This window comes from Anopheles arabiensis, chromosome 3 (assembly GCF_016920715.1).
Source record: "Anopheles arabiensis isolate DONGOLA chromosome 3, AaraD3, whole genome shotgun sequence".
In the NCBI taxonomy this organism is placed as follows: domain Eukaryota; kingdom Metazoa; phylum Arthropoda; class Insecta; order Diptera; family Culicidae; genus Anopheles; species Anopheles arabiensis.
In genome coordinates, this window is record NC_053518.1 from 24,192,468 (window position 1) to 24,480,825 (window position 288,358).

Sequence of the window (288,358 nt, forward strand, 5' to 3'; positions counted from 1 at the left end):
GCGGCAACACATGACACGATGCTGCTGCTGCTGCCATCCGTTGCGCCGTGACGAGTTTCTCCGTCCGATATATGTATAATATATATTTTTGCACCACACGTACGTTCGTCGCTTGTACTTTCGCGCAAGTCGTTTCGTATCTTTATGATGCGCTCTGAAACGGGAAGTCATTGGTGCTGATTTTGACGTTTGCTTCACACCGACCATGATGGATGCTTGGGGGGGCTTTTGCGGGCAGGCATATGAAACGGATGGAGGGCCTTTTTTTGCTCTCCCATCGTTGCCTTTCGCTGTGCTTAACCATGATCAGCTGTGGCTCGTTATCGTTTGCTCGGGCTTTTGTTTGTTTGTTTTTTGTTTTTTTTTTTTTTGCGCTGACTGTATAAACATACGGGATGTATTATATCATAGAAATTGTCTTTTTGTTTATCTTGATGAAAATTTATTAGCGTCGCTCATTAGAATTATGGCACTGCTTTATTAACCCTACCGTTCCAGCCCACCAAGTGTCTTTGACACTCCAACACTGAAAGAACGAGCAGGAATAGTCTTTTTTATATGTTTGTGTTTAAAGATAGCACCTAAAGTATGGCAGTATGAGCTGTCATAAGGTTGGGCTTTTCCTTTTTTCATTATTCCCTACAGCCCAGACACAGACGCGAGAAAGAGTGTCTCTGTCATTATTACATAAATATATAAAGAGAAGAAAAATGGGATTATTTGCACGTGACTGACTGGCTGGTGACTAACTGGCGGAAACTGGCGGTTTTCTTTCCATTCGCAATCCGGCTGTTGTGTGCTGGCTGTTGTTTCGTTCCGTTTTCAGTCACCGATCTTTCCCTTTTCACTGTTTCGACGTCATCGCACGACCCCCATTCGTCATAAGGCGGTTATCATGGGAAGGTCGCTTTTCATTATGCTGGTGCTGGTGGGCATTAGGCGGCCGCCTGCCGTCGCCTTGTGATGGATGAATTTTTCTTTCCCTATTCACACGGTTTGCGTGGCGCTGTGATTTATTCTTGATGGTGAATCTTCACCTTTACCGCTTGAATGATATGTTTGAGCGACAATGCTTCCGGCGTGTATGATGTTTGTGGGTCACGATTTTGAACGGGATGTTCTGAAAACAACAGCACCACCACCAATCAGGTACCATAACCGTTTGTGGTATGTGTGTATGTTTGGGGCGAAAAAATAAGATGGTTGTGCAATTTCCGTGAGCAATTACGAGGAAAGGAAAAATTCGCCAGCGTGTGTAAAACGGAATTGCTGTGCGATTGTGTTTGTTGCCGGACGAGGTTACGGGATTTCCTGACATCTCTGTTGCTGCCGCTCTGGAATGTCACGTAAAAACGTTGCAAAAAAAATCAGCGTATTCGTCATCGCTTCCGCGTCGATCATGTCACGCGATGGGAGGAAAATGTAAGAAAGTGAACCAATTTAAAAAAAAAAACTTAATTAAAAATGAAAGAAATATTTCTTACAAAATCATAATGTTTGCACGGATTGATTGAACATATTTTACGCACAAAAAATATTTAGAAATAAATGAAATAACACACACCGAGCACATAAAACAGTCGTCGTCGCTGCATTGGGTTGAAACACACTAACAAACGCTGCTCATGTGCAGGGTCGTAGTCCAGCCCTTATCTTAATGGGATCTATCTATCCGTTATTGTTACACACCGTTTCGCCTACAGCTGGATTCACTTTCACTGACCGCTGTCGCTGGCCGACCGTACGCATGTGGTGAACTGTTTATGACGGCTTTATGACTAACAGCTGGGCTTGCGCAGTTGACGCCAGAACATCGGCTTACGTCAACAAAAAGAAAATGGTTTTGTTTAGATTATAATTCGTATTTTCGTCGTAATCATGCTTTGCACCAAGAAGATACAAATCTAGTTAAATTAATTTAGGTAAATGCTGCAGACTTACGCAGCGCAACAAAGCGTACCTCTAGTGTTAAAATTGATTATGCTACAAATTTATGAAAGCATGCACAATTATGAACATAAAGGTTGGGCATGCTGAGCATTTTAGTTTGATCATTCTGACCTACTGCAGGTACATGAATCTCACTTGACGGAATCATTAATCAATCCTACGCCGATGGCGCTCGGATGCGTGGCGTTATCTCAATCTTATCTCGCACGCCATACTTTGCACTCTCAGCTCTTTCCCAACTCTTTCTCTTTCTCTCTCTCCTGTGAGAGTGAAATTGATCTGCCCTTGTGTTGGACAGTACCGGTGTGTACATCCTGGTGGTCAGGGTGGTAAGCTGCATACACACTATATAGGGGGAAAACACTCTTACACAAACACGCTCATACAGCCCCGGGTAGTCTTGCGGATCCTGAGTGGCGAAGAAAAGCGGCTCCAAAAAGCGGCCCCACACACGCACGCGAAATGAGAAAGGGGCAGATTCATACATAATCAATCATTCGCGCGAAAGTCGGCGTCTGGTGACACGCAGGCTGCCACACCGCGCCAAAAGGAAGAGGTAGAAAGGGGGGAGGAGAGGTCCGAGCGGGTGGTCTCTCCCAGATTCGAGACAAGGAGAGCAAAACAGCAAGCTACCAGAAGGAAAGTATTTCAATAAACGGCAAATAAATGAAAGAGCGAAGAGGAAAAGTGCAGCCACCAGAGCAAGAAGTCGCACACACACAGGAAACTTGTAAAAAACCTCCATTATCACACTCATTACTGATTTTTTTTTATGTTGGCTTATGCCGGGAGTTGTCCATACCGCCGACAATGGAAGGTAAACGTAGAACGTTGCGTTATGCAATACGGGAGTTTTGGGGTGTCCTTTCTACCTTCAGCAGGGCGTACATGGCCAACCTGTTGGTGCAGGATGATGGGTGGTTTTTTCGGTGAAATGTAAACAAAACCAGTTCCCTTTGTGCACAAAAACGGTGCAGCACGAAAACAAATCATTAGGTGGATGATATCATGGCGCCCGGGTAGCGAATTTCTTTCGGCCCGGCTCTTGATGTCATAAGGAACAAGAGGCGTCTCTAGTCGTTATGCTGGCAGTTGTTCGTTTTCGACAGATACTTAAAAATGTTACCGCTAAGATTGTTGTATCTATACTTTATAGATAGAGTGATTGATAAGCAGTAAAAAGACTTTAAAATATGTTTACAACAAGATAACATATGCAATTGATTTTACAGTACAAGAGAATTGTTGCAAGTTTACTAATGTTAAAATAATGTACTAAAGTCTCACTTCACATTTATCATAGCAAGATATAGCAGATTTTTAAACGCCTTTCCCTTGTGTTTACTTAAGCCCAGCATGTATGATTGACGTGAGAAAGGATTTGCAGCAAACAGAAACAACAATTAACATAATTTATTGATTTTTTCGTTTCAGCCTCGTAGTGCACTTAGGTAAAACCGTTGGACCCTTGGATCGTCTAACCCTCAAGTGAAACACGAGTGAAACAATCGTTTGTACAGCCTTACACGATCGGGCATACCGCACCGGGTGCATTTTCCTCCGACTTGCGCGTTCGTGCGTACGCAGGGGTGCAGGCTCCCGTCCCAGCGTGCGTGCGTGTGAAGAAAGTATGAAAAGCAGGTGAAGCGTTTTTGCACCTCTGCGAGCGCAACTCATCCCATCCCGCTTTTTGCGCTGTGGGGTTTGCGAACGAAATTTTCCAATACGGCGAGGAAACGGCCAGCTCGCAAAACGGAATGCTCCGCCGCCACACCGGAGAGCCAGCGTGATATTGGCTAAACGGGTTTCCACGCGGCGTCGACGCCGTGCTTGAGTGATGGAACGTTCACAGGCAGCATTTGGCTGGGCTGATTATTGGATGTCGTGTTTTTTAATCGGTAGATCAACCGCGACCGCTGCAGATGAAGCAGTTTGCCCAAGAGTGCCTAAGTGCCTCCACCACCGTTGGAGATGCGTATTGCATCCCCCCTCTCTAGGGTGGGAGGAGGAAACGGACGGATGGCATTTGCGGCTGTGGACGCATGAAAAGTAGCTTAATGGTCATTAAGAAGATATTAAGGTAAAAGTGGCCGGCTTCGGTTTGGCGGCTGCTGGAGGATCAATCGAACGTGCTGTGAGGATGTATTACGTGTGTGTGTGTTTGTGTTTTTTTGGAAAGCCCATGGAAAGTCTAGTCTCAATCACACACACACACACACACGCCCATGAAGACGATCGCATACCGATGCACTAAGAGCGGATCGGAAACAACAAGCATCACACACTGCAAGCTGCATCGCTCGGGGATCCGCGAAAGCGCTTATAATTGCTGCAACGTGCCTGTCTTCTTAGCGGCTGATATTCCTATCAAAGGCACGGTATTTAAGGGTGGTAGTGCGTAGAGGACGCGAGAAGAAAAAAAAAGAGTCATGAAATAATACGGCCAAGTGTTTTGGTTTACGATGTGGCTTTTCATCTTTGAAGGCTGGTGCGAAAATGATTGCCCAAGATATATCGGGGCGAACGTGCGAGCCGATATCTGCCATTTTCGTGCGAGGATTTAGCAAAGAGTACATTCCACCTGCAGAGTTGCAATCAATCAGTTTGTGTGCGTGTATAAGTGTGTGGCTAGGGCAATTGATTTTTAATTTTTACGATTTAACTGCTCACTCGATCGATGGTGATGGCGGTTAGTGGATGGAACTGATTTTCACACCTGGTGTGCTGTTATTTGCTATTGCAAACGGATAAACATTGTTCGCATTTAATAGATTGTTGGAATTAGAAAAAAAATCAGTGTGATTACACTTTGAATTAATTTTCAAATAAGAATTTTTCCTGTTTGAAACAATACTTTCATAAAATAATAAATGGCTTCATAAAATATAAATAATTATCTACGATAAATCAGTCTGCAATATAGACATTTCAATAAATTTTCCGAAAAAACTTGTTTTGATTGTACACGACATTTCTTTTTAATTAAATCCATTTAAAATGCATTTCAACATAAAAGCTCTTCCGATGCACTCCGTTTAGTAGTACCATTTGGCACAACGATGCACTACGCTCCGAGTTTACTGCTGTTTTCTCACACAAAAGCTTTCGGACGGAGCTTTTCCTCTCACCGGGAGAGCACGCTGAGCCCCATGAGCGATCGAGACCCTGCGCGGATGCTGAGACGGCGAAGATCGTCAGCCGAGAGCGAGCGAAACCAAACGAAAGTGAGAGCGAATCGCGCATTTCGTTGCGCGAGATGTGAGTTATGCTACTACGCCAGCTTGAGCGTGAGCAAACGCTACAGCAAAAGTGAGAGCGCGATCGATCGCGCGATCGTGTGAATGCTCCGGGGGGAGCGCACATAATTCGCACTGCAATCGTGAGCGCTCCCGCGGATGGCGTGGGGGAGTGTGTGTGAGTGTGCATGGTGGGAAACACAATCTCCACCAAGCAGCGAACGAATGGCCAGCAGCACGCTGGTAGGCGCAGAAATTGCTGAACTACGGTCCGCATCGGTCGCACTGTTGTTCCCGTGGCCCCACGTGTGAGTGTGCTATAACGCGTTACTGGTGCGTCGCGTGTATTTTTGTCGCGTGCCGTACGATTCCGAACAGTCGAGCTCTCTCTCTCCCTGCCCTTTTTGGCTGGGTGTTTGTAACGTGACAAAGCTGAAGTTATTGCGCGGTGATTTGAAGAAGGTAAATTTTTTGAGGAAAGTGTAAAAACACAACGCTGAATGTACGATCGAGAAGCCAACTGCCAGCGAGTGTGATTTTTGTGTGTGTGCGTTTTTTGGGCCTTCCAAAAGTATGATCCACCACGTAAAGCTAAGATTTTGAGGAGAGTGATATACGAATTGCAAAATCAGAGTGTTTGATCCGTCCACTGTGGTGTTCGTGCAAAAGGAGTACAATAGGGTTTTCCGAATATTTTACTTGCTGTGATAGTGAAGCTATGTAATACTGACCAACAGTGTGCAAGTGACAGAAGTTCGTGTTCGGGTTGCAAAACAGTATCAGTAACACACCGACATGTGTGAATGTATGGATTAATCCCAAACGTGAACGACGTACAACTAAGTGCAATACTGCAGCAAAACGAATTTAGCATAACTTCCGGAATAAAATTAGCTTTCCTAGTTCGTTAGCGAGCACACACACTACTCACCGAAGGATCAGCATGATCGGTAGTCAATTGAAAATGCTTATCAAACTCGATGGGCCGCATGCAATCCGTACCTTGTCGCAGCAGTTGGCGTTTGTCTTCGCTTTCCACCGTACCGCGCGCGAGATTCCGCACCGACAGCAGCGATTTCTTTACCGCGCTAGGGGAGCTAGGCTGGTGCCGAAGGTGATTTATCTTACCCTTGCCCCGTTTACCACCCTCCCCCCCCTATGCCGTCCACTGCCGTACGTTTGCTTTTCCCTGCAAGCTGTTTCACAAGCCCCCGTGCGTGTGCTGTTCCCTACCGGCTTTGGGGACAGGATTTCCGATTATTTCAACCGAGCGGTGCCGGACAAACGGTGCCTTCTGTATTCCAAACGCAGCATTCATCTCCACCGGTGACACCAGTATGTATGTGTGTGTGATAATGTTTGTGTGTGTGTGGCTCTTTTTTCGCCAACTTCCCGTTTTGATGCCGTCCCCACGGCGATGCCGGCGATCGATCGATCGATCGTCGATAATGATGATAATGTTTGGAGGTTTGTTTATTTTTCACTTCATCCTCCAGCGGCAGTCGGAGATGAGAGATGCGACGTGTTGTTGTTGTTTTTCTTTCTTTCTTGGTTTTGCTCACCCGCCTTCTCCCCGCACGGAGTCTGCGCACCCGCGCTTGGTCGAGGGGGGGGAAGTTGTCAACCCGGTGTGCCCGTTGGCAGAGCATGTGCAAGGGAGCACCACTGGACTGGCAGGCAGGCAGGCAGGAATGGTTGTGGTGGTGGTGGTACGAACGGGGCAGGGTCACCGGCCGTGCGTGATCGCCGTGGCAGACGACAAACGCAAAGGAAAATAGAAAGTGCTGCCCCGCCGCCGCCGGTAGTTTGCGTGGCGCTGGTCGTCGCTGGTTTTCTTTGCTGCGCTGGAACGACTTTGGAACAAAACCGACAACCCGGTGGCCCGGTGCGGTATAGGATGGGGGAGGGCAGTTATTATGACACGTTATTACGGGACTTCTGCGGGCTGCGAGTGTGGTGCTCCGTTTGTGTTTTGAACCACTTTTCGTTCCCAGGCTGGACATCAGTGGCTGGGAGTTGAGGGCCTGGCGTGCCATTCGAACGGTACCAGCAGCACACGGCAGATTAGTGACGCCTTGCCAAGCCAGCAGTTGGCAGTTTGGAGAGATCTCATTTCCGGAAACAACTCCCACGCCTACCGTCCCCGGTAAGGTACTGGGTGGAGTGGATGACACTCGAGTGATGGGCCGCATTATTTTCTGTACAGTTTTTAAGGAAGTGAGAAATACCTTCGGATATTTGTTTGTGAATGTTACAACACAAACATTTTTGGAAAAAGAGCTTAAGATGTTCAGTGAAAGCCTTTACACACGTTCTAAGAATATGCCGCACATAACATTCACAGTATCTTTAGCGATCATTTCCCACACATCTGGATCTGGATGGTAAAATTTTTTAGCTTCAATCTGGAACAGCAGGTCCCCCTCATCGGGTTAGTTTGATCTCCACTGTCATTTGGAGTCTTACTACGAGCCCTGTCTCACGTTCGCCGCGCTCGAAACCGAAACCGCGCCGCAGCGATTTATTGACGCACTGATATTTATGGTCAAAGCTGTCAATGTCACCGTCACCAGGCAGCACTGTTGTGGCCAGCGTGCGTGTGTGTGAGCGCACGAGAGACAGAGAGTGTGATAGACGCACCAGCAGTACCCAGCACTAGCAGTGGCGCACAGGGCACAAGCGAACACGGGGTGAGAATGTCACCGCAGCACGCGCAGTTGTTGTGTTACGTCGAGAGATTACGCGCAGCTACAGCCTCCCTGTAGCCCGGGAACCGGGCTGACATTTTTAAACTACGAGAAGTAGCGAGATGAAGTGAAAAAACACAGTGCATCAAAACAACCCTGCAGCAAGGCCCAGCGGCGTGGTGTCCCATTGCGTACGCGGTGTTTAACGTCAGACATCGGGCGCAGAGCAGTGCAGGTGTGTGTGCACGTTGGCACAAGATAAGATTTTGCACCAATTTACGACACTGCCATTTGTGCGAAAGGTTGCTATTAACCTAAGGGACGCCCCGTGAACGCGTTTGCTGCTCTCGTTTTGGCAGGACTACAACTTTTGGAAGTCATACTGAGTTTGATTTTTAGCTTCCTGGATGGTAAAACACAATCTACAGCATTCTTAGTTTGGTTGTACATCGTAGAACGTGTTCAAGCGTTGTTTCTTTTTGTTTAAACGACAAACACTTTAACCGTTGATACTTGTATTGTTTCTTTTTGGTCGTATGCTAAACAGCTCCATCGCCAACCAGCAGCAGTTGACTCGTGTTGACGCCCGTTGCGACTGATTGGACACCTTTTTGGACCGCTGGCGGTCGTGCTGGCAAAGGGGTGGCTGGTTGATTTCGTACCTCAAGGGCAGTGAGTTAACGGAAGCGTTACGCCGTAAATCATACGCTCGCGTATTGACAGTGACCTTTCAGGGCGTGCGCTCTTTTGTGCGAGATGAAGAAAGAAAACGGTATACACACATCGCACCGGGAAGGAAGGAAAGAGAGTTCGCGGCGAAGGGCCGAACAGAATCGGGCGATGCGATGGGAAATGATAAAAAGTGCAGCATATCCAGAAGGGAGGGGGGGGGGGAGCAACAACTTTAAACAAGACGGTTAAGCATTCGCAGACGGTGGGACGTTTTTTTAAACGGTCGAATGGTTGTGAGGTTTTGTGAAGAATGGACATTTGGGTAACAGAGAGACAAAAAAATAAACGCATGAAATGAAAAGTTATGCACTGAGCGAAGAGTGTGTAGTTGATGAAGATATCGGGTTGTAATGTGTGCCAATTACATGTCCGCTCGCAAACGAGACATTGCTTGAGGACACTACACTTTCGTTACTTGCTCGTGCATTGAAGTCTTTCGATTTATTCGACGTGTTCGAACCGAAACAAAACGTTTTGAGTCGCATGCCGTTTTGTTTGTTAATTAAATAGCATCGAAAACATGACCGATATTATGAATCCATCCGATTTTACCGCCAGTACTGTTTACCGCTGCACCGGAAGAAATGCGTATCGTTAATGTTTGTTTCGCGCGAGTAAAATAGGAACTGCTACGACACCACAATCATCAACCCTCGTTCATCATCAACCATCACATTGTATATATACCCATCGAACTGCATTTACATCACTAGCAACGAGAGAGAGAGAGAGAGAGAGAGAGAGAGAGAACAAATACAGTGTCTACCGTAGAAACTGAGCCCGTGTACTAGGTCGGCCCTCGCTAAGGGCAAGGACGTTTAGCGTCCACGTTTCTTTCGGTGCAGAGTAGCAAGCAGTGCGTGTTGGTTTCGGCTGTGAAATCGTGGTGGATTTTATCATCAGTTTAAGATGTATTAATTACGTCGAAAGGTAATTTGAATATGGTTTCATTGTAAGCAAGTTTCATGTTCAGAAAATATCTAAAAAACTTAGGCTCCATTTGCTATAAAGCTCGTCCACTATATTTTCGACATCAAACATACCAACATTCCTACGAACATGTTAATTGTAATCGAATTAGTGTGTACATTGCATTGCTCGCCTTAAACAATATGCTCACGAGTGTGTTTAAACATGAGCAATGCGCGCCAGACGAACAACACCAAGCATTAGTTCAGGGCTGCAACCGTAAGTGAATGCAGCTAGTCGCATTCCTTGTACAGCGTATGTGTGTGTGTGTGTGAATGTAGCAGAGCAATAAATGTTTGCTCCAATTTCACCGCCACTGGCATGTAATGGGTTTCCCTTCGCAAAGGTAAGCGCACGACGATTTCACGGACATCTCTTTCCACTCCCTCTCCACGTCTGAGCGCTTCCACCGTGATTCGGATGATTGGTCCCGCCGAGAGCTAAATTGCTGCTCCTTTAGCGCAGAGACCCTGAAACTCTGGCGGTCTGAGCGTGCACGTGTTTGCAGTAGCTGCAAGTGCAGGGTGCAAGTGAAAATAAAACACAACACAACACCGAAAGGGGACGCGCGCTGGGTGTCAATTTCGCACCGGTTTTTATTGGACTCTCGGTCCGATTGGCTCTCGGCCATCTCCGGATGGCATCGGATGGTCGATATTTACAAGCAGCCGTTAAGGATGGGTAGAAGAATTTTTACCACCCCCAAATTGCCATTAACCGGAGCGAGCACTCGGCTGGTGCACTCACCGGCCCACCCCGTCAAGGATCTACTGAGATTGGTCCGCCCTCTGAGAAGAAGAGGAGACAAAAGCGAAGAAAGAAAACAATAAAAACCGTACCACGGTCGGAACAGTCTCATTTCACCGCTGCTGCAGTCCCACCAGGTGCAAAAAATGTAAGGTGAGAACACATTAATCGAATGTGTAACGGTTCTGTGTTTGCCACTAATGATGATGATTTACGCACATCCGGTGACATTGGGGAGGTGATGGATGAGCTGATGAGCCACACCCGAATAACGGTGCGCTAGTAATTAAGCTGTTTGCGCAGGCGAAGGCGGGGCCGAAATTGAAAAGTTTGCGACAAGGATACGACCATGGTTATATTAATTGTTTGATGCTCGGAATTAGCTTTCTTTTCATTAGCGGATTTTCATCTGCATTTGCATTCCAATCAATAGTGAACCATTGCCTTTGCTCTTACTCGAATAAAGTTTACTTTAGTAGTGAAAATTTGTTAGCGAAAAGGTGAAGCCGCGTGCTTACCCATTTAACGCGGTTGCTAGTGAACTAACGCTGGGCCCAATCGCGGTGCCGATCGGAGAGTGTTTGTGTACGGGGATCGTTACGCTGTCGTTGTGTCGGAGGAGCGTGAGAGCGTTCCGGGTGGCACTTCCGTTGCACCGCCGTTTCGCGCACCCATTCCCCTGAGAGACCGCCCACAGCCGAGATGGCCTTTCGGAGGGCCAGTTACTGCTGTCTGGCGCTGCTGCTGCTGCTATACTTAGCCGCCGCCCTAGCCGCTGGCACCAGCACCACCACCACCACCGGAGGACCGCAGCCACAGGCGTCCCGTGGCCGTTCGAGCAACCCGTCGCCAAGGTTGCCCCGCACCAGCGCGAGCCAGCTCTCGGCCCAGAACAATACCACCGCGACGCGCGGCACAGCCTCGAGAAATCTGACCAACAGTGCCGCCACCAGCTCCCAGGCAGCCCAAAGCCGGGGTAACTACAGAACAAGGTAGGTGGAGGAAATGATGAACTTTTAGATTGTTTGTTTGCTTCGTATTACTACCAGCAGAATAACGCGTATACAGGGTTTTTCAGGGGTTCTCATACTAGTGGGATACTTTCATGATTCTTTCTTTCATCAAATGAACTTTTTCTGACAGGAATTGGATTTTATGGCACTCATTTTGGAATAAACCTAACAAGAATTTGCAATGAGTTTTTCCAAAAGGGTGCCATAGAGTCTAAAACCCATCACATAAAGTTCATTTCCGATAAGAAAGAGTCAAGTAAGTATCTCACAGCTATGAGAACCCCTGAAAACCCCTGTAAGACGAGAATTCGAGCCAACATTCGGCAGCTGCAAATGGTAAACTAATCTCAGTGTGACGAATGGTGATAATTTTTTTTTTTGCAATTTCCGCACTTTTTCTTAATTGAACCTGGTAGCCAGCCACGTTATTGAATAACCTTCAAAGTTTAACATCACTTCTGGCACCTAAAAGGCCAATATTAATCAGCATTGTTTCGCTGGGAGATACGAAGAGCCGGACAAGTGTTTTGAGATAATAATGCCAATCATGGCGGTGAGTTTGGGTTGGCAAAAATGGTACGCTTGAGAAGAGATACGACAAAAAAAAAAACGAGACAAAAGGTAGAGCTAATGTTTCACAACAATTTTTAACGATACTTCTTTATGGATGTAATGAAAAGTCATCAAAATGGTTGAATTATGCTGAATTGACGGTAGAACGCGCTTCAATATTAAATACAACCGTTAATTACGTTTTAGAGCTAACATATTATCACATGAATTTAAGATAAGAAATAGAAGTTCTTGAGTATCCTGTGAGGATGAAACAGCAATTCAATTATCAGATTTGTAGACACATTAGTCTGTAATTTTTTATATAAAATTTTCAAGTGTAACTACCTGAATATACACTTGGCACAGAAGAATCGACGATCCACCGAACCTGCACAGGAATTTTTTGGATTCCTTGAGAGAAAATTAAACTCAAATTTTCAGGCTCAATGTTGCCAATCTTCACCTTCATTGCGCATTGTCAGCAAGCGCGGCATGTGGAATGCAATTGTACACAGTCTTTTACGCGCGCGGTGCAAATTATCTTTAATTACCCTTGACAAGTGGCCAGGTGCTAAATGCTGCGACCACCGAAAAAGGCACACAAAGCAGCCGGGAAGCCGGCACCCAAGTCGGCGATGGAATGCGCGTGCGCCCCTCTCGGTGACAGTGTGTTTTGTCGAGCGTCATCAACACTTTGCCTCGATAGGTCAAAGTTAATCCTACCGAGCGTCTGCATATCGGCGGCGACGAATCGATTCGCTGACCGAATGTCCAAGACCAGCTCTTTCCCGATAGATCACCGGACAATTTCGTCGCTTTTGTCGTCGGTAGCTGACGATCGTCGGTAGGCGCTTAACAGGTTTTCTGCCTTCTCGTTGAAGCCTGATGCTTTAATCGTTCAGCGCAGCAGGTTGCTGTGGCTTCTTCAGAGTTCAACTACCACCAATTGCCACCGAAGGAAAGGAGGCATGGAGGGAGGAAGAGAGTGACACACACACACGAAAAATTAATGAAGAGTAAGATACCGTCTAGCTATTCCGCGGAGCAATCGCAATGCGCCAAGCATATTTCGCCATCACTCAAATTAATGACACTTACCTAAGTCCTTTGCGAAGTTCCCTGACTCGGGCAAAGGTGGTGGTGGGCAGGACGAAACAGGAAAGCGGCAAGCCATACGCACAAACACACACACACACACCACATGCAAAAGACGGTGTGGTGTGCGTTTGTCTTTTTGGCAAATTAATTAATTGCAGAAAACGGCCGCTCGCAAACCGCAAAAATGGAGAGAAAAGATAAAAAAATAAAACACATTTACATACACAAATACACACATATACAGCCGTGCACACGAAGTGTAGATGTGTGGCACGCATAGGGGTATGTTTTTTTTGTTTTTTTTGCCCTCTCTGGTTGGATGTAACGATGGAAAAGAAAAAGCCCGCATAGCTGATTTTGACCTCCGGCCGGGTGGCTGGCATGCGGCCCCAAAACAGGTTGCCGTGATTTAGGAGGCATTTAGGAATTGTTGCAAAGCAGAAATTTGGCAGTGACGTTTAGTTTTTTTTTGTGTGTGAATGCGTGCGTGTGTGTCCATTCTGCAGTGTTTCGGGGGGGGGGGGGGGGGGCTAGCGAAATCCAATGACCTTTCGTCCGACAGACGCACAGATAGATACAGGAAAAACCAGAGGCCCGTCCAAACGCAAACCTGCAATAAGTGTCTTGCGCTTGACACTCGTTGAAGTCTTTTGAGGGGTTTTTTATTGCTACCGTTTTGCTCAACATTCTACGAACAATTGTGAGAAATATTGCAACCAGCCTTCAAAACAGAAGCTGCCAAAAATTTCAGAAACGTTTGGATTTCGTCTGGGTTTTTCTAAAATTTCCTAAACATAAATCTACATTAATTAAACCTAAAATCATTTTTTTACTTCACTTTGAGTAGTTATTTATGTATGTGTTTCCTTTACTACTACTACCTTGCCAGGCCAGTCCTTCTACCACCTGCACACTTTCAGATCGAATCGTGAAATCGAAATCAATCACTAGCGTGCGTAACCGGTGGTACACACATAAAGGCGGCACTTTCTTTCTGGACGCACTCTCCCGGGCTCACGATGCCACCGTGCACAGCGAATGGGTGGCGGGCAGGACCGCCACCAGCGAGCGCGCCAGTTAAAACAAACAACCCGGGCGGCTACCAAATGCAGGTTGTCTATCATGGAACGAGCTACGCGATCATGAAACGATAGGCGATAGCGATCAGCAAACCCGTTGACAATCTCCATCGATTTAACTCGCGTTTGTTGCTCCATCGGATCGTGCCGCGTATTGGACCGGGTGAGATAGCTCACTCGTGTGTGTGTGTGTGTATGTGTGCACCTCATCTGATCTCCTTTGGAAGGGGGGTCAGTAGAGTCCAAGGGTCCAACAAGCGTGTTGCGTGGACGCACACACTTTTCTCCACAGCAGGCTGTGGCTTGACCTGCTGGCAAAACCTGACAACACACACACACATATGGACGCTCTATTTGGGCTTTTGGCAAAAACGTTAAATGCCTATTGCATTTTCGGTGTCTTGGAATGGAGCTTTTCTACTTCCCAACTAATGTACATACGTCCAGTTGATTTGGTAAACTTTAACTTCAAAGTACTTACATGTACAGCAAAACGATCACAAGTGTTTAGACTCCCACACAGCAAATTTATTTGTGCTGGATCATCATGATCATCATCATCAACATCACCTACCTCAGTATCAACAACTCTTTCTGTGGAGTTTTTTTTGCCGCACCGCATAAACATTCACCAGCGAAAGAGCTACGATTGGTACGATTTGAAGAAGTCTGAAGTCAACAGCGAACGGCTTGGAGCATCTTGCCATCGCTTCTTATCGCTCGATGCTTCAGGAGTTGGAGTGGAATTTCGATGTAGGATATAGTGAAGCAACGAAACGCAAGACAAATTCGTGCCATAGGTTGAAGTTCGCGGGGCAGCAGATGAAAGAGTCGTTATGAAACCTTCTGATTATGTTTTATGCGTGTCTGTGTGGTCTGTAAACAAGTCCGCAGTGCTTCTAGCTTTTTTACAATTACTTTGAACAAGATAGTTTTGCAAAGCATGCAATCTTTCAATTTGTTTCACCTGTAAGCTCCGGTATAACGCTAACAGAGTGCTCACGATGTACTGGCGTGCTTAATAAATCTCGCCGTCAAAACCTCGCGAGCAAAAGTCGGCAGTGGCAGAACGAGCACCACGAGCTCTCTGTGTCGAACCCTTTCAGCAGGCGGCTTTCATCCGGACGGATTCGATTGTATCAGAACGGGGCCCTCGACAGTGGCTGCGGGCGAAGGTTACCCTCCCCTCCCTGCCTTGTTCGTTGGGCGGAGAGGAAAACTAGGCGTCCTTGCCGGGACACACCGTCGCTGTCGCTGTACACCCGGCGAGCATACACACACGCGTGAAGTAATGAACGCCGTCGGCACCGCCTACTCCGGTGAACTGTTTCCAGGGCATGGGGAGTTTGCCGGCTTGTTCTTCCTTTCGTTTGGCGTTCCGTCGATCACCGGCCGGGGTCGAATCCACCACCGGAGCAGGATCGAACGTTTCTAGAACTTCCGAAAACATTCTCGTGCGCAGCGGTAATTATTTTACCACCGTGCTATGGAGGTCAGCGAGTTTCCACCAAAAAATCCAAACCAAAATGGAAAAGGAATCCGGTGCTACTTTCAGTTCTCCCGGCAAGAGCATCCAGGTATTAATCTTAACAGGAGTGGGCATGACTCTTAATCCTTTCGTAGCGCGTTTCCCGTGCACGATCGGATGTGCTCAAGGATACAGAGTTGGGCCTAGAGATTGTGCTTGCTAGCTTTCGTAGTTCCCTTTCACTTGGCACAGTATGCCGTAGTGTTTCCCATTTCTTTCATTATCTTCCATTATTTCATGCTCTGTTGCTGAAGAAACATCATTACTATCTGTTTGCTGATATAACAATGCTTCGTTGAAGAAACTATGCTCTTATCTTGCCACTCCTCCAGCCTTGACCTATCGAAACAGTGCGGGGTTACTACCTGCGTGTTCCTACCATCTAGATCATCAACACCCAGAGCAGCTTGTTTGTTTTAACACTACATTGATGGGTCGACGGATCAGTCGGAAATCACGCTGTGCTCGTTGGCTTGCTAGCGTTCCAGCATTGGATGGAATGTAAATGAGCCACACACACACACACACAAACACACACACACACACACACACACACACACACACACACACACACACACACACACACACACACACACACACACACACACACACACACACACACACACACACACACACACACACACACACACACACACACACACACACACACACACACACACACACACACACACACACACACACACACACACACACACACACACACACACACACACACACACACACACACACACACACACACACACACACACACACACACACACACACACACACACACACACACACACACACACACACACACACACACACACACACACACACACACACACACACACACACACACACACACACACACACACACACACACACACACACACACACACACACACACACACACACACACACACACACACACACACACACACACACACACACACACACACACACACACACACACACACACACACACACACACACACACACACACACACACACACACACACACGCCATACGGATGATGCTCACAGAATGAGGACGACGCTGATCGTAAAAAGTGTCCCCCTCCGAGCATACAAAAGAACGTGTCAGGAAAAGAAACGAAATCCAGATCAGACAATAAGTTAAAGCTTCTAATTGCGGCGATCCACCACGCACGCTGCCAATTCGCTGAGCAGCTGCGTAATACTTAATGCCCAAATAAAATAAAGTCATTTGAGCACGAGGAACGAGTTTGATTCGATGCTAAAGCTTTTTTTCCCCACTTTATTATGTATCTTTTTTTAACCTTTTTCCACCCCAACGGTGGGATAGTTTGCTGTTACTGATCGGAATTCCATTGCAAATTTTCCAATCCAAACCAATCGTAAGATGGCATGGGACTGCCCCGCAAAAACCATGCTTGAGACCAACAGACCATTGAACAGAGACCGTGAAGTTATTATGGCCAAATTTGTAAACTTTGCTCGTAGGCGGCCGTTTGAACTTTTGCAGCCGAGTGTGCGGCTGTTAAAATCAATTTTACAAACGCCACCGCAGATTTTCGGGTTTTTGGCAGCAGATTGCCAGAAGATTTACGGTTTCAGTAACGGGGGTGCTGAGTCATGCGATATTCCAAACGCACCGTGAACCGTGAGAGCTTAAAAAATTGGGGATATTTCACTACAAGAAAGCATTGCTTTTTATCATTCAACTATTTTTATACTTCAAACTTTAGATTTCGAAAAATGTGGAAGAGAAGGCAGCAAACAGTGAGATTTGCTTAAAATTTCTAGATAGTTCAAATTCTTGTATTCTTTCCGATATTTGTAAACACATGCACAGTTACACCTTGTGTAGGAAAGCTGAGATAGTGACGAGCCTCACACCACAACATGGACGAAACCATACACAGTTGGATCATTCAGTGGCGTGCGTGATGTTTTTTTCTTTTTGGTCGATCGAATCGCGGCGGCCGGTTTTTCACCTTTTTTTTTGCATTTCAAAATGTTAATCTAATACAGCTGACGATGAGCGAACGTGTTGCGTGCCTCGCGTGGTGGCATTGCCAGACAGTGGTGGTGTGGCATGGTGGGAGTGGTGGTGCGGTGGGTTGGAAAACAAACCATGAACTTTGCGTACGATCGCACCGTGGTAGTGTGGTCAACGACCATCCATATACGAATATGTTTGATTTACTTCGACGGCGGCTTTGGTCAAGAAAAGAGAAGACAGCCTGCTTGAGCATGTGCGCATGTGTTTGTTTAAAGTTTGGGCAGAATATTAAAACCGGGCATTCGAGCAGAAAAATCGAGCACATTGGTATTGGTATCGGTGATCTACTGAGGCTGGTTTTAAAGCTATGCTGCCTCTGCAAGGATTGCTGTCACAGGTGTTTGCTGCAATGCTGAAACGCGATATCGCGAAATGATAATGGATTCCAATTTCCCCAGCGCTTGGGTGATAACAAATCTTATTGTTTCGTAAATTATGAACAACCTTCCGATTTTTTACTTATATTTCTTTCATTACTCGATATCGCTCGATTTCTTACATGCTGTACGTAAGATAGAAAGCTGTATACAGTTTAGTAGCATTTCATTGCTTCATACCAAATTTGTGTGCCTTTTCTCTACATGCATCTTCGTTTCATCAACCCAAAATAATCAAAAAATTATTAGCTGCGATGGAATGAACACATACCAGTTGCGCTAACAAATGCCTGCCAAAGCAAAGGTATGTTTGCTATAAGCAACACTGTAGAATTGCAGTGCCAAAACAGAAAACGTCTGATAGAAATGAAGGGTTTTCCAAAGTTCAACGTAATCGATTCGATACGGGATGCACCGCGTAGTTTGATGCAACATCAATTGCTTGCCATTTGTAGGGCAAAGTAAAGAAAACACAAGCTGCAAACACATTGCCTGCATGCATTGGTAGTTACATCGTAACTCATTTCCAAATATGAGGGTTTGAAGTTTTAATGCGAAAGCTGATAGCCGATTGGAGGCTGCTGTGCAGAAATGTTTCACACGAAATACATACATCGGCATTTTTAAGCTGTTTTTTGTGAATTTTAGCTTGGTGTTAGGACGTTCATTGGCAATAAAATGGTTTTGACTCTACAAAAACTCAACCACATCGGTGCTTGTGCATCGTTTTAGAACAAATTGTTTGAATCTAGCAACACAAAAAGGACAGCATTAGCTACAAAAAGACAAAATCCACAACCCGCAGTAAATCCGTATAATGAAACAATTCACTTCCACGAGCTAAAAATCCGTGATTCACGAGAGGGACCCGATTAGATCACTAATGATCTAGCGTCAACGTAGTGACTAAAAGCACAGTTCGTTTGCTTCGCCACGGATGCGGCTACGGCTAACGAAAGGTGGTACAGCACGACCATCATCCACAGACGTGATCACGGTGGCATCAAAGCGTTACAATCGGTCAGCTCGTGCGGCTGCGGGTTCCGGAAGATGGGGCCAGATAAAACGGAACAGAACGAACAGTCGAGCAGCCCCAAGCATAGGGCCGTTGCGGCCCAAGGGGCTCGACGGATCGGCGTGTACACAATCTTGCCCCATTTCCGTGCCACGGTTGCATTACCGTTGTTGCCCAACCGGCAGGAAGCTGCACCGGCAATTGTTTCGTGCAATTGGGCAGCCGCCGTGATTCAGCGTATCGTAATAGTGCTATTGGAATCATATTTTTCATTAGATCGCAAACTTTATTTACAAACGAAACGAGCGAAAGAAAAAAAGAAACCCAAACACAATGAAAGGAAGTGGTTTCACGGCTGGCACGGGTAATAATCGATGAGCAGCGTGCTTGGGGACGCTACTCCTTGACACGTTGTTTTGGACAAAGTTCTAAGACAAACCATGGTGTTAATGGATTTTAGCGCGCTACGGTGTCTTCATTCGATGCTCATTTAGGTAATCTCCGAGCACGAAGTTCATCGCGGTGATTTCCTTTGGCAGAACAGATATCTTAGAAGGGTACGCTCGCCTATCGCTTGAAGGTGTTAAGTTTGGAGGGGTGCGAGCAAACAACAGCCCAAGGAAGATGTTGCGGGCGGTACTTCGTTTCACGCAATCGTGCAACGATAATGAGCGGATGATGATGATGATGATGCGCGCCCGTCACTCAAACCATTCGCACATCAAACCATCAGTCAGATCGTTCCAATGCTCGCGTACCCAATGATTTATGGGGACGTAATGTACAGCGCCACGATTCAATCCTAGAAGTTCCTGAGAAACATTACTCAGATGTTGTGATTGGTGGGAAAGGGCCAAACAGTTTGTACGGTACACAACTTGGAAATAGAAAATACAGGATTAAGGTCAGCACCGAGAACCATGCACTTGGTTGGACTTAGTTCTAAACGCACGCGAGTAAGCCTGTAAAAGATTGAGTACAAATCGCATTAACTTCACGACCTCTGCAATGATCGTTGACGGGTGGTTCTGACGATAATCCCAATCATGATTTAATACACACAGACCCGGTGCCTTCCACCCAAGGTATTGCGCGCACGTATGCAAACACACTCGGGGCACTACTCTGCGTCAAACAAGCTGGTGATTGTGTTCGCCAGAACCAAGCACCCACGGGTCTGCCAAGGCCGTTGCATAAATCACCTCCGTACCGATCCAGGATCGAACGCAACGGAACTGAACCACAAGTTCTTGCTTTCGATCGCGGCGGAACAGGTTACCACCGGGAGGGGGGGGCGGTTTACCAACATACCAACGCAAACCCGATTGTTGTCGTCCACAAACGATTTGTTGTCTATTGGACAGATATATTTCGCTAATGGTTGGAACCGACACACTGACATTGACAATGGCGTTCCTTCTACGGGCATGGCGCAAAGGAAATGTTAAAACGGTCCCGACCGTACCTGATGAATGATTTTCTTACAGCTGACACACTGCATTGACTTGGTGTCCCTAAAATGGCGTGACCTTTGCTTCGATTTGCGGGCTATAGCTTTGCAGAGCTATACAGCGGGTGTCTTAAAGGTTAATCAGACACCCTCAGGCTTCCAGCATGCTCCTACTTAACGTGTACGCATGAGATGTAGAACTCCGATGTGGAAAATGGACTGCCGAATCGTTTTGATGTTTCGTGTGCGTTTTATTACTCCCAAACGTAATATTCACCCAAAACGTTACGACATCTACGGGCACAAAATCGAAAGTAATCATCTAGTGAGTGATCTTCTAATACGTAAAGTGTAATGGAGTGGTTTTATGATGTGCCTTGGATGGTGTAACACAACATGAATCACTACGTGTCGACGACCGACAAGACGGCGCAAGGCGCAAGCTCATTAGGCAGAGTTCATCAGTTGCGCAGAGTCACCCATCAACTCTGGGTGATGACAAAGTTGTCTTGTCGGCACTTGTTTCTGTAGTGCGGCATCTGAAGCCGTCACATCTAAACTATCTCTAATGAGACACTGACGTTCGAGTCCCCAGATTGTCATCTTCAACCGCTTTGGTTCACAAAGTAGCTGGAGAAACCTCAGGAAGCAAACAGCTTAATTCTTCTCGTCACTCAAATACGGAAGAGAGCCATTTGATGTTACTACAGTTGTGCAACAGTTGGCACAGAGCCACACTAAACTCCATTAAAAGACTCATTTCATCGGCCGAATGGCTGAGAATGGAGAGGACAATTTACTGCTTCGAGTGAACATTTATCACCATTTTGCATGGCTCGGGCGAAAGTGAGTTTCTTTTCTTGCTGGCTGTGAAGCCGGCTGATCGAAACATTATCTCGTGATTGTTAACTCAAATTTATGGCCCACAAGATAGCATTGCTGCTTAGAGCATAGCGCCTGGTATCGAAGCTTATCATCAGTACAGAGTGTGCCATGCCATGTACCGTTCAACGATCGTACAGTCTGTTGGCGAAAGCTTTTGTGGTTCTAGCTCGCTACAAAGAAAACAGCCCGCCGCCTCAATCATGGCCACAGCAAATGGCCGGAAAAGCACCTTGCTCACAACGGTATGGACATCAATCTTTTCTGTGGCATTATTTATCGATACGACCCTTCTTGCTGCGCGGTGCAGGTTGCGCGGCCGGCAAACTATTGGCCATTGGCGCAGAGATCGTGAAGCAAACGTGGCCGAAAAGTGTAGCCGAACCCTAGACGGCAGTAGATGGGGTTTGTGCAGTAATCCCGTTTCGGTCACATAAATCGGACGTGAGTATCGAAATCCATCGGCATCAGATCTCGAAACCGATTACGTCCCAAAGTGCCACGATTGGTAGCAAACATGGTGGTGAACAGCGAATGCTCACCAATGGCACCGTCCTGCTGCTGCCGATCGTCGTTGTTGATGTTAAATGATTTGCGGTAGTTTTTTTTCGCTCTTTCATGTCCAAGCGACCTCCAAGATCGTTGGCAAAATTGTGGCAGGTGTGGTGGCTTTTTGTGTGTGTGCTGAAGAGAGGCGAGTGTAAAAATTGGCATGTCCCGTGAGTTGAATCTATGATTAATGCTTGTCAAAAGTGCTTGCCAACCACTGTGCGGCACCTGCACCAAAGAGACCCTCTTTTGCCAGCGCTATGCTGCTCCATTTTTCAAACCTACAAATCAGAACACTCTAACCGGTCAGCCGGTTTGCCGCGACGGGACGTATCAGGCAGGCAAACGGTGATCGTTTGGCAGGCGTGTACCGCGTCAAGCGTGTGGTGCAAAACGAGCCCCCCAGCTCGGGCCCATCTTAACGGTTGTAGCAGGAAACCGTCTGGTAATCATGGCACGGACCTCGAAACTGGTTCAATCGACACACGCGCGCGCGCCCGCTCCATCGGTGGTTGCCACAGCAGCGTGTTCTACCGACTTTGGGACAAAAGCTGGAAATTGCAAACATGTCGTTATGCAATCGGTGCGCGAACGGGGTGGTGCTGCTCGTGTTTCGCCCGGCATGTGCCACCATCGACGCCCGATATTCTGCACAACACTGTTAGCCAATTGATTTGCGAAGGCTACTGATGTGCCCGGAGGAGATGGCCGCTATGTTCAACGGCCCAGCGGCAGTAGCCATGTACGGGGGTTTGCTTATGAATTTTCCAACCACTCCAATGGGGACTTGTGCTGGAGAAAACTAATCGATTTATCACTTCGTCATTTGTCTCTCTGGAATCAATATCTCGGTTTGGGTACGGTACGATTGCGAATAAGGAAGATTTGTTCGTGTCCATATTGGAGCAAGGGGCGTTCAACGACGTCCTCCTCCTCCTCCTCCTCCTCCTTCTCTCGTACTTCTATCTCTATTAAACAACATGTTATACACACGAGCCTGCAAGCTCCCGCCTTTAAAAGGCTTTGGACCACAGTCATCGAAATTCCATTTATTGCTTAAAGACATTTTCGTGCAGATCGCATGCCTCCCTCGGTGACGGAAAGTTATACAAGATAACGCGAGTGATCAGCAGCAGCTGCTGCTATGCGAAATTGATTTCCATAGACTTTTGTAGTGCATTTGTCACACCTTCTCTTTCTTGCAATCATGCCACGATTCAATCAAACTAATCCAGTATGTCGTCACCGGTCTTCGGTTGTTTTCAATTTGTTCCGACCATGTTCTCGCCATGCATGTTACGCTCCCCAGATGTATGTTTTTGGATTGTCACGGTTTTTCGATATGTGTGCTTCTTTGAAGAATATATGAAGTAACGCAACAAGATATAAATTATTGTGAAATTGCAAACAGATGCATTTAACACTTGAATAATTTAACTCTTGAATAAACTCTTGTATGACTCTTGTATTTACTTTTCAGAATAAATGTTCAAGTATAAACAAATATTTAATAAACACGCAATAAAATTATGCTTATTGTTCAATGACATTCCAACACAATGGTCACAATTTTAAACTAGCTGATGGTCAACGAAGGACAAAAATCCTTGGCTCTTCCATACGTCGTCTAGCTCCGGCTTTTCACCTTCGCTTTAACCCCTCTTTTCTGTCCATTTTTCATTCAAACGAATTACACCAGTTGTTCTTGATCGGTCAGGCCCTGTATGGCTAATAGATTGAAATTTAAATGTCGCCCGAAAGGTTATTCAACTGCATCCTCCTCTTGCAATGCGTTTCGGTTTGAATGGATGTAACGATGAGACCTAGAATCGACTGGGAAGACGCATTCCATTTGGTATTCGTTTTCATATCCCATGATGAAACACATGAAGCACTCAAACTGCTCAAATGTCGCGTTGGAGGCGAGTTATTTATCGATTATTATGCTGGAAAGCCATCAAGCAAGCAAGACGGCTCATTGTTTGCCGGGCAAATCATGCTCTGCCGCTTCCGTAATGTCCTAGATCTTCAAAACAAGCGGACCAGAGCCGGTCGTGCATAGGAATATGGGGATTTGAATACATTATTTCTTCACGGGACAGGGTCAGTAGGTCATCGTGGGCAAACACGGGAGACGGCACGTCTTCTGACCGTTGACCCAATGCGCACCAAACGTGGAGGCATACCGGCCAAAAGATTTATTTTTTATTCCCTCCCAGCAACACTTCATTAAAAATGCTGATAGTAATCAATAAATGAGTGCCAAGCGAAAATCTCACTCCGAAGTGTGCATCGTAAGAGCCTTCCCTCGCTAAAGAGCATCTTTCTAGGCGGTGGGATTGAAGCTACGCTGGATGCGTTCGTCATTTCGTGTTGGCTGAACCTTCTGCCACCAGTCATAATCGAGAAAACTTGTTTTCTTGACCACAAGTTCGACGCACCGTAGCCAACCTTGAAAGCGAAAGTGGCGCATGTTTTTTTTTTTTTGTTCGTCTACATCGTTGAACTCTCGCAGCCCTTTTGAAGTGTTGATTGGAATGCCTTTCGTTCCGATTAGGTTTCCGTCGCTGGGAGATGGAGAAACAAATATCAAACCCAACGATCGGCGGTTGGGTGGTAAGCCCACTACAGTGACCGTCGGGTGCGAACGACACACCCACGGCACACGGCTGGGCTGCAGCACACGGATGCCGCCCTCCATTTTATCGCCCTCAATGGCCCCCAGGTCGTTGCTACAAATCTCCAAGTTCACACGTAATCAGTCGGAGCTGTGGTTCGGTCGATCTCGGTCACCGGGCACCCATGGCAGGGACGGTGGTCGGTCTATCGGTCACGTCGGCCGCTTCGCCGGGCTCGAACAATCGGCTGATTTTCCCCCTGGACGGGAGATGGCTGAGTCTGATGGCGAAAACCCCCTCGAGGGAAGGCCGGTTGCCGCACATCAATCGAGCGGATCGACGTTCGATTTACGGATTCGATGGAATGAATTCCTTCACCGTGTTGGGTAATGTCGAAACGATACCCGCAAAACAAACGACTTCGGTGCTGCTTTTTTTTGAGCGAAGAAAAATAAGCGACGAACCCCACGACGCGATATGTAGGTTCGAAATTCAGGTCGGCTGAGTTGAGGGTGAGCATGGGTGGAACGTTTGCTGCTGAAACGTTATCATGTTTATCATTGTGAGCAAGATCTTTGCCTTGCCAAAGGAAAAGGAGTAGAGATATTACAATGTTTCTTTTTTGAAAATTTAACGTCATTCGATGATTCTCGCTAGACTTTAAATCAAACTTTATGCCATCTTGCCCAACTACATCAGCAAACCAAAGAGCATATTTTAACTTGTTACGATGCAACGTAAGCACATCTGTTGTACAGAATTCTGCGCCCTTGCGCAAACCAGCAAACCATCTGGAATGGAAAGTGTCCTTCGTCAGAACACTTGCCTTAATGCGGCGTGCCAAATTATGGTGCCAAAAAAATTTAAATCACCCTTACAGTCGCAACTGGTTCCATTAACCGGGTGTCAAAAAGCCGAAGCTTCGATTGCGATTACCAGCCGCTGGTGTAGGCTAGCAGTGAGGCGCGAAAGGTTCGCCACACCGAAACGAACCATCAGCTGGAACAACGTTGATAACGGCAGTTCGTGAGCGACGGATAATTTCGTGTGCGGTCCAAGGAGTACGTGTTCCCTTGATGTGATAGTTTTGTGTTTCAGCCGAGCGAGATTCCTGCCGATCAGACTCTTCTGCGTGAGAGGAGAGCTTTGTCAACGGACCGGGGCAGGTGCAATTAAAATTAATTAATGCATAACAGTATCATGAAGGTCATCACGCGAGCCTCTCCCCAGAAAGCGTTTATTTTTTAACGCCGTTGATTTTACTATTGATCCCGGCGCAACGCGAAAAGTGGAGTATTGCAAATTGACGTCCCCGAAGGATGAAAACGGACCGAAAGTGAGATTTACTTTCAATTTTTACGAGCGAACCAGTAAACGTATGACCAACCAGCTTTTGGCGTTACTGCAGTATTTGTGGAGCAACGATGTGGGTCGGGGAGGTTTTTTTTTGTTTTTGCTTATTTCTCCTGCGCCCCATGGCTGCTCCAAAAAATGTCTCCTTTAATGGGTAAGGGTACAATTTTACGACCATCACCATTAAGAACGGTATCGACCGCTCGGGGCCGTCGATAATTGACGAAATAAAGACAGCCTAAGTTCTGTCGGTTCAGTGTGCATCAGATTGTTACAGTCAGCGATCGCAGGTGCACGGGCAACGAACGCCGCGTTGACCTTGGGTTGGATGAAATCACTCAATACCCCGCCCGCTCGCCAGATAGCGGTAGATTGAACTGAAACGGAACCACCTTTCGCTGTTGGATGCTGTATTGCTTTGCCCCATCCACCGTGGCGATACTAATTTACCGAACCAGAGCCAGACAAAGCTACAATCAAGGAGGGATCAATGGTTCGGATCTGATTTAAGTGCAGAGCCGATACACAATTCGTTCCAGCGACATAAAGTGGAGTAGTAACGAAATCAAACAAACACACAAAAAAAAATGAACTGCATACGATCGAGACAAAGTGTTTCGCATGTTTGTGCCTATATTTGCTCTGTCGATGTCGGTTTTTGTTTCAGAGTTGTTTAAGCCAATTAATTTTGGAAGGAAAAGGCGTTGGCCATGGTGTCTCTTTGCCAGAGAGCAGAGTAAGGGGATTGAAATGCATACGCATAGTAACCACCATCCGCCTGCTGTGGGTTTCACGCGGACCGCGCTGCTGCATCCAATCAAGGATGTCATTGATGCCTTCCCTTTGGGTGATGATCTTTTCTAGTCTTATTTTGATCAACGTTGTTAGATCGGAACTTAGATTGCAGTTTAGATTGTGTTGCTAATTAATTAACACACTTATATGGGTGGTTCAACAATGTAAGACGCAATGTGTTCCTACTGAAAAACAAGGAATGTCGATTCCGTTCAAGTTCGATCCTAATGTTATAAAGTCCAAAAAGTATGTTCACGATTATTCAAAACTTTTTGAATGTCAGTTATCTTTATGTGAATATTAATGTAACCTAACTGTATAAATAGTCTATGTAACTCTAATATGGTAAATCTAAATGTATAATGATCTATAATAAATTCTCATGAGCATTTTGGATTGAAATCATAGATCTACTAAAAACAAATTCACATTCCAGACACCTGTTTAATGATCCCATTTTATATATTACGCTTGTGTATAATTTCGCTTTCCTTTTCTTTGCTTTCCTTCAAAACGGTACCACCCTGTGCTTAATTGCATAACTGGATTAGCAGTAGGGGAGTTTTTTTTGTTTTGTTTTTTACTTTCGGCACTTTCCTCTGTGTGACCATTTTGGGGCAGTGTTTGTTTGCAGCACCAGCCACCCAATTGAAGTGCGAAGTAACACCACCTTCTCAGACTGTGCACGCGTCGTAAACATCGGCGAAGAAATTTTGTGTCATAATACTGCGGCTGCGTGAGCATGCGAAAGAAAGCGAAAATAATTGCACTAATGGTGTTGCACAAGAATCGGAGCACTGCAGCAACTCATGCGAGGTTGATTGGGGAGAAACCATTAGCAATATTTTAAAACCGAATTTATGCTATCCTTGGGTAGGACAGGCGTTGTTGTGACAGTTGGTGGTTGTGAATATTTATACATTTACATGGGGTAAAATTATCTCTTATTTTGTCAAAAAGTAATGATAATATTTTACGCATGATGTAATGCAATGCAATTATGCAATTGGATTCCTATAAATTATATCGACCTTGATGATTTCTTTTTTGGAACTTTGGACTTTACAAGAGCAAACTCTACAAACCAATTTGATTATACGCAGTTGTTTTTCTGTTCCAACAGGCAACTGAACCACTTTAACCCAGTCAATTAAGTCGTTAATATGTTCTATACGAGTGAGTCTCATTTAATACGTTTATCATAACATCTAATAAGTAATCGCTCGACTAACCTAGGGGGCCGCTCGTCCGTCCGCGAGCTACAAAAGTGAACAACCTTTGCCGCGCAGTATGTAACCGACTTTTTATCGCTTCATCAATCAACGACAACATCAACGTCGACGACGAAACTATTAAGCAGCGATCGTGTTCTGTACCACGCACAACATGTTACACTTTTCGCACTGCTTTCATATTCATTTGCGAGCCGTGCAGCCCCCCTGAAAGGGTGCTGGGCCAATTTCCTCCGCTTTTTTTCTCGTCTTCCATGCGTTCGAGATCGATCTACTTGACCATCGGTGTAACGTTCCACACTCGGCAAGGTGTTCTTCACGTGCAGCAAACTAGCGTAGAGAACTAGTGTGTGAGGGTAGAAGGAAAGGGGAGGAAACTGAAGCAAATAGGAAAAAAAACACCTAACCGATACACACATCTAAATAGCAATCAAATATTTAGCTACATTTTACCCCCACCCTCTGGCCAGCACAGGTACGTACGTACCTTGCGTAGCATTACGCAAGGGTGGGCAGAATTTTGCGTGCATTGCAGTTGCATACGGTTGCGTACGTACGCATCATTAGCAAGCACCCGGTACAAATCAGTCGCAATCGGGTTTCCTGTGCCGCACACCTTGTTACTGGTTGGCAATCGTGGCCGTCATTCAAAAACGGCAAACCTGGCAATGGCAGCAAAGCTGGTCACAAAACGAAGAACCTCGCTGCATGAGCCAAGCGACGAACCCCCGGAGCCGATCGTAATGAAATCGACCTGCTGCTGTTGCACTTTCGATGTGCGTTGTGATGCTGGCTGAGAAAGAATTACTGAAACACGTACGCACACAGCGGCCGCACGAACGTGTAGGTTTGCAATGTTTTGATCAGCTAAAGTTTGTAATAATGTAATTAAATGCCGAAAAATACAGCAGTTTCTTCGGAGATCTTACCTTTGAAATCATCTCTCACAAAGCAAAATTAAAATACGCCTTTTCAAAGCTAATGCTGTGCGTGAGTTGTATTGCTAGATGAATACATTGTAATTAAGGGTTTACTGTTTTCGTTACTTTTTCTCCAATAATAATGACATTTTAAAGATCATATGCTCATGCACACTGTGGTCACTAACGCTGGCATCCTAGCGCCTACAACATTGCGCCCGACACAGATGGTGACAAAGAGCAACGCGATTATCAAATATTGTGCTGTTTGGAACAGCCCGACAGCAGCTTTGACGACACGCGCAACGGCAAACCAGCAGCGGCAGGTGACATTTTCGGCCCATAATGAGCGATTGATCTTCATGTCTAGCGTCTTGGCTTGGGATGACATTTGTGTTGTGACTTTCCATACTTTTTTTTTCTTCTTTTGCTCAAACGGTAACCGAACGAATGATAGCGCTTTCAAGATGCGCTTCCCAATGCCACGCGATGAGAAGCGTTTTCTTGGTCGGGCGCATAAACATTCAACCCAGGGCAACCGCACATGGCCCGGGGTAGGATGAGTCGAAATTTGAATGTGCTGCGGCAAGTGCAAGTGGCATTAAGTGACTGAAGAGGATGACCCACGGAGGGCAACGCAACGAACTTGACCGACCTTTCAAATGTGCGCTACCTTTCACTGTGTAAAAAAAGGCATCCGCAGCAATCCAATAAGCGCAGCTCTAAGGATGAACCAAGCACGATCGAGAAGCAAAGGAAAAACAGTAGGTACCGCATACCGAAAACGCACCATAATGGATTAACATGGAAGATGGGGTGCATAAGTTTGAAATATTTAACCGTTATAGAGTTTTTTGTTGTTGCAAGAAGTTGAAGAACCAATGTTTCTCTTCGCCCAAGAAGGCAACCCGGTTTGACAACTTATTTGTCAGAGTTAGGTTGCAAAAACCGACGTGAAGTCATTTGCAAAACATCAATTTGCTTGCTGAAGTGATGAATGGTCGGCAATTCTTTAATGTCTAGATAATGCCAAAAACTTCATGTTTTGAAAGATAACAGTAGGGGAATCCCTGGTTAAAAACTAGCAAAACCAAACAACTGCGACCACTGTCAGTGATGAATTCTGTAAACAGCGTAAACAGGCGTCAAATATTGAAATAATCCGTGCTAATGTATAGAAATCACACAAACCTCAACGCTATGAGGTCAGAATAGAAATCTACAGAACAGGGAAGATCTGGAATGAACAAGCCTTCAATCCAATAGAAAGGAATTAATAAAATGCAGAATCTTATTAAAACAACAACACACGCCGAATCGTCAAGAGAAGCCATTTTCTGAAGTTGATAACACACCTTGTCCAACTGAAACAGTGTCCAACCCCATGAGTGTCTCTCTGTTTGTTTCTTCCCAAAATGGGCAGCGTTTTAATCCATTCTTCGCCAACTGTTAAGCGCACGCACCAATACACAAACACCGCTTTAGCCACACATAAATAATGTTCGTTTAACCCGTGTTGCGTGCGTGCCGGTTTCGACCGAATCTACCTGTAGCCAAATTTCACAGCCGTACCACAGCACGCGTTCGCGCGGCTCACCGGATTCCGTTTTGTATGCAAATTGTGTCTTCTCATCAACACTGCTGACCGGTGCGTTCGAGGCTCGGTGTGGCGGTGGCGGTGGCAGAGAGCATTGCAGAGAGCATGATAACGTCCTCCCGAGCGGCTCAACATAATATCATCAACACTACCATCTCTCCAGCACCACTGCTGCCATCATCATCATCATCATTACCGTCATCAGCTGGCATCTGAGGCCGTTTTCCCATTCGTTTTGCCGGTTGTCGAATTCTTCGTACGAATACGCGTGGATTCGATGCAAACGGCAAAGGGGGGGAATCGATTAAAATCCAGCCAAGTAGACCGTTATCTAATGCTCCTTTCTTCGTGCCTTTTCGCTCACCTTTGGCTCGAGACGTTCCCTATTTGTTATGCTCTTTTTTGCCGTACAATCAATCATCGATTTATTGTTTCACAATCGAACGGACACACGCTTGTGTTGCAGTAGAACGTGCACAGTTTGGGGGCATTGCTTATGAGAGGTTTTTGAGTTTTGTGTTTATGAGTATTTTTTTTAATAATTGGGTTATTTCTCAAAGTTGTCCTTAAAAAGATCATATTGAAACAACGAAGAACTACAATTGTAATGTAGCGTGAGTAAAGATTAAAGATTATCTAATTATCGAATGCCGAATACGATGCTGTTGAGCTGGTTCTGTTATATGCGGCGCAGGTAAAAGCCCATTAAATATTATCCTTAAAAATAATACATTTTTTATCTCCTAAATTAATCAAAAACCTTACCATACAAGTGTGCTCCAAAGCCAATAATATTTTTTTAGGGCTTACTCGTAAACATTCCCAAAGTTATCACCATTTATCGTTGAAAATTAAATGCATATCGATGAAATATTTCACCACTCTAGGAAGCTCTAGGCTCGCGGGACACCACCACCCGGCGATTGATGATCCAATAAAGTTATTAATAAATTTCTCTCCACCTGTTCGATGAATGCAGGCGTCCACGGGCAGAGGCATACGCGACAGGAACGCGTGTATCATTTTTCGTGCAGACGCATTCCCCAATTTCAACGCTCGCGCGTGTGGGAAAAATAACATGGAAAACATGCGACAACACTACCATCAAACCATCAAACCGAAATCACCATCCAAACGACCAAAACAAATTGGTTTTCGAGCCAAACTATCGCGGGGGAAAGGAATTGGAAATTTTATCACACGCTGCACTATCGCTGGCAGGCTCGCAGGCTTTGTTTGCGGGGCTTAATGGGGTTTGTAATGTGCGAAAACATAATGTCGCTCAATGATTTTTCATTTGGGTGTTATGTCATTTCCGTAGTGTTGTTGAGCGTTTCTATGACCTGCTAATAGGATACCGTTTCGTTCGGTTTCGTTTGGGTTATGGTTTATCACTTTGCATGATTAACAATTTAATGGATTTGATGAGAACTAGCAGTTGCTTCAAGTAGCAAATTTATACATGCACAGGGAAAAATGGGAAATTTTAAGCTCATTTTAAGGATGATTTCAATATTTTTCAGATGATTTCCTTGTACAACATCATTAACTTCACTGCAAATAATGTATTTTCACTTATAAATTGCATTAAATGTGAAACATTACTAATAAGTGTATCCTTTTGCATCAATTTGTTATGTCACATTTGAGTGCTACAAGTTCATATTCAGCCATCATTAATATGTATGTGAATTAATTAAAAGTACATGTACCAATAAAGGGATGAAATTTTCAACACCATGAACTACATATGTCGCGTATCATTCAACCTGGGCAAAAAGCTTACTTGGCAGATGTTGTTTTCTCTCTCTTAACTTAACCCTCAGTCGAACCGGTACTGACTCTGCCGATTTGCTACGGTAACTCCCAGTTTTGGAGTTGAAATTTTAAAGCTCTTCATTGCATTCATGGTCGCTTTCCGCTGGCAAGTTCCAAAAGCGGCAGCACGTCGAGACGGTTAATTTTTGTGCAAATTGCATTTTATCAAAAAACGGCACAAAGAAGGTTGCGTTGAGTCAGTGTTTATAGGTGCCTTGATGAAAATAGTATTGCATCCTGTATGGCATGGCAGGTACTCGACGGGCCACATATGAACATTATGGTCTCAAAAGAATTCGAATATCGATGTGTTTTTAGTTTGTCAAAAGACAACATAGGTAATCCATGAACCAAATTCCAAATTCTAATAGATTCAAACCCAAGACAGATATGCTGTCAAGCTTTTCTGTAAAGCAACGAATGACTTAACCAAAGCTTTTATTATATAAAGTCGCATTCAAGCTTTTTAATACCGCACAACGGCAGGAAATACAACCCAGTTCGGCGTGTTAAAGCCAGATAGACAGGCGCCGTAATCAATTTATCACAGCCCTAATCGTCCTCATCTAATTGTTCTCACTGTGTAACAGTCGTGTGAAAATTGCAAGTGACAGTGGCTAATTGATTGTCCACGTTTAGTACGCCCTAACATGCTTCGTGCGGGATAGTTGCGCTCTAATATCGCCCATCCTCCTCCGGATATACGTGTTGGGTAATGACGAAACACACTCAAACACACACACACATAAATGGGATAAGAAAATAAGGCTTAAATAACTATTCACAGCTGAATAGGCACCCACCGAAGGCAGCAGTTTTTGGCCCGTGAAACGGTTTCACGGGTATTTTCGGTACACTTGTCGGATTGAAAGTGTTTACCATGGTCAAACAAAAAAGTGCCATTTAGCACGGGGCGTCACAGCCGCGTAGCCGTTGTGCGATAAAGTCTCCCATTGCTCGCCATTCGCCGCGTGCAGCATTTTGGGTGGTTTATGTTGCCATATATCTGTGGTAGGTTTTTTTTACCCCCCGGTTGTCCTCTCTCGATCGTCTATTACTTTTATTTTCCATGCGGGGTACGAGCCGTAAGTAACAGAGCAAACATGCGTTCAACCGTGCAATAGAGTGGAAGGGGTTCACCAAAGGTGTTAAATGTGAAGTGTGAAAGCGACGGGACCGCGAAATGTATGCTTTCCTTTCTGCAACACAGCAATCACCCACAGTTTGTTCAGTTTCCGTGGCGTGTTAAGATGACGGTGGGATTTTGAGACCTCTTCCCTTCCACTATCTGGCGTTAGAGAGAGAACCGACCAAAAAAAACCTAAAACAAGAAATGGGTGGATGGTTTTGACCATCCCGTAGCACCACAATTGACCGCTTCATACGTGACGCGGAGGATGAAGGGCGACCGAATGCAATTGTTGAGCCGTGACAGGTAATTTTTCACCTGCAGTCCGACCACCAACAAATGGTCATTTGTTCGTGAGTGTGCAAAATTGCGTCAGGTTTTATTATATGTGGTATTTTTTTTTGTTACTTCTTGCGTTGCTTTCCGTTGATATCTTGAGGTTCCCTTTCGTCGTGCTCGTTAGCCCACCAGAAAGGTGTGCTGGCAAGAGCAAGCGAAAGGGGTTAGGGCGCCGATTCCTTGAGCATTTGTTCGTGGGACAATGAAGCAATAAAGGTGTTTTGCATACGGTAGAGAATGGTAAATTTCGGCGCTTTGATTCGGCGTGGCTAAAGGTTTAGGAATGCCAAACAACAGCAATAATAACAGCAAACAGCAAAAAAAAAAAAGAATATTTGCACGTACTCCATTGAGCACATATCTATCGTTGGCTTTCTTTGCGTAATATTACTTGTTGGTGATGTACAATAAAAATTAAACTGTTCTTTTCTTTGCATAATTGCCAACTGCCACCGAGGCCACTGTGAAGTATTATTTGTTAAGCTAAATGGAGTTCGTCGCTTGCGTTTACACGAAAGTCTTTTTTCGTCCCGCTCGGATATGATTTACATTGAATTCATCATTCATGTGTAGCTTTTTTTTTACACGAAAGCTGCCAAATAAGGAGAAGGCAAGAAGGGGAAAAAATAAAACCTTGCGTACCAAAGTATCATTTCAATTCTACGATACTCACCTCGCTTGTTCGCGACTTTAATCGCCCCAGGGCTTTCCCGCAACCGAAACAGAGCATCGTATTAAATAACATAGTTTTTGCACCTTCGCAAGGGGTCTAATTTTTTACCGACTCGCTTTTCTTTTTTATGGTACGCCGGGGGTACTACCCTCGACCGTACTGCGTTGCATCTCGGCGCAGGTCGGCGCTAGACGGTGCCTCCTCCGGTGTAACGCTTCTGTGTCGTAACACATGTGCGATTGCTTTTGGATCGCGATCATAATGAATCGATAGCTGACCAACTGACTGACTGACTGACTGACTGACTGGCAAGCTGGCTAGCTGTGTGGGAATGACTCGGCGCGAAACTCGAGCAGTCTCCCAAGAAGGAGACACGGCATAAAATGAGAGTGAAAAATGAATAAAAACACTCCCAAAAGAAACTGGCCGCCATAAAATGAGGTTGCGGAAAATTGTACCGATCCGGACAGCAGTGTGCACGTGTCCAGTGGGGATTAAGCCCTGCCCGGCGAAAGATTTCCACGTGAGCGTATGGAGCTCTATGGTACGGAAATATGAAAATACCTATTGCATCATCACACATGCGGGAAAGGAGCACGCTTTTATGAGAGGCAGGCGCTCCACACAATAAGTCTTTTGAAAGACAAACGGTTTGTGTTACATTCCCCCCCTCACGAACAAAAAACGATAAGACAAGAAAATTGTGATGGTATTACGGAAGAAATGGGGGAACAAATAACAACGCGTTGCTTGCTGGTGTAGCCTCTTATTTACGCCTCAATATTTTGGAAACTAATCGGTTCGATCCACTGCGATCATTCACCGCTTATCTGCACTGCCCGGGTTGATTGAAAACGGTGCGCTACTACTTTTTCCTATTTGTGTGTGTTTTTTTAAGTTGCTCCACCATTAGTTTTCCTTCGCATTTGCATGCGGGCCGCTGACTTGGCAGAGCAAGTCCATTTAACAAATTACCTACTTGTCCCGGTAGCTTCAGTTTAGTTTCCAACCCACTCTCGACCAGACGTGTCCCAACAAACAAATGGCTACCGCGTTTTGTAAAGGTTTGTTTTTGTTCCACCATGAATGGAAACGGTTTCGTTCCGTTATTATCGTCATATTGTTATTGATTGTTTCTTTGGCATGTGTGCCCCCAATCTACCCCCCCCCCCTTGAATGCTCAAAACTGGAAGGTCTGCTACGCACCCAACATCTATTCACACCGTGCCGGCACACTATGTCACTCATTAGCGTCAATTATACTAATTCTGCTTTCTTTGTGACGTGTTTTTTTTCGTTCCTCTCTTAGGTATGTAGCTGGAAGCGATTTCCTGAAACTGACCCATAGGAAAGCGCATTAGCGCGTTGATGGCGCTACTACGCGTCCGTATGGCACTCTCCTCGGTATGGTTTTGCGCGAGCAGTTTGCCCGACATTCAAGACCGCTTGTCAGCGTGAGCGTCACATGAACCTGAGCGAACGGTATGGTATCTATGGTATCCAGTTTAGCAGCGCTCGTGTTTTGTAACAGGAACGGGATAAGTTACATGATGCCTCGCAAAAAGCAGCGCACCGTTACCCAAGCAGAATCGCCGTGAGAGTCGTGCAGTCGTCCCAGCCGAGCTCGTTACGGGTTGCGCGCGCTTTGACAAGAAGCAAATCGCGCCACTTAGAAATCAATTTCATCTCGGGAAATGGTAAGGGTAACCGCTTGACTGTATTCTCTTGCGCTTATCGGTAGCACAAAAGAATGACAAAAAAAAGCATAGCGGGATTGTTCGGGAAACGGGAACAGCCGGAGATATGCTGGGAGCTGCTTTTTTGTGCCCCTCGTGTACATGCAGCGTTAAGTATAGCGCATTACATAAGGGAACTACTGCCCAGCAGGGCGTATTGATGTTTACCTCCCTATTTTGCTGGCCCGAACCACTTGCACTCAGCTGTTGGCAGGGCGACCTACTACCGCGTTGGTTGATCAATCGGTAGTTGTCCATTTTCTGGACGGTGTTCCAACATCGTGCAAATTCTTCGTCTATGCCAATGGCACAGAGCGTTGAAATGGTCGGTAGTGTAATGTAAAACTGTATGCGCTCTGTCGTGTGTTGCTGGGAGGTTCTTGATAGGGGTTTGATGTTGGAGTTCATGCTTAATATTAGTTGAACTATACCAATAATCAATCATTTTTCACTAGGAACGCAGGATTTGTCACGTAATTCTCGTTAGGTAACATAAGATATTACCAATTTTACTTTTACTACCAATTGGAGACATATTATAGCTACTACTTATACACTAAAACTCGAATTTCAAACATTGCAATGAGATCTTTAAGCGCATTTTTTATCCCACAACACCGTTGTTTAGCTACACGCAAGCTTGATGATTGTAATATGCAGCTGATCGACTGTACCACTCTCAAACTTGAAGTTATTTTTTTCTTCTGTGTGTTGCACAGTAGCACTTAGACGTGATAAGTGTTTGCTGAATGGCGTGAAATGTTACTTCATCGTCAAGTGGAAATGAGTTGCAACAAAAAGAAAAAAAAGGTTGTGCAAATGTGTCGGGAGTGAGAAGCTTTTCGGCACATATTCTTAACATATTTCCCCCCATTTGCAGTTCGTGACGCGTGTAACACACGAAGCACACATTGTTAGGCATGGATAAATTAAAGCCCCCTATAGACTAGTATCTGTCTCTCTATCGCTCCTTTTGGCACCCACGCTGAGAGATACTCGCTAATGAAAAGCTGACGCTGCCGCGCGTTGGAAAATGAAATGGCAAAACAATCAACACGACCTGACAACAAACTTGCGTTCCAATCGTCTGCGTGTGTGTAAACCTTCTGCGCTTGATTGCACCATTCGGCTGCTAACGCGGCGAGGGCCAGATCCATTCGCTACTGCTAGGGGTTAGGTACATTGATTCGGTTTTTAATTTTCCCATGCGTTTGTTGCACGGAGCCGCCGGAAAATGGACCACCCAATGGTTTGCACGAGCACGAACTGAGACGCGACTTGGACGCGGCGTAATGTAATTAAAACTGTTCCAAAACAATCAGGCCTCAATTTACATACGCTTAGTCACGTCAGCTGCGTGTGCCGGTGTGCGGTGCGCGTACTTGTCCCGAAAGCGATTTATCTGCCCGAGAAGTATTAATCTTTGCACGGACGGACAGAAAGGCGATCGAGAACACACGCAACACCGGCTGCTCTAGATGGACACTAATGTAAACGTCGTACCCGCCCGTACCAGGCCGGTGATTTGGTCTAACGATGTGGAGATTGAATCAGACAGTGAGAACGAGAGTTAGAGGGAGAGAGGAACAGTACAAAGTGTACTGTACCTGCAGCTACCAAGTGCACACTCTAAGCCGGTGACAACTGCCGTAAATCCGACGGAACTTCAGGGCTACTATGCTACCAAATGACGCAGTTAATGTTCTCCACCCTTGTAACAGTGTGTCGTTGGCGTGCACTTGGGGGCAGGAATTTCATTAAGGTTGTCATTGATCGAGCTCGAGCAACATCGCAAAAAAAAAAGAAGAAAACTCGTGCAAAACATGAGCAAGGAATGGACACACGTGAGGGTAAAACTGTGCGACAACACCTAGAGCGCCGCCAGACAGCCGGCGCTCGTTGGATGATTCTTTAAGCCGAATCTCGCAGTGTAGCGTACACCGGTGACGAGCGCACGATCGTGTACTGTGTTACGCGACAATCAAGATCATGCAATTACGATGGAAAACTATTTGCAATATTATCGCTATTCCATGGTTGGTCAGGCTATGTGCATGGTCAAGGGGATCTGGGGACCGAGCGGGACCCCACATGCAGTCAGTATGTATTTATTTCTTAAGATTGTGTCAGTTTTCAACTAACTAATAATAGAATTGTGCATTTTTCTTGTTAAGCTGTTGTCCAAATCTGTACCTATGTTGCTGGGACAACTAATGAAACTAGAGCCTCTCTCTCTATCTCCTGCTGTAATGATCTAACATTAAGCTATCCAATCTACACATTTACCACACAAGAATTGCATTCAACACAACAAACACATGGTCGGGGACTAGAACGTGATGTTAAGGGCGTGTGAACCACTGATCTGCTGGCTGGACTAGCGTCATTAGCCATGACCAACCCAGTGTGTACCGCATGATTCAGTCAGGACACTTGTGTGGGAGCAATGATTGGCGTTAATTAATATTCTGCTCTACTTCCATTGATCGTTAGCCACTGTTGTATGGTTCTGCAAACAAAAAAGGGCACGAAAAGGCACTGACGACGAACGGTTTCGATTTTGATTTTGTTTGAATAATATAAATTTAAAGTCGTTTTTTATAGAACTACCATATTATACGCAAAACAAATACATCCAATGCAGACCAACCATTTCAAGCCGTAAATTTCAGCTTATGCGCAGTTTGTTTGGTAATATTGGAACATCCCAACCGATCCCGAAACCGATCTAAATTAATCCATTAGCGGTGGATTACGGTCGTACGGAATGGATCGTTTTCTGTTTTTATTTTTCGCAATTTTGCCGCCGGATCAAGTGTACCAATTTTTCATTCCTGTTTTCGGGCCCTGGCTCCAGACGAAATCGGATGCGAAGCTGTAAGCATCCCGCTGTCTCCAGTGGAATTAATTATCGGTTCCTGCAGGTTTCTTGCCGTTCCCGAGCTGAACCCATTTTCTAAAGACTGTTGTTTCTTTTCCCGAAGATTATCAGGGAACGGATGGATGGAGTTTTATGTCGTTCCACACAAAAGTCGGGATGAAAATTTGCATAAAACAAACCTTCCTGTCGGTTGGTGCAAAAGTTGATTTTCCAATATTACCCAACCCATACTGCTGACCTTGGCGATGATCCTTCGACCGTTGACCTTTCTGAACAGGCAGGTATAGAGGGGAGGGTTTCTGCAAACATTTCCATTCTAATCCGTTGGGCGGCGACTACATTTGTTCCCGAAACGTAGCCTGTATCCCAAACTGAAGTAATGGATTGGATCCGTTTCTTTGCAGCTTTTATGCCCATTCCTTTCTCTATGGTTCATTTGATTGCGCTATAAATCTTAGCATAAATTACCACCAGAGGAAAAGGTGTAAAGGGATACGGTTTTTTTCTTTCTTTGCTTAACGATCATGTTGGGAAGAAAGAAGCGCTTAAGAATGAATATAAAAACATATTTGTTTTGATTGCTGGAATATATACACCTGCAAAGTTTGGAAAGTTTATTCACCCATAAAACGTTTTCCAGCTGACATCACTGTGTCAAAAATGATGCTGATTTTTACCGTAAAAAACAAGCCCGTTAAAATGGTACGTAGAGCGAATCGAACGTAACCTCTCATCTGGAAACGAGCAAGCCGGATAAGCAATCGCCACTAACGCCGATCTGATCAGAATGCAGAATGAGTGGAGGTGTAATTCCATGCGGTCGTTAAGTTTGTGCAAAAGTTGCACCTCCCATTCGAGCGGGCCGGGGCCCTGTCGATCGCGCTCCGAACGCTGAATGTCTTCAGCGCGCGATCGCCGCGCGGTGGTGCAAATCTTTGTGGTCAGCGCGAGGCATCCGGACGTCCTTCACAGGGTTGCGGCAACAAATCGATCGATTCGCTCGCATTGAGCACCGTGACATGTGCAAAACTGGATCAAACTCGCGGCTAGCGGCTTTACACTTTTGCTATATGTGAGTGTGTACGTTTTCGTCCCATTAATTTATCGCCCCAGGGTAGGAAACGGGTTCCGGTAGAATGGTCTCTGGTGGAGCCTTTATTTTATTTCTCACAATCCGATGCCATTGTGTAACACGGTTCCGAGCAAGAACGGTGTCTTTTCGTATCGGATTGGTTTATTATGTAACCAGGATACGTTTAAAATAGTGCTGGAAGGGTATAATATGCGATTGTTATAGCGGGGATTTAAACTTGAGTACAAAACATATTGAATAATGTCTTAATTGGCGTAATCCATCGAATGGATGTATTAAGAACTCAGAAAAGCCAAGACCTGGTTTTAGTTTGAGTCTACGAGTTAGTCGGCTTACGCATTTGAATAGAAAATATACAGATATCTTAGAATTGTACGGTGCCGCGCATGCAAACTAAAAGAAAGATTGGTTTCCCAAATTATCACGCCACTGCGTTAGTGCATAAATCTTAGCTTCGTCACTTGTGTTCACAGCTCCAGCAATGCTGATGTTGCGGATGATAAGAGCTCACGATGCTAATGAATTGCATGAATGAATGGCCACTTAATTGAACCATCCAAGCACGTGCACTCGACGACCGAGAGCCATTCGCGTGCCTGGGCATTGGGAAGATGATGAAACTCGAATAAATCATCTATGCACGGTGGGCTGGCGAGGCTGGCGAGCTATGATTCTGCTAGCTGTTGCACTTGCACCGCCTCTCAAGTACCTATACTCGGCGCGGAGTGGAAGATCTAACGTAAGATGCAACGTTCTTTACCACCTTTGTATGCCGACATCCGTTTGCCGATCAAGATGAATCATGCATTTGGAACATCCGTTGAATGGATTCCTTCCCCGAGCCCCGGAGCTTAAAGATACATCGGATCAGATATAACGTTTTGGAGGCCATTTATATGCTAGTCTACCATGCAAGCCCCTCCGGATGTCCAGCAACGACAACGGATATAACAGAAGGAAACATTGCAAATAAGTACGAAGGCCCTACACAAGCCACACAAAAAAGAAGTACCTTGTTCCAACCCACTCAAATTGCGCATCTAATCCAATTTAAGTGTGACTTCAATGGGCGATTGTCATCGGAAAACTGGTGTGACCAATGCAATTAAAATTGCCAGTGTTTGACCAACCGGCAACTGAAAGCTTCAGCCTAACCTCCAACCTTTTTTGTAGAACTGTGTTGTGGCTTAGGTTTTTATCAATGCGGCTTCCTTTGCAAACGTATTTTTTGTGCGATGCGGTGATGTACCAACTGAACCAGTGGCCTTGGCTTGCTTTCCTTCTCCAAAAAATTAGCGTCCCCACTGCTGGGCTCGCCGGTGCTGGTGTTGGTGATCGTATCCTCTAATAGCACATTTTTATGACCTTTTTCCATTCCGGCATCATTATGACCACCGATTCGATTGGCTGCTAATTAGCGATGAGCTTCTGCCTCGTCGGCTTATGGTCGCCCGGGTTTATGAATATCGTTCGCACGTCTTCGCGTACGAAAGGGTCTTTAAGCGCTGCAACAAGAGCGCTTTATAGTACGGCCGATGCACCATTCCCGAGGTGGATTGCAAAATTTGGTAAAACAAAACAAAAAAATCAATAAAGCCATACCGCAGCTGCAAAGTATAACGGCCGTCGGGATATCGAAGTGAAGCTGGAGCAGGTTTTGGCGTAAAAGCGAGAAGGTGTTGAGAAAGGTTTTTACTGCCTACAACATTTTCTCTCGACAGTGAATTGACCGGTCTTATTTATTTGCTAATTGACCGAGGTGTTTGCTTCGGTATTGTTCCTTATCTCAGACAGAATCGCTCATGCCATATCAAACATGTTCAAAAGGTTAGGCTTTTTTCTTGTTGGAGAAATATTTCTTGCTTTCGTATAACATTTTTCATCACATTTCAATCGAGTCGGGGCACGGGAATTGGGTTTTATTGTTTGTTACCCGGTGCTAGATAACCTCCCGCACGTAATAACGTGATCGTAAAATGTTTATCGCGGTGCAATTTCCCATTTTGGCAAGCTCAGCTGAAGGAGCAGCTTGCAGCTTGGATATTGGTGGCGATATTTTTTTGGAGTGTATTTAGTATAGACACTTTATTCCATATACTGTCTTGGTCACTGGCTCATTCATGCAAGGGACAAGGTCAATGGGGCATATTATTGGTAAATTATGGTCGAAACCTGCTTTTACTATCTGTGGCACTGGATTAGACTGAAGGTTATTGGATAAAAGAGCGCAAAAATGAGTGATATTGTGCAATATAATGGATTCAGTGCTCTGTATTAGCCGTTGCTTAAGCTGTCATATTTAGATGTGGGATATTTGATACAATTAAATAAAATTAAAAGTTTTTAAACGTAGAAACAAGGTTTAAGAAATGATAATTGAACACCTCACTAGAACTATATTATAGAAATAGAAACTAAAGAACAGAATAGATAAATACTTCGTCTTATATACAAATAAAACGGTTTATATCATTATCAATTGTATACAAACACGTAATAACAGATTCTGCGCTAAATTTCCACCAGGAAGATAGGCAACGTCGGATTTTCATAGCCATCATATTCCACAGTAACCCCTAACTAGCCGCCACAACTCGTCCCATCGTTTGTGGGTGGTACCCGATCATTGTTGCAATCTTTCGCCTATCCCAGTTATTATTACTCCCGGTACACCTACTTTATGTTACGCTCCATTCAATGCCTGTTTGTTGTAAACCTTTTCCTTTTCTTTTATTGCTGCCATCGTAACACAAGCCAGCGATTGATAAATTGTCGTTCGGCAACGCGTTACGCTATGAGCAACAGCGCCACAACCGTTCCCTTGCAGCATAACATCTTTCCCGGGAACCATTCTACACCGCGAACCAACACAAACGGGGCTGGTTGGTTCGGCAAAGGCGAAATTATATGATCTCATCCGATCCCCCCCTCCCCCGTCTCAAAAAGGTCGACCCTGCCCGCCGGATGATCTGATGGAAAACTGGACAAGCATTGACGCGGCCGCCAAGTGCCATTGAATGAAAACGAAGGAATTTAAATGCGGTTCGCCGTCTCGCTATAATTTCCCAGATCAAATGTCAGCTAAAAGGGGGAGGGGTGTGGTAAGAAAACCATCGTGGACGGGTGGTCGGTGCCACCTTTGACTTTGACGCCCCAAAAAGGAACTCTCGTACGATAAGCTAAAGCACAAAGCTGCATTTGAAAGCAGGCGGACAAAAAACAATCACAACAACACAAAACACTTGCACTGCAAACCGTGGGCCTCACTTTCAAACAGTTACGGGGCACACTTTGCCGTGCTAAATGGGGGGGGAGGTTTGGCAGTCGTGACCCTCGCTTGACATGATGGAACATTTCCATTTAATGAGCAGTGGCACTCTAACAGAGTTCTTGTTTTAATTCCCGTCATTATGTTGGAGGAGGTCATCGGGTGGATGATGGTAAACCACAACAGCACTGTGCTGCCTGTTGCTTGGCACAGAAGCTATGCAATTGTGAGTGTGTGTGTTTGTGTGTGTGTTTTAACATGAATGTCATCCACTTTTGCTGGAATCGTACGACTTCGTATCACAAAATTCGATATGATTGCAAGCACTGGCCGTTTTGGATTGAACTTTTCGAGAAAGCATCTTCATGCGGCATCTTTCTACTACTGCGAGAGCGTTCACTTGAGCCGGACTCGAGTGTATAAACGGCCCCGAGGAATGCTTTGTCGGCTTTTTGGTTGTTTCGATTTTCAATCCCACGACCAACGACTCCCTGCGATGCATGAAGGGAACACACCGCTGGCAAGCGTTAATAACAAATTATGTATAATTTTTCACTTATTTACCACCTGCAGGGATGGAAGCTTATGCTACTGGGTTGAACAAGAAATAAAATGAATGAACTCGTGGTGTTATGCTGCGAACAGCGATGCACGGTCGTGGTGTAAAATCAACACTTTCTGCTCTGCTGGAAGCTGCGGTGGAGTGCGCTCGTTGCAACCAGCTGTTGACCTATCGATGTAAATCGTACGTGCTTTTGTATGCGTATGCGCGTCATTTTTTCAAATATCAAAACACCACCCATCCTATCCGATCGATCCTTCAGTACATTAAAGTTCAAGCCATTGGCGCGAGGCAGATTCACCTCTCTAGTACAACGACCATATCCACCGTTGAACTGCACGCGCGCATCGTTCTCGGATACTTTCGGGTGCCTTGCGATAGTTTTTGCGTAACTTTCAACGCCATCCAACGCAGCAAAGGAGAGACAATTAGCGATAAATTATGCTCTACATGAACATAATTTAAACGGCGACGGGTGCCAGCGGGGTTAAGCCTTCTATGTATGCGTGTGTGTCTCATGCGTTCGTTAAGCGGTACCAAGCGCCAGCGATACGACCTCCTCAACCCGTGGGTCGTCTTCATCGCAAATCGAGTACTTACTTTGCCTAATTAACGCTCGCAGACGGTTTTGCCACACAACATGCAATCGACTTTGTGAATGTGTTTGATTCACTCACTAAAGGTCACACCGATGCAAAGTGAATGCTTTGCAGCTAATAGTGGTGTGTGCCCTCGATGTGTGTGTACCTATAGTCGTCAGAACATCTGAATACACTCTTTTGGAAACACTCTTCGGCAGTCGTGAAATCAAGAAATCGGGACACGACGTTCTTGGTGCTCAGACGCACACGCTCAACGACTCAGCAAGAATCTGCTGATAAAGGTCTGAAGGACGTCCTCTCTTTAGAACTCCACTTTTAAAAGGTCTTGCATACGAATTATATTCTTAAAGTCGTTCTTTCTCAAGGCTACAGCCAAGATTTATCCCGGAACATTGAGAAACAGGAATCATATATTATTCCTCTTGCAGTTCTAGAACGAAAACGATCGAGCGTTCTGTGTGTATTTTCTACAGCGAAATGTCACGCAAGTTCTTGCTTTCGTTTCCTGGCTCACAGCATTCCGATTCCGGAATTCCCGGTCTTTTGAGAGCGTCAGCAAATGTCATCCTCAAGAAGTTTCGTTTGTTCTCTTCTTCTGCGATTCATTTAGTTAAAACCATTTAAATGTTAAGATTGATACATGTTGCCAAACAAAAGCGTAACATTTCAATCAAGTTTGTTCGTACAGTTGATTTCCATCATATGTAAAGTCAAATGTGTTTTAAATTAATCAATTGTTTCAAGACATGGCTTGATGGTTCGATGAAGTTTACCAGTAAAAGCAGCTTTGTTGTTAGTAGATAGTGCGATCAACAAGTATTAATGCCGAAACGTTTCGAACGCTCTTATTGCATTGTTCAAACTTCAGAGATGTATATCAATCTTTAATTATTTCTCTAATGACCCACTAAAGCCAATTCGTCAACATTCATACCATTCCGCCTTGCCACAGAAATGTAATTTAATATACCGAAAGCAACCAACTTTTAAAAATCAATCGAGGCCATCTTCAGCCGGCAACCATTTTGATCCAATTATGACCGTCGGTTCCCTTCGCCGCATACAGCGGGCCCGTTTATATAACCTTTCCCATCTATCCATCTTCGCCACGGGGCGATAACGCCTCGATGGCCAGATAAAAGATTGTTTCATTTTTCCTCGCTTAATTAACCACTAAATACACTACTTATGCCCATTGCAAGATAATCTTGTGCCAAAACCGACGATCATCCCGGCATTGTTTCAACATTCCACTGGCGGGACCGCAAAACCGACCCGCCTAGCCAGGGTGGCGTCTGCGGTTGTTTCGTTATGCACACCAGTCAGCTAATGGTTTAGCTCACCAGCCCTCTAACGACGGCGGCGGTGGGTTTCCACTCCCTACGGGCATTTAAGCACAATTATTAAATTGATGCCAACTGCCGACGATATGTAGCTTCCTCATTCCCATACAATTCTGCGTACGACCATGATCTGATGAAGAATGTCTCCAAAAAAAAGCCTCCCCACACGGCCAGAGCAACCAGTTCCCATCACCGTTCCGTTCTTGCAATTTCTCTGCGCACCCGCGGGGGCCCGGCCGGTCTTCTGCCCTTTATCGGAAGCAGTCGATCTCTAATGGCGCACATTAATGCTAGACCGCGCGTGCCCAGACGGAAAGGGTTAATTTAATTATCTCAACATGTGAACAGGGGCCCTCGCACGATGCCCCACGCGACACAGCAACGTACAGCACTGCCGGGCACACAGCGCGCAGCGAGCAATTATTCATCGCGCACACGCGGTGAGGCGCTTCGTTACGCGCGACAGCCTGAAACCTATAGGCAGGCAGACAAACGCAACACACTAAATCATCCGCGCTTGGGACACGGCTCTCGAAGCGGTTTCGAAGTCAGCATCGGCGGCATCGACGGATGGCATTTCATAAACAAATCCAAACACACACATGCACACACAAACATACCCGCACATGCACACTTATGGGCAAGTTTTATTGCTCGTGTGTTTAAGATTTCCCATCGGCGCTAGTGATCAAGTTTCTTAAGCCGCAAAAGCGTCGCGAGGCAAAGACGCGATGCGCGATCACCGATGGTTGCTGGTAGTTTGTTTATGCTTCGCTAACTGCCATGCATCATCGTTCCAGGGGAGAGATGTGATTAGCGTATGCGTAATAGATTGATTGCTGGTTGACGAGGAAGCATCGGAAATTGCTATACGATTTGTTGCGATCTGACGGGGGGGAATAATGCTATGTAACAAAGCGAAACCGTTTTTTTGCAGTTGAGTAAAGTTCCATTTTTCATTTTTCGATTATTTTTAAATTCTACATTTCTAAATTAAAGAATCGTATAAAATGTTGTGTCTCAGAGTTGCATAACCTCATATCATTAAACAAGCCAAACCAAGTATAATAACTACTTAGTTAACATCGTGATAAGGGAATGAATATTAAAAACGTATTCGGGAACGAATTTATTAACTACTGATTGAAACCTTTCTGTAAGTCACAGAAGATAACTTTCGGTCTTACAAGCAGTAACGTTTCAAGGTATTGTTGTTTGTTGATTTATTTTTTACAACGACACAAACACCTCCAGCGACCGGAATTCAATTTATTAATCTTTGTAAGAGTGACCAGAGTTTGCAGGTTGTTTTGCTTTTCTCACGATTAATTTGATTGTTCGAAACTGGTAAGCAAAACAATACGCAGTCGCGATTTGCTGTCTCGCTTGTAAAACAACAAACGATCGTGCGTTTGATTGAAGCAAAATTTAATCCACTCACCCCTGGGGCATTGCTCAATATCCTACTGTCTTATCGAATGTCCCAGCTTTAAGAAAAACACCTTTGCACAGTCTCTCTGTAACATTTTTGGTTTATGTTACTCCAAAAAAACGCGACTGTAACCCTATTTCCGTCCCTATTTTATTGATCTACGTTTTTTCTCCACCCTTAATACGGAATTAGACCGTTTTGTTGCGTTTCAATCACTAGAGCTTTGTAGTCTACCCTGAAGGTGTTTTTTTCTTTCTGTAAGTCTCAAACTTTAAGTCCACTCATTTACGTTGCGTTTGCACGCTCCGTGCGGGGCCCTCAAGGGAGGTGGAGATAAATTCCACTTACTTTTATCACGCTGCAGCTCAAATAACTTGCATGACTTATGAGCACGTTCGGCCACTGACTTCCGATGGCGGGCCGCTTGCAGGACAGTTGTTGACACGCGTATGCGGAGTGACCGCGGCGTTACGTGAGGTGTCAAAAATTGGTTGCACGGCACTGCCTGCCGGGCCTTTCTTCATTCCGTGAATGGATTGATTTTACGGTGAACGTTTCCGTTTTACTGGACCGTGGTGCGTAATTTAGCTCAATATCAATACCCCAAAACACCGCACGTTATATAAAAAAGAAGTAAAAGAACAACACCAACAATAAGAAAAACGATTTCCTTTCAGTGGATACATTTAACGGTTTGAGATAAAGCAGATTACTGCAGCCTTTCCGTTTGTCGTTAGCAAATAGCTTATGACTGTTAGTATCGACAGCGATATTATTCAAATTGATACAACTTCCCGGAACCGGTCCTAACCCTTTGGAATTCGTTCATTCTATAATAATTAATGAATCTGCATCTTTGGACGTTGGCGATGAATGAAAAGCTTGAAATGACATTTTGCACAATCTTGCGAAAAGTATCATCGGAATTAATTATTACAACCAAAATAAATATAACAAAAACCAACCGGAAATATCTTCTTTCTAATAAAACCTTTTTATTATTTACAGGTAAGCACGATGAACTTTGGAGAGAAAATATGCGTAAGTAGTGTCGTATGTGAACACGATTTCATTGATTACTACACCAAATAGCAATGCCTTCAATTTCACAAACTCATTCCGCGCGAAAACATGCCCTGTCGTTAAGTAGGAGCCATCGAACGACACTCTAGCAGCCACCAAAAGCTGTTCGCTAACAAAAGCGTCCTATAATGGCCAACAATTTAAAATGCTTGCGTGCTGCAACTGCCCGCAAATGTGGGTCAATTTGAATTCCTCCAATTTTCAATCAAAAACCACCAATACGCTACAAATGATCCCCTTATGGGATTGACTGGGGTTGCGTTGTCATGAGCCTTCCTTTCTCCCACGCAATAGCAACACAGCAAGACGGCGAAAAAAGAAGGGTAGCGAAGCGCGAAATTGAAGATCATTTTAATGAGATTACGCGCTAAGAGCATAAAGAACCCAGTGGGGGCAAGTTGCTTGGCCTCCGTCGTTCTTCCCGTCTAGCGTCCCTCGATCGATTGATACCATTATTTTTATTAGAACGTTTTGCTTGCGCCAGCAGCAGTAGTTCCCGCAATTTCCCAGCGAGCGTCGGCGTCCCAAAATCTTGCCGCTTCCCTTTTCCGCGTCATCATGCAGCCCCCATTCACTGGCGCGCACTGGGCGCTCCAATTTAAAACCACACGCTGGTGCAGAAAGCGAAAGGGAAACGTGGCACAGTTCTCACCAGGCACCCTTCCTGCCTCAACCTTGCCGTGCATAAAATCGTGAGCTTATTTGGCAACATGTTGCCCGGGCGAGGACGAAATGTACTACAGCGTTGGCTCGAACGTTCTCCCTCCACTCGTGTAGCTATTTCTTCCTCGTTCTTCCGTGTGGTTCGACGGGAGAATCGACGTACGATGCGGGACAGGCACGGTGGCGTTGTGTGCCTCCCCGAGTCCGATCAGCCTCCTACGGTTGTTGTTGGCGGGCCGATGTCGCAACACATTCACCAGAAACTGACGTGAACGTGGTGGTGTGTCTTTCTGGTGCAGATTATTGTTACGGCAGTTCAAGTTTGCTCTCAAATTCAAACCCCGCCGAGCCAGCTTGCACCGCCTGCTTGCCCACTTTTGCAGCAAGCCCAGGGAAGCATTTTACCATTTTCCGACCCCGGCGTAAACAGCACCCAGACAGCGCCTGCCCGACCGACCGACCGACTGACCGAGAAGAACGTTTCAACGAGCGACAGACCGCCAGCCCGTACTGCCGTACTGTATGGTTTTCAAATTATGGGAAATTGTCTCACTAACGATAGATTAATGCTGGAACGTGAACAGCACGCTCGTTGCGTTTAGCAAAAGGAGGCCGCCGTGCGTAAGTGTGCGGCGCGTGCGTGCAACTAAGAAGCTAAAAAGGTGCCCGCAGCCACCCCGCAAGGCAAAACCCGACACCACGCACAGCGTCTACTACGCTTTGTGCTGCGTTTGAATGCCTGCTGCCACCAAAATACGGCCACCGAAGCGCCGAAGCCCGCTTAAATTCAATCCGTCTGAAACATGAAAGGAAAACCCCGATTGCACATTGGCCATGTGTGCCGGCCAGCGCGCGCAAGAGGAAATCCCTGCAGCAAAAGTGTGTGTGTGTGCAAAAACAAAAAAGAAGCAAACCGCTAATGTTTCCTTAATACCGTGTGCACCAGAACGATCGAATCGGTGCGATGCAGACGGGCTCTTCAAACCGATGGACCAATTTTGCGAAATTGGAACAGTTAATTAATAATTATACACACCTTTATTAGTCGCACCAGTAATCGGTCCAGTGAGACATTAGCTCACCCTCCCCCTTCGACCTGCCGCGCGTCGGAAGCAAGGGGGACAATTTTTGCAACATTAGCTCCGGTTTTTTCTTGCCCTTCCCCTGCTCGGTAGGCACTTCCACCATCTTCCACCTGTTCGGGCCCGACACGTTGCTTGCGGTTGCTGATGCGTATGCGCGCAGACACGCATCGGTCAGAGATTGCAATTTGCGGCTCGTAGCTTGCCGTTGCGTCGAAGTCACTCGGACGCGTTTGTTGGCGCGCTGCAGGGCTAGAAGTAATAAGGGAAAGGAATGAAAGAAGGCGAAAAAAACAGCACGAAAGCTCGGTTCTCTGCATGTGCTAACTATGACAACCGATTCGGGCGGGCGGGCAGGTTAAGTGTGTGTGACCGCGTATCGGGCGTGGGGTCGTGTGCCCAGGCCGACAGGTTCGGTGACGGATTGCAGCTGGCAGCGGGACCATTTTTTGCTCACCCCTCTCCCCCCACCCCCCCCCAACAGTTCGGTAGCAGTAATTTTTCGACGGTGTGTTGATTGATTGAAGGACGTGACAGTTTTTCACCCATTGGCGGAAAAGGGCCAAGTGTGTTGGCCTGGTTCGAGCAGCTTATTGCGCGTCAAAGTGTTGGTACGGGTGAACCGGTACGGTTTTGGTCGGAAAAACAGGCCTAGTTTGATTTTACATATTTGCGCAGAAGTGCAAAAATAAGATTTTATGCAAGTTTTTACTGATCTCTGCGCTGTTCAATTCCATGGCTGATCAGTATTCTAAAATGCCCCTCGATAATAAACATTTAAAAAAGAATAAAAAGTAATTTTGAAGCAAAAGCCAAAAACCAAAAACATTCATCATCAGTTTGATCGACCGTGAATGATCTGAATCGTTCCACCAGGTTTACAAAATTACAGACATCAACAGGATTGCTCTACATATCATTACAGTTCAAGAGTTCAACGATGTTTCATGCACACAAACACGTCCTTGTCTACAGTTATCAGTCCCAGTTTTGTTTCAGTAGCTTGCCCTGAAGCTTGTTGTTTTTCAATGCTGGAACTTAAAACGAGTTTAAAATTATACAAGCACTCTTTAAGTGATCGTTCCAAGAAAGAGGCAGGAAGGACCTGCTCCTATGGTGCTATTTGAGGAACCAGTTTTGAAGGAAGATTTTTGTTGTTGATTACGTAATGTTAAAATAAATCCCACCCACAAAACAATTATAGCTCAATCCCAGTACCTTACTGTCAGTGGTTATAATTGTTAGCATTCTCTGCGTCATTCTTTACGTCGTACTCAAGACACAAATGCACTGTTGCTTGGTGCTTCAGGCTGATCATTTCCGTCCCTTCATTCTGGCGAAGGTTATGTAAACATCGCCCTCATTGTGCCCGGGCAGAAAGGCGAGCAAAATTTTAACCCCCCCCCCGCCGCCTCATATCCAATGCACCGGGCGCAAAGGATGTGGTGGAATAAATTACTACCAGATCGATTCAAATTAACGTTCGCGGAACACCCCGCGGGGTACCGTAGCCGCGTGTACCCGTGCGACCTCATGACATGGGCGGTGCTGCGACCATGCACGGTTATGATTCATGTTCCAGATTTCCCGTGCGCGGACGGCAAAGGGTGGACTCCGAAAGGGCGCTCACACAAGGGCCCGTCAGAGATCGGCGCAGCGGGCCTGAAAAGAATGGGAGCCAGTTTTTTTTTAATGTGCTGAACAGCAGACCGATCATACCCGGGGCACAAGCGAAAAAGCTGTGGGTCGATTAAAACGGCTACTCTCTGCTGCTTTTTTCTGCTTCTTCTTCATAATTAGTGTCCAAGATCGCTTGTTTGCTGAGCCACGAACAATGCTGTCAATTTGACCGCGGATCCTTCGTTAATTACTCAATTCCTCTGAGCGGCGGTTGGGTGGGAAAATGGCAAACCAGCTTGGCATTATTTCGTTTCACTGTGTAGGAAGCACTTCACTCAACCACGAGTAAGCATTTGTGTTATGAAAAAAAAAAATAGATTCCATTCCAACTGCTCCACAAACGACGTCTAAGGCGTCTTACTGAATTGTGTTTTATTAGCACTGGGTGGGTTTGAAAAAAAAAATATAAAGGAAATCTACTAGCGGTCACTGTGAAAAGCAAACAATGTTTATACACATACCAGACGAAAGAGAGAAGAAGAAAAAAACACCGTGGGAAACGGCATTATTTAGTGACGCTCTAGCAGCGCAGTCACTAAAGGAAGCCGCTCGAGAAGGACACCAATGTTTGGAAAACAAAACACACCGCCTTAGAAATACACGCATTTTTAATGGACAGTTTGGGTGCGTATTCAATGACACACATTTCGGTTCGTTCGCTCAATGATACATTTTCAATGGCAGGCGGCGGCGGCGGCATACCTTCTTGTACCCATGCAAAGAGGACAAGACCTACACCAGGTCGGACAATAGACCGGGTTTTAAGCAACACCTTTCCCGCCCGCTTTGTTTGCACAAAGCCTGCGAATGAGCCTGCGTGGGAGAAGATGACGAGTTTTGGCGCTTACAGCTGAACTGGTTCAGCGCGAGCGATAATTGATCGAACTGTTGTCAAATCTTTCAGTAGCGCTTCTTGACAGGTTGAAGCTTAGGCGTTTAAGCAAACACAAAGCCCGTTAATCATTTGAGATGATATGATTTATGTCGCTGTTTGATTGATCACCAAATCATCTTTTAGGGGTGAAAGATTCATATTAATTCATGCAAATGCTCAGCTCAGATTGAAAAAAACACAAGAGCAAAGACACTTAATGATTTTACTAAAGTAAGTCAAGTGAACCGGTAGAATGAGTATTTATACGACATTAACACATTCAATTAAGCACCTGAAAACACTTTTTTAAGTTTCATAGATAAAATGCACACATATATAAGTAAACTGGATAAAACGAGGTAGATTTTTCGCATCGCTTCGAAAACATTAAAAACGCACTTAACGTGAACGGAATATTTTACCCAACGATTCAATCTATCGCCGTCGTTCGTTTACCTCACCGAAGAACCCTAATCACCGTCGGTTTCATCTGTGCACTCAGCTCTTTCACCAGCGCAACCCTACCGCATACATACGCCCAAGCACAAAACCCTACTATTAGGAAAGCATTTCACTTTCTGCCGTACCACTCAGCCGCCTCAGTGGTGCTGAAGGGCGTCTGAAATGTGCATTTCTGCCCCGTGCAGCCAGAGGCGCCCGGGGAATGGGGCAAAACCATTTGGCACGTGGCGGCGATGAAGGTAATGTTTCATAATAACTGTAATAATAAATGGAGCGCCCACTTACGCGTCTGATTAAGATCACCGGACTGTCTGTCGGTACAAAAGGGGAAAACGGCAGACCCCGGCTAAGCGGTGAAATGCATTTAACAGATGTCCTTTGGCACACGGGAAAGGGCGGTACCGCCCACGCATCCATCCCCCAACCATCATGCCTGCCATTCATCGCCAGTGTGTGGGGAGTGCTAGTGTTGTGGAAAAGCGAATGGCCTTTTAGGTGGCGTAAAATAAATTATCTCAAATCCGGAAAGAGCCAATCAGGGAAAAATCATTGATCTTTTGACACCATTCGGTACGGAAAACGACTTCCCTTTTTTTGTTTAGTCGATGTGCTAAAGCGTGTGGTTCCCCTTTCCATCCCTTCCACAAACACATACGACACAGCACACACCACACCACGAACGATCGCGTCCCCTTGCAATGGAGCAACACAAGAAAACAAAAATAAACAAGTGACTCCAATGCCGGCAACGGCGACGAAAGCACAGAACTCGACCGGCGTCGGTTCGAACGCTTTCCTCGATCGAACTGTACCGCCCCTGCGGGCGATAGCCGTGTCAAGTGGTACAAGGCTGACGCGGCAACGATTATCTCGTTTCCCAATGACCATTAATCAATTGTCTCTCTTTCACCACCGCGGCCGCACAGGTGAACAAGTGGATCGAGCGGTGCAGTCGAGCGCGTTTGTCACGTTAGTGATGGATATGCATACGCTAATGCACACACACACACACACACTACCACCACATCGTTTGCTACCCTTCGCTCAGTGCATAATAGTAACCCTAACGGCAGTATTGCAAAGGGAGGGGTTGCATGGGTGGTTAGAAATAAATTAAAATGTATCTTTAACTAGAGCGGAGAAATCCCAACTTGCTTGAAGGCATTTCTTTTACGATTTGCTTCTAATTATTTTTTTTATTTTTTGCACGACAAAAACAGCCTATAGTGAGCAGCAAGGTTTTTATTCTAATAATAGAAAACGAAAGCGAAATCTGCATTCAATCACAACCACACCAGTTTGCCGTATGAAGTTTCGCCTAATGCCGCCAAACGTCACACACCAGAGGAGCTGGCGTGTGCTGAACCAATCGCAAGGCCTACAATGTCACCGGTAGAGTTGCTGCCCGGTGGCAGAAACTAAACGCCCGAGCGATCTGGTGCCCAGCACTGGTGCAGGTGAAACAATTGCAAGACCTTCCCTTCCATCCCGCTGGTGCTCACCACCGCAGCGAGTTCCTCTCCCTTTTGGGCCAAGCGAACTAAATCAAAACCAGCCCAACGGGTATCTAATGATACACAGCCTCCAACTGTCTGGCGGACCCCCGCGTGCTTCTCTTCGCTTCTGTTTCGTGGCATCGTGGCAGCAGTGGAGCACTGTGGAAAGCTTCACTATCACCGCAGGCAAGGGTCGGGGCAAGCTAGCATTAGATCGCCGTCCCTTGTCCTCCACTCGTTGTATGCTGCTTTTTTTATTTTGTTTTTGTTTTGGTACCCCTTTTCCACCTCACACACATCCGTCCGGCGCTGTTTCGTGTCACAAATGCCGCGTGTTTACATTTGTCCCGCCCGGGCGGGTAGAGCAAAATTCAGCAAACGCAACGATCACTGCGCGCGCTGCGGCCTTCATAAATCATTGCAAAGTTTACGGACACCACACGCACTCCACCCTGCTGCTGCCGCCGAACAAGCTGCATCCGAACAGCGCTACTAAACGCCGCTCTCCGTAGGATACGCTCTAAGCAACAACAATTGGCTTTAAAGGGTGAATTTTAAAATAACATTGACAGCTAATTTGACATTGCCAAGCACAGGTGTAGATGGTTCGGTAAATAAGGAAAACAATTTGATACGCAAATTGAATGTTTCATTGTACCGCCGCGAACGAGATAGTTGGCGCTGCAAACAAAGCAAGAAAGCAGCACCGATCGGAGAGGCACAAGTGGCACCTGGATCGTCAATAGTTCAAACAAAACATTCCATACGTCTTGAAATTGACATTTTACGTGTGTAGGCAAACGCGATGCAAAGCAAACAATCTTTTTTGCCCATAAAAAAAGCACCAAATCCCCATAATTAGCAATCGAACGAACGTCATAATCTTTATCAAAATCAATCCCATTATTTACCACTCAACCAATACATTTCCGCCTACGGAGGTATCTCTTCCGTCATCGCATGTTTCACCCTACATTCACGATCAGTCATGCTTCATTAGAGAGCACTGGTCACGATCCCATCGCACTGTGTTATTCCAATCCCGAGTGCGATTATCCGTGCTGAAAATGCATCCTTTGTCCAATCGATCGCTCATTATCGAGCCCGCGTCGCCGGAACAGAGACCCCACGTGTACAGGCGGCATTGTAAAGTGAGGCGCGATTGGCAATGCAAACAGCGACAATCAGCCTTGTTAGCAGGGGGTCGTCGGATATGCGAACCGTTAATAGAGCCGTCGCCAAACAATCGAAGGACTTTAAAATGACGCATTTTGATACGCCCCTTTACCATGGCTGAACTGATTCAATTTGACGACGGTGCATTCGCCTGCTTGCTGTGCCTTTTCCGGCTTTGATTGTGTATTAACTGCAACGCCAAACTCTCACTCAATGGGTTCGTCATAAGCTGCCCTTTCTTCCGCCCTGCACGCCAACCGCACTGTCAATCATACATCGTCACGAGGACAAAGTCGCGAGAGTTCAAGTGCATTCAATTTAAATCAAGAGTACAGGTAAGCAAAAGAAAACGTAAAACCAAACCCCTATAGCCCCACAACGACGTAAGCAACGTTCAATCACAGCAGGGTTCCCTTTAAATGAGAATCGCTCGCTCCTGCCCACCTCCAAAGCCCTGCAACCGGGCAGGAGGACATGCCGTTGGAAAGTGGAAGTTTAAACCCGGGCATAATGTGCTGTCTAATAAGGGAAAGTACTGAACGATTTTCTTTCCTGCTCTTGTAGCCTCGGTAGCCTGCAGGGCAAGGAAGCAAATAAGGGGGAAAAATTAGCACACTTGTTAGTACACTTTCGTTGTCAGTTGAACCCTGTGTCACGTAGCGAAATAATTTGAGATCATTTCACTGCAATTAAAAATACGCAGCAACTATCGTTAAACTTAACTGCTTTGCACGCTTAAACAGACTTGAGACGCACGAACCGTCTGAAATTATTGTTTTACTCCGTGTGACTTTTAAAGAGTTCCAACACAAGAAGATCCTCCTTCAAACATTTTATTTGAATTTTGATGATAATTCAAACATCATTGCTTATTCATCATTGTTATTATTGAACTGAATGAAGAACTTTTTGATGACAAATTAATGACGCTTCACTTAAATCAATTTCCAACGGCTTTGCAACACCACAAAACACAAAATAGGATTACCAAAATGTGTTTGCATTCGCCGCCAAAGCGCATTAAAAGACACCGAAGCCACCGGCGGCGACCCGTTGTCTGCCAAGTAAAAAAAAAGCATTTGCTCTCCGGCCGGGCAATGAAACCCCAAATTTAACAGCTCGCCTTGCTTTCCGGCACAGCAAACCCCCCGCTGGCTTGTGTAGCAACATGACATTACAACGCCTCGATGCAAAGATCTCCCGCCATGATCATCATCACCATGAACCACACGCGGATAATGAAAAGAAACAGGAAAATAAGTAACCACCTTCCCTCGCCCAAACAACAACCTACACCGCGCACCTGACCACCCATAAGCACACACACACACCTTCCGGAACGAATCGAGCTACGGAAGGGTTGGGCCGTGTGCAGGGCCTTCGCGGCGAGACCAGGCTGCTCCGTCCGGGCTACAAAATGGTGCACAGTCCTCTCGGGCTTCTTTCACTTTCGGTCCATAAACGGCTCATGATTAAGAGGCCTCGGTACCGCGCCCGGTGAAAACATCAGCAACATCTTCTTCCCTTCCTCTAGACAACAATAAGCACGGCAACATGCCGACAGACAAAACGTGGCCGCCGCTCTGCCTTCCCATCCCAGCGCAATTCGCTACGCGTTAAACGCACGCACCAACCGGCTGTGCGGGGAGTTTGTGGGGCCGTCCTCACACACACACACACACACACACACACGGTGTGCACATCCTTTTTTCTTGCCGGTAAGAAAGCCGTCTTACTTGTTTTACTACCTGCCCGGGCTGGCTGGCTGGCAGTCTTTTGCTGTACGCACTTTCCGGATTTTCATCGTCGTTTCGTGCAGTGCGCTTTGTTGTTTCGCCAGCCGCGCTGAAAGCGCAGCTCGATTTTAATCTAAATACACGTTTCGTTAAGCTATTGTCGTACCATAATTACATCGTTAACATCCCATATCTCGCGGTGAGTTGAATTTCGAGCGGCTCCACTACTATGCTTGGAAGGAGAACCTTTCGCCAAAAGGGACCAGCAAAGCTGCAGCCTATCACTGTCAGCAGCGTCGCGAACAAATGAGTTCCGTCTGGTTTAATCCTCATCCATCATAAATAAAAGGCTTATGCGCGCGCCAGTTGATCCAAGCAGGAACAGAAAGCTTCCCTCACTTTTACAGGATCGCATTAATAAAACGTCTCCCCCGAGCTGCAGTTTTCGGCTGCCAAACTCATCCAGCTCGTTCGTTTGATTACGCACGGGAAAAGAGCAAGATCAACCATTCCTAAACAAATGAGCTGCATAATCAAATTTGTCTTTGGGATTATTATTTCGTGTTGTGTTTTTGATTTTTCAATTTCCAACACACAAAACGGAACAAATCCCTCGCTGGGAAGCGGCGACACGTTCACCTGATTGCATGGCCGGCTTCTTCATTCATGGGAAAACTGTCCCCTGTTTCACCGCCGGCTGATTAAACCATGCGCGCTCAAACAGTCTCCTCTTACTTAACCTCAGTTCACCGCAAAGTTATCCATCATCGGACGTTACGAAGGGAATTATCATAATTATGACTCCACAGCACCATATCGCCCCTTCCCAGGAGGAGTGCACATTGCAGAGACCATCTGACCACTGCTCCAAGGGGTTCTCTCACTCTCACCTCCCTCTTGCCCTGTAGTGTGTCAGCATTTTCATAATTTCCCATACGGTAACGCGGCGTACGCAACTGATAACAAAAAAAAAACGGAAACGTGGACAGGAGTCAAGGCCTTTCGGGACTGGCTACCGCAAGCGACACGCCGCCAAGCGTCTTCGATTCCGGGTGGCTTTCGGTGTGATGGTTTAAGCCGGTGCGTCATGGGAGAAAACAGGTTAGATGCAGAAAAGAAGCAGAAAAATGGCCCCACATCCATCCGCCTATGCCGACGGGGATTGGAACGGATGTCGCAAAAAAGAAGGAAGAAGTTAAACCAACACAGCAAACGCACACGGCCTGGTCGCACAAGCAACCAAACCACTCCGGCTCTGATAGCTCTTGATGGCGATTATATGCAAAACATGGTTCACCGCCCGCCCTGCTGCTTCTCCTTGTGTTGCCGTTCGACGTACGACCGAAAAAAAGTGTTCCCGCCGGGTGGAACACGACGAGCAGCTAGAGAAATTCGCGAAATCATAAACTGGATTACGGAGCATCCGGAAGCAAGGGATACGGAGAGGTGATCTGCCCGGTGGTGATAGCTTCACCCGAGGTTCACGCGCAAAATGCTGGAGAAAAGGTGAGGGTCAACCGGTGCGCGTTCCGTAGATCCGTAGGCTTAGCGGAGATGAGCAAATAACAACTCTGACTCCAACGAAAGAGCAGCGCTGATGACGATCCATTGGCGAATTCCATTCGTGCTTTGGCGATGGACCAACCTGTTGCGGCGACCAAGACGTGGATGCTTATAAATCTTTGGGGAGTATTTACATTCTTAGAGCTTGTATAGAGCTATGCTAAATAGGTACGGCGTGCGTATTTAAAAATGATTCAGAGATTATAGATAGAGACCATCAGCAGTAATGCTGTAGTTTTGGAGTATTAAGTTGAACATTTCCAATACTTTAAAACTAATCTAATCCCCTGATCGTCTCTACCGTGTATGGATTCTTTGGACATCCTGCCAATCTATTCCGAAATGTATTATACAATCTAAAAGGCAATGACCTTCTACATCTTTTTAAACCTGCTACCAACACACGTTCACACAACATCCAACGACCTCAACCGCACCAGAGCTAAATTCCAAACTCTTTTCAACCCGTCGCCGGCAACATTCGCAATTGTTTCCTGTCGAGCACAAGGAGACAAACGCATGTCCTCCAACAACGCCAACCGGCTTATCGGTGCAACCAGTTGAACTTGAAATTTTAACGGATATAGTATACCGGGGGAAACCCTCCTCTGTCGTGCGTCGTCACCCAAACATACTACGCACACCTTTGCTTCGCCCGCTCTGTATGCGCACACTGTGCCGCAAGGAGATACATATGCGGTAATTAGTATCTTGAACTCGGGGTCTTCCACGCCCCTTCGGAGACCTGAGATGTAACAACAACAAAAAGTCACCCGTCCAGAAACGTAACACAACCCTGTGGCCCGTGGCCTAAATGTCACCCCATATCAATGGCAGCGGGTGACACCGGAACAAGCGTATTTTCTAACGCACCAAGTGCGCACAACTGCGCAATGGAACGGCGCCGACGGCACCAGCAACCGTCGACAAATTGCGAAGACTTAATAACAGCAAGCAATTTAGCGTACCGCGCACAGCGTACTGCCTCTGCCCGCAAGGCACCGATGTGCACCGTTAAGCAAACGCGATCCAGTTTCCTGTCCCGGCTTCGAAAGGGAAATCTCCCGTTACTGGGGAGGGAAAAACAAATTTTCAATGCAAACACAAACCGCTACCGTGACCAAGGGATGGGTGGGTGCGGCAAGTTCGGGGCACTTTCAAGTACAAGTGCAAACACCGGTTGATCAACCATACGCGCGCGCGCGCGGACAAGGCACTGCCATTCAGGTGCATCGGATGATTTGCGTGAACGCACAGCGAAGAAGCAAACAGGGGAGGAGAAAAACCGGCTAATCATACGTTTGCGCGATCAATTTTCCTTTCCGTTTACTATATATTTTTTCAAGCGACAGGCGAAAGAAAGCTAAGTTGACTGCTTAATTCCGAATCGTCTTGGAACACGAAAAGGAAACAACACTACATGATCGACGCAAAGCATGGCGCGATGTAAAGATGAGGTGGATGTAACCAGAGAGCGTGACTGTAGGAAAACTTGTTCGGTTGAAAGGAAAAAAAGGGTGTACAAAACGTGTAAAGCTTTCGACCAAACTACTGGACATTCGCTTAGATAAGTAAAAGCAAGAAAGGGTAGAAATAAATCTTCAAAGCAAACATCTCTAAACTCCACGATAGATGACACACAAACATCAATCCGATTTCAGATTAGGTTATTGTAGTGTTTATGAGAATAAGTTTCCAAGTATAAGTCAACAAACTATGCCTTTGATCCCGATCCAGCATCACCGGAAACAGTTACTTAGTGTATTTCTCTAACGATCTCTAGATGAGATGACTGATTTATGGGAATTATACAAGTAAGAATTATTGTTCAATTAAGGGCAAATTATTTATCGTTTTTATCATCATAATGTATCTGAATACTGAAATCTATGTATGTGGTTTACTATTAATACCAGTATATAATTACTTAGTCAAAATTCGACAAAATATTTTTTTGTATTTCTAGAAATATTTTAAAATCATTCCAAACCATCATCCAAACCTAACTCGACTAAACTTACTCTCAAAACTGATACGAATTTTCATCCGTGCTTCAGAATTGAAGGATACAGGATATTTTCCCACGATTGCACCGTATTCTTTGCCGTCTTGTTAACATGGGCTTGTATTAGATAGAGCCATTAGGAAGCAATTATCTCGTCGTAGAATTGTCCCCACATCAAATCCTACCCAGTATTCTTCACCACCTTTATTTCATTGTTCGCATAATTTGGCGGCTAGTTCGTAGCCCCAGGCACTACTGCAAACTTTTAGCAATGGTCAGGGCAGAGCGAGACACACAGACAAGATCGCCTGACATAAGCGATCCATTCTGACAAAAAGGGTGATCTTGAATGAGATAGCAGAAAAGATACGGCTAACCTACCGACCAAACCGGATGCAACGGTGCTAATGATCATGCTTATGTTTCAGTTGGTTAGGGTTTTGCGGATGTCTACCGAAAAAGATATGGTAATTTTTAACAGCCAGCAAGATGAAAGATCGCTGCAAAATGGTGCTGTATCTGTAGACATAAGACGCTACCGTAGGATATTGGCATTTTGTTGATGTCTCGCTATCGCTAAATCTTACAGTGTTGCAGTTATACAGATTGTGATAAGATAGCATCACAATAATGACTAAAGGTCCCCAGAGCAATCATCAGAAATGTTGGAAGATGTTAGGTGGAAGTTCGATGCTCTAAGGTTCGACTTCATTATGACTACTACCTTTGTTTGTTTTCAGAGATCTTAGATCTTCCTACACGGAAATAAATAAAATTCATCTGCCCTTGAATTGTGATCATGAAGCCCTTCGACGTCTTTACTACCATAATAAACAGTGGGGTTGTTTGGTAAATAATAACACCGTCACTTCTACTCAACGTTATGACACCCATGTAAACCTGTACTCCAACCATAACTTAGGATTTTGGTACGGATTCGACCAAAATAGAATTCTATGACACACACAACAAACCAGAGTCCTGTCAAAACCAAACCATCTAGTCAAACAGTGCGACACGTGATACCAAAGCCAACAGTGTGGCATTAAAAGCTACGCAGATCGAACGATAGGTACGACGCATACACTTCATGCCAAACAGCCATGCGCCATGCGTGTGAATTAATTATGTAAATATGCTCACCCCAAACCGAGACCCACCGAGTCGCCAGAGGGCCACCTCGGTGCGATTTAAATGAACCCAGGTCAGCATAGGTCATGGATATGTGTTGGTTTATTGTTTGCAACCTCTCGTTTGCGGCCCACCGGCCAGAACTTAATCATCCGTCCCAGAAAGGTGTTAATTTCCGTTCTTATCCACCGCTACCCTTTTGGAGCTCGAGAGGCTCGTGCCCGTCTCCTAGTGTTCGTAGCTATCCACTAATATTTACTTTAGATTGTGTGTGTGTGTTTTTTTTTACTTCACTCGCGAAGCAACATTATGCTTAGAAGCTTTTCCACTCTCGCGCGCTCTCTGTCTCCCTTTACCCAACTGTCGCAATGATCTGCGCTTGTTTGCCGTTAGCTCAACAAGGTGGGCCATGCGCGAGCCGTTTCATTAGACAGGAGAGGTCACACAGCGCGCTCAAACACCTTGTCAGTTTGGGGAGGTGGGATTTGCGTTCACAGCTGTGTTTTTTCGTTGTTGTTATTTTTTTTTCGGAAACACTGGACAATCTGTCCCACCCGTCCATCTCGACGCCCAACTAATGATGTCACAAAACGAGCAGAAGATTGGCCGGTTTCGCGCAAACGAAGGTCGTCAGACAGGCAGAACATTGTCGGTTACGCTTAGAGTTAAACTGTTTAATTGTTTTAACCTTCTTGGTCATGGTTACCATTAAAATTGAGGAAAAAAGATGTAAAAGTTATTATTCAATTCGGATAGGGGTATAGGGCAGCTTTTAAACATCAAATTGGCGTGTGAAAATTGGAAACTGACTGAATTAAATGTTAAAGCTTTCGGTTGAATTACCCAGCAAATATACGCGCCAGCTTCTGCAAAGGCCTTCGGTAGCCTGGACTGACTATTCCGTCGCGTGGACAAACATTTCTGCTAATCATGCAGTTAGCCTGCCATCATTGCTCAGATCGTTCCACTATCAAGAAGAATATAAAAATAAAAGACAGTACAAAACATTACCAAACATTCTATGAAATTCTCCGTTCCCTTGAATTCATCTGCATCCTTTCTGCCAATAAAAGTTAGTGCTTTGCAGAATGTTACGACTCATGTTTGTCTCACTATGTTGCTGCGTTTACACTTAACACGTTCACATTTTACGCGTCCCGCTTAATCTGATTTGTCGATCTCCTGGCGTTAATTCGTCGCGTTTTTACGATTTGACTTGGAAAGTGACGATCCCACCGAACGGTGTTGCAATAAACATTTTGCCCAATCAGCTGGCTTCAGCTTCAACAGTGATTACAGTTTCAGTTCCCGATGTCTCACGATCGTTCGATACGTTTAACGACGGTAAAAATGCTCGTTAACGTATCTGACGTTTCCGGTTTTTAAGTTGCCTAATTGATTGTTTAAGAAGATTATTTGCAATTCGCAGCAACGCGAACCGATAATCACAGCAAATGTTAAATAAACTACCTGCGTGATTAGCTTTAACGCACGTGCTTTAAAACATATAAACATTTCGATGGAAAACAAATATATTCAATTGCTCAGAAGAACAGAGTTAGTAAAAGCGGTTTAAACTTTTTCTAAATTTTCTACGTGCATACTACAGTGGCTAAAGCAGCTCCCAACCAAAAGCTAAGGAGTCTGTACTTAAAAAAAAAAACAATACAATTAGCGAGAGCAAACAACTTTCCGTACAGTAATGTGATGTGTAATGCATTTTCGATTTTTCGATCATAAACTTAAAATTTCCTTTCATGTTCGAGCGCAGCCCAGTCGCACCGAATATTCACCAAAAATCGTACATTATTAACCACTTTCCAGTTCGAGCTTCTGCTTTTCCCCATTGCTAAATGCGCGACGGAAGCACTGCTTCCCCGCTGCGGTCACGACGACAATCAGCGATGTGTCACGAGCAAGCCAGCGTGCGCAGCAATAAAACCATCCTTTCAATCATCCAGCTCTTGCCCGGCAACCGGTTCGCAACCGAGTCGGGTGCGCTCGAACACAATAATTCGTACTCAATTAAAAGCGATCATAACAGTGACAAATAACGAACATCGTATCGCATTAATTCGATAATGGAAACGACTTTCTCGGGTCATTTCTGCACTTTATTGCACGTGAGGTAGCTCTTCCCGGCCGTGTCCGGTCCACCGTTTTGCCTTTTGCCCGCAACCGAACGTAATCCGGGCGGATAGTTGCGCGCGCGTTATTAACGCGACTTTAGCACACCTTTCCGCGGGCGTGTAAAATCGATCGAGGTGTGCAGGAAGCGTGCATTCATACAGTCACGCACGGATGCCGGTTTGCGAAGGGAGGAGTACGCTTTAACAGGGTTGGTTGGTTTTTTTTTTTATTTGAGATAACAAATTTATTGAATTAACGCTGCCAAAACGGTCCAGGCAATGCAACCGTCCCGTGGGGCAGGAGAGAACTTTCACACTTTAAACCCAATATCGGTAGGCTTTGCAAGAAAGTTGCAATTCTTCGATGATTGCAAAACTTGGCTCCGTTGATAGGCTTAAGAGATATGGAGCCTGGATGTTTTTTTTTTTTAATTTTTTGCAGTTCAAACTGAACCATACATTGTCATCTTCGGCTGCAGCAAAAGCAGCGCGTTCGCGTAACCGCCAATTGGTAATGTTATTTTATTTTCTTCTTGGTTGGCTTGCATTACGATTACGGCTGTGCGTTACGAATCGAACGGGTGTGTGAGAAAGCAACAAGCTCCAATCACTGAAAGTTAAAACCGCCCTAAGGTTAACTGTGAGCGGCGGAAATGAACAATAAAACGATCTTTGTGAAGGAAACACGCACAGTGACTAGCAGGTTATTGCAAATTCTTTCTTCTTGCGTGCGATTTTTTCCCCTTTTCCGTACGATTTTTTTTTTTGTGAGAAAAAGAATCGGCACAGCGTATGTAAAAAGCACCAGTTTGCGATAGCAAATGTTTTTGATGATCGCGCCCGACCAAAGCCAGGGGCCAAAGACACAGATAGATATTAACGCCTATCAATGTTTATGGTATTCATTTTGACGCATTAATATAATCTCTCCAGTATATGGAAGCGGGCGGGTTGCAGGGAACAAAAAAGTCCGAATCGAATATGTTTCATTTTAACGAAATTTTTCAGCTTCGTTTCAACCCCCTTCCGGGGGGCACTCTACAACGCAATACAATTCTCCTTTTTTCCGTTCAGTGCCTGACCGAAACTCATGCTGTACACGCCCTTGCAACTGCTGCACACATAATGTGACTTTGGCTGGCTTTGCCGCAGGCTTTTCCGGGGCACCGAAACGTAATTCAAGTTGACATTCAATGTGCTTTCGATTCCCTTTCATTTTTGCGACTCCCAAAATGGACCGCGGTCGGGTCCGCTACGTACATGGCACGCCGGAATTCCCTTAACGCCGGGTGGGAAACTAGGGGGTGCTTTTCCCAGCCAGACAAACTTTGGGCGTTCACGGGCGGCCTAACGTAAAACCTTGGGGCCCGGCCGCCTGAATCTCGAGATCGGCTGACCACGAACGGAATGGCTCGGAATGGGTTGATGTTGTTTTTTTTCTCTTCCTTCTACCTACTACTGCCAACGCTCATTCTTTCCATACCGTTTGTCACATTAATCGTGACCGGGCGCACATTGCATCATTCGGTAGGCTAGTGATCTGGTTGGGCGGTGAAACAATTTTTATAACGGTACCAACAATTTTTATAACAACCGCAACGAGGTGATTTTATGCTGCCCATTCCAAGCAGCATACAATCTGGTTTAATCCACCTAACAGCTGTTACATGGTTTAGAATGGAGACCGAGATAGCAAACGATAACGTTATTTAAGCACGTATTAATTTACAAATTTGTTTGACAATCAGTTTAATGGGTTTAACGGTAAGTTTCAACATAACCAAATAGGACAATAGCTATTAGTAGCTCCATAACAGATTCATGTTATCTCCAGCTTTGTTGCTATTTATATGCTTTGTGACTGTTTGATTTCACCTCAAACTGCGCAATGTAACTATTATTTATTAATGAACTATAATAATATGAAATTTTGCATAAAATCCTCAAAATGATTTAAACTGCATTCGTTAAACTGTATATTAAAATCTATTTTTTCTTTTTCATTTCAGGTGAGACCACATCCTCGAGGGAAACAATCCAGAACATGCTTCAAAATTCGCACAAAAATTGAACAATTGAGAAGTATCTTTCATTCAATTTTACAAAAAAATTAGAATACAACAAATCCACTGCATTTTAACATATTAAGTTGCACATAATCTCCACATAATCACCACTGCATAATCAAGTACAATCTACAATCAAGTAATGCTCATGGTAATCAATTATTGCATCTACAAACAAGACAGCTTAGTGTTTGAATTGTGGCCAATCGACAAGTTTTCGAACGTCTCCGCTTTACTCCAGGCGCACATTTTCGTAAAACACGTTACGTGCTGTGCAACCATTGCGGCAAACACTGATCTCGCATGACGAGCCACGCTGTCTCGTTTGTCGCAGTTGGTACGGTGAGCACAGGTGGTTGCAATTTTGCAAGCACAACGTGCCACATCTTCCGTGACGACGACTACGACGGATAAGGAAACTGGTTGCAAAAAAGGAAGGAAGGAAGTAATATCCCATTTCTTTTCTAAGATGATCGTTGGGTGCTTTTAAACAATCCCGAACGCTTAGGTGCCTTATTTAGCACCAAAAAAAAACAAGACTGCTTACCTTGAAGGGGAATCCAATTGAACTTTCCCTCGATGAGCAAACCTGACCAGGTGTGCAATGTATGGTGATTAGATAATTGATCAAGTTCAATCAGCGTGTTAAGCTGTGCGTTGTAAATAAAACAAATTTAATTCATTTAACGACAGACACACATACTCTGAACATATTTTGTATCCATCGAGTACCTAACACGGATATACTTCATACAGGAAATGAAATACGTCTACGGCTTGGCAACTGTGTCCAATGTATCATAATCCCCTTGATGGAGGGGGGATCTGTGTTCATTTAATGAATATTCATAAAGCCTGCACCCCGAAGGAAGTTCCCAAAGATTCGTGCCATAAACACACCATCGCCAAAAAGGTTGTTGAACTTGCGTGACAACATATCCGATCACAAATCGAACACATGCCGCTCGTACAAAACGCCATAAAAGAAAGTAATTTGATATAGGTGTATATGTATTCACTCGTGACCAAGAGCTATTTTCACGGTTTTGGGAGCTTTCCTCGATCACTTTTTTGTGGCTTCTTGGCAATTAAACTTCAACTATAATAACATCAGTTTTGTTCTACTGTTGTGTTGCACAATCTCTGCTATAAAGAACACACCTTGTAGGCTGCACATCAACGGCAAAATCCTTATACGCTTATAATGACATTCAAGATGTTAATGCCTTCGATTGCAAGGAATGACCCCCACAACAGAATGTCCAAGCCATGTCACCGCATGACTTGGTGACGAAACTGACTGAACCACAGTCAAAACAACATTGTTGTACGACCAGACTAATGCGAAAGGTGCTGATATCAATTTGAAAAACCATTCGTTCGATCTCGATCTCGTTTTGAATCGTGTGCCGGCGTGCAACATCTTATAGCAGAGATTCTAGAGTCCAACCTAATCAAGAACCATGAGAAAAAATACGACACATAAATCATTTTCACAATGACTAACGCAACTCCCTTCACACCTGGTGCTTATATGTGGCAGTGTGTGTCCACACTGTGACGCTGCACAGCCTCAATCGAATGCATTCGCCACCCGTTGCTATCTATGATCTGCCCGGTACGATTTGCTAGATGGTCGCCTAGACGCTTTGACCCTAGCAGGGTGCTCTAATTCCATTCCAAAAATCGTTCAATCAAAGCTGGGACACAAAAAAAAACTGTCCATACGCTAACGGTGAGCATGCATGCATGCATGTCTAAGAACGGGTGGTTCTCTTTTTTGATAAATTTGAGTCACCATTCAGTTTGACATCTCAATTGTGCTTGTGGCCACGGCGAGCGATAGAAGAATCGACGCAAGCATGACGTATGACGTACACCTGGTCAACCAGTTAGCCTATATATTAGACATGCTCATAAATATTTGGTTCAAATCGCATTTGTCTAGGCATGATTGGGCTTAAGAAAGCTTTTGGTTCAGAGCTGATTCGATCCTTCTATAATAAACCAAGCTAAAAGAAGAGCTAATTTATAGCTAATTATAATGAAAACAAGTCTAGATCTTTTAGTGCTTCAAATATACATACACCACTTTTAAGGAAATACTAGGAATTTTGAAAACTATTATTATTCTGTGAAGTTTCAAGTGGACTTCGCGATGTCCTAGTCTTTCGAACAAGTGGTCATCATTAGCTTGAACTTAGGACACAGAAAGGAAAAACAGCACTTCTCAAGATGATTCTCGTAATGAATTCATCTTTGCCTGTAGTCATCTAGCGCACATCCTACGACACCAACGACGAGCCTTCGCAAACGGGGTGGGAATTAACCTTTCATTTTATTTTTCTTTCTACGCCAAAAATAATCTATTGTTTGCACAGCAATCCATCATTGCTCTTTCTCCTCAAAACCCTCATTCAGAGGTCACCAAAAATTAGGAGCGAACACTGACCACCACTGGCGTGCACATTGTGTGCCCGACGTGATTGGGAAATGTTCCACCCCAACGACAACATCTTTGTATGTGCGAGCATCGATAAGACCCGGAGAAGTGAACCTGGGCATCTCCAAACTGTCCGATTTGGCTACGAAATAATTGAAACGCCATAGTGAAACAAAAACTAAGCCGTCCCGCTATTGGCACTTGAGGACTGAGCCCCCCCCCCCCCCCCCCCTTATGTTCAGGCATGCTGTTGGGCAAGATATGGATCTTGCACACGGACACTTGCGACCGGAGCGATTGGATCAGCAAACATTGACAGAGCCGCTCTCGCAAGAGCCGGAGGGCGAGCCACACTTTCCACGAAGTCGCACAGACATGCGGAGGCGAATTTGGTCAATAATTTACGGCAGTTTTGGGTATACGAAAATGAGGCAATTAGTCAACGCGGCCAGTGTACGCTGTCGTGCGTGTGTATTTATTCGATTCGGTTCACGCTACGCCTCAAAACATTGCTCTTGTAGGGCGCTGAAGTCGAGCGTTTGTTTGTTCCACATCGGATCATTGGTGTGGACTCGTTGACAGGTCAAGCTTCTTACTCAATCATACCGCACATTCGGGGGAGGGATTGCGTCTTAATCATACCGTTTCGGATTTGGTTGGTATAACACGGCCTCGGTATGTGAGACGCGCATTAGCCAGGAATTAATGACAACGATGACAGATCGCGCTTTAGTGTCTGATCCGCACCGGGATACATGCATTCGATATGTCACCGGGCCGGGACAGACTGAAAATTAATTTGGGGAATGTCAGAGCTGTGGTATTTTCAAACAGATAACGGGTTCACAGTAAAGAATGTTAGGAAAAATGCCAACCACATTCAAGCTTTCGGATTAAGTGATCCTGTTCAGCAGTATGGAAACCAACTGCAATTGAAAGATCAAAGAACACCTAAAATTACATAATTTCACACCACATTGATGAATGACTGAGGTCACGAAGGCGACGTTTACATCAGGAAAGCATTATAATTACAAGCGAGAACAGCTCGGCTTGCCAAAAAAATATATTTTGCACACTTAAACCTTGAGCAGTGCTGCGATCACTACCAAACCTAAACATCAATCCATCAATCGCTTCCTCGATGTCAGACCGCCAAACCTGCCCATGCAATATGCCATTTTCAAGATGCTCAGGACGAAACACGACCGCTAAGAAAGCCCCGTCGTGCGTGTTAACAGCAACATTCACTTTCATTGCTCAACCGGAGAATGGAAATTGTCTTTCGATATTTTATACATTTTTTGGGCCCACACTAATTAGCGACGACGGCCGCTTCTTCGCCATCTATGTGCGTGCGTTTGTGTGTGTGTGCTGGACATGTGCCGTTCCCGTTTCCTGCGACGTGCCTGCATGTGATTCTTCGATACGATTATCTGTCCCCGCTTTAAACTATACTGTGCCTTGAGTAGGATGATTTTAGTAGTTTTTTCTATCCTCCTTTTTGTGAGTATAGTTTTTTGCAGCAACTCTTAAAGCTGTTGACGCGTTTTACGAACACTTTGGGGCCGTATTTGGGGAATGCCTTGCTGGATGGATGCTTGATGGATTTCACGGGGGTTAGAAATGTTGCTAATTTGTGTGACCCTACGCCAAGATGGGCCGCCTGATGCGGATGATCTCGGTGCGACGGTGGTCAGGTTTTCAGGGCCATAACCATGTACCGGGGATGGCCGCATCAAATTGATTACGCTCATCTGCCATGGTGCCGTAGCGGGGGACAACAAATAGGGGACGATGTGTTTCGTCAACGTGCTCTGCGTTATGCGGACTGGCACTGGCCGTACGTGGTGGAACTCACCTTTTGTTCGCGCAGTGTCAGTTTGTTGCAAATTTCAGCACTTAAATGCCGCCAACAAAGTGACATTCGTGGAGTAAGGTTACGTATGAACGAACGTAAGACGCACGCAAACCCAGGATCCTTTCCCTTCCTTGCATAATTCTCGCTGTGTTAGGGCTTCTGAACATAATTTTACAGCTAAAAACGAATTGGACGATTTTTACAAACTGAAAACCAATCACATATGGCACACAAATAGTTTTTCGTTGCAAAGCAGAAATTGATCATTCAAACACATCTCCGGTCCAAACTTCACATCACACTTCTATCATGTTGTTGCTTCAAACCACTTTCGTAACGTAACCATTCCCTACACAGATGGCCCGTGATTTAAGCATAAAAGAAACCGCCACTCGATGGCAGGTTAGCGTTCAAAAAGGGCTCCAGCCATCAAAATGGGCCCCGTTCAATCATCGCACTATCGCCGGTGGCAACTTTCTTTCCTCCTCGCGCCCTTCGATCCCGTTTTTGAGGCTCCCCCAATAAAGGGTGCGCTGGGCTATCGGTGTCCGGTTGAAAAATGATCAACTAATTGGACTGTCTCTGGTGGTTTATTTAAGCCGACAAATTGTTGCCGCTAGTCCCACAGAACTACGCGCGTTCCTGGCGTACCTCGCTCTCCAGGCAGCGTGTCTGTAGTGTGTAGCGCGTCGTTGAACAGCTGGAACCACCACCTTACGGAATCGGGGGGAAATTTATCCAATTTAAACGGTGTAGTAATCTCGGAACCATTTCATACCGCTCTAAGCGACCTGGGTGATAATTGACTCATCGAATTGCACCGCCGTCGCCGTCGCGCAGCAATGCATCCGACGGCGATGTCTGATGTTGGCCGGATTGTGGATACAACTAATAGCCATAATCGATGGAAAAATGTTTATCCTGATTAATGAGCGTTAGTCTGACTGCATTCAGAGTGTGGAGGTTTGTGGCGGCATTAATTAGTGAGGTTGTGAAAGAGGGTAGATATCATAAAGTGGGCAGCACTATCACAAGTTAGGAGGAACAACCTTTGATCACGCCTAGATCTTGCTTTTTAGTGTAGATTTGGACATCTTTCAGTAGCTTAGCTGTGAGCAAAGGACGTCAGAATTATTTTTACAAAAATAACGCCATTAAATTATTCCTAAACTCTTAGGAAAATTGCTGCTTTCTACATCTATTAAAACACTAATTGAAAACATTAAAACACGTACCAAGCTTGAAATATGTGAAATATAACATTAAAGTGTATCTCTTACCAGTCACTTTACAAAGCCATTCGCATATTTTCGCACAGTACCGGCCGCTTTTGTCCGTACTCGGAAGGTGTGAACAAACGATATCACGTCCCACACTCCCACGTCTTTGCAGCTCAAAGTTCGACTAGAAAGCAGCAAATTATGCAAAATGCTCTAGCGCCATCGTCCATTAGCTCAGCATGGGCGGTGGTGCTTCATCCGGGAGGCACACACAAACAAACAACATCATGAAATTGGTTTCAACTTATATGAGATGATCTACTGTCGATCGCAACGGGAGAGTCGAGGTTTGTTGAGTAAAACAATCCTAATAGAATGTGACGCTTTATACCTGGAACATATTGAGAGTCTATGATCAGCCATGATCTATCTGCAAACTCATTAATAAAACATTACCCCAAACGTATATGTCGCTTGGTGCTTAATTATTCAATACATGGGAAACGCGTTTATATCGTTTAAATATGAAAAAAAAACAAAAACAACCACCAAGTACTAAATCATCTTTTGTCTCAGTGGAAAGAGGAATCATAAAAGCCAGTAGCGTGATCCCCCATATACGATCAGCTCTTGCAAAACGAATCTAGGTTACAGAGTGAAAAAAAATCAAACACTTTGTAAGATAATTCGTCTAAGGCCGCACAGGTCCGCATCGATGAATGGTTTAACAGTGTTCTGCCCGCTCATTAGTATGCGCCGGCCATACGTTAGCGTCCATAGCCGAGCGGACACACAGTCACTAGTGTCCCTTCCCTAACGGTAGCTCCCTGGAGGAGTGAAATGATCTTGTGCCCTCCGTAAAGGGCTCGTCAGTAGTCGTCAGTACCGAACAGCGACGCGGCGGTGAATGGAACATGGGCACAAGAACGGCAAGCAGCTTCCACCGCCCAGATGGAAGGCGTCAATTAGAGGGCGCCTTCGAAATATGTCAGTTACCTCTGGGAAAAACAGCACCCAGAGCGGATAATAAAAAGGCCCGCCTGCCAAGCCAAGCCGTGCCGAGGCCAGGAACAATCTACTTAGTTCTAAGTGGGATCTCGCTCGTACGGTTTGTTTGTTTGGACAATCGCGGCTAACCTTTACCGGGCCGTAGCTTGCCCGATGGTGTCCTAGTTCGATTTGCTCCGCCACCTTACGATTGCCCCCCTCCCCCCCCCCCCCCAGCCGAAATGGCACAGCAAAAGCAGTGGCCAATATTATCTACCTAACACTTCCACAAACTTAGGTCCTACCACCACCAGCTTCTGTGATTGATCGACTCAATGGAAAGTACCTTCGCTCCGGTTGCTGCGGCCTCTGCATTCAGAGAGGGCGTAGGACACTTTGCGTCCATATTTGCGAACAATTGATCTTTGATTGATCACACACACAACCCCTCCAGCGCTGTCGGTCCGATCCAATTCTCACTTCTTCGCTGTCACACGGGCGAGGGTGATTTCGCGACCGCCGCAAAGTAGACACCGTCGCTTTGTTGCTATTTTGAATGGGCATTTCAAAAATTGGAAAACGGCCACCACGCCACGTATTGTTAATTTTCTCAATGAGATTGCCGCCGCCTCACCATTACGCGCCTTTCGGGCCTAACTGCTAGCCGTGACACACCGTGAGCGGATGTCGGCTTCGATTTGCCGTCTTGCGGGCCGGAACACGCGACCAGCGACAACAAGCGTGCGTTCGTGCTCTCGGGATAGATTCAGCTGTCAATCAGAGTCAGCGATCATTGGTTCAGTAATGACCGCAAGTGGCAACACTGTCACCGGTGTGGCTTCCCACCACGGTGGCCCGCGTTTGTTTGTTTCTCCCGCGCCTATCGAACCAATCTTACGCCTTTTGTGGCAGCGTTGCTTGGGCGGCACTTTTTTGCGGTTTAACGCACACACGTCCCAAAGGGAGGATGTGGCTTACATTGTTTCATGATACACCGTCTTTCATGATCCGCTGAGTGAGTCTATTGGTACAGTTTAAATGGTACCAAATTGATAGTATTTGGATTTATGTTTGATTTTTTCAAAATCAATAATTTCAACCAAAATTTTTCAACTGTCAGAACTATTTCCAAACTTCATCACAGTGTCTCATAGCTAGCATATAAAACTTTCATTTATCTCTAACCCACTAAAATTACATATTGCACATAGTTAATGATAATGAAAAAAATACATTCCCACTACACACGATCGTTATGCTCGTTAGAGGATCGTGAGTGACGGCGAGGGATGATTTACCTTTCTTCCCTTTCCGTGCAGCAGCTGCATGGAGCCACAACAGCCAGCCGAAGCGAACGCAAACGAAGAAGTGTGCAAAACAATTTAGCAAAAGCCGAGCTACGGTGGCAAAACGATCCTGACCTCGGCGTGGTGTTAAACGATATTGCTGCCGTTTTGACTGACACCGAAGCTACCACACCATGATGCTTATTATTTTGTTTGCATGCTTCTTGACGGGCCCGATTTCCCGTCCCCCCCTCTCCGGTGCACTATCGCCGGAGTGCTCGAGTGCAATTATGTCCGCCGCTATTGCTGTGGGAACAAATGCGCTTGGGAGGACACGGTGGTGCGCGAAAAATAACAAAATAATAATAACGCATGCAAAACGCAGGGGAAAAATGGCGGCATGGAGGGGGGGGGTGCATGAGTCAAGGGTTCACAGCACTGGCCACGGTACGGCATGGGTGCACGGCCGTATTAATTAAGTGATTACAGGGTTCCCACCGTACCCGTACCGCTCCACAACACAGGGCCTTAGTTTTTGAGCCCTTTTGAGCCACCAGAAAGGTGCGCTCACGCACCCGGGGATCGGTGAAAACGGTCTTTTTTTTTTTTGTTCGGTACATGGGGGTGTTGGAATGCTGGCATGCTTCAATCCTCTGCTACCCCACCCCTTTAAGCCCTCTCTCGGTAGTCCCAGCCCGACCGATAGTGCGCAAAATTTGAACTCACAAACCTGTGTGCTTGTGTTACGCAAACCAATCACTTGAACAGCAAAGAGTTGTTGAACGTTGCACCGGACGGGCGGGTAGTGGTGGCTGGCTGTGGGCTGTGAATTTCATGCCGCACCAGAAATGCCGCAAAACCCTGCTAAATAAGTGTTGAGAATCGGTGATTTTAGTGGCAGCCCCGCAGGCAGGCAAACCATGCCCGGTACACCACAAGGGACGCGGCTTATCCGGCGTGGCTGTGTGTGCTGGTCACCACCGACCGGGGCTCTCTCTGGGCCCGGGGTGTGAATTGAAATCTTGGGTTCGAAGTGTGGCCCGGTGTGGGGCTGCTTAGCCGTCCAACTGCCACAGCGAGTCACGCGTGCGTGGGATAATTGGGTTAATTGAGCTTTACGCGTCCCTCTCGCGCGCCTTGTGCGATACGCTCTCAGGTGTGGTACGGGGTTTGTCGGGCTCCAATCGCTACTGCAATGCAGGCTTGGCTGCCAGTTGGAACGGAAGTACGCGGCAGACCGCAAAACCAGTGTGCACAATACCTATTTGCAATCGCTGTCCGCGTGTGAAGGACACGGCTGCGTGTTTGGCGGGGTCCGTCGTCCACCCTGATCGAATCCGGTGGAGGCTGAGGTCTACTGACGACCCGGTTTAGATGCAGTTACGGGCCCTCGATGAAAACAAATATATTTATCCATGCCCTCTGGGCCCACCTTTCTGTGGTGCCGTTTTTTTGTTGTTTAAGTCTTTCTTCTGTACTGGCGGAGGCTGCGCTTGAACGAACGCCCAACGCATGCGTTCGTCTATGTTCCAAAAATTGGCTAAGGTCTATTAAACGCTTGATTGAGGGAACACGAGGAACAAATGAACCGAATCAACGCGTCACGAATTGTCTAAACTCCTTCGTTTGCTAATCCAACCTTGCCGAATCCGAAATCCCGCCAGCCCGCGTGTTTTTGCACATTCCGCCGATGTCTGTCTTCAAACAGCCGTGTTCCTAGCATATGGCCGAAGATTCCTTCTCGTGACCGGTGCAGCGGGTGCTGAAACAACAGCAGCAGCAGCAACCAAAAAAAAAGTAGCTACGATTGCTTGTGCTCCTCCACTGGCTAGCTTTCTATTCCGCCTTACGCAACACGTTCGGCAGCCACCAGCCACCTCCGCGGCACACCCGCGGCTTGCGTGCTCTGCTTCTGCCGGACCTCTCCAACCCCGACCAGGCGAAGGGTTTCAGCAGTTGACAAACGAAGAAGTCAAACAAGTTGCTTACTGCGGCGATCGTGTTGATCGTTGCGTTGCGATCGCTTCGGCCATCTCGGCCCCTGCTGCCTTCCCGTGCTAGCTTGCTACAGGTTACATTTTTATTAAACCAAACCGCGCCTGGTTGCTCGGTGCTGATGCTGCTGCTGCTGCTGCCCCGTTTTGTTGCACGCGCTAAATCTAGAGTAACCCAGTTCAGCCGGCGGGAATTTGTGTGTGCGCTTTTTTTCTTCTTCTTCCTCCTCCACTGACCAATGGCCGGCAGTTGGCAGGGAAGCATAAGCATAATCGGCCAAGTCGGCTGCCAACAACAACTATGTATCCAGCCCCAGCTGGTTTGTTGTTTGCATTCACATTCGGCACGAACGGGCCATCGTGTTGCGCCAGAACGTCAGCAAACTGTCCCGGAGTGTAACAACATTGCTTTCCCCAAGGAATCTAATGCTACAAAACAAACGGCATTAGTTTTAGCTTAGGTTCTCGCTCACCGCAAGCGCTGCAGAACTGAGCGGGTTTCAAACAATCGGCATGGGACAGTTTGTCCGCGCTACAGGTCGCGCGCTTGGCCAGGTCTGCAGCGGCCAGGTTGAATGTACTGAATTATTCATGTCATGTCATTTTGCAATCGATCGAATTTAAATAATTCATCGACTATTGACCAGCTCGCTCCGGTATGGAAGTCATGCCCTCCTCTACACCTGATCTCTCCTCCGCCGGGAATTTATGAACTTATTATCATTCAAATCAAACACTATTGTCGCCAGCGCACATCGTCACGAAATCATGGCAAGCAATAACTTCTTGCTACAAATCCCCAAAAAAAATCGAACTCTTACAAGAACTGGGTCATACTGGGTAGTTAGCCACGCGTTGAACCTATCCAATTTGAAACCCATTGATGGTTTTTGCAACATATTTCTGCGGCCCATAAACACTGATGAACCCTTTTTACATCGATTAGCACTTTTGCCGCCAAACGCTCAATGTGGCGCATTTTGGCGTTTCTGCGCAATGTCACAATAATGTTTCGAATATAATGAGTCCTGTCATTACCCAGCGTACGCGTTCTGAGACCAAAGAGAGCGCCCTAATTTCACACCTGAAACGAGCAATAAATAGTCGTAATTACATCGGTCGAGATCGAGAGATAGAGAGAGAAGTCTGAGCAACGAATTTAAATTTCGCCACCGCCAACCGTCAAACGAGTTGTCAAACGAGCAAACACACCGTGTGGCGTCATGCTTTGCTAAATGCTTTCATTCAAAAATTAATTATTTTGCTATTAGCACTGCTACCACCACCACACAACCGCCGCCGACGACGAGGCCACCTTCACTAGGGTGGTAAACGGACCGCTAAATTGGTGCTTCACTAAACTCGATTTGGTTCGCTTTGTGCGCGATTGCCAACTGCTTGACATTACAATTTTCTGCCCACGAATTTTGTCACCCTTTGGTTGGTAACATGTATAATACACACACATTAAGGTACGAGACGAAATAACAGAACAGCAAGAAAGATTTTCCAATTGCGCACAGGCGTCCGCCGTTCGGAAGCCAACGGTTGGTCCGAAAGTGATTTACGACCAAAGATGGAAAATGGATCGCCGTGTAATGGGCCACGCACCCTCACAATGGGCGCCCGGCCGGTTCGGGCGACCCGTCCGTCCCTTACGGTAGCAAACATCAAGGAACCTTCCTTCTGCCCGAGATGCGTTGATTGGATTTAATCGAATCTTTCAACTCTGCACGACCCTCCCGGATAGTGTGTGACGCACTACGAAAAACGTCGACACTGAACAGTTGACGTCCACGTAACGCATAGAGAGCGCAATTTTATCATTTTACACGCAAACACGGTGAAGGTGGTGGCGGGACCCCGCAAGGCGCAATTCGAAAGTTCGCTCATGTTTAGGTCCGTAAATGGAAATTCGCATTAATTGACAACTACTGGCCACCCGGGCGATTGGCGGCAAGGTGTTCTGAGGAAAAAAAAGAAAACTTCCCCATCCACATCACGCGGTTGTTGGTGGCGGGGGAGGCGGACTTCTCTCGGGAACAATTGCGTCCCCGGTCCTGAGGGCAAAAAGGTAAACTGTGCCGCCGCACTCGTCCACGTAAGGCTGTTTGTTGTTCGGCTTGCCGCTCGGCTTGAAATTTTGCGCCAAATTAAGCCAAATGCGTCTCGATACGGTTAACTCCAAAGTAGAGCGGCTTAATAAGCGGGCCGCACACGTCAAATAGACGAGACATGCGACGAAGTGTTGGGTAGGTTGGTACCTTTTAAAATAAAGTTCAAAACGCTACCGGCCAGCAGTGCTGGAGGGAACATAAATAATAAGTTCATGCCAGCAATGGATTATTTTATCCCCATCTCGGGTTGGTTTTATAGGATGAATCGGAAATAAATCATATGGCCTGCTGAATTTCCATAAACCTATCCGTTAAACGCTTAACCAATAATTTATTGTTCAAATAAAAAAGAGGAAAATGATGGTAATACGTAAAAGTTAGGCCATTTTAATTCTATTTCTGGGATTGTTTGCCACATTCTGCCCGTCTACATTGGAGTTCATTTAAAAAGTTTGATCTACTTTATTTAATGCTATTCAGTGCTTCTTGTGACTTATACACCTGTCAGCAAGCATAACTACAAAGTAACTGTTCCACAAAATTTCCTTCACCTATGCTACGCTCGTTTGACTGTATGCTCGTCCTGAGTAAATGTTTCCTTCTTTCTGCACCAAGAAGTCCTACTGTCAAGAATCGGATTCCTGTGTTGCAAAGTGCACCCCGTCTTGCACACTTCGAATGTAAGCATATCGGTTTAAAATCCCAATACCCAATTAAGGTGGCATGTTTAATTTTGTAAATTAATTGATTAATTGGCCACAAAGCCCCGGCCTGTCGACTGGTACGATTCGAAGGGAATCGAACGTTCGCCTACAAGTAAACCCTTTCTCCAATTGGATTCTGTGCATCGAAGGAGAGTGAACAAAACCAAAGAAACAATCAATGCAAAATCGAAAATCGGCTCGAACCAATCGCTTGGCAAGGCGGCACTTTCTTCCTAGCTGCGTGCAACGTGCACTTTTACCGCCACACCACTGTTGTGTCGCATGATAAATGGTATCAGTGGTGAGATTAATTTCCCATAATACCAACAGACAAAGTGAAAGACGTTGTTCACCCGCACAACCCTTTTCATCCTGGAGGATGGATGAATATTTCCTTTTTTTTGTTTCCATTTTTCGTCCCACTTTGCACGGTACCGTGAGCGCAAAACGTTTATCGAGTTTAATTTTGCACAAAAAAAGAAGCTTAAAATGCTTCGCCAGCACGGAAAACGGTGTACATAAACACGACACGACGACACGAATAAATCATGTTAATTAAAGTGCGAAAAAGCGGAGAAAACGGGCAATCGGGCGCACGTTAGTAATTAAATTATTAAGATAACCGAAGACGTTCACTTTTCACTGCCGCTCGGCCGATGGAGTGCTGGATGGGGAACAAGCAAAGAGGAAAAAATACGTTTAGCGAAAGAAATTGAACCGAAGCGGCACTCGAGTGTGACAAGTTTCTTTTTTGCACCCATCGCGCGCGCCGCTACAATGTAGACTAGATAAAACTTTAAATTATGACCAAGCGGCGGTTACATAAAACACGCATTGCGCGCCAAAACGGAAGAGCCTTATCGATAATTTAAAATGACCATTATTTACGTTGCGTTTTTTTTGCATTGCTTCTCATTCCCCCACAGAGAGCAGCAGCTACTGAATGTGTTCGAGGTCGTCGTGTCGACGCTTGAGGGCAAGCTGCAGCGGATAGACAACCTGGACAAGGCGGTCGAGCATCTGATGCGGCGCGTCGAATCCCTCGACAGCAAGATGGCGGACAACATCCTCAAGACCGACTCTGTCATCTCCAAGCTGCGCACACTCGACAGCAAGCTGACCATCGTGGACGATGGCCCGGACCGCCCGAACAGCCTGCGGATGGCCAAGTCGACCAACTCGCTCGACAGCCGGCTGGTATCGCTCGACCAGAAGGTAAGCGACATCGACAGCAAGCTGAACGGCCTGAAGAGCCAGATCGATAGCAACTTCCTGTCGGTGGACGACATCAATGCGGAGGCGAGCGAGCGCAAAACGGTCAGCATGAACGTGGCGGAAATCACCAAAGCCATGCACTCGGAGGTGATGGGCCACATCACCAAGGAGCTCGGCCAGCTGCGCTCCATCACGGAGGGCATCGACAAGAAGCTGCAGTTCCACATCAACGTGGTGTCGGAGAATCTGGGCAAAACGCTGAACCTGCTGAACGACGTGCACGACGCGGTCGTCGACCATAACAGCAACTACAACAGCTACAACGCAACCTCGACCCTGCCCCCGTACGTGAAGTCGAGCAAGATCGACATCCTGGTCAAGCAGATCCGCCCCATTATGTCCGTGTCGGAGAAGATGGACGAGGTGTGGGACGTGGTCGTCGGCACGAAGAGCTCGGTCGATGATTTGGTGCCCAAGTCGGACGCACTGCTGACGCAAAACCAGCGCCAGGAGCGTGCGATCGGGGAAATCCATCACGATCTGAAAACGAAAACGAACCTCATCATCAACAATCTCGATATGGTGGAGAAGCGACTGAAGAAGCAGGAGGATGATGTGGCGGTCCTGGCTCAGCGGCCTGTGCCGGCAGAACTTCTGATGGATCCGACCATCGATCGGCTGGTGGAGTACGATCCTAACAGGTAAGAGGAAATGGCAGCATTGCATTTTTTGGAAACAGATGCATAAAAATCCTCCTTTCTGCTCATCTCAGATACATTGTGGAAGACTTCACTGAAGCGCTTCCAACGACGACCTATCCGTCGTCTTCGTCATCGGCCTCCTCGTCATCGTCGTCTTCTTCTACCTCAACGAGCACCGCATCTAGCACGAGCACCAGCAGCACCACCCAGAGCAATGCGAACAACTCGAACAGCAGCTCAACGACGACCGGCACTGCCAAGAATGTTTCCCGCAAGGGTGGCATTATTTTCCCCAGCGTCAAGAATAAGCCTTCGGTGCTGAACAGTACCTTCGCTACCGACAGTATCTTCCTTAAGGACATCAAGGTAAGCAATCGGAGAGGACACTTAAATCCTTAAATTTTCACACCGAACTGAGTGGATTGACAAATTGAATTATTTAGAGTATGCACCAGATGTAACGATTGCGCGCCGACTGAAAGACATGTGTTTCGCAGAATTTTCCTGTCCCGCTTCTTCTGCTCCAAACCACGCACGTGCTTTGCGTGCGTAGTGGCGCACTTGCGTGTGCGCCACCAGAGAGAGGTCGATATGGCTCTAATTTACGAGGTGTTGCATAAATTGACCGAACGCATTGAGTTTCTTGACCAGCTGGTTCAGTGTGACGCGCAACACAGATGTGGAGGTCTCCGTTGCGTCTGGAGCGGCAGTTGCAGTTGAGAACCAACGCATTGCGGCAGGCGAAAAATCAAGAGAAACAGCACAAGAAAAAAAAATCCTCATAACGGACCGCGCGGAAAGGAAAGAATGACGCAACACACTGAAACGGTTCGCGGTGTGTACAACGATTCCGCATCAAACACACACACACACACACAATCTTGTTCGCAACCTAATATCTGCGATTGAGAGCCTTATACGTTTTCCCATGCTCGTACGGTGCATTTAGCCTTTAGCAGGGTCCTGTTGTGCCTGGCAATGCAATGCATCGGCCGGCCGATCGCAATTACCTTTCTCAAGGGACAGCAAAGCTTTAATAACACTTCGGCAGAACCGCGTGCACCCATTCGCACCACGGTTGACAGGGCACTAAGTCACAAATGAATTGCCGACCTAGGGAGGAATTGTGCGGAGAGGAGAGGAACATACCAGACCAGCCGGCCGATCGGAGGAGAATACCGATCGGGTGGGTTTTAGGGCCTTGCGGCACGGGGCCACATTTTATTGCACCAACTCCAAAGTGATCAACCATTTTTGATTGGTTTCCTATTTTTCTTGGCGCTTTCGTAGGTTGGACGTTTGATTGCAACGAACGAAACCAATGTGCCAGGTGTAATCAGAGTGTCTTGCCAAATAGGATTTCATGAAAAATGTTTAAGCGGCATATTGCTACCCTTAGAATTGGACTTTGTGAATGATATTTCTTTGCTTCAAAAGGACCAAACAGCAATTTTAAAACCTTCTCTTATGATAGAAGAATAGGTGTTTTTTATGTGTACAGACCTCTCAAGAGTAGTAGCTGCACTGAAAGGCATTACCTTCATTCGCACCGCGACAAACGATGATTAATTGGTGTTCGTTATTAAATTAATAGTTTTGGGCAAGGTGGTCACGTCGCGGCCGACGCGTTTAGGCCCTCCAAGCGTATGGAAGCAAACAAAACGAGTAGCGCATATACGTGTGTCCACGCGTGTGGTGCCGGTAAATGATTGGCACCACCCTCGAACCACCCCCTCCTCCTATAGCCGATCTTGTTGAGCCATGCGATCGATCAGCGAGGAGAGTGTTTCTCATCCGGTAGCGGCTACCGAGCAGTGCGACAGGCCATAGCCACCTTCGCTTGCTGAAAAGGGGAGGCCACGGCTCAAGACTGGTTCAATTTTTGCAAACATATTTTTTCGCAAGCGCGTGCAAAGGGTGCGGCCCAAGAGCGAAGACTTAACCTCTCTGCTGCTGCCCACGGCACGAGCTAGGATAATCTAATCTCAACGAGCCGTAACGAATGTGCGGTGGCCTCCTGATGTAACGCCCGTTGTGCATTTCGGTGCTTTCACTTTCACGGAGCGGAGCGGAACCTTCCCGATCTCATGTCATGGACAATGGTACTAGAGCCATTTTTCCGGTTTCCGGTTGTAGAACGTACCGCTGAAGCTGAGTGAGGATCGATATGTTTCGTCTGAAATGAAGCTGTACAAAAAAGAAAGACGCCAAAAAGGGTCGCTTCAGCAAAGAACCCACAACCGTAGGACAGGGGACATCAACGCCATCAGTTTTGGGTGTTACCTGTCTTTAACAGGGGGTTGTGCAACGACAATTAACTACGTGTTTCTGTCATATAAATCCCAACACAGTCACGTTGCCTTCCCCAATTAGCGCAGCGCCTTGTTCCCGGACGGTTGGTGATGTTCGCAAGCGTGTTCGAAAAAAAACACTACAACGGCCCCCGGTCAGATCAATTACGGGAGCGAGCCCGCAAAGGTGTAGAAAAGATTCCTTCGAAAACGCCTCTTTTGAATCGTATTTTGTTTTCTAACCTTTCCTCACTCGGCCCCACGTTGAAAACTAACAACAAAAAAGGGTGCTAATAAACATTTCAACCGCGTTATCACACCGTATCGCACCTTTCTGACCGCACTCATCACAGGGCCACGGGGCCGTTTTTACTTTGCTTTTGTAGCAGTACCTGGGGCAGTTTGGAGTTGGCTCCTTCCATCCGTGGGCGTCGGCCGCCAGCTGCGACGAAAGTGAATGTACGGGAACCGACCGGCCGACAGGAAGGTGCTAAATGGATTATCGTTTCCCAACACAACACAGCGCACACAAAAAAAAAACCCCTGCCGGCTAATTGACTGCGGTGGGAAGTCAATCGGATTGACATTTAGCTCTGCCCCCATTGGATTATACTATCAGTGACCGCTAACTAGGCAAAAGTGCACACAAATTTTGCGTATTTCACTGCAGTTTGAGGGTGAGTGGCTCGAGCCAAGGAATTGCCAACATTTGCATCGAACGTTGAATTAGAGCACATTTTCATTCGCTACTGGCAATTATTCCTTCAAGGAGCAGCATTCTTGCACGCTAATGCATGGTTCGTAATGATATAGTTCATCGACACATAACGAACGCTTTACACGGTACAGATCACACTACAGATTGACCTTTCTTTAGGTGATCTTTCCTACTGCCCTAATGCTACACATTCTAGCCGCATGCTGATGGAGTGTGTTTTGCTAACCTTACATGTGCATTACAATCTCCAATCAAATGTTACGGCACCGTGTTGCTCTTAGTGTTGATTGCGGAAGCCCTTCTTCAAATCCGGCGCTCAAGTGCTGCGCGATTCCGCCTCCCGAACGCCGTTCGCCGTTCAGCGCCATTAACTTGCTAATAGCAACATTTCGCTCTCCCCCGAATCGTCCAAAGTCCCCTCGTTAAACGTTCCATTCATGTACGCTAATGAAGGACTTCTAATCCCGCCTAAATGAGACTACGCACGGTCGTCGGTTTGAGGCGATCAAACGAGAATCCATCCACAGGTCAACAACTACAGACCTGGATCCACTCCAAACAGCTTCGTAGTAAAATGCTAATCCTATCATCACACCAAATCATCGTACCATCCTCCCCCAATGGATACGCGCGCTGGCGGGAAGAACCCTGCGCAAAGGTCAACAGAATAATTAAATCGTTCGCCCCGAAACGAGAACCATTTCGGACGGAAATGTCTTTCGCAGAGAACCTGGTGATGACCTATGAACAGGTTTTCTTTTTAGTGCGAGCTGAGACACTCACACACACACGCAAGAGCAAAAGATTTTTGCACAAAACGTGTAGAATTCTGCCACTTTTGCCATTTTACCGGATTGCCATGTTTGTCGCCATCTTCTGAAGATGGACATCGATCGTACCACCGCTCGATGGTTTGAGACATTTATCACCAAATGGCTACTATGGCAGAATCATTCCAGCGCGCGCACACACACTGTTTGTTTTTATAGTGTTGTCGTTTCTTTTTAATCCGAAGCTGTTTGTGGTTAATATTGCTGCAGGTTGTAGGAAGTTGAGCGATCTTTAGACACATTTTTCGCTGGCAGAGCGTTTCCTCCGATTACGATCGAACTCTTGACATTTTGCGTCAGTTTTACACCGTGCCAGTGTGCCGGTCTGATGCGCAACCATGTTTAATCACACTCGCACAACCGGATCAGTGGAATGGATCATTCAATGTGGGATTTTAAGAAGTTTCAAGATTGCTTCATACACAAACCATACCTAATTCCAGCACGAAACAATAAATCTAATGCGTCGTAAAGCATAACTATCACACCGTTAACAAAGCCTTGGTCGATCGTTTGATCTGTAATTATCGTTTATGAATTGATCGCGGCATTCATGCAACATGTTTCTTGCCCCGATCCCAGAGGCCAAGGCCAATAAAGTCCATCCGTAGCTCGTTTCGGACCGGACTAAGCAATGACCGCTCCCGATTGCACACGTTCCAGTGGAAGACTGTTTGATGGATGAGAAATGAACAAAATCGCCCACCATTATCGTCTTCACGCGGTGCAATCCTAACGCTATTGGGATTTCGCAAACGGTTCACAGGCATTAGCGAAGAATTACGGCTGTAAAACGTGCACATCAGCCAATTCCGGGCTCGCTTACACGGGCTGTATAGGTAATTGGTACGTAATTTACGCTACGGGAGTAAAACCAATCGATAATCCTTCCGGTAACCGTCTGACCAGCATAGATGTAGAATTGATAAATGTGTTTCCATCATATTGTTGATTATCCATGATTCCCGACAGCTAGAGAGATGGTGTAATCGAGAGTGCTTCAAGGCCGAATGAGTCGATTCCGATCTGGATCCCGTAGCAAGAATAGGATCTACAATTTTGCGTGCTTATTACACAAGAGATGATCTGATCATATCTGATAAGGAGATGGACTGAATTTCTAGACAAAATATACTTATCTATCAAACTAGTAACTGATACTATGCATTTCGCTGCTTATATTTTCCAGGGTTATTCTTGCGTTGATCTAATGAACGCTGGCATGCGGCAATCGGGCGTCTACTACCTACAGATCCGTGGAACGACCTACTGGTTCCTGAAGGTGTTCTGCGAGCAGGAAATTGCTGACGGCGGATGGACGGTATGGTTTCCAGATATCGATATTTTACATGAACTCCCGCTTACATTCCTTCCTCCTACTCCTCGCACCAGGTAATCCAACGACGTGATGACTATGGCGATCCACGCGAAAACTTCAACCGCGACTGGGCCGACTACAAGAACGGTTTTGGCGATCCGGCGAAGGAATTCTGGCTCGGAAATGAAAACATCTACATGCTGACGAACAACGAAGACTACTCGCTGCGAGTCGAGCTGGAAGACTTCGAAGGCAATAAGAGGTGAGCTGGTTGGCAAGTGGGAACACCCGTATGGGTGCTTCGAATGGAAGATATTACTAATAACTTATTCACGCACGCTTCTCCTCCATCAGATACGCACAATATTCGCACTTCAAGATCCACTCGGAGCAGGACTACTACAAACTGGAAATCGATGGCTACGAGGGCAATGCGGGCGACTCGCTGAACGATCCATGGTACGGTTCGAACAACAGCCCCTTCTCGACCTACAATCGCGACAACGATCGAAGTTCTCTGAACTGCGCCAGCATGCTGAAGGTAAGCGTGCTCATTCTATACACGCGTCGCGTCTCTTGATGGGCCAGCCATTCTACATACGTTTTTTTTCCTTATCACACTCCACAGGGCGGCTGGTGGTGGAAGTCATGCGGACGAGGACTGAACGGACTGTACCTGCACGATCCGCAGGATCTGACCGCCCGGCAAGGCATCGTTTGGTTCCGCTGGAGAGGCTGGGACTACACGCTCAAGAAGGCGACCATGATGATCAAGCCGAAGGGTCCGCAGCCACAGGTGGCCGGCACGACGTAATAGTGATACTTCCGTGACACGAATTGTACAAATTATTACTGTTTGTTTTCACTTGCTCCTCACACACACACTCACTCACTCACACGCACACAGACAGACACATACAACTTGTACACCGTTACACGCATCCCTCGTGAAGATCATCAAATCAGCAAACTTCCATCCGTTTATGACCATCAATCATCAATCATCAAACTGTTCACCTCATTTGTTTTCATTTCTAGCAGTTGATGCGATCGGTTTAGACGAAAAATACGATAAACTTCTTCAAACCATTCTTAAGGTCCATCGTCCAACAATTCATACAGCAGTCCCTCTCATCAGGCTAGAGCAGACGAGATGCGGGTGCAAATTGATTCTCACAATACGGTTCAATGCTAGCCGTAGTAGAATTGATTGACTCCATCAAAATTTTAGTTCTGATATCCCATACTTGTCGTCTTCTTTAAACGAAAAAAAAAATAGTTAATCTTGACAAAAGCGACTGATTCTAAATACGACGATGCACTGCCTATACCGTCATCAATACGTCTCGAAGCAGCACTCGAAGCAAGAATTGCAGAATCCTTTTCCCACGTGTACTGCCACGTGTGCGCTACCTATACGCTATACCTTCATGTTGTTTATTTATTAAATTTAGTTCAACAACAACAACAACGGAAACGTTTCGTGATCGGATGCTACCACACGCGTCACGCAGCGAGTGACCTTCGTCCCAATCCACTGGCGAATCTTTAAAGCAAAAAAACAAAAAACTCCCTTACATTTCCGAGCTGGAGTCTCCCCCAAAACATTCCTGCGCAAAGCAAAAATTAGCAAAACCCTTCGCATTCGGACACTTCTTTTCTTATCCTATAAAAGGTGGTTTTTATAATGTAGACGAAGAAAAGATGCGAACCAGTGGACAACTCTTATGGGCGGTAAAAAGAAAAAAAACTGATCAAACTTTCAGCAAAAAGTACGCGATTTTCTGAGATCTTTTTACTTGTTGTACATCTCCTATCTTCGCTTTATCCTCAGAACATTCTTCGCATAAGAAACAATTTAAATCTTTTCTGTACGCGATTGGTTATGAATGTAATTCGTTCTTCCTGAATTGGCAACAAACGTACAGATCGAGACAGGGCGATGTAGAAGCACTGGCCTGGCTGTAATTTAATATGGCTTAATACTCTTTCTGTCGAAGCGCTATGAATTACTTGCGTTTATAGTGCTCAAAGCCAGCAACCCCCAACCATCATCCAAACCGGGTGAAAAACGTTCAACCCCAACCGTTGGTGTGCACGATATTAATCGCTCTGTTGAAACTTTCCTACCACACCAACCGTGTGTGTGTGAAGTGGCACAGCTTAAGGGCCGCTTTTTCACCATTTGACGATCATATGAGCCCGCGTCTTTGGGCAGCTGGGGGGAAAAAAGGGAAAATGCAATCCTCATAAATCATCGCAAATTGAATGTTATTGATCCATTTGAGTGGCGGCGTACGAGCCGCGGCGTTGACCTGTAAGCGTAATTTATCTATCGCCTGGGCGAGAGATTTTGCAATACAGATTCCTCGACGAGCGAAACCTGGAACCGGTGCACGGCTTGTCATTAAAGGTATTGATCGGTACGATTGCACAGTTTGCAATTTGCAATCTTTATGCCTTTTTTGTTTTGTTTTGCCTCGTTTTTCATTCCACATTTGCCGATGAATTTCTGGAATGGGGGCTGTATTTTTGTGTTGTTGCTAAAGCGGCCCGATCAGGAACTGATCGGCTGTCTGGAGCAGCAGTTGTGAAATCATAATAATAGCGATAAAAACCGTAAAGTATGCCCACATACCGATGACATATTTCCTATTCCTGTGTCTGGAATATAGCACGTTACAGATTGCTCGAGCCACACGTAGATCAATGCGATGCGGTCGATGGAATGTGCTAGTATATATTCAGAGATAATTATGTGCTCGATATGTGTCTCTGGATGGCGCCACAACGAAATGTTGGTTCAATACTTCAAGAGCGATTGCGAGCCCAAACGATATGGTTTATCGTTTGCTTACGGCAGAAAAATGCGAGTTATCTAATATAGGTACACTACACTTTAAACCGATCAAATTTGATGATATTATTTGAACCTGGGTTTCATACTTATTGATTGAATTATGCTTCACAGCCAGAGCAAAACAATACGGTCCAATCGTTAGAACGACATCCAGAAAGTTTAAATTGATCCGTCCTAATACAAGCGTTCTTTCCGTTAAGAGTTTCTGACCCTGTACTCTTGGTTTGTTCCCAACGATAGCTGGGAAACACGACCGCCTCTGCATGGAATCATGTTCACACATTACACATACACAAACATGCAATTGTAAATATCGTTTTAATTTAATAGTTGATAGAATGTTTTATATTGAAATAAATATAAAAATCCTCCGAAAAATTTACATTCTCTGTGTGTAGTGTGGTTATTTCATTAAAAAATCAGTGAAAACCGTTGTTCCCGAAATCAGTTGTTATGTTGAAAAATGGATGTAAGTATGATTTTAAAGAAAATAATTGAAATTGTCGTGATAAAAAGTGTGCTAAGGTACAAGATCTGACAGCTATAGTAAGCACATGAGAATTAAGATCCAATATTAGGGTATAGAGAACACGTGGAAATATCAATAAATGGTATTGGTATCACGCGCGAGTGGTATCTCAAACTCATATGAATGACAATGAATGCCCAATGAATAATTAATAATAATTTCTAAGCGGTTGCATCGCCAGATAAGTAACTAATAATTTCAAAATAAAAGATACATTTTAATTACTTACTTACTTCGGCAGGCTCAAGAAAAAATCACGTCGTCGTGACATGGCCCGGTCCACGATTGTTCTCCAGGATGTTCGTGCCATGGCTGAAAGGCTTTCCAATCCATGTAGACACCCTATCTTCGATAGGTCCTGCTGGGGGGTCATTGTCTAACACCATTATGATAGGGCATAAGATCCAGCATCCTCATAACATCCCCACGCAGCTATCGTATCCTGCCAGGCTTGGTCATCGGCAGGCGTACAGCTCCGCAAAGCGTAGCGTCCTACACTTGGGTGCTCCAAGACTCGTGTACATAGAGGAGCATCGTCGTGTATGATAGCCGCTTACCTGGTATTTTGATGATTTGGTATTTCACCGAACAATGATTCCTATTGTGTTGGGATCATTCAGATTCAGTTGTACGGGCCAGGATTCTGTAAGGCTGGAAACAATGTTCAGGTTAATGATTGTAGTATTTATCTTTGTACACGGTACAAATTTTACTACACAGTTTATTCACCATTCCACAAAAATCAATTATTTACCTCAATTCAATAAACCTAGACCGACTCCAGAGCGCACCAACAAAATGAAAACAACACGCTATGTGAACTGTGATTTGGATCAAGTGGAAAGTAACAATACGAACTTGATCAACAAACTCTCTTGGAAGTGTCCTATTCCTCAAAATTCCACTTAAATTGTTTCAAATACAGTTTTCAGGCTAACCTTTTCACTTTAACAATATTAACTACTAAAATGAAGAAAAATAACTTTATAAAACGTCATCGCAAATGTTCCGCTATGTTTACGTCGCGCACACCGTTCGGCTCCGCTGACACGTGCGATACAGCCAAGGGCTACCTTCACGCACCTGTCAAAACGCGCTCGAAGCAAAGCAAAGCACCTCGCGCTGAGATTAGTTTTCTGTTTTTATTTTAGCAAAGCTTGATATTTAGTGCCAAAAACTGTCGAAAACTTGCCTCTATACGTTCCTAGTTGCAGCACGAAGGATGTTAATTCTTCGTTTGTTGTGTTGCAGTGAAAACTATGGCACCAAGCGTCCATCGCACAAGCATCGTAACTTAGGTCTGTGACACGGGGCGGCGGAAACACTGCCAGATTCCATCATCGTATGGAACAGCTTCCCTTGCTGCCTCTACATTGCGACAAATTCATCCCCAGTGCGGACATTACACGTAAAGTCGGTTCGCGATGTGTCGATAGCGGAAATGCAGCAGATTGCACCAAAGATTCCGTGTGAAGAACTTTCCATTTGATGCCCGTGGAAGACAACATTGTTTACTGTGTGACTGTGTGAGTGTGCGCGGGTGTGTACGTGTGCGTGTGTTTGTCCCGTACCCGTATGGGTGGTACGGAGGCACGAAAGAAAGCCACTGCTCCTCGGGATAAAACCAAACCACCGCTACTACGATGAAGCGACTTTCCTACACCGTCCAGTATTATTTGGGAATGTTGGTGCTGGTGGTGGTGGTGCTGCTGCTGGGGCCGATTCCGCTACGGTGCCAGGGAGCGCTAGCGTCCTCTAGCACAATTTTTGTAAATAGCCTAGTTCCATTGATAAGCAATGTAAGTGTAAGCGTACCGATAAGTTCCGATAACAAACGAGTGCCTTCGGTGGCGGTGATATCTTCTCCTACATCATCGTCACCCCCGTCTACGTCGTCCGTGACACCTTCGATACCCGTTACCGGCAATGCGGCAACATCATCTGCCTCCGGTCCCGTGGAATACGGGATCCAGGAGCTGGCGAAATCGCTCGAAAACACCTTCGATCACATCCGAAATGGGGAGCTGAGTGTCACGAATGTGCAGGTGAGTCCCACCGGAAAGATGGACCTTTTCACATTTTTCTCATCATTTATTTTCCTACTTTTAGAAACTGTACGACAACATGGAAATAACGACAACGATACACAACGATGTAGAGCTGCTGGAGAGGATCGCTCTGAAGCTAACACGGAAACTCAACCAGACCATTGCGGTAATTGAAGAGCTGCGCCGATACATCCAAACTACCGGCACGAAGTACGGTGCCAAGTACAACACGCTCCTCAACCCGTGCCCGTACAGTGAGCTCATCAACCCGTGGGAAGACGAAGCACCGTTCGATCTGCAAAGCTTCATCCAGAGCACGAAGCAGTCGAACGTGTCCCTTACCCGTCCGTACTCTGCTTCCGGCGATATCTTGGTAAGCGGTGGGGGCGCTAACAACAGCGTCGTTACCGGTTTCCTCGACTTCAGTGCCTTTCCGGCAAATGCGGACTCCGATCGTCCCAGGATCCGTGTCACCGATCAAACGATCGACGACAATAACGCCAACCTGCAGCAGCTCTTTGCCGAACACAGTGCGCACTTGGATGAGCATTACCTGAGCTATCGGCAGCAGTTCTACCTGTCCTCGTTGGATCATGCCAGCGCGTACAAGTGCCACTACTATCCCCGTGATGGCCGGCTGAAGGCACTGTTCCTATCGGCGGTGCGCAACAAGCACGTGCTGATCCTGCTGGACGTCGGCAACACGATCACGTACGATCAGCTCGAGGTGGCGAAAGCCATCAGCAAGTTTGTGCTGTACCTGCTCAACGAAAACGATCGCGTTGCGGTGGTAGCGGTCGGGCAGCGCGTCATCACGTCGGACGACTTCTTCGATTGCCGCGCGGCGAACCGGTTTGTGCGCGCAACGATGGACGAGAAGGATCGGCTGGTGGACTTTATTGATTCGCTGAATCGTACCAAACAAACGACGGATCATGCCGCGGGCTTTCAGTACGCGTTTGATGCCTTTTCGGACATTTACCGTACGCATGATGATGAAGTGCCGATCGTTTTCCTGTACCTTGGTCGTGCGCTGTTACCGGCCAGCTCGGCGGCACCGAAAGCCATCCTGCAAACGATTCACGAAGGTCAAACGCGCCTACCGTATCCGGTCATCATCAACAGTTGCTTGATATTGCTGGACGAACGGGAGGTGGCACAGGAGAAGCAGCTGATCGCTGACATTAGCACCCAAAACTATGCCCGCTACAACCTTTCCCTGGTAATCTATCCGGCGGGAAAGATGGTCATGATATCGAAGCATTCGTTCGATGCGCAGCGTTTCATAGTGGCGCTGATGGAACCGTTTCTCAGTGCGGGCCGATTCATCGAGGAGCATTTGCGGATCCATTTGCCGTACTATGACGCGTCGCTGCAGGATACCCTCGTGACGGTAAGCTATCCCGCCGGAACGCATGGACTCGTGGGGGTGGATCTGTACCTGAGCGATCTGGTCGAGCACGTGGCGTACTACCGGCAGCAGGATGATTCGTACGCCTTCCTGATCGATCTGCAGGGCAACACAATTATGCATCCTTCGTTCCCGCGACCACTAGCGGCACGGGGAAGCTTCTACATCACGAACATCACGCGCTTGGAGCAGGAACATTTCGCACCCGCCTTCAAGCGCATGCTGGCCGATCCGGAAGGTAACTTGCGTATCAATCACTATGGCACGAACCGGACGACCATGTACTACTGGAAGCGAGTGTACTCGTACATCGTGTGCATCGTGCGCACGCTGGATGTAGCGGAGCCGGACAACTCCCTGACCGTCGATGGCGCCTCCCGCATTCTGCACGCACCGATACACTACCTTCACCCGGGCGCAGAAACGCCCGACGGAAGGAATAGCGTGGAGTACAACTTTATCGCCGCTAGCAGCGTCACCGCGAAAAATCTGCTCTCCACACTGCTGTACCATCGTATCGACATATTTCCACCTCAGCTGCAGCGACCGCCCGTCGAAATGCTACCGTCCGGTGGCGATGGATCGCTGTGCAGGCTGGTCAAGCAGCTGGCGGTAGCGGACGCTAGCACGCTCTACCTCAGCGCTTCCTCGTTCCAGTCGCCGTTCACGCACATTCGCAACAACCGTGAAGCCGGCGCGGGCGAAGAGGTGAACGTGCGCACCATTCAAAACATTATGGCGTACCTAAGGGACACGTACGGCAAGCTGCTGTTCGCTAACCCGGGCCTGCAGCCGGACGTGCGCAGTGATGTGCTCGCGCTGCTGCAAATTCTCTTCGACTATCAGCTGCACCACGTGCAGAGCAATCTGAGCCGGTACGTTGTGCGACGGTATGCGGCGACGGTGAACGGTGTGCTGCAGACATTCCCGGGCGGTTTGCTCGATACCGATCTCGAACCGACCAAGCGGCCGTGGTTCGTCAAAGCGATGGAGTACCCGGGACGGTTGGTGTTCACCCAGCCGTACCTGGATGCGGGCGGGGCCGGTTACGTCGTGAGTGTGGCGTACGCCATATTCGAAGGTCGCACGGGAGGTACTGCCACCCCGTCCGGCAGCTCTCCGCACCGACCGATCGCCGTTGTAGCGATGGACTTTACGCAGGCATTCTTCTACAAACTGTTGCTCGACTCAGCGACGGTTTGCAGTATGGATAACATCAAGTGTTTCCTGATGGACGATCGAGGCTATCTGGTGGCGCATCCGATGCTTGCGGATCCGCCGCTGCGGCCCGGGAATGCGCGCCGTCCCGTGGAACACATCACGCACAAGGAGTCGCAGGTGGCGAACGACATTCTCAACCACAAACAGTTGGTCACGAAGAAGATGTGCTACAACTATGTCAATCGGACGGTGCAGCGGTTCTATCAGTTCAATATGAGCCTCTCGGCATCGGACGTCATCACTAATCTGATGTACGGCGAGAAAACAAAGTACCAGATAACGCTCATTCCCGGCACGAATATGTTCCTCGGCATTGTCAACTCGACGAACGATGGTGGTGCCTTCTGTCCTTGCAGTACGGTAAGTAGAGGCTTATAAATATTTGTGTTTTCGTTTAATTTAGTATTGGGCTTCATGAATCGTTCGTTGAGATTCATTCATATGAATCTCACGTGGTGACAGATTTGAATCTCGAATCAATTCTTGAAAGATTCACGGATCTCCAAGGATTCATGAATCTCGAAGATACTTGGAAGAATGAAACTCCAAGTATTCATGAATGTCGAAAGATTTATGAATCTCAAAAGATAAATGAATCTTCAAAGATTCATGAAACTAAAAGATTCATGAATCTAAAAGATTCATTAATTCATTAAAATTCATATATCTCGAGAGATGAGTCTTTAGAGATGTATGATTTTCAAAATATTGTAATCCACATTCCTGAGCTAATTCTAATTCTGGAGTCAATTATGATTCCGTTATCGGGCTAAATTGTGATTCCCAGGACTATTCCGATTCCGGAGCCGATTCTGATCGCGGAATCGATTCCTCAGCCGACTCGGGAATCGTCTCCAGAATCAACTCCGGAATCGGTACCAGAATCAAATATAGAATCGGCTCCGGAGTCAGCTCCGGAATCGGCTCCGGAATCGACTCCAGAATCAGAATCGATTTCAGCAACGTAATCGGCTCCGGAGACAACTCCGGAATCGGCTCCGGAATTGTCTCCCGTTCGACAATTCCGGAATCGGCTCCGGAATCAGCTCCGAAATCGACTCCGGAATCGGAATCGGCTCCGGAATTGATCTCGAATACGGAATCGGAATCGGGTAGGTCCGATTCCAAGCTCCCACCACTATTAGGCTGGCATGACCACATAGGTTGCTACGCCAAGAAGAAGAATAATGAGAAGCTCAAACCCTATGAATCTTGGGAGATGTATGAATCCCCTGAGATTCATGAATCCCTAGAGAATCGTGAATCTTTTGAGATTCAATCAGATTCATGAATTCCAATCAGATTTACCCAGCACTAGTTTAATTACATATTTCCTTGTATATTCTTTATAGGTTGGCAACTCCTGCCTGAACTGCAATCGGATGGAGCAGACCGAGTGTGAGTGTCCGTGCGAATGTCCACTGGACTACGGTGTATCGGAGCAGGACGGTGGCTGCGCGACGGTACCCAAGCGTTCCAAAACGGCAGGAAGCTTCCCGGTGCCGCTCTGCTCCCCACTGCCCGAGGAGCTTATTTCGATGAACGCCATCAACTATGAGGCAGATTACGAGCTGAAGAGCTGCACCAACATTAATTGCGAGGATTACCAGACGCAGAGCGAGTGCATGGGTAAGTGTGACAGCAAGGAATGTTCAAAACATAGATACTTACTGTTCATATCTTCCCTTTTTTGCACAGGATTGGTCGGCTGCGAATGGTGCCAGGTGGATGTGGATGGTGAAAATCGACTCAACACACCGTTCTGTACCGCCCAGTTGGCCTGCTTTAACGGGGTGTTTGGAGCGCCCACACCGTACGGTGATGCCGCTTACACCGGCAACAACATGGAGTCCATTTTGCCACCCGCGTACAGCTCGATTGGGCCCGTGGCCGGCGCTATATTGGCGCTCTGTCTTGTGGTCGGTTTTGCGATGTACTGCTTCCGCCAGAATGCCGATCAAAGTGGAGCGTCGGAGCATTTGTACGACGATCTGGTCGCGGATCACTGCCACGGTTTGCCGCTGTCCCGTTTCGATCTCGACGATGGCAGCCCGTCCGACGATTGTGACATTAGCCGCACCAATGCGAAGCAAAATCTGCTGCTCAACGGGCAGCACAACGCCAACTACATGATTATTCCGAATGTGGCCTCCCCGTACCAGATGTCGGCGGACTATCGGCGTCCGAACGGGGGTGGTGGCGGAGGTTCGTCCGATCATGGGTACTCCACCATGACGCACCACGAGGAATCGGAACACCTGTGCCTGTCCAATGTGGATCCGCAGGGAATAGCGACCGCGCACGGTGGTGGTGGTGCGCACGGGGCCGGTTCGGGCGGCAAACGGCTCTCGATGTCGGACAGTGCATCGATCAGCACGTCCGTTTCGAGCCCGTACAGCAACCATACCGGCGGTCCGGGCAGTTCCTTTCTCTCCAAGCCGCCGATGCTCAACGAATCGAAAATGATCGGCACGGCGATCGATCGGTTTGCGGATCCTAATCCGATGCAAACGCTGCTACCGTCCCCGACGTCCATCTCGAGAACGGGAGTGATGGGAGCAACGACCATACTGCCCCCCGGATCGCCCATCTCCGGCACGACCAGTGGGCATCACATTCTCGTCCCAGTAACCGTCCATCGAAATATGGAAATTTCTTAGGTTGAAAGCACTCTAGAGCGGAGAGGGGAAAGCAACAAGCAAAAAAAGGTACCTTTTGTAACCTTTACATTGATGCCACACGATACAGATTTCTGCATCCGCTGTTTATAATGACGGATGCGTTTAGTCCATTTTATAGTTTGTCGGCATTCCTCTCACCAGTTTAGTTGTATTACCGTATGGCAAAGGATGTCAATAGCTTAACCCGCAACAGTTCAATTCCTCTCAGTAGTACTTCATTCCAAGAACCCAGTCGCAACCTCATCGCTACAGTGCTATTATAAAGTTATCATTTAAATCGTATCCCCCCTCCTGACAAACGATCATCGATCATAATAGGTCTTAACCATAACCCGTCGCTTTACCCAAGAGACTGAGATTACCTTTTCAACGGGGAGGGAAATGCTTCCGTGAGCAGGAAATGTGCCGAAATCAATTTATATATATATAGCTGCCAACAAAAAGTAGTACTCTTCTACACACGACACTGCGAGCGAGCAGAGTTTTTGCCCTCGCCCCAAACTAAGAGAGACGCTTGCCTTTACAGTGTATTTTTGTATTTGTTTAAGTTAGAGTTTAAGATGATGGGTATAAGAGCGTATTGAAAAAGAAAAAACAAACACATAACACACCTGCTTGACGAATATCAGTGCGGACAACTAATACAGCTAATATCTTATTGCTAGGAACCGTACACCGGTCGTAAAATTAGTGGCCCTATCAACTATATCCCCTCTATTCCTATTGCTCTCAGTAAAAGTGATGGGGAAAGGCTCAAGCTTGCTGTTCGTTTATTTTAATGCAATCGTCGGTAGCTAATGTTAGACCAACACGACCAGCAATTAACATATCATTCGATTAGGCCGGCTCACCAGAGCCCAACACAGGAATGAAAATTCGTCCCGGTCATCACGGTTGTTTGCACACACTTGCTTAAACATGGTCGCATTCGTCAGTGTTTTTGTTTTAATTAGAATAAACACCTAAGTTAGCTGTCGAACGATCGCACCAAACCAACACGATCAATTTGGCCAGAACGTACTGCCGGAAAGAGATCGGCCCAGTTACAACTATATCCAACTGCCAACTATACGCCGCCACCCATCCAATTGTGCTTCCTGTTTTGATGTGCAGCTCTTTTTAGGTTTTGTAACTTTACACACTTACTGCTGTATATGTACAAATGTGATCGTGTGTTTTCCGAATGATTCGTGAGTTTTGTTTAAGGCTTACTATTAGGAGCGCGCGAACACATATTTATATATATTATACCTCTAGCGAATTTGGATTTGGAGACCCGCTGGTGCGGGAGAGATTTTGTAAACTTGTACGTAAAGTTGTTTCTTTTTTACATGATTAATAACTTTACACGACAACTGCTAAATAAATTTATTTAAACATATGTCGCCATTGAAGCTTGTTACTGCAGTGTAATATAACTTGTCCGAAAATAGTGTTAAATTTTCCCCCATTTTTAAATGTGTTTTTATATACTTTTTTATGTTTTTTTAATTGGTACAAAAAAAAAACAAAACAACGCATCATTCGTGTCTATGTATTGTTGTTTATGTTTCGAGCTGTCATAGTTTGCGCTGGTATTGGTGCAATGTCTTGTTGATACTGTGAACCGGGGGGAACGGGATGATTACATTGTCAATTCGGTGAACCACAGCAGGCACAGCCTCGCCTCGTATCGGATGCCGATTATTATCGTCGTTTGCGCCAAAGTTTCTGCGTTATTCAAGTGTGTAAAATAGTCCCTTTCGCCATGGCAACGAAGAACATCTTTTCCAAGCATCTGCCGAACGTGAAGCTGGCGACACGGTTCGATGCGGACGGGAACGAAATTCAGGCAAGCGCGGGAAGCCCCCCAGCAATGCGATCTGGTTGTATCACTTTCCTTTCTTTCGGTCCCATCAGGTGGAAAGGCGGGAAGATGAAGAGCAGAAGCGGAAGGAGCAGGATATTATCGATACGCTCGTCGGTGCTGGCTACTACCGGGCCCACATACAGGGCCTGTCCTCCTTCGACAAGATAGTGGGCGGCATGACCTGGTGCATCGAGGCCTGCGACTATGACGTCAATGTGGATCTGCTGTTTCACGAGAATCTTACCATTGGTCAGAAGATGTAAGCCAGCCACGACGTCCGTTTCCATTAAAAGTGTCCACCCGCATATTACTACTAATGATTCTCCTTCTCACCGATTTGCCAGTGCCTTGACGGAGAAAATTGTCGCCGTGCTGCCCCGCATGAAGTGTCCGTTCCTGATCGAGCCGCATCAAATACAGGGGCTGGATTTTATCAACATTTTCCCGGTGGTTCAGTGGCTGGTGAAGCGTTCGGTGGAAAATCGAAGCAAAAAGGCGGACACACTGCGGAAGCTCGCGGCAACCCAGTTCCAGAACCACGGCACCCTCGAATCGGACCGGGAGCTGCAGCGGCTGCGCGCCAAGCAGCTGGCCAATCTGCAGGCCATCGAGTCGAAGTATTTGCCGAAAAGAGGGTTTAAGCTGCGTAAAGCAGCCGGTGGCGGTTGGATACCGGTGCGGCCGAAGGATGTGGCGCACCAGGAGACGTCCGATGGAGCGTTGGAAGACGTGCTGGAGGCAGACGTGGACGAGGAGGAAGGAGAGGAAGACGTATCAGTGTCTACCGAACAGGAGGTATGAATCTAGTTGGCAGTGGATTGGTTTTACTTACTCGATCTGTTGTTTTGCTTTTTTCCTTTATTTCTGTTTTGTTTTTATGCATTTTTGCTTTGTTTTTTTAGCTTAATTTTGATGTTTTGTTTAAAAATATCGCAAAAGAGGTAAATCTTTTCGTTATATAAATTTGTTACGAATTTTTCATATTTTTTAACACTTTTGCACCTTTTTTTCAGCACAACATTTCTGTGGATCTCACAGAAGCGGACCGTTCCACGTTGGCCAAAACATACGACGACATGAAGCAAACCCTTTCCGGCGAGGCTATCGAGCAAGTATCGGAACGAAATCGCATCAAAGCTCAGTTGGCGCTGAAGCTAGCGCTGGAGAAAAAGCTTGAACTCGCTTTAGCCGAGTGTGAGCAGCTAAAAACGACGGTACAGGAAGAGGAACAGCAGCTGAAGGAGGCCGGCAGTCAAAAGGAAGCCCTCGAGGAGGAAATTAGAAATCTCGACAATCTGGAAATTACGGAAGCTAATCAAAAGTGTGCATTTACTGTTGCCGAATTTCGTTTTTGATCAGCTGTATTACAAACGCGCTCTTTTGTGTTACAGAATTCTTGACCACGTCAAAGAGCTGGTGCTGAAGAATGAACGCATGAAGAAGCAGGAAACACAGTTTAAAGAAAATTGCAAAAAAGAGTTGGCAGAGTTGCAGCAGAAAATTGAGTATGGGTGATTAAGTCATCGGGGAACAAACGGCAACTTAGTAATTTCGTACGATTTTTTCAGCAAAGCGGAAACATCAACCCCGGATGAGGATATGCTGGAGCTGCAGAGACAGCTCGATATGGAGCTGGAGCGCTTGAAGTCGCTTCGGCTGCAGCTTGCCAAAAAGAACCGTTCCTATGTGGCTATCAAGCGCCAGCTGGACACCGTACCGGATCGTACCGAGTTGGCGCAATATCAGCGAAGATTCCTTGAACTATACAATCAAGGTGTGGATAAATAATCCTTCAATTCGCTATACATTTTTAAATGGCCACATTCTTCTTTCACAGTCAGTGCAAAGCATCGTGAAACGAAACAATTCTACACACTGTACAACACGCTGGACGACACGAAGCTGTATCTGGAGAAGGAACTGTCGCTGCTGAATTCGATCTACGATAATTACGCGAACGCTATGCAGACGCCACACTCGCGCGAACAATTCGTGCAGCAGTTTGAAACGATCGTGGAAGGCATTCGGGCGACGAAAGCGAAGCTGAAGAAAAAGTGTGACGACGAGAGAGCGAAACGGGACGGACTGAACGGTCAGCTGGTGTGTCTGATGGAGCAGCAGCGCAAGTACGCAACCACGGTCAAGCAGCTCACGATGGAATGCCAACGAAACGAGGTACTTATGCAGCACCTCAAAGCGCTGAAAGCATCCACCCAGCAGCAGCAATAGGGATGGGGGATTCCAACCAAACAAAAACCATTTATTGCATTCCGCCGGTACGTAGTGCGCTTAGGATGGGGAACTGAATATATACTCAATTACTACTTCACGATTAACCGATTTATCAACTAGTTCAACTTCAGGCTTTTATTTAGCTTCCCTGAGCAGGAGCTGAATTTTCCGGTGGCTGTGCCACTTCGCGTAACCGTTGCATCTTGATTTCTCGCTCGACGTAGTAGTTAAGGTCGCGTAGCGGGTGATAGTACGTGTGCACTACTTGCGATCCGACAAACATGGACAGCAGGGCGGCTGCCATGAAGGACAGATACTGTCGCATAGGAACACCGGCCGGCATTGTTTTCCGTTTTTTTTTGACTGTTTTCGTTCTTAATTTCACAATGTGGTGCACAGTGGCTTAGCCGCGCGGAATTGGTTCCAGCTGATGGAGGCGCAACTTTTCCTCCACAATTTCCTTTGCCTGTCGCTTTTTGAACGTATTATCTGAAACGCATAATATGGGGTAAAGGTGCTTTAGCAGACAAAGTATCAAACTGTTTCACTGCAGATTGCTTACAAAAGTTGGTCTCCCCTACACGCCAGTGGATCATGGAAAACTCCAACGCCGCTCCGAGTCCGAAGAAGATGGGCAGGAACCGATAGATGCCCAGCGTTCGCTTACCTGGCCATCGATCCAAAAGCTCTTTCAGCGTTTTGCTCTTGCGAATAATCATTGAAACTAAGCCAATGCCTAAATTCTACATCGATTGCAACGCGAGAGTTATTTTTGGGTAGCAAGTGCACTTTTTACATAATTCACTGTTGTTGACGTTCGGCTGGTACGTTTGACAGGGAATACACGTATCTGAAGGGATCGCATGTGATGGCTCCGTTCCCGAAGGGGCATAACTAACAACAACATTCCCACGTCAAATGTGACAGCTAGCCCGGAGCGATTATTTTTCACGTGTTTGGTGGTGTGTTCGGAACAATTTCTGTTTCTATTTCATTTTTCGGCCAGAACCCGGCAAAATGACGATGGAAAGCGACGATGATTTGGATCATCTTGTTACCAGCCAAGTCAGTGAGGTGCGGAAAACGGTGACCGTTGTGAAAGCGTCCAACGCGGACGATTCGCCATCCGAGGAGGATGAAGCGGCATCAATCAACTCGGAAAGTGACGATGATGAAGAGACCGCCGGAGAATCATTAAGGCCTACCGATACTGAGCTTCCAGATTCTGATGTGTCGATAAAATCGGAACCGGAATCAGAAAACGACGAGGACGACGATGCTGGTGACGCGGAGAAGGATTTGCTCATTTCCAACTACCTAAGCGCTCTAAAGTCTTCCATGAGGGAAGCGAACGATCGTGGGGATGAATCGGATGACGAGGATGATGTGTCGATCAAGTCGGAGGATGAAAGTGAAGATGAAGTTGGTTCCGTAAAATCTGAGCACGTAACAGAGAGTGATTCCGAACTGTCGCAGGATGAATCGAACGAGATCAAGGATGAGCAGGAGGAGGAGAAGCCGGTCACTGCCGGCAAGAAACAGAAAAAAGACAAAAAGAAAAAGAAAAAGATTAAGGGCCAAGGCTCGGACAAAAAGGCGGCAGGAAAGTCACAGGATCGCTCAGTGAAGAAGGCAAAGGAAGAAAAGGGTTCGGTTCGCTCCGGCAAAATTAAATCGAAAGTATCGAAAAAGAAAGCTAAAGCTTCCGCCATAGACCAGCCCGGTTCGAAACAGGAAAAAGAGCTGATGTCGCTTGTATTCGGTGGCAAGGATGAGCTCGTATCGAACTTAACTAAATCGGAAAAGAAAAGCGACAAAAGAGACCCTGCACAGGGAGGAAAGAAGAAGCAAGCAAAGCAAACGCCCAAAAAACGGCGCGCCGTCTGGCACGATTCAGACGACGACGACGAGGAAGATACGGCCAACATGAAGCGCAACAAGTTCACCTACGACGAGCTGCCGGAACAGCTGACCAAGGAGCGCCGGCGTAAGCAGTTCGAGCAGATCGTGGGCCAACCAAAGTGGGCCGATCTGGATCGGGTCCGCGAGCCCGATTCCGACGAGGAGATGCTGCAGACGGTCGGGCACGTCGTGAAGGGTGCAGCGGCGTCCCAGGGCCTGCCCAAGGGTATGATCGAGCTGAAGAAGCTGAAAAATCTGAACCGCGAAACGAAGATCGAAGGCAAAATCTCCTGCATCAACTTCCATCCGACCTCGATGGTGGCGATGATGACGGGGAACCGGGGCCTGGTGTCGATCGTCGCAGTGGATGGCGTGCGCAACGAGAAGCTGCACACGCTCTGGCTGCAGAAGGTGCGGATCAGCTGCAGCCGGCTGTCGCCGGACGGGAACGAGGCGATCTTCGGCAGCTATCGGAAGTTCTTCCACGTGTACAATCTGCTCAGCGGTCAGAGCGATACGCTGAAAATACCCGACCGCGACACGTGGCAGATGAAGAACTTTCGCATTTCGCGCTGCGGCAAGTACCTGGCGTCCGTCGGCGAATGTGGCGAGGTGCATCTGATGGACGCGAGAACGAAGGATGTGCTGCAAACGATCCAGCTGCGCTACACGTGCCTATCGCTGGCGTTTACGCCCGACTCGCGCTACCTCCTGTGCCACAGCAACGATACGGAGGTGAGCGTGTTCAGCCTGGAGCAGAAGCGGATAGTGAACGTGTTCCAGGACGAAGGGTGCGTTAATGGGTCGTGTATAGCGATCTGTCCTAATGGGCAGTTTGTGGCGACCGGCAGTCGACAGGGGATTGTTAATCTGTACACGCTGGATGTGACACTGACGGAGAAGCAACCGGTACCGGTGAAGACGTTCAACAATTTGACTACGTACATCGATTCGCTCGCGTTCAATGCGACCTCGGAGTTGCTGGTGATCGCGTCATCGACCGTGAAGAATGCGGTCAGGCTGATTCACGTCAAGAGCAGAACGGTGTTCCGCAACTTCCCACTGCACATGACGCATCTGGGGCACGTCAGTGCGGCCGAATTTTCTCCCTCGGGAGGATATTTAGCGCTGGGCACGAAGCAAAGCACTGTGCTGCTGTTCAGAGTGAAGCATTACCCTAACTATTGAGTATCGGTCAATAAAGCTAATGGCACGACAACTGTTTACATGTGTAAGAGATGCATGGTGTACTGTTTTTTAATTACAAATTGAAGCATTTGTTCTCTCAAAAATCATCCATATCCATTACCGACACTTGGTTGAGGAATTTCTTGTACAGCGCCATAAACTGCGCCACGAACGCTTCCAGGTGGAAAATGTGCTTGCTGCCCCGCTGCATCCGATGGTCGTACAGGCCGGCGAAGCTGAGCGTCTGCGTCTTCAGGCTCATGTCGCAGTTCTTCACGAGTATCTGCACCAAACCCTTGAAGATGATGTCCGGCGGGATGCCCTGCGACAACAGCTCGTACAGACGTTCGCGCACCACCTCCATGCGCTGAGGCGTTTGCTCCTGCACGATCATGTTGGCCGTCTCCTTCAGGTACGTCTGCCAGTCCATGTCCGGTATTTCCTGGTTGGCGGTGAACGGGTACTGCATCACCTTGCACGCTTCCAGTGTGAGTATGGCGCGGCGCAGGTTCCGCTCCGACTTTTGCGCAATCCTGGCCGCTAGCTCGGGCGGAATGTGAAGGCTCTCCTTTTTGCAGATTGACTAAAATAGAACAAAAAATTAAGTTAGTACATTAATAATGGAAGGCTTATGACGTACACTTCTGCCGCTTACATTCATGATGGACACAATCTCATCCTCCGTCGGTGCCGATACGCGTATCCCGAGGCAACGGCTCTTAACCGCCGGAATGATGCGCGACGTGGAGTTCACGCACAGTATCAACCGGCACGTGGCCACATACTTTTCCATCGTGCGACGCAGCGCATGCTGTGCGTCCTTCGTCAGTTCGTCCACCTCCGACAGTACGATCGTTTTGAACTCCCGCTGCCCCGACGGGTCGATTTGTTGCGTTTGGGCAATCTGTTTGATCATGTCCGTGATGACGACCCGATCGTAGATGCCGACGTCGGACGGATTCACCTCGATGTGATAGTTGCTGCTGACGGTCATGATTTCGATCTTTTTGTTCGACGGTGTGGTAAAGTTCATCACCTCATTGCGGAGCCGCTCGACACCCGGACCGTACAGCTCGCGCAGCAGACAGATGATGCGCGTTTTCTTGCCCGCCCCGGACGGACCGTAGAACATCAGGTGCGGAAAATCGCCCTGCGAGCACAAATTTATTAGCTGGCTTGCTTGCGGTTTGTGGTAGTCCAGCTTCGCTAGTTCCCGCGGCCGGTAGCGGTCAACCCAGAGCGACATTTTGTGAGCTTAAATGTTAAAAAAGACACTGTTCCGAGATGGTTTTTAGTTGAGCTTGAACTTTGTTTGGTACAATGTTGTGTGGACTCCGTTTGAATGGCGCGAATTTGTGATTTTTTGACAGCTCCACAATGACAGCAGCTGCGCTCCTTCTAGAAACGTCAACAGAATAACAAATAAAAAATATCGTTCGTTTTGGAAGGAAACCATTTGTTTCATGTAATATGCATGTTTTAAAATTATTTTACTATTTTAGAAGCTTTTAAAATCACTTAAAATTACGCTTTAAAGCATATAATAAATACTAAAACATTCCGAAATGCCTGCACGTCTTCCACTGTGCAACCAAAACAAAGCTGTCATCCATGTGTTGACATTTTAACGCACGTGAAAAGCTGCGAAAAGCCGGTGTCTGGTCGCTTTAAAATTTACCCTTTTCCGACAAATTGCTTCGCTCGTACCCGATGGCGATGGATCAAAAGGTGAACATTTCCGTATCTCTCTACCTCGACACGGCCGGCAACCTGTCCAAGGAGATCGACAGCGCGTCGAAAGCGAACTGCAGCTCCGTCACCGTGCCCATCGTGCACTGGAACTACAATCGGGAGTTTGTGCGGGAACCGCTTCGCTCCAAGCACGGTCCCTTCACGCGCTCCGATCTGTTGCTGTCCTCTACGCAATGGTTAAACCGTGTGATTTGTCGGATCGGCGACAATCTCGACCTGGACTCACCGGTCGACCACATACAGCGGCAGGCGGAGCGTACCATCCGGCAGGAGATGTCCTTTGCCGAGCATCTGGTGCAGAATGGGTACCTTTACACGAAGCTGTCGAGCACGAACTGTGCCAACTTTGCCCGCACGGTTGGCTGTACCATGTTCAAGGGAACGCTGCTGGTGGAAGTGCCCATCACGAACCCGAAACTCACACAGTACGGTTGGCGGCGTGACGTGGCGGAGGATGCGGACGCGACGGTGGAGAGCCCATGGTGCTGGTGGAACACCTTCCGGTGCCATGCGGACTACAATCCGACCGTAAAGGTGGCCCTGGAGCTGACGGCGGACGTGCCGAAGCAGGAGGAAATCTTCCGCTGGCTGGGTGAACCGGTCGATGCGATCGTACTGCCGGCTAACATTTTCCTCACCAATGCCAAAAACTATCCCGTCCTTTCGAAGGCTCACCAGTCGATGTTGAATCTCTTCTACCGGACGTTTAGCTGCCATTTCATACTGAAGGCGAACCCGTCGGATGGCCATCTGGCGCATTACGTGGACTATATCAAGTACACGATACAGCACAACTACGTCAAGAATCCGCTGCACGGGTACGAAGATTTGCTCCAGATCCCGCTGCAACCGCTGTACGACAATCTGGACAGCTTCACGTACGAAGTGTTCGAGAAGGATCCGGTCAAGTACATTTACTACCAGAACGCCATCGAACAGGCGCTGTTGGATCGGGTGCCGGAGGCGGATCGTGCCACAGCCACCACCATCATTATGGTCGTTGGCGGTGGGCGGGGACCGTTGGTGCGTGCCGCACTAAACGCTTCGCAAACCACCAACTGCAAGGTGAAGGTGTACGTGATAGAGAAAAACCCGAACGCGATCGTGACGCTGACGGCGCACATTAACGAGCTGTGGCGCGATCGGAACGTGGAGCTCATCTCGACGGATATGCGCGAGTTTAACCCACCGGAAAAGGCCGACATACTAGTGTCGGAGCTGTTGGGCTCGTTCGGCGACAATGAACTGTCGCCGGAGTGTTTGGATGGGGCGCAGAAGCACCTGAAGGACAGCGGGATCAGCATACCGTGCAAATCGACCTCGTACATTAACCCGTGCTTCGGCTCGAAGGTGTTCAATCAGGTGCGGCTGCTCGAGCGCAGTCCCCACTGGAAGGATCGGGTCATCTCCTCCCGCCACATGGAGCAAGCGTACGTGGCGTATCAGAAGAATGCTTACCACATCGACAACCCTCAGCCGCTGTTTGAGTTCGTGCACCCGAACAGGGAGAGTGACGATCCGATCGATAACAACCGGTACAAGACGGTTCGGTTCCGTGCCGCGCTGGACTGTGTGATGAATGGGTTCACCGGGTACTTCGACACGGTACTGTACAAGGACATTACGCTCAGCATACATCCGTTTACGCACACGAAGGGATTGGCGTCCTGGTTTTCGATGTTTATCCCGCTGACGGATCCGGTGCAGCTGCGCAAGGGTGACGAAATTACGGTACACTTCTGGCGGTGCGTTGCCTCGCACAAGGTGTGGTACGAGTGGAGCCTTAGCGCGCCGGTGGTGACGCACGTGCACAACATCGACGGACGGGGGCAACCGATATGGCAGTAGATGGACGATATTTACCTCAAACAAGACAGTTACAATCAATCAAGACAGTGACGGGTGTTTCTTTTTACACGTTTTTTTGTTTCTAAAACTTCAAAGAAGTAATACAAACTCTTGTTCTTATAAATGTAATAAATATGACATAATTCATGATTAAGTAGTGTGCTTAAGGGTGTAGTTGTAAGGAAAGAACTTGGTTTGACTCTTCCGGGGGGAGTAGACGTACCGCACACGATCGACGACGATAGAGTACAGTAGAGGACAAGTATGGGATGCAAAAAGGGTTTAAAAGGGCTGCAGGAGAGCCCTTTTCAAAACCAACCACAGAATAGCTCGCTCGTACACAAGTGCAACCGATGCCTCAGAGTAAATCATTTTCAGAAACGGAGGAAAGAGTGCTAAAAAATCGAAACTGATAATGTTAATACGATACGCTACGATAATGACTCTTTGCGATTAGATGAAATTAGCCCGAAATGAATGACCCAACGATACATTTCTTGTGAAAGAAAATCTGATAGCGTTATCATGAAATGATAAACTATCGTTTCTAGTAAAATAATTGTTTTAATTTTAAGCAAGCGATTTGATAACGATAATGAAGCATTTAAACTTCAGACCATGTGCAAGATTACAGCAATCTAGTGATGGGTAAAATTGACTTAAATCCAGAATCGACTCCGATCCGACTTAGAAGTTTCAGAAATCAGTTCACCTCAAAGAATCTGCCGCGACTGCCGAAGCTGGGGCTATATAGCACCTATATAGTACCGTTACTCACATACGCCTCTGAGACATGGACACTGTCCAAATCTGATGAAACCCTCTTAGCCGCGTTCGAGAGGAAGATGCTCTGAAGAATCCTTGGCCCCAAATGTTTGAATGGACAAAGGAGGAGCCGTTATAACGACTAGCTACCGCTGGATAAGTAAGTTAGTAAGACTCCGGAAGGTAGGTCCGCCCAGCCGGATTGTCCGGAGTCGTTCGGAATCGTCTGGAACTGTCCGATATCACCCGGAGTCGTCCAGAGTCATTCAGAGTCGGATTCGTTCGGAATCGTCCGGAGTCGCCCGTAGTCGTTCAGAGTCGGATCGCGTGTACCGGCCAATTCTGAGCGACTTGGAACTACTCCAGATGAAACTACTGGTTCCCATTTTTTCGGAGTCATCGTACTAACAATAGTCAGAGTCGAATCGGAGTCGTGTGTGTGCTTCAGAGAGCACATCACTACAGCAGACACTTCTTTTAAAATCTAACAAAAACAATTGGTTGAGTACTTTTAAATACATTTCTATAACAAAATATTTTTACAAATATATTAAAATAGTATTAGTGGTGGGAGCTCGACATCGGACCTACCCGATTTCGATTCCGTGTTTATAATCAGTTCCGGAGTCGATTCCAATGATGGAACCGATTCCGATTCCGGAGTTGACTCCCGAGCCGATTTCAAAGTCGGCTACGGAAACAGAATCGGCTCCGGAATCAGAATCGGCTCCGGAATCGAACTCGTCGTGGGAATCACAGTTTACTCCAGGATATCCGGTAACGGAATCAGGATTTACTCCAGAAATGGAATTAGTTCCGGAATCAGAATTGGTTCTTGAATAGAAATAACCAGTTTAATTAGCGAAATCAGTCGATAGTAAATTTTAATCTTTTGCGGCTATCAATACTTCGCATCATTGGACCCAAACGTCTATTCCTATGAAGATGCCGAAACCGACTCCGTTTCGAAGCCAATTTTGATTTTGGAGCCAATTCCAATGCCGGAGCCAATTTCGATTGCAGAGCCAATTCGGGAACCGATTCCGATTCCCGAGCTGATTCCGATTACAGATCCGATTCCGATACCAAAGCCGATTCCGGAACCAATTCCGCAGTCGAATCCGGAATGATTCCGGATCTGATATCCACAATCGGTTCCACAAAACTTCGGAGCTAGCCGGAATCGATTCCGACGAAATCTTCATTTTTCCCATCACTACACAATAGACAGTTGTGAATTGAAAGTGCCCGAAACAAACACGTGCTTGGCAACAGTTGTAAAAATATAATCTTGAATTGATGCAAAAAGCTTAAACTGTGCTTTAGCATAACATAAACTTAGTAATTATATTTTCTAAGGTGTTTATTTAACATTTCACCATTCCAGAAACGTTTACAAACATTCAGCAACCGTACGCAGCAGCGTGAATCTTCCTCCCTGGAACTCATCCTGGTCGATCGACCAGATCATTGCTCCACCCAGGCCTTCCCTTCGAATGAACTCACATTTCATGCGAATACTTTGCGGATCATCGTAGCTAACCCACTGATCGCCGCTAACCGCATACGGCACGTGCTGCTGATCATCCCAAATGCGTCCTTCACCAAACGCATCCTTCACCTCGTAGTAGGCAAGTGTGCCCTGCTGCTGTGTGTAAGGGCCAGGGCGTCCAGCACCCGTGGCGGACGCCCGTGGTTTATAGTTGCCCGAGGAGCTCAGCGTGAACGTACGTCCGAACGCAGCTAAGCCGACGATCAGCTTCGACTTCGGTACACTACCACGTCCAATCCAATCGCTGACGCTAGCCTCAACGTTCAGCCGTCGCTGGTAGTCGGTTTCTACACTACCCCAGGAAAGCGGCGCATTGTGGCCAGTGTAGCTGTCCCACGAGCCGTTGTAATCGTAGCTCATCAGCAGAATGTAGTCAACGTGGCGGGCAATGCCGGACATGTCGTACGGCCGGTTAACACCGCTGTGCAGCTCAGACGTAGTGCAAAGAGCAACCAGTTGTCTTGATGAAGAACTCGAATTCGAAGAGACGAGCAGCGATCAAAAACGGACTCCGTGCGGCAAGTTAATTGCACCGCTCGGTTCATAAGCCTGTTTCGGCATCTACAACATATTGGCTCTATTAGACAACAATCGAAGCATCGAAAGGAAGCCCAGTTCCCTATGGTCAACGACTCTATGGCGGAGTTGTAGCAATACCTCGTTGATACACAAGTGAAACCGAAGTCCTTTTAAACTTAATGTCTTTAAATTATCCAAGAGTGGTTCTACTTAGAAAACCTACCCCGTTTTCGAGGATTGGTTGCATGACAAACTGGAGAAGGGAGGTAAGCGAACGGCGAACGGACATTCGCCAAGCGCATTTCCATAGATAATTGTACTGGCTACTTCTTCGAAGCTGATTCGCTACAGGTTGACAGAGAAGCTTTGCAACCCATCCATCTAAAGGGACCATGGTGTTGGGTGCAATGTATTAGCGGGTTATCGGACGATAGTCAGTCAACGAACCGGTTGAGGGTTTTTGGCCGATTATTAAACCTTATGTGTTATTTATGTGCATCAGCTCAAACGTTTTCTGGAATGGTAGGCCGCTCGTTGCTCACAACACGACGTAAACAATGCCATCCCCCTTAAACGCATGAGCATATTCTTCCAGCATGCACTACGCTTCAATTAGACCGCGCTCTGGCAGCTATCGAAAAAGACATCGGACTCAAACAAACGTCGTTTTGAAGCGGAGTACAGAGGCTACTGGAGCAGCCCACTCTCTTAGTAGAGAGACACCTATTCCTACCCACTGGAAATTGAAAGTGTTGTATCCGAGCAAATGAAATAATACACAGTATTGAAGTATTACACGGCACAAACAGAACGTTTTATATTTACAGATAAAACATTATACAATCACAGTAAAACGGGCCGCGTGCCCTGGCGAGAGCTCCTGCTCTATCGGCTGTTCCACACACTCTGATCGTGCGGTGCTTATGAATGCGCCGGAGTGTGCGTGCGCACACTGGCATCCTCCCTGGGACTCCATCATCGACAGGACGACTGTCGCGGTGTGAACAGGGGTCGCCTATCATCCACAACAGAAAGAGACACGGAAGGTGAACGAAATGTGATAATGCTATTTGCAAGGACACCTCACTGTGAATGAGCTTGCCAGAGGCATCAAACAGATGAAGGGCAACAGCTGTAGCAGATAAAAGCAATGAAACTCTAGAACTTGTGAAGATGGGATCATACCAGGATTACTGTCGAGGTTCATCTTCTGATCGAGAAGATCTACCGCCCAGAAGAACTACTCAATATACAAACAGGGTAACACAGATCTAGAATATGCTGTCGGAAAGCGGTTGAGTCTTACCAAGGCCTGAGTTAAGCTGACGAACTGTTAGCTCTTCAGTGTTGCCCTGCAATATGTCATGGAAAGTGCATGGTTTCGGGCAATGAAATCGGGCGTCCGGAACGATTATTTGGACCGCTAATTCCTTCGCCAACAAATTCTTGGATTAGCGTCTGATATTGCCGTCCTTGGAAGGACATCTGTGGAAGAATTAAACTGATGATCAATGGGACACAGGCTTATCCAGTGATACGGTGATGTCATCAGATGGGCACGGTAGCTTCGTATTAGTAGACGACAACAGCCCTGAATGACTAGAGGAGTTCTGTTATCTTGGAACGTCTGTACCTTCGTGTAACGATACTACTAAAGAAGCAAAATTTGTAGTTAGCCTTCCTCTCCAACATCTGCTTCGTGGTCGATTCTCGGTTGCACAATCCTAGTTTTTGATTTTCGTATACATAAAGTTATTCCCAAACTTCCCAGACCTCGTCATGTGATTTGATCGCTCATTCCTAATGACACCTTATGTTCACACCTTTAATCTCCACCACCGTGAGATGCCACTTGGCAGCTCATCCACGCCGGACAAGCTCGAATCTGTTCACATCCCTTGCCGATAAGGATAACGACTACTACTAACGACTACCGGAAGCGTTTCCACACACATGACTCCAGCAGGGGCGTCGGGATTTGTGTGTGTGTGTGGGAAGCCCGGGAAGGACCTTGTCTGCTTAAAGCACTGCGCACGTACGGGCATCAACTCCAAGGCCAATACCATGACCGTACCAATCCCGCCTTGATAATGGATAACAGTGCTATTTCACCACTTTACGAGTGTGTTATCATTCGGGCCCTTTACAGTTCCGCATCACGCGTATCACATGCACCCGAATGGGAAGGGATGGTAAAAAGCGTGACTGTTTGGGGCGGAATCCGACGAAACACAGGTCGTGTATCTCTCCAATGATAGTAGCGGCGGCTCCGAGAGCCCGAGAGCGGGCCTCCCGGTGGCGCCCGCGTACCCTTAAGGAAGGGCTGCTTTCCACGGGTGGGGGCCACCAGCAGCAGCTGGAAACGACGTACGAGAGCGAGAGAGCGCAAGAGTGAGAGCACACATACACTTTCGCGCTTGTGAGTGAGCGAGCGAGAGTGCCTAACAGCGTGGGAGATGCTGCGCGCAAGCTTGAGATCAAAATCGTGAATCAGTTCGTGCTTCCACCATCATCATCATCATCACCACCACCATCGTCATCATTGGCATCCTCGATATCATTCAGAAAAACGGTTCGTCCATTACGGCTCTCCGTCCGAGCGCGCTCTCCGCGGTAAGCGTGTATATCCTGTGGTGGCTCTCCCGAGACTCCGAAGCGTCCTCCCGAAGCCGCACGGTGTACGGTGCGATGGATGGATGGGACACGCGTGTGAGTTATATTCGGCTTGCCGATGCCGAGCATCCGACGGGCGCCCGCGGCACAATGATGATCCTCGCACGTTCCTGAATGAAACGGGGCCCGACCAGTCTCGCGTCCAGTCTCGGGTAAACAAACAATCGCATCGGCAGTAGTGCCAGCAGCATCGGCAGCATCGGCAGCAGCAGCAGCAGCAGCATACTAGCCGCCAGCCAGTCAACCGTATCCGCGTGAGTGGCGGTTTGGTGTGTGTGGTGTGGTGGTCACGGGATAATCGGTCAGTGGAAGACAACTGACTAACAAGATTTACAATTTAAGTTTTTAATATTAAAACAGATATATTGGCTCTCCGTTGGTTTGTGCCAAAGGCGTGTGAGATAGCCGCCCCGGATGCTGGATTTGGTGATGCCAACAACGTGCTCGTCGTAGCAGGCGGTTTGAATTTGAAAGTTTGTGTGTTGGTAAGGCCGTGTCACAGGCAGGCTGAAAGTAAAGGGCAGCAGTAAGCCATGAAGCAGTTGCGCGCGGTGATTTGTGTTGGTAAAATGCACTTCCAATTTAAGTGCTGCTTCTAATGGTTCCAGGGTTCCAGCTGCTCCCCCACAAGTGCATTTCTGTGTGAGTTTGTGCGTGTGTGAATAAGCGTGTTGTATCGCAGTGTACTGGTTCAAGGCCAACAACCTCCCGGGGTGGTTGGGAGGGGCGGTTGGTCCCGAGGTAAAAGTGGTGATAAAAGCGCCAAACCGCGAACCACTTTGCGTGTGCGTCGTGTCGCTGCAGGAGGAGGAAACCCGGTGGTGGCAACAAATTTATCTTCCAAGAAAAGTGGAAAATAGAAAGAGAGTGGATAATTAAATACAACATAATGAACTTCTTGAAGCGGTTCCATCCGTGCTGGCCGGCGGTGCACTCCGTCTGCTAAAGTTTCCCTGGTGCCGTCCCTGGTGCCGGACGGACCGTGGCCTAAACCTGCGTTGCACAAACACACTAACCCGAAAGACATCCGAAGTGTGTGTGTCTGTTTGTTGAGAGTGTTTCCTGGCAGTCTCCTGCCCCCCCCCCTCCCTTTATTTTGTGCATCCCGTCGGCGGGGTACGGTGTTGTGTTTCGCGCCCAAGAGTGGGCCGTTAGTGTGTGTGTGTGTGTGCTAAAGTTGGGGAAAATTTATGTACCACAAACACCATCCGGCCATCCCATCCCTAGGCACGGTTAAAGCACTCTTCTGAAAGCCAGAGTGCATCAACAACAACAACAGCAGCGGTGTCAGTGTGTCGTGTCAGTGCGTGTGTGTGTGTAGTTTGTGAAGGATCCTGAAGGAGTTTGCTCTATCTTGTTAGTGAAATTGTTTCAAATTCCGTGTGGAAAGTTGCACCCTTCAACTACAGAAGCGAAAAGCGAGCAGGGTGAGTGCATTTCATACGAATTTCCACCCACCACTTGTGCTTTGTGTGTGCGTGCGTGTGTGTGTGTGGGCTTCAGTGTGTATGTGAGTGTGAAATTCTCAGAAGAAAGCAAAGTTCGCCATTCGAGGCTTGAAACTTGTTGATTAATTTCACCGGTCGCAAAGCGCTAGGCGCTTTTAAAACAGGAAATGAATCTACAGCCATTCGCCTGGCGGGTGCACACTCTCGTTTGGTGTTGATCTGTGCTCATTGCATGCTGCGATTAGGTGAGTGAGTCGAGTCAAGCAGTAGGGCAGCAAACTGGTGCGATCTAAGCTCATAACACTCGTAACACTTCGTAACGGTGGCAGCCACAGAGTGAATGCACGGTAGAAGCAGATTAACACACATCGTTCCTTCATCCTGGATCTGGAGTGCAGTTGCAAGACGCAGGTAAACTACATGCATTCTAACGTAAATCGTTCAAAGCTATAAGACCACGTCTACGGCTATTCATCAATCATTTAGTTCGTGTTGTTTTTAAAACTGCAGTTAAACCGCTGGAAAGGTGAGATGATGTTCCCTATTCTTTTTTTGATTTACTGGCATTTCGTCGCCATTGCAATGATGATTTAATTATCTACCAGACTCCTGTACGTTTGCGCTACAATTACCGGAACTGACCAGAATGGTCGGGCGGGGTAACCTTGAGCCCGGGAGTGTAATTCACACCGTTTGGTTGGCGAGTGTTCTGGGTAAATGTCAGATCAATCAACTGGCCATTCGTTTGCGTGATGAAATGGTACACAAATGGCACACAGTCTCTGCCCTGTAGCCTGTGTCGACAGATGATAAATGGTGCTTACTGGGGGTTTAACCCATCACCGACATGATTAAATGTAACGTATGCATTGAAAGCAATGGGATGTAAGCGATTTGAGGGATCGTTTTATGGCGCTTGATCCGGGATGGAAAAGGCCTTTTGGTCAGCCTGATCAAGCACGTTTTCTTTTGTAAAGCTACGACCAAAAGATTCGAATTGAAATAGTATTTTTCGAGCATATGAGGTAAAGTTTTTAAAAGTTTTATATATTTTTAAGAGCCATTAAAGAGCAAGTGATTAGAAAGTAGAGTACAGCTCTCAAAAGTGTTTTCAAACTAGATTGAAAATATTTTATTTCTGCCTATAGAGTTTAAGGACACAAAAGTTCTAGTTAAGATAAGTCAGAACTATTGCACCAGATACAGTAAGTGAGCGCTAACTGGATGTGTTTTAACTGGAGTGCTTTTTAACTGGAGGTTCGCTAACTGGAGTAATTCTCAGTTAACGAACACTTAAACGTCAAAACATGAAACATCCGGAATCTCATGAAGAGAAATTTGTCGCAAATGTGCATTTTTCAAACAAATTTAGGGTCTCTTGCCTACGTTTGCTATTAGTTTATGTTATTACACGATTTACTATACTTTATATCAATAATAAATGAAAAAAAGTTTGGTATGTTTATTCCAGTCAACACCGATCAAAACAATCAATCCATAGAAACGTCACTCCAGTTAGCGAACATTGTTCGTTAACTGGAGCTTGTTTACCTCTCAGTTAGCGGTCACCTACTGTATTACTATTAGGTGGGATTTATGTGAAAAGGTATGCTTTTGGTATTGACTACTCTTGTAATGTAGCTCGTCAAAGGTTCATTAAGTCCGTTTCTTTTCTTGTAATTAAGTAACAATTATTGTAGATTATAAGTTAACCAAATTGAATTCACCATCAATTTCTTTCATAATGCATGGGCGTTTTCTCGCAGATCATCACCAGTCCAGTATACGCGTACAGCATAAATGACAGTTTAGTTCCTTGATTTGATTCGGTTGGCTTGGCCTTGGTTTACAATCAGAAATTTAATTAACATTTCCGTCACATTTGGAAAATACGTTATCTAAAGCTCTTCGTTTGTTACGTTTTGTGATTTGTATAAATAAGGAACTCATAGACCCTTTCAACCCAAAATTGTTGTGCTGGGATATTGTCCGTTCTATCATAGGCTTTGTCCTTTGAGCACTAATGTAGGATATTGACAGATTAGAAGTTGTTCAATGAAGGTTTATGGGTGTACTTGTGTTATGTTTCTTGTTCACAATAAATCACAAAGCTTGCTTACTGTTTTTGGTCCTGAATCTTTGGAACATATCTTCTTCTTTTTGGCACAACAACACAACCGCTGTCGGTACCACTAGTGAGCTTGGCTTTCGGTGACTTATTGATTTACCTATAGCAGGATAGTCAGTCCTACGTATGGGGGCCCGGTCCAATCGGGTTTTGAACCCATGTTCGGGTATGTTGTTAAGTTGTACCAGTAGACGTCTGTACCACGAGACCGACCCAAAACATATACGTACAGTTTATGTAATATCTATTGAAGCTCCACTTGTGTTCTCAGTCAGATACTGGCTCCTCCTCCACTATGTTGGTTTCTAGGTGACAGGACAATGTTTAAATTAGGCCGCATAATTCTTTAGGAATAGCATTGATGTTAATTTAACAAGACTTAAAGACTCATTTATGAAGCATCTCTTGACTATCATTACGTAGATTTTGGACACTTATCCTGTCTTATTAGCCTTTTCTTAGGCCTTAGTCTCAAGTATTGATATGTATCCTCGAGTGTCGCCAGATGACTTAACAAACACGAATACTAATCAAATATATAATGTGAAAATCAAAAATAAATTGATGATTAAGAGAATCCTTAATAAATCCTTATTACCAGTTCAACATTTATCTTAAATGGCTAGTCGAGGTATAATCATAAATCAATGGAATTAGTGAAAAAAGTCCCGTAATAAATGAAAAAGATGGACAATTTCCGAAAAAATAGTCAAGATTTACTTGTTTTTTTCCGTAAAATCTAAGGCTAAAATATTTAACAAAAAATTTTGTCCGATTGAAAAAAATACTGGCATTTTAAATTTCAAAGACCTCCTTTAGCCCGAGAATCACTCTCGTATAAAACATTTTTCTATCTCAGGAATCACCAACTAACTGAGAACGTTGTAGCATTGCGCCAGTTACCATAAAAGAGTTGAAACATTTCTGAATTCGTGCAAAACATCTTTCAAATTGTACCATTTTTCAATGCCAATTTGAGACCAAAGCGACATCATATAACGAGCGCGAGTTTATGACGCTTACATAAATATCCCGTGTGCCATTAAGCAGCTCCGCTAGCACATTCCGAAATGGAGGTACAAATGTTTGGCTTTTGCATAATGATATTAAACAAAAGGCAGCGCGTTGTAAACTGCACCGGGGCGGCAGCCTGCACGCCCAGCAAACACATTCCACACTCCGCAACGTGACACATTATTTACACATCTCTGGTGGGGACAGCTGGAAATTTCACCCTCGTTCCCTGCACCTTTTGTGCAATTGGGGAAACGATGGAGGGGGGGGGGGTGACAGGGAGAAAGGAATCTTGTTCGAAGAACACCCATTTTTACGACCGGAGCCGTTTGTGGCATTGCGCGTTCTCATTGCGTACGCAAAACACGTGCATGTACCGCAACATCGCCCGCCTGCTTTGCATCGCTTTTTTTTTGCTTTCAAAAGGGCAGTTAAAAATGTCAATTAATTATGAGTTTTCCACGAAACAGAGCGAAAAGGTTCGATATTTTTTCGGACTGAGGACTGTAAAAATAATCAACAACTACAACAATGGGCAACGCCCGGCAAGGGGAATTGTGTATGTTTGGGACAGTTAAAGGAAGGATTTTCAACCGAATCCGATCGCCCTCACACCAGCTCCCAACCATTTTCCGTTTTCGTGAAAAATAATTAAACACAAAGAATGGCCACCTCCATAAAATGACAATTTTCGCCCCGATTAGCGCAACGGAGTCATTTGCTGAAGTGGCCGTAAATTTTAAAGTCGCAAATCAGACATCTTAATAGGAAATGGTGCCCGTGTGCCATAAATTCGGTGCGAATCTGGTAGCAGGCAACAGTGACGGTGGTGGTGGTGGCGCTGGAAAATTTATCGAACAGGCGGGGCGCTCTGCTGATCCGTTCCGCTACTGTGCCGCTGTCCGGAGCCGGAGCTTTCGGATGAAAATTAAGATACAGTAATTATAAATCGTTCCGCTCCATCACTTTGCCAGGGTGTTGTGTTGCTGTTTTGTCGTGTACAGCAACACAACCCTTGGCGTTGTAGCGACGTGAGTAATCGAACAGGAAGCTCCGGAGGGCGAGGGATTTCAAGGAAAATCGAATCGAAATCATCTAAGCCAACCAGTGAGCCAGCCGATGAGAGCGTTAATCACCGCGCTCACTTCCGCCCCGGTGGGTTTCGACGGGATGCTGGAAAGTTTGCAGGGAATCGGATTTAATTAGAACTGTGGATGTGTTGACCGAACCCATTTCATCTCGCCTTCTCGCCCACACCCACACCACCTGTGTGTTTGTTTGTGTCCCGCTGCGAGTACGATTGCTACTGCCAGCTACCGTTGGGCAGCCCGAAGCAGTCCTATCGGGCGGATGGACTCGGTTGATTGAGTAGCTGCTACTGCTGTTTGTTTTATGTGTTTGTTGCATTTTTTTTCATCCTTTCCTTTCCACTTCGATCAATTCGAGCTTTTGCCTGCTTTTTTATGACTTTTCTCTTCTCTCATTCTCTTCTGCGCCGCCGCCATACGCTTCGAGTGTAGATTGCGCAATCGGTTAGTCTGCGGAAGCTTTTGGTGAAGCTTTGCTATATCGAGTGCGTGTGGTGAACAGCTTTTGATTGCTTAATAGAAGTGCCAAACGATTGACCTTCTTCGCCAGCAGTACCCTTTTTATATTTTGAAGATCTTCTGTTTCGAGCGCAAATACACTTTAACTGACCCTTTGGGTGGCTTCGTTTCGTTTCGGTTTATGCTTTCCCCCTCTATACCGGGTAGCTTTCGGGTTGTTTAGCATGTGTTGACCTGAGCTGAGAGTATGTTATGTTTAAGATCCTAGTATGCTTCCAACTTTTCTTTATCTTAAATTGCTAAAAATGCTTGGCGGCTTTCTCTTTGAACCTTTTTAAGGTGAAGGAAGAACACACGCTGGTGCTGGTGACCCACTGAAAACTGACCGTTCGAGCTCACCGGGCCATCGGGTTCGATCGGTCTGTCGGTCGTTGTTGTCGGCCACTACCCAGGCTGCTCAAACACTCAATTAATTTCCTTCCCTGCGTGACAACGGCGTTGATTGATTTGGTGACTGATTAGAACGGATTAATTAAGTTCCATCAGGGGGGAAAAAAAGAAGCAGACGGTGCTACTCTTTCTACCGTTGGGTTTACTTTCTCCGTAAAACTGCGCGGGCTTCCGGCAATTCGATAACCCAGACGGGACATCTTGCTGTGCGTGGGCACATGTGGTTTTCCTTTTCCCCCGATGCGGTTCAACCACACAGTGCCCGGTGCGGTTAATTGATCGGACACTTTCACTGGGTGTGGGTGTGTGTGTGTGTTTGTGCACGGAAGGGGTGGCGGTAGGAGAATGTTCTTTCTCCCCCACCCCCCTCTCACACGGGTGAAGCAGAGGTTACCACGTGTTTGGTTTCGGTGGTTTTTCGGTGCGTCACAGCTGGATGTTTGTGCTGGCGCATGGCAAGGGTTCGTAATGTTGGGTTAAGGATGGGCCTTTTTTGTTTTGCTTCCGTTCATTGTGTGTGTGTGTGTGTGTGTGTGTAGGGGTTAGCAGTATCAGAAACTCGTTTGATCCAACCATAATACTTGCTACATGCGGTGGCGGTGTCGGTGTGCGTGGCAATGGTTGGTGACGTATGTAAACGAAACACTTTGAAATCTATGTGAATAGGATCGTAACGAAAATTGAAAAATAAAACTCTGACAGGGATGAAATAGGGAAACCCCGGGTTTCATGTTGCGCTGGCAAAGTTTTGTCTGCCGCCGGTAGAATAGTGTTGTTTTGACAAAATTGATTAATTAGTTTTCTGCTTTTGGCTCGGGTTGGTACTATTGCTAGTATTGCTAGTAGCTAGTAGCTATTGCTTTTTGTGGAAAGAAGTTTGTTTTACCGATCTCCCTCAGAACTTTATCAATATACTGTCTCCCGCTCTTTGTGCTATTCATCCGGGATGAGTCATTCAATGCTTTCTTCCAGTAAGCTGTGTGAGGCTAAACTGATGTGTGATTGAATTTACGATGAAACCTTCAGAAACGAGTTGCAATACGATAAAAAAACGAATATACAAACTCGCACTAAAGGCAAACAATTTGAAAATCGTTCCAAAAGGAGTGATTTGAAAGCTAAGTGGAAAAATGGCAAATATTTCTAATAGAAAATCATTATTGCTACTGTTTGATTGATTGATTACATTATTTGTCCAGATGGGTTGGTTTCATAATTAAGGAAAGTTAAATGCAGAACAATACAATTGAAAGCAATTTAAGTGCAGGAATCTTTTTAAACTGTATCTAAAAAGTAACATTTGCTTATTTATACACTTAAAAGTACCATTACTGGGGCACTTTCCGTTTTAAGTTCATAGGCTGAAATTTCAGCCTGTCAGCTGTTTGTATTGTATAGCAGTTTTCGAGCAGCTATCTAAGTGGGCAAAACATACAGTTGGGCTTATCCCAAGGTATATGAATTTAGAAGGCTTATTTTTATCGCTTCTGCTTCTGAATGAAGATTATAAGAGTGTTTTGAGTATTCGTGAAGCCCCAAGAAAGATTGTTTCAACAAAAGCTTTCATCCATTCTTTTAAAAAGTGATATTCAAATTTGGTTTTAAAAAACATGCTATGAGACCATTTGGACTACATACACTTTGATTCTAGATTCCACCATGTGATCTCTTTAATGCACCTTGGGGTAAATGTAAACAACACCGTGTTTTCGAGCAGGTACTCGAATCTAATTCTAGCTTTGAGGCTAGAACAATCTAGAGTGAAAATTGCAGGTTAGTTTTGTGCGAGGTTTTGTATGGAATGTTTACATGATTTCAGCCTCCAACTGTCAAACTCCATACAAAAAACTGACTAGAATCGTGAAGGGCCCCACTGATGGTTATTATTATGCTCTGTCCCTCGCTGCAGCCTTCCATCCATGTAGACATCCGATCTCCGACAGGTCTCGCTTCACCTGGTCCAGTCATGGAGTTCGATGTATTCCCCTGCGCCTTATACCGAACTGGGGATCGCTGTCGAACACCTTCTTGGTGGGGCATGAGTCCGGCATAATCATGACATACCCCAGCCATCGTATCCTGCCAGCCTTCGCCACCGTCAGGATGCTATATTCGCCGTACAGCTCAGCAAGCTCGTGGTTCATCCTTCTCCTCCACGCTCCATGCTCTAACACAGGGGTCTCCAAACTAAGGCCCGCGGGCCGCATGCGGCCCTCAAGAGCTTATAATGCGGCCCACGATGACTTTGCCAGTGTTAATATAAATATTACGTTATTATGATTTTTTTAAATTAAAATGTATTTTTTACTTTTCTTAGACAAAAATCGAGCTTTAGTAACACGAAACTGTACAAGTATCGTTGGTATTTATAAAAACGAGATTTAAACGTGCACTCATCAGTTAAAGGTAGCGTCAAATGGCCCTCAACATAGTTATTTTTGAAGCAATGCGGCCCGCGAGCTGAAAAGTTTGGAGGCCCCTGCTCTAACACACCGCCAAAGATGGTCCGGAGTATGCGTCACTCAAACACGCCCAGAGCGTTTGCATCCTCAGCTCGGATGGTTCAGGACTCGTGTCCGTAGAGGACCACCGGGCGAATAAATGTGCGATATATCTCACTATTCGTGCGGGATCGAAGTCTTCTGGATCTCAGCAGTCGGTGAAGCCCATAGTATGCACGATTCCCCTGCATAATGCGACTCCGGATTTCGTTGCTGATGTCGTTGTCCGAAGTAACCGAGATAAAATGTATCTAAATTAATCGAATAATTTAATACTTTGATAAGTCCCTATAATAGGAAACTCACATCGACTTATCGACTGATGATGGTTAATTCATATAAAGTATTGTAGTGTACATTTACATCTTCTGCCTTGTGTTTATGTTTTATTTTTTATTACCTTATCCCAAGACTGCCAACTCATTTCTACAATCTTTTTTACATTATTCACGATCTTTATCATTGAGTTCATAATTTAGTTGGTTCCAAAGATAGGTTCAAGTACGCAAAAAATAACGACAGTTTGCATATAGAACATCTCATAATCCTAATCTCAATTTGACCGAAAATGTATTTACAGAAATACTAACTTGCAGAAAATATCAAAGATGGATCTAATACCATTTACTGCATGAAACTCAATCATATCAACGTTCGTAGTAAAGAAACGTAATGATTTTTCGTTGGAAGCAAACCACAAATCTGTGTGTGAAGTCGGCACACCACGTGTGAGTTAATGTTTTCATGATATGTTTCTCTTCACCGGAAGCGAAGCACACCCATCGATCGAACCGTTCCAGCAGGCGCCAAACCGGTGGGGGCGGTTCATCGCACCTCCCAGCAACATAAACACCGTTAATCGTTTTTCTCCATGCCTTTACGCCGAAACGTAATTCATTTAATCCCCTTCGTCTTACGCGCCGCCATGGCAGAACCGTCCTCGCAAAAGGGGACCGCCGGGCGCCGGCACCGATTTGCATGAGGCATGATAATCCGGATGTTTTCTTGGATGGAATTTCGCCCCAGTCCCAGTGGCGGATCGATGGCGGCGGCACCAGCAGTGCCTTGGGGCCCTCTGCGTCTTTGCACGATTTTACGCGACTCCCTGGTCTATGCTACCCGTGTTCTGTCGCGCCGCTGATATCCGTCGCCACTGTGTCACATCGAAGTGTGTTCCTTCACCTTTGTTGAAAACAAAACAACGAATGAATAAAAAAAAACAAAAGCCCCAAGGAGACGATGCCATCCCGGTGCAAAGATTAGGAAAGTTTATCGATAAATAAAACTTCTCTCGTCTGCGCGCCCCTGTCTGGGCAGAGCCCGCGGATGGGAAGGGCCATCGTTCGGGCGTACCCGGGCTGGTGGGCCCTTTCTGCTGTCGGGTGCCCTTCGGTGCTTTTTGCGTTTTGGAGATCGAAATTTAAATACCGTAACTCCGCTGGAACATTTTCTCCAGACTCCTTTATGGCGGTGGGTGCAGAAACCTGTATCTGAACGCTATTTGATGCTGCCTGCATGGTTTCATTCTGGCACGATAAAGGTAATCGACGCGAAGCATGTTTCTGCCACGGGTAGATTGTGATGTGCTTGGTGTGCTTGGTCTTTAGACTAAAAGGTAAAATAGATTTTTGATCAAAGATAAAATGGTTAATTTCCGACTCAATGGCTTAAACCGGTTGGATGAGGGATGCAAAGTCAGTGATGTGAACGATTTCGAATTCGAAGTAAAACGGCCTTTTAATGCGTCAATTTGGGTGAAAACCTACATGGAAATCAACACTCTCTTTTTCCTAGGCTTTGATGGTTTACCTGGCAGCAAAGAAAGATGAAGTTTTTGAATCCCATGCCAATCACTATATCCTAAATGCTAAATGTGTCTGATATGGAAGCAAATGATTTTTTAAACTTAATTCTTACTATTAACATATCATTTTGTTTAACTGTAGAATATAGAACACGAACATATATTCTTAATCTTCTGGAACAACAAGCATTGTCGGTTAAGGCCAGCCTGTGCCTCTAGTGGCTTGGCTTTCAGTGGCTTATTGCTTACGCATAGCAGGATAATCTATTTGGGGATTGAAATCACGACGGGCATGTTGTTAAGTCGTATGAGTTGACGACCGTCCTACGACACAGGCCAACGAAATTTATTCTACAGGGAAATCTTTATAAGGTGAAACTTGCAGGGCTCGTCAGCTTAGGAATAAATTCATGTTGAGGAGACCTAACACATTTATTGTTATGCAGTATCCAAGAAACCATTAGAAAAACTGGTATAAAACCTATATTTTTGTGATCGTTCACCCGAAAATTTATTTTAGAGAATTTCGGCTGCGAAATCGCATATGCAGCTTGAAGGATATTCTTCCTTGGGAGACATTCATTTTGAAGAGACATACATTGTATGGAATATGGCGGGACTGTCAAAATGTTCATCTTGAAGTAACAATTCATCTTGAAGAGACTACATCTTAGAGCGATTTCGCTGATTGTCAGTAATGGAGCTCTTCACAATTCTAGTCAGATTTTTTATATGGAGTTTGACAGTTGGAGTCTGAAATCATGTCAACACTCCATACAAAATCACACACAAAACTAGCCTGTGGATTTCAGTCTCGATTATTCCAGCCTCAAAGCAAGAATTAGATTTGAGTACCTGTTCGAAAAAAAATGCCTGAACAACATGCCGTGTTTTGCACTCTTTCTAAGGTGCATTAAACAGATCAGGAGGACAATGTTGCATCGAAACAAAAATGGTTGTAAAGTCATTCTGATTAGATTTAGCTTACAATTAGCAGTATTTCACATATGTGTAGAACTTTTAGTGAATAGAATACATATTTTAAGAGCGTTTTGTACGATAAAAATCAAGCTTCTAAATACATACATCTTGGGATGAGCCCACCTATATATTATACCTACTTTGATAGCTGCTCGAAAGCTGCTGTACAATGCAAACAGCTGACAGGCTGAAATTTCACCCTATGAACTGAAATGAGACCGGGGCCCAATATCCGAAAGCAGCTTGTTCTGAGCTACTAGTGATAAGTAGCTATTAAAAAGTCGTCAATATAGGGTACAGACAAAGACAATTTGACACAGTATGTTCCATAGAACTGGACAACAACTGGAGGGTTTACGTTAAAAACTTGTTAAAAATTACAGCATTTTCCTGAAGCGTACTGCGCCTCTCCTATATCTGCATGCTGAAATACTTCCTTTTTTATCAAAAGATGTATTGTAACAAACGCCTTCATCGTTCATTCCAGCTCCTGCCGAATGCAAAATTAAATAACCCTTCTCTAATTAATGCTTGACTTGTTAATGCTTCCACAATGTACATCCTGTTCGATTATGCCAGTGTCGTAGCCTTTTTTCGTTCGTGCACGACGTGACCTAATTATAGAGGAGGCTAGAAAACTTTTAGCTTCCGTATAGCATTTCCGTTTTTGTTGTAGCACTAGAAGGCAAAACCTGTTGCACCCTACAACCCCCCCGCCCTTCCCTACCAAAAACGGTAGTATTTCGTTCGTAGTTGCTCATTAGTTAATTAAACTTTTCAAAGAATGTAAGCCAGCTTCGCTTCACCGAGTTTACTATGTTCGAGCATTTGTTGTATGTTTCTCTCGAAAGTAGCAAACTTTCGACTTTTCAGCTGTCATGAAACATTGCCAACTTGTATCATTTTGTGAGCTACGCGTGTGTGAGCGGCGGGTGGCTTTGTTGTAGAAATACCCACCTTTCCCGGGTCGCTTCGCAGGCAGCATGTGTTCCACGATGAACATGCTTTCGGCAAGCGTGCGGCCCGAAGCTGCACGACAGTAGCCAACTTTCAACAGAACAAGGTGTGTTAACCGCTTCATTATATGGTGCGTGTCGCGAGTGTAATTGAACGCTGTTTCGCGCTCCACGGCGGTAGGTAGCAATTGTTCACAAATTGGAGCCAATCTAGAGGGCCGTAAAAACACGCTCCCACAAACGGACAGGACAGTGGCGACGGTAAATGGTAAATTAGTGTTGAATGCGTCTGCGTTATGCTCAATGCGAAGCGGCAAACGGCACAATAACGGACAGAGAGCGGAAAGGAGAAGGATAGAAAGGAGGTACTCTGTCTGGAAAATAGAGGATTGGCGCTTGTTGTGCTGTGTGTACTCTGCCGTAAATTATATCCACAGACACACACATACAGACGCACAAGTTCACCAGCACAGCCAGACGAATTACATCAGAAAGATCATCAACATTCTTGTGCGTCGCTGGGTTGCCTCCTCCCGGGAGCAGGGAGTGCATTGAACATGATTTAAAACGGTAATTAGCCGCCATAATTTATGGCCATCGGATAAGACCGTGATGTCGCGCTGACCCATCAAAAGGTGAACCCGCTGGCCGGAGATGACGATGTCCTCCCGGGAGAGCGTCCTTCCGGCCGGCCCGTGCGCTTGAAGTGCTCAAATTGACTCCTCAGAGACCGGTCGGCCGGTGGGAAAAGGGCTCGCGACTCGGATCGGACTCGGATGGCGCTTCGGGAGGACGTGGTTTATTTATGCCATTGTTCGATTATGTCACTTCCGACAGCTGACGACGTTGAGCGATGTTTTGCTTAAACTAGAGAGAGCGGATAATTAAAAGTATCTGTCATTTCGAAACTGTCAAGCTCAGTGCGCGATTGGGACGTGATTGTCGCGTTTGCAATCATTGTGGTTGAAGTATTGTAGATGTTGCATGTAGTGCAATTTGCACAGCTCCAAAACAATTCTGCAAGGTATGCGGATGGAGTTGTTATGAAGTTGAATAACTCTATTATAGTGAAAAGTTTTTTCTAAATTGTTTTCCACATTTCACAGAAAAAAGGCGATCATCTATGTACTGTAGCTAGTATCTTGTTATTATTCTAAATACAATGTAAAAGAGCTAAACTTTTTGTATTAAATGGTCTTAGTGAAGCTCAATCACACCGTGTAGGAAACAACATATTAATTTCCAATCAATTTAAACTTTAATTACAGCCCGGCATGATGGAGGCGCATGGTACACGACGTTCACGAAACGTTAAAAATAATTTTTCACAGTAACGATGGCTAACGAGCCTAATGTTACATTGGGAATTGTTACATTACTACTGTATAAATGATAAAAAATTGAAAAATTAAACTCTTTAGTACGTGCTGGCATCTTACCTTAGTAAGAATTTTTAATTATACCTTACTTATCCAATACATAGATCTTGGATATAAATGTTCATTGTGCTAATGTTTACTTAATCCTAGAAAAACTCGTATTAAAATCATAGATAAAGAAAGGTTCTACATTTTAATTAAATATAAAGAAAGTTGCATTATAGTACATTATATGAAAAAACAGCTCCTTAGCAACAAACAACGCAAACGGGATTATTAAAGCTTTTTTTATATTCTCAATTATTTATATATAGCTTTTTTGACAATTTTATACATTTATATTTGGATATTTATGACACTTGCAACTTTTCTCAACTTTCCATGTTCGAAAAACAGCAAAAAGATACGATTGAATGAACAAGACGCTATCACATATTTGCTAGGATACCTTTGTGTTGAAACGCTCATGCGAAGAAATGATAAATATTTTACATTTCGGCTTACAAACATACAATTTGCTTTCGACCGAAATGATTATTGCAGACAAAAAAAAGGAGAAGCAAAACACATCATAAAGTTGCGTTCGTGCTCGTTGCGCTCTGCCGATCATATCGATTCGTCTCCTACCGCTGCTCGTTTCATTAGCTTCGCTAAAAAATATCATTATATTGATATCTAATTTTACACCGCTGCTACTTCAAAGACAAGCCCACCATCCATCGGTGCGCGATTTCACGCGAAAGCGTTAAGCGCTTCGGATGGAGCCAGCAACGTACAGCACGCAAGCGGCAACATAAAAATGCTAGCAAAATATTCCACTCGGTTGAGTGAAAATCGCAAAGAAAATAGCCACAGAAAAAAGGAGGCTGAGCATAGCAAAGCTGTCCTCTGCTTGCGGGCGGGTGGCAAGTTTATATCTTCTTCCTACGACTCGGAAGATATCATCGTTCCGGTTGTTCTTTCTTTTTTTTGTGTTGTTGCCCCGTAATACTGTTCGATGCGGAAGCTGTGCCAGCTCCGTTCTGCTACCAGCACACTTCCCCTTTCCTCGATACGAGATCCTTCCAGCGTGGCTGTCAACGCATCACATTTTGTCGCCAATTCATTCGATGCTAGGTTCCGACAAATTTTCCCCGCCAAATCGATTGCACGTTTGCAGCCGGCTGGAGCGAAAGACGTAAAAAGACGTACCGATACCGTACGCACAAGAAGCTCCCGTCTCGTACGTTTGGATTTGCCTTCGGGAATGGAGGAATGGAGAATAAGATGAAGAAGGCAAAAATAGCAAGGAAAAAGCTATGCCGTCTCCAGGGCGTCGGTATAACTTTTTCTTTCTTTTTTTTATTATTGTGTATGTACATTTGTCCCCCTACTGCACGTCGTCAGGGACGAGTGTCGCACCCATGCTCCGCTCTGAGACGGCTATGTGTGTGTGAGCATGTGCATGTGCGAGTGGGCAAACAAATCTAGCGACAGAAGCAGGAAAACGATAGCAGACTGCCAGCGAACCGAACGCATGGGAAGGCTAGTGTCATTTGGCTGGCAACACGGAGCGCGGAGCGAATCGGCTCGGTGATGGTAGGACAGGAAGGGTAGGAACCGGCTGCGATGGGGGCCCGTGAAAATAGGATCACGGTTCGCGACCATCCAATCCACGCTGTTGATGGACAGCGACCGCGCCCGTTTTTGACATCAATCCCTGACGAGACTATGCTTTATGCGTAGTTATGCGCGTCGGCCAAGCGATGGCCAAGCGAGCTGCGGGTAGACTTCGATGTCCAGGAATTTTTTTCCCCCCAGCAGACACGATCGCCCAAACCTATCAGCGACGATGGCTGGCCAATACGGCTAAAGGGCGGAGAGAGAGAGCTGCCATGAACTCGCGTGAGCTCCTGTGCAAATGTTTGTGTGTGATAATAATTTTTGTCACATCATTTTGAAATTAATACCATCATATTACCTTTACTGGGGGGGGGGGAGTAGCCCTTCTTCCTTATGTTTTGTTGGTGTTTATGGATTATGACCATGGCATTTTCGTGGAGGAAAGTGAAAAAATCTACCAACGAGCTTACTGACACGGTCCACGTTCACGAGGACGTCCGTTTCCGGACGGTCCGGTACGATTACTAAACTGTTTGCGTCACCACATGCTACCCGGGGATAATTAAGCGAAACGGTGGCCAATCCATGTATGCGACCGTGTCCAGCTTTTGGACACTGATCGAACGGAGCGCTGAGCGACACGTAATTAAGTTGTTTTCAAAAGCAGATGACCGAGCAGAACACGGCGAGCTTACTGTTCGATGTTTGCTTCGTTGAATATGAAAATCAAGAGTTATTTTATATATAGTAGTGCATGTTGTTTTACTGACGTTGTGCTGTCTGCGTAATATGTTGTATAAGTCCTGGTTAAGAGAAAATATTTAAAAAATATGGAGACGCCTGGTGGCTGGTAGTTTTGTGATCATATAAAGAATCATTTTTGGTATAAACCCTTTAAAACATTTTCATTTGTTTTGTAAATACTTTTCAAATTAACCAGAATACTTTTTTACACTAGCTTTAACTGATTTTATATCTTGTTTAATACTGAATGCCTCTAGTTAAACTATTTTTGTACCTGCTTCTAGCAGTAAAGCCTCAAAATTCCAATATTTATAATTGACTCATAACATTATCTTAACACGGTTTGTAAATAGTGAAGAGAAACATAGACACAAGTTAAAGAATTGTACGTTTAATATAAAATATTATTTAAAGCACAATGGTGACAACTTCACCTCTGCACCAATAGGCCACCAAAAGTCAAAACAAAATACAAAAAAATGGTTAGAATAACAAATTCTGATTGACTCGTCTTTCCATTTCAAATATCAAGCTCTGTGGCAATCCTTTGGTTCCTACTTCAATTAACAGCTAGCCTTTAATGTGTAGCAAATGTACATCTTCGCTTTCACTGGCAAACAAAAACATCTCCGGTTGCTGAGGACCTGGCAATAACTTCCAGTGGTGAAATACTGAAAGGTCCTTCGATTAACTTTAAATAATTGCATCCCCATAACAGTGCTCATTGCGTCGAACTCCTCTCTCCAACTTCTGCTCGGTGACATTTTATTCTGCTTCCACTATAAATAGAGGGTTCGCGTCCCAAAGCTGTCCCGAGCGAGCGGTTCGAGTCCAATTAGTTGTTACGTAATGAGATGATTTCTAATTTTATCTCGCTTGGACGTACTTCACAGCGTGCTGCAACCTTTTTCGAGCAAAAACCCATGTACCCGTGAAACGGTCCGCACCGTTCGATGGCCATGCCAGACAGTGTGAATTTAAGGGGGGAGGAGACAAAACACCAACAACCACTCTCCAATACGGAGACTAAGTACTGTGTGCCAGCGCACTGACAAGTAAATGTCAGTTTGCATATCGACTCGGCCTGGTACTTTCTTACAAGCTCACAAGAAGCTCTTCAGTATGAAACATTGTTTAACTTTTTCGCAACCTTGTTTAAAGTTGGCGCTTCGAACTTCGAACCACCATCTCTCGCTTCCTCGCATCAGGCATCGGTTCCGGCGAAAATGTTTGTTAATTAATTTCAAATTGATTTTTGACAGTCATTAGCACTGGCGTGACATTCGCGTAACAATGTCGAGCCCGGGCCGCTTCCTTCCGCACCCACACAAACACACACACACCGCCCCTGCTGACAATACCTCTATAAATCTTTGGGTCAAACAGCGAAGTGATGCACCGTACTTCCCGGCAGCAGGCAGTAAAGTTGCCAAAGTGGTGGGACCCATCAAGACACAAGGGCCCGCTTTAGTCTTGGGGATTTTGTCACTGTCGCAGATATCAAGGCGCAGGCAAACGTCTTGTCAAAGCGTCATGAATATTTAATGAACTGAGCCGCTGCACACTGGTATCTCTCGCAGAGCACGGTGCGCACTGGGACTCCAAACAGCGAAACAGATTCGACTGGCAGCGTTCCAAATTGGTGGCCGCGCTTGCCGCGAAACACAATCGCTCAGCAAACGCCCAAGCAACAGCTGAAAGTGATCTGTGAGCTGTGAGACAACCACGGCACTAGCATAGGCGAAAAGTAGGCAAAGATCCGCGAAAAATGCTCCACCGATAGGCAGTAATTAGATGAAGCATTTTAATGATTGAATAGCAATCGATCGTTGTCGCGCCACCGCGTTGCTGCGATTTGCTAGCGCACGCGAGCGAACCGGTCGCGAAACGAGCCGCGGAAACACCATTAACGAGTTGATTTATGATAAAGTGTGGCAAAAAGTTGTGCCGCTGATTATTGGATAAAGCAGGCACCTTTGGATAAATTATGGCAGTGTTTCAATTCCGCGCCAGCTGGTCCCAATCCTCACCTGGGCAGCGCGTGATGAGTTTTAAGTGATCGATCGTACTTTGGCGCTTTATTGCAAAACGGCCCCTTTGCCGCCGAGTGCCGTTTGAGAAAATGGTTTAAAATGTGCAAAGTACACCATTTTTATCGCTGTTTTTACAAGTGCTTAAATCGAACGCAATGAAGTGTGTGTGTGTTGTATGTGTTGCTCAAAACAAAAACCTCTTTCTGCAGCGCCAACATGACTTGCGGTGTCGTTACAGTATCGTTCTCAGCGGAGGATAGCACCGAGGTTCGATGGCCGCGGCTACGCTGTCCATCAAATTTCCGGTTGATTAGCCCACGATTTTTGGGGGAACGACTGGGAGGAATGGGGCAGCTCGAGTAAAAAGGAATGCTTCGCTTGCAAACTGATACGGCTAATATCATCGATCTTTTATTGCGGGCTTATTGCCGTACGGGCTCTCCGGGCGGTGGATGCGTAGACATTTGCAATAAATTTATGTTTCTCCTTACGCTGGTGTGGGCGTGCGACGGGAAGGCAGGAGAATAATGTTTGGCTAGGATATATTGATTGCATAAAACGGCTAATACATGGCTGTACGGATCTGTACCCCGTATGTCAAGAAGCTACAATGACACGTGGCCGCAGGCATATGCCAAAGCGGATGGGCACCATTCGTTACCACGAAATGAAGGCCAGAGCCAGAAAAGGATACAAGCTCACACACCAGTTGAAAAAGGCAAGACGCTAGTTATCGTGAATCTCAACAACGTTAATATGCGTGCGTGTGTGTGTGTGTAAGATTTATTTGCCCTTTTTTTCGTTGCTGTGCAACTTGTTAGAAATTCTTCCAAAAAGCACTTCTCGATTTCGCCCGAAACCGAAGGTTCTTCTCCGAAAAAGCGATTAAACAACGGATGTCGGGAGCCGAGTGTCGAACGCGTGAACAATGCAAACAAATCCACTAATGGTATGAAATTATCGATTCACTTGTTACAGCTGTTAATCACGAATCAAAACACCCCGTACCCGCCATGGACACCGTGCCCGTTCGTGTGTGAAATTGTTATGCTTGCCTCGATCGAAGTGGAAGTGATGGTGACCGGTGGGTGATAAAATTACACGTTATTACCCTGGTAACAGTTCCATCACACGGTTCTGTCCCGGGTGATTTTTTTTTGCCATCTGCGATTTGATGGCCGCTCTTTGTGGCCCCAATCGTCTGGACAAGTCTGGATGGTGAAACTTTTGCAAATTTGATCCTCTCCATGCGCCGGCGAGAGCAAGATGTCTTTGTGCAGCTAGCAGCAGCAGTTAAAGGTGCGCGTGATTTTTTGGCAGCACGCTGGCTCTTTAACTTTGATGTGCGCACAAACTTCGCCGTACGCTTGCTTGGTGTGGATTGCAATTCTAACCTCCCTTCAAAAAAAACATCCCCAAAAAAGCTATTGAGCAGTAGAGGAAGAAACACAAAATAAAAGGAGAAGGTTGGTTTTGATTTTCCCTTCCATTTCCGAGAAAGAAAACTTCAGACCCATCCCAGCCCCCCAGCACTCCTCCGGGGGCGAGATCGACATTGTGTCTGTTAAGTATGAAAATTGATTCAACCTAATTTGATTTTCACCCGATCTCGATTTCGTCGTTAGGTTTCGGTGGTCTGCTGCCTGGAACAAACGACGCAAAAGAAAAAATGCTGCCATCTTCCCCATTTTCGACGGGGCATTTGGGATGGAGGAAAACCACCAAACAAGTGGTGGAAACAAACAAGTTCTACGGCGCGGTCTCTTTCTTGCCTTTGTCTGCGGCGTGTGTTTTCGAACCCGCTGGGAGTCAAGAATGGGCGGGCACCGCATCACAGCAACGATTGAGGAAATGAATCGAATTGAAAGTCGGTGTGCTCTAGGAGCGCTGAGCGCTGGCTTGCTGGTTGTAGTCTCACGTGAAGAGTTTTGGGTTTCTTTGCTTTTTTTCACACTCTGTATAAAGTTGCCCCGAGCTGTACGTCGGTGATTCGCAATAGTGTGCGCTGGATGTTTAAATTCGTTTAAGCTTGTTTAGTGCTTGTGAAAAAACGATGGCAAAATGAAACGGAACGAAGATTGCTGTGGATGCTGTGAAGTTCGATTATTGTTTGAAAGATTTTCGATCTTGTTTTTTTGTCATTCGAGTTGTGGAAGATGTGCCCCAAAAAGCTTTTCATTATCGTTGGAAAGCTGTGGGATTGAATATTTATAAAGAACGGTTATTTCCTTTTAAGCGTTGCTTTAGCATGGTTGTGCTTCTAGTCGGTATAAAATATTTATTAAATCTAGTCGCAGTACCAACTGCGAGATGAAACGTGTTGATAAAGTTTATCCCCCCCCCCTCAATTACTACTCAATCGCATGTACACTTTACCATGTCGATCAACGTCAACATATCCTCCGAAGGCGCACTGTACTGGTACGTATCCAGTCGCCAGTCTTGTACCTAAACTACTCCCTCAATTTTAGGATAGGAAATCGAATTTCGGTCTGCTGACAGCATATTACCTTCCTTTTTCGTGTGCGCTGCTCCCAGCGCCAACGGCTGCGAGGGGAAAGCAAATCCAGTTATGTCAATCAATATCGAGCAAGATCTTTCCATGTCACTTCAATGTACTATGCCGACCTTAGTCGGTGATACGACACTTTGCTAAGATACTGTTTTCTAGCTGAGTAAGCTTGATCCCATCAGTATTAAATCATTAAAAACGTTTGCCTGTGCGTGTGTGTGTGTGTCAGTGTGGCAGCATTTTAATAATTTGATATGAGTTTGGTGTCGCAAAAGTGTTGAGTACAGTTTTTAGAAAATAACAAACCCCGACGGCGACAGAATCCTCAAAAATTGATAACTGTGGGAACAGAATAGCAAGTATACTGGAAAAGCTTCCATCGTAGCCGTACAAAACATACGAAAAACACTCTCACAACAGTCTCAAACAACTGTCATGTTCGCTGAGCGAAATTAAATTTAAGTCTATTTTAAACGGTTTAAGCCAAAAATTGACCGACCCCTTGTTGAATAATTAATAAATATAAATATAAATATAAATAAATAAATAAATAAATAAATAAATAAATAAATAAATAAATAAATAAATAAATAAATAAATAAATAAATAAATAAATAAATAAATAAATAAATAAATAAATAAATAAATAAAGTAATTCGACAGGCAGGAACACGGATTGAAAAGAACAAATAAATTAATGAGCTTTTTTCGTTTGCAAACATCTTACACAGTGGAAGAACAATCGTTCCCCAGAGTATTGTAGCGGTTTGTTGAGCTTTTTGAACGATCGTCAGGGAATGGCAACTTATTGTGAATGTTATTGCGTTGCTACGCCTGCTATGAAAATGTTTTAAAAGCTCTACAATGAGACAACACCTCATGTAATGGAAAATTGGGTCAGAAAGTTGTCACAACCGGAGTCGTTTGCTTATTCGGTTTAATCAAACATACAGGAAAAAATATTTTAAAAATATGTAAAATATACAACAACAAAAAATAAGATAAATTACTTTTCAAATTAGTAGTCACTTGTTCTGAAAGTTTGTTAATCTTTTTTACTTAATAAATATCTGTTACTTAAAGAAAGCACAGTTAACTTCAGTTTCCATTAACCAAAACCCCTAACTCCAAACATTTTTTTAATCTTTTCTTCGTGCTAGACGTTGTTACAAATTGAATATATTTACTCACCGACATATTTTCCCAACGTGTCTGGCAACAGATTGAGCACATTTTTTCGTCTTTATTTTACCGTCATCGAAGCCTAGAGCTATCGGTTTTTACTGCGCCACTTCGTTTTTACTGTACACCGTATCGGCTCGGGATGTACTGCCAGTGTATGCAAACCCGTCAATATGATGCTTATGGGAGAGGGTAAAGAAAAATTGCGTCACCGAGAACGACCGATCCCGTGACAAATCGCTCCGGACACGGAGTTTTTGTTCTGCATTGATACACCGACGATGATTCATCGTACGGATTGTTCTTTCCCCGTTAATCGGTTCTGTCATTTTATGAAGTTTGCCAAATCCCCCCCTTTCTTCTGCTCGTTCGTATTGTTAGTGGGCAGAGGAAACTGATGCTGAAGCTGTTATTTATGCTTAGCATATGGCTTCAATAGAAAATGCATTACATTTAAGCTGGCAGAGCATCGGAATTGAAACGGTTCATGCACGTACGGTTTGCATATGAATGCGCAATTCCTATTACGGTCGCGCGTTTGCTTCATGCACCACCACCGCGGTGAACAGCGAAACCATAGATCACTAAATTATTGCAACAACTGGCACAGCAAGATGATCAAACCGATAACTCACCCAAAACTGGGAAACGGTAAATCGAGCCAAGTTTCAACAGGAAGCAGTCCCGGCAGATCCTTCCACCTTTCTACGCTCCAGGGTGCCGTGATAGTGCATATCGAAATTCATATTTCACTTTCAATTTATAGCAAAACCTACCCATCCTTGGCTTGGTGCAGGGACCAAGGCTAGCATTGGTTATAAACAACTCGGGAAATAGTCCAAAAATATCGGGATGAACGAAACAGCGGGATGAACTTTACTTTGCATGTATCAAGCTTGTACTCAGCTGCAGTACACCCGACACGCTTTTGAATAGATAATGAGGCGAGAGCGGCTAGTGGGGCACTGGCTGGCATTCCGGCCATGATGGACGCAAAACCCGACGCTTCAGGATAACTGTGTTTACCCAGAATCGTCAATCTGTTCGCGGGACTGGGTCGTCCCGTATGGAGAGTTAGCCGGAATCGATCGAATCGGTCGCCTGTCGCTGTACATTGCGTTCGCAATCAATAATCGGGCTATTATTAATGATCGGCTAAAGCGTTTTTTTTTTTCCTTTTTTCGGGGAGGCCTTTGCTATGCTCTCTTGCCTCCATGCCTACGCTGCCAATCAAGCGATTCATAATAGCCTTAATTTCGTACCCCTCCGTATGTATCCGGGGCAATGCCTAGCCAATATCCGTTCGGCTCCATATGCGTTAGCGAAGCGCTCGGAAATCAGGGAAATTCGGACTTATTGGATGATGCTCGGAATCGATTCCGATACGCTCCGGTTATCTGGCGAAGCTGGTTACCTCGCACGCGCACTCGTATGTCGTGTGTGTATGTGTGTGTGTGGTGAAACATTGCCCGAGACGTGTCAACGTTCATGTGTTGGCCGGGCGCTTCTCAATTGGCACCTGGGTTCATCGCTTTGGTGCACCGTCTCACCGAACCCAGCAGCTTGCCAGGCGAACGTCCTTCGCTGCATCGCGGTGGCCGTGGTACGCTTCCGAGCAAAACGATGGGTTTTGCAATGCTTGGAGGTTTCCCCGATACACGCAGCGTGTCATACATATTTATGGTCGCATTCGTTGTCAGATCGTTTCAAAATCTCATCCTTCTCGATGCTCGATTTCTCGACTTCGACTTCGGCTGAGCCATGTGGCCTGCGATGGTGTGCGAGCCCGTGTGCCGGGGTGGGGTGAGAGATACTTTTTGCCCCGTTGTATTCCGTGCGGAATGTTTGCGGACGCGCAGCAAGAAGCACCCAGCGATCCGTCTGTGTGCCACTCGGAAACCGGTCATTGTTTATGGAAATGTTATGGTTATTGGAATGTCCTAAGTAAATTGCCTGGAGTGGTCGTCGACTACTTACATTCAGCCATGTTTGTACTTGGCGCGGGAAAGTGAAACGGATGCCAAGCTGCTTTGCACGAGTGTGTGAGAGTGAGAGCGAGCGGGAAAGAAATGAAAAGACTGAACGGTAGCTTGAGTAAATGTGAAAACGCAAAAGAAATATCCACCCGAGAATGGAAAGTGAGCCAGTGAAAATCGAAATATCAAAATCGAATGATTTACAGCAGAGCATGTCAGTGGCCATGATGGAGCTTTATTGCAAATTGCACTATTGCGAGCTTATAGACGAAGTCTTTATTTTAAAAGCTGTTTTGTTGTTTTACACTGGATGTATCTGATTTATAGTTTGGTTTCAAAAAGCTTAGTGCAATTGACAAAAATAAGTTTATTAGTATTTTGCTTTTGATTTACAATTTTGCAGAAGAAAGTACACATCTCACTATCAGAGGGGAACGAAATGTTTTTGAGTTTAAAAAATGGGAAATATTTTAAAAATATGGGAAGGTAAATTCAGAATACTATTTGATGTACTTTTACAACTAACCTAACCCTTCATTCGGTATGATGACTTCGGAGCTGTAACTTACTTTTAATCAGTATTGGTATGGCTAAATCACGCAAAACATGATAATTATGTACACTCGACATTTCGTTCTCTATTTATTTCGAGATTTATGAAGTATCAAACAGCCGGATAATAGTATGTTGTGGGACGTTCCATTTGAGGCTTTAAGACGAGCATGTTGCAAGTCGTGCAAGTTGACGACTGCACCACGGAATCATCCTCATAATCATCGATCTTTATTATAATTTTAAATGATTAATTTTGTATCTTGAATGTACTCAATTTATGGATAGTTCTTCCTGGGTTTGGTTAACTATGACAGAGTAGCATACCCAAAGCAAGATAGTTTATTCTGCGTACTGGGGAATTGGCATGTTCGAGTAACTTCCCGCTTGAGTACCTGATTGTCTAAAATTACTTAAAATTCATTAAATTAATTGATTCGCAAAACTCTACATTTCACAAATCTTACGAACTACCGTGCAGGAGAATGTACACGACTCTTTAAAGCCGCTCTGCTTGTACCATTCAATGTCACCCCTATCGAACTGACATTCAAGAAACCCTCATCCACCGTAACATTCAATTAATTTTATGTAAATATTTAATTACTACAAATTGATTCTTACCAGGCGCAAACTGCCACCAAGTGCGAATTTTAACTATCATCATCGGGCATGGTTTGGTCCGATTCGGGAAAGTCACACGATTTCCCAATTCTTTAATGACTTTGGTTGATTTGTAATGCCTAGAAGGACCAAGCCGGGCTGCACTGTGAACACAAATTAAGCCCTTCCGCCTCGGTATCCCTTGGTTGGTTTGGTACGTGGGACGGGTGGTGCAGCTGCTATGAGATTACAACTAATCACCTTGTAAGCTGCTGAGGGGAGCCTTTCGATGCCACCCGCAAAGCCCCGGGATCGAAACTGCGGTCGGTTGGTGCACAAAATGGCCGTCCTGGCTGGCTATGGACGGTGATAGTATCGTCAATGTCAAGTGCATGATAGTGAGTGGAAAGGAGGGAAGTGAAAACATTGGGCAATACGATATGGCTGGCGACGCTTTCGGTTGCTGGAATCGGTCGACCGGCTCTATCTATGCTTGGTAAAGTAATAGAACCGTTTGCTCTTCAGCAGTGCCAGTGCGGAATTTGCACTCCCGCATGTGCGCATCTACCCGTACAATGCCATCTTGCAACATATCGTTCTACATTTGAATAAATACATTCACACACTCATGGACACACACTTGCGTTGGACTGTGTCAGCTAGCCAGCCAGCAAGCGGCTGCCCTATCAGCTCCGTTGTTTTCTTTGTTCGGTGAAAAACCTCATCCACATGAGGGATGCACGTGGTACGGTACGGATTTTCAACAACGGATCCGGTGCAGAAAGGAGTCCGAGGTGCTGAAAGATGGATGCCGAACTCGGGGGGTGCACATTAACTGATTCAGCCCCCCGGGGGCGACACTTTCGTTCCGATTGGCGAACAAATTGCTAGAACGTAATGCATTTGCTTTGCATCTCATCTCGCTTTCGGATGCATTTCATAATGTGTTTCTCTTTTGCCCTCGTTGCTCGCGTCTTGTTTTTACTTGCTCCCTTTTTTGTCTTTTTCACTCAGCAAAATATGTACAGCGCGAGTGAAGCAACTGGCAAACCACACAGCAGCAGATAGAAGCGATAGGACCGCAGAAGGTAGGACCTGCTGCTTTTAACTTTTAAATGAAATAACTTATCATTCTGCGATGTGTTTTCCTCCAGTGCCAACCAGTTTTTTTTTCCGGTGTGTGCATATGCGTGGGTGACTGAGCGGGGAGCAGGGTGGATGAATAGTTTGGCTGAAAAGTAAAATAGTTTTCCGAGGGCCAGAAAAATGCAACCAGAAAGTTTACCATACGAGCCAAACGGGGGGTTTGGGCTGCATTCATCGCATTGGCGGCTGTTATTTGTTCTGCATTTTTGCAACTGCGCTGGGTACGGGAACGATACTTGTAAGTAGTACATACGAAAAATGCAACCTGCATCACAGGAGTAGCACTTTTTGTGACTGTAAATGTAACAGAGTGTTGCGTTTGTTTTATGTAAGAGAGAGCAAATCGTTTTCTCCTGTTTGGATGGTTGGCGGAAGTGTCAATTTTAAAACAGAGCTGAAAACTAACATCAGAAACAGACGTTTGTTGAGCTTGATTCATTGCACTACCATTACATCGTCACGTTAATATCTATAATTTTTCTTCCTTTGCTTAACGTTGAAGAAACATTGCGTAACTCTAAAAAGTGCTTTTTACAATAAATTTTAAAAAGCAAACTGACACCGTATGCAACTACATTTGCACATTCGGGTGCCCACCGTCGGTTTGTGTGATGTGGCTGGAGAATGTACACCACAACCGAGAAAGCCACCTGTCAGTTGGTGTGCACGTGCCTGCTGTTGCATTTTATTTTTATCCGTTCGTACTCTTCGGTGCAAATTCTTCAGTGCCCGCTTGCTATGTTTTTCATGTCGGATTTTTTTTTCCCGTTGTTGTGTTCTTGCTACAATTTCCATGTTGACACAGGCGGGGGGTTTTGCGACCAGTTTTGTCGCAGACACTGAACACACCCAGAAAGGCGTAAAAGTGGTGACACTTTTTTGTTGCCTCTTTCCTGCTTCACACCCATCCACATAAGCTGCAGCTGTTAGTGAATCGGTAGAAATTTGATTTTCCCGTTGAATCCCCGAAACGTTTTCTTCGATGGTAGTGTAGTCGTTTGCATGCGATTTGTACTTTTTTTTTGCTCCTCTATTTCGCACAGTTGTCAAAGCGTTTAGGGTAGCGAGTTTCGGGGAAATTTATGATTTTTTTTGCTGTGAATGCTTGTTTTTTTTAATACAGTTTAGATTTGAATTTCAGACTGAAGTAGAGGTTTTTAAACTGCTCAATTATTTGGAACGATTTTTGAAATTATATCTAAATTTTTTTGGAATTTTTAAACACGTAGCAAACGTATACAAAACTGTCGTTGAAGATCTAGAGAAAAAAAAAATAAGTTTTTTTGAATGAAAAAGTTGAATTTTATTGATCCATATGAAGAGAATATTGCAAATGATAATAAAATAAATAATATAATCACACCCGTTATTTGTTTGTGGTGAATTGCAATATATTCAATATGTCCTAGATATTCTATATGTTCATAGGGCTTGAGACTTCTTCTTTATCTCTAGCTCAACAACCGTTGTCGGCCAAGGCCTACCCTATATCACAATGGGCTGGGTTATCGGTGACTTAATGACATAAGTCTAAAGGCCGGGCTACATTGATCGTACTCGCAAGTGTAATTTTGATTTTCACTAGCGCATCTGGCGGCGGCTGGTGGAAGCTTTTTTGGTCATGGAGGGAATGGTCGTGCCGGATCTCAAAATTAAGTAGTTTTTCTATCGTTTTTTGCCATGAAAATGGATGCAATGCGTGCAAGACCTGTTGCTCTACCTTTTACAAAACTTTTCTCGTCCAAATTAAGTTAAAAACATGGAAAAAATACATATTTTCTGAAGCGGCTCCAAATTGTTTGGAAAAATGCTTCGGTCAGCCGCCGCCAGGTGCGCTAGTGAAAATCAAAATTACACCAGAGAGTACGATCAATGTAGCCCGGCCTTAATATTTGAAAAACTACAAAGAAAAATAACATCTCTTGAGCCTATGGATTTTAAATGTTTGATTCAAATGCTTCCTAGTTATGTACATTATCACAGTATGACTCCACTCCAATGAGAAACGAACTTATCCTAGCATATACAATCCCTATTAATACAGTGCAAATGCAGACATTCGATCACGTCACCTCAACAAAGCTTTCTACCAACAATTGCTCAAGAACCGCATCAACTCGAACTTTGCAGGTGTTTTGCACAAACTAGGCATGTTCTACAATACCGTGGGGATTTTTCTCTACTCCTTACAAAGCATATTCCAGAGTGGCCGTGTTGGTTTCATCTGCGTACAAATACAGATACTTTTCTCAATTGGTGGAGAAAATATTTCAAAACAAAAAATAGCAACAATTGTTCTGCTAGAAAAGGCAAACTGGAAAAAAGCATGAAACCAGTAGCACGGCAAACCAGCGGCCAAAGTTATCTCTTACGATAGGTAGAAAGGGACGATGCTGATCGCCACTGTGGTCTACTGGTCACGTATCGTCGAGGTTTTGCGATAGTATGTGAAAAAGTTTTGCTATTTATCAACCATCGATCCGATTGTGTTTGTGATTGTGTGTGAGTATTGAGTGTGATTGGATTTAGCTGTGGTTTTTTTAATACACGCGGAAGGGCCAGAAACAAACACATACCCAGCCGGCATGAGTAATTTCAGCGATTAGCAAGCGAGCTGATGAATGTACTTTGCAATTCACACTGGAAAAGTAATTATAGTATTGTACTATGAGCGGTAGCCCATTTTTAATAATTCATTTGTTAATTTTACCATTTTGAGCGTCTATCTAGTAAGGAATTTCAAACGATATACGATATATTAGCAATGTTATGATAATATTTCGCAAACCATAAGTCACCTATAACCGAATATAAAGGCTCTCAAATTTATAGCTTCTCTCAAACAAAGTTATGTTCCATTTTCGGAAGGATTATGCGAAGAATGATAACCATTACCAATCATGCAGTCACCCGCAGACCTATCTTCCCATACAGTCCGATGAGTTGTGCTCTTGTTACATAGACAGAAGAAACATTCTAACGATATTCATTAACAACGCTCGTCCTAGCGTCCTAGGTCTAATAATGACCATCAAAACGAAAAAGAAACAAAAATTCCCACAAATCTGGTGACAACCACAGTCTGTTATACTTTTGGGCTGGCCTTTCCGAAAACATGACCTGCCTCACACAGTGCCGAACCGGTAGCACTCTCGGCAGCTCAGCCTCGACAGGTATCTGTCCAGGCGTTTGCGGTTCGGTTTTGGTATGGCAAACCGTCCCCGGACCCGTGTGATGGACCGGGTCGGAACAAAAGTTTTTTAATTAAAATTCCTTCTTTTGTTCATTACCCATGCAGTCGCCAGTAGCGTCCTTCAGACTGACGAAAGAGACACACACACACACACACAAACACACTTAGACCCTATGTTATGCAGCGGCAATGGCTTCTTTTCCCGGCTTGTTTTTGCCGCTCTCCAAGCTTCCAAGAATGTTGCCTTGATGCATGCAGCTTGCCATATGCATGGATAGGATCCGCCGCCGTAGCCAAGATGCAACCAAGGACACAATGTCCACTGGCACTGGCACGAGCCGTACGATGTGAGTGTGTGTGTGTGTGCAGGCCAAGGATCGTGATAATGAAATTAAAATCAACTCTATTCAGCGTGCAGGGCGGGCCGTGATGGGTTCGTTGTGTGACTGGTTCACACTGGTTTTGGTTCACACTGGTTTGCATTACGTGTTTGCATTTGTGCTAACACAGAGTGCTTTCCGGTTGGGTGTCGAAATAAGAGACAAACAAAACAGAAGACTTAAATTATTTTGGAATAAAACTGTGTCACTAGATCCTCAACGTAAACAAACCAATTAGAAAAGTAATGTAAAAAATCTTCCTTCATATGACCCAGTTACAGGACTTGTCAATTACCCTGAAATATAAGGAAAATGCTGCAATTATTCGGCCCAGGAACTGACTTTGAAACTATTCCAGAATTAGAGTCCAGAATCCATATCGGGCCTGAAACTGGTACTGAGACTATGTCTGCACTAGAACGTAATGTGCTGCTGTAATATAATTTTAACCAATATCGCTTCTGGAACTGATTCTGGATCCATACCGGACCTGGAACTGCTACTAAATCCAATACCGTCCAGAAAAAGCAACTGAACCCAAACTGGTCGTGCTACTGATATTCAATCCATTCCGATCCTGGAACTGGTCTTGGGTGCATAACGATCCTGGAACTGATCCTGTGCCTATGCCGGTCTTAGAACTGATATTGAATCCAATATGGTTCAGGAACTGAACTTGAGCCCAAACTGGGTGATCACGCAGCGATTGGGCATAGGAACTGATCTTGGCCCCAGAACGATCCTGGAACTGATCCTCTACCCAAAGCGGTATTGGAGCTAATATTGAATCCAATACGGTTCAGGAACTGAACTTGCACCCACACTAGCCGTGTAACTGATACTGATCCCATTCCGATCCTAGATTTGATCTTGGGTCCATAACGGTCCTGGAACTGATCCTATACCTATACCGGAACAAATATAATATTCAATACGATTCAGCAACTGAACTTGAACTCAAACTGGTCCTGGAACTGGTCACGATTTGGTATAGGAACTGATAGTAAACCCATACCAGAACTGGAACTTGTGTAGTTCGCAAACTATAATGGTGACATTAAAAAGCGTCTTACCAGGCATGTTGTGGAATGTTTTGCTTGTAACAATGACATTTGTTAAAACATCCTCTAAATTAAATTGCCAATACACAGCGACCTTTTCGTGAAAACTATCACAAAACCAATAACATGCAAATGATCATGTACACCCGAAACATGGGCAGCCAACAATTTGCATAATATCTAACATGGAAACCCTAATTACGTGCACAACCACTTCACTATCTCTAGAAATGCTCAGCTTTGTAGCACTAGTATGCGTGCCGAACAACATTTGCACATTTGATATAACGGGTTCATCTACATTAAAGTTGTAAAGGTCATACGCCTATGGAGAAAGAAGCAAAAAACCCTCACGATATGCGACTTCTTCATGTAAATAGTAATCGCACTGCTTTGACAGTCCCCAGAACGAAACCGAACCGAAGGGGACACCCACGAGGTCGTTCGTTACGGCTTTTTGCATTTGCCCGATTTTGCGTTAGAACGCGTTGAAATACATTCCCATTATTTCGTCGTCACAAGCATGAAGTTCATAGAACAGGCGAATGAGATGAAAGAAGCAGAAAAAATATGAACTAACACTGTGTGCCTTTGCATAACGGCCCTGTCGTACGGCGTGCCCTCCTAACCATCTAAACTTTGATATACCGGAAGATAGCATTATCATCTGCGCTGCACGGAACGGGAGTCATTTTGCGCGGACCGTTTTTTTTTGTCACTGTGCGAAAAGAAAACGAAGGGCATGCTCATGTATTTGGGGGGGGGGGGGTCACAGAGGAAGGAAGAAAAAAAACAATACTCCCATTTAAATGCTAATTAGCGCGCATGGAAAGCATTGTCATTCGCGATTGCAGTAATGAGCATAATTTAAGATAAGGGAAAATCAAAAAATCACCCACCATCACATTCCGGGAAAGTTAATTTTATACACGCTCGCTTGCGTTCAAAAATTCTAACAATACCAGACCGAAGCTTCATCTTTCCCGACCACCGGGAGTCACACTTAACGATGGTTTTTGTCTTGTTTTGTTTTCTCCCTTTACTGCCAAATGTACTCTGGTTAATGTGTATGCGGTGCGCGAAAGAGAAAAAAATCCCACTGTGCGTTTCATTAATTAATATCAACCGTTCACGCGTTTAGCAATGTCGTCTTGCGAATGGAGAACGGAAATAAGGTGCGATGAAGTAATTATAAAGCAGATGGTACAGTCGTGCAGGAACGCACGCCGCCGTTAAGACTGCACTAATGAGATTAATTGCTCTTTTAAGTGAAGCATTTTCCCTCGCTTTCCTTATGTTCTTGAATGGTTTGAAGGTGTTTCGGTAGAGATTCGTTTACCTGGGTCTTTTTTGGCTCGCATTTAATACGTTTAGAATTATGTAAATTTGTGACATTACTTCATGAATTTTTGTCCTTAAAACAATAGCACAAGGGATGCTTTAATGTGGTTAACTCAATCACACCTTGTCCGATTATTTACGGTATGTTTTAGATGACAATAGCGTTACATTTCCCACGACGCACTAACACTCGAAATTAATGAGATTTAAAAACAAAACCAAAAACCTTTGTGACATTTACCAACCAGCGCTGCAGCATGCTGTCGTCCGCAGATGAAGCAACCAAAGCAAAACTGATCAAACATCACCTTTAAAATGAACTCATGAATAAAACACTAAGCAGTGCCACGCGACGACGCACATGTGGCCCACACACCACCGTGTGCCTAAACCTAACGAGCCTTATGTGGTACGGTTATCACCATCTCTCTTATCTTACGCAAAATGGGAGCACAACCACTGTTTGTTTGGAGGCTGTTTTGCCTCTTTTTGGTTGCCTTCTTGCCTCATCTGACACGGGCAGTGTTTTGGAGCGTCGGTGTCAAAACAAAAGCCCCGGTACTTACAAATCCGGGTCCGGGAAAGTGCGCGTTCCATCTTGTACAGCTAACACAGCCACACCACGTGGTAATATCTTTTGGAAGGGCTAGCACACACACACACACACAGGCATACGCATCTTGAGGGAACAGTCTTACGCGATTGTACGTTTTTGAAGATCGGGAAAGGACTTGCGAGCGATGGGGAGGAATGGAGAAGAAAAACAGCCGCGGGACTCAAAATCAACGACCCGAATTGGGAGGTCCCATTCTCGAGCTGCGTCGTTATCCTTAGCGGCTTCTTATGCAAGTTGTTTCCCACACCCGAGCTTGCCAGTTATTTGTGCTGAATCTTTATAAAGCTTGCCCCTAGCTCGCTTTCCCACCCGCTCGTTGTGTTATGGGTTTGGTTTTTTTTTTTACTTTCATCTCCTTTTCCCTTTGCACACTCCAAAAAGCCGATGCAATTGTGCCGGCCAGCAATTCTTTTGTTGTTGCTCGTGCGACCAAACATTCGTGCTTGACGGTGTGTGTGTGTGCGATTTATTTTTTTACACTTATTTGCACCATCCTTTCATTCATGGGAGTTAGTCGAGCGTGTTACGTGAGCAAAAGTTGTTCTCTTGGGGCTGCCGGTGCTCCGATGCTTGTTGCCAAAAATAAAACTTTGACTTGAAGAATGAAGCTTTACGCAACAACCGGCAAGGAGAAGGAGGAGACTTTCCTTAAGGGAGAGAGGGAAGTTGGCAGCAGTGTTTCAGTGCTGGGAGATTTGTTTTCCGGCGGTTTCGGTGGGAAAAAAGGAGTTGTTAGTGCTTCAGGAAAGTGATTTCTTTCTGGTTCTTAAAAACATAAAACATGAAACATTGCTTTCTGCTTGTTTTTATCGTCACTTTAAACTATTTTAACTGAATGTTTTAGGAACGTCTGAATCAAGCAGCATTCGCTACACGTGTAAATAATGTGCTGCTGGTGTATTCTCTACCAACCAAACGATTGAGCTGGACACGCCGCAGCAAACATTTTCAACGTTCCATTGAGTGCATTGAATGGCTTTTTGTGTGGGATTTTAAAAACACTTTTCGTGATACTTTCGTTGCCTCACTCGCTGCACACGCTGCTGTTCAAAATCAGTAGTAAGTAGTAAGAGTGCTTCGGAAAGGATATTAAAGTATCTCCCCCGTTCTCGGGCGCACTGTCCAGCGATTGACGGCTAGGGTTCGGTAAAGGCTGAGCACGATAACGGCTTTTTGCAGGGTTGGGGGAAAACGTGAATAAGTGTAACCAGGCGAAAAGCGAAACAGGCCGTCGTGCAAGCCCAGGAAGCACTCCACCTTCAACGATCCGAGAATTGCATGTTTACAAAGCATTTCGATCCTTGAACTCACAAGCACCCGCGGCACGGCAGCATCCTGCCACACGGTGACTCTTGACTGCACTTGCTGCAGTTTACTTGATTCCGTTCGTCGCTTCTCAGCGTCGCTTTCTCTTCCCCCCCCCCCTTCTTCCCGCTTTCTATGTGCATCTTGACGTTTTCTGAAGTCCTTCAGGCAGAAGCGTTCGGGTGCCGTTCGCTGAAGCTTGAGCTTGAGCTGAAATACATAAACATACTGCTGTTACGTGCTTTGGTTCGGGCTCTACCCATCTTGACTTTTGCGCGTTGCCACGGCACCACGGCACTAACTCCGCTGATCTGCCCCTCTGTTTTGTTTTGAAGCCTTCTTGTGAAGACTTCTGCTTCAACCCGAATGAGTGTGTGTGTGTGTGTGTGGTGCTGCCGCTCAGCTGTCACACTCGAAGCAAGATACTAAGTTCGATGCAAACTCCTTCCAGCAATTCCTTGATTCCTTGCGCAACAAAAAAAAAGATACAAAAACAAGAACCCAACTTTCCAGCCCGCAGACTCCACACAAAGTGGATTTGATGCCGCCAGCACAAATTAAGATGACCTCATTCGCTCACTTGTCCTTCGCCTCAAGTGCGCGTGTCATTTCCATTGCTGACGAAGGCAAACCCCCCAAAGAACGTATGCATGGGTGGCGAGGTTATTGTTTCGACTTGTGCTATATTTTGTTTCCTCTCGCTTGCTTGGCTTTTTTTTTTGATTGTCACAACCATTTCCATCCAGCATCCATTGTGTACTTTCAACCGCGCGCTTAATCCGCGGATGTCGTAGATGCAGTGCGATGGTGATGGAAACTCATTGCGACGCCGTGACGTCGGCGGCATGTTTTGACGAGCGAGTGAGTGGAACTACCACCGCACCGGAATCGTGCCGAGGGAGGCGCAAGCCGGTTGATTACAGCTTTTGAGTTGGGATTAGCTTTCGGCGGGACCCGAAATGGCGGTCCCCGAAGTTGATGAACAAAATTAATCGCCACTTGGCAAGCGCCATTGTTTGTTGCGGTCGGTAGCGGTAGGATACTTTTAATAGACTGGTTATAAAAGCGTAACAAGGCTGTTTTAGCCGGCTAGGTTGGTAATTCACTCGATATTTGCGGTGAACGGTCTATTTTTGGTTTGCGTGGTAGAAAAACGCGCGCTCGCGATGAACTTTCAGTGCAATTGGAGTTGATTTTTCGTCTGAAGTGAAGAATAAAAAATATTATATTATAGAAAATATTAAATGTTCAACGTTGAACACTTATCAGATTTCAATTTCAGGTGGTTTTCATATAAAGTTTTAATCGAAAAAACATTAATAATTGAAAAATAAATAAAAATGCCTTAAAATTTTTTAAATTAAAAATAAAATTTGAGGTTACAGGAATTCCTCATGTGCAGCAAATAAATGAATTTCAGTTGTGTATCATTAACTCTAACCAAAATCCCCCGTTTTTATTTCATATTTTTTTTAGAATTTTTGTTTTCATTAAGGCTGCTTATTTCCACCGGTCCACTCTATGTTGTTATTGTTCGAATGCCACTTTTCGCGGCAGCATGACGCTGCATCTTTTACAACACATCACGCTGCTGCTGCTGCTGGGCGAAAAAAAGCCCTTCATCCGCTCAGCGTTGCCCCAAGTAACAGTGCGCGATGCACACACACACCCACACAAGAACCCAATGGCGTCGTTGTATGTCGCCCACGCGATGCTAAGCAGCGCCACAGCAGAAAATGCACCGCACGATGCGCGTCCGGGATACGGGGCATTTGCGCGTCCCGTATCCTTTTTCCCGCGTGGTAACAAATTGCACGACATTCGATCCGTGTTTGCGCGCGCGGCAGCGTCACAAACACGTGCCACCGTCTTTTGGTGCCTGTTTCTTATAAGCCTGTTTGCCTAGGCCAAGCCCAACCCAACCCAGCTGTCTGTCGTGCTACGGGTCTGCGGAAAAGTGGCGGAGAGTTTCCTTTGTTAGGCACCGCACTTCAGCACTTTCTGCCGTTCCACCACCGCTTGGCGTTGCTCCGTCTTGTCGGCGCTGTGTGGCGTAGTATTCATCTCGCTATGCGAACGGGGTGCTTTGCATACTGATGTTTAATTCATTAAACGATGCGCTTTTCGCTGCCGGGACGGTAAGGAAAACTGATACAACGTGCGGACGAACCATTTGCATGAATATGTTTGCGCTTTTACTATGGCTTTTTGATTTGTTGTTGCCATTCGTTCGGGGTGACGGTTTCGGGCGACCGGCAGTGCTGATGGGGGGGGGGGCAGTTGCTGGCTTGAAATGCCTTTTTTCTTTATCCTTATATATATGAGGTTTTTCCTTGCTGAAAAGGTAATGCAACTTTTACCAGTGATAAGTATGATTGACTTTTTCTGAGAAAATGTATTCCGTTAAAGAGAATTGGCGCTTACTGCTGGAACATTCATGAAGTTCCAATGAGCAACCAGGTAAGGAATTGTTTTCCCGTAGATTTCAAGTCATGAAAGGAGGAAAAATCGCGTGAATCGGGTCAATGACATTGTTCATAGAATAAACAACAGAAATTCATTTCAAATATGCGAGCTGGAAAAAAAGTTACGTTTTTGATTTGTTTATTTTTTATTTTTATGCTAAGGCTCAAAAAGTCATGAATGCCTCTTGCATTGGTAATCCACCATGAGCAAGCCAACTTCACTCTCAATAATATCCTCATCAGCATAGCCATTCATCATCATCCAAACCCCATGCGGGAAGACAGTTTCCACGAAAATTTTGATCGATCTCCGCTCCAGTGTGCTTCAATTGCAGAGTGGAAAAGGTTTAAAAACATGTTCACAGATTGCCTGGCATTTTACTGCAATCCCAAGCGTGGGAAGGCAACTAACCTTGTCCCCTTCTCCCCCCCTCCCCTTTCTCATTTTTTTACCCTCCAATGCACTTTCACCAGCTCGTTCGGTCCGCAGCGCAATCTCCACTGTGGGTGACACCGCAGCTCGCGCAACCATTGCGGTATTGGTTTCCATTCCGAGCGTCGAGCTTGGAGTGTCACTCTCACAAGTGCACACGCGTTGTCATTCGTCTAGCCCACGCACACGCAATCATAGGGAACCGGATCGTTCCAGATGTGTCACCGATTTTTGTTTTTTAAGTTGCAGCTAATCCGATGCAGAATGTTGCACACTGTCCGTTGCAGTGTTTTTCGCCCGGGAGAGGCGAATTTTTCTGACTGACAAGTCTTGCGGGTTGTACGTGTGGCAGATAGGTCAGGGAAGTTCCTGATTGGAAAAGCTTTGCAGATTGCAGGTGCAGATCATATTTAGTTGATGTTTTAGACGAATTTTTCAGTTGCTGCTTGAAGACGCTCCAAAAACAAACGAAACTTTATTGTAATATTTTTTATTTAATTTAATGCTTTACTTGAAATACACACAAATAGCAATAACTGTTATTATCTGATTATTATTATTATTATTATTATTATTATTATTATTATTATTATTATTATTATTATTATTATTATTATTATTATTATTATTATTATTATTATTATTATTATTATTATTATTATTATTATTATTAATATTATCATTTTTATTATTGTTATTATTATTATTATTATTATTATTATTATTATTATTATTATTATTATTATTTTTATTATTATTATTATTATTATTATTATTATTATTATAATTATTATTATTATTATTATTATTGTTATTATTATTACTATTATTATTATTATTATTGTTATTATTATTATTATTATTATTATTATTATTATTATTATTATTATTATTTTTATTATTATTATTATTATTATTATTATTATTATTATTATTATTATTATTATTATTATTATTATTAAGTTCTTACATACACTGGCTAACATTGAACATAAATTAAATTTAAATCATAGAAAACATATTGTGAATGATGGCAAACGAGTAAAACTAAACAATTAAACAAATAAATAAATAAATGAATAAACAAACATATAAATAACTTAAGGCTTTTGGTCGTTCATATGCGCCTCGAAGAATCATTTTAAGATTATCTACACTAACGTTGATATAGCTGTGCTATTTAGAGCGCTATGCGCATTTATCGTTTGATGTAATAGATCTTTGGAGCCTCGTGGTAGATACAGCCATACATTCCTTTATTCCTTTAAATGATTTTTTTTTTTCGATAATGGACGGAGCTTCAATACACTAATTCAATACTCTAATGAGCTTATGTAAGAAAATGCAATGAGCCATCATTCGTCATTAGGCATTATAAACAAGATTGTCAATTAAGATCTCCACGAACGCGAAACAAAACATCCCAATTATCATTCTTTTGCTACACAAAAAAAGAAGTGCAACCAACATAAAGCAATGACACCCTTGGAACACTTTTAATCCTAAATTTTCCCACAGTAACACAATTACGGGGCACTTATTTTCTGCCCATCGTTCTGGCCGTCGTTCACCGAACCTCATTTGCATGCAAATGAATTATGTCGCTGCAAACGTAAAATTTTCTTTACCATGCGTTAACCACATGGCGGAGAAGTGTGGAGACACGTGCTAGGGGATGAATGGTCACCTGTGGCGAAACGCATTAATAAAGCTGGTCCGCTGTATCAAATATCGATCCCGCAGAGCCATCACACTCCTTCAACTCCTCGATGATGTGTTGCTGCTGCTGCACTCTCGCAGCACGTGCGTAGGTGCCGTGTTGTGTTGCGTACAAATAGGTACTCTAATTTCACGCCACGGGCGGGCGAAAGGTTTTGGAACAGGATCTATGAAACGATAGTAGATTTTGTGTTCATTCAGTAAAAAGGTTTTGTACTAAAATGATGCTTTTTGGAAGCTACGGTACGGGTTACAGAAGGTTTTGCTATTTCACGTTCTGAGCGTCTGCCATAATAACAACCATGCACAAACTACGATGTAACACAGATTCATGCGAAACATAACAAGCACTGTAATGATCATCTTCATCTCCTTCTGCAAACAGTGAATGCCCTACATTGTGCAGCCAACCAAAATATGTTTGCACTTTTGCGAATGATTCTTCCTACCTCGCTGCAGAGAGTGACTAAAGAAAACAATTAAATTGCAAAATGCTGCTACACAAATACGCCAAACTACAAGTTCGACTGATTGTTTGTATAGCGCCAAGTGGCGCGTTGAACTGTAGTTTCATCTCAAATTATGTTTTGCTTACTTTTTAAACAATTGTGCTGGCCACAGAACAGCATCGCTGCCCGTTCAGTCGACCATTGGCGCTATCATGTTGAACGTAACCTTTGCCACCGAGCCGAGATCAGCGTTCAGCTGTTATTTGAATAATTTTCCCATAAAACCAACACCCAATCGTGGTCGTGTGGTTGAACGGGTACGGGGTTTTATCGTGCGCGCATGTGTATGTATGTGTTTCCTCGCCCCTGCCGGTACCGGTTCAACTAGCTGCTCATCTCCCGTGGGCCACTGCCAGCGTCGAACGCGGTCCCTTTTTGTGCATACGCTGCACGGTTGCTAATATTAACCGAAGGATAAAATCGATCAGTGCTTCAGCAGGACCGACGAAGCTGCTGTAAACACCGAGTGAAGCGGGAAACACGACACAAGCAGGAAAACAGGGGAGGGGCAAATTAAACTTACCATCGTGGTAGCAGTGCAATCAAAGGCATCCTTGAAAATAGACTGTGCTTTTTGTATTTGTATGGGTGTGTGTGTGTATGCTTTTCTACATGTCTGTTTTGATTCGAAAAAAGCAAATTCAAATCGATACTTGCTGATTGGCTCCGTTGCCCCGAGCTACTGGATTTATTGCCGAGACCATCGTCTTTTATTTTTGAAAGAAAATCAAGCACGGGCGAGCGTACGCTGAACTTGCCGGGCGCAATCCAGCAACAGGGTACATTAAATTTTCATACCAAAAGGCCCAACATTTCGGCAGCAGCGAAACCTTTTTGCAAGTAGCAGTACATGCAGACGCCTGGTACTTTACTCGCCAAAAGGACATGGAGGCGCCCAGTATGTGCTGCTCTCCTGGCAGTTGTTCTTCTTCGTGGTTTGCGCTCATCGTTGGGTATGATACAAATCGATAGCGGGATTGTGGGTGTGGAAAATTCAATAAAACATTTTGATTACCTTCAAATCATCCGTAACGTGCTCTTGTACCCTTCGGAAGGGAAACACTTGGTAAAGATTGTCCATCGGATCGGTTAGCATTCGCGCAGACACAGCGGCACTACGTGCCAGCCCGAAACCAGGCCCGAGAATAAAGTGTGGTTAAAAATCATACCACGTTGCGTGATTTGGTGATGATGAAGGTAGCTTTTCTGCCCGTTACGCCACACCCGGGGCGTGAGCGGTTACCCTTAAGGTGGTGCTAAAAGCAATAAACCGCTCCACTCCGTGGTGAATCGTAACAGCATCCGCACCCTGGTCGTCCCAGCTGCGGGATGCTCCAGATAACCTCAGTCAACCCTGAAATCGGTGCATGTTGCTTAACATAAATCACTCATCCGTTAAAGTTATGACAAAATTATTCCTCAATCACTTTTCGAAGCAGGTGCGGTAAGGACTGCCAGGCTGAGGCCGATGGGCTGGTGGTGGTCAAAGGACGCCGAAAGCGGCGTGGAATGAAAAGCATGTTTCGTGACAACTCACTCAGCACAGCACACAGCACTTTGGGGTGGTGCTACGGGTGCTTCCGAGAACCACGATCCTGTGTCCCGCTGTGCCTGAAGGGCCTGCAGGTGACTGGTAGCTGCTGGCGGTGGTGGTTTACATCGCTTAATGATGCCATAACATCGGGCAGGCTTTCCCGCACGATACCATTGGCCTGTAATCTCGCATCTCGGTTAGATTATACGCAAAGCAGTGGTGAGCGGGAATGGAGCGGGTGGGAGTTTTGGGAGAGATCGTGAGCAGATTATCCGGCCAGGGACACAACAAAATCACACCGTCTGCTGTGCCGGCCGAACTCAGCAGGCGGGCGGGTGTGAATGCAAATTTGAACGATTTTCTCCCAAGATGTGCACGAATCGGATATTAATCGGTACGTCGGTCAATCGGTACGGGCCGCCGGTACGGGCGGGGGTTCGGGCTGCAGCGATTGCTGCGGATAATTGCTTGTGCGAAATCAAATGGAGAAACGATGTTATTGAAGCAGTAAAATGTAGACTGTGAAGGTTATGCAGACTGTCGAGGTTATGCTGCAAGGTGTAGGATTGAACATTTTAATTAATTTGCAATGTATATTACCGAATCGATTACGCAGTTGAAGAAACGGCTTTTTGAAAGGTGGCTGATTGCTTGTTGGTCAAAGGAAATGAGTTTTCTTTTCACTCATTTGCGTGCGTCCGGAATCAATTGATGAAAGATTGTGAAATGATATGAAAATGTGAAATTTTGCATTTCATAATCCTATATGCTGTATATGCGACAGCCATTTTTAAATATATTTAGTCATACGTCCAACTTATGCAAGAATTTGTGATTAAAATCAAATAAAAAACTGTGCCGATTTAAAATCTCTTGATTAATATTATTATTATCTTATTATTATTATTATTATTATTATTATTATTATTATTATTATTATTATTATTATTATTATTATTATTATTATTATTATTATTATTATTATTATTATTATTATTATTATTATTATTATTATTATTATTATTATTATTATTATTATTATTATTATTATTATTATTATTATTATTATTATTATTATCATTATTTTTATTATTATTATTATTACTTTTACTATTATTATTATTATTATTATTATTATTATTATTATTATTATTATTATTATTATTATTATTATTATTATTATTATTATTATTATTATCATTTTTATTATAATAATAATAATAATAATTATTATTATTATTATTATTATTATCATTATTATTATTTTTATTATTTTTATCATTATTATTATTATTATTATTATTATTATTTTTATCGTTATTTTTATTATTATTATCATTAGTTTTATTATTATTATTATTATTATTATTAATATTATTATTATTATTATTATTATTATTAATTTATTATTTGTGTAAATGGTGCCGGTCTTATGGTACAGTCGTCAACTCGTACGACTTAACAACATGCCCCCCGTGGGCTCAAGCCCCTTTATTGACCGAGCCGCCATACGTAGGACTGACTATCCTGGTATGGGGGGTAATCCAAAAAGTCATTGAAAGCCAACCCCACAAGTGGTATAGGCAGGAATTGACCGACAACGGTTGTCGAGCCTAAAGAAGAAGAAGAAGTTAATGGTGGTAGTGTCTTACTGTTCATATTCTCTCCTGGTCACGGCATCAACGTTCAGATCGTTCCAAAATTATCAGTTTAGCGAAACCGTTTATCGCTCTCCAATCTACAAATTGCTAACTTTAAAATGATTTTCATCAAACAGGTACAGTTTGGAAAATACATCATCTCGTGACTCCAAACACGGCAGCAATGATTTAAATGATATAAAATGGCAGGAACTCTTTTTATTTGGTTTCAGATGATATGTTTTATTGTTTTTAGTAATTTTGTGGCTTCGTCTCACGATTTATACACCGTGTATTGTATATTTTTGAAAAACTCTCGTTATTTATTGATATATTCCGTTGAAAATCAATACAAATCGTCCAAATAATTCTGGAAACGCCCAATTAATTGTGGAACGAAACCAAACTTTACATCGAATAACATTAACTGTGTAATGTCGTAAAACCTTTTAATAGAAGCTTTGTTTCAAAAACATATATCAAACTTATTTAGTTGTTATTTTTCGCTTAATTCCACCAACAATCTATATTGCTTTAACATTCATAATACAATCATGCTAATACCTATGCAACCATTCATAGTGCGCAATTTTGCGAACCAATCTTGCGAACACTGTTACCTCGGCAGATGTACAACTCAATCCCGCGAACGTGTCTCGTGCATCGTTCGATCAATGAAAACGTATCGATATGATGATGCATGCTATTGAGTTCAATCAATCCGTCTCAGTCCCGGGCTCTGCTCAATGTACCGCACTACCGGGAAGGTAGCGCTCGAAACAGCTTCCTTTTAATTTGACCCACAACGCAATCCTTCCCTCCGGTATATCGGTGTATGATTCGTTACCCGATTTCCGGGCGCTTGGCTGCATCCGCATGCCGACTATCGGGCAAACATCCGATCGGAAATGAATTGATCCACCGTGTCTGTCTGTGCTTTACCGTAAAGGGTGGCACACACGTGTATGGATAGCTCACATACACAAGGGACCAATACGCTACGCAGTGCTTCGCTACGGTGCAGATTGTTAAATACGGTAGACACATGTTTCCGTCACTGAAATGCTCAGTGCGCTGGCGATAAGGGATGTTCCAGGCAAAAACTGGTGCGCTGGTGATGAAGTGCCCGTGAAAAATAATCTACACCTACAGCGATTCCCAGCTCGGCAAACGGTCAACAAGGGATCTAATCGGCGCGAGTACACACTGAACCATTCGTCACAGTTTACCCCAACAACAAATTTAAAATGTATTGGAACATTTGTATCTACTATTTTCTGGCGCTAATTTTGATTACTGTTCATTCCTTCGAATGAAATTTGCATTGAATGTATGTACATATTTGTAACGTTTTATGTAATCTTGGTAGATAAACAAAGCATTTGAAGTGCTTTAAATTTTAATCTTTAATCTAATACAGAACTGTTTTACGCAACCACCTCCATTCGCACGTAGCCTCGAGCAAACATTCGCGGAAGGCAAAAATAAACAATAAAACGATAAACACCAGTCTGGCCTGGTGTGTGCGTACATTTTTTGAGTGTATTTTCATTTCTTTCGCAAAGAAAACGCCTTTTAAAACATCGCCCCAACCGCAACACTCACCGGCACCGGAGTCGATGTACTACCGTGGCCGTAGTCTGCCTGCGAATGGAAACATGTAGAAATTGTTCGGACCTCGCCACTGTTGACATTTCTTATTATGCTTTTGTGGGCCGTAGCCCTCTATTTTTCGCCGTAATTCGCCTCCCAAAGCCTTGCCGAAACCGCAGAGCAGTGTTTGAAAAGGCAAAGCTGGCTTGCTGGCTATTGTTGCTGGTTTGCATAGAGCTCTACACTGGTGAAAGCAGACTTTTTGCCTGTGTCTGTGTGTGTGTGTCTTTTTGCCCTGTTATTGCTGCGCAGCAACAACAATACAAACCGAGGCAACATTATTCTGTTTGCTAAAGCAGCGAACGCCAGGCCCTTCGATACGCCCCCTGTGTCAAAGATAAAGACCGTGGGTCAACTGACCAACTGACCGTTCCGGCTACTCATGGGGTTGCATGGCATCGAGGAATGGCAAAATGATGGTATAATATTCTTTCTTTATTATTTGCCCCACTCTCATTGTTCGATCGAGCACCTGAAACCTAAGAGGACGTCCTGTGGGACGATGATCCTTTATTTGTTGCCCCGGGGATGGGATGAAAACGAAGCGAACCGTTCCTTCCTGAAATCGAACGAAATCAATCCCTTTCCGAGGTACCTTCGCTTTTTCTTCATTTTGTCGTTGTTGTTGTTGTTGGGGTTTTTCTTCTATTCCACAACTGTATTCCAATAAAGTCCGATGGGGAAAAAACGCCATTTCTTGCAATAGTAAGTGGTAAAGAAATATCGTACCGCACAGAAGGAAAACCATTACATCCCGGAACGGCAAGTCATGTTCGCCGTAGTAAATAGTGCAAAACAAAAGGCGGGCGAAAAAGCGAAAGCGAAAACCCATTTTCCCCCGGCGTCACCCTGTACGTGCCCTTTGAGCCGTGTGGGCATTTTTTGCCCCTGTATTTGTCTGCGTTTTAGTTGGTCTCGTTTCACCGATTGTAACCCACTTTTGGGGTAATATTTTTTTAATCTTCCTTCGTGTGCGCGTTTTTATGCGCACAGGACCTGCGAACGCTCGGTTGGCAACATTCCATTTCGACGAGGATATCCGCCAGATAACGGGCGACAATGGCGATTAATTATGTTTGATAAAGAACATACCACGGAAGAGGCAAACACACAAAAAAACACCAAAGCTGCAAGAGCGAAAGTTTTATGCTCACGGTCGATGGCGCGGAGCAAATGGTCCGGAATTGGATTTGCCGTCCGTTTGGAGATAGTTTGTGCGAGCTGCGCGACATATTTCACAATTGAATTGCTGCAGGTCGTTAAGCGACGCATGATGGATGGTTTAGTTTTGACAGGAAGTGACAAAAAAATCGCCGGCGAACAAAACTTTATGACACGGGATGTGTTTTTGTGCACGATTGTAAAAACTAGATTTTACTCACGCATCTCGAAACTAGGTTAATTGGTCACCAGTGACGGGGGGAGAAAAAGAATATCTCAAAAAAAGGAGAGGGAGCTATTCTTTTCAACTTAAAGTTTCACGGTTTTGCGTTTAAGGGTGTATAAGGACAGTATTTTATTACATTCTGAATGATAGTTGAAAAACAATTTTATATTATGTGGCAATTACGATGGGCAGGGTGGCGTCTTACGAGGAGTATGGAGTATACTAAGCTTTGGAGAGATTTCCAAAAAAAAAAAATTAAAAACGAATAATCCTTCAAGGAGAAAGGCCCGTTAAATCAGGTTTTGTTTTAACAAAACTTTTCATTTAGTACACTTTTCCAATCTAAGATTCTTACGGTAGTTTCAGTGAGTTTGCTATAATTCTAACGAATGGAAATTAAACGCCCGTTAAAGCCTTGTTTATCCATCTTGTTAAAAAAATTGTATTGAACACCTTGCATCAAGCCCGACCGAATTCTATTGTTTTATGCTAATCGTTTGTGAGTTGAACGATTTTTTTGTTTCAAACCACCCCCATATCTGCAACCGTTGCTCTCCATTGCTTTTAACGCTTGGTAAAGTCGGAGTCGAACTAATTTGATTCAATTCAAATAAACAGGTTAATGAGCATCGTTCAGGCGTACAAAACGGTGAATTAGTTTCAATAATGAGTTTACCAACAGTACGCATAGTACGCTGCGCGCTGCCGAACTTTCCCCATTTGTCCTGTTTCACATAATCTGATTGTGAAATGGCAAATAAGAAATAGAGCGAAAGGGAGAGAGAGAGAGAGAGAGAGAGAGAGAGAGAGAGAGAGAGAGAGAGAGAGAGAGAGAGAGAGAGCAATAGGATAATCATTTTTCATACTACGAAGTGGAAACAATTACAACACCGGTGTGAAGTAACACAACCGTCCCAGAACGTCCGGATGCTCCTGGGGAGGAGTGAGGGGGTGAGAGGGTGATAAAAACTTTCCAATGAATGGATCATCGATTATGGTTGGAGCAAAACACTCTGCATTCAGGGTATGGGTTACGCTAGTTCGTCAGGGATTGCTGCTGCTGACAGGTTGAAGAATAGCGCTACCACCACTACCACCACCTGTTTCTTTGAAAAGTTTTACGTCACACCGTGCATTACCAATCGGCGGACACGGCACACGGATGAGGAGGATGAGATTATGCAGCATAGGATCGTTCGCCTGCACGCCAGTTCCGATTAACTCGACTGCACTTTCGTGCAACGGATCCCGTTTCTGCTGCCTTTACCACCGTGGCAATGGATTCGCTCGAATGTGACGACCTGTGATAATGTGAAAGGCCATAAAATTACTTGTGATAGTTTTCGAGGAAACTTTCCACTTGCCTGCTAATGGTCTGCTTTCGGGGTAGTTTTACACAGCGAACGATCGGTTTCCTTGAATTTTCCTTTCCAACTGACAAATGGACGGTTAACGGACGGAAGTTTTTCATGATTGAATGGTACTTTTGTCCGAGGTAATAGGTAATTGCTGTAAACAATGAGAACGTTATTTTATTACCTACTGCATTTTATTTTTAAAACTTTTCAATTAACAAATATAAAAACAAAGGTGAAATGATTTGAGCTGCTTCGATGTGTCAGAAACAAAATTATAAAGCTATTAGGTTATTTTGTATTTTTGCATATTTCATTGATTTCATTTCAATTATATGGACATTTATTCAAGCTGTTTGGAAAGCAAAATGTTTTTCTTTTGTTGCAAAACTCTTGTTGAAAATCCACAGACGTTTATGCAAACATACGTAAAGAACGTCTCTGCAAAAACAAATAAAAAACAAAAGAAATCCAAAATAGCTTTTGCTGAACCTTCAACATTCGAGCACCGTTTTTATGAGCTGATGTAAAAAGAACAACATTCAGGAGGAATAACATCAACCTCGCCAAATACTGTTGCACCCTTCAACCCTTTGCCGAAGCCAAATGGAAAGAAAAGGCACTCTTCTTGTTTTACGAGCATCAGCAATTCGTAGCGGTAGTAAATAAGTGACTGAGCTCGGTACAATCATAACAGTAAACAATGGTTTTATATAAAGAGGCGTATTAAAAGTATTTCGTTCTTTGTGTTGATATTTTAAAATTTCCCTTAATTATGATTTCGTTTTAGTAATGTCTAATATTCAATCTAAAATATTACTAAAAGATATTGTATTTGATGTATATACTACTAAGTGAAAATCATGACGTATATTACGCTGCTTATTATAGCAGACTCATAAAATACATGACTAATTGGATTTGTTGAGACACACACACACACACACTGTTTGTATGATTGTTGTGTAAATTCAAAGTAAACCAAAACTGTTCCTCCTTTTTCTCGGCAAGCAAAACTGCTGTGCATTGTAAAGCACCATCATGTTTCCTTATCACATCAAACAAAAAGTGTTTCCAGACGATTCAACACGCTCAACACGACACGGATCGCGTTCTGCCCGTCGTTTAATAATGAGCGTGAGCAATGTTCAGCAAAATGATAAAGCAGTTCAAAATAACGCAGACACAACGACCACACACGTGTTCCAGCGAGCCTGAAGCTCGTTAACGCAGGTGTTTTTTTTGTGGGCCATTATTGAACCATCGGTTTGCACGATTTCCAAAAGAGAGCAAAAAACCCTCAGACATTCAAGGACTAGCCCGAGCACGAAGACGTTGCCGACGGTGAAGATTTATTTACAATTTCACTTTCCTACAGCTTACAGGGATTTTAAGGCAAGATATGCTTTGGCTGTAATAAATCTTGCCAACGCTAGGGACACAATGGAACGTGCTGATCATTACACGCACCACCGTCAAGTTATGTTTAATCCCATTTTCGTCGGATATCGGCACGTTCGGTTGCGCTGGTTGCTTTAGGACATTCTTTAGATTCGATGATGAAATTTGCTTTTCTTATTTACAGTTCCGATAACTTCTGAATAAACTGTATTTTTCATTTGCTTTTTCTGTATCTATTTTCTCTCGTTTTATTTACGTAGCCAACACACCTGTACTGAAGTCACGAAAAGCACAACGACAACAAATTGACACGGTTTGCTGAATTCGTTCCACTCATCCAGAGCGGTTTGGTTGGATCAATTGAGACCCGCATTTCGATTGACGACAGCAACTGAACCACCCCATAAAGCCTTGACCCAAAGAAAGGTTTTCACATACCCCCTGACGCTTTGGTAGATGTAGATCGAGCCTTGGAATTTCCCTTGTCTCGTGCTGCTGAAGCAGGTCGGAAGTGAACGATACGGGCGTTGCTTGACAAAAGAGTAGCCGGTTTTTACGCCAAGCCACCGCATCGCCAGTAGCAACGTGTCGATCATAGAGGGCATACGGTGTTTCGCCACAACTAGAAAATAGTCTGCACTAGTGCCGTGTTGAGCGAGATTCATCCATTGAGAGCCGAGCCACCCTTAAACGAGGCACCGGTGCATGGGACGATAAGAACCGTTCGCTTGCACACCGACCCGAAACCCGATGAAATGAGCCGCTATGTGGACCTACATGATGGCAGCGGCCCGAGGTGACCGGGCAATGTCATCGATATCGTCACGTCATCAGAGCAATCGGAATGAGTTTGACTCGCCAAGGTAAGCGGCCGATCAGCTGTCCGATCTGCAATCTCGATCGCACACGCTCCTTTTATGTACCGCAACAAAACCACCTAGCCAGTATGCGCCTGGTGCTTGGGACATTCAATTTCAATTGATCTTTTTGCTCTCTATTCTTTCTTACTTCCATCGCGTGCACTCACACATGTCGTGTCCACAGCATTTACCACTTCAATCGAGTGCAACGACCACTGTACAACACGACGCACCGGGCACCACAGCTCTCCAATGGACCGGTCAGCATTAGTACGACTCCGTTCGGGAGCAACACGATCTACCAGAGCTACATGCCGCAGACCGCTTCGCTCGACAGCTTCAACAGTGTGGCCACGAATCCCAGCTTCTCGACCACGGGTGGCACACCGCCGCCGCCGCTCGGTGGATCCGGCCGTGTTGCGCCGGCCACCGGAAGCGGCACCACACCGACGGCCGGGCGGCAACAACAGGCCGCATCAGCTTTACCCTTCACGACCCGCAACCGGCCTGAGGTAGCTACGGAGCTGCCGGTCACGCCGAAGAACAACCATCTAAGCCAAGCTGTGATAGAGAGCGAGCGGGGCGATGTTCAGGTAGGTGGAAGAAAGTGCACGGGAAAGTGAAACGTTAGTGAACATTTGGGAATCAACGTGAAAATAGCAATGGAAATGGTGAAAAGCTCTGCAATTAAAAGGTGAAGGTTTATATATTATGTGTGATCATGACCATGGACAAACTACTTCTTCTGTTCAATGTTTGAAAGTGATGTTGTTAGTAACATTTCATTCGCAAAGTGCAATAAGGTGCCGGAAATTGCTTCATTTACTTCAAGTGTAAGCTGAAATGGATCAACCAATCCAAAACATTTGTTTAAGTTGGGTGCAAATTTTCTTTTCCTTTTTAGTTGTTGGCATATTCCTCAACTGTTACCATACCACGAGGCCCAAAATTAGAACTTTAAAATCTCGACAAATCATCACCTTGATGAGCGGTTAAGTAGAGGTTAAGATGATGTTAAGTGTAATTGTCGAGTTAATGGACTTGGGAGTATATCCAGCTTCATTTCATCGTAAAATTACTATTGTTGAATAAGTAAAACATTTAAAATTTAAGAATTGAGCATAGGATGGTGAATAGTATAAGCAGTTTTTAAGTAATTGAGGATTTCGAGTTTTAAGGGAGATCCTTTAATGCAGTCATCTACTTCTTCGACTCAATAACCTACCCGTCATGGGATCAATCCTCATATGGACCGTCTGTCCGTAGCAAGGACTGACTATCTACCTGCGTGATAGTGAATATGTCTCAGGACGTTACGCCAAATAGAAGAAGAAGACGGTTTTTTAGGACCAGGAAGTAGTAGCAAGCGCATACAAGTACAGGAACTGCACCTATTATCTATTTCGGTTTAGTAAACAATATTGAAGATATACAATGACTATCATGTATATTCTGACTGTGGAACTGATCTTGAACACACTACTGAACTGTTATTGGTACAAACCAGCCACTTCAGTGTTCTGAAATTGGTTTCTTATAAGCTTGTGCATCATTGCTGGAATTTCACGTAACAATTTTCGGCAAATGTAGGTCGAATTCCAAAATTTAGTTATCAGTCAAGATGAATTAACAAAAAGAGACTTAACTAATGGAAGAAATTGATATCAGAGCAAGCAAGCCATCAAGATTTTCTACGAAACCTCACTTTAAACACGTCTTTGTCCAATTTGTAAGATTCCTTTTTATCAAAGAAATGTAAAGCAAAGGATTCAGGCTAACATATCTGCATTTTTTTAAAGATATTCTCAGCTCTTGGCCTCATTCGTCTCTTTAAATCAAGAATTAAATCAATTCTTAAAATCTAATATCCTTCTTTACATATTTGCGTGTGAGGCCGTCATTAATATCCAGCCCAGCACAAATATTGAAATTTATTCATCCAACATTACTAAACTTTGTATCACCTCTGTAAGACAAATATTTTAATATGTGTAAATTACCGCACAAACTAAATTATTGCTCGTCCACTCCGATCCGGTGGCAATCCCACTCCACACAAAACCCCAGCTGACAGTGGTAATCACTAATGAGCGATACATCGTACCCCACCCGTGCAGCATCGTTTAAATTTGCACATCGTGCTAAACGGTGTCTCCATTACGCGTGTGTGATTAATTTGCAACCGATTCAAGCTCACCTTATACCATACCCATACTGGCTGCGATAAAGACCGCCGTCCAAGACACCGTTTACGTGCAAACCGAAGGCTTTTCGGTTGGCGTGCAGGCGCGGTACTGCTGCGTTGCACTGCTCGGACCACCGCTGCTGTGATTGTGCAAGACAGCGACCAGGGTTGCGGCTAACACGCGCCGTGTTGGGTGGGGATTTTGTGCTTCGCCCGCCACATACAAATCTGTGTATGAAATGTTACCATACCGAGAGGTGATGGTACTCTGTTGCTTTTTTCCTCACCTCATTTAATGCAGCACATTCATCCAAACCTGCATCTGCCTTCTGTGCGCCGTTTCCTGTGATCCACCACCACCGCGTACCAAGAGCGGCACGTGCCTTCGCCACAAAAGAGCCCCCTAATGAACAACATCAATTTGGTAAATTCAACGCGCGCTCTCGCGCTCCGTGACCTCCTGCGAAAGTCCGGCCGACCGCGGGACGAGGCCGCGAGACCTCGATCGATTCGGGGGTTGCGTTCCTGATTAGGTTTTGACTGTCGCGTAATTGGCGCGCATGGAGCGCACGACCGCAAGCTTAACGGGGACAGGGTTATGGGGATGGGGACGTGTTTGGATTTGCAAATGCAAATTCCGTGCTGCATTTTGTCCTCCGGCCTGGGGCGGGTTGGTTGTTCGCCTGCAGCGTTGTTCAGTGGTGTTAATTTGCAAATGTCATCTGTGTGGCCAACACGATTGCACATGGCAGGCACGGGCGGGTGTACATGGGAGGCGTGATGTAAAATCAGTAGTTCAATGTACGCACGGTAAATCAAACGACGAGCGTGAAAACAACTGCCGTTGGCGGAATCGCAAGAAAGAAAACAGGATTTTCACTACATCCACTACTAATTTAAACTAATCGCAGATAGTCAATAGAACTGGCATGCAGCGAGCGGAAGGGTGTGTGGATGTTTGATAAATAATCATTTGATTAATCTCTCTTGGGGACACCCGAACAAGTAGGTCATTTGCTTAGATTTATGTGTCCGATTTGATGATTTGTTTAATAACTGGGGCGGTGTTATAGATTTACCGCTTTTGGTGGTTTGCTGTCTAGCAGCGCACAATTACTGTCACTGTGCTTGCAAATTAGATTACAACTCCATTAAAATGAGTAAAATTGCACTCAATAGCTAATGGGTGGCAAATATCAAATCAATGTTTAAACCCACTATATCCAGTTGTACTCAGATGTATAACTTCCTTTTATAAGTTTATACAACGTTACATATTTTGGTGACTTTTAGTTTTATAGCCGAATAAGTCGTTGTATTCCTCAATGCTAAGGTAGGTTATTGAAGTTGTACGTTAAACTTTTCGTCATATTATGGTTTTTTGTTCTAAATTGATTTTAACTATAGTAGCTCCAACATTGCAATTAAAACATTAAGAAAGCAAGGAATCATAAGTATTATTGAGTTGAGAATTATATCAACTACTGGTGTGACTCTCCTTTCTAACATGCCAGTTAATGACGAGACAAAAAGTAGCATTTTCACTATTTATTATATTTTAGAGTATTTGACCTATAAAAGCTAGTAGTTGAAAAATATATTCCGTATTCTCAGTACTTTAATTAAAACTGTTCTTTGTTCAAAAATTCCTCATAAAACCATTAATCATAAACCACTTGTTATGTGCTAAAGGAATTTCAAATGTCCCTGTTACGTACATCGCTGCATATCACACTCGACGCGCTTAATTCGGCTCCATGGCGATTCCAAGAACCAAGGTTCGTTAATGAACAACATGAAAGCCTGTTGACGACATCCATTCGAAGGTCGATGCTTCGTTTCGTTTCGTGCTATCAGCGACCATAATGCATAATGAATGGCGCTCGGTCGAAGCCTAGTCTCACGGCATTATTGCATGGGCACACAATGCGTATCCGCACGCCCCGCACTGTCATCATCATATTAGCGTTCGGTGTATGCAAAAACAAAGCAAGAAGAAAAAAAAGAGTAGAAGAAAAAGTACACACACTAAATGAAGCTCACCGAACCAGCTAAACCGTTGGCATGCAATTTAATGGGCATAAATTACGACGCTCTAGCGGCAGAGTAAATTTTCATCTTTACCGGCCGCACCATTGCCATTGCGTGTATCCTTCCTACGCGCAACCGATTCCACCGGTACGTTTGAGGGTGGTGAAAACTTCATTTTGAAATATGTGTAATCATCATTTGTATTGGCTTATGATAATTTTCCACTCCAATTTTTCATCCCGGGCGCTCGCATATCGCACACCGCCCCCGCTGTACCGTTCGCGCTCCTGCAACACAGCACTTCCCGTCTCAGGTGTTGACATAAACCGGAAAATAAATACGGTGAAGGAATTACCGTGTGTTGGAGCGTGTTGTTGTTGTTTTTTTTTCTTGACAACACCTAACCAATCCGGACCCATTGATCCGCATGCCATCCGCATAGGGCAAGCGTGTTGGGCGAACGACGACCGAGCGACGCGACCCCGTGGTGGCGTGATGGAAGGTGTGAACATAAATTTTCGTTATTAATGTTTCACTGATTTCCGATATTCCAGTTTACTCTCATCTTCACGGTTCAATACATTGTTGTAACATACTGTTAAGAGCAATCATTCTTCTCGGTTTTTTTTTATGGGGATGGAGAGCGTTTGCTTGACTGTTTCGATACTCACTTGCCCACTCACACACCGGCCCCCTTACTGCAGGAGCAAATAAACCCGGTGCAAAAGTTGCCCTTTTTTACGATTTCCTTTAACACAGTCGTAAAATGAGATGCAATTGGCAAAACCGATGAACGATTTTCGAGCCATTCGTGCGTAATTTTAAAATTAGATTAGAGCGTCTATGAAAATGCGTTGTAAAAAGTTTATTCATTTTGCATATTAAAACTGTTCGTTACGCCGTACACGCTCTAACGATTATGTTTGTGTTATTTTGTTAGTTAAAGGGAATTAAAGATCGCTTGATTTTTGAAATTGTGAATAACGAGTTATAGGAATCACTATTGCAAAATTGTATATAAACTAGCAAGAGTGTTTCATTCTTTGGAAAGCTTAAGGATGGTGGAAAAAGCTCTCTTCAATACCATTCCTCCCACTGTTTCCACTACACTACAGTTTATTAATGAAAATACACCATGAATGCGCATGCCCGACAACAGATCGACACACTCTTATCTGTGTTCGCGTTTTCCTTTGCCCGGTCCCGTTGCTAGGCGAGAAAAGTGAATGAAATAACGCAGTTGATGAATGAGATATACTTTGCAAATAGCCGGGACACAAATCATTCCGGTTTGAATTTTGCATACCAATTGGAGCGTTTGTTTGTTTGCTTTTGGAGAGCTATTCACGTTCGTTAGTTGTGGTGTTATTTGACTTTGGAGTTTGCTGGTTGTTTGTTGAATTAGAGATTGATTTTTTCGCTACTACTTCCTGTAAAAAAGGTTCATTAAAATTCATTTGTTTGCAGATTACATACCATACCAACGCAATAGATACAATGGAAAATAATTTTTTTATATTGAGTGCATTGAACAAACATTCAACCATTCCTGTTTGATGAATGACCCATCAAAATTCGTGGCACCGTCCACACAACACATTTCAGAGAAATGTCAGTGCAAATTGCAATTGTCATTCTTTCTTGATGATTGTCTCTGTACTATCATGTTAAAATGAACCATTTATCTACAGTTCAGGACCGGAACACTGGGGCATTCAGGGAAAACATGACTTTCTGTTATCAAAACGTTTTGCTCAACATGGGTTGCAATGATTGCGTACGTATCCGGTATATATTTATTTAGCTAGAATTTGTAGTAGAATAATGAAGGGAGTGAACAATACTTGACTTTTCTTGTAAATTGAATATCAAATTTCATTTTAACCAAAACGAAAAGCTCTTGTAAATAAAAAGAGAACAGAGTCGCTTAGGTTGGTGAATATACACATTGTTTGCACCTGCAAAACAATATGTTTTCAAACCAACAGTGTTTATTGCAACACGATCCATTAACGTGCAATGTAATGGAAAAGTAAAAGGAACGTATCCTGTTCGCATGGACCTAAAGCACTGCGCAGCGATGTACAATATTTGACGCGTATTGTTTGCTTAAAGTTTCATGTTGTTTATTGAAGCAAATTTTGGTTCGTTTGGAAATGAATGTAAATCATAAATAGAAAACCTATTCTACGTTCTTTTACATAAACAGATCTTTCTATTGTACATATGTACAATGAGTGTTACAATTTCAAAACTATTACCAAAATAACAGTTTGCAAAGTACCAAAATAACTGCACGAACGAATGTGGTTGATAGCACAAATGATGATTTTTAGAAATCTCATAATGGCAAGTAATCAAATGCTTAAATTTTGAGTAAAACACGGCAAATAATTGAAGCCTGAAATGAGGGCGGTAGATTGATTGCCTTTCATTCGACGCAAATCGTAACGTCAGTAATTAAGCTTTCGTTATGCATGCTGCTGATGATAGCAATCATGCTGTTGTACCGTGGGACGACTGTATGTCAGAGGTGCGGCCGGTGTGTATTTGCTTGACTCCGTACTGTAGTAGATGAAAAGTTGCGAATATCGACCCAGTTTTACGTTTGAATGGTCAAAATCGATAGTTAATGGTATTCTGAATTAGAGAAAGGTGAAGTTTATGTGAGAGCAATGCAATAGCTCAATATAAATTGGTGAATATTATTGCGCAAATTCAATAACATTCACACATACACACACGGCACACAACTGGGAGGAAATCAAAACAAACCGCAGGATTGAAAGATCCAACTCGGTTTATACGATCAGATCGAGGATCCAGAAGGAGTGGGGAATTTTTGAATCGGCAGTTGGGGAGCTGTTTAAATCGGTAGCGCTTGGAGTTGGTGACCGTCGAATGGAGGTCTCTCAAGTGGCGCCGGTGGTAGCAAGACATTTCTGCGGTTCATAAGAAAACCAGATAAGGCAAAATGGCTGCTTTTGGGAGAAGCACTCGATCCAGTGGCCTCTCTTCAAACGGCCGCCAAACCAGTGCATGTACCGCAACCATGGCAAAGACAACCAGCAACACCGTGTCGTCTTCCCAGCGTCCTAGCATGGCTGGCACTACGAAGTCAGCAACTTCCCCGGATTTGCTTGAACTCCGTGAAGCGGTGAAAGAGATGAAGGCTATGCTTGCTGTATCACAGGCGGAGAACGCGCGTCTACATCAGGAGATGGCGGAGACGCGTCTCTTGCTCGCGAGGTGGCAACAAGAAGCCGAACGTCGGGAAGAGAAACTTAGGGCTGACCATCAACGCGAGTGCGAGTCGTTGAATGCGCTCTTGGCTCAAGCCATTGGCAAGAAGCAGGGACAAAAGCAGCAGCATCGGGATCAGCAACAAGGGACACGACAGCAACAGGAGCCCGGTCCTTCCACGTCGTCCACTTCAACGCGTAGCTCCAATGCGATGCAACTAATCGACTCTGACGAGGACGATGATCAGGGCAGTTTCTCCGAGGTTGTTCGTCGTAAATACCGCGGGCAGAGCACAGGTAAGCCACGCGCACACCAGCAGCAGCAGCAGCAACAACAACAGCAGCAGCAGCAACAACAACAGCAGCAGCAGCAGCGGCAGCGGCAGCAGCAGCAACAGCAGTCACAGGGACAGCAGCTGCAGCAGCACCAGCAGCAGCAGCAAAAGCGGACGCAGCGTCGGCCTAAGGTTGATCTCATTGAGGTAACCCCCCAAGAAAGTCAAACTTGGGAGAGCGTGTATCGTCTGATCCGGCGAGTGATCCGGCAAGATCCGTTGCACAAGGCACTCGAAGATCACATCGGTATTGGAAACCGCACTCGGGCTGAACTGCTGAGAATAAAGATCAGCAAATCTGCGGATTCTGCATTGGTGCTTGCCGAGGTACGAGAAATTATCGGTTCTTGGGGAGTGGCCCGTTTGGTAACGGAGATGGGCGAGGTCATCGTAAGCCATATTGACCCGCTTGTAGAGGAAGCGGAAGTGATTTCCGCACTAGACGGAGAGCTAGAAGGTAACGCTGGAGTGGTTACTATCAACATGTGGCGGCTTTCGGACGGAACTCAACGGGCACGGGTACGCCTACCGGCCAAAAAGATTATAACCATCGACGGCAAGAAGGTAAAGCTGGGTGGGTGCATCAGCAACATCAAACGTGCACCACCCACTCCCGTAGAACGGCTGCGCTGCTATCGGTGTCTTGAATTGGGACACATTTCTCGCGATTGCCGTTCAACAGTCGACCGACAAAACACGTGCATAAGGTGCGGGACCGAGGGCCATAAGGCTAAATCCTGCAAGGCCGATATTAAATGTGCTGTATGCGGTGGTGATCATCGCGTCGGCCACAGCTCATGCGTCCGTCCAACATTGAGATGTTCCCTGTAATACGAGTGTTGCAGGCGAATCTAGGCGGGGGCCGTGATGCTCAAAATCTGGTGCTCCAGACCGCCCGTGAAGAACGCATTGATGTCGTCGTGCTTTCTGAACTATACAGGCCCCCAGAGAACAACGGAAGGTGGGCTTTTGACCCGCTGAAAAGCGTAGCAATAGTTGCCACTGGCCAATATCCGATACAACGGGTATGGACTAGTGATGTTTCGGGCCTGGTGGCAGCGGAGGTTGGAGGCATTACTTTCATCAGCTGCTACGCTCCTCCTCGCCTCAACGTCAATGAGTATGAGTGCTACCTGGAAGCTGTGGAGCTTGAAGCCTGTTCCCACGCAAAAGTCATTATCGCCGGCGATTTCAACGCATGGCACGAGGAGTGGGGAAGCACTAGATCCAATGAGAGAGGAAATCTGCTTCTCAACACCATCGAGCAGTTGGGTCTCCAAGTGCTAAATCGCGGTGTCACTCCTACATTTCGGAGCTATGATGAGATCAGATCAAGTGTCATCGACGTCACCTTCGCGAGCTCGTCCATCACCCACGATGATACATGGTCAGTGAGCCCTCTATATACGGCATCAGACCACCGATATGTGTCCTATTCTGTTATGTTAACAGCATCAGCATCATCCGGACAGCGAACACAGCCACAGCAAACAGGATTGCCACCAAACCATCAGCCTTCACAACAGAGCAATGATATTCCACCATTTCGAAATCGCCTACAGCACGCCGGCAGGAGGTGGAAAACAACACAATTTTCCGCTGAAGCGTTCATAGAGACACTTCGCTCACTACGATTCGAGCAGCGTGCGGTTACGCATGAGACCATGGTCGCAATCATGCTGAAAGCGTGCGATCAAACAATGCAGCGCGCATCTAAACTCCACCGAGACCCGCATGCCGATATGTATTGGTGGACACCGGAGTTGGCGCAACTCCGCAAGGACTGCGAAGCAGCGAGAGATCGCGTGCAGAGAACGATGGATCTGGAGGAAAGGAGCTTCGCATCGGCGGACTACAGGACAGCTAGGAGTGAGCTAAGCCGAGCAATTAGAGTCAGCAAAAGAACACAGTTCCAGGAGCTAATAAATATTGCGGAGGAGAACGAATTCGGCACTGGTTTTCAGGTCGTTATGTCTCACCTCCGTGGCAATCGAACGCCACCAGAGACGGAACGAGATAGACTGGAGCTTATAGTGTCCGACCTTTTCCCGATACGCCCATCCTTTGAGTGGCCCGAGACCACTGATCCAGCAGAGACAGACACGTCATCGACCAGTCCTGTGACTCCGGTAAATGAGATCGAACTAAAACTCATAGCCAGTCGAATGAGTAACCGCAAAGCTCCAGGGCTGGACGGTATACCTAATGCCGCCGTGAAGACCGCCATCATGGAGTTCCCGGAGGTCTTCAGAGCATTATATCAGGACTGTCTCAACCGCGCCGTTTTTCCGGGGCAATGGAAGCGGCAGCGCTTGGTACTTCTTCCGAAGCCAGGGAAACCTCCAGGAGAGAGTGGTTCGTATCGCCCCCTGTGCATGCTTGATGCACTGGGGAAGGTACTCGAGCGCCTTATCTTAAACCGGCTGAACGAGCACCTGGAAGATCCTGCTGAGCCGAAGCTTTCCGACTGCCAGTTCGGCTTCAGGAAAGGGCGCTCAACTATTACCGCGATTCAACAAGTGGTCGACGCAGGAAAGAGAGCGATGTCGTTCCGCCGCACGAATCGGAGGGATGAACGCTTCCTATTAGTGGTCGCGCTGGACGTCCGCAATGCCTTTAATACGGCCAGCTGGCAGTCCATCGCCGAAGCATTGCGGAACAAAGGAGTTCCTATGGTCTTACAGCGCATCATAAGGAGTTACTTCGAAAATCGCCAGTTACTTTTCGAAACCAGCGAGGGCCCCGTCGAACGGCCCGTCACCGCCGGAGTTCCACAGGGGTCCATATTGGGCCCCACGTTGTGGAATATAATGTATGACGGGGTACTAGACATGCAGTTTCCGTCCGGGACAGAAATCGTCGGATACGCCGATGACTTGGTGCTGCTGGTCCCGGGTACGTCAACGGAAGCGGTGCAGGCAGCAGCGGAGGAGGCGGTTGCACAAGTACAGCAGTGGATGGCGCAGCATTGTCTGGAACTTGCTCCGGCGAAAACGGAAACCGTGCTTATTGCCAGTGTGAAGCGCCCGCGACAAGTGGTCATCCGCATTGGAGATGTAGAGGTACGATCGTCGCGCTCCATTAAGTACCTCGGCGTGATGCTGCACGATCATCTCTCCTGGCTGCCACACGTTCGGAAGGTGACCGAGAAAGCGACTCGTGTTGCGGTCGCTGTCTCGCGACTGATGCGGAACCACAGCGGTCCAAGGACGGCCAAGTCGAGGCTGTTAGCGCATGTGGTAGAGTCGATACTGAGGTACGCGGCTCCCATATGGTCGGAGGCGCTCGAGACCAGGGAGTGTCGTCGGCTGCTGCAACGTGTCCAACGGAAGACAGCAATCAGGGTGGCACGAGCATTCCGTTCTGTAAGGTACGAGACGGCCACCCTGCTCGCCGGTCTGACACCGATATGCCACCTGGTAAAAGAAGATGCCCGTGTGTATAACCGCATACATGCACCTGAACGAACGGAAACACGGGACGAGATTCGAAGGACGGAGCGTCAGCAGACCATCACCAACTGGCAACAAGAATGGGACGATGACGCCGCCAGCGTCGGAGCCAGTCGATACACGCGATGGGCCCATCGTGTGTTACCCAACATTGACGCCTGGCAATCACGGAAACATGGAGACGTGTCGTTCCATCTGGCCCAAGTGCTCTCGGGACATGGTTTTTTCCGGGAGTATTTGTGCATCAAGGGCTTCACGTCGTCCCCGGACTGCCAGTGGTGCGTTGGCGTCCCAGAGGATGCCGGGCACGTCATCTTCGAATGTCCTCGATTTGCCTCAGTCCGTCAAGAACTGCTCGGCGAGGGAGGGGCGGACCCAGTAACACCTGACACGTTGCAGGAGTACTTGCTGCGGGATGCGGACAGCTGGAGCCGCGTATGCGAAGCCGCTCGTCGTATAACGGCTGAGCTTCAGCGGTGCTGGGATGAGGAAAGGGCTAACCGAGCAGAACAGGTGATAGTCGAACACGACGAAGAAATCGTGAACATGGAGGCGCGTCGTACGGCAGTAGCAGCAGCACGAAACGAACGACGCAACGCTGCACGGAGAGCGGCTAGAGCGCAACGCAGGGAAGAACAGAGCACAGGGCTTCGTCTAGCTCCACCAGCGTCACCAACGACGGCAGCTCGCCGTGAGACAAACAGGCCGAGTTCGGCGAGGTATGGACAGAGGCGGCGGCAACAAACAGGAAGGGACCTGCAGCGCCTTTATGGAGATCCGGAGCGGCAATCCACAACGGATGACAGCAGCGAGAGCAGCCAAGACGATGACGGTAATGGCAGATTCCTCGCACCTACTATAGACGGACTATCTGGTGTAATGTCAGCTGGTGGGCTCAGTGCTGCAGAAATGGCAGCAGCGATCGAGGCAGATGTCGCTTCCCGCTAGCAAACTGCAACGGCGAAGCATCTATAGTGGCATAATGGGGGCTATTTTACACCGAGATGGGATAAAATGGGAGATAAAAAGATAAAGGGGGAAATACAGGGGGAATAAGTGCGTATTGCACAAATGTGTAAGGTCCATGGACCACAAACCCCTCACAAAAAAGCCCTCGCGGGACAGTTTGTAGGGGACGGGAGAGGGTTTTTTTTTATATATATATATGTAATATAATAAAGAATCCGCTGTTTCAAAAAAAAAAAAAAAATGCTGTTGTACCGTTGTTTCCGATACGTTTTAGGTGCTTCCTTACAAAATGTACAACAAATTGTACGGTGTGTGAAGCAATTTCAAATGAATGATAGATAGATCAATAGCTTCATTCGTCAATTTGATGAGGCGTTCCGACAAACAATCTAACCGCATGGTTCAAACACGCTTAAACATAGCTCTTATTGTATGATGCTTCCATTCACATACATTGTCGAAAGAACACAAACGAACAAACACAGAAGTGATTCAGAAGCAGCTGAGAAAACTGTATGAGTTTTACGTTAACATTCGTTTCATTTGTGAAATTGTCAATGAAGAGGTAATTATTTTATATACCGAATCACCCATTACAAATGCTTTATTTAACAAGTTCAGTTGTAATTTATCTTTTGAAATTTAGCGTCTACGGTTGGTTGATGCAACGTTCTGTTTTGCTCCCAAAGAACAATTAGCATGCCCACAGACATCCAGAAACGTATACTCCGCACACAAAAACAGTCTACCCGCATAGAGGGGCCAAACACAAAGCAGCTATAATTTTAAGCCCATAATATTCACACACCCTTTCAGATAGGAGCCTCCAGGCCGCACGATCTAAACTCATCCCCGGTCTTACGCTCGGGATGAGACGCAAAGCTTCTTTGAACGATAAATTGCGCTTCCGTTGCCCGTAGGTAACACGTCAAGTGAACCGGGCCAAGCCTGCAGGAAATAGTAGTCGTCGCTCTGTGCGTCCTCACTACGATGCAACTTCAGCACACACACTCGCATACAACACACCGTATAAACACGCCGTGTGACTTCTAGCGTTAAGAAGCTTATGAATGTGGGTCCATTCACGGAATTCAACCTGTTTGGGAAGCATATTTATGGTGAGCAGCACGCTAGCATCGCTAGACACCTCTCCGCAACGGTGCGAGCTGCGGCAGAGCGGGCCTTGATGGCTATTTCATTTCTATGGAACTCATTACAGCAGCTGCGAATGTACGTGCTTGTTGACTGATATATTCCCACTGCTAATGATGTCCTTTGCGCAGGATGTTTGTATACTTTTCTAATGAGTGAAGAGCGTCGTAAATGCCGTCTCTATTAAAACTCTATTCAAATGTTGATTTTAGAGAATGAGATGACATTAGGTTTTAGAGGATGTGAATGGTAATTTCGGTTAGTCGAATGAGTGCATAATTTAAGGAATAAATGTCTCGATATTTATCTTCTTAGAATTATATAAAAGATGAAATAGATCAAATTCGTAATGCCTTTGGAATTCGTTTCTAGTTTCTAAAACACTCAATCAACCGTTTCTCCTGTCCAAAGAACCGACCTGCTACCGCCCTCAAATTGAGTCACTTACACATCAAAGCTGTCAAAAGTAAGCGCGAAAACAAACATTCAATATCTGCAGCAGCAGCAGGATGAGGATGATGATAAATAGTAATCGATTGTTCCATTCACACTTCACAACCATCATCTCGGCACCATTCGTCAGCCAATGAGTTATCACTTTTCGTGCAGCAAGTGCAGCACTCGCTCCAAATGTTCACCAAAAATCCACTCTCGCCTTTCGCTACGGTGAATATAGAGATAATTTCACACACATACACATTCGGCAAGCAGCGCGAGATTGGCCAAGAACGTTTTCAAGTCTGTAAAGTCGATAAGAAGCCACCGGATGTTGGTTCCGGTGCGCCGGAAGCGTGACTTCCACTCATTCACAGCTGCCATTGAACCATCACAGTCACTATCAGGAGGGCTCATACTTCCCCGGTATCTCGGCCTGCCCTCAAGCCACCACCTTTTCCCCCATCCTCGAACCCCAAAGGATGAAACGAAACGAGCGAAGGCTCCCGTTTTGAAGGCGAGTGTGTAGTTGATCCGTTCTGATGAAGATTAATGTTTTCCCGTTTGTTTGCGTTCGATTTTGCACATTCCTTCAGTGCCAACGCTCGGGAGGAGGGCAGTGAACTTTCCCCTCCCTGCCCCGAGCTGGCGCGTTGCCCTTTGCCCGCAGGTCTGGGGTAGGTCAGGGGTGCTTCATTTCACGGGGAGGCAAAAAGAAGCATAAGGATAATTCCATCGCAAACAGCACTTCTACAACCAGCGAAAGACTGCACTCTTCGCTCCAGATCTTCGCTCCAGAATATTTACCCACGGAACCGAACGTCGAACGAACGGACGAGAAATTCGATCGAGAATCAACTTGTCGATGAATTGTGCTATTTCCACTTTGGTGGGCATTCGCCGCGGACACGACACAGCCGTTTGGCATGATTCTTGGAAAAAACGCAAAACATTCACCGACCGACCGAATCGATTCCCCGATACGTCCTCGAGCGTTAATTGTGTGTCCTTAAGCGGCTGCAGGCAAATACACACCACACTGCCTCCGCTTGGCCGTGAGTGGGGGCTGTTTCCCGGAAGGAGAACTGAAAGAAAGCTAAAAAAGAAACGCGTCCACTGCAAATCAATCCTCCCCTCCCCAGACGGAATCGGAATCGGATCTGATCTAACAACGATTTCTGTTTGCAATGGTAAGCAACGGTTGTGTATGCTGTGTGCTTTTCCGATTGTGATCATTTGCGGTAAATAAACTCAACCTCCGAAATGTGCCCGGCGCCCAGGCGGACACACCGCTCTTTTTTCGGAGCCCGGGACATTGATTTTTCGGGCGCCAGCACGGCGCTCTCGGTTTCGCTCGCATGGGATCGCGCGGACGGGCGGGCTGGCGCGCACGGGCGCTTTGGCGAGACGAACGGGTGGCTTGGGTCGCCCAAGCCCACCCCACACACTACTCGGTCCGAAATTGATTGACAACGGCTTGATGTGACTGCGGCTTTGCTGATGATGAATTTTCGTCGACTCGAGAGCTGTGTGGGCGTTGGGCTTGTGGGCTCCCGAACGGCTGCCCGGAACTGTAGCAGTGGGCAGGGTCGAGCTGGACGCTCGGCGTTTTCATTTGCTTTCGGGATTGTTTCTTCCCAATTCCTGCAGAGATGTCGTTCAATCGTTATTTACACAAAACGTTTCATGCTCGAACGTGTTTAAGTTTTCATTCAAGCTGTGCTTTGCTCTTCCTAATGCTGATGGCATTTTCGTTAAAAAGTCGTTAGTCAGCTTTAAGCTTTTCCCCCATCAAATAACGCGTTTTTGTTTTCAGCTCCATTTCCACCGACACTGACGCTGCATTCCATAGCGCTACATTATTATCATTCCCTGCGGCCCGGCACTGATCTTTTGTTTGATAGACTCTCGACAAAGTGGAACACAGCAAGGAAGCATTGTCCCACCGATTTCCGTGTCCCAGCAGGGTGTCGGTGGAGAAATTCGAGACGAAAAAATTCCTTCGCGCGCGCGCACACTTTCAACCGTCCATCCAATCGTGCGGGGCTAAGCCTTTCTGTGACCAAAATTCTTGCTGACCAAAACGTGCCGGATGAAGAGGTTTCCTCCCTGTCCATTGTCCGTTTGTATGTCCATCGTACTGCTTCGAACTGGTAGACGGATTTAGGTTGGACCGGACACATACTGCGCGATGAGCCGTGTCCAAAAACGGACACCGCCGCCACACCGATAAATGGAAAGGTTTGAAATTGCATGAAACCTGGACTGGAGAGCAGCAAGGCAAGGGGTGAAATATGTTGCAAAGAAAGCAAGCATAAAATATTATCCATCCATTTCGTTCTTTCTCCTGTGCCCTACTGCAGACCTCGGACTCGGCTATCTAAAGGAACAAGAGGGAACAAACACACCACAGCAGTAGCAGTAGCCATTCCACGACCACGGTACTCGTAAATCATTTCCAATTTAACCGCCCAAAACTCTCTCTCTCTCTCTCCCGCTGACGGGCATCCCACGATGGTTTCTCCTTAAAAATTCCTTTCCTTTATAGCGAGACGTTTTAGTCGGGTGAAAAGTTTGAAAGCGTCTGAAAACAGTCTTGGGGGGGGGAAAAAGCCACTGTCTAAAAGCTGTCATCCATTCCATGCCAGTTAGTGTCGTACGTAACATTTCTATTCTAAAAATCTTCATCATGTCTTTGTCTGCGTTCCCTGAAATTGGCGGGGGGGGGGGAAGCTTTTTGGGGTGATCTCCTTTCCTGCTGCACACGGCCCTCATAAGATCAATTCACGCAAAGTTCTCTGTTTACCAGCAGTAAAGATGTCAACCGCGCGCGTCTGTCGTCTCGTCTCGTGCCACTAACCGCGCTACGCTTGATCCGGTTTGCGCTCCCGTTTGTGAAAGGGTTCGGTAGACCATCCGGTGTCCACATTGCACATTCTGGGGGTCGAGCTGGGGTCAAACGAGCTTAAAAAACCTTCCAAACCTCTGAGGTGGGTTAGTACGCCTCGGTGAGGAAGGGGTATGATCTACAATTGCTGTCGGAGTTTGCGGTGCCAAAGCCCGAACGGTGCCAAACCGCGATGTACGCCAGGTTGAGTGGCTGGGACGGGGCGGTAAGGGAGCAAAAATTATGATCGTTTTTAAGCCGAGGTTGTGTAGCAAACGGTTATTACGGAGCTCGTAGTATCCATTAGCTTCCGGCGGATTGTTGGCAAGCTTGACCCACATAAGTTTTCATATAGCCTGAGCAATGAGAATCTATTCCACCGAAGAATGGGAAGATTTGCTGTTAGCTTCAATTATGCTTAATTTTTTGGTTGTAATTTGAGCTTTTGAGCTTTTTTTACGGTAAATCTCTCTCCTACAGAATCAAAGTCATGTCTACCGTGTCAAAGTTGGAATTTAATTTTATTTGCAAACATATTTTGGCTTCTTTTCACAAAACTCTGCGGCAAAACCTATGTGCAGAGGTCGTTAAATTTCGAAGATTTCACGCTCATGGATCTTGCTGCTCAAAACGCTGTGCCTGGATTTAATTAATGAAACCAAACATGCGCCTCTGATGTATGAAAGAATCCCTAACAAACCTCACCGGAAACTTTTTCGATTGTCGGCAATCCCGTTCCGCGTACTTGGGTGCCACGGGAAGGCCCCCCGTGTAATTGAAGCGCTGTTTTTTTCCAATCCGTCCTTCCCACTAGCATTTGCTTTTTACCGTGCTTCCCCGTAAATCAGCCCCCCCCCCCCTCGCCTCCGTTCCCGTGACGATTGTATTCGGAATTTTAAAAACTTTGCTCCTTTCAATTAGAACTTTTACCTTCGCCCGAAGAGCCGTTACCGTGGAGTACGTGTGCAAAACACAGTCTGTGCCTGAAGCGGCGTGAAAACCCCATCTGGAGCAGCCGCGTAAACCCTGGATTCAAGGGTCACATTTATTCAAATGGTGTCACGAGAATTGCTCTCGTTATCCGCAGCTGAGGGGAGCGTTCACTGCATATGGTCGGTAGTAGAACACGGAGTAACCTCGGTAGCAACGCCACATATGAGAGCTGATTTGGAACAGCTGGCACACAGTTATTTCTTTCACCAAGGCTGGCTCGGAGCAGTTGCAGCTTCGTAGAGAAATTTCGTAAAAAATGTGGAATGAATTTTGCATATTATTGTATGTCCTAAACGAATGTCCTATCCGTAGCTCTGTTAAATTGGGAATTGAATTTATATTGTTTGTTTAGTTTTTAGAAGTAACACACAAACAAGCGGCGCATTTCATCATCCAACCCTTTCATACCAATTTATCTCGTGGTTTTAGCAGATTCTGGTGAACCATTTGCGTTCTCTTCGCCGTAACAAAATGGGGGCTATTTTTCAATTTCAATCATTGTTCTTTTTATTTTCTCTCACTCTCTTGGCCCTCCCCCACCCCTCTTTTGCCAAGTGGGTCGCGACTGCCGTGTTTTTGCACCTAATGCTCGCCTGCAAATAAAAAAGCGCCACTAACCATTGCATATCACCTCGCTGGGAAAGTGAAGCGCTTCGCTGGAAAACCGCTACAGCGCGGGAAATGAATTTATAGCCGGACGGAAGCTGTGGGTTGTGTGGCGGGCGTTTGGTGAAGTGGTGCCGGGTAGCGCATAAAGCGTTGCGTTTCAGCGAAGCGCTTTTGCGTGAAACCGGGACGGCTGTGGAGTCAAACGGGACGGAAAATGTTTTGTTATCCTGGCCTGCCGTTTCACGTCACAACACTCTCCCACGCAGGACGCACTCAAGGAAGCTTGCTGGATTGTGGAGCGAAGGGGGAATGGACGAATGCTCCGCCCCGGGGTTTTGTCATTTCTGGTCCGTTTCCCTTGGGTGCGGTTGCGTTGTTTTTACATCCTTCGGACGTTGATGTAAGCGGAGACATCACACATCTACCCACACACACAAACACACATGCACACAGCCATATAACACACACACACGAGCTCAATCCCAGCCTGCTGCTCACGTACGAATGCCAGTGTCAAGGCAACGGCTTTATTTGCATACAGTAGGAACACCCTTGCGGAGGAGCAGCACGTGCGACGGGGACGGGCACATTATTTCCATAATAATCGATGAGCACATTTTTCAGCTTCACGCGTAATAGGATTTTTCCGGACGAGAGCGTCTCCTTTCGGCGGAGGGGGTCATTTTTTTGTCTACGATCTTTGCTCAACTCGTTTCAATGTAACGCCCCTGCTTTACGCTATGTGCTTTACGATACCCATCTCAACCCCCGAATGCCAAAAGCCACTGATTCTTTGCTCCTGTGCTCGGTGCAGTAAATCAGACTTTAAGCAAGACCTAACTTCCTACACGGAAAAAGGGCTACGGAAAGATGAGTCTCAGTGTGATGGTGGGTGTATTAATTGGGGTTCGTTGTTTGGGCGGACGGCTTTTTATATGTGGGTTTTGAGGAACTATTAGTTACATTATTTTTGACTTAAAAACATATTCTTTTAAATTGTGTTTAGTTTGTAAAACTTTTATAACTTACTTTTGTAAACTTTTATAACGTGTTTTTTCACAATGTGCATACATTTTTGCCTCTAAAAGCCCGCGTAACAGCTCCAGTGGAATTGTGCGTGAAATTTTGGGTTATTCTGATATAATTTCCCAACTATTTTGACAGCGAAACATATTGAAGTAAGAAATTAAATGCATTTCCTTGTGATTCCCCGCTTTGTTCACGGTGAAAAGATAATGCTCAGCGGGGAATCACAAGGAAATGTATTAAATTAATTATTTCAATATGTGTTACAGCCTTAATAGTTGGGAAATTGAATATCCTTTCCTTTGGTCTATAATAAGCTATTGTCTGATAAATATTTTTAATATTTAGACCGGTCTGGTGTTACAGTCGTCATCTCGTACCACGTAACAACATGCCCGGCATGGGTCCAAGTCTCGCATAGATTGTGCCCCCATACGTAGGACTGACTATCCTGCTATGGTAACAATAAGTCACTGAAAGCCAAGCTCACTTCAATAATGGGTACAGGCAGGCCTTGACCGAGAACGGTTGTTGTGCCAAAGAAGAAGAAGATAAATATTTAATGAAATATATTTATTCATTTATTTATTTATTTACCAACAAATGTGTCTTGCACTCTTGAGGCTGTGAAAAATACTTAAAACCTATCTTACACCTAAATCCTAAATTATTCCCCTAACATCTTCCTTGATCCAGTGTCGCCAAAATTGAAGATTAATGAAATGTTTTCTTTAAATGCGTTGGTCGTTCAATTAAAATCAAAGTGATGGGACCATGTATTGAATTGCCTTGTCATAGCTAGTAACGGTTCGTTGTATCCACATAAGGTACGCCTGTTCTCGCCGACAAGTAAATTACGAGAGTCTCGATGGCGCATAGATATTGATCTTCTCTAGTAAATAAGGGACGTCTAATTCGTTTTTTTTAATATTTTGGCTACAAATACACATTGGTTAACCTTTAAACGGTGTTCGAGCGTCTGTAGCCCAAGCAGAAGGCAACGCGAGCGATAATTTGCCATGGTTGTAAGTCCTCTGAATTGGTCGAATTTTAAAGCAAGTCTTAGAAACTCCCATCGTATTGGCTCTATTCTATTAATCATCGTAGCGCAATTCGGGAACCAAAGAATTGAGCAATACTTCACGCACGAGCGCACAAGACCACGAAACAACGACTTAAGACATAAGACATGATTACATTCACGGAATTGTCGAAAGATAAAACCTAGCATCTTATCTTATCTAGCCATGAATTACATTTGTATTTTCTACTCTTAAGCAATACGGCCTTTTTGAACCGTTACTTCTGAATAAAAAAAAAAATAAAATAAAAAAAAAAAAAATAAATAAAATAAACCTAGCATCTTGTATGCCTTGATAACAGTGTTGTCAATATGTAAACGGAAATGTAAACTAGAGTCTAGTGTAACACCTAGATCACAGACTTCCTGGCGACGATCTAACACACTGCCTAACAAATCAGAATATATCAGAATAGCCCAAAATTTCACTTTCACTCAAGGATTAAAGCGACCTTAAGGGGGATCAATGGTTGACTCTAACGCACATATTTTTTCTGTAAGTCAACAATTTTGAATTCTTTTAAAAATCTGTATAATTGAACAAGGTATTTGAGCAGATTCTTGACAACTGCAATTTGGCGTAGCAAAAACACTATCATAACACTATGCATAAACATAATAACTACGTACATTAAATTATATATCGTTAAATTTTGTAATTGCCTTACAGTCGAATGATTGATGCCTTAGAGCCTAACATTGATACGCACTGTCTACAATGGATGCTTTTGATACAAACTTTAGTGGCAACGACTGTGTTGTATTTTTTTAGTAGTACTTTTTGTTTTTATAGCATGTTCAGTAGATCTTTTAAGCAATATATTGTCTATTTCTATTGATTTGGAGACAATTAATTGCGTTCCAAGAATAACATCGTTTCTTACACTGATTGATTGAGTAAAGGAAATACTTCAAACATCCACAGCAAACTATTTAACGATGCATTTAGCTAGCCGATGTAACAATGTCACTTGTAACCTCGACATGATTTGTATCGCAACCATCTCAACACATAGTATTCAACACTGACATTTTGATTCGGTACGCCGCCAATCAATGACGGCAGTAAAATTTTATGGCAAATTGAACCGAAATTTATCGTCGCAAATTTGCACACAATCATCCATCGTAAGGTGCCGGGTCCTTGAGCACACCGGATGCTCATTACTACAGTGTTTGAGACAGTTTTGTTTCGTGTTTTTGTTTTGTGCTTCCTTTTACGGAAATATGCTTCGGTGTGCCCTGTCGTGTTAACATAAATTCCAATGCAAATATCCATAAAGCAACAATTTGCCCGCTGTTGGCTGTTGGCAAGAAAAAAAAACGCATGGTTCGGTCCGACAGTGCAACTAACTGGCCGCACGCCATCCGAACCACCGGGCTGTGTGTTTGTGCGCTGCATTCAAAGTGCAGTAATTTGCCGTCCAGTTTTTACGGCGTCCCTCCCCGCTCGGCGTAACACTGACCGCCGTCAATGCAATCGTGCATTTAACGTCCCCACGATCAATGCCATAGCTTCAGTGCGGCAAGCATAAGTACCGTCACTGGGGCGACTTCTTGGCCTAGGATGCGCGGCTACCCCTTGCTACTGCCCGCCTTACATCTGGAGGTCAAGCTTGTTCGAGCTGTGCGCGATGTGCAACTGAGCGACTGGGTGAATAAATGTGTTTCCCTCGGCTTTACATGACACCACAACACGAATCGATCCCGGGGCCGGGTTAGTGGGTTGATGAATTTATAGACCGATTGCCATCACCATTGCATTCACGGACGACGAACCGAGCACGACGACGAGCACACCGCTCGAAGGTCCCGGACCGTGAAAAAAGGTAAACATTGACCAAACGGTAGCAAGGCGTGCCGCGGGTGTGTGCAAAAATAAAGCAGCTCAGCAGCGTGTCCGGCGAGGGAAACACCATTTCCCCTGGCGATCCTTGAATCGTGTCGAGAATGCGGTAATTGAACCTTATTCACAGAGGCTTTTCATCTCTTCCCGTCTACAGGGACGCAGGGGCAGCAAAACAAAACAAAAATCATCCCATTCCCCTCCCTATCACGGTGGCAGATAATTAACTTCCGGTCCATCTTTTTTTGGGCATTCGGTCCCACTCCGGTCGGATGGCGCCAGCATGGGTTAGATGGTTTTGTATTTCACTGGCCTAATAACAACGCACCAAAAAGCACACAATCAGGCTCATCACGTCAAACGCCCTCGGGTGGGGGTGGCCGTTACTATGGCGACAGCAGTCCCTGATGGTGAGATCGTCTGCTAGGAGCAATCAGGAGTATTGGGGAAGGAAGGTTGAACCCACTTAAAAGCTACCAGGACCCGGCTGGGTGTGGGCGAGAGTGAGACACAATGCCAAACACTCGGTCTCGGTGGCCTCGTTCTATTGCCGTCGTTGAAGTCATTCACTTTTAATTACTCCCACCGTTTTTGGTGGGCAGTCTCCGGTGTGTGTTTGTGTTTGTGTCCCTGCATTGTGGTGTGATGGGTGTGGCATCCGCTTTTGACCATTTTGATTCGCTACCTTTCGCCGTTGTTTTACGCCGTTCTTTGTGGACTTTCTTTGTGGTCTCACTTGGCGTGGTGGTTGGCGTTGGCGTGTCATTAAACTGCTTTGATGATGATTATTAATCGCAGCTTACTACTGCGGTGGGTGTGTGCGTGTGTTTTATTTATCATCTTTTTTTTTTCTTTTCCATAATTTACAAATTAAAAAAAAAATAATTAAAAATAAAACATAAAATAAAACCACCAAGTGAGCAGTTTCTTTTGAATGTTCCTTCCTGCCTACAGCGAATGTAGCGCTGCAAGGAATGCAAAGAAGGGCGCCGCAATCAACACACAACATGACAAATTAACACTTGTTTTGACACAAGCCCCAATCGACACCGCACAGCTGTCACGGTTATGTGTCAAAACAGGCAATTGGCGATAAGGCAGCACGGTCTACGCAGTACGGCTATTAATTGGAGTCCATAAATTAATTATCCGCCTATTTGCACCGTGGTGCACCGTGCTGCAACTGCACTCTGCACAAGTACCTGCACGCACTATCTCTGTCTTCTTACGCACGCTACCAGCACACACCGGTTAACCCCGAGCTGAACTACATGCAGCAACCTGCATCGAGCGTCCGTCCGTCTGTTCGCCTGTTCATTCGAGCTGATTGGACGTTAAGTTTTATTACATCTTACCATTCGGAACCATCACTGGAGGGGTCGCAGGGTGGCAGGGTCGACAATTAAAACCACCACAAATACACCTCAAACACGCGAATTGACAGCTTCTGCTGCTACGACTACTTTCTCCTCTCTGTATTCAACGATAGGCTAAAGCACACATACACAATAGTCCTTTGCGCGCCCAAAAGTATTGTCCGAAAGGAAGGCCAACGCGACCAACGCGGCTTCCGAAAGTCACGCGCCTCCACTGACATTCAATTATTTGCGCCGTATTATGTCAAAACGGAACGCAGGCACCGCAATTGACCTGCTGGTGGGTGGTAATAGGAAAAACGCGATCGTTTCTGACCACTTTTCCCTTCCCTGCTGCTCCTGTCTCCTCTTGATTGTTGATTGTTGAATTTTGTCGTAAATATGTTTTGGCTCCATCTACTACGCCTTCGGACCATTCCTATAATGATGATAGTGGTGGTTAATAATTGGTCGAAGGGTAAGGGTTCCAGAAAGAGAGAGAGAGAGAGAAACAGAACAGTCGGTCCCCTTTTCGATAAAGTCTTTTCGATTGAACTTCTACTCCACCAACACCAGCTCAAGGCACCTGTTCGAATGCGCGAATAATAACGCACTTAACGATCGGATCCATCCTGCGTCCGTCATCAACATCACCCCCCCCCCCCCCCCCCCACCCTCTCACGCTCAAGGGCATCATCGGCAGGAAGCAGGTCGATTCGTCCACCCACCCACTACCAACCGAACAAGGAGGCGCAGGTGGTTGGCCGTTACTAATACCACGACACGTTGAAGACGCTCGGCGCTACCGAAACTCTACGACTCGGCAAGAAGCGACAACAACGACGATCCAAAACAACGATAAAACCACCTATTCGGGTGGGGTTGGCAGGTGGGGGAGGAAGATTATTTGCTTAAACACTGCCCGCGGTCCTCCGGACCCGGGCGCGCGCGATTGGCGATTCGATTGCGTCTGTCGCGCGGTGACGATTGCGCTCCGACGCCTGCGGGGAATGCAATTCATTAGTTTCACTTTCGGCGTGCACTTGAATGGATCACCTGCGCGCCCACCGCGGTGCGGTACGGTTCTATCGTAGCTGACGCGTTCGCTCTATACACGGCAGGCACGCGTAAAACCGTGGTGACTACGACAAGCAGAAATACAAAAAAAAGCAGCAACCCCCTAGTCATTACGGTCAAAGTGTTTGCGTGCTCTGGCGTCCTGGCGCGTACGATGCGCGGGGTGAATTTAATTGTTTAAAGTCAAGTTGACGGTTCGTCCTTTAAACTCGCTGTTGCGGGAGGGTGTAGTTTCAAGTGTACGATTGTGTAATTAATTTCTAAATTGATCGATAGTTGGTAGGCAACTTTAAAGCAAACTCGCATTGAAGTGTGTTGCTTGTAGTGGCTTGTGTGATGAAGTGTGATTAAATAGGAAGCATTCATAGAAGAAAATACAATCAACTGCTACAACAAAACATGTGACAGATATGAAAAACAAAAGTGCCAACAAAAGATGCCTAAAAGTGTCCTAAAATGTCCTTCCAGCTCAGTGATTTATGATTAATTGTGTATGATGCGTACACTAAGTGCTCGAAAGTTTGCAAGCATTAGCAAATATGTGCTGTGCTTTTTCATCCCCTTTCTACATTGTCTTGCGTAAAGTGTGAAATTGCAAGCAAGTGTTTCAATCGCAGGTCCTCCGTAGGCAAAAAAGATACAACAAAAAGGGATGAACTTCATCCACACACGCCTAAAGTGTTCCTGTGGCTCCGTGTTCAAAAAGTGTCACATTGTTGCTTGCCGGTCGCCTTTTAAGCTCGGTTGACATCCAAGAGCTGTCTAAGTGATAGTGATTTACGGGCGCGTTGCAACGCTTTTTTGCTCATGCTTTTCCCACGTTCTGTAGATGAAAATTGAAACATTTCTGCCAGCCGTCCGTACGAATGTGAATTGCAATCCGTTTTAAGCTAGTTCCTTTTTTCACACACTAAAAAAAAAAGATCAAACCAGTGAAATGACGTGGCGACGTAGAAAAATCATTTACCAGAGCAACTTTCCCACCCAGGCAAACGCGGGCGTGCTAGTTGTGTGCAGGGGATGAAAACGATTGCTCAAGTCGTTGTCCGACACGCTGCGCACTGTGTTTCGCTGTATTTTGCTTAATGCCTGCCTCCTTCCATCCACGAAATGGGGAACAATGTTTCATTAATAATTGTTTCCAGCGCGGGCTAGCTTTAGGTGGAATAATCGCGCGCGGGCAGGCAGGGTCTATCGGCCACAGGTACAAACGCCGTCCCTTCCCAGCCCGTTGAAAGAAACACAATTTATGCTACCGTGCAATCTTCGGGCTCCATTGGTCCATCGGTTGACAGTGGCAAACGGCACAGGACAAGCCTTTCGGGGAGTTCGTTTTTTTGTCGCCTTCTTCCCGGAAACAATTAAAATTTATGATCCTCCATGACAGTTTTTCTCCCTGGCAGAAATGAAAACTTATCTCTAGGTTTCCTGTCTCGTGTTCTGTTTTTTGTGTCTGAGTGTGCTATCGTTCTGCCCGTCTCTGCCGTTACTGTCACGTGAAAAAAGGGAAATAGAAGTGTACGGACACAGTCTACAGTCGCTTCGGACAGTTGCGTCGGATGATTTGTTGCTAATGAATTCTATCACTGGCCAATCTGGGATAAGGGGGAAACTGGCTAGGCTCTGGCTTAAGAACGCAGGGAATCGCTCGGAATCGTTCAACTTTGCAGGCGCCATTTCGGCTAGCACCGGGCCAAACAAAGTAAGACCGCTTCTGCTGTGTGTTCGTACATTACAAACTGCGATAAGCGTTCCGGTAAATTAAGCAAAATCGGAGCAAAAGGGTTAAGTTTTGCGCTGCATCTTGTGCAGCAAGTGACGGCGTAGAACTTTTAATGCACATGCATTTTGCAGAGCAAGAAAGTGAGAGCGGGAGAGAAAATGTATTAAAAAAGAACACACTATTTGGCAAGGGGTTTAAGAGACTGGCCGAACTGATCTTCTTGTTCGCAACATAGTTTTGACTTTATTACTTTTTTCTTCCAATGAAACAAGCCGTGCTTACTCGAAAGTTCATGCTACAACATTCATAATCAGTTTAAAATCGAATCACGTACTCTGGTACGTACACCAACAGAGGGGGACGTACAGTGCGGAAACATTACGAGCGCCATCCGTGGTACAGGCAAGCGTACGATGCCGCCACTAATGTAGTCAAGATGTCTAAGTTGTAGGTCAATATTTGCGTCCAATAGATTGGGCAAATGTTTTCTCACCAGACAAAGTGCCGGAAGTGTGTCAGACATTCAATCTGGTTAAGCATTGTGTTGTGTAAGTGACTTGGTACTTGGTGCTCAATTAAGATAGTTTGAGACCGTGCTCAAATACCGTGTAGTTTGAAACAATTTGCACACACTAAACACTGTTTGCTGTTATGCGTATGTTGTCTAAGCAATCAAAGTTCAATGACTGACTATCTTGCCCTTAGGCTCATTTAAAAAAATATATATATCTCTTTATTGGGATGTCATTAAATGATTTATTAGCTACATACTGAAGAGTGGAATTTCCTCCCAGCAAATGTTTCCTTTGTTTCCTTTGCACGCAATTAGTCCACCAAAATCAATCACCAACCTACGGAACCGGCTTGGCAGAGAGACATTTTTGACCAAATATTTGCACCTCTGGGGCTTGTTTACATTTGCTTTCTTGCGCTCTATACGTCACGCGAACGGCACGGTACGCAGCCAGTAGCAACAGCACACACCAGCGCGTGCTTGAGAAAAACGCGTTCATAGCAAGCAAGCCATGATTTATTGCGATTCGATCGCATAAGTTGTAGCGGCCAAGGCGGCTTTTTCGGAAAGCAGCAGGTTAAAGGGAGTGGTAGAGTGTAAACGGGTGTGTAAATTTGAGCAATTCACAGAGATTAGGAAAGTAATTAATCAACGCTGAGAGCTTCGGCTGTTCAATCGGTATGCGTTGGTAAGAGTCTCTGCCCCTCCACCACCCCCCCCCCCCACCCCATCCTTGGCTCCTTGGCCTCGGCCTGGGGATCCTTGGCGCTTCGGCCTCAGGGGTGAAAATCGTTTGTGGGAAATCCATCTTTTCTGCTCGACAAATAGCTCCACCGTAAGATGGATTGGTTAGTTTTCCTTGCGAGTATGATTGTGTCAACAGACCGCGTGTATCGTCCGTGTCCTGTGTAGGTGTGTATGCGGGTGCGCAAGCCGGTGGGCAGCTTCAAGGGGGCAATTTTTTCCTCCTTTTGACCCGACTGGCCCCATATATCGGGCCGTTCGGGCCGGTTCGGTTGCAAGATTATCTTCGCAGAATGATGGAATCGTTACCGGGAGAAAAGCAGCAGCAAGGAAAGATTTGTGAGCGTGTGGGCTTTTCACCCGAATTGTTAACGATAATGTATGGCGGAATGTCACAGTGGCAGACCGGTTTTTCACACTGTTGTACTGCATACCGGAATTGAGTTTTTCCTGTCTGGGTTGTTGTTTTGGTTTGAAGAAATCTTAGCTTTTATGCTCCATTTTTGTTGATCCTATCTTTTAGATGGATTTTATATTACAATGTATTGTTAAAGAAAATAAACAAAATTGTTTAATGTTTTCCATTCATAGTGTTTATTGATTCTGTTTTAATAAAACAAATCAATTTAATCCTACCGGTACATGTAGAACCTTTAATAAAAAATATTGTTTTGATTGCTGAGTATTAAAAATGTTTTAAAATTATAAAAGCAAATTTATATTGTATTCTCTAAGCTGCAGGAAAATATAAACAAACGCTACGGAAAAATAATCTTTCTAGTCAACAATTCTGCCCTTTTCCATGTCTCAAGCTTGTCCTCTTCAAACATCTTATCAGCAAAAGCATTAGCAGAACAAAAAAGTGTGAATACAAACGACCACTGCAAACGAGACCAACGATACCACAATCAGACACTCTGCTTCCTCAGAAGATAGCAAAAGCATCATCCATCCCCTCCGAGCACTGCACTCGACCTGTCGCAAATGGCGCAAATGTCTCAGCATCGCGGCAACCGGGCAGCTCGTAAAAATCTCGTCTCGCAGCACAATATTGTTAGTTGCTTAAAACTCATCGCAAACCGTAGCGAAACTCATCACCCAACCGTATGGCGGCAGTAGCAGCGCTCTTTTTTCATCTTCCTCCATTCCTAATTACATTGCGAATGCTATTCATGTCTCACGGTTGACATTGGTTGGTGGTGGTACTGGCAGACTGGCACTGGATGGTTTGAATCTCCTAGCGCTTCCTAGCCACATCCCGCGTGCCGGACGAGCGTGCAATGACAAAACAGGTATAAAATGATGAGTGCAAACGAGCAAAAGGTTCGTGGTCGTCGTCTTGGCGGAGGCTGAGTGGGTAAGACGCCAGCCCGTAACATAATGCAACGCAACATAAATTGACAATCTTACCTTGTCGACAACGACGTGCTCATGTCATTACGATATAGCGCTAGCGACGGTGGTGTTGGACGATGAACATTGATCGTGCTTTGCTTGGTGGTATATAGCATTGATCGTCCCCGCGCACACTTTTGTCACTTCTGGATGTATTATAATGTTGTTGTATCGGACTGCGCAATGGTTAATGTATTTTACTCATGTTTTTGCCATTCATTTGGTTGGACTAAAGGCTACATAGAAACAAAGATATTACACAGAATTATACGACAAGTACACAGAATTATACGACAAGCTTTCTAATACAATATTTCAGATATCATCACCTTCATGAGCGCAATTTCGTTCGCTCTTTTACTTGCGCTTGACATTTTGATGTTAAAAAGAGGAATTTTAAAAGGAATTATGGGAAAATATCCTCAAACAGTGGTACGCGCTATAAGGATACGTCCACTGCATTATTCTTCACACAAAATCCTTCAATACAAACCCTGTTCAATGTGTGGTAAATACAAAAGGGTGGCAAGTTGCTATGGAGTACATATTTCAAGCACACTTCCCACGACCCGGTAACGGGGTTTACCACAAAACACTCACCCTGAATAAAGCAGGTAAACCACCCGTCAGCAAAACCGTTGGCCACTCTCGATAAAATATGATTGAAAATGAAAAATGCAATAAAATAAAACTTTACGGCCGTTTGATTTCACACAAAACGTCCATGATGGCGTTTCGATGGTCCGTTCCGCTGTACGCACCCCCTTTACATCCAAGCTTCGCTCGTTGAAGATGCTCGTTGCGCGGTTACCGGTGACATTGAATGAATGTGCCTGCGCTCGCTCCCATTTGCGTTACGTCCACGGAGATGATTTTTATGAACCGCGGATTAAGGACGGCTTCGTTTGTCCCATCTCTCTCTCTCCCCCTCTCTCCGTGCAAATGCAATGCGCACTGGTTTACCGCGTGGGCAGAAGAGGACGAGTTGGCCGCCTGTGTGCAAATAATGCTTTTTTAACTGCAAAATTTGCTACGCACTTCTGGATGAATGAAGAAGCGAAAGAGCAAAACGAACCAAACCAAACAACAACAAAAAGAAAGAGGTAAAATGATAAATAAACAGCAGCAACAACATGAAACCGCTTCAGCACGGAAGCAGTTGAAGCATTCTCATGGTAATGTATTTTGATGTTGTTGTACCATCACGCCGCGTGGCGGTATCGGGGTTGCCGGGACAGGTTGACAGGGAGCAACCGAACAACAAAGCGACACACAATACACCATTAGCCATTTGTGTCAATCTTAATGTTTATTGGCTGTGTTCCATCGACCATTCTTGTGTGCGCTCGAATGGTAGACGTGGCCGGTCTTATCATTCGCCTGTTGCTTATGCTTCAGTATCTGCTGCAACATTATTGATTCATTGAAGTCAAATTGTTCGTGGTAGAATTTTAATTGGCTGTAAGGTATGATAGGTACTGTGCATTGTGTGCTGTTGTGTGCGGTGAATGGCATCGTTTCATCGTGTGTAACATGCTGGAATAGCATGGATATTACTAAGCTACATAAAATTGGTTGAACGTTACATATCAGTTTAATGTAGCTAAATGTAGTTAACTTGTCTGAGAGGTGTGGCAGTATAGTTGAAATTAACCACAATCCAGAAGTTGATGTGCTATATGTCAGCATACATGGAACAAATCTTATTGAAATAGCATGTTGAGCTTCAATGTACTATTATGCGCTGCCAACATTTTTATGATAGTATCTCTTCCCATATCTATCAGTTCCTAAGACTAGACTTTTTAAAATAATTCTTCACGAACTCTAGTCATACGGGGCTAACTAATCCTTTTAAATTGTCTTCTTTCAAACATTTCATTCATATCAAAACATTGTAGCGAACAGATGCAATGCTTATTTATTTCATTTATTCAAATAACTCATATACATTGAAGCGTCAATGTTGCTTCCACAAATTTATGCAACGGCTTTTGCAACGGGAAAGCAAACCAGCCTCAGTGTCTCAGCATCCGTTTACCACGCGCGACAAAAATCACTGTTCTGGCTGCTTGTTACCATGCACTTAGCGAAAGGCTTTCTCCGCTCGCGTATCGTCCGAATCGCACGCTACCTCATAATTGTAATGGTTTCGCTCAAACGACTGCTTAAAGTGGTCCTTCCGAAGAAGAGCACCATTTTCTGCACCGTTTGACGTCAGCCCGATTTATCGCGCGCCGCGCGTCTGTACGGCCATTCGACGGCCAAAGCCACCAGGCTTCAATCACCGGCCCCCGAAGGCCCGGAGAGCAAAGATTTTCTTGGTTTCTTTTGGTTGCTGGTGTAGTCGCTCGCTCCTGGAAATGAAAGTGATTTGGAATGCAAATGGAAGAAGGCATAATCACTGTATACGGGAATTAAGCGCAAGGAAAGACGCTTGGCAAATGTTTGTTTTTTTTTTGTGTCCTTTCGTTTCAAAGGAAACAGTTAGCTCTGGCTAGCCATTCGGCTCTGCTAGGCAAACGAGGGCAAATGAAAATATTTCAAGATAATTATCCAATTCGATGGCGTCGTGATAAAGGTTTTGGGGAATGATGTAAATCCCGCCTAATGGAGCAGGCATGGCGAGATTTGTACCGTGGCATTGAAACGGCGTACAGAAAGTTTTGTTGTTTTTAGATCGCCTTAAAGAATAAGCAAGTTGAGTAGTTATTAAATCAGTGAATAATTATCTATTTCAAACAATAGTTACATTTTATGGTGTGTTTCATAGATGGGTGCAATATGAGGAAACAAAACTAGTCCGGAGAGCATTTCTCCCATTCAGTGAATTTTGTGTACATCAATTCACGAGGAACATTCACGCGTGTGCCTTAATTATTTTTCCAATCAACGTAAACCTAGCTTTATGGTGAGAACTAAGGCTTAGCTTCTGGAACAGCATCAACAGTACAAATAGTGCCGTGTACAGTGCCAAAAGCAGCGTGCTAGCAGAAATTCATCAACAAAATGGTACAACGAATTGACATATCTACCATCTCCGGAGGGGAGAAAATACTGGTATGTAATGAAAGATAGTTGCCATTCTGTAAGGTGATGAAATATAAATCGATTAACATATTAATTCTCACAACTTTCTACAGTAGCATCTATCCTTTCGAACTGAGCGAGGCGACATAAAATACATCTTACATAAAACACATTCATTCCGTCATCGAGATTGAAAGGATGCGTGCACGTTCATAGCTAAATAACACCCATACATACATACAAACATGCATACCACCATACATTCATAACACATGTATCTAGTGAAAGAAAACTTACATGGTGTAAGCACACCTACGGTTGAGTAAACAGCAGCTCATAGTTCACGGGAAGATCGTTAGCTTCCCGATCAAAGTTCAATGCCTTCCTTCCACGATTGTGGGTTTGGGGCCTCCGATCAGGAAGGGCGCTCTCATCGACAAACCACCCACCCACTCCAGCCTGCCCCTTCAACCAGAGCACCATTCCGGCGAAAGTTCGACCGTCGCCCCGATCGCACTGTACTGTGTATTCGGCTAATTAAAAGTTTACCGCACACTACGAACAACACTACGCGAACCCCCCCGTTAATTGATTAAATGTACTCTTGAATAGGCAAGACACGGTTACGCTTAATGTGTCGATAAAGTGGGAGCGGCGGGAAATTAAGTAATTATGTCCGTTCATAAGAACTTGTTAGATCCCTTTCTTTGTATTTGCATTAAAGAAATTGAGGCAAATTTTAAGATAATTGGAATTGGAGTTGCTGTGAAGAAGTATCGTAAAATTATCACCATATCAATGATTTTCGGTGTTCAATATGCTTTAATAACTACCCAAAAAGGCTCTTCATCGATGGCGTTCGTTTGCTGGTGGGACTGTTAAGACATAAAACCGTGTAACAACACAAATTAACAAATAGCTTCAAATGAGCCAAGAAATTGTTGGTCCCTCGGTTCACTCGCCTGGAGACGAGTCTCATTCCCATCGGTGAACAGTTAGCGAACGTAGCGTCTTCCTATTCACCGAACACTTCCCGCGCGGTGGGTTGAAACGTAATCAAACTTAATTGAGCGTGCCTAATCAGGTGGGTGCAATTAGGAATTACTCTATCGACGGGGACGCTTTTGCCGATCGGAGACGTTCCCTTTGGAATGGTCAATGGTTCGTGGGTGTGTAATAGCTGGAAGCGAGTAATTGCAATTTAGGCATCGATAAGAATATTTGTGAGTTGATGTAATGATTGTTTATTATAATGGAAAAGCACAAAAAAAACCTTTATAAAGGAGTTTAAATTGAAAAAACTGTCATTATCAGTGCTTTTACATTCTTTGCAATAATCAAACTATGTCCCTAACTGCATCCTATTCAGCCTCATGGGTCAATCCTCGTGGATCGATGTCATATGTTTGACATACCGAACATTTCATTCACACATTCCGCCCAACGTCTTCATTCTCACGTTGAAGTACACGGTTAAGATGCAAAATTCCATCGAATCATCATCGACACGACACGTCACCGAACTCAAGGTTGCCACGAATAGTAACAGCGTTGTGCGGTAATACCCGACCGGAAGCGACACGTTCGATTTAAGGGTCATCGAAAAAGGTTTCCCCGCTCACGCTTCGGCACGACTCCCATCCTCGTTAACGTATTAACCCTTACCCGTGGCCATGGGTATAGGTGCCGTTTGCGCTTCGTGTGGTTTCGTGAAGTTCAAGACCAATTATTCCGAACACGTCTACCGGCGGGTGTACGAAGCTGTATGGTTAGGAGGGAGGGAATGTGCGGGCGTTTTCCCTCTACACAGACACACAAAAAACCCCCAAAGGAGAGCAAGGTGTAAAGGGTTTGGCTTTGCAGGTTATATGTAAACCCTTGAGATAGAGATCCACCCCGAAGACACGTCCCATCAGTTAGCGTGCGCATAGCGTCGCACCAGTGTTGGTGATACTTTAAACAACGCGAGAATTCGCCGTCACGTACCAATATTACCGACACAATGCAACAGAAAACCGGGACTGTGGAACTGTAAGTGACCTTCACGGTAGCATGATTGTGTCGATAATATAGCAGGGTTTTCTTTTTGGAACGCGGTAATGGACATAAAGTGATATGATGGATTATTTACGTTAAGAATGGTATAGTGGGGACCGTTGAATCCGATTCGTTCTGAGAAAAATTGCCACAAAAGCTGAAAATCTTGTTCCAGCTCTCAAAAGTCTTCTTTGAGCCAATAGGCTGTTGAAGTTTCGTCTTGTTGGCAAAAGCCTGGCCATCATAAAAGCATTAGAAGCAGGCGATATTATTATTTAATGACATATCTATACAACAATTAGGGTTCTTTTCAAACAAGCTTAGTTCACAATTCGGGAAAACGATTCGGCTGTTAGGAATAATAAAATAAATGCCACAAAAGCCCACCTCACGATCCCTCTGAAGTACTGAAGGGATTCTTTTGCACGCTGAACAGCAACATTCCATCAGTCGTGTGCCGGCCAACTAATGCTATGGTTCGATTTCGCTATCATGACTTATATTTTATTCAACGCACTCAAGTGAAAAGTCCGGTCCAAAGCACGAGGACGAAAATGGTAACAAAAGCCACGCTAGCAACAGCAAACGAATTTCAGTTTTTATGAGTCAATTGCCAGCGGAAGTAGTGGCGGCTCATTGTTTGACGATAAATTCCATCAACGATCCACTTGCCCTCTATCTCCCTTTGACGTACACACACACACACACACACACACACACACACACACACACACACACACACACACACCGGTTATCTTGATAGAAGGCCCAATCGCGTGCCCGTTCTTGTTCATTTTCCTTTCCTTCGACTCGATTAAATAAATGCCTCCTTCTGCTGTTCCAGTAGCCAAACGCCAGGACAACGGCGAAAGTGTGATACGATCTAAACGAACGAAAAGATGAACCATTTCCGTTTGCGTCCCATTACGTACCATTTGCTAGCATGCACTTGCTATACACTGAATTTTCTTTCGTTCTCATTCTCTTTCATTTTTAATACGCTTCCTTTCCCCCCAAACCAGGACCAACCATCGGCCGGCCGGCGGGGCAAGCTGTCGTCCTTGCGCCGTTCGCTGAACGCGCTCCGCTGTAGGATATCGAAACGAGGCCGCTCCAAGCCACCCGACCAATTTCTGGACAAATTCTCGGCCGCCTCCGCCACCTCCGACACCCGCCTGCATCAGGCCGGCTGCGTTGCGCCGCAGGCCGTCCCGTCCGACGGTGTCTGCAGCCGGCTGTCGGTCGATCCGTCCCTTCCGTCGCACTATCGGGTAAGTATGGGGGAGGTTTGGGGAGGGGATGCTGAGCGGGAAACGCTCTCGGGGAGGAGGTCGATGCTGTAGCGACTTTTTCCGACCGAGCGACGCGTGCAGTTTACCATTGTGTCGCCAATTGTGTGAGTTTAATTTTTATTTTTCCACTCCCATCAACACCGCCATAGCTCATTAGACGCGCTGAAACGGCAAGCGCTAGCAGCTTGATTGCTGTCGTTTCAATTAGAAGAAATCAAGGGTAATTGGTTTGCGAGTTCCCTCCGGTGCTGGCATGGCGGGGGGGCGCGCAATGAAATGCCACCAACTGCTGGCCTTTTGTTTCATGGTGATGAAATATGAATGGGTTTTATGGGAAGATTTTAGTAGCTAACATTTGATGAAATGGCATAATGTTTATTAAATTAAGGAAAGGTTTGTAATTATCAGCTGTTTATTAGGCTAAAAAGGTCCCTCAAAGATTTAGATAAAAAAATCAACTTATTATTATTATTATTATCCATCCACACTATTCTAGAGTAATGAGCTGTTTCAGATCTCTCAGATCAATAGAAATGAAGATACCAACCTTGAAGAAATTAAAAAAAAAAACTGAAACAAAAACGTCGTCGAACTAAAAGCAAGCCGGTGGCAAATGATGTATCATAAACGATGCCCAAGCCCATGCTAAATGAGGGAAATTCTCGAAAAGCATTTATCTTGTGTGCTGTTTGTGTGTGTTTTACACACGTTTTGGCCTTAAGACGAAGGACCCTTGGAAGATCTTATTAATCTGGCCCATTCATTAGATGAGCTGCAATAACAACAAAAAAGGAAACAGACATCACAAAAGACAAAAAATGATGCTCATTTTTCCTTCGAATGCAATTCCACCCAGTGCCCCAGTGCCTTTCGGTCTACGACTGTTAGTTTAACCCACCGTAAAGCCGAGAGGGCGGCAGAAATTGTACCGATTGCCAAACGCCAGCCCTTTCCAAAAAACCTTCAGGCAATTCAGGGTTGTAGCGAACTCATTCGTAACTCCGTCGAAAGGCGTATGTTGTTCATCCTTATTCGTCGTCGTCTTTTGCTGGGTTTTGATCGACCGGAACACCTCTCCACCCGATGGATGGACGTGTTGTTCCGTTGTTGTCTGCCAAGAGAAACCTGTGGCAACGAGGCGTAAAATCCCGATTTCCGGATTTCAGCACAATCAGATGAAACCTTCGTATCAATTTCATGCTTGCTTGAATGGCTTAGTAGAGCAACATTACCGGTGCGTGTCTCAGATGCTGAGCCTGCCATCTTATTGATCACGTTAACGTAAGCCTAAACAAGGGAGCAAACGAATGATCATAAGATGGTGTAAAGAGATGACGCATGATGGTGTGAAAAAATGGAAAATTTTCTATCGTTCTATTACTGATGTGAGTACATTCTGTATCGACTAGATGATTTGGGCCGGTTACAAGACTGCGTAACGGAATTTCAAGGCACTCTCTAACTTTTACCTGTCCTAGAAACCATACCCACCCAGGATCTTATGTTCTATTTTTATTGTTTCTGGAACTCTAATACCAATACCTGCGCCGAACTGATCCTAGCCCCATCCTGATACAGGAACCTGTCCTAAACATCATATCGGTTCTGTGATTGATTTAGACCCCATAACTGTCTTGGAACTTGGCCTAAACTTCTTACCGGTTCTCGAATCAATTCCTGTTCCTATACCGTTTCTGGAATAGATCCTCACCCATTACCAATCCTGGATCTTGCCCATATCAGTCGGGGAATGGATTCTGAACCTACACCGGATCTGAAACTGCTCCCATTATTGCTTCAGTCCAATATCTATACCTGTAACTGTCATTCGCTAATCTATCCCGATCCATGGACCTATGCAGTAACCACGCGGATCTAGCGACTAATTCCACTACTACCATTCCTAATGAACCATTCCCGGAAGAAGTGTAAAGGTGTTGTAGACATTCAGTTGAATGTAATCATCCAAAAAGTCAGAAAGCAACAGAACTATGTGTTACCACTTGGAGAGTGCTCTAGAATCTGTAGTATCCAACAATAGACAAAAACAAAAGTATGGCACCCTTATGAAGGAGCTCGTTTACGATAAATTCTAGAGCACTCCCTAAGTAGCATGTGCATAGCAGGATAACAGAATAGATGCAAGAAGTTTGGCCTACTCTCAAGAATGCACAACACAAAGCTCATAGCACAGCGCACATCCCTAGGAATCTTCTTCCCCAGAAGAAAAGAGCAGGACAAAATGGTGTTATTCTTTCTTCTTCACCAGGTACTGCTACAATTATCGTTATTATGATTACACTAATAAAGAAGATACCATTCCACCGAACAAAGATTTCGTAAGAGTGCTGTAGGAAAAAATAAATTAATAAGACACTTCACGGACAAGGATCGTAGCAACCCGCGAAGTACACGTCCTCGACTTCTGATTGCCCATCGAGCATCGAATGAAGCGCTCAGTTTCCAGGCAAATGCGCAAAGGTCATTAAAGTTCCTCAGCACCGAGATCGTCCTTAGTGTGAAGGCAGTAGGCAGAAGTGTGAAGATGCCCTCGTTTTCGGAAAACATTAGCAAAATAGGAAATATTCTCGACCAAACTCATCGACATTGATGGCCGCTTGCTCGCTCACCCGCTTGCCGTGGGTACCGTACAGTATGGTGGTAAATAATGAGCGAGAATTAAGCACCCTTACCCCTCCCCAAGCTTAGTTCGCTTTGGCTCGGTCCGTGGGGTTTGGCTTGGTTTTGCGGTTTCCCGTCCGCTAACGAAACGTACCCGTCGCATGGGACGTGCGTTTCCCCCGCCTTGACTTACTCACTTGTTTGGCTGAAGTACACAAGAAGTCAAAACACGACCGTGTGGTGGTCCGCGTGGTTTTTGGTGTAGCAGCACTATACTTTGCTTCATAGACACTGCTGGCTGGGAGAACACACCCCCTACTTTACGTAATAACGTTCATGCCCACACCACAGTCACAAACACACACAGACACACCGTGGTGGCATCTTCCAAATCCTTCGAAATGAAACATCAACGCGATGAGAAAAGCTGCGCTCGAACGTTTTTAGGCTGCTTAGGATGCTTTGAATATTGAACACTCCTCGGGAGCTTTGGAGAGGGACGCGCTACGGTTGCTAAGGATACCGCGAAAGGCAGCCCAGACAGCGAATAAGGATTAATGGTAATGGCAGATGGAGCAGCAGCAGCACGGTGGCTCATCATGATTCGTCTTATTGATTAATCATGCCAGGCTTGTCGGGGTTTGATGCGAGTGAGTCAATATTATCCATTAAGTACATCGGACGTGCGTAGGTTGCGGAATGAGTTTTTGGCTGATCGAAGTTCATTAACCGTGCCGCGAAAATGGTCCGAGATCATAAAAAGGAAGCTATAAAACAAGTTCAATCAACGGGTTAACCCATATTTCGTCGCAGTTCGGTCGATATTATCCTGGAGATTGGAATTACTTTCAATCGAGTGGGATTACAAGAGTCCCAAGAAATTGCATGACTCCTAATCCTACTTCATTTGCAGAGCAAACGCTCATCAGGTTTGGCGACCATTATTATCGAAGCTTTATTTACATGTTTATTCAAAATCTCAAGTTTCAACTCTTAGTTCTATCTACTTAATCAACTTTTTTTTTTGTAATCTTCTAGTGGCTGTCTGTCGTTTCGCTGGCTGTACTGTACAATATCATATTTGTGATAGGACGAGCGGTCTTCTGGGAGCTAAACAAGCAAGCCTCCGTGCTTTGGTGGATCCTGGACTATCTGTGTGATTTCATCTACTTGACCGACACGCTGGTGCATTGTCATGAAGGTAAGTGCAATTTGTTATGCATGAATAACAATTTCGTGGACTAAACTCCATGCTTTTGGAATGTCTTTATAAGCTTACAGCTCCGATAAACCGGTATTAAAATTAGTCACATCTCATCAGCACATAAACGTCGCTCCCAGGAGCCATGTGCCGCCTCTTTGACACTCCTAATAAACCTATAATGAGCGTAATCTCCCCCGATGATCGCTTTTGTTATGCGGCAAAATCGTGGCTAATGTTGTGCACGCAAACATCGTTTGCCCGAAAATCTCAAAACCTTACCACGCCCCGCCACTTATTCACGAGCTAAAAGCTGCATGTCTTTTCGGCTCCATAAACAACAACATCGCACCACCGTTCGTAAGCGTTCTCTGCATGCTGATGCTGCTGCGGGAAGACTTCTTTTTCGTGCGTTTCGAGAGAGAAAAGTTGTACAAACCACAAAACCCCCTCCCCGGGTGGGTGTGTGTGTTGGGACACCAATCCGAAAAACGAAAGCGTTCTTTCGTCTAGCAAGCATGGAATGGGCAAAGGATGGTATGGAGCCGACCAAGAATGTTCCCACTCGACCGCAGAATGTGGCATAACTCACAAATTATCTGTAATCTCGATGGATCTTGCTTTAATTACCGCAGCCGCATCATTTCGACCAGTACCAGCACACGTGTACGGGGGCGTTCGGGGGGAAAGTTCGGGAAACGCTTCCCGTCTGAAGAAACTGCACAGTCCCACCGGACTGAAGCTCGGATTCGAACGAAAGCAAAGTCACGGAAATGTCGCTTCGCTCGTTCGCCATGGTCGTCTAGAGGAGGCCGTTGACAATGCGCTACCGGAAGCACATTTCTGCCTTTTGGCCGCCGACTTCCGTTTCGTACTCCATCCTCCCATCATTAGACTTACGATCATGTGCCACCCAACCATCGGCGCGGGGTGCCCCTGAGGCACGGAAAAAGTTGCTTGCCTTTGAAAATTATACGAAAACTTCTCCCTTTTTGTGCAACCCAGCCAGAGCTCTTCCGATCGTCCCAAGACAATATGCGAGCAACTGCGGTGTCCGTTTTGTGCGGCCCAAACGCCCGATTGCTTCCTGCTTCCGATGCTTCCGACCATATCCGCCACGTGTTCTTGAAGCGAGTTGGGACAAACTGGGGCTGGGCGGCTGGATTCAAGAATTTGTTGCTGAAGCTAGAAAATAGGTTAATCGATCGCCGGGCCAGATAATTTATTTCCTGCTGGCACACAATGTTCCCTTGGGGAAGAGAGGTAGGGGAGGAGAAGCTAGTGGAAGACATTGGCCGGGTGACAGGGCGCTGACACACGAAGCCATGTCTCGCACACCCTCCCCAAGCTGCCAAGTCCAAGAAGGTCAGGCCGGGTTGGCCGGATTGGCTCGCGTTGCAGATCCACTGTGCGGAAGGATCCGACACTGGTTGGGCTTAAATGCAGGCAACTACTTGTACCCCGCACAGCCTCTTTCCGGTGTTGCGATGGTTTTGCAGCTCCAGCCCGTGGGGGTTTCTTCGAAGATTAGGAAAATGAGATTGAACTGGCCAAGTAGTGTGGCCAACAATGCCATCGGTTGGTTCCCGGAAAGCGATGCGCCCGTTGGCGATCGTTCTCTTGCTCTCTCTGTATCTCTCTCTTTCTCTCTCTGGTTTTCCATTCTGTTTCCGCAAAAAGGCGGTAGCAACGAGTGATTCATTAAATTGTGCCCCGGTCAGCTTGTAGAATTCGTGCAGCCCAGCTGGGCCGCCTTTCTTCGGGACCTTCCCATCACGAGCCTTGGGCAGAAGTGTGCGAAGTGTGTGTGACGTGGGGCGAAGTAGTGTGTAGTGATTTGTGGCGGTCGTCTTCCCGGGAAGGTCTTTTACTACTAGATTTGCCCGAACCGAACCCGAACATTTTGAACGGGCTGCTGGAAGTAAAAAACAAAAACTTTATCCCAATGAACACGATATGGGGAAGTTGGGGAAGGAGTGTTGTTTCAGCAGCTATCAGGACAACATTTTCAACAGCTTCTACACCAAAGACGGAAGCTTGCGGGTGCTTGTAATTGTTGTTTCCGATCGTTTTCACCGAATGGTTGCTGCTATCCTTGAAATGTGCTCGGTTTATTGGACATGCTTAGATGGGTTGAAGGACACTCTAGTGATGCCAATATTCCATAAAACTTAGCATACCACAATACACAAGTAACTGGCAGTTCTGAGAAGTACCAGGCGGTAGTACAGATAATCTGTTTTTCTTTGTAAAATATCACCTCAAGTGCAACATGTGGCTTTGGTATGTTGCAATAACACCGCATCGTATTTGAATCTTTCATCTTAAAATGGAATTGTCGATGATAACAATTGAATTTACTCATTTGCATGTTGATACGGTTATGTGGTCTTGCGATGTTTGTCTGTGCACTGATGTTCCTAACCAAAATTATTCAATTGTTAGACTTCAAACTAAGAAGCATACCAACTAGAGCATGTCGCGTTCAAGCAAACTTAAGCAAGCTTTTTAATCATTTTTATACTTTTACAACAAAAGGTGACATTACAGTGATAAGTTACGTTTATGGCCAAGAAACCTCATAAGTTCATGCGATTACCGTTATGATCGTTCTGATAAAAATGGCTGCCAATAACTGACTCATGCAGACAACATGAATTCTCATCCACACCGTCATCCCTCACGCAGGGCTGACATTACTGAAGATGAATCAAATAATAATGTTTAATATGTATAATATGTTTTCTATGTGTTTGCCCACTCGAAACTGCTACTGATATACTCATACGTTTTAAAAAAGCACTTTGAACAAGTGTGGTTAATTCCTGCCTCGATGTCGTAATTCCTGACTCGTACACGTCACAGACGAGCTAAGGAGTCGCCATCAGGCAAAACATGGGGTCGTGGGCGTAAAAAAGCTCGGGATTCAGCAATAGCAAGCAGTCGAAAATAGTTAGCCCACCTTAAAAACTGGCCGGAGAACTCGAAATAGTAGCTAATTCACTATAAGAGTTTAGAAATCTTCATGTTTCAGTCTGGCCTTTTACTGTACATCTCCTTATGAAAAGAAAACAAAAGCTGATGCAAAAGAATTCAATGAAGAAGCACTAAACCATTTAATGATCACAACGTCACAATATTACCCTTCTTCCTACATAGTCTACCGATGCCATTCGAGACCATCGAACGACTTGAAAAAGGTCACCACACAACATCATCGATGACGCCGTCGCGCCGTTATGAAAAAGTCTCCAATTACATACACGCCAACACATATCCAACCACTTTTACTTCGGGAGATCGGGAGCTTTTTCTCCACAATTTTTCTTCACCGGTTAGACGGAGCGTTTTTTTTTTGCCTTCCTATTTTGTTTGCCATCTCCGCCTCGACAGCAAACAACTCCACAGACCGGGCGATGGCCGGGCGATGATGCTTACATCGAGCGAAATTAAAATACTACACGCAAGGGCGGCTTTTTCACGCAGCCTGCATGTAAGTGGGAAGCAAACAGGAAAATCAATCAATTTATGGCCGTGGCTCCCGTCAAACGTCAACCCATGCTCTGGCAAACCACCCGTCGTTGGTAGCGGCAGCATATGGAGCGCAGGCAGGCGCTTTGTGACGCACGAGATATATATTTTATTGATTATCCAATCGTCGAGTCGGAGGCCTGGGTTCCCTGCCCGCGGAACTTCGAGATCCCGAAACCCGTCTTTTGGGTGGGATGGCGAAACGTTAACCCTACTTGTCCCCGGAATGTTGGGAGCGCACAAGTGCCATAAAGTAACCCTCGTCCCGGGAAACACAGGGAACAACCACCACACACACACACACGGCTTGCCTGTACGAGTGCCGTACCACATGAAACTGGAAATAAACCAAAAGTAAAACACAATCTGCCAAAATCTCGTCATTTCCCGGGCTGTGCTGTGGCGTCGTCTGAAATAGCATAAATCAAATCAACCTCGAAATTCAATTCATTCGCAAGGATTGCGAGTCGACGTGAAGGAAGCAACAATTGGTTGACTTGGGAGGCGCAGCGTTGCGTGGCGCTGGAGAACGGTGCGGAAGAATCCTTCTTCTATTGGGGATGGCACTTTTTTGGCCTTTGCATTTCTTTGGAACTACTACAGACGGAGGGGTTTCAGGCACTGAACCTTTGCTTCTTTGATGATGAGAGCACTACCCAAGGCTCTATTTAGCCTTTTGTTTCGACGATAATTCAAATGAAATGGTGCAGCTATCCCGAGTGGCTGGAATGTGATGCCGAACTCTAGAGAATCTTTCCTTTGGGAGAGCACTAGAATATTTGATGGTGAAGGAAGCAATTACTCCAACATTTTTGGACTATTGCATTGCCTACTACTAACTTGACAACCAATCCTACTGTCGTGTAAATTCTAATCCAGAGCATTTAAAACGGTTCGCATCGTCAAAGCTACTGCTAGTGAAACAAAGAAAAAAAAAGACCCCTAACGTAACACAGGAAGCAGATTGAATCCTTTTATTTGCTGGAATCTCGGAATTACTGTGCCCAGTCACTCAACTTCATGCTTATCTTCTCTCCCAAAAACAGGATACTTGGAGCAGGGGCTGCTGGTGCGTGATGCGCCCAAGCTGCGGAAGCACTACTTCTCCAAGCAGCGCTGGTGGCTCGACGTCGTGTCGATGCTGCCGACCGACCTCGCCTACATCTGGTGGGCGCCGAGTTCCTGCGCCGCCACCCGGCTGCCCTGTCCAATTATAGTTAGAATTAATAGGTTACTGCGTCTTCCAAGAATGTGGGAATGGTTCGATCGAACGGAAACGGCCACCGGCTACCCGAACGCCTTTAGGATATGTAAAGTAAGTGTGCAAGCCAGCACAAGCCCAATCATCTTGAACCGTAGCTCTGGACTAGCTCACTACAAGCTTGCCGTTTTTTTTTTTTCATTACCGTCCCGCAGGTTGTTTTAGCTATTTTAGTACTCATCCACTGGAACGCGTGTCTGTACTTTGCCATCAGCTACGCGCTCGGCTTCAGCACCGACAACTGGGTGTACAACATCAACGGCCCCAAGAACCTGACACTGTCCCGGCAGTACATTTACAGCTTCTACTGGTCCACGCTCACGCTGACCACGATCGGCGAGACGCCGACGCCGGAAAACGATGCCGAGTATCTGTTTGTCGTGGCGGACTTTCTCGCGGGCGTGCTCATCTTTGCCACCATTGTCGGTAAGTTTGGTTGTAAAGAGTTGGATATTTTGGAGAAGGTTTTTTTGGAATTAGTTAAAATATTTATTTGGGAAAGGTCTGCAAAATGCTACAATTTTAATCGTATGTCAAAACTCTCACGCATTCTGAAATTCTTATTTAATCTGGATTTAATTCGGAAATGCTAGAACATTATTTTGATCCATTGCCATACAGCTCTTGTGGATAGATACAACCTCCAAGTCCCATCTTCCCAGTAACAAATCCCTTTCGATTCGCTTTAAATCCACCAAAAGATTGATCACACCAGCAGTGTCAGTTGAGAACTGATCGTTCAAACGCAACATCTGTTTGCCAGTCCGTCTGTCGTCCCGTTGCTTGCTCGTGGGTGTGCTTCTACTCCACTTACAACTTTCTCTAACACTGCTCGCGCTGTGTGTTTTCACCCGCAGGAAACATCGGTTCGATGATATCCAACATGAACGTAACGCGAGTCGAGTTCCAAAACCGAATGGACGGTGTGAAGCAATACATGGCCTTTCGGAAGGTGGGCGGCGAGCTGGAGGCACGGGTAAGTCCAGCCGATCCTGTTCAACCATCGATTTCGTGTTCTCTTCAAATCGTATTTGTGTGTTTTTGATGTCACACCGACCAGGTCATACGCTGGTTTGCCTACACCTGGGCGCAGAGCGGTGCGCTGGACGAGGAGCGCGTGCTGGCCGCACTGCCGGACAAGCTGAAGGCCGAGATTGCGATACGGGTACACATGGATACGCTGCGGCAGGTCCGCATCTTTCAGGACTGTGAGCCGGGCCTGCTCGAGGCGCTTGTGCTGAAGCTGAAGCTACAGGTAAATATGCTGGGAGATGGGAGCAGAGTTTTAGGTTACACGCGCCCCTGGTTGCTAACGACGATGGTGTCTCGTTCATTCGCACAACGCATAGGTGTTTAGCCCCGGTGACTACATCTGCCGCAAGGGTGACGTCGGCAAGGAGATGTACATCGTGAAGCGCGGCAGCCTGTCGGTTGTCGCGGACGATGGCATTACGGTGCTGGCCACGCTGGGGGCTGGGTCCGTGTTCGGTGAGGTGTCGGTGCTGGAAATTGCGGGCAATCGTACCGGAAACCGCCGGACGGCTAATGTGCGTTCCATTGGTAAGTAATTTAACGCTTTGTGTACAGAACTTTCAGTTTGGCTGCAATATGAATGCTAATTCGTAGAATTCTTGTGGAAAAACTCAAAGGAAATTAAATTGAAACTTTTCACATAAATGGGTTGACATGATGCCAAGAAACTCGTTCGCTCAGGAGTAAGAACAAATGACCTAAACAGACATTGGAAGATCAATTAAATTGGCCACAAAATGCTGTAAATTACACTTTAAGAAGAAAGGAAATTTTTCAGAAGTTCAAATGAACGAAATTACAACATTCTCGACTCATCTATCATTGGATTCAACCACTCTGTCTACAAAACAGCCAACTTTGCCTTCTTTTTTATTTTGATCACCAACTCCAACGCCGGGTTGAATAATTCATAAGCTTTGCTCGAGCATTGTTTACAGAGACAGCAGTAAAGACAGCGGTACGCGGTACAAGAACCGCTTCCAACATGCAACCCGTGCCCAATGACCCGTTAAGCGGCTTGATTTCACCCTCCCCAGTGCTTTCAATTTGAAATGAACGCGCGGACGGAAGTCTCGACCACCAAGTGGGGCTAGCAAAGCATCCTTTCAGCTATCCTCCTGACGCGCCCACAGAAAGCAGTGCCACAGTGACGGAAAGTTTACTTAATTTAGTAACTCATCGTTTTTCGAGCTTCGGCTGTGCTCTTTCATCTTTTTGGACTCATTTTCTAATTGAGGTTTTGGGAGGTTTTGGGACCTCGTTGGGAACTTTGTTTACGTATGTCTGTTTGGTGTATCGATTTTTATTGCCCTGTTTCGTTTCTCACGAAGGAAATTGGGTTGAGCTGGTAGGATTCTTAATTTAGATTTGAGAAACTTTCTTTTAACTTCTAACTTCCAACAAGACTTATATCTGCTCTTACGCACAAAGTACCGAAAAGGATTTGCGTCTATAAGAAGAAATAAAATTTTAAGTTGTTTTACTGGTAAAAAAAAGCTTTTTCGTCCCGCTCAATTCTCATATTTATCGCCTGAAAGTGAACTGAGTGAAAAAGGCATAAATAATTACAACCCTCGCAACGTGCCTCAAGCACCGGGGCTTCAAATCTCGCATCTTCGCGTGCGCTAACATCATAACATCGTATCAAAAATTGCCAATTAAAGCAATCAACCTGTATCGATCCGGTACGAACCACCCGGTGGGTTCGATGACGTTGCCATCCGGCACCAGGGCACGGACTAGGATAATTGGACTCCCCCGCCAACCGTACCCGCATGCTACGAAATTGAACTCGAGTCTTACCGGGACTTTCCCGCTTGCTTTTTTTTGTTGTGTTTGTTTGCTCTCCCACAGGTTATTCCGATCTGTTCTGTTTGGCGAAGCGTGACCTGTGGGAAACGCTGGCCGACTATCCGGAGGCACGAGCGTCGCTGACCGAGCGTGGGTGTCAATTATTGCGAAAAGATGGTCTGCTGGACGAGGCAGTCTTTGCCAGTGAGTAACCACGTGGCAGGGTGATAACGTTTGACATTTGCATACTTTGGGGCGCATAGTATGCAGGATCTTCATTTCGGGATTTTTGCTCTCTCTCTCTCTCTCTCTCTCTCTCTCTCTCTCTCTCTCTCTCTCTCTCTCATTCTCAACCTCAACCTCACAGACGCCCAGCAGACGCAGGATTCGCTCGAGAGTGGGGTGGCCCGGTTGGAGCAGACGGTGGAAAACTTGAACCTTCGGTTGGCCCGCCTGCTGGCCGAATATTCCGCCAGCCAGGCGAAGCTGAAGCAGCGCATCTCCAAGCTGGAGGACAGGTAAGTGATGCCCCACACCGATGTCACGCGACACATTTCCATAAGCTTCCAACGCTTCAGGTGCGTGTTGCGCTAGCGTGCCCGGATGGTCTTTCAGCTTTCATTAGCATTAATTACCCCAATGCACGGTTGCGCCTGCCTTTAAATCTCATCCCAGAGCTTTGTGAACTGTCAAGTGGCAGTCAAAACTCGATAAAAATCGCCATCATCATTACCATCCCATCCCACGGCAGACCATCGCTGTCCAGTTTGCTGTGAGTTTGTCCACTTTGTGCATCGTTCTTTCGTAGGAGGGCAGGTGGCAGGTTAGTTAGTCCCTCCCAGCAGCATCCCGTAGCCGGAGCACGAAACGCTCTCAAGGTTTACCGAGTTCAACGCTCCACGGGGATAGAGTTATTGGACACCTCCACAAGAGCCGGGAGTTGCTCTGAACTGTAGCACGTTGATAGTCCATTAGTGGCAGTGGCCTGCACGGGAAGTAAACGAGGTTGTAAAAAAGAACCTACCAACTATCGTCCTTGGATTTGGTTCAGCGGTCAGCGAACTGAAGCATTTAGCATTCGGGGCTTGAGTTTTAGAGCACCGAGAGACGATAATCCACAAAAGGTCAAGCGTAATTTTAATGTCCTCAATCGGGTGAAACTAGCAGCCAGAACATAAGGATTATGAACGATCCGGAAGCTTCAGCGACAAAATTTAGTATTGCGTCAACGGCATACGGAAATGGAGGGGGGGAGGTAACATTTGTGCAGCCCTCAAGGGGACGTGGAAGAAAGTTTTCCCAGCACTACAAACTCCCGATAGTAGCAGCAGGTAGATTTGCTGCAGCTTAGACGTCGTAAAACAACCTGCAAAAGCAGAACCAATCTTGCGCGGATTTGTTCGGAAGCACGTGATAGCAGCTGTACTTAGAGCCGATTCGTTTGCGCGGTTTCCTTAGCAACGGACGACTGTAGAGCTTCCGGTGTTGTGTTGTGCTGTTGTGTTCTGATTTTTTCTAGGTACATTGTAGAAATTTATCCCCACAGCCCCGGAAACCGTTGCAGTCTCCAGTGAAGCTCGCTATTATTTCGCGCATTTCTCACTCAGCTTCGGTCCATTGCCTTTGACGGGTGCGAGTTTTGTGGCATTGAGATGGAGCAGCAGCAGCAGCAGCTCCACTCCCTTGCCTAGAACGTGTTTTTCCTAGTTTTCCCAAACCTGAAAAGCATAACACACCCTACAACGAACATAATCCGGGGCTAAACGTGTGGTTGGGTTTATTATTCGACGGCCCCGGCACCAGGTTGGACCGGCTCCAGCGCTTGGATGCAGGTCACGTTCCACATCGCAAGCGGAGTGCTCGTGCAGTCGGATGCGCCTTTGGATTGTTCTTTTTCGTTGCGTTTTTCTCTTTACATCCCCCTGTTATGCCGAGTGCATTCCGCCAAATGTAATCGCTTTCAAAATCGGAGGTCCCTGTTAACGACACTAACCCCTCAACCCGCCTGTGCCAGTGGATCTGGAGAACTTCGGGCCGAGGAAATCCAATTCGGTAACCAAAGTCCCGGAACGAAACGCACACGAACGATGGACACTGCAGTGATGGAAGGAGCAGCAGCTTTCTCCACCTTCCTTATGACACACTTCTCGAGCTCGACCATCGAGAAAGTTGATAAAGATGGTGATGTGGTGGCAGGTGGATGCAAGCAATGCGAGAGTTCGCTTGCGCATGCAACCACCTTCTTACGTAAACTGCGTTTGCTGCGATTGTTTCAATTCCACTCGCCAATCACATTAAGCACAGTTGCACCACACTAACCCCGGTGAGGGGTGAACACATTCTGCCCTTTCTCCGTCATCCTCCCTTCGCTCTACATTTGCTCCAAATGCAGTTAAGGTTACGCAGAGCAGGGAGTGCAGGTTTCATTCGACAATAACTTTTGCGGCCAATTGCGGGCGAACCGCAAAACGATCGGTGACAATGTGTTTTACGAGAAATGTCTTACAATTTGCACGTTATTACTTTGGAGCTGGTGGTGTGCTTTTGTGCTGAAATGATTTCAGTACCGCGCAATCGGTCTCGCATGCTGTTAAAGTGCATTCATTTCGCTTTCCCGATTGGTGGTTGATGGTGGTGTTATTGCATGTTTTCGTCTGAATATTGGCAAACTGAATTGGAATTGCTTATGAAATTGAAGCTTGAATGAGCAAAGAACCATTGTAACGGAAAACCTTTAAATTGAACAACTCTTCCCTATTTCAAACCCTTTTTATCACCTTTTTTTAGTTCCAATAGTTAGCGTTTTCAATCAGACTTTGATGATTCTTCGTGAAAATGATGTTCTTCATTGATATTTTCAAACATTTCTCATTGTTTTCTGCGACTAATTCCAGTTTTTAAGTCAGATTTTGCATCCCGTATTGAAACAAACACAACTTTTTGGTCACAGAACATCTGGTATGGGACACAATTCTCGCCCTTACAGCTTTTGTTTCTGGGAGAAAGGCCTAGAACGTGCTTCGTCTTCTAAAATAAAATGTTTGCCCTAAATTTGTAGTATAATACAAGAATACAAGTTTTTGGAAAATACATTTTGAGCACAATTTAAGTTATCTAATACTATAAAAAGCTTTCTATAATCGAACCGTCTTAAGAATGCTGTTTTTAATTCAAATGTTTGTTAACAGATACATTAATTATTATTTTACAAATCCTGTAAAATATTTGATTAGCTTATAGAAAATTATCGTAAAATTACCCCTAGAGATTACTCTCCTTGCCATCTAGTTTTGCCAATTACATTATGAAATCAACTTGATGGCGTTTATTCCCAGAACAAACCGTAATAGGTTGCCATTAATCATCAACGTGCTTGCATCAATTAAATTCTAATCTAGTTTAACAGCACTAGGCACAGGACGCGTAACATCAACCACCTGATGTGAAACCTTAATTAAGGTTCTTCTGTTCCAGTGATACTTGTTTGTAATTTTGTGTATAAAAAATATGCTATTCTATTCTGTTCGTGCAAAAATAAACCGCAATCTAAGAGAATTGCAACTAATTGATTGTGAAAGCGCCAACACTTCCGGCGCTATCGGAGCGATAAAGTCTACGTTCAATTCTATGAATGGGATTGTTGATTGCAAATCCTCCTTCCATCTTGATCCTTCTAGAATCGGTTCATAGAACGGGCATGTTGACAAAAAAAGACGATTTTCTTTCCATTATTGAAATATCCTTTGGTGTTATCACAAGTAGAAAAATTTTCAGCGAGAAGAGAAAAAAAGCACATTTCAATAAAATGTACACTTAAAACGTTCTCCAAACTGACCATGCGACCCATTTCAACGGTTGCTGAATGATTGTGTAGGAGTTAGATTTAATTTTAAATGTAACTCTACACCTTAAAGTGTGCTAGCGCTTGGTATGCGGCTACCGGATGGATTCAGGAGACAAACCCGCCTGACAGCGTTTTGTTTGAACTTTGGGAAATTCGACTTCAGATCCCAAAAAAACAAAGCAAAAAAAATACACACACCAGAAAGATAGGATAGAACACAATCGTACGCGAAGAAACGAAGATTAAATCGGAAAACGAGCTTCGAATTCTAAATTATGCCTGCCATCAAACCACCTGCCAAAGAGGAGAACAGGCGGTGAGGGAAGGGAGGGAGTGTAAGGATAGCATTCGAAATGTCTGAACTGCTGTACGAAGGGCAGGAACACGAACGAGAACCGTCCTCACTTTTGTCTTGGTGGCTTTCGTGCAGAATCTACGAAAGTATGGGCTCTCGCTCTCGCTCTCTCTCTCTCTATCGTGCGGGCGCTTTTCTAGCCATTCTTTATTGATGGAGCTTTCGAAGGCAACATTTTCATTACAGCCGAGTTGAAGCTATTTCCTATTCTCTTTTTTCTGTGTTTTGATATTAAGTATTGAGTCTTAATTGACTTTAAACTCGTTCAATTATTCAGCGCCACCTGCCTGCAAGAGGAACGGTTCCATCCATGGTACTGTGGTGCCGATTCAGATCCATTCACTGATTTAATTTATCGGTTTTCCGTTTCTTCTGACTAATTGATTGCACAACTGTCCACTGCAGAGAGTGTGTTTGTTGTTTTTATTCCTAGTCTGATTGACCGCAAGGTTTCGATATTTCTGTACTGGTACAGGGAAATATATTCAGAATTCTGATCTCCTAGATTGCACATAACATAGGACGCCTTTAAAAACTCGATTTGATTGTGAATATTTATGTGAAATTCAATCGTATAAAATGAATTTCAATAGGCATTTCTATCTTTTATCTCTATCTATCTTCTATTCTTTACTATCGATTCTCCGACTAAGGAAAATAAAATAGACTAAACTTCCATTGGGTATGCACCTTACCAAGATATGCACGAGACGCTTCACAAAAGATCAATCGAAATAAAAAAAGGAAAAAAACCTAACTATTCAAAGTACGCGGAACCACGTGAAGCGCAGAAAACGTGAGCGCAATAATATGCTGAATGCTGCACATTTCTCGCCCCGGCCCGGGTTCGAAAGAAGACGTGCGGCGAGAGCGATAAGATTGCAATCATTCCTAACCTACATTGGTGCGCCGGCCAATGATGTACTTCATCACCTCATTTGCAAACTCGGGCTCCCGGTGTGCATTTCTCATTTTCCTCTGTGTCTGTTTTCTCTTCTCTTTCTTTCTTTGTCTTCCTCTCTCTCTGTTTTCCTTGCTTTCGGTTGGATTTGACTTTCGCGCACTTGGATGCTGCATCGCAACCATCGTAACCATGGATTATCATCGCACGATCCGGATCCCGGATGAACTCAAAATCCGACGTAAATAACGCTCCCGTTCGCTCTCGGCGGGTGGCTGATGTTATGATAATAATGGACGTAAACAAACCAAAAAACTCTTCTCAAACACGCACAAAACAAAACACGGAATAATAAAACGTGTGCGCGCAGAGTGCAAAAGCCGTCGCCCACCAGCAGAGGTGCAGAAGCGAAGGCGGCGCACCAGCAATTGCAGCATCCTGCAGGAGGATCCGCGGCATCCAATGCGGCCGGACGGTTGCGCACGCAACGACGCAAATCGCACTCGTCCACCACGACGACGACGACGACGACGGCCGCCGAAGAGTCCTTGACGACGGTGACGGCATCCGGGACGACACCGACCGTGCCGGGTGCAGCGGGCAGTGCCAGCAGCGGGACCAGCAGTAGTGCCCCAGCCCGACAGAATACGTTATGAATATGCATTCGCCATCTTGCAGCGTGGTACTACCACCACTACTACTACATCCTGCTGGCGAGTGGCGCGTGGGGCTGAGACGTGAAACGTGACGATGACGTCGTACATTTCCGGGGTTTCGGACGATAACGGGGTGACACAGATCGAAGATGATTTAATAGTGGATGGGTGGATGCGCTTCCTCCTCTGAGCCGGCGAGCAGGAGCGCACTTCAAAACGGGTTTATACAAGACGGCTGCTACGGAGCTGCAAAGAAAGGGTGCCGGTCAGCGGGAGAGCTGCCTCAGTCAAACTGCACTGTAGGACATCAAACGTGCCGGCATTTGGTTCTTTCATTTGTGTCCCAATTGAGCTTCTTCCGTTGATCAGTTTGATTGTGCAATATTGTTTTTCATTTCTTTTTAAATGATGGCCGCATTTTTCATGTTTTGTGTGTTGCTTTATAAATAAATTCACATTACTTCATTTCCTTCGAAATTCAATTCCATTTTTCTGTTGCATAAGACATTCTCTATTTCTGTCAGTTAGACAAAGATATTATTTTTTATTATTGTCCTTTTTTCTGTGATTTTTCTTCAAATTTAAACAACACCTTCAAGACGGTGCAGTTATTGGAGCAATGAATCTCTTCCTTCATTTAAAAGTAAGCTAACCAGTGCGGACAAACAAAAACAAAACAAAAGGCCAACAAAACTAGCAACCAGTAACTAGCAAGTAATTGTTTCATTCACAACCATTGAAGACCTTGTGAACAGCATCGTGTTAATCATAAGTTGATAATAATAAAACTAGCAACTAACTACATGCATGATTCGAATACAAAACGATGGTAAAAAACGATGTAAAGAAAACAAAACAAAAAATGGAAACAAAACATTTAACGTGCCTCGAAATGACTATTTAGTTTTTTACTTAATGATTGTGATAAGCGAGGGAAAAACAACAATCTCAACCACACACAGTGAACCACATCTGGTAGTAGTATAACGCGGTGGCACTGGTGGGCTATTGGTTGAGGGTTGGATTTGTGGTGGTAGCAGCGTTTGTAGTAAAGTGATGAAATTGCGTTTAAAGTAAAACTGCATGTGTCACACGACAGTTTTGAGTAAACTAACCCAAAACGAACGAAAAAACCAATACCATTTTGTGTGGCAAATAATTGAAGAAAACGAAACGAAAAAATTAAAACAAAACTTAAACAAATACTAAGGTAGCAGTGCAAAAGGTACTAAACGTTCAAACATTAAACAGAGAAACTTAACTACTAGTGTTAAATTAATGAAAAATCAAACAAACTAATGTTGACTATTAAACGTTTTAAGAGGAAAAGAGAACGTTAGAGCCTTGTGGAGCTTATGTTGTATTTTACTGTAAATTGTAGATGTTTTTATTTTAAATCAATTATTTTTATTGATAAATACTTAATGTGCTAGTTGTTAGCTACCTTTTCAAAGTAGAATCTCACGTTAATGCACACAATTGGCATGTCCTGTGTTTTATTTAGTTTGATTTGTTTTTTTGGAAACGAAACGCTCTTCAATTCAACGATAGAAAACAATCAATATATCGATTACAACTCCAATTAACGCTCTCTTAGCACAGTCTCGTTCTCGTTCTCTCCTCTCTTTCCTTCCCTTTCTTCTCTCTCTCTCCTCCTGTTTCACTTCACATCATCACCCACAACTCTAGCTCTCTATTACCCATCCACCCATCCCTCCTTCTAGTTCTACTATTGTTAGCAAATATATATTACAAACCATTGAAATGTTTCGGAAAAAGGTTTAAAAGCTTTTCCACCACTATATACACACACACACCCCCAACCCCAACACAACACATAAGACACAAACACACACACTGTAAGAAGAAAACATCAAACAAAAGCAAACTTAAAGCGCGTTCAAAAGACGCTCCCACGGAAGCGGCCTGCAAATGGTCGCGGTGGGAATAGTTAGCTGTTAACCTTAGGCAACACCAATCACCACATCGGTTTACCACTTTTGCGTTGTTTTTTGCGATTGTGCCATATTTTATGCAAAGGAAGAGTTTAAAGCCACGCTACGCAACCATAACAAAGCTTGTTTGCCGAGTTTCACGCATACGAACCTCGAATTCTGCCCACCGCACGCACAGAGCCGATCAGCTTGCTCTTATTTCTCCCATAACCGTTTATGACAGGCTACATCAATCTTGAAGAAAGGTGAAATCATCCCAACAACGCCTTTGACAGTGACGTTCTGCTGAAGCCACCCGCCTCGGATAACAAAACATGTGAGAAATCATTCACCAAAAACACAGCAAAACAAAAAGCTGGGTTCGGGGCATATACACATACCTGAAAAGGCAACGAGAACCCAATATAAGCAACCACGCCATTGCATAACCGATCACCAGCATAACCCGGCCCAGCTTTGCTCAACGATTTCCATAGCAGCGGAAATGTATTCTCCTTCCAATGCCTTCTTCCGCATGCATGCGTGGCGCCACGTGGCAGCGTGAGATGATGCAGCATGAAATGCGGGCGAAAACATCTTTCGAACAATAACTCAACAATGTATCAATGCCCCCACTGAATGTCGAAGTAGGCGGGTAAAAACGCCCCAGCAGCTTCGCGCGGGCACAACAGAGTCCTCTGCTGCCAGCATCCTGAGGTGAGGTGAGATGAGTTGCCATATTGGTGCAACCTTTCGTAGCAGCAGATCGATTTCATTGAACTTTCGAGCATTCGAGTAACTTCGAGTAGGGCCGGGCTTTGGGACAGGCGGCTCATTTTAATATGCAAATTTTAATAATACACATGCCTTATCATTCGGCGTTTGCGTTTTTTGCTTTGCTTTTGCCTCTTTTACTAAAAAAATGATAAAAAGCTCGTCTTTCCATCTTTCTGCCGAGTTTCACCGCTCAAATGGAAACGTGAAATGGCTAACCAGAAGCGGGCGGAAACAAGTCATATTTTCGAGGACACAATACAATAGCAGCGGATAGCGCGGTAATCGTTGTGGTGATTGTTGTTGCAGTTTTTTAGTTTGTAAGAACGAACACAATCTATCGGTTAAAACCGTACGCCCCCGTGCCACGGGATGATAGATTAGTTTCGCTGCGATTAGGGACGGATATAGCTTTACGACGACGACGACGATGACGCCGTGCTGGAACTGGAGAGGTAGCTGGATCTTTAGATTTCGGGGGGTCTGTCCTTTGTTCCGTCGTTGCACATTCGGCTTCAGTTTGAATAGTAATTCATCATCCCGAATGCTGGGAAGAGGTTAAGCATGATTTCCGTGCTTCTGTGGGTCCGTCGTGTATGTTTTTGCGCACGAAATCACATATCTGTTAGCAGTAGTAGCAGTTTAGCGGGCAACGTTCACTCTGTGTGTAACTCCTTTTTGGCAATAATGTGCAACGTATTTTTTGTCTCCTGTTTGTCGGTTTGTTTTAAACACACATTCACATTCACTTCTGCTCTTTTATTTGTCCCAAAACTAATCGAAAGCGCACCATTAAATGTTAATCAGTAGAACTACATGGAACAGTTAAAAAAGTGCGACAAATGTGTCCCTTTAACACGAACGAGCGTAGAATATCATACACACAGCAAAAAACACACAAAGTTGAATTTAACTCTACCAAACAATGCTAGCGTCTAACAAAGTATAAAAAAAAACCCCTATCACTAAGGATCTAAACATCACTTTTTCCCTAACCCTTAAGCCAAATCGATAATAATTGCGCGATACGATTACTCGGTCCGTGGTCGGCAACATTGTCCGTTGCTACGTTGGACAAGTTTATACGGAACACACTATACTAACACACTATTCGTCTATTGTGAAGACAGTTTTGGGTCGTGTATTGTTTGTGCTTGGGTTTTTTCCTTTTTATGTCTCATGTTTTATTACTAAACAGTTGATGGAGTAGTTATTTAGCATTGGAATTGAATAACAATACAATGGGCATTAGTTTATGCATGCATACTGTTTTCATCATATAAATTGTACCCCCAATTAACATTATCTTACCTTTTTTTATCTGAAAGAGAAACCGCAACGTCTTAATAGAAATTAATAAGTAAGCAAATAAGCAACCAAGAGTCCTAGTTCTTAATGGTCGAACATTTAAACAAACAAACAAAAACAAAACAAAACAAAAACCTACTAGTGTTAACATTGGATCAAGCCGAAATATGTATTGCGGCCATTGGAAATTGACACAGCAGCAAATCAATTCCTAATAAGTAGGCAAAAACATGGAACCGATGGAGATGAGTGGTTGACAGACAATTACTGTAAGAAACATTAGCGAAAGCGAATTTACAAAAATTGAAAAACATAAAAATAAAAACAACACATGGCACGCACGATAAAAAGTGCAGCATACACTAATTGTGCGGAGGTTCTAGCAAGGGTTATGATAAAGAAAAAAACAATGAAGAAAGAAGCTACGTGGAAGATAATTAAGAGGAAAACAACAGCACAAACAAATAAATAAAGGTTTGGCGTAGCCGAAGTGCGGAACTAACATAGGGTATATTTTTTAGTGACTAACGTAAGTAAACCGAGGAATTAGGCGGGAGAAAAAAAGAAATTGTGTTTATCGCCACGGGCATAATAGTTTGCAACAACAGCAACAAAATTAAAAAAAAAAAACAAACAAGGACACAAATTATGTATTGAGAGCAGATAGTAACACTGTATTGAGGGCAAGGAGGAGAAGACGTAAACGTCCACAGCAGAAGGTCCGTTTTGGATGTGGCATGCACAAAAATGCATTCCATTCGGTGATGACCAGGTGGCAGTGTTGGGTAGCGGGGGGAGGGTGGGTAGCGCAAGTGTTAGCAAATTGTTCTCCAAATGTTGGGTAATAAAAGTCGTGTTAACGGAAAACATACCAATCGCTGTTGGGTTCATGTGTAAGCAACAAAATGATATGGGACTGAGAAATTAAATTTACAAACTCACACACGCGCACAGCAAAAGTCATCATTAGACGCCGGTTTGGAAAATAATTGCAATTTCATTACTGTGCGTACCGTCGTCATTCAATATGGGCTTATTTTTAGCAGCTACTGTAAAGAAGTGTCTTCCCCGCTCGAAATGTCATTCGTCTCATGTGTGCACCCTGATCAGAGTAACCATGGGAACGGCGCAAACCGTCATTCGCTAATTTAATGTAGCAAATTAAACGGCAGCAACAGTGCGAAAGCAAAACAACGAAACCACCACGGAAGATTATGAGCCTAATTGCGACCTGCATCCTGTGCCAGGCTAGGTTACCGTTCGAGAGCTCTAACTCGTGGATACTGATACGTCATTTGCTGGATAACCACCATCCGCCGGAAGCTATGCCGCTAGCGTGCAATCAAAATTCGAACCCACCAACGAAACTCACGGTGCCTCGCTGCGAAAGATCAAATCAATTAGTGGCGGATGATGATTCGGGCGAGCAGGAGCAACGGCAAGACGCTCGGGCAGCCCGCTCAGATCGGCAAAAACGGCCGCGGAATGTGCTGCTTGGTGCGAGGAAAACCGTCTACAAAACTACCGGTAAATAGAAGGGTGTTTAGTTTGGTGATTCTTTTAAAAATTCATTTGTTTTTACCTTACGCAGTTACCCAATGGAAACCGGCCCGATTTCGTGTGAAGTGCGGGGAGTGTGGTGGCCGTTTCTATCCCACCATTCGTAATGCAGCGAGTCGCATATCGAACGGGCTTGGTGCTGCCTGTATCCTGTCCTGTTGGCCGTTCTGTTTTCTGCCCGCGCTGTTCACCACAGCGAGCAAGTACCATCTGCACTGCTCGAACTGTAACGCTTATCTCGGGCTGTACGATGTCGAGCGAGATTGCTTGAAGGAAGGAAAAGCCTGAGAAGGAGAGTACATGAATAAACTATTTGTTTGATTGGTTATAATGTAACATTTGAATTAATTTGAGATCATAAATACTAAAAAATGCTTGTTTTCTGTACTTCTTTTGTTTTGTTCTCCAATTATATGTGTTGCTCTTTCAAGATGTTACACCCATAAAGGCTTATTAAAGCTTTCATAAAATAAGGTTCTGGGTTTCACCCATAAAATGCCTAAACTTAGTTGAAATAATCACATATGTTTTGATTAAGTTTTTTACAGCAAGCACCAGATAGCACCAGCCTCCAAACCATTGCGGACCACTGGAGCAGAGCATTAAAGCGTTATTTTTCATATTCGTATACATGGTTTGTGTCTTTGGAATAGATTCGGCAAGTAGCGCCATCTAGTGTAATTGCGGGGAGCTACGGCTAATAACGCATTGGTAACGTTACATCATCGGCGTACGTATAGCACTGCCTTCGTTTATGCTGCACAACTAATTTGATACATAACAAATTGCAAAAAAAACTCTACAAAATATGCTCCTTTCGACATCATAAGACTGTGTATTCTGTGCTTTTCATGTTATTCAAACTGCTAAGGTATTTATTTAACTATTTCTTTCCAGTTGTTCAAAAATCAATATCAATGTGAAACCACACCCTTCCGTTAAATTTACCTTTTAAAATGTTTAAGGTAATAATCATACCATTAGCCACAAATGAAATAAGCTTCGAGGACCGAAATACATTTTTTCTCACAGAGCGTTTGTGCCAATGATCACCTCCGCCAAATACTTTCCCTCGGCTTAAGCTTTAGTGCCGTTGCAAATCAAATCGTGCAGAACGGTACACTCTACCCACCCATACCATGTTGTAGCCCACCCCAAGCGAAACGCTCTCTTGAGCAGCTCATGTTTGGCTAAATCAAGAACTAGTTCTAGCCATAATTTGGCACAAGGCTGGTCATTGATCGTTTCGTCCCGAGGTGCAGCAAATGCATTGGTTGCGGATTCCACACACTGCGCGCACACACACACACCACTCTATTAGAATGTACGTGAATGGAGAGACATCAACGAAACCGATCGAAGCGAACGCGTACGGTGGGATGAAGAAGGAAAAAAAACGTTACTCTTAAGCGGTTTTACACCGCCACACCGGGTGTGTATTGAAGGTGAATTTATTTACAGAACAGTTTTTCGTCGGAAGCTTTTGCGTGCACCATCGAACCGAACAGCAAGCTGCATTGAAAGCGAGAGTGCAAGTGCACATTTTGACCGACCGGTACAAAAACCGGTTGCAGTCAGAGCGAACGACGCTGCTGGTTGGATTTTCCAATACCGTCCCAAACGCCGTTATGTGGTGCATGCGAAAACGGTTTCAGCACGACCGATGCTGATTCTGCTTTCGTCGTCGTACTTTTCCGTTTCGCATTATGCAGATGGGGAGTGCGAGTTCTCGCGATTAACCTCGAGCTTGGTGGCTGGCTGACCGATGTCGAACTGCAATTCACAGCTTGCGCCCGAGATTGTGCAACGCGCGGTGACGGCGCGATGCACCGCGTCAAGATCAATTCCATGTCGTAATCGAAGCCCTGTGCGGCTCGGTGCGCCAGCCGCCACCGTCACGGTCAGCCGCAAGGGATGGGATGGAAAATATCTAACCCTGAGAGGTGAGCAGTCAGGGGTCGGGCATCGGGACGTTAAAAATAGATTATTTGTTTGTTGCAAGCGGTGTCGGTGGCTGAGGTGGCATTTATCAGTGATGAGAAAATTTAAATGAACATTTTCATTGTCGAGGTTGACCCTCACGAGCTCACGAGTGTTTGGTCATGTTTATAATCTAGACTAGTAAGAACAATTATTAAACCGTTTTTAAAAATCGGTTGTCGCACCTATTAATACTGTCTTTGAGACAATCGGAAGGCTTTGCCGGGTTTTGAATTGCCTGAATGACACAAAGCCTACAAAACAGCACAGCAGACAGAGCCGTTGTTTTTGTCTGTTCTTCTATCAACCATGTTCAAACTTCTTAATGCGCGTAACAATCCCCATTCAATTGTTTGCCGCCAAATTTTAATCCCAAGAACAAAAAATAGACCCATAAAAAAATTACGTCCACAGCAAGCCTTGACGCAGTGACGCACTGGGTAACGCAGACACGGCACGCAAACAGCCTTACTTCCCGCGTATAAGAGAGCGCAAGTGCGCGTGAAAATCGTATTAATCTCGCTACGGGATGATGCGTCGATGCCACAACGGTGTGACCTTCTGTATCGGCGGGCGGGGCGGACACTTCACAATCCCCAATCCGGCCGGCACCCGGCGAATGATCATCCAAGCCGTTATGAAAGAACCGATAACCGAAGCCCGAGCGTCCACGGCGCTGAGATGAACGTACGAGGCAGCATGACACGTACACACGGAAGCATACGATGCCATCGCCAAGTGACGTCAATGACCGGCGGTGTAGTTTCCAGCGCGTCAAAACGAGGGCTAAGTGTTTTTTTTTTGCTCACTTTTTAGCTCCTTTATGCACGATTCTAGGCTTTAAAATGACACGGCTAGCGTGGCGTTAAATTGCTAATGTTTTCCATTTCAGAGCCAAAGAGACACTGTGTGTTGTTTGTGTTGTACCTTTGCTTACCACGAGCGAGCGATGATTCACCGAGCGGCTCTGCTATCGCTATCGGCTAAATAAACATGTTGATGCTGTAGAACTGGTCTAGGAAATGGGGTCATCGTGGCGCTTCCACTGTGCGTTATTGCGGAAAAACTAATCCACTGCAGCGTGAGCGTGCAATCAGTGCAGAGTGTGTGTGGTGATTTGTTTGTCTGTCTGGCGCGTGTGAGTGGTCTCATGACCTCCTGTGACCTCATTTTTCCTGTGGCTGCAAGGGAAGGCGCAGGATACATAAGCTAGGATAATGCATACACTTACCATTGAATTAGGAACATTCAAGTGCAGTATGCAAAAATAAGGTTTAATACGGATAGTTTAAGGATAGAAAACGCAGTCTCTTCCGAGGTGGCCCCAAGAAACATAAGGGTTATTAGAGTGTAGAAAATTATCAAAAAAGAATAGGTAACGGATAATCAACCAATGACCAGATCTTCATCGTCATCATGCGCAGGATCTTGGAAAAGTTACAGACATAACAGACTTAACATAGATACAGAAATAAAGCAGAATATAGACATAACACGCATCATCTATGCAAAGATTGTAATAATAGTTCTTTTAATGCTCCGAGCAAACTGAATTCTGACAGAAAACTAGTTAGCATGTCTATGTCCAATATACAGGGGTTTTCCAGGGGTTCTCATAGTTGTGGGCCACATGTTTAACTCTTTTTTATAGAAAATGATCTTTTTAAAATGCGAATAAGACTCTATGGTAACTGTTTCAAAAAGGCTCATTAGAAATTCCAATTATATTTGTCCAAAACGGATGCTATTGAGTCCAATTCATCAATCACATATTGTAAATTTCGTAAGAAGCAAGAAAAGTGTCCCACAACTATGATAGTCCCTGAAATCCTCTATAACTGAAACTCTCAGGGTCTTTTGGACTTGTTCTCCTATTCAAATTGGCGCTAGAGAGGGCCATCCAGGACGCAATGTTGTAGACTTCGGGAACCATCTATTATAAGTCAACCCAGATCCTCGCTTATGCTGATGAAAAAGACATCTTTGGGCTGCGGCTCTTCTTTTGTAGCTGAAACCTACCAAAGAATCTACCAAGCGGTACAGCACCTCGGATTGATTGAGATAAACGAGTAAAAGACCAGACGGATGGAGACTAACAAATTCAGAACTATATAGGGGTACACTTTAGATGTCCAGTAAGATTTAACCTATCTCGGGTCAAAGGTCAACAACAGTATGGCAGATGAGTTGCTCGCGCTAACTGTCGCGACGAATAAAGCTGGGACTAAATCGTACCTAAAATATACCAGTACTCTCATACGCCTTTGACGGCTGCCACATACGCAAGACATGCGGCCGTATCGGGGTGGTCGTTCGTCGAAGAACGTTCGTCGCTCATGAGTAGACAGTGTTGTACCACTAGATTGGGCAGAACAAAACCTAGACGGTTTTCTAATTTTTGATCATAGAGGGCTATGAAATGAGTGAAAATGAGCGTCGCGACGAACGTTCCCGGGAACGAACGACCACCCCGATACGGCCGATGGACACTGTGCCAATCTGACAAAACCTTTCTTACTCACTTTCGAGTGGAAGATGTTCAGAATGGGTTTTGGAACCAGACGACACAGCCTGCACAGTCCTGTTAGGCCGTTCGCCGTTGACTCCGGGATAACGGATTGACAGACAAAGGCGCGACGACTGTAGGGCCAATTTGCAGTAGCATCAAAACCACAATGCGATTTTAGTAAATAATAATCGAAACAATATATTCAATCGAATATTATTTTTATATAAAATGAATACAATGTTTTTATTTCTAATTCATTCTATTTTGACAAGTATTCTGGGAGATTTTAAAGGACAATAAGATTGAACGTACCCTTACACTTGAACCTTAAGAATAAATAGTTGTGGCGCCAAAAGTGACAGACATAAATATTTGTGTAAGTAAGCAAATTAATGATACGCATTAGATGAGATAATAACTGAATCAAACCATCATAATTCTACACTAGTTTTGATAGCCGAAGTACCCAAATAGTTTAAAAAAATATGCATTTAAATGAAGTATGAAACAAACATGCATTGCGTGTTTAATGCTGCAGTACTCCAAAAACAAAACCCCACTCGCATCATCCACCTTGACCGCGTCGTGCGTGACTTCACCATCACCGAACTAAAATCACAACAAACATACAATCATACACACACATACACTGCATTTGGATACAGGGCGTTGCGATACGATCACCAAATCATAGGTGTACGGGAACAGGCAAAGCTTGCACCGCACATTAACACGAACCTTACAGCAGCCCCAATTACCAAACGGATGGCAACGGACTAGGCAAGAGCCTAGGTGAGGTTTGATGTGTAAAAGCTCCGCCCTGGTGAACGTCACCACCACGTAACCACAATTTCTCTTCCTTCCTTCCTTGCCACACTGACACACGCACACGTGCCAAAAAGTCTCGGATCGGAAAGAAAAGGGGACCACAACCATCATATTGAAATGACACCAGAAGAGGGGCTCACCAGTATTGATTAGATCCACGCCAACAGGCACTCTATAGCCGTCATCCGCAACTTGAAGTGTGCTATCACACTGAAACCCTTTATCGCACCACTGCCATTGCATTGTTTCATTGTGAAATGTGTTTTACTTGTATTTTACTTCTTTTTTTTGTTTTACAATTGGTAACAGATAATAGGTGAGTAATGGTTGTGCTTGCGCTTGAGTCATGCAGACTTCCCGCTTACACCACCACCAGGCAGTAGCTCATATTATGATGATGATGGAATTTGAATACAGCAATGTGTGGTGTGGCATTAGTGAATTAGTTTTTAAAATGTTTATGCCGGTTTGCCCGACCATTGCCTGCGACGCATTACGCAATGTGTGACAATTTTGAGACGATTCTTGGCCAGCAAAAAACCATCCGGTTTTCGGTTAGTTTTATGTCTGCTGCTCATAATCAAAACATTGGAAGCCGTTTCGGTTAATTTCTAGAAACCGATCTCAATTCTTGATTTATGCAAAACTCCAAACAGCCACGCAACGTCTAGAACGTGAGCTATCAATGCCATTGATCTAGAATCGAATGTAGTTTGCTCTGACTTAAATTAAGAAAAAAACGTTTAAATTAAAAACGACTTATTCAGAACTCTAATCAAATGAGTGAACTTCCACATCCAAGTATAACATCCGTATGAAGATGATTACTTCAAAATTAGATCAACGTTTCATCGCACTGCACCAGAAACGGGAACCAAACTGAACAAACAAAAAACGGGAAGGGGTTTCCATACGACTTCCGAGCCTCCCCAAGCCGACCGACCAGCAGCCGATGTCGCATGGTGGAGCATAAAACTACCACATTGTTAGAATTGACCATACACGCACACACAGCAATAACAGCGAGCCACCGCCATCATCAGGTACCGGTTGACGGCGGACGGCTTTATCGCGGCTGCTCAGTGAGCAACGAACTTTCGTACGCGCAACACGCATCCAGTCCCGTGTTGTGTGCGTCGCTGGAAGAGGAACAGGAAATCAAAAACAACCAAAAACAACACACACAGAGTGCAATTGCAAGGCGAGGATCAGATAACAAAAACAGGTATAGTTTGTCGTTGAAGCTGGTACCCCCATTTGCGGACTTGCAGACTTCAGGTTGTAGAATGTTGTAGCCAGAAATGAGTGCAGAAAACCTGAAACGAAAAGGGAAAGTGATCGCACAGAAACCGGTGCCCCCGGTGAGTGATCCCGTGGTCGTGAGGCGGCGAGAAGATCAGCACGATCGCACGATCGAGTTTTGCAAACGGAAAACGGAGTGAAAGTGCTCGAGAGTGTGCTTTTGTATGTGTGCATCGGTCGTTGCTTGGTGCCAGTTGTGATTTGAAGCTGTTTTCCCATTATTTTTAGTGACTTAGTTGCTCCTTTAATTCTGGTTGTGACTCGTACTGTGGAAGTGTACTTTTAAGTATTTTTCCTTTTATTTGTGACCATATTCTTATCGTGTCTGTTCGTTATGTTTTCCAGTTGAATAAATTACTCCAGCAAAACCACTCAAAGAAACACACACTCTCCAATATGAACCCCGGTGGTAAGGGATCCGGCCCGGAAGGGTTTCAAACGCAGCCGCTAAACCAACTACCATACCCTGCCCAATCACCGCCCTACCCGGGCCAGGTGCCGGTAGCAACGACCGGTGGTGGCTATCCGCATGCCACGACCAACGCACCAAACTATGCGCATCCACCACCGCCGCCACCGTACGATGCCAACTCGAACGTAATCCCACCGGCACAGACTGCAGCGACGACTTATGTTCAAGGTAGACACGGTGGTCTCGACGGTCAACTCACCAGTCTTTATAATAACACAATATGGTTCTTTCCCCCTTCCCACAAAAAAACACAGTGGTAACGCGACCTCAGGTAGGGCCCGATCCGGCCTCGATGGTGTGTCCCTCCTGTACCAAGCACGTGATCACCCGGCTGGACTATGAAACCTCGACCAAAACGCACATCGCGGCCGGTTTGCTCTGTTTGTTCATGTAAGTTACGAGTAAAGGGGCATGACAAATGACCGTGGGCTTGGGGCTTATAGTTTTATGATCCCCCGGTGGAGTAATCTGTACTGGAAGTAAGCAATACGGCTTTGAGCAATGGTACCCAACGGTGGCTGTGTCGTTGAACTAGCTCGTTCTTGAGCAAGCTTAAGCCACTACGACCGAGCTGTCTGGTTCAGTTTGTCCCAACACACAGCCTTCGGCTAACACCTTTGAGTCGAACCGGATCTTAAGGGAGAAGAATGTTGCTACAGAGGGGGGGAGAGAGTGATCGAAGAACAAGAAGAACACCGCACCGCACACAAAATTAAGAATCAACTGTGATCGTGCGAACATTCGACATGGTTCTGCCAGTCTGCTTCTCACGTTCGTTCACGTTTGGGAGACACTTCTTTTTTGTTGGTTTGTTGGTACACATTTATGACTGGCTACAGGTGTCTTGTCTGGCAGACGGAACGACGACATCGGAAGATGAAATCCGGTTTTGATTTTTGGAGATAGTTGTATAGCTGGAGGTAATATGTTTGCATAATTTTGAGCCACGACCATCGGAAAGAGTCAAATTCTCTCTTCCATCTGTTTGCTCGAGTTTGTATCTAATTCTATAGAATTTCAGTATCCGTACCGGTACATTATCGTGCTTATTATTAAGCAAAGCAGTCACAGCAGCACCAGAACCCACCAGATGTGTCCAAATGGCAAATATTTGCGGCCAACGGTGGCGTCGAAATCCCACCAGAAATGAGTTCATGCAGCGCGCAACTGTTGAATCAAGATAAATAAAGTGCTCAAAGCACTCGAGGTTAGAATAAGGGTGGCGGCACACACTATTTCCTGTTATCTTAGTGCATACAAACAGACTCAGTCAAGTGTTGCACATTGCACATTCACGAGTTTGTTAGCTGTGTAGCCGCAGGTGTAGCTAGCAAGCTCGTTGAAGTGTTCGTTCAAACAGCACACCGGAAATTGCCTGGTGAGCAGTTAAATGTACATTTTTAGTGGTTTTTTCTCCTTTTCACTATATTTTCATTGTCACGTTCTGATTGCTTGGGGAAGTACAATGTAAAATAAGTCGTAATGAAACATATTTTTCAACGAATCTTTCTAACGCTTCAACTTCAACGTTAACCATCAACGCGAACAGTCTGTTGTTATCTTATCTTGTTTGCAAAAGCTCCCCTGGTTTTCACTACTTTTTACCCGGCCCCGGGTGGCCCCCTTTTCGTAACAATTAAGGTACGCGACAACACTCGACTTTTGAGGTCAGTTAGAGATTCAAACAACGGCAAACAAGAAGCAAAAATGCTCTTCGCATTTGTTCCTCCACTGCTATTTGTTACCACGCGTCGGCCGCCTCAACTTACCTACGGAAAGATAACAAATTCCCCATTTTACTCCCCCATCGCACCGACCAAACAAAATGCCATTACCAACAGGTGGGTGGGGTGATTTGGGTGAAGAAGAAAACGGTTAGGAAAGCCTCATTAGAGCCCCGCATCGTTTCCAATCGCTCATATTGCACCATTTGCGCGCACCATCGTTATTGTTGTGTGTGAGGTTTGATTGATGGACGGCGCGGGAGTACATGATGAAGGTTCGGGAGGAAGAAGAAGGGACAGAAATTGGAGTCTACCACCCGTTGACAGGGTGAACCACATTATCGATGAAGCTAAATTAATCCAATCCTGGAGGACTGTTTATTTTTCCGTTTTTGCCCATCAATAAGCGCAGCACCTTGGCGATGATGGTGGTCCCTGAAAAAGTGCCGAAAAAGAATTGGAGCTGTTCGTTACAAGAGTGTTTTTTGTTATTTCTATTAAAATGATTTATTAGAAGCAGCAGAAATGACTCATGAACCTCTTAAGCACTCATTACATTTATTAGTTTACGTGTGTTTTACAATTCAAAGTAATGAGTAATTTTCTTAAAATGATATAAATATGTTTGAAAAACAATGCCAATGCGATGTAAATTAAGCATAGAAATCCTTAAAAAACATTATAAAAATACAACAAGTTTATAATATTTGCTTTCTTTTTTCAGCTGTTGGCCATGCTTCTGGATCCCGTACGTGATCGATTCGTGCAAGAACGCCAACCACTACTGCCCGAACTGTGGGGCGTACATTGGCACATACCGTGGCTAAGGCGTAGTCCCTAACCTTACCGACCATGTGAAGATATATACACACACACACACCCGCCAGTCAGACCGATCATCACCCTCGATCAAGATGCGCGCACCGCGCCTACTACGTGTTGCCCATGGTCACCAAAAATTATTATTATTATGATAATCCCCAACGTGTACGTGTGCGAGACTATTGTGATGTAATGATCATTCCCGCCCCTTTTTGTTTCTTAAACCCGTCGTTCAGCATGGGACGCAAAGCGGCAGGGAAGCTGCTGAGAAATGTGTGAAGGAAGAGGGAATATGCGGGAAGACGGTAAAAAAAATAGGACAAAAAAGAAAGTGCCTGCAACAGAAAGCATATTTGTAAGAGAAGTAGATAGGATAAGGACCGCAAAAGAGAAAGAGAGAGGAGAGTATGTGAAAAGTGAAAACGATAGCTTTGTCAAGACGACTGTTATTACGTTTATTATTATTATGTATTGAACATTGTTTGTTGATTTCGTCGTACGCTGAAAATTGCATAATAAATGTATTTACAATATCAACACTTCCACCGGTGGCTTATGGCTCGTACTCATTATGAATTCACCTCTAATAGAAGCAAATAGTTGAGCGAACGGTCCAGTTGCGGTAATTTTAACAGCTGATGCACAATCAAACGTAATATATTAGTTTAAGAAATGAGTGATATTTTATTTTCATTATTAATTTTAGCAAAACTAACTAAACTGTTTTGAATTCAATAATTTAACATAAATAACTTTTTAGAACATAGATAAGTTTTATGCTTTTAACCTGGAATTGAGGTTCAGACATGCAACAAAAGCGAAAAGCGGCAAGACTGATGATTGAATTGGGATTTTATAAATTTACTAACAATTTCATGATCAAGCTAAGTCTCAAACCTTGATCAACAAAATAATTGCGTGTTTGGTATACATGTAGTCGCAACACCTGTTGGAGATCGAATACAGACTCTGATGGCATCGAAGTAGCCATATTCCGGATATCCTGGACAATGATTGGAAATCTGCTTATAACATGAAACAAGTGATCGTAAGCGTGCCAACGAAGATAGAAGAAAGATAATTATTCAATAGTAACTCAATAAGTAATTAATCAAATTATTTGCTGCTTAGTTTGTGTAATTTTCACTATTCTTATTATGAGTTTGTAGTGCCATCTTGTTTTATTTAATTTAAGTATTTCATATTTTTCCACCCTTCAGTTTCACTTTGCTGACATTTAATTATTTCAAACAAACGGGGGGCTTCTTAATACTGACCAATTATTTTATACATATTTTGAATATTATAATGCGAATATCTAACATCACGTCAAAACACCATACATACCCACTATAAACTAAAGGAAAGCAAAACGATGTTTCTGTGCATTTAGCGAATATGGCAGCACGCAACTGTCAATTGGAAATGGAAAGTACAACTCGAATGAATCATTTGTTATCCTCTGACGGGTTGAAATGTCGGTTTTTCTAAGTTAAATCAAAGACGCGACCAATAACATGACTATTTCAATGAAAATAGGTACACAAAATTTTTTAAATTCCCAGAGACAAATTACGTATGACAAAACTGTCCATGACTTACATACTTCAATGGCAAATAGAACAATAAATAAATACTCTGTTTATTCACCAATATTTCAAATTTATTTGTAAAATTAAATTGCATTCACACATTGCCTTCTTCAAACCGTTCTTCAAACACTATGATATCGTTGCCTGCAGTGATCGCTGTGCTTTCTGATCATTCTGCTTGCGCCGAACAACGTAACCGACAGAACCTTACAAATGTTTCGCATTTGTATGCAAGCTGCCCGGTTGTACCGATTGTACCGCTTTTGTTATCAACTTTCTTCGTTATGTCTGTTCGTACGTACGCTTTCCAAAAACAAAAACAAAATCCTACCACCCTGAAGCATGGATTCAAATAACAAATGTTAATTATTTTACGTAAACCACATAGCTCAACCGAAGTACAGTGCTTTCGATTTTATGACACTTCGGTCAAAACATGCAAGCCCAATGAAATAGGATCCTTTTGTTTATTGCTACCAGATGTGGCGGACTGAACATCTTTTCGGGTAAGCCCGATGATATGTTTGAAGCGTACGACCGCTTCATTGTGTGTTATGTTATGGTTTAATATTGTTATGGTAAATAGTTCTTTGTTGAAAGAAAAAAGCTCATTATTTTTATTAGTATAAAATAGTAACTTGCTAGTACATTTAAACGATTAAAAGCAATTATAATGATTTTTATTTTGTGATTAATATGTGTTAATATAGCCTAATCGATATCGCCCTAACGAGGACCATGCCATCGCTCAATTGCCCATTTCTGCACTCACAATCGCAGCTTGCGGGGTGAAGTAACGAAAACTTATATTTCGGGGCCAGCACTGGGCAGCAAAGCGTCCTGTGACTCGTCGATAAACGGCTCCCTATCTTATCTGCCAAACGGTGTCGCAATGTCGATTTGGTTTCGCGCGTTCGCTTGACTCTAACTCTCCACACGATTCACGATTGCTGATAAGAAGCTGACCATTGACTAAACACACTCATACACACGCACACATAAACACTAGCAGTACATGAATGTAGACGGTTTTTTCTACTTTCAGACACGTACTAGTACTAGAACAATGAATCGATAGCCGCGTTGTCGTCCCTGCACTTTACTTCCGATACGTGCCAATGAACGAACCACAGTTCGGGCAGTAATGGTTCGCATCCCGGCAGGACGTGGAGCAGTACGGCACGAAGGCGCACGGCCAGCACAGGAACAGGCACAGCAGCCCGGCACACAGATGCGTCTTGGTGGTCGTTTCGTACTCCAGCCTCGTTACCACCGTCGCCCGGCAGGACGGACAGATGATGGTGGTCGGATCGGGGCCAACATTCGGGCTGGTAACGATCACGGTGGTCTCTGTTGTATTTTGGAAGCGAAGAAAAATGAGATAGTAAATATAGTGAGTCAAAGGGATCAAGCAAACGACTGCCCGAAAAAAGAATACAGAAGAAACAACGCTAGACCGACAGGTCTGTGACCAGATCTGCACATCCCTGCCATGCCATCCCATCCCAGACAGGTTGCAAGGGCCAGATCCAGGAGTTTGGGTTAACTCTTCAAAGCTGACATCAAACAATGCACAAATACACACATACGCACACAAACACACACACACACACACACACACACACACACACACACACACACACACACACACACACACGATTGACGTCACCGGCACCAAAGGGAGAAGGGATGATTGTACGGAACTTACGCAACGATGGCGGTTCCTGGGTGTGCAAGTTAGCGGATTTGAACGGTTCGACCGTAGGCGCTTGCTGATGGGGATAGGCAGCCGGCACGGGATGGGAGCTGATCTGATCGTACGACGGAGGATCGGTCGTTCCCGTTCCGTCTTGGGGATCGTTGTTGGAACGGATGTTAGTCAAGGGCAGAGCAGGGCACTATTCCTTCACTTACCCATTATGTTGTCGCTTTCCCACGAAAATGCACGCACTCAATCAAAGCAGAAGTTCACCTCGCTGGCTGAATCACTGCCCTGGAGTAGTAGTATCGCGTCTGGACAGCTCCACTGACACCTCAACTGCCACAAATGAAATGGAATGGCACACTGATGGCGGCTCGATACACGCTGAAGGAAGGAACCTGCCACCCAGCAGTATTGTCGCACTTGTCGTACTAAATTATGTACCAGCGTTGTGGCCTTTGAGGCTGCTTCGGCGAGGCGTGAGAGGGGACGGGCGACGGAATAATCACCTTCCCCTTTCGATAAGAATGATAAGATTGCATGTTCCGCGTGAGCTTTTTTTGCCGGGAGAGGGCACCCCCAAAAACACTTTGAAACTGGGCGGCCGGGTCCCGCGTATTTGCTCTGTACAACGGTGTGGTGGGGCAAATGATTCATTGATTTGCTGTGCCAAAGGCACACGTTCTAATACATATAACCTGTGTTTTAGGTGTGAGTGTTTGTTGCTGTAAAGCTACTGAAAATGATATTACAAGCTGGTGTTGTGGGGAGGGAAATGGTTAAGGGAGCTACCGCAGTGCAACTGTTTCTACCGGCTCAATTAAGTCGCTCTACACAGCTTTCGCGTGTGCACATGCAGATTCGCCTACTACTACTACTATAACAGACTCGGTTACATGATAACGCTGGGGCCGAACTGTTGACATTAAAGGTAATGCTAACCATTTGTATTCTGCTGCATTTCAATGTGACAAGATCTCAATAAATTTAGAGCAAGAATGTGTTTTTTCTGGAGTTGCAGTCACAGTCATCGATTATTCTACTGTTGAGTTGAATTCAAGGCACTTCGAAAGCTTTTGGAATACTGAGATGCATATTAAGCAGCTTAAATTAATTCTTAAAATAAGTAATCCTAAAAACATTGAAATGTATCATATTCAATTAGAAAAGACATCTCACTCATAAAATTTTATAAAAAATTAATTAGAGCGAATCGTAATCAATTACAGTGTTGCTCACACTTGTTATCATTTTGCCGATATTCCTTCGCTGAAGGACATGTCAAAATTCCAGCACATAACTCTTGCATGTACCCCCAACAGCCTGTTCTATCAACAATACGCCCAAAAATAAACATTAAACGCTCGTTCTAAACCGAACGGGCATGATTCATCGGCGGATGCGTTGTGAGTAATGGCACAATTTACTATGAGCACGCGAACACGCGTACAGAAATAATTCAACAAATACGTTGTATAACATTGAATGGAACACACTCCGTTTTTTGATAGCGCTTATCGTCGTGTGAACTATCTTATTTCAACCGGGGAGAGATGAATCATCAGCATCTGTGAGGCTGTAGTAAAGCCGGCTTGTGTGTGCGTGAGATGATCATCACAACAATTCGGTTGTACGATTTTTAAGAATGGTTAGGAAACCATGAAAAAACTGAAAAACATTATTTTTGTTTATGTATTTTCCTTATTATTATAGGTAAAGAAACAATTGAAATTTGTCGTTTTTTTGTTAAAGAAATTTTTAGACAAAATATCGTCGTAGCTTTTATACTATTAAAGACATTTCCTCATAATTAGTATTTTTAATTCTACCAGCATTAAAATATTATAGAATAATCAAAATGAGCATTTTTGCGAAGCTATGCGAGAGAGAAACTCCTGTACGGTGCCTCAAGGGAGATAACAGCACCAACCTACAGTTAACCCTCCGCTCAATATAACAGACGTTATTTACGGCCAAACGACCTAGTAGTGGTACAGACACAGCCAAGTGAACAACGCAAGCACCGCAATGAGTAAGTACCATAGTACGTCGACCACCAACGCGTCGAGCTTTTTCTAGCCGCATCTATTTACCGGCTGTGGCATTGTTTACATTACTCCCTCGCTTCTCCCACTTCACCCATTGCAGCTACCATCATAGTGACGAACCCGCAGGTTGGCCCCGACCCAATGACGATCACCTGCCCGACCTGCCATGCAACGGTACGCACGAAAGTGAAGCACGAATCGACGACGTCCACTCACGCCTGCGCCCTGCTGCTGTGGATCGTCTGCTGGCCCTGCCTGTGCCTGCCGTACTGCTGCAACTCGTGCCGTGACGCGAATCACTACTGCCCAAGATGCAACACGTTCATTGGCTCGTACAAACATTGAAGGACATCAGACACCGGCACGCAGCTACGCAAACTGTGCGTAACTGCGTTCATCGCGTTTGCTTCACCAACCAGGCAGGCCAGAAGCTGAAAACTGTGAGCTTTTGCTTAAACTTTGGGCTCTTTGTTTCTCGCTTTGATTAAGAAAAAGTGTCTATTGTGTTATTAAGTTCATTACTGCTTGTGTTGTGCGTATGATGTATAGTACATCTCATGTTGTGTTATTTATTTGATAATGGTGTAAAATAAATCAGGGAATATTCCATTAAACACAAACCCGGGCGCAGTATATTTTGTTATTTCATTACAAACACTGGCAAACATGGAACAATGACTTCGTGGCCAATCTTATCACGGCCTGTTCGATGTACATATTTGTCTGTTGAATTAGTTCCTCGACAGATAACGGACAAATGTGCGTATTGCAGCGCATCGGAGAAGGCCTCCGCTAATATTCAATGTTCAAATCCTTTTCTTATTCTGCTTTCGAAATATTAGACATTTTAACGATCATTGAATGCAATAAAAACAAATGATTAAATTTCATTTAAAACATTATGTTGTACTACAAAACTCACATTTACTAGCTAAATATGTCCAAAATCATTTTATTTATAAGTTTGTCATGTTTATTTTATTCGAGTTGCTGCTAATCTGCATGCGGTAAATATAAACGCTATTCAAATAATTCGTTTGTATTCGTTATGTTTTGGAGTCTTCCTACACCTCCAATTTTGTTTAAAATGCAAACAACGGTAGTCGAACAAGAAACACATTTCTTCTTTAAACCAGTTTTGCTATGGCATCTTCTATGTTCTTTACTGTTTAGAATGCAGCTCTTCAGTAGACTTTTATGTTACCTAATTTTTACATCATACAAAAGAATTCATACACCTTCAGTACACCATATTTTGAAGTGTTTTTTACGATCACTACCTTTTACGATCACTTTTTATGGTTTCAATTTTAAGGTTTTCTTTTCGGTTATGTGCTCTAAGAATGTGTTCTATTTGGTAATCATTAATGTGTGGCATCAAACAATTTGAGATTTACAATTTACAGCTAATGATTGTCCACTGATTGCTTAAGTATAGTTAATGAATATTTTTAAAAATTTATTATATATAATTTTTATGTATATATTACATCAACAAAATGTAGCCAATGTTGCGACGGCCGTTTCCAGAGAAGAATGAGATCACTTCGTTCTGGGTCCACCGTGAGTCTAGCAAACTATTCTGAACAAACCGAAAAACTTTAAAAGTCACGATCGAAGGAGCTAATTGTCAACGAAATCGATTGGGCTAATGGTATTTTGAATTTACCACAAAGAAAGTACACTAAACTAAAACTACACAAAAAATACTTTCCTGCTTGTCGCGTACGAACATCTCACAAATGCCCTCGCTATCCTTTATTGATAAGAGCAAATGAACCGTTTGTTTATAATAATACAATGAAGCATACTGGGGTGTAAACAAACTCTGATTTAAATTACTTCGTGCAAGATCAACTCGTTCGTTCCCTTCTGTAGGCTTTGGTAGGACGCGTTGCAAACATCGATGAGAATGCGATCATTTTCTGCTGTCGATAGCACTTTACCATTTCTCCTCTTTCGGCTTCGTTCGGGCTGTGGACTCAATAATAAGATTTTTTCTCGCTCTCGCCTTTACAGACATTTACACAGACGACCCTTTTGTTTTGTTCTCCACGAATGGCGTGTGGCATATGTTTTGAAAGCATGAATTCTAGCAGCGTATTACGACAATTCGTGCCTGACTGCATCGTCAATTTTCTGCAGCGTTTCAGTTGTGCTGTGCCAGTCCAGCAGATTAGTGCTCTCATTCCTGTAATTCAGCATTTTGCTTTCATCAAAACCCTATGTCAGTCCCACTGGATAAGATGAGTAAGTTTTGTGGTGGAAAAGTGTCAAGTGTGAACAATGATCCCTTTCAATGCAAAACAGTAATCGATACACGTTGCGTTCTAGATCCATCTCCACCGTACGTTCCACCAACACGTGTCGTGTCGGCTACAACTGGTCCCGAACCGGCACAGGTTGTGTGCCCATCGTGTCACGCCGAGATCGTTACCCAAACCGAGCAAGAGGCAAACACCAAAACGCACATCTACGCGCTGTTGCTGTGTTTGGCCTTGTGCTGGCCGTGCGTGTGCCTGCCGTACTGCTGTACCTCATGCCGGGACACTGTACACCGTTGCCCTCGCTGCAAATCGTTCATCGGTGTGTATCGGCGCTAAAGTTTCGGCGGTCGTCGGAAGTTTTCTAACATTTGTGCCATTAAGTGCGATTAACAACCAGAACAAACGCCTGCAGAAGCCGGTGCATCAACGCTAGAAGAGCTTTTTAGACAGCGTTTTAATCTTTAATTCATGTAATATGCAGCGGTTGTATAACATAACGTTAAAAAGAAGAGAAATGTGTTTTATTAACTGACAAAATATAATAAATAGTTCTTCACTTCAACACAGTAAATTTAGCCTACTGTTCGTTTTCATTCTACTGTTTATCACAAATTTAAAATGAAATATATTCTGTATTACACTGTACAAATTCATTTAAAAATCGCAGAAGTGTTTGCGACAAAAATCGCAGAAGTTTTTGCGACAAAAATCGCAGAAGTGTTTGCGACAAAAATCGCAGAAGTTTTTGCGACAAAAATCGCAGAAGTGTTTGCGACAAAAATCGCAGAAGTTTTTGCGACAAAAATCGCAGAAGTGTTTGCGACAAAAATCGCAGAAGTGTTTGCGACAAAAATCGCAGAAGTGTTTGCGACAAAAATCGCAGAAGTGTTTGCGACAAAAATCGCAGAAGTGTTTGCGACAAAAATCGCAGAAGTGTTTGCGACAAAAATCGCAGAAGTTTTTGCGACAAAAATCGCAGAAGTGTTTGCGACAAAAATCGCAGAAGTTTTTGCGACAAAAATCGCAGAAGTTTTTGCGACAAAAATCGCAGAAGTGTTTGCGACAAAAATCGCAGAAGTTTTTGCGACAAAAATCGCAGAAGTTTTTGCGACAAAAATCGCAGAAGTTTTTGCGACAAAAATCGCAGAAGTTTTTGCGACAAAAATCGCAGAAGTGTTTGCGACAAAAATCGCAGAAGTCATCTGGACGTGAACGATAGCAGCAAAGCATGGCAGCAGCAGGGAAAGAATAGTCCCTAACGGGCAATCAACATTTGCTCTCTGGGCAATTGTCGATGGCAGGAATCGTCAAAATTTTCAAGTAACTGGATAGATTATAGATTCCATGAATCCGGCGAATCAGTTCTCAAATAGAAAGCATTAGTTTTGTACACTGTTTAAACGGCGTTTCACAAAACAAAAATGATGTTATTTTTTATGAAATTTGGCATGAACGACAGTTGTTTACATCTTACATCAGCCTACATTTTTTTCAGAATAAGGTACTATTTGAACGATAATGGTGCGATTACCTATGAACTAACAGTAGAATACTTCCTTATATTTTCAGCATCACGACTTGCTAGAAATTCGCTAACACGTATGTCACAAAAATATTCTTGTTAGATTCTGATCAGTTTTTATGAATTTCACGTTTGTTAAATGAAAATATTTTAATTTTCCATTTTAATTTATCTGATAACGATACTTTCAAACATCCCGCAATGTAACCTTTGTATTGAACTGCCATTTCTCTACAGCATAAAAGTACCTGGACAAAAACGGTGTCCCTCTGTCATATCATAAACTAGCAAAACTGTGAAGAAAAAATTGAAATAAATAGATGAAATTAATCATTGTGTTCACCCATTTAGCCATTTACAGGCATTGCGGGTAAAAAAGCTATAAAGATTGAATTACTAAAGGTCCAGCTAAACCAGTAATTCACTGGAGAATGCTCCATCTATAAAACGCCAAATTATCACGTTTTCCTCCAAAACAGATATATTGGACTATTTTCTCAACTCATAATTGCTATTGCTCCAAAAACTATCTCAATTAAATGGTCCAAATAAATGTAGCTGAGGACATTGCTGAGCCCTGATCTGAGGGCTTTCAAAGCTTCCTACCGTTAGCGACATCTATCGGCAAACGTCTCCCGAAGCTGTTGGATGGTATACTTTCAAGCGTGCACAGTGGGCGCCATACATTTATTTTGTTTTGCAGAAATGAATGTTTGTATTAGGTTAATCTTGAATGTTTTTTTTTCTCTTGTTGTCTCAATTTTAAGCACTCTGTTGATATAGACTAGTCTTAAGATAGCTAGCGGTTGGCAATATAGTACGGTTTTTAAACTGGTTGGAAAAAATCCGAAAACGGAACATTGACTTTGGCCTATAATAGTTTACTGAGCTGATTTTACAGATAACTACAAAATAAGATTTCATTATTTTTAAAAACTTTTTCTCCTTTATGTTAAGATTTGATGATATTTTGTCGCCTTACAGTTACCAACGTAGAGAACCAATAACACCATTTTTTGTATTATTATTAGAAACGTTAAAAAAAAACAAAGTTGATAATGTTAACCATAGCCCACCCCACAATACATATTAAACTCATACTTTATTGCTGATTTATAATCTTCTGATAAAACCATTAAATATTAATTCCCACTTCCCTCCGCCCTATATTCCTGCCAAAACAATTTCTGCGAAATTGTACACCACAGGTCGGAAACACAACACCGCACCATCACATTGTTTAGTAATATTTCGCCTCATTTCGACTTACATAATCTAATTATTGGCCCACTTTAGGTTGCATTAAAGGTTACGCGTGTTTTTTTTTATTTTCTTTGCGCCGAATCCCAGCCCTGTCAAGAGAGTTTACTGAGCCGTTAAAATAATTGATACCTTTGCAAACCCGGCGCAACCGAAGGGAACAAATCGTAATTCAATCGACTGAACACTCCGAGAAAGCATTATGATTGCTATCGTGCGGAAACAGTGTTAACTTTAATCTAAACTTCGATCTCTCTGCCGCCCATTTCACCACTTCCCCCCCCCTCTGGAACCGCGGCCACCGGGCGCCTCCATTTGGGAGTGTCCCATCGCCACTCCTGAGTCTCATTCGTGCGCTTTTTTTCCATCCATCCGTAGAATGTTCTTCCCCTCCTTGCCACATCTTTTGCGGGGCCTTCTTGTCCCACGCGCGAAAGCATCGCAAGACAGTAAATTTTAATAAAACAGCAAGCACCGAGATAAAAAGGAACAAAAAGTAGGCACAAAAAAAGCCCCAACTTGCAAATACATAATCAAGTTTTCTTAATGTGCCCCTTCTGTTTCTTTATGCTCAGTTTCCTCAGTTCATCGGCAATCGGCAGGGCGAAGCAAGCGTGTGGTGTGGTGGATGAGTGAGCAGAGAAATTTTGGACACCGAAAAGGATCTTCTTTTTCTGAGTTTTGTCATTGCCGCTTCGGCATGTGCCCCCAACATGGGCACACACTCACACACACATACAAAGGCAAAACGATGAGGTGTAGCTCCAAAAAAGGCTCGTTCATATCCTTGCAGCTGTACGCGGAATATATTGACAAGCAGAAGTGGATCAATAATACGAAAGTTTAGTCATTCGTCCGTTCCTTTGTCCTCGGCACACTCGGTTTGTTTTTGTTGGTGTTAGTGAGCGTGTTCTTTTGGAGAGGGAGGGTAATTTTGGGAGCGTTCAACTAACACCAACACCAAACGGACAAAACTGGCCACGCGCACTAGCTGCCCGCATGTGGTTGTGCTCGGTGGGCAAAGCATATTATCAGCACTTAAAACACTCACACATTGCCTTGTGATACTTGTCTGTGTGTGTGTGTGTGTGTTTGCTTGTCAGAGTGTAAGTACGCTCATGCGCACTTGTCCCCCCAACGTGCCTCCACCCACCAACAACAACAACAACAAAAAAGGGCTAACGCCACCAGCGAAGGACTTTCACCACCTGCCCGAGAGGACAACGGCCGTGCGGTGTGCTTCAATCGGGCAATCCGCATCGCTGTGTGCGTACCATTTGGCACAAAAGTTGCGCAACCGAACCCCTCATCCTCCAACCAGTGTTCGTTCCCCCCATTCTGCTGCCTCACTTCCTGTGTTCTTTATTTACTACTGGGAAAAGCGTAGAAAAATGGCAGAAAAGCTGACTCAGCGAAGCACGTGCGTCGTCTGTATTGGTGGAAGCGTTTGCGAAAGAAAACGAAAAAAAGAAGCTTTTTATGTAATCGATCGAATGCCTTTCCTTTCCTCCTTTCCCAACATTCACGCGAATCCCCTATTTTTCCACACGAAACGGAAAATGGAGATAATTTTCCTCGCAAAAGCAGCACCAGAGGAGAGCAGAGGGAAGCTGTTAAATTGTGTGCCTTATGTAAAACGGCCAAACGAGACCTCACCCGCCTGTTGACCTACTTTACAGGGACACCGCAGTGGTGCTGCTACGCGCTGCTACACCACTACACACCCGCCAGCCAGTTGGGGCTGTGGAAAATGTGACAAACGAAATTCGGTTCGTTAACCATCTCACGAACCTTGTTTGCTGCAACAAACACGCGCGCACACACACGTACACACCCTATCAGAGCAAGCTCCAGTTTCGTAGGGCAGTAGAAGCCGCTCCTGACGCGTTCTCATTTACCACAAACACACAAAAAATATCCTCCTCCAAATACCAATTACTTTAGCGTGGTGCTTGTTCACCCAGCTCGGGGCTCTCGATTCGCACGTTCGTCCTATTTGTCCTTCTGGTCGAGTGGAGGATACATTCGGCAATAATGTTCTAGTTTCTCTCGCACACACACACACACACTGGACTGTCGGATTTTGTTGGATCGTTCTGATTTTCAATTGATTTGCTCCTCTATTCTAGTTCCCTACAATCCTCCTCCTTCACTCGCTCAGAACATGGCTCAGAACTTCGGTGGAACATCGGTGACGGCGGAAGTTGGCCGCGGATCGAACAAAGTGATAAATTGTAGCTTCGTGCAGCTTTCGCCTGATCGTTTTGCTGCAGTTTTCCCGCCCTGGTCGCAAAATGTTTATCATACTATAACTATTTTGAGGACGCAAAAGTGCGCACTAGGAGAGGATAGAATTATGACCATTGCAATAGTGCCACGCAAGCAGGCACACGAATCGATCGGGAAGTTCCTCCCCATTTTACGATGGGAATGGAATCATACAGCGGGACTTCGTATCCTGGTGTGTGTGTGTATGTGTATAGGAATGTGTATCTAGCACGTGTTTTTCGACCTGGTTTGAACGAAGCCTATGCGCCGTGTGCGAGGATCTATTGGATGGCAATTGGAAAATTTGTTCGAACACAAAACGAGAGAGGCGTTTTCGAATCTGTCCAGTGCTGCTTTGTCGCCAAGCTATAGATTATCTGTCGTGGCTGGTATTTTCTTTTTTTTTGTTTTTTTTTGCCAAGCCGATGCCAACGCAGTTTGGAGAATTGATTACACCTGCTCTACTGCTGCGGAAATGAATTGTGTTTTCGTGGGCTTCTGAGCTGATTCAGCTGACCTCATTTATAAGCATCACATTCATTCATCTAATATGAAGCATTCGAAATTTAGAAAGCAATCAGTTCCTGCTTCCGTAACTTGTTTTCTATTTTGTTTGAGGAGATGGGCTAAAGTTGAAACGATTTCATCTTATATTATGAATACAAGTACTGTGGTTTTTGGAGACAGTTTAAGAAGCAAATTACAAAAAGCATAGCTCTATGGGACAACAATAGTGTATGCATATTTAACTTTCGTCACCATTATTGCTTTTCATCCCACAATTGCATAAAAAGATGTAGAACATCTAAGGGAACACTATAAAGCTTACAAAAAGAGTTAACCTACATTGGATTTTATATTTACTGAGGAATGTCTTATATCTGGGTGCCTTTTATCCGGCAGTCTGTATAACCGTGTTGTAGAGAAATTACAGTACCTAACCGGCCACACTAGGTACTAGGAATCGAGCAGATACAACGATTTTAATTTTGACAGTTAAAAGCTGTCATTTAGAAGAAATTTATGTATTTTTTTAATTCCTTGCTGATAACCGTTACATATCCATTTGTAACGATTCCTCAACTACCAAAATTTGAATATTTATATCGTTTAAACGACTTTTGGAGTAAAATAAACACATTATTGACCATTGGTTTAAATAAAATACAATATATCTTTGATTTCGCATATATACAGATATTCTACATGCGACTTTTTCGACTTATGCCCTGCTTTGGGACATTTTTTCGGTATCTAATACAGTCGTACTTCGGGTGTCGATTGAACAATAATGACATTGCGTGTTTAGGAGCATATTTAAAAAGAATCGTTATCAGAACACATTGTCAGAAAACACTGAAAATCTGCTCAACAATTGTCATTGTACCCATATGAAAATGATAAGCACTGACTTTAACAAAAAATAATAAAAAATTTCATTTAAAAAACTTCAAGAATTGGTGATTAAAAACATACTTGAAATGTGTTAGCCGTGTTATTTGAGTATCCAGGCGAGTCCCGATAAGCCCGGATAAACGGCTTATTCCACTATATTCATTAGGAAATATAGCTACGTATTGTTGGATATTCTATAAAAACTTCATATTTTATCATGTTTTGTAGTTGTGATATCATAACCCCATAATTTCGATGCTACACTTACACTCTACTACTGTTCATTGTTTTGGGTGGTACTGTATAAGTATTGTTTATAAATATTGGGTTGTTGAGGTGCAAAGCTATGTATCTATTTCTATCCATTCGTTTTCCTAATCGGACTACTAGACCATACTACTTAAATTATGACGAATTACACGTGTCCCTTAAAAGATATTTCAAATACCATTCTTTTTAGCTTATGAAGATTTCTCCGCTTAATCCCTTTACCTATCGATTTACCGGTGAATTCTACATTTATTTCTTAAAACTTATTTTATATGAAATATCTTACATTAAAATTAGCTATTTAATATTAAGTATATGATAACTAATGCTATTTTAAATACATTATCATATTATTACCTACTGGACGGGGAAAATATCCTTCCAAACGAGAATACTTTAGATATTTACATCTATCTGGCTCCCTTCTTAAGACCCTATAATCGAAATACCCTATTATAATAAACATGCACCATAAGCCCGTTTTAATCATGCTTTAAACAACTACACACCGTACCTTACGCTGAAATTATTATCCATTATCTTCCAGCCCTCTGTTTTATTGTCATTTGTCCTGGTTTAAAAACTGAAACCCCTTTTACTTCGCTCGTCCCCATTCTCTGTGCCATTGCGAAAAAGCGCCCGAGCACCGGCTACGTGACATAATCGCAATATTGTTCCCCAGTTTCAAACCAGGGAGGGGGCTTTCCCACACTCCCACACCTCAGAAGCCCTTCAAGAGCTCGCGCACCGGCCACTTTTTCGAGTGTTTCCATGTCCTTATGGCCCATGTTTTCAGGGCCCACCGCGCGCTAAAGTGGCTTACACTCGGACTCGGTCTGTTGTCCTGCTGCATCGTCCTCGAGCACGTTCTGGTACCCAACGCACCATCATCATCATCATCACCAGGGGCACCATCACCATTGAGGCATCGTCATCTTTGTCATGATGGAAACCGATGGGATCTCTTTCGGGGGGACCTAACGTACACCGCGCTCCAGTCACTGTTAGCGCTCGCTAATTAACCGAAAAGGACTCGGGATCTTGGGACACGTTCCCCCGGTGAGTGTGTAAGCTTTTTTAATGACTTTTGTACTTGCACGTGTGAGCGGCATGTCAGCATGGACGACTGCAGCCCGCCGAACGGGTAGGAGTGGATAGTGGATGCTGATTAAAAACTAACTCAAATATTGAACCAACTTTAACTAATGTTTGCACAGCTACGAAAATACGATACCGCAACCTTCCGCTCGCGCGGGGTCTCCCATAGCCAGAGCCTCGGTGCACGATTTCGCTAATGATAGGGAAATTTCAATTTTCCCAAGATTTAACACGTCCATTGGGCGTCGGTTCGCTCTCGGTGAATCGAAGCGTGAAATTAAGTACAAACTTTTGGCTTTTCCTCCCAGGGCTGGAATTTCCCCTTCTTAAGAGAAGGCCGGCTCATGCCGAGAGAGAGAGAGAGAGATAGAGAGAGAGAGAGAGAGAGAGAGAGAGAGAAGAGGGAGAGAGAAAGAGAGGTTAAGGGTGGCCTGCAACCACGGTGGTTATTGCGGAACAATGGAAGATAATGAAAGGTTTGCCCCGAAAAAGGGCCACGAAATCTTTTCACAAAGCCGCCGCTTCCGGGCACAGCACAAACGATTTTGCCGCAGCAAGAAGACGCGAAACTTTACAACCACTTCCGGAGCGGCTGGGAGGCGAAGGTGGGAAAAGCATTGTCGCCCACAGCAACCATGCCGTTGCTTGCATGGAACTTTGCTGCAGAATGTTGAGAGGCTTTCTGTATTTTTTGGTATGTTTTTTTTTATAATTTTAAGCTTTTATTTGCTTTGATGATACTTTTAAATTATTTTCCAATTTAGCACCTCTACTTACATAATAGCCTTCTCATATGCATATCGTTTTTTTTTCCTTTATTGTTTAATTTATTTGTCCTATTATTGTTATAAACTAAACATGTTTTCTCCATTTCATTCGTTTCATACCAACCGAATCCCCCCTTTTGTGCAACACATTTGCCCACATATAGCACACCCTGCTCCAACCCTGCAATGGTAGTAGCCACCGCGCACAGGCCGCATTCAAAAAGCATAACCCATGGCCATGCTCCATCATAATATGCTACGCGGCTGCGCACCGCGCAACACAGCCGCTTCCGGTTTTACTCGCTGCTGCTACTGCTGCTGCTGAAGTTTGTTTCGGATATTTGTGTGCGGAGGATTTGAATGGCACCGAAACAAGCCTACCTTCCTGTTCTGCAACCAAGCAAAGTTGTTGAAAAACGGTTTTCGATCAGCTTCAGATCCGGAGAACACGCGTATGCGAGCTTGAGAGCAATGAATGCAGAATTTTGAGCTGACTGAAAAGCAATCTGGTGCTTTTTTTCATCATTCTCATCTACCTTTTCGCCGCTGTTTGTAGTGTGCTACAAAAGGAGAAAAAAGCCTTTTTTAACAAATACATTGAGACTTGTTGTGCAAAAAAAAGGACACACCGAACGGCAAGGTGTGAACAGTTACAGTACGACACAATTCTAATCCATTCCAGGCTTAGAGCTGCTTTACAAAACCGAGCAGAAAGGTACCAACAAAAAAAGAAGCAAAATTCCCATTCATGCACGCTGCACTCACAACGTTATGTCCGTTATTTGTAAGGTTTCCCAACAACTGCCTACCGGCCTGCTCTCCATTACACCATTGCCAAGCCATGACGGAGCTCTGCAGCCAGCAAAGACCGTAAAAGAGGACTAACACGATGATGGATGAATTGGGACAGAGGGATCAAAGCAAAGAAGGGGGAAAAAAACCCTGCTTATCGCTTTTCCTGGTGAGATATTTCGGTAGCACTGCATGGGATTTGTGTGTATCGCTTGCTTCATGCAACATGAAACATGGCACAACTAACCAGTCTTTCGAGGAGAGGAACACAAAAAATACACGCACCTCATAGATGTATTATTCTGTTACTTCAAACATTTGTTCCACCTGTCCGCAGAAGTGTGTTCCCTCAGGCATTTGGCAACATTTGGGCACCAGCAGCACCAAAAAAAGAAAAAGGAAACATGCCAAACCGTTCCATCACTGCAGGTTGTAACCGTTTTCAGCTACGCTGCTGTCGGAAATGTCTTTCGCCCTTTTACATTCATACGTACACACACACTGAGCTCCCAAGTGTTTCGCTGTGTGTTTGCCAAAAGCATTATGATGTTTGCAATCGACCGACAGTAAGCGCTGCCAGCACACCACCTTCCTCACCTGGCCACTGCGAAACACGCGTAAATCCTTACTCGCCACTTTCAAGCCGATTCAATTGCACAGGGCCAGCTTTATTTCGGGATTTCGTTCTTTCTTTTTCCAACTCCCTTCCCCGCCCCGTGATGGGCAGGTGTTATCGATTTTTTTGGTTCTCTTTTTTCAAAAAAAGACTTTCCGGATGGTTGCTTTTCCTTTTGAGTTGCGTTTTCTGTGCTTCCTGGCAGAGCAGTATCTGGGTGTGGTTGGGGAAAATGGTTGGTACTGGGGCGGCTGCCAGTACGCACAACTTACAGGTCCCTGTCACCGTCATTCTTATCACCGCGCATCCTATCCTAACTCAAGGCCCGTTCTCCTCAAGGGGTTTGGGCACAGCCGAGTGCAAACGCTTGTGAAGTTGCACCGGTTTTCCCCCCCGTCTGCAAGGCAGAGGTTTTTGGTGAAAAGGTGAAAACATTGTATCGTGCGGTTGGTTGAAACGGTTGACAACCAACATATACCATGCGTCTCCATCGGAGGTATGGTTTGTGTTAAAAGCAAAGCAGCTGCTATTCTTTTGTACCAAGCAAATGTGGAGTTATGAAACGGTTAGGTAAAAATTTGTCATTTCTTTAATTGTAGGGTTTTTGTTGTGACAATATTGAAATTCTAATATTTTTATAAAATGACTATTTATAAGTGTCTTTGTAGGTTTTTATGTAAATCGCTGTGTATAAATGTCTTTAACTTTAATTATTAAAACATTCAACGGAAAAAATATCATTTTAATAATACAAAAGTAATTTTCTAACAACACATAGCAACTAATTCGGAACTTTTGAAAAATATTTAAAAATTGCTTCAATTCTCTTAGACTATCAGATATTCACATAAACTAGCATTGATTCCTATTATAAATTCTATATATTTTCAATTGCATTGTTATATTGTATAAAAATGTTATACTAATTATATTAACAATACGGAACAATACGAATCATAATAAGACAAAATCAGTATTTGAAATTGAACGAATCTTGTTAAACAATCGTAGGCGTTTAAAGTACTTTACTTCTAATTTTTTATACAATTTTAGAAATGATGTTGGTAAAAATACTGAGCGAAAAAATTCATAGTGGTGACAATACAAGCGTACCAAATCATTATTGAAAGAATCTCGTTAAACAATCATGCAAATTTGAATCACTTATCATTATGTTTACTTGCAGTTTTATTTTTTTTAAATTAGAAACGAAATAATTTAATCCTTTAGATAAGTACAATGAAATAATGCTGCTCATGTTTGTTGAAGTAAATTTTGGAGAAAACGATCTGAATACATCATCATTTATTCAGAAGTAACGGCTTTGTCCGGTTTGCTGAGAATATTAAATTTATTAATTACAAATTTCTATAGCTATTAAACTACAACTTATCATTTATGATTAATTATATAATTCTTCCTTCTTCTTCTAATATTCTTAAAAGTCATAGATTATAAGCCTGGTAAATATAGTTTTATTTATTCCACTGTCTTACACAAAGGTGTCAGTCCAGCCAGCAATCGATCGTCGCCCGGAATTGTAACTGTCTCCGCTCAACCCATCTATTGCTTTCTTTAGAGTGTCAACGACAAATAATAGGCCTAAGTTTCAATACATTTACCCTACTCCACGATTGACTGCTGCGTTACTTTGGTGCACCAGGAAACACCACCCTTACAACCCTTGCCAAACAAAAGAACACAACGGAAATACATATCTTTTGTAGTCGATCCGCTAGAAATATCTATCGAGAAGTTGCGTTTTCAGTTTTTGTTGACTAAATATAAACTAACCCCGCGTAGAAAGTTGTCCAAAAACCACACCCTTCGTTCGGATAGTGAAAGAGATGATCTTGTACCGGAAGTTACTGTCACCAAAAGGCAACTCAAACCACGGTGGCTACCGTCATCGCGAGCCAACACATTCACATAGGATCAAATTTCGGTGTGAAATTTCGTCGCTTCTCTTATCAAGCACTTCCGGGTAGGACGGAAATGAAATCGTGAAGTGAGGAAGTGGTGAACCTAGAAAACACCTATCAGCGGATGAGTTTTTTGCATGAGTTTACCTTCATACGGGAAATAGAGTTGCTATTATTTTTTTTCTTTTTTCTCTATTTGATGATGTTTAGAGACGTGAATAATATTAAGTTCAATATCAATTACAATCAAGCTAGAGGCACACAATGAGACCAAAATCACTTAAACCAACTGAAATTTAAAAACAAAAACCTAACAAATCCTATCTCCATTTGATTGCCCATTGCAAACTCCACCCATCGGTGCCGCTTCTTAAAAATACCAGACGATGCAACAAACTATTCATTCCTGGAACGAGACCCGAGAGCGCTAGATTGGCTTTCCCCGCCCGCAGAATGTTGACAAAACGCGCACCACCTCGAAAGCAAAACTGCATGAGCTGCACATTAAGGTTTTGCGAGGACGCACCAACCATTTCACCCAGCGTACGGCTTAGATCAGACCCATCGTCAGCCTGTATGTATGACGGTGTCATCATCACCTTCGCTGACCTTCCAAACGCAAACCTCGCCGCTGCCCGCAGGCCGCAGTGAAATATAATCATCAGATAATTAATGCTCGTGACGCGGCCGCCTTTAAAGAATGCTTGTGTAACGCTTGCAATTAGCACCCAGCGGCCTGTTGGGTGGTAATAGGGCCAGCGGTTAGAGAGGGGACACGGGGGGGGGGCGACCAGTTTCCGACGATGACCGCACGGTGCCATCAGCACTTGATTCATACAGGAACAGACAATCTTCATCTTGCAACTCGACGATGCAAGCGAACACACGTTAAATAAAACGAACTCTCTCGCTAGCCAGGTCGATGGGAGAGCTTCTTCACGAGTCAGCACTAATTAGCGGTCGCCAATCAGGCAACCCCGTCCCGTCCAGGGTGGGCTACATCCGCCTGACGGACTGTGCATTATGCAACCGTTTGATTACAGCCCCAAGATGCCAACTTGCTCCAAATCACAGCAGTCAAACCCCGTCGATTTGATCTAAAAGTAAGCAGAACACGACAACACGGCGGGCGAATATATTTATGAAAAATTGTACACCCATCTTGAGCGGACTGGGGCGAGTGCATCGTGTTGAGTGTTTAATTTATTTTTGTTGCGCCAATCGGTACGCAGAAACCACATTTGCACATACCACTCTTGGCTGGGATCGTTCGCAACACTAGGGGGAAGTAAACAAACGGACTCCGAGCGGCTACGTTTAAACTCAAACGCCCCAAAAAACAAAACGTTTCCACTTCCGTCAACAACACAATCCCCAGTAGCGGGATGCATTTGTTCCACACCAACAACAACAACATTCGCGCTTTTGACGTCAACAAGGTTGCATTCTGCTGCTGTTCGATCGGTTGCGCAAAACGATCTTGTTTCCTGCACCCCGCGGGTGCATATAGATGACGCTGGTGTTGGTGCATTCGGTGCTGGTAAACAGAGCGAGACGGCAGCTGCGAAATGGGGCCTCCACTGCAGTGCCACTCATGGTATGCATCAACGGCGATCATCAAACGCAACAAACATGGATCGCGATCATTGCATCATCGATTTGTGATTTATATAAGTTGTTGAGGTGGCGCTGGCTATGGAGCTGGCTGCAGTTTCTATCATTAGAGAAGATATTTATAAGATCGTGTTATTATTATTTTGTTAAATAACAATCAATAATTCAGGTTTATTTTCTCTTTCCCTTAATTTTTTTAAAACTTAATACAAAAACTGCTCAGGCTCCTGTTTCTCTGCCTGCGTATAAATTTCATTTGAATATACTTATCCTTCATTTAATATACTTATGCTTACATTTGATTTTGAATATACTTATCACCCTTTTTTCTAATTTCTAATTACTTCATATAAATGTTATGCTCTTCTACTATTGCACAGAGGAGCTCCCAGTTTCTTTTCTTATCGCGATATTATTTTCAACACAACTACATCTTTCACAGTTTCGACTGTTTGCTAAATTGCATTGGAATTTTAATTCCGAAGCATACACTCCTTCATTTACTAACTTATACAAATAGCTTGTTCTAAGATCAGTTTCGTATTATTCTGTTTGGAGTAACGTCCTACGCGGACATGCCGATCTATACAGGCTTTCGAGATAGTCTGCGGATGGTCAATCCTTGCTACGGGGGGACGGTCCATTCTAGGCTTGAACCCATGACGAGCATTTTATTGAGTCGTTGGAGCTTACGATTATTTATCCTTTATATTATCTATCGATTTTGGAACTATTGATGTTGATTGGTAAGCCATTTCTATGTTCATTGTTTTCATGCATGGATATGATGGTGATATGTCTGAGACATCAGGTGGGTGGCAATTGACTATTATAAATTCCTGAATATATGTGTTGTATTACAATTCTTTAAAAATCCTGTTGGTTAATAGTGATTTTAACTTGGCTTCCGATATTAGAAGATTTAGTCCTCCTTTTTCTTTACGCATAGCTAACTGACGGAAAGATATTTTAGAGCCTCCTTTTGTTCAAATAAATGAGCCTAGTTTGAATGTAATGTTCCCTAAGTATTTGTTGCTTATTGATAAATCTGATCTTACAAACCATAACTTAGAAGCAATATGTGGTGGCTACTATCATTTTCAATAAAGTTTTAAATTTCCTAGCGTCTCCAACTATTGAGGGAATATTGGAGATACGTCGAATCCAGTCAATTAACTAACGAACATTACAACTCCGACTCCATCTCTATTTCCGTTTGCTTCTATATCAATCAATCGATACAATCATCTAGAGATCGCTCTTTCACTCGGGCAAACAAACACACACACACAACAAAATAATGATGACTTAAGCATAGCTTCGCTTCTTCTGTGCGACTTCGACTTCGGGTTCACTCAATCATGCCCAGCCTCTAAATGGACACGTCTTCATTATTATGCGTAACAGATCCAACCACTCGCACACACAATTACTACCGTACCGAATCCATACTCCATACTGTTCAGCCTCACTGATGAAGTTCGCTCGAGTTTAGAACAATTTACGCTTAATAGGGAGCAACTCGCAGTCTGCTCGCAACCCCACCAGCTCGAGCAAACCCTCGCGAGATACCGATCTTTCCGCGCATGAAACCCCGAACCGCTGGTTGAATGGGTGTTTTTTTTTTTGGGACGCATCTCCACATCCCAATACCGCACCGGGCGGGTTTGGCATGGGTGTTGTTTGGCCTCGGGATCAGATTCCGATACGCATTCAAAGCGTGCACGCAACCACGGGAATGCGGTATGCGACCCGCACCCGAGTGTGTGAGTGTGTGATGGCAAGCTAGCTGGTGGCAGTTGCGCGGCAGAAGGGAGGACCCTTGCCCCAAACTATGTGGCCATGTGTTAAAGGTCACATGCGGAGAAGAGGGTTTGAATTACGACACCGCCGAAGCTGGTAGATACAGCGAGCGGCACACGCCACTGCAGACTCGAACCTCCGGGGGAATTCGATTTTTCAACAAGAATTACGTCAGTCGAGGAAGTTTGCAGGAAGGGAATTGATCGAAATTGAAAGTGCACATGTTGGCGGAGTTGGCGGAGGAAACTAATGAAATATGCAACTACCTATTTTCGGTGTTCACAGAAGCACATCATAATCGCAGGCATGAGATACATTGGACTCAAATTCAATTACTATTTAAGAATCATTTGAAGGTAATTTTTCACACTTGTTATATAATAAAATTGAAGTATTACATGGTTTAGGCACGCAGCGCAAGATTGAAAAGCTTCGATTTCAATCAGTAAATTGCTATATTAATGTAGATTCCTAGTAATGCAGTATTCCTATATTACTCTCAACATTTTCACTGTTTCTTTTCTAATATCTTAAAATCTTGATACCATTCGAAAAATAACCTTTCTCATCATCAATTTTATTTAAATTAATATAATATTATAGCTTGGCTGTTATGATTAAGCTGAAATTTATCAAAACATCTTAAACTGCATGGACGTATGAGCCAACTTCTGGTAAATTATATTAATTTGATGGGCAAAATGGGCCACTGAACTTCTCTGGCTATATTTAAAAAATGATAAATATATCTGCTTTCATCCAATTACAGTTCTGTAAAAGTTACAACAATAAAAATCAAAAGGAACTAATAGTCATTGTCATTGTCAGCACCGATGAACCGACGTGGCTCTTGCGTTACAACGTTGCGTTACGTTACGTTCTTTTCCAATTGAGGTGATCACTTCTGTCAAAATGAGCTCTGTTTGCGGCTGCTTAGATGTCAACAATTTTTCCAAGTACAAATGTCGAAAGAAATATAAGGCAAGATTTTATGAGAATAATTGGACAAAATACCCAGGAAAGTCATTTTATTGGTTTCCAAATCAAAACAAACGATGTGGGAAGTGGATAATACATTCCACAGTTGGAATTTAGGGACCAAAACAATAAGGAGGTTCAGCAGTTTCTCGTCTGTGTCAGTGTAGTAAGCGATTCACTATAGAGATGGCGCTAGTGTTTTAAGTATTTGCATTCGAAATATAGAGACAACTTTTGAAGCTTCTTTTGTCCGAAGTGTCACGTCGATCACGGATTTAAGGTCCTATTCCAATCTAACATTTGAAATACTGTATGCTTCATTATCTTGAGGTTCTTCATGGTCTTTGTACTAAAAAATGGTCGAATTCATGCTCAAACACCTGTTTAGAATTGAGTGATGTATTTAATCATTTATCAAAGGCAATTACAGCATTGCTGTCGCAGAAAGGACAAGGCTGTTGGAACAAATTTAATTTTACGAACAGTACTAATTACGTGGATTCACAAATGTCCATGCTGCAATTACATGAATAAAGGGAGCCACAGTAGTTCAAAGAACTAATAACATATCATTCGAGCTACCTTTGATATTAAAGAAATGTAATTAACTCGTTTGAAATATTTACTCGCACTTGAAGCCCTAAAATAATGCCATTCCTTTACCACGAATGCTAAATGTTGTTTCACGTACTAAAATAAAGTAAAATAAAAGGCTATTCAGCTTAAACATTTGCTCTTTATTTCTATACACACACACATACACACTCACACCCTTTTCAATGAAAACGCGATTAATAATCGTTCGAGCGGGCCTATTCCGCCTATTCGCGATGAGTAAAATCACACTCGCACATTGCTATTAGCGCCAACAGCTCCCCCCAAAGCAGCCACCCGCGGTCCTCCCACCCTTACACTATGCGCTGCTGATAAATTTTACAATCACGAAAGGTCAACGAACCGGATAATATTTCGCGCACACGGTCCGGGCAGAGGCGTTTTTTTTTGTTTTGTTTTGCGGTGTCGCTCTCCTTCGTGTTGCGCTCCTTTTGCGCTCCTTTACGGCTGGCGAGTGCGCGCGGAGCGTTTTGCGGGGCAATATGACTTACTTTACAATTGTTGTTGCTGTTGTTGTTGTAGTTGTTCCACTTTTTCTACCGTACGCAAAGCGCGATGCGTATCCATCCTTGCACAGTTTTGCGCCAGTGAGCCCTCAAACCGACCAACCGACGTTCCACCCCATCCCCTGGCACAGTAAGCCAGCAAACAACACCCTAGCAAACAGTGCCAAACGGTAACTTATCTAAAATTAAACCCTACTCCGCGGGTATTATGAGCCGCGCGCAAATATTCTTATCTATTCTAACGAACAACTAATGAGTGCCTCGGCATCAACCGTCAGCCGGCTCGCCTGCCCTTCTCCCCCATCATTCGCTTCGCCCAACTACCAGAGAGCCGGAGCCGCGGTACAAATACATGCAGGCTTTTGCTACAGATCGTAAAGTACGAGTTACAGTGCGGGGCGTTAGTTTGGTTTTGGGGAATTTTTTTTTATGCTTTACGAATAGTATTTTTTTTTTATTTAGGATTGTCATACAATTACTTTTGACTTATTAATTTGCTTAAATGTTGTTAAAATAAAAGCCATTTTAGAGCCTCATTTGAAATGATTATTCAACGCTCGGAATATGTTTTTCAACAGCACAGCTGTCGCAAATATATGACAGATGTGGAAAATACATCACACACGCGTTGAATGGCATAAAGAAAATTGGAAATTAAACCAGAAGAAGAAATAAATTAAAAGAATATGAAACTGAATTTGTTGTAGTTGAATGAGTTTATTTTTATTACAGTTATTTTTTATCTATATTTAATTTTCACATTTGTTTACAAACAAATATTTATCTAAAAATCGTTTCATTTTTCTAGTTTTTGTGCTTGAAACTGTTAAATAGCGTTATAACGTTGTAAAACATCTTTTTAAACAACTATTAAATCATTTTTCTCATTAGAATTGAGTGCAAAATTTCAAATCAGCAATAGCGAACCTATTAGAGGTCAAATGAGTATTAGTTTTCATTTACAAGCTAAAAGGTTTGATTACATTTAATAGTTTGATTCGTTCTTTTCTACATTGACCGTTGACAGTCTTCCATAGACCACACGTCAAACTTCATGCAAAAAAAAACATTGAATAATAAAAACCCTACCCATTACACTAGTGCAGCACACTGTGCACCCTTCGCAACGGCCAGCAGTGTGTGGCGATGCTGTTTTGCAAATGCCAACCCCTCAACTCATCTTGCCATTTAACGGGCAAACTTCAAGCATCCGGCCAGTTGTCGCCGCCGCAATGGGCGTCCCTTCCCCATGGGCTGCATCCTGCGGCACCCAGGCCTCGCCACCGACCGAATCGCCACCCGGTTATCTAATCACGGGTGCTCCATCACCAGCGATATATTGCATGCATGTACGGGCACGATAATAGCCGTAATGGGCACGGTAAGTGCTGGATGGAAAATGAGCTCTTCGTGAGCTGCGCGAAAACATGAGCTTTGCTTTGCATACCTTCCATCACGTCTCTGTCCCATTTTGCCGCTCCTTTTGCCAGCGTGTGTGAAGCAGCATTTTTTAAATGACAGAATGTGATTTAAAAAGGCAAAGGGTTTTTTTTTTGTTTTGCTTTTTACTAAAACGATGAGCTAAACTCATGCGAGGTGTCGGGAGAAGAGTGCGATCGTGATGAAGTGACAAACAGTTGGTCTGTAAACTATCTAATGAAAGGCCTGTACCACTCCACGCACTCAACTCAACACAACGGCCGACAGCGAAACACGGAAGCAGCGCAAAAGGGGTAGAACCGGGGCCACCGCGATTGACGCAAGCCACGAAACGGGGACAATTAATGCTGATTAATTTAACAGTCAGATCGCATGGCAAAAGCGATGCAGAAACGGTCAGCCAGACGCCAGAGAGCGCGGTTTCGTCGCAACGACTCGTCGTCGCAAATTGAAACGAACCGCGGTCGGTGAACGCGGTCGTACTTGCGAGGCAACTATGAATGAGTTGTTTACCTTTTGCTTCTACATTCTGCGGGGATGCGAGACAAACCGAAAAATCTAAACAACGTGAGTTGGAACATTGCACGAAAAATAACATCTTTTAAGCAGAAGAAACGAACTCTCTCGCGCTACCTCCCTAACGTTACCGCAGGCAGGGCAGAAGAACGATGGCCCCATCGATAAGGGCCACAGTAGGTTGGGAAGGTGGGAAGAAACGAAAAAAGAGAGAAGAGGGGAGATGCTACACGTTCCCTTGTCCGCGGCCGATAACAGAATGTCCCGCCTGTGTGGAGGGAAAAAGACAGCAGACCAGCTAAACGCGCATCACACGGCTGCTTCTCGAGCAATCGAGCAATCGTGTTTAGTTTGACCTAATTTTGAAGTCGCTGCCCCACCACCACCGCCCAGTGCGTTAGAGCTTAGACGTCGCGGGTGGCGGGTTGGGGTGGTTGGCTCACGCTCATACACATATACGCGCGGCCAGTCGCGTCCAAAAACCGAGGCAAACCCACACACCGATACGATCGCAAGCGCAATCGGGCGGAGGGTATGTTTACGAGCTTTGTGTAAATTTGATTGCCCATCGCAGCAAAGGAAAAGGCCCGATTCTGTTTGGTGTGGTGGTGCTGGTCTCGTGTAGTATTTTGGAAAACGGAACATATTTTATAGCAGAGTTGCGGTAGGAAAGTTATTGATGGTGCTGCTTTTTCTTTTTTCTTTTCAAACAGATGGCTCTTTGTGCTTGTTTATTTAATGATGCGCCTGATGAGAGTTTGAAAACTTGTAAATTTATTAGATATTCGGCAGTGAAGTTGATTTATAATTTCATGTAAGTGTGCGTTGAAGAGTTGCAATAGATAAAATATTCAATACGATCATATCTTACTGAAGATTATCTCTTTATTTGATATGTTGTATGGAGATTTCTTAAAAGGTGCCTACCGTGAAGTGATGAACAATAAGTTAAGTAGCTAAGACGTCTGACTCAACCGTCGGATTGGCACAATTATAGGAAATTAAATTCGATTGGTCCTTTACATTAGTGGTGGGAGCTCGGAATCGGACCTATCCGATTCCGATTCCGTGTTCAGAATCAATTCCGCAGCCGATTCCGATACTGGAATCGATTCCGATTCCGGAGCCGATTCTGGAATTAGTTCCGGAGCCGATTCCGGAGTTGCTCCGGAGCCGATTCCGGAGTTGCTCCGGAGCCGATTCCAGAGATGACTCCGGAGCGAAATCAATCAGGGAATCTCCATGAGAATGGATCTTTTACAAGTAAATTTGGATTTTTGCGGTTATCAATACGTAGTATGATTGGACCCAAACGCCAATTTTATCAGTGGCGGATCAATGGTATTGGGGGCCCTAGGCGGAACGACGAGTTGAGGCCCTCTGTAAATGGTAAATGTTGTTGGGGGGTGGTAGCGGCTCTAAACTTGCTGTTGGGAGATTGAACAGTAAACTTGAAATGCCGTCGGGGCCCCCTTCGATCATCAGTCGCAAACTCTAAATTTTCTCTAAAATCAGTCGCAAACTCGCTGATTTCGATTCCGCAACCAATTCCGGAGTCGGTTCCGGAACCGATTCCGGAGTCGATACCGAAACCGATTCCGATTCCGGAGCCGATTCCGGAGCCGATTACGATTCTGGAGTCGATTCCGGAACCAATTCCGGAGTCGATTCGGCTTGATTTCAAAGCTCAACGTGTTAAACATGTATAGAAAATCTAAAAACATGTAAAGTACATGCTTACCTTATATCTACCAAAAACTTTGCTCGAAAAACAACAAAAATAAGTATTTACTTACATGTTAACTCATTAGATTCAATATTGTGAACGTTACTCATAAGTTCCAGATAGTGGAAAATTCAAATGACTCTTTTGAATAACCCTTATCATCATGAAATCAATTTGGCAGTTATATCAACAGCAAACTCACTAAGGAATACTTATGGACCTCTAGATGATATCACGAAGGTTTTTGAGGTTTTGTCTTCTTTTTCTAACCACAAACTTTCGTGGAGTTATAAATTACAACGATTTTTGCACTTATTTGTATTATTTAACCAATTAATCAGACCTTCTGGCGCTACGGAGGGACACTATGGGAATTGACCCATGACCGGTCACCAGCAGGAGCCAACCCGTCTACCATTAGCACCATCCGGACACAAAAAACATTTATTAGTTTTTTGTCGTACCCATCCAATGTCCCCCCGAAAAACATCCTTTTCAAAACAATTCATTTCACTTATCGCTGGTGTTACGTCGTTAACGACAAATTGTTCTTTGGCTCTTCGCTTTTCACACACACACACAAAACTCGTGAACACCCACCAACGCGTGAAAAAGTTCTTATGACGTCCTTTGGAAGATGTTCTTGATGTTTTTTTGTTGTCCTTATTGTTGCTGCACAGAATCGTGCCCAGAAAATATGATTCGATTTCCCCACTCGTAACGCGAGTCACATAATGGGTACAATTTTATTACCCAACACCCCGTGCACGTGCACCAGCCCAGCAATGAAGCAAAGTTGAGCAGCAGGGGGCAGCAGCAAGAATCCTTTCGCACGCAAACTTTTCGGTGCTCTTATTAATTATACATCAACCTCTTTGTGAGCGCCAGAAGAGCAACAAGAAGCGCGAAAAACAGGGCGAGGCGAATAAAACGACATCTTGATCAAATGTACCGGGCATACACAGGGAGAGACACAACACAGTCCATCCGCCCAGGGACAAATGACATTTTACGACGGGTGTGTTCGCTGTAATAAACGCTCCACGCTCGAAAAACAGATTGTTAGGAGGGAATCTCGTTCGCACGCTCCCCCAAAATCTCACCCACCGATCCAGCCTGAAGATCGTAAGATGCCATCATCATCAGCTCCTTTCCAGTCCCCACGGTTTGGTTGTTCGCGTTTCCAATTGTCGTAAAATATGTCACGCGACAAATGACACCCTTCCATTAAAGCATATTGCTGTTAATGGGGCGTTTTTATCTAAATGCTGCCCGCGTACGATCTGCCACCGATCTGCACTGTGAGCAACAGAGTAGTGGGGAAGGAGCTATGCCTTTAAAGTTATTCATAACAAGTACAGAGCGCATTTTTATTAATTTCCCTACAAACAAATTATGTGCATTAATCGTGATGGATATGATTTACGGAGGAAAGCGCAAGCATATCAAACGCCTTCCACGTTTAACGTTGAACGGGCCGATCATCAGCAACGGGTTAGATGAGAGCTTAGAGTGGCTATCATAAAGCAAACCATTCTGGCCAGCAATTCAGCAGCCATACCACCAACTCCATAATCGAGCTCCCAAAAAAAAGGGGAAAAAGAGAATGAACCTTCCGCCCGCCACATCGAGTTGATGGCAGTTTTCCAAACCATTTTCCAGTAGCACTGCAATAAAAGATAAAAAACCAAAAACAAAAACGGTTGAAACTTTTCCCGCGGGTGGCAGGAAGGCGCCAACACACAGCACAGATAATAAATTTAAACACCCTAAATTTGTTTAAATCACTAATCGTAAAATCGTGGCCACCGTGGTTCTAAAAACAGGTGGGGGAGAGGGGCGAAAACTTTCCCCATCAGATGGGTTAGCTAGCCGCAGAGTGGGGGAAAAACGGAAGCCAAAGCAATTCCAGCGAGTAGATTAAAACAGCAAAAGAACAACGGGAGAAAGATGATAGAGAGGCAAACAACAAGGCAGAGCGAAGCTGCAGCCACCGGCAGCTCAAACGTTAGCATACAAACTAGCAGCAACCCGGGCCCACTCCGGTTGGAGGAAGGTTGTGAAATGTTTATTTCATGCCGTGGCGGCAGGACCAGGAACGGGCCACGAAACTATCAACAATCTCGCCATCCCGCCAACCAGTCTTTCTACCATCTAGTGGCGAAGAGATGCAGAGAAAAACACGCTCCGAACGAATGAAATGAAAAAAAACGACGCGCTGTGTGCCCATCGTAACCACATTCAACTCGCGCAACCGACTTCCTTTCAACTTGTATTACCACCCTTTCTTTTTCTTCATGCTGTTGTTGCCCTCGTGGTACGTGGCACTCCCCCCACTTTTGCTCCTACTGCCTACTGCCAGCACACCCTGCCTGTCGGATGACAAACGGCGACCAACCGTCGTCACTAGCCGGAAAAAATGGGTCACGCGTAGATTTGACCCACTTTTGGGGTGCTATTCAACGTAACAGATTAGGGAAGTAAGCGTGCGCGAACGAACGAGACGGGGGAAAGAGTAGCACCGACGACGGCGCAAAGATATGAAGAGCGAACGAGAAAGCTTAACGAGAAGATTTGTGTTCAACGGTGATGGTTTTTGTATGAGGTTGGCAAAGTGGCAAGTGAAGTTAGACGAACTTTACAGTCGGTTTAGTATTACTTAAGGGTAGAATAAAAAAATCACGCGCTGACCGTAATTTGAAAGCATTTAGAAGAAGAAAAGAGCTTGCTTTTTTTACATTTATCTCTAACTTTCAACACAACGAACAGTGAAGTACAACCTTCCAAGAAAGAAAAAAAAACCCAACCCTGTCATCAACCCTGTATGACCCTCGAATCCTCCCTTTTTACGCTTATCATTTCCACCATTACGCCATTACGCATCAAAAACAACAAAAGCTCTAACCCAACGAACTCAACCATACACACATATTTGTTAGTAGCCATGGACAACGGTAGTGTAAAGTTTATCTAACATCTACTCACACAGCCACATGCAGACATACGGGCCGCGCTGTGCTAATGGCGATGACACCACCTACGCGCGCTGTTCGACAACGGCAACGTGGCGCGACTCAAACACGCTACTAAACACTAAGCGCAACTGTATGGCGGCGATGGTGGTGGGTGCTGCCGCCTAAGCTGCCGTTTGTCTTAGCGTACGCGTTCCAATGCCAAACTGTGATGTCGTTCGGCCAAACCAAACAGCCGAGCGATTCGTTTGAATTGTTTGCTTTGTACAGTGTCGCTCATCCGAAACTAGCGTCCGTCGAGTTGTAATAACGTGATCGTTGAGTGTTTTAAATGTCTTTTAAAACTAGCACTTTATTTATTGGGATATATTGTCTGATGAGATCTCTACATTTATGAACGTTTATGAACGACCATCAAATCAATAAATCGATTATTCCCGGATCTGCTTGAGGCGTTACTGCTGGTGTAGTTATTAAATGCACGGCACATCCTCTTTATAACCGACCTAAGATCAATTCCAGCATTTTTCGTCGCCTAATCCTATGAACTCGGTGAACAAATTCAACTGAGCAAAGCAAACATTTTAAAACCTTTTCACAATACATTTATTGTTATTCCCAAAGTCAGTCGTGGTGTTGTCACCTATTAAGCGGTTTAAAATTCCCCCATCTCCCAGCTACAATAACACAGCCCCCCATAGCTCATCTATCGATCTTTAAAAAAAAACACAAACAAAAAAACGGCCTCCATTTTGCCGCGACCATCAACCTACAAAAGTACGTTGACACAGATGCAGCACAGCGGTGTGAGATGAGCAACCATTGGGACGCAGCGCTGTTGGACACAAAAGCATAACCCGAGCGAGTCTCATCGCGCGCGCAAATCGGGGAAAAGAAAACCGAGAATTGTTGTGCACGACGGAAACGAAATAATAAGCGATTAACCCAATTCACTGCCAACCAAACGTGCCAACGAACAAATGGATTTGGAAGGCGCGACCGGAGCAAGAAGAAGAAACTGGAAAAAGGGGTTTGTTTAAAATATGCTCCTAAACCCAGATAAGACCGGAGAAACAGGGGGCAGGGGACCTCTGCTGGGACTGGCTGGATGGCCTGGTGGATCGAATCAACATTGTCACATTGTGCGTACTGTGCATATGGGACACAGGGCAGTGAAGCTGACAGGCATCATGACGTATGCGTAGACACAGCCATCGAGTCTACGCCCATCTAAACGACTGTAGTAGATTTAGTGCAGTGGCGGTATGACACTAACACATCACCAAAAATGTCTCAGCTGATGGGCTTTTGTTAGTGTTTAATTGTATTCTTTTTTTTTTTGCCAGCTGTACAGTTTTCCCGCTTTGACAGCCCATCCGTTTGTCCGCCGTTTTATTCACGTTTGCAAGAGACCGGGTGATTGACTGTGTTTATTTAGAGTTTTATTGTAGAGGTATGGAATGGGATGACACATTCACAAAACAAATCCATACCTGCCATACAAATGATTGACTTGCAGGATTGCAATAATGATTCTGAACATCGACAATGATAGGTTTGATTGCTGTGTAAAATTATGGGAAACAGTTTTGCTATCCAATTGAACCAGTCTTGAAACCAATTTGTTGTGCAATTTGTTGACAAGTTAAATGCAACTATTCACCAACAGAGCTGAATAGCTGAAAACAATCGTATTTGCTTTATATGGCTTTGATATTGAACTCTTTGAAGTACAAATATAAATAAGTATTGAATTATAATGCTCAAAATAAAGATAATAATAAGGCTTTTGAATCCCGCTCGTTATTTTACGGTAAACATATTCGTGCAGGTGTTCCATACATATGAGTTAACTTGGGCATTATTTCGGCAGTCACATTCATAATACTAAGCTCGATGGATTAAGTATATGTGTGGATCTAGTATGTGTGGACTTGGTTAATGGGATTTATACTGACTTTTTTAGGTTCTAGCTCTATTTTTTCTGTTTTGTTTTGGGCAAGTCATTTAAGAGACATTCAAGAGACATTTTAGTACATTGTACTAAAAGTAGAACCAAAGTTACTTAGAACATTCAGTGCATTGGTAAGTTCATGAATATTAAGGCAATATTATGAAAATTCGAAGTGAAGCCGTAGAAAACGAGACTTTAGTGCAGCTTATCTACTCTTACAAAATTAAATACTTACTAACTAAATAAATTGTCTTTCTAGCAATACTAGTCTGGAAATCAAATTCAAAATATGCACAAATTTAGGCACTTAATATTAGTCAATCGCACAAAGGAAGATAGACAAGTAAGGAAGTGAATAGAAACTGGCAATGTAGCCATTGACAGCATATACAATGTGGTATCTCACATCGTATTCTATCATCATTTCAAATCTCTTCGTATCTGCTCATAAAACCAATATCTACCAAATTCAATTGCACATTGTAACATTTCCATCGTAACACTATTTGCTAAAACGTCCATTCGAGAGAAGAAGGAAAAGGAAATCCGTTTACACCCTACCACAATGACACAACGCAGGCCCCTGCTCTGCACAGAGAGGAGTAAATTTCCATTTTCCCTTCAAAACAGCAAACATACACACAAACAACACCAACCCTAAGTGTATTGGCTGCCTATTGAATGATGCAATGCTGTCTCTATTACCCATACACAACCAGAATCTCAGTATTTGACCTATATTCTCAGTGGCCCATCTTCCGCTTCTTGCCACCGAACGCGCGTATGCAGAGCAGCTAAACTCCATCCACCGGATGTAATAGAATTCAGTGAACTACAAATTTCGTACCCAAATACGCCGTTCTAAGCCCGGCTTTCGGTGGTAGCCGATAGGCCGATCAGCTCTCTCATGAGCGTAGACTTGATTAACAAACATTTATTGTTTCTTGCTGTGCTGCGACTTCCTGTCCCTCCGCTCCGCGCAACCGGCCAATTAGCAACAAGCGTTCGTGTGCACCAAAACTTGAATGTCCAAAGCCCATGCTCACCCAGTTTTTTTGGCTTAGCATAAACGCATTTGCCTGCCAAATGAGGTTCGTTTTGCTCTCATCTGTGACGTGTGACGTGAAATGAATTTTCGTTCTTGCTGGTGTGCAGAATCCGTTTGGCTTGATTGTTTATCTTTTCTTTCCGCTTTCAAACGTCTTTTGCAGCTGTTGCAAGGCAGCTGAAACGATCGCGAATACCCCCGGGTCGGTGATGAAATGCCAATGGCAGTGCCTGTGCAATGAGCGCTCACGGCAGCCGGAAAGCGATCGTTCGATTCATTCGATACTGCCAGAGATGTGCCAGATGTCAATAACCGAGCACAAACACACACACTGAGTGGGTCCGTTTAGCATGGTACGGCTTGAAGCTCCGAAGAAGCGGTTTTGCTATTCCTCCGGTTCAATCCGGTTGCAATGGGCATGCATAAAACATTATGCAGAGTATCGTTTTCGATAGCTCAACACTGCACCGTGTCGATCCGGCACACCATTCGGGATGCTTGGACTGGGCGGGATGTGGTGCTGGCTTTAGGTGCTTACGCCTTGGAAGCCCGTCCTTTGGGACCCATCACCCAGTGGCATCAAATGCGGGGAGGTCCTTCACACCGCCGTACGCTCTAATTTGCAATCTTAAATTATCCAAAGTCATCAATAATCAATCAAACACACGGTGGTGAGCGTTGGACTCGATGACACACGGGAGGACGTAACTTAATTCCAATCGTAACGAACCAGTTACGATCGCGGACACACGCAACACGGTTCAGCGGCGTTTCAGTTCAATGCCCAAACCCCTAGTGTCGAAGCAAGAGAATTGTATCGAGAAGCGGCCCTTATCGGCCCTACATAGCATTGTCATCTAATGGACTGCTTCAAGCACCGGTCAGAAACGGTTCCGGCTCTTCGGGCATTCGGGAAGATCCGACTTCAGTCTGCAACGGACCGTACCGACCGTGCGCTTTGATGTCGGAGTGAAGTAGTAGCAAGAAATAATGTTGTCTAATTTCATGAATTATGACCGCGTAGCATCATTAAACTTGCATGCGAAACCATTTGTGCGGAAACGAGATTCCATGCTGTGGCAGTTGCCCGGGGAGTGCTCTCAGCAAACCAAAACTCTGGCCCTGCTATAGTAACGTTAAGTGCCGGGCGGGTCAGCAAAAGCTGGAAGCAGATCCAGCACGTGGGGGTTTTTTGGTCCGTGCGACCCACTCCGGTGCTGGGATAAGGATTCCAACCTGTTTCGGATCCGGAAGATGTAAGACCGGAGAGGAAGGCAAGTTTCCACTCCACAAGCGATGTCTTGGGCGCTCTGCCGTACGACTGCCGGTTGTGCCGGTATCCCCAGGCAAGGATATGTTTTATTCAACCAAATCATTTTCGAGCTCACGGCAAACGCCAACGTTCCACCGTCCGTGGTGCCGGGATTTTCCACGTATTCCGGGTACTACGGGTTGGTTTTCCACTGATGTGATTCGTCAAAATGTTGTGACTTCCTTTGAAAATTACCTGCTAGCTTAAGGGAAACGTACATCGCTCGGTTTTGAGAGACGGGAGCTACGGGAGCGGAGGAGACCCAACCCTGAAATCTAGCGCGTTCTGCAACAACGAGCTACAATAACTTTGGCAGGGCTGAAACTTTATGAAGGTAACAACATATACTGCTGTGCAGTGTGTTTGTAGAACAGCTGAAATGACTCGCCAAGCAGTTGGACGCTTTACGACGATACAGAGCATTTACGGCCACCCAGAACAAACAAAACCCCACGACGTAAACGACGTTTCAAGAGGATCGTCTGGTGGGTGTTTGTAGTGTGATATTAAAGTCCATGGAACCGGGCAGCATATTAAGCGAAGTTAAGCTAACATTTTTGGTAAATTAACAGGTATACAATTTAACCTTAACTTCTTTCTCTTGATTGCCATACTTGGATTTGCCTAACGAAGCTTGGCTAACTGTGGTTCATCCATAGTTCAGAGCTAAGGCAGTGTCTAAGAGTAAAGTGTAATCAGTTGAAATGGTTCCAGCTTTTACAGGAACAGGTAAATTGCACAAATCTGTTTACACTTCACATTCGCCTTACAAATCACATACAGTGATTTACTACATTGGTAGTATACTTAACATTTTCTCAGTCAATATTATGGTTAGTTCTCAAGCTAGACTTTAAGTTTAGATTCTATTCCATAGATATTCTTCTGAGAATCTATTAAGTTTATAAAATGTAAGATCCTGGTTCCATCTTAGCCAAAATGTTCAAAACCATCATGATTGTATGTGAAACAATCAATTGTAAACCTATGATGACCAAATGTATCACATTTAAGGTAATTATTTAGTTATTCCGAACAGTCAGGGCCTCTATTCTTATCATTCTTTTTCTTCTTCTTCGTCTTTGTGGAGCAGGGTGTAATCTTCTATGCTTTAGAAACGAATGTTTCATAGAGGCATATTCAAAGATATACTGCTCTGTTTAGGTTTCCAACTGCTTGAGTCATATACCTCTCCAAGTTGATTTCGTCGTAATTTGACTTTTGTTCGTGTTGTTTATGTATGTCGATTTAATTCTTGTCTTTAAATTTGTTTGCATTTGTTTTTGTGTTATCTGTTTCAGATTGTTATGTTTGTTTCTTTCATGAATTTGATTATGTCTTTTATCGTTTTTCCATCCTTTTCCTTCCTTTTTTTTTTTTGATAAAAAAAACATCTTCTTTGATGTTTTTTTATTTGTTTCGTTCTTGTTAAAACATGTTTGCAATACAAGATTTTATGTTTTCCTGTTTCGATAGTTTAGCAGGTCTTGCAGTTGTCTTCATTTTCTATTTTCATTATTTTTAACCAATTTTTGGATAAATCATGACCGGTAAGGATTCGGTTTGTTATCTTAATTTCGTTAACATTGATATCAATATCGTTGTGCCAGGGTTTTAATTCAAATTATTTTTGTTATACTGCAATTGTTTTCCTTTATGTTGTGTTCCTGTTCTATCTTATCATTCTAGCATTTAATAATGATAAGCGTCTATTTTGTCAGATTATTTTTCCATAAAACTGGTTAGAATAAGGATCAAACAAAGTTAATTAAAAAATTGCCCATACACTGAAAGTCAATGGTACAATGGTAACTTAAAAACAAGAAGTAGAATAAAATAATAAAATAATAAATAATAAAACAATAAAATAATAAAACAATACAATATTTTCGTTTTAGTAACTCTTCACATCAATTGGCAAAAGCAATAACAACATAATTGTTTCAAAACCGGTATGACTTTTCATTTCATTTCATTACGTTTATTCAGTTTAATGGACCTTGTAGGCCCTTTCAAACGAAATTACACTCTAAGGCTTAAACTACCTTTTACAACAAAATGAACTTTAGGAACCGTACAACTTATCGTTCAGTATAAATCCTATGCAGCTGTGTGTATTTCTGGAACAATTTTGACTGCAAAATTTCAAAACCACCATCTGCAGATGTTTGAAGCAAACAAACTTCAAATATGCGTTTAATGCCTGATCATATGATCTTATTCAACTGTGCCAACGCGACCCCTTTGAGGATGGAAATAGCGTCCACCTTGATATTTTTAACCCATTCGCTCATATTTTGAAGCCAACTACTCTACCCATGCATGCGCCCTTTACTTTGATCCGATTACGAAAAATGTGTGTTATTACCCCGTGCGTTGTTGTGTTTTCGGCTGCTAGTTGTGCGCCGAAAAGTCAAACACTTTGGCAACCGCGCCAACCCGCCTAATCGGCCCTTTGCCAACTATCCGTATGTGTGCGTTTATGCCTGCCCGTGCTTGAAGCCGCTTGACCGACCAGCCGGCGGATATGGATATTTAATTTAATTTTAAACAAAACTATTTCGATTACACTCACTCTCTCCATCCTGCAGAGGAGTCGGGAAGAGAGGGACACGAGTTTTCTTACTCGTTGCCACACGGTTGAGGCGTTCTCGTCTCCCTACCCGGCATGTGTATTTCGACACGTACCAGCAAGCCGGTTGCCGGTCTGGGCGTCTGGTTCTGGTAGCCTAGTTATTTAAAGGTTTTCTGAATCAATCTCAAAGCAAAATGAACGAGGGCAGGGGGAAAAAATGCACCCAATAACACTTTACCGTACCAATATCCCTTGGGTGATGGAAAACATTGCTTCAGCTTCTTTACATTTCTCACGTTTGGGTCGTTGGTTTTTGCTCGGTCCCGCTAGAGTTTGCTTGGGAGTTGAGTATTTTTTGCTGCTTCTGACTAGCCGCTGGGTATGGAATTTTCCTTTGCATATTACTTAACGATCATACACTAGGGATTAACTGCTGAGTTTGGTTTAAAATGTTTTAAACAGGAATTAATTAAAACCGTTTCAGTTAGATCAAATTTTTCATAAATATTAAATCAAAAGAGCAGAAGGTTTGTTTCAATTTAAGTATCCTTAAGGGTAAGAGCAATTCAAATAATTTTAAAATTGCACATTAAATTTAATTCCATCGGATTCCATGGATTGGTGTAGTTTCTATGGCGTAAAATTTAGAATTTCCACACACTACATGACTCTATTCAATTTGAAGTTTCACCTACTGAAAGCATGCATGGCAGAGCGCACAAGTGAACGCTTTCGAAATGGAATACGCCACTATCCAACTCGCCTACTAAACCAGCCCCCAACCGTCCAGTTTGTTTAGATTTACCTTCGTTTATCCATTTCGTCGTTCTGTTTAGCATTGCGGCAACGCAACGGCCAGTTGCCCGTTCGAATTGTATCCCAAGTCACCGAGTACAGACGGACGAACACGGTAATTTCTGTGCCGATTCGGTCCAGAACCAGACTAGGTCGAGCGCCGGTAGCTGACAGCGATCCATTTGAAGAGAATTTTAATGATTATTTTAATTGAAGTCGTACCCCTTTCAACATAACAACCCGTCCCGCACCACGGTGAAACACGGTTTCGGGCTGATGCACCATCGTTTTGGCTGGACAAAACGTGGACTGGTTCGCACTGGGTTCCGCACTGGGTTCCGCAACCAACACCCGTCCTCAATTGGTAATTGTTTTATTCACCCCATTTCGCAACACTTCCCTCACACTTAATCTCTTTTTTGGCAGCTATTTCGTGCATACTGAAGCACTAATTTCATGCAGGCCAGCTGCAAACCGATCTTATCGCAAGCGCCAGTCCAGTGGGGCAGCGAGCGAAAAAAACAAAGCCAACAAGCGGGGGGCGGTAGATCCTGCTCATCCTATTCGCACTTCATTTATTTTCACGACGTATTCTGTGTCAAATAAATTTGTCTAGATTACGCAACGCATTTATTATGGTTTGCCGCAGTTTTTGGGTTTTCTTTAGATCTCGGTTTTTTTTTGCTGTTGTTGACACCCAAAACTCCCATAAATCAAGCATGTTGGGTTGGTGATGGAAAAAGGATGTTATTGTTGTTTTTTTCGGGCAAAATAGTAGGGATATTTTTGCGAGTTTCTACACTCTGTTCCATTTGTTTTAAATGTGTAATATTTTAAATAAAATATCCCAAAACAAACGATAGATTATGAACAGAAAACCCCTTTAAAACCCATTTTTATATGGACAACTGTTCCTTGCGATACATTTTGGTCCATTTTGTATCCAAATTGTAGCATTTATTTTCATGCTGTGATTTTATCATACACAATCAACTGATTATTTCTTCATAATCAACTGGTTAATGATTTATGTTATCTCATTCTCCCCCCCCCCCCCCCCCCAATGTGCCTTTCACCGCCAATGAGCCCAGCATCAACCCAGCATGAACCCTTCATCAAGATTCTTTGTTCGCTTCGCTTGCATTCAAAGCCACTTGAAAGTTTTGACCATAAATTTTCCAATTTGATGCCTGTTGGGAAAAACTCATCACAGCCAAACACAGTAAAATGCCTTCCCCTGCCACCAAGGGCACCGACACTAAACCCTTACTACTTCAAGGACCAAGCAGTAAGTAACGATCGATTTAGAACAGTATAACGAAACGCACTGGACGATGCTGCTGCTGATAGTGAGGTGCAACGTGTGATACTTAAACTTACAGGGTTTCGAATCATATAAGGGAATAGTTCAACCACTTAGGGGAATGTTGCATATCGGTAGGGGAATGTTGCAAGCAAGCTGTGGATGTTTGCAATCACTTAGGGGAGTTTTGCAATCGATTAGGGGAATGTTGCAAGCGTACTGTGGAGCTGTCATCAGACTGTGGGTAACGGTGTAAAAAGCTACGAATTGGTACCGTTGATGTTTTTTTTTAAACATCGTTTGGAGTTGTTTTCGTGTGGGATTCTGCTGTACACATGATTAACTAAATAAATCCTGCTGTGGAGCCATAATTAAACATGATAAGTTAGTAAGATTGACGAAAATATTTTGAGGTATTTACAGCGGCACCCACAGTCTGATGACAGCTCCACAGTACGCTTGCAACATTCCCCTAATCGATTGCAAAACTCCCCTAAGTGATTGCAAACATCCACAGCTTGCATGCAACATTCCCCTACCGATTTGCAACATTCCCCTAAGTGATTGAACTATTCCCTTATATGATTCGAAACCCTGTATTAACCTTCATAAAACAAACCATCATTAACCTTCCGCTCGGACCGAACACGCCCTACCAATGTTGACCATACAAAAAGGGTTTGTAAGCAAAATCTGGTAAAAGAGAGAGTGAGGCGTCGTCCCTTCTGCTAGAAATTCGTATCGAAATAACATCCCCAACCTTAGCCAGTGGTCAGCGTTGAACATCTTTCCACCCATCGTTGAAAGCAGAGGATGTAATCGGTAGCAAAAACACATCCCCAAGCAAACAACTTCCTCCGACACACAAAAAAAGAACATTCCATGGACGCCCTACAGGGTTTCCTTTTCGATTGCTCTATCACAATACTCTCTCACACACATACAAGGTTTGGTCGCTCTTTCTCACGCGTTTTAGGGCTGACTTGACCTACATTTCCGTATCGCTCGCTCGTTCTCGTGTGCTGATTATGCGTGCGCATTAAATCAATACACCGAAATGGACTACTAAATTAAATCAACCCCCTCCACACCGCCTCTGCGTCTGGGCTCTAACGGTTGGTGGTGATAGAACACTCGTCACAGTTTATTTAAGAAGGGCTGCTGTTCCTTCAGCAGCTTCAGTTTGCACAAGCATAGGAAAGAGTGCTAAACCCAAAAAGAAATGCTTTTCGTTGACCAATGAGCCAAAGGTTTGACCAATGTAATTCCATCCCGTCCATTTGTCCTTTTGTCCTTAATCCACCGGTCCTGCTCGCTTTCGATATCGTTTACTCTTCGTTCAAGCAAGATGCTGTCTGCCTCCACTAGCTGACACTAGTAATTAATCTTACCCGTCGACGAGGACACTTTGCTGCTCAAGGACGCTCAACGGAACGATTTAAGGACTCCGATGCGGTAATCCGATGGCTTTGGATACGGAGCCATTGGAACGGAGCAATAATAAGTGTCCGCAACAAAAGCACTTAGTTGCTCGGTATCGATTGGATAGAAAAAAGTATTTCATTTGTGTAAGAATAAATTCTCCGAACGCATTAGCATATTCTGAAGTGTTTACTTCACAGCAAAGGAGATTCGTTTTGTAGTGAAACAGTTTGAAACGGTTTTAATTGACCATCGACAAGGAAATTATAGAAAGGAAAGGAGATTAAATTAAAAATTAATTCAAAAACAATATTTAAGGTAAAAAATGGATTCAAAAGATTGATTTAGTGCAATAAAGAAAATAGTCATCGCTTTTAATACTCTCAATTTCTTCTGTGTAATTTTGGATTATTTTACAAATCTACTTCAACAATTGTGTTCAATTTTGAAAGATTGATATATTTGCTAAGCTTCAAGCCCTAATTTTTTTACATTTCTATATATTTCTGAGTGATTTATCCATTGTAGTTGCCTCAATTTGTGCTGTCAAATCAATCACTTAATTTTTAATGTAAATTCATCATAACTTTACATTGTTTATCGAACAATATTGTGTGCACACAGCGTACCTGTTTGAACAGCAAACTTACTACCGAACCACCAAAATCGCATGCATGTGATTCAAATACTCGTCTCCCTTTTCTGTACCAGAAAAGCAAAGCAAATGTTTTGAACTACTGTTTAGACATGCTAGCTCGGGCTCGTTCTTCCCAACATCAACAGCAGCTAGTCTAGCATCGTGTGTGTGTGTGCCTCTTTGTGTTCTCCTGGCCGATGCTGATGCTACTGCGCAACAAAAACGTGTGGTCCACATTGTACGCAGCAAGTGAGACAATTTATAGGTCAATCGATAGTTGTCAAGTCAAACCAGCCCGTAAACCGTACCACACATACCATTCCAGCATAATTTGACATCGCGTCGTGTCGTCTTTGTCTTTTCTGCTCAACCTACCCAATGCATTCCCACCCTCCCGAACACGGTGCGACCTCTCTATTACGCATCGGACACAGGCTAATGCCGTGCGTGTATTCAGCGAACAAAGAGCAGCGCTTCCCCCTTCTATGGTGCATTTTTCTACGCACCGAAGTTTTCGAATCACACCCATATAGCGTAGCACAGCGTCATCCCAAAACCGTGTGCCCGTTCCCCCTGCGTTCCTTTGAGTGTTTGGACAATGGTCCGCCACTCTCCGCATCAAAGCGGGCACGGGGAAACAAAGAGGCGGAAGGCCCAGGAAGGGTTTCACAAAACTCACAAACACGCACCGCCTGCAACGGAACGCAAAACGGGCCTAGGTACGCGATGGGTAATTGCTTTGCATTTGCGCTAGACAGCAAACAATAAAGCCGAGCCTAATACGGCGTGCGGGGCACAGCTTAAGATGGATTCGCGGGTTTTGTTGCGCAGTGTGCTAAAAATAGCGAATGCACTCGTAATGCACCGTAAATAATGCGCCCCGAGTGGATGAAGGGTTGATACAAGTGTGTAAACAAGTGGGAAAGATGGGAGAGAGAACGAGAGAACGCTCCAAGGCAAGGGAAGGGATCGCATAATCTTCTTACACATTCAACGGGTCCACTATAGTTCCGCATTGGTATGGATGGCGCACCTTTGGCCAAAAGGGCATCACAAATGCATCGAATGCATCACAAAACGGTGAAAATGAAAACGAAAAATGAATTTGCATGTACATCAACTCAAGGAACATGTTTGTTTTGTTGGAAAATGTTAGTGGTTTTATTTTGTTAGGAATAAACATGGAAAATTTAGATTCAAATTCAAGAATTCCATGAATCTTCCAAGTGCATCCTTCAATCTGAATATAAAGTTTTGTAATTCGTGAATCTTTAAGGCCGGGCTACATTGATCGTACTCGCAAGCGTAATTTTGATTTTCACTAGCGCATCTGGCGGCGGCTGGTGGAAGCTTTTTTTGGTCATCGAGGGAATGGACCTGCCGGATCTCAAAATTAAGTAGTTTTTCCATCGTTTTCCATTGCAAAAATGGATGCAATACGTGCAAAACATGTGTATCTACGTTTTACAAAACTTTTCTCCTCCGATTTAAGTAAAAAACATAGAAAATAAACGTATTTTCTGGAGCGGCTCCAAATTGTTTGGCAAAATGCTTCGGTCAGCCGCCGCCAGATGCGCTAGTGAAAATCAAAATTACGCGTGCGAGTACGATCAATGTAGCCCGGCCTTTAAATATTCATACATGTCTGAAGATTTGAAGACGCTATGAGCTCTTTTGGAATCCCGGTCAAACTGATAAGGCTAGTTATAATGACTATGACCAACGTCACTTGCCAGGTGAGGGTGGATGGAAAACTCTCAGGACCTTTTGCTAACACCAAGGGTTGGCGCCAGGGGGACGGGCTTGCTTGTCTCCTATTCAACCTGGCGCTAGAGAGGGCCATCCGTGATTCGAGGGTGGAGACTACGGGAACCATCTCCTATCAGTCAACCCAGATCCTGGTATACGCTGATGATATAGACATCATTGGTCTGCGGCTCTCCTATGTAGCAGAAGCCTACCAAGGGATCGAGCAGGCGGCAGAGAACCTCGGATTGCAAATAAACGAGGCAAAGACCAAACTGGTGCTGGCAACATTAGCGGGCCTACCAATAAATAATAGCTAAGAATCTATGAAGGCGTGACGTACAGGACGTTCAGGTGAACGCAGTTTTCCTGAACGACCATAGCATGGAAGCTAAGTTGCGAGCGAGGACGCTGGCTGGCAACAGGTCATTATACAGCCTAAAACATCAGTTCACCTCAATGAGCCTGTCGCGATGGACGAAGCTGGGACTATATAATATCTATATAGTACTAATATTCACATACGCCTCTGAGACATGGACACTGTCCAAATCTGAGATGCTCAGAAGGATACTTGGCTCCGTATGGACAATGGAGGAGCTATACAGACGAGGCTTGGTAGGCCCAAACTGAGGTGGCAAGATGGCGTGGAGGCGTCCGCCATTAAGGCCGGGATAACGGACTGGCAGACGAAGGAGGCGAGACCGTGAGCGGTTTCGGACACTTCTGAGGCATGCCAAGACCGCAAAGCCGCAAAGACTTACTTTCTTACTTATCCAGCGCTACGGATAAGTAAGTAAGTAAGTCTGAAGATTTAAAGTTGGCAAAAATCGACTCCGATCCGAATCTGATAATTTCGGAATCGGTTCCGAAAGGTAGGTCCGCCCAGTACTATCCGGAGTCGGTCGGAGTTAACCGGAATCGGAGTCGGGCGGAGTCAACTGGAGCCGTCCATCTGAAAGTGTCAAGGTAGTGTCCTATAACTATGAGAACCCCTGAAATACCACTGTAAAGTTTAGTGACTGCTGAACTAGGCTACCAAGGACTTTTTATTTTATTTATATGGTTTATCCAGTCAGATTAGATTAGTCAGTACTACATGTGGGGTGCTTGGTCTATACGGGGCTTGCACCCATGGCAGGCAAATTAGTCGTAAGGTCGTCCACCAAAATCACAAAGCCCAATAAACAAGATAGCAAAAGATAAGCCAAAGAATGAAAAAGCTTGCATTACTAAAGACGAAAACTGGTAAAACCAGAACAAGAATAAGACAAAAGAAGGTATAAAAAGTGACATTAGAAAATGAGAGATAATCCTATCCTATTTTTTCTCCAATTTGTACAATGAAGTAGCAATGATGATCATACAATCAAAGCTACCACCCTCAATACTCTGTGACAGCAGCATAAAATGTCGTAGAAAATGAAAAGTCAATCTTTATCACCACCGCCCAGCAGCATCCCAGCAGAAAGTAGCTTAGCGCGTGAGGTTAACGCAACCGTTCGACGAGATAAAGAAAACGTACACAAATTCAAAGACATAGAAAAAAGCCCCAAACCCCCTCCAAAACTGTCCCAAAGCAGGGAGAAACACGCACCATCGCCAGGCACACAGGAGCGACAAACCTTCCGAAAGGGTCTTTGAACTTTCTTCCACACACGCACGACACGATGTGTATCTCAGATGGTTCGACCCACCCAATCGAGCCCACAATCGCGTCCGAAGCTGCTGGCAAGACCAGCAGGATGCCCAAGTACTCCGCGGTCCTGTCCGCACCACAATAGACCCCCGGGGGTAAACAACAACGGACAAACGGCATCTCTGTGCGTGTCTACGCAACCCGACGCAACGTGTCAACGTGTGGTGTGTGCGCGCGCGGGCCCCTGCGTAACGTGGCTTGCGCAAGCGGGCACGTTTCGTGAAGTGTCGTGAAGTCCCGCGGCTCGCGCTACTACTTTCTCGAGAATGAATGGAGCGAACAAAGACGGGCGCAAGAGTGTGTGTGTGCGCGCGCATAAAGATCTTTTCTTTTCAGGCCTCTCACCCTCCCCATGCCGTACCGGATGCGCAATGAAACCGGATAAATCAGCGCAAAAACGGACGCAACAGGAGCAGTTGATGAGGGCCGGTTTTCTGCTGATGGATTATACGTTTTCCACGACGTGCGATGGTGCGTTTTTTCTTCTTCTTCTTCTTTTTCTTCTTCTTCTGGCCAACTTTCACCGTGTCCACCTTTTTGGGGAGCGGGAAAGATGTCGCCCGCGGATGATGCCGCTGTCGGATGGCTCGTTTTGTTGTGTCTAGTGGGCAAGCAGCCACGTTGGTATGGTAACCGAGGGTTGTTGGGATTGTTTTCAGTGTTTTGTATTAGAGCTGGAATAGACTTTTTTTTAAATCAAAGTCTATATAATAGAGTGGTCGATTTTGATCCAAAATTTTCAAAGCTTGTTTTTGACAGTTAGAAACAATGTTTACAAAGATATCCACACAACCAAATACTTTTTAGGGAAAAATGTGCATTTTCAGCACAAAACCTAGTGTAAATGTACATTTTCTTCTCATGAACGTGGTATGAAGTAGTTTCTTCAGTAGTTCACTACTTAAAAACCACCACAATCGTGAAACTAGTCTCTTAGCTTTGGTCCTCTTGAGCTTCACCTGATTTCGTCCTAATTTTGGGCACTGATCTTGTTATAATCGATAATTGCACTACAATTCTATCTTTTCTTGATATTCGTAAACTTGTTTAAATGAAAAAATTTGAAAAAACGTTATAAAAATGACCGAAAAGTGTCTGGATACACAGGATGCACAACAACTAAATCTTCAATAAATGCTGCGATGAAACTATTGAAGCTTGCTCATCTAACTGTCAAAACTTTCCCACGCTTTTTGAATAAATGTTGTGGATGACTCGACCTCTGTATTAGATAGAATTTGTTTTGAATCATAAATAGTTGAATCAGACATTAAAAAAATACAAATAATAGTAAAATGTAATTCATGTTGGCATAAACTACTCCAATGGAAATAAATATTGAAGCAGAATTTGTAGATGTCCCAAATTTCACCAAATTTGATCCAAAACTACAGGAGAGAAAAAAACACAAAATGTGTACAACCTAAGCGTCTAATTCTCATAAGCGAAGCCAATTCACAGACGCTGTCGTGGCTGAAGGTTTTTTTTTTAATTTGTCTCACTCACTGTCAACACAGATGGTAACTATCAGCTAGAAAAGCGGCACCAGCGACAGAAACAAAATCAATTAATACAAACGCTTTCTTTGTCGTAGCACCCCGGTGGAGGGCCCGGTGGACGGGTGGACGGTCCGAGGTCATATTCGGCGCGCGGGCGACGGAAAACTTTCCCATTTCGGCTTTCATTTCGCCGCTGGCAAACGGATAGACAACAACAGAAAACGCGCAGGCACTTGTCAACGCGGACGCGATCGCGCCTTCCCACCCCACCCCCTCAAACGGGCCTATGATTTCGATCGATCAACACGGGTCTTTGTGAGCGGCCCGAGGGCTTTTCCAATGGCTTGAAAATCTAAGGGGGTCTCCCTGCTTTCCCAAATTAGGGTCATATGTCAAAAAGTGCGTACAGCGAGCGTCACCGTCATGGTGGTGGTGGTGCACTGCCTGAGTGAAAAACCACCCAACACTCGAAGGAGTACGAAAAGGGCAAAGGGCTGAGGTGTGGTTGGAAAACCCAGGGCGGATGTGTTGGAATTTTCCCCTCCCCGTTCTCTATGCTCTTTTCTTTTTTTGGGGTTTCGAACAAAGAAAAACGACCAGAGTGCGCGCGGACTTCGGGCCAATGCATGTATGTGTGTGTGTAGTGGAAGTTTTGTGCAGCACACGTGCGTTCCCTATCTTAGAAAAGTTGGTCGAAATGGAAAGGGCAACAGAGTGAGGGAAAGAGGGTGAGAGAGAGAGGGAGAAAGGAGAAGCGCTAGATAATAAACTCGTTTCTTCACACTGCTCTTTCTGTGTCTGTTTTCTCTCATCTCTCTCTCTCTCTCTCGTTCTGTCCAACTACACGTTGGGTCGCGTTACTGTGCGTGTTGCGTTGCGCACCATCTTCCGACTCGCTCGCGCTACTAAACAATGCACAGTTGGGCAGTTTAGTAGACCACCGACGTCTCCGATTCTCTATGGTGTGCTCCGCTTGCTGCGATGTTGAAATGTACACGTTTTGCGTTTGGGTGATAGAGAAGAAATGGGGTGGTTGGAAGGGATGGAGGGTAGCAACGATTAGAGGGTTTTGTATATGGGTGTGTGTGTGTGTGTGAGTCCGCCACATGGGCGCTGTCTCGCTGTTTCGTGTAGCGAAGTAAATTGATCCCGTCCGTCCTTTCCTCGTCCCTTCAATATCCATCGCTATACACACTCACACACACAACATGCACACATACCACCATACAGGCACAAAACTGGAACGACAGCGACGCAGTGCCTGAATACCATCGCAGGGTTTGCTTGCACATTTGAGCAGGGGTCGGCAGGAAATGGGGCAGAGAAGAGCGTAGAGGAGCAGTGAAATAAATAAGCGAAAATAGGTTGACTTTAGGGCAGGCGGTATCGTTGTGTGCGAGCGTGCCATACCAACACCAAACGCTCCAATACAAACACACACACGCGCGCGCGGGAAAGAGATTCTTGAAATATTGAGCATACTGCGACACGCGCGCGCTACTGCAGTCATAATGTGTGGGGCCTGGCTCGGATCGGTTCTCGGTACAGCTCTGCCCTTTTTCCATCCCTTTCTTGCAAAGGGCTGTTGATTGCCCTCTCGTTCCCAACCAGCGTGCGCGTGCTCCTTCGACGCTTACTTGCGGGAAAACTGTGTTTTCGTCATCAAACGGTGCCTTTCTTCGGTCCGTGCAGGACGTGCCGTGGCACGGCTTCGGTTGGGAAAATTGGAAAGGGTTTTTTTGTGTGGAAATTTCGAACAATTTTCTCTACGGCTGGATGTTGTTAAGTGACGATAAAGCACGGTTAAGTGCTCAAAAGAGAACGCCTTAAACAAGTTTTTTTTATCAAGTTCATTATTATGTTTTTTAAACAAGTTCAGTCAAAATTAAAGATAAAATAGACATGTTTTTCTTTGCATTTTTACGTGATTTGCATGTGTGTCTTTTTAAAAGTATTAACATCGCATCGCAATGACACACGTGCGTGACACAAGTACGAAGGAAATTAACATGAAGCAACATCAAGGCACGTGGAGTTCGTAGCTCTCTCGTTTTTTGTTTTTCGTCACAGTAGCCGTGTTTTTATTTCTGTGTGTGCGCGCGCGCGTGCGCCCCTGTGTGCACGAACGATGAAATTTCCTTTTGGACGAAAATCAAAATCGCGTGAGCTCGCGCACCATACTCGCGATACAAAAAAGAAAAAAGCCTGTGAACGTGTGTGTGTGTGCAGTGTGTGTCCCATTCCACACAAAGAAAAGACTATTGGTGTTCATTTTTGCATTGATGTGCCGTGCAACTGCTGGGTGTGTTGGAGCGCGCTGGTTGGTGTGTGCGGAGGAATGCCGGAGGAAGGAGCAAAGAAAAAAGAAAAGGGAGTATTACGTAAGGGCGTAAGTAAGGTGTGTGTGTAGAGAGAAACGACACACACACACACACGGCCTGTGTTGTGTGGTGTGGCCCCCCAGTGGCTCGCCCGTGTACGTTGGAATTATCGATCCTATTGTTCGTTCTTACATTTTCCCATTCACACAGACAAGATTTCCATTTCACTTTGCTTTATTAGTATTTGCTTGCTATTTATTAAATTATTTCGTGTATTGCAAAACGAGTACATTTGCACGCTCTAATTATATTCCACTTAGGAAATTAATACTTCACTTATATTCATTAAATAATAAAGCATCAGACGGCAGGAAACATCGTGCCCCTCAGAGCGTGTACGAACACACACTGCAGTATTTGCCTCTGCGGTAGTGTACGCGCGCACGCCTGTATTGGAGTGTGTGTGTGTGTACATGTGGTGGAACGCGCGCAGTGCGGGGCTGCTGCTGTCACACGAGAAAACGAGTGTTTGTCGTTTGACACACATTTGCACTTTCCTTCCCGTGGCCCACCCTGTTCCCTATCGTTCCGCCTCCCCTCCCCCTTTGTTTCAACGAATGTGTGTTGAGCGGGAATAAAGAAATAGGTTGTTAGAGAAGAAAGAAGAGTACGGGAAGGGTGTACTTTGACAGCAAGCGAGTGAGCGAGAGAGAGAGAGCGAGAAAGAACGAGATGAGGAGAGTGTATGAGCGCGCGCGCGCGCAAATTTCAACTCACCAATACATACACACCCCGACTGGCTCGTGACAACGTGTGTGGTTGCTTCGCTTTTTTTTTGTACTTCCCCCATTTCTCAATACAGGTCCAGCGCGGGGAGTGGTAGAGTGGTGTGTGCTGTTTGACAGTGTGTGGTAATGAGCACATTAAATTCCAACACATGCTCACCGTAGTAGTAGTGTGCACGGTGTTTTCATCCCTCTTTGTCCCCTATCTCGCGCTCTATCCCCATCGCTTCGTTATGTATTTACTAAAGAGAGCAAGCGAGAGACTGCGATACTGTGTGTGCGCGCGCGCTTGTGTTGGTGAATCGGGTTTCTCATTGTGTGCGCGCGCTGTACGACATGGCGGTGGTGGTGTGGAGCAGCGCTGTGTTCAGTGAGGGGCAGAGCAGTGTCGCGCTACACCGTTCAGATACCATCGCACACACTCACACCCCGCGCGTCGTGTCGTAACCAGCAGCAGCAGCAGCAGTGGAGTCGTCCAACGCCAACCGTGATGAGTCGAGCGTGTGTCACGGTGACCGTTATTCGTGCTCGGATAGTCGTTCGGTGTGGACGTGTTCTTCTCCCTCTCTGGTTGGCAGCGCTTGCGGAATTGTGCCTCGTTCTCGGAAAGAAGAGAGCTGTCTTTGAGTAAAACCTAGTGTTTGGTGGAATTGAGGAACAAACAACTGGCAGCAAAATACACTCAGTGTGTGAAGGAGGAACTCTACTGTTACCGTGTGCCGTTTGCAGAAGGGACCAATCGTACAGTCTCGTACTCCAGTGTGAACAGTTTTTCGCTTCTTTTGCTGTGATTTTTCGGACAATCTTCTCAGTGCCTCGAATTCAGTGAAAGACAATGAAGCAGGAAAGAATTCTACGATTTTTCGTTCGTTTTGTTAATGGAAGAAATTACGGCACGGAAAAAAACCAGCACACACCAGTTTCAGTGATGACTCACATTTCATCTGAACAAAACGCATCAAACTACCAGCGCGCGCCCCATTTCTGGAGAAGTGCTGCTACGGCCTGGCCTACTTGGAGTTTTTTCTTTCCACCCCCAGTGCACAATCACTTCGTTTGTTCTCGGGATTCGAAGAATTCGCTGTGTGTGAGAGGAGGAGGGTCCATTCAAACACGGAATTCCGCGTAGCAACAGCGCAGCGGCCAGCAGCCCCCATCTCATGATGATGATGATGATGATGATGATGATGGTTGGGTCACAGCTCACCACGGACGGAACGAGTTTCTCGTAGCACCAATGCGAACAATGATTGCGTGTGTGTGTGTGTGGTGGTCATTCGTTGCACAGTCCACGATTTTTGAAATTGGCCAACGCTTCGCGAAGACTAATTTTAGAACCAAGAAGGGGAACACGCGCGCTGGGGCCGCCGGACACAAGACGCCAGGAGTGTGTTGTGTGCTCTTTTATAGAAAGATGTGGTGAAACCCCACTGTCAAGTACAGTATCATAATCACTGCGGAATCTCCCTCAACTTGTGTGGTATTTTAGAACACGCAAATGGAATTATTCCCTACCATGTGTGGTTGTGGTGCACTTTAACATTCCAAAAATGAGATAGAAGTCTTTGTGAACGCTTCTTTTTCCTCTTGCCAATTGGATGCGAGTGCTGTCTTGTTCCTTGAACAACCCCCAACCTGCCCCCCACCAGAAGCAAACGCGATTGCGTCATCCATCCATCAGCGATGTGTGTGTTTGCGTGTGTGGTGTGTGGCGTATGTTGTTCGTTTCACGCACCGTGCGAATGACACCCGCTGTGCCTCTTTTTGTTGCTCTAACTACTTGTTATGTGTGTGCATAGAGAGACCTTTGTACCTTCTCGAATCATAATTCAACGTCCGCGCGCGCGCTTACACACTCACACATCTGTTCCGCACACAATTGCGTGCGACAGCGGGCTCTATCTCTCTCTCGTGTGTGGGGCACTGTGTTGAAGCTGTGTGTTGAAACTAATTTGTCTCGCGAATAGAATTGTTCCCCCGACGCGCGCCTCACTCACACACTGCAGTGTTTCGAAACGGACGTTGTGGTCGCCTATCTATTGGGGCGGCGCACAGCAAAGAAGAAGAGTAGGAAATCAGGGGGGTTTGTATGGGACCATCTCGCGTGCTGCGTGTGCCGCCGTTGTATATGCTGACTTGATTACTTCCGCCCCAAATGTGTCCGTCGTTGTTGTGTGTGCAGTGCGTGTGTAGTAGCCTCCGCCACCCGGCAAAATGTCGTACTCCGTTGTCGTCGTCGTCACCATCATCACCCCTTTGTTCCCCGCGTACTTGCCCGATAAGCCTGTGGGAGCGAGATTAAGGCTTGCTGGTTATCACGTTAAACGTAGTCAGTCTTTTTCTCTCTCCTATCGGTACTAACGGTGCTTCATCGTACGTGCCTCCTCGCTTCCTCTCTTCTCGTTTGGGTGATGATGGTGTGTGTGGGGTGGTGGTGATATATCAGCACGCAGTAGGCCGCACAAGCAAGAAAGAAATCCAGGAAGCCAGCGGCGACGGCTTACGTCGTCATGAGCAGCGCAGCACACGCTTGCTTCTCGATCACTTTGTGTGTGTTGAGCGCGCACCAACAAGAAAATCCCAAGGAATATGCTCAAAAGTGGCACAACACGTAACGTTTGTAACGCACGCCCCCCACCACGTGTGTGTACTTTTGTTCTTTTACACGTTCCGGAAATAATTAGAAAAAAAAACATGATTGTGTCATGCCGCGAGAGCTTTTATCTTCCAGCACATGCGCGTCTCACAATGCGTACTAATTTTCTTACTAAGAACCAACAAGGAAAGAGAGAGAGAGAGGAAGTTTTCTTAATATGAATCGTGAAAAGTAGGGCGTTATTTATAATATTGTTTTGTGAATATTTATATTGTCCTTTTTTAATGATCCTCGTTAAATCACACTCCATTTTGTTTTTACAGATTATTAATAAATCTTTCTTTCATTGTAAGCGCTTGCCATTTTTCAAAGCCCTAACACACATCACAGCAGCTTCAAGAGTCCGCCTTTATTCGCGCCTGTTTTATGCTTCTGAGAATTTCCTTTCGCGCATCTTCGTTTTCTACTTTGTGTGTGTGGTGTGTGTGTGCGTTGCCCTGCCCAACGGGGGGCTCATCATTCGTGCATACTCTTGTTCTTGTTTCCTCTTTCTCCCACTGTGTGTGACCGACTGACTGACTAACTTACTCTACTGCGCTTTTTTGCACACGCTCTCACACATATATCTTCTTCTCAAGCGCGCGGTACCTCCTTCTCCTCCTTGTTACGCAGTTTCTTGTGTTGTTGCTCCTTTTGCGATGATCGCGCGCGTGTTCGCCAAGCTCGAGGGAGGATGATGCGAGAAAGAAAGAGAACGAGTGCGCGCGCTCCACCACCACTCTCAAGAGGGAGTGCTTCGGAAGGGTGTACTGTTGGAGATATGCCCTCCTCCCCCTCCAACAGCCCCAAATTACCACATCATCCTCCCGCTTGTTTGCCTGCTCTCTTTACTCTTCTGCTGTCTCTACCTTTCTCAATCATTACGCTATAAAGGCTGTCTCACTCTCACACATCCCCCACAATCCATATCTCATCCCCCCCTTCACATTCACAACGGAAAACTAGCGCGCGCGTGATATTTTGTTGCAGCGCTCTCCCTCTCTCTTTTTCTCTCTCGCTCTTTCGTGCTCCATCTCGGTTCATTCGCTTTCTCGCTCTCACCATATAACTGTATCGTGACCTCGATCGCGCTCACTCCGTGCGATGATGATGATGTGATCACAAGCGGTGGTGGTGGGGATGTTTTGCTCTCGCTTCATCTCACTGTGTCTCTAATCGCGCCAATGCTTCATCTCACTCTAACCAATCTCGCAGTAACCGACGCACCTCGAAATCTCGTTTGTGTGTTGAAACGATAGAGGCGCAAGACACAACAAGGGAGGTAGAGGGAGGGTAAGAGAGAGAGAGAGATCCCCATTTTTGTGCTAGGAAGTTTCTCGTTAGTTTTTGTTCCCTTTTTTGTGTGGGATTGGTAGTGGTGAAGCGGGTGATGGGGGGGGGGGAGGCCTCGCATCGGTTTCATTGCATGTTGGTTGCTGGTGCGTCCCCAATCCCAAGCACAGCACCACACAGAGCACGGCTTTGTTGGCCACCGAGGCGAGTTGTGTGGTGGGGAACGGGTGAAAAAATAACAACTGGTAGATAATTAATACCCGCGCTCGCGTCGTACAGCAGAAAGGCTTGATTTAGAGTTGTGGAGAAGGGGGGGGGGTTTCATCCAACACACGAGATGAAGCAAACGTCTTAGGAGAGTGATGGGTAAGAACGGGGGGGAGGGGTGGGTTGGTCTCTAAGCGAAAGGGCGCAGCGCGCGCTCGGTTGGAGATTTGTTCTCTCTTCTCCCTCTACTGCGTGTGTGTGTGTGTGGTGGTGTTTCGCAAGTGTCTTTTCTACTTTCGGATGGAATTACACCCGTTGTGTGAGAGGGGAGAGGGGAGGGGGTGGGTTGCTGGGTGGAGGGGAAAGGGTGTGCGGGATGAAACACACCACAAACCTACTTTTCTGAGAAACGAGCGAAGAAAAAAAGCGGTTGATGATGAAACCGCGCCCGATGGTGGTTTGTGATTCGTCCGCGCACACCGCGGCGACCGATCTGTGTGGAAAAGAAGAGGCCTTTTCTGATCATTTTTGTTTCTCTCACACTCTATTGGTAAAGGTTTTGTAGTGCTAAAAAGATTTAATAAATTTAGCGAGCTAGAAATCATTTTTCTAGCATGTTTTTATTTACTGTAGTACAGCAACATCAAATCCTTAAAATTCATTTCAACAACATCAATGGTTAGTCTGTCGTTTTGGTTGCTTGATCATTTTTTTTTTTAAATGGGATTCTATTTATTAGGTTAGAAAACAGATAAGAGAAATCCTGTGTATTTGGTACAAACACATCTGTGTGATTAATTTGTTTTTGTCCCTTTAAGTACTCGAAATGCGTTAAAAACCAGGAGAATATTACAATTTTCTTGATTATACCAATTTATAAGTATTGCTCTAGGGTGGGGGGGGGGGGGGTTCGTCAGGCCCGAGACCAGTTCCTAACAAACACCCATAGTTTGTTTACAGCGGTGGGGTGGTCCCATTGCAAAGGAGAAGGTGTGTGGTGTGCCTCTACCGTTCGTGCGCGAAACTGACCGCGCAAACAGCAGTGGAAAACTACTAATAATAGCGCACGATCGCCACCGCGCCCCATCCCATCATGAGGATGAGGATGAGATGAGGAGCAGCAGTGCGAGGAAAGGTTGGCGACGAAACACCCCACCTTTCCTAGATTGATGTTGGCTCGGACCAAATGCGAAATTGTAGTTTAGGTTTTTACATCAAAACGTCTGTTGTGAAACGACGACTTTGTATAGTAAACACTTGGTATTATATAGTTATTATCTTCCGCTATGAAGTCTTTCTGTTTTCTCTGCCACATTTACAATCTATTTTCAAACTGCCTTTTTTTATTAGAAATTTTGCTTCTCGTAACTTGGAATTACCAGCACCGGAAGAGAAACAAAGATAAAAATTAAACGATAAAAAAGACACCTAACAAACGAACCGAAATGCATAAAAGTGGCCACAAACACGTATCTAATACAGACACACACACGCACACATAAAAACCAGAGGGAATAAAACGATGGCAGCGTGTGTGTGTTAGCAGCGTTTCAGCGAAAGACCTTGAACATACCAAACCGACAAACGCCGTTTCAAACGGGGCGCAGGCGACTTACCAAACGTGTGCCCTCACACAAAACAACAAACGAACGCGCACCACACAGAGACGCGCAAAAGAGTGCTGCTGCTGCGCGGTTCTCCCTCTAACGCTGCATATAATACGCACAACGCGCGCGCAACGTATTATTTGCGCAACAGCAAATTAATATAACAACGCGCGTGTGTGTATGTGTGAGCTGCATTTTATGGTGTGCAGGAGGAGGGGGGGGGGAGCACCTCAAGACTCCTTTTGAAACCCTTTTTCTAGACATCATATACAATCATTGCTTTTTTTTTGTTTGGTTTTTTTAGTGGTTTAAGACTTCTTTAGCTGGTTTAGCTTGGTGTGGTGTTGCACACACAAAACTGCCAAAAAAGAGCATAGGAGCTGGGTGTTGAATTGGGACGATATAGTGGGTCTAACAACGATTCTAACGCAGGATCAGAGGAGGGAGGGAGAGGGGGCATGAGAGGAGAAGATAAAGAACCCACATTTTGTGGCGTGATAGAGGAAGGATCGCTACCACCATATTACTGGTAAGACAACAGCACAGTAACGTTAGAATGGTTGGGACTGATTCACTCAAACATAAAAAATGAGTTGAATTAAAAAAAAAACAGTAAACAAAACAATATTGTTCCGTGAATAAAACACTCTAATGCCTGCTGATGTCTAATGCTAAGCTAATGACGCCAACCGTGTCTACACTAGCATATATGCGCACGTTTCTCAAGGTTGGCAGCGAAATCGAGAACAAACTAAAAAAAAACATGGCACCCTTAGATCAGCTTGTTCGTGTAGCAGCACCGCCCGCAGGCAAAAAGGTTGGACAAAAACGGGTCAGAACACGATAAATTGCCGTAAAAACCTGTGGTGTTGCTGACTAAAAAAAGCGCCTAGCTTCTTGATGATGTTTAAATCCGCACCGTGAGTGTAGTTTTCCGTTTTTAGGTCACGTTGCGGTCACACAACTTTTTAGACGATCGCTCTCTCTCTCTCTCTCTCTCTCTCTCTCTCTCTCTCTCTCTCTCTCTCTCTCGCTCTACGATCCCACCCAACTAACTCCCCTCGTCGTCTCCAGTGCTCTGTTTACCGGATGCGCACGCGGCATTGCGTGTTGCGGGTGATGGGAGGGTTTGCTCAAACTAAAAACACGATAGTCACGACGACGAGGAGATTGTACACTGCTAAAATAATTACTTTTCTAATAGTTTAAGTAAAAACAAAAAAAAAACGGGTGGTGCTGGGACTGATGGAGGGAGAGGCATTACAGATGAAGCGCGCAGTCCAACGAAAACAGCCAAATTTAGTCGTTTGATGAAAGTCTTTCCATCAGAGATAAGACGAACTCCTTTGTCCTCTAGGGTGAATTTTAATGTTAGCTACCATGTTCATAGGATTCATATGTGCGTGCAAATTATTAAAAACAAAATAGAAAGAGTA

At 44.8% G+C, this 288,358-nt stretch overlaps 15 protein-coding genes and 1 long non-coding RNA gene across 30 annotated transcripts; 10 read left to right on the plus strand and 6 right to left on the minus strand.

Annotated features, from left to right (window-relative positions):
* The first annotated feature begins 5,399 nt into the window (after window positions 1-5,399).
* Window positions 5,400-89,380, plus strand: LOC120902516 (angiopoietin-related protein 3). 5 transcript variants are annotated; one of them, XM_040311334.1, is made up of 8 exons: window positions 5,400-5,494; window positions 10,788-11,313; window positions 79,992-80,981; window positions 81,053-81,347; window positions 86,010-86,141; window positions 86,213-86,400; window positions 86,493-86,679; window positions 86,767-89,380. In XM_040311334.1, the coding sequence occupies exons 2-8, from the start codon at window positions 11,024-11,026 to the stop codon at window positions 86,950-86,952; spliced, it is 2,268 nt and encodes a 755-aa protein (XP_040167268.1). In that variant the 5' UTR covers window positions 5,400-5,494; window positions 10,788-11,023; the 3' UTR covers window positions 86,953-89,380. The 5 variants fall into 5 exon arrangements, with proteins under 5 accessions (XP_040167268.1, XP_040167264.1, XP_040167266.1 ...); XM_040311330.1 differs by having other exon boundaries at window positions 5,418-5,648; window positions 10,705-11,313; XM_040311332.1 differs by having other exon boundaries at window positions 5,418-5,648; window positions 10,755-11,313.
* Window positions 89,381-90,622: 1,242 nt separating this feature from the next.
* Window positions 90,623-98,277, plus strand: LOC120902501 (VWFA and cache domain-containing protein CG16868). Its single transcript, XM_040311297.1, has 4 exons — window positions 90,623-91,572; window positions 91,637-94,567; window positions 95,560-95,836; window positions 95,906-98,277. The coding sequence occupies exons 1-4, from the start codon at window positions 91,171-91,173 to the stop codon at window positions 96,865-96,867; spliced, it is 4,572 nt and encodes a 1,523-aa protein (XP_040167231.1). The 5' UTR covers window positions 90,623-91,170; the 3' UTR covers window positions 96,868-98,277.
* A 234-nt stretch (window positions 98,278-98,511) lies between these two features.
* Window positions 98,512-101,077, plus strand: LOC120901675 (coiled-coil domain-containing protein 93). Of its 2 annotated transcripts, XM_040309812.1 has the most exons (8): window positions 98,512-98,719; window positions 98,788-98,996; window positions 99,082-99,532; window positions 99,640-99,678; window positions 99,751-100,058; window positions 100,129-100,242; window positions 100,306-100,511; window positions 100,575-101,077. In XM_040309812.1, the coding sequence occupies exons 1-8, from the start codon at window positions 98,636-98,638 to the stop codon at window positions 100,964-100,966; spliced, it is 1,803 nt and encodes a 600-aa protein (XP_040165746.1). In that variant the 5' UTR covers window positions 98,512-98,635; the 3' UTR covers window positions 100,967-101,077. The 2 variants fall into 2 exon arrangements, with proteins under 2 accessions (XP_040165746.1, XP_040165747.1); XM_040309813.1 differs by lacking the exon at window positions 99,640-99,678.
* Window positions 101,070-101,335, minus strand: LOC120901679 (protein BRAWNIN). Its single transcript, XM_040309816.1, has one exon. It carries the CDS (start codon window positions 101,310-101,312, stop codon window positions 101,109-101,111), a length of 204 nt encoding a protein of 67 aa, XP_040165750.1. The 5' UTR covers window positions 101,313-101,335; the 3' UTR covers window positions 101,070-101,108.
* Window positions 101,336-101,344: 9 nt separating this feature from the next.
* LOC120901678 (small integral membrane protein 4) lies at window positions 101,345-101,799 on the minus strand. The gene is made up of 2 exons (XM_040309815.1): window positions 101,532-101,799; window positions 101,345-101,458 (listed from the first exon to the last, which is right to left on the minus strand). Exons 1-2 carry the CDS (start codon window positions 101,686-101,688, stop codon window positions 101,373-101,375), a joined length of 243 nt encoding a protein of 80 aa, XP_040165749.1. The 5' UTR covers window positions 101,689-101,799; the 3' UTR covers window positions 101,345-101,372.
* A 49-nt stretch (window positions 101,800-101,848) lies between these two features.
* On the plus strand, window positions 101,849-104,108 carry LOC120901674 (U3 small nucleolar RNA-associated protein 18 homolog). The gene has a single exon (XM_040309811.1). The coding sequence runs from the start codon at window positions 101,987-101,989 to the stop codon at window positions 104,057-104,059; it is 2,073 nt and encodes a 690-aa protein (XP_040165745.1). The 5' UTR covers window positions 101,849-101,986; the 3' UTR covers window positions 104,060-104,108.
* On the minus strand, window positions 104,094-105,396 carry LOC120901677 (replication factor C subunit 3). Its single transcript, XM_040309814.1, has 2 exons — window positions 104,715-105,396; window positions 104,094-104,642 (listed from the first exon to the last, which is right to left on the minus strand). Exons 1-2 carry the CDS (start codon window positions 105,303-105,305, stop codon window positions 104,157-104,159), a joined length of 1,077 nt encoding a protein of 358 aa, XP_040165748.1. The 5' UTR covers window positions 105,306-105,396; the 3' UTR covers window positions 104,094-104,156.
* Window positions 105,397-105,680: 284 nt separating this feature from the next.
* On the plus strand, window positions 105,681-107,813 carry LOC120903942 (protein arginine N-methyltransferase 5). Its single transcript, XM_040313621.1, has one exon. The coding sequence runs from the start codon at window positions 105,770-105,772 to the stop codon at window positions 107,657-107,659; it is 1,890 nt and encodes a 629-aa protein (XP_040169555.1). The 5' UTR covers window positions 105,681-105,769; the 3' UTR covers window positions 107,660-107,813.
* A 1,958-nt stretch (window positions 107,814-109,771) lies between these two features.
* On the minus strand, window positions 109,772-110,391 carry LOC120902493 (chitotriosidase-1-like). Its single transcript, XM_040311281.1, has one exon. The coding sequence runs from the start codon at window positions 110,373-110,375 to the stop codon at window positions 109,818-109,820; it is 558 nt and encodes a 185-aa protein (XP_040167215.1). The 5' UTR covers window positions 110,376-110,391; the 3' UTR covers window positions 109,772-109,817.
* A 2,859-nt stretch (window positions 110,392-113,250) lies between these two features.
* On the plus strand, window positions 113,251-220,069 carry LOC120905102 (cyclic nucleotide-gated cation channel subunit A). 8 transcript variants are annotated; one of them, XM_040315812.1, is made up of 14 exons: window positions 113,251-113,469; window positions 113,529-115,027; window positions 161,979-162,581; window positions 162,763-163,171; window positions 197,719-197,967; window positions 201,649-201,811; window positions 206,389-206,657; window positions 206,759-207,029; window positions 207,461-207,579; window positions 207,664-207,858; window positions 207,953-208,163; window positions 209,490-209,630; window positions 209,794-209,944; window positions 214,897-220,069. In XM_040315812.1, the coding sequence occupies exons 3-14, from the start codon at window positions 162,484-162,486 to the stop codon at window positions 215,180-215,182; spliced, it is 2,562 nt and encodes an 853-aa protein (XP_040171746.1). In that variant the 5' UTR covers window positions 113,251-113,469; window positions 113,529-115,027; window positions 161,979-162,483; the 3' UTR covers window positions 215,183-220,069. The 8 variants fall into 8 exon arrangements, with proteins under 8 accessions (XP_040171746.1, XP_040171745.1, XP_040171747.1 ...); XM_040315811.1 differs by having other exon boundaries at window positions 113,251-115,027; XM_040315813.1 differs by lacking the exons at window positions 113,251-113,469; window positions 113,529-115,027 and adding an exon at window positions 115,048-115,142.
* Window positions 190,935-192,418, minus strand: LOC120905109. Its single transcript, XR_005739869.1, has 3 exons — window positions 192,230-192,418; window positions 191,645-191,865; window positions 190,935-191,481 (listed from the first exon to the last, which is right to left on the minus strand). It is a non-coding gene; the product is annotated as an uncharacterized LOC120905109 (long non-coding RNA).
* Window positions 220,070-220,379: 310 nt separating the features above from the next.
* LOC120905103 lies at window positions 220,380-221,145 on the plus strand. The gene is made up of 2 exons (XM_040315820.1): window positions 220,380-220,725; window positions 220,790-221,145. Exons 1-2 carry the CDS (start codon window positions 220,413-220,415, stop codon window positions 221,044-221,046), a joined length of 570 nt encoding a protein of 189 aa, XP_040171754.1. The 5' UTR covers window positions 220,380-220,412; the 3' UTR covers window positions 221,047-221,145.
* A 5,994-nt stretch (window positions 221,146-227,139) lies between these two features.
* Window positions 227,140-230,940, plus strand: LOC120905104 (lipopolysaccharide-induced tumor necrosis factor-alpha factor-like). The gene is made up of 4 exons (XM_040315821.1): window positions 227,140-227,300; window positions 227,723-228,017; window positions 228,104-228,239; window positions 230,298-230,940. The coding sequence occupies exons 2-4, from the start codon at window positions 227,774-227,776 to the stop codon at window positions 230,398-230,400; spliced, it is 483 nt and encodes a 160-aa protein (XP_040171755.1). The 5' UTR covers window positions 227,140-227,300; window positions 227,723-227,773; the 3' UTR covers window positions 230,401-230,940.
* A 1,705-nt stretch (window positions 230,941-232,645) lies between these two features.
* LOC120905105 (lipopolysaccharide-induced tumor necrosis factor-alpha factor homolog) lies at window positions 232,646-234,086 on the minus strand. The gene is made up of 3 exons (XM_040315822.1): window positions 233,902-234,086; window positions 233,696-233,836; window positions 232,646-233,337 (listed from the first exon to the last, which is right to left on the minus strand). The coding sequence occupies exons 1-3, from the start codon at window positions 233,903-233,905 to the stop codon at window positions 233,087-233,089; spliced, it is 396 nt and encodes a 131-aa protein (XP_040171756.1). The 5' UTR covers window positions 233,906-234,086; the 3' UTR covers window positions 232,646-233,086.
* A 1,504-nt stretch (window positions 234,087-235,590) lies between these two features.
* Window positions 235,591-236,357, plus strand: LOC120905108 (lipopolysaccharide-induced tumor necrosis factor-alpha factor homolog). Its single transcript, XM_040315825.1, has 2 exons — window positions 235,591-235,721; window positions 235,838-236,357. The coding sequence occupies exons 1-2, from the start codon at window positions 235,718-235,720 to the stop codon at window positions 236,080-236,082; spliced, it is 249 nt and encodes an 82-aa protein (XP_040171759.1). The 5' UTR covers window positions 235,591-235,717; the 3' UTR covers window positions 236,083-236,357.
* Window positions 236,358-237,212: 855 nt separating this feature from the next.
* LOC120905107 (lipopolysaccharide-induced tumor necrosis factor-alpha factor homolog) lies at window positions 237,213-238,575 on the plus strand. Of its 3 annotated transcripts, XR_005739868.1 has the most exons (3): window positions 237,286-237,300; window positions 237,757-237,987; window positions 238,072-238,188. XR_005739868.1 is itself a non-coding variant. In XM_040315823.1 (2 exons), exons 1-2 carry the CDS (start codon window positions 237,963-237,965, stop codon window positions 238,338-238,340), a joined length of 318 nt encoding a protein of 105 aa, XP_040171757.1. In that variant the 5' UTR covers window positions 237,213-237,962; the 3' UTR covers window positions 238,341-238,575. The 3 variants fall into 3 exon arrangements, 2 of the variants coding, with proteins under 2 accessions (XP_040171757.1, XP_040171758.1); XM_040315823.1 differs by having other exon boundaries at window positions 237,213-237,987; window positions 238,048-238,575; XM_040315824.1 differs by having other exon boundaries at window positions 237,292-237,987; window positions 238,072-238,575.
* Window positions 238,576-288,358: the final 49,783 nt, after the last annotated feature.

What these genes read in the sequence shown, in the direction of transcription:
- LOC120902516 (XM_040311334.1), top strand. Translation starts at nt 11,024, where the DNA reads ATGGCCTTTCGGAGGGCCAGTTACTGCTGTCTGGCGCTGCTGCTGCTG. An exon ending in CGGGGTAACTACAGAACAAG is followed by an intron (nt 11,314 to 79,991) that starts GTAGGTGGAGGA and finishes ATTCCCCCACAG; the next exon opens with AGAGCAGCAGCTACTGAATG. An exon ending in TCTTCCTTAAGGACATCAAG is followed by an intron (nt 81,348 to 86,009) that starts GTAAGCAATCGG and finishes TATATTTTCCAG; the next exon opens with GGTTATTCTTGCGTTGATCT.
- LOC120902501 (XM_040311297.1), top strand. Translation starts at nt 91,171, where the DNA reads ATGAAGCGACTTTCCTACACCGTCCAGTATTATTTGGGAATGTTGGTG. An exon ending in TGAGTGTCACGAATGTGCAG is followed by an intron (nt 91,573 to 91,636) that starts GTGAGTCCCACC and finishes TCCTACTTTTAG; the next exon opens with AAACTGTACGACAACATGGA. An exon ending in CCTTCTGTCCTTGCAGTACG is followed by an intron (nt 94,568 to 95,559) that starts GTAAGTAGAGGC and finishes TATTCTTTATAG; the next exon opens with GTTGGCAACTCCTGCCTGAA.
- LOC120901675 (XM_040309812.1), top strand. Translation starts at nt 98,636, where the DNA reads ATGGCAACGAAGAACATCTTTTCCAAGCATCTGCCGAACGTGAAGCTG. An exon ending in TTAAAAATATCGCAAAAGAG is followed by an intron (nt 99,679 to 99,750) that starts GTAAATCTTTTC and finishes CCTTTTTTTCAG; the next exon opens with CACAACATTTCTGTGGATCT. An exon ending in ATTACGGAAGCTAATCAAAA is followed by an intron (nt 100,059 to 100,128) that starts GTGTGCATTTAC and finishes TTTGTGTTACAG; the next exon opens with AATTCTTGACCACGTCAAAG.
- LOC120901679 (XM_040309816.1), bottom strand. Translation starts at nt 101,312, where the DNA reads ATGCCGGCCGGTGTTCCTATGCGACAGTATCTGTCCTTCATGGCAGCC.
- LOC120901678 (XM_040309815.1), bottom strand. Translation starts at nt 101,688, where the DNA reads ATGATTATTCGCAAGAGCAAAACGCTGAAAGAGCTTTTGGATCGATGG. An exon ending in TGTAGGGGAGACCAACTTTT is followed by an intron (nt 101,459 to 101,531) that starts GTAAGCAATCTG and finishes TATGCGTTTCAG; the next exon opens with ATAATACGTTCAAAAAGCGA.
- LOC120901674 (XM_040309811.1), top strand. Translation starts at nt 101,987, where the DNA reads ATGACGATGGAAAGCGACGATGATTTGGATCATCTTGTTACCAGCCAA.
- LOC120901677 (XM_040309814.1), bottom strand. Translation starts at nt 105,305, where the DNA reads ATGTCGCTCTGGGTTGACCGCTACCGGCCGCGGGAACTAGCGAAGCTG. An exon ending in AGATTGTGTCCATCATGAAT is followed by an intron (nt 104,643 to 104,714) that starts GTAAGCGGCAGA and finishes GTTCTATTTTAG; the next exon opens with TCAATCTGCAAAAAGGAGAG.
- LOC120903942 (XM_040313621.1), top strand. Translation starts at nt 105,770, where the DNA reads ATGGCGATGGATCAAAAGGTGAACATTTCCGTATCTCTCTACCTCGAC.
- LOC120902493 (XM_040311281.1), bottom strand. Translation starts at nt 110,375, where the DNA reads ATGTCCGGCATTGCCCGCCACGTTGACTACATTCTGCTGATGAGCTAC.
- LOC120905102 (XM_040315811.1), top strand. Translation starts at nt 162,484, where the DNA reads ATGTGGACCTACATGATGGCAGCGGCCCGAGGTGACCGGGCAATGTCA. An exon ending in GCTGGTGCATTGTCATGAAG is followed by an intron (nt 201,812 to 206,388) that starts GTAAGTGCAATT and finishes TCCCAAAAACAG; the next exon opens with GATACTTGGAGCAGGGGCTG. An exon ending in GGCTAATGTGCGTTCCATTG is followed by an intron (nt 208,164 to 209,489) that starts GTAAGTAATTTA and finishes GCTCTCCCACAG; the next exon opens with GTTATTCCGATCTGTTCTGT.
- LOC120905103 (XM_040315820.1), top strand. Translation starts at nt 220,413, where the DNA reads ATGAGCCTAATTGCGACCTGCATCCTGTGCCAGGCTAGGTTACCGTTC. An exon ending in AACCGTCTACAAAACTACCG is followed by an intron (nt 220,726 to 220,789) that starts GTAAATAGAAGG and finishes TACCTTACGCAG; the next exon opens with TTACCCAATGGAAACCGGCC.
- LOC120905104 (XM_040315821.1), top strand. Translation starts at nt 227,774, where the DNA reads ATGAACCCCGGTGGTAAGGGATCCGGCCCGGAAGGGTTTCAAACGCAG. An exon ending in AGCGACGACTTATGTTCAAG is followed by an intron (nt 228,018 to 228,103) that starts GTAGACACGGTG and finishes AAAAAAACACAG; the next exon opens with TGGTAACGCGACCTCAGGTA. An exon ending in GGTTTGCTCTGTTTGTTCAT is followed by an intron (nt 228,240 to 230,297) that starts GTAAGTTACGAG and finishes TTCTTTTTTCAG; the next exon opens with CTGTTGGCCATGCTTCTGGA.
- LOC120905105 (XM_040315822.1), bottom strand. An exon ending in CCAGGAACCGCCATCGTTGC is followed by an intron (nt 233,338 to 233,695) that starts GTAAGTTCCGTA and finishes AAAATACAACAG; the next exon opens with AGACCACCGTGATCGTTACC.
- LOC120905107 (XM_040315823.1), top strand. Translation starts at nt 237,963, where the DNA reads ATGTCAGTCCCACTGGATAAGATGA. An exon ending in AGTCCCACTGGATAAGATGA is followed by an intron (nt 237,988 to 238,047) that starts GTAAGTTTTGTG and finishes AATGCAAAACAG; the next exon opens with TAATCGATACACGTTGCGTT.